The 256,357-nt window shown below is 44.1% G+C and overlaps 2 protein-coding genes and 1 long non-coding RNA gene across 9 annotated transcripts; 2 read left to right on the forward strand and 1 right to left on the reverse strand.

Annotated features, from left to right (window-relative positions):
* Positions 1–8,563: 8,563 nt before the first annotated feature.
* Positions 8,564–17,435, reverse strand: LOC112546571 (uncharacterized). Its single transcript, XR_003090297.2, has 3 exons — positions 17,337–17,435; positions 14,561–14,607; positions 8,564–8,824 (listed from the first exon to the last, which is right to left on the reverse strand). It is a non-coding gene; the product is annotated as an uncharacterized LOC112546571 (long non-coding RNA).
* Positions 17,436–25,285: 7,850 nt separating this feature from the next.
* FNDC3A (fibronectin type III domain containing 3A) lies at positions 25,286–234,598 on the forward strand. 7 transcript variants are annotated; one of them, XM_075919050.1, is made up of 27 exons: positions 25,286–25,566; positions 27,962–28,031; positions 57,936–58,064; positions 107,284–107,359; positions 140,815–140,891; positions 147,038–147,275; positions 154,177–154,449; positions 159,549–159,607; positions 163,382–163,539; positions 165,336–165,395; positions 169,880–170,018; positions 175,434–175,487; positions 177,361–177,485; positions 180,511–180,685; positions 184,494–184,580; positions 186,963–187,101; positions 189,324–189,392; positions 200,046–200,164; positions 201,072–201,177; positions 201,832–202,007; positions 204,442–204,555; positions 212,624–212,773; positions 217,339–217,622; positions 220,093–220,302; positions 221,533–221,699; positions 223,043–223,170; positions 232,225–234,598. In XM_075919050.1, the coding sequence occupies exons 3-27, from the start codon at positions 57,966–57,968 to the stop codon at positions 232,537–232,539; spliced, it is 3,597 nt and encodes a 1,198-aa protein (XP_075775165.1). In that variant the 5' UTR covers positions 25,286–25,566; positions 27,962–28,031; positions 57,936–57,965; the 3' UTR covers positions 232,540–234,598. The 7 variants fall into 7 exon arrangements, with proteins under 7 accessions (XP_075775165.1, XP_075775167.1, XP_075775166.1 ...); XM_075919052.1 differs by having other exon boundaries at positions 25,320–25,438; XM_075919051.1 differs by having other exon boundaries at positions 25,339–25,403.
* Positions 234,599–234,721: 123 nt separating this feature from the next.
* MLNR (motilin receptor) lies at positions 234,722–240,731 on the forward strand. Its single transcript, XM_025183773.2, has 2 exons — positions 234,722–237,245; positions 239,661–240,731. Exons 1-2 carry the CDS (start codon positions 236,477–236,479, stop codon positions 239,960–239,962), a joined length of 1,071 nt encoding a protein of 356 aa, XP_025039558.2. The 5' UTR covers positions 234,722–236,476; the 3' UTR covers positions 239,963–240,731.
* The last annotated feature ends 15,626 nt before the right edge of the window (positions 240,732–256,357 follow it).

Genomic DNA, 256,357 nt, shown 5'->3' on the forward strand with positions numbered 1-256,357 from the left:
TTCGAACTAGGAAGCCTAGTTCGAACTACCTAGTTCGTGCCCCATGTAGCCGCGCTGCACGGGGTTCGAACTAGCGGGGTTTTTAAAATGGCAGCGCCCCGCGTATGCAAATGAAGCCCGGGAAATTCAAATCCCGGGCTTCATTTGCAAGTGCGGTATGCCTACATTACCCTGCTAGTTCGAACTAGCGGGGTAGTGTAGACATACCCTGGCTGTTATGGAGATTGCAGAGGAAACCTTTAAAAATTAAAACAGTGTCACCAATTTAGACACATCTATTGGAGTTTGCAGAGAGCCTGAAAAAACAGCTCTTAGGTGTCAACTTACCCATTCATTTCAATGAATACTAAGCTTGGATACCAGTCATGATACTTCTGATGTCAACATAGTTAACAATTCACCACTTACAGCACATAGGAAAGGAGAAGCGTAATATTCTGAAGACCTACACTAGCACTCCCAAAATGCATTTATGTGGGGACCACTGTGAGGAATATTTGGCAAGACATAAGCCAGCCCTGGGGAGGGGAAGGGGGGAGGAACAAGGAGGAAGTGCTACTCAACCCCAGTGTGCCTGCCTCTTCACTTGTTACACTATCTCACTCTGAGTCTAAAAGTCTCAGAAGAAATTTTGAACCAACAGTGTTAAAAGCGGGCTTTGAAATTAGGCTAAATGGGTCTTCTTATCCTTTGAACAGATCCATCGGCAAGTGTGGATGAATACTGTAGATATACCACAAGGGAGCATAAATAGCCTGAAAAATTCTCTTTCCAAGAAATAATGATAGGATATCCAGTTGCTAACACTGACATGTTGCTTACACTGGCTGTAATCATCATGTGCTAACTGATCCTTTATGGAGACTTTTTAGAAAGAATGAAAAGCATGCGAATAAAAATAACAGCCTTTTTGTTTTTTCATTTAAAGTTCCCATGGTGTAGATCTAGTTTATCAAAGAGGCAGTTCTAAAGTAGGTGCTACTGGAATAGCTAGACCAACTGAATGTAGTGAAAAATATAGATGCCTCCACTTATTTTGCCACAGAAATTCCAGCTAAAAATATCTCAATCTTAAAATATCTTGAGAGCGAGCCTGAGGCTCTTCATTTCTGTGGTGCCACTTGTCTGTCACTGTATTCACAAAAAATGCACAGAGAAATCTCATAAAAAAAGAAACACTATTGCTTAGGTAGACTCACATGTGTACATTAGTAGGAATGTTACTTTGAAAATGACCATCCTAATTAGATTCAAATGACAGTAAATATTGTATCCTGTATTTCAGTATGGCTACGTCTACACTGGCCCCTTTTCCGGAAGGGGCATGTAAATTTCACCAGTCGTCGTAGGGAAATCCACGGGGGATTTAAATATCCCCCGCGGCATTTAAATAAAAATGTCCGCCGCTTTTTTCCGGCTTTTAAAAAAGCCGGAAAAGAGCGTCTACACTGGCCCCGATCCTCCGGAAAAAGTGCCCTTTTCCGGAGGGTCTTATTCCTACTTTGAAGTAGGGTTTGAAGTAGGAATAAGACCCTCCGGAAAAGGGCACTTTTTCCGGAGGATCGGGGCCAGTGTAGACGCTCTTTTCCGGCTTTTTTAAAAGCCGGAAAAAAGCGGCGGACATTTTTATTTAAATGCCGCGGGGGATATTTAAATCCCCCGCGGATTTCCCTACGACGACTGGTGAAATTTACATGCCCCTTCCGGAAAAGGGGCCAGTGTAGACGTAGCCTATTAGAAAATGGGATTTGATTACAGAAGAAAGTATTGCAAAGAAAGATATAAAAAGAACCAGTAACTGGAAGCTGCAACCAGACAAATTAAAATTAGAAATTAAACACACTTTTTTTTTTAACAGTAATAAAAAGTACATGGGATAACAGTACAGGGATAACTGGGTGAAACTGGCTTGTATTATAAAAGGGACCATATTAGAGAATGTAATGGCTCCTCCTGGCCTTAAATTCTATTAATCTAGCCCTACCTCATCTTCGCATCTAAGCACCTCACAAGAATTAATTTATTTATCTTCAGAAATCCCAGTCATTTGTGGAAGTACTGTTGCCAAAGTGCAACGGCATCAACAGGAGAGTTTGAGAAAGACACCCACCAGAATATTCCACAGTCAAGTGGTAAAATCACTCTCTTGAGAGGTGTGGGAGACCCCTGTCAAATCTTCATGCTCCTGAGGCAGAAGAGGAAATTGCATCTGGAATGCCCATCTGACAGGTGACTCAGCAAGGGCGGTGTAAGCAGCTAGGGCTGGGAGAAAGAGGCCCTGAGACCCACATACAGCCCTGCCCCCTCTGCTGAGTCCCCACCTCCCTCATGGGGGGGGAAGGAAGTGGGACAGCATGCTAAGTGTGCCCCCCCCCCCCCACAAAGAGGGGAAGTGAAGGGACGGGGAGGGAGCACCAGGAAGAGAAGGCCACACAGCTGGAGAAGGCCACACAGCTGGAACTTCCCTAGCCCCAGAGCACCAGGGAGGGGGGAGGGCACGTTGCTCCAGCCTCCCTGCCCCTACAGCAGGCGTTCTAGGAGCCGAGTACGGGCCGGGCCATGCCTAGCAATTTGGAAAGACCGTGCCTTCCCCTGCCTCCGCTTTTGGATGCCCATGGTGATTGTCCTAATAAATGGGCTTAAAGTTACAAGGAGAGGAAGTGGCATCTTCTCCTCTGGCTGTTGTGTGTGGCAAGACGCAGATGCCTAACCCACCCTGACAAGAAACAATTTAGGTCCTTAGGCCCCCTGACGCGAAAGGGATTTCCGATTGTGGATCACTAGCAGAGACAGATGCCCACTGGGCTGTAGCCAAACGCCTATCTCAATGAAAGGCTTAGCACAGAGTCATCTTGTAAGCATCTCTCACTGGCTAGTTTAAGCAGCTTTCCATCTATCAGTCTGGCTTTTGTGAATCCCATTCTTAGGGGCCTATCACAGCATGGCAACTCCTAAATCCCTTTGTGAATCCACACCAGAGCAACTAAAGCAATGTCTAAACTAGTACTTTTGTCTAACACTTTTGTCCTGAGGAATGTGAATAAAACCCCATATCTCGAACAGGCATGACTGGTAAGTAAAGATATGGGGGGGGCACATGACTTCTCCCCTCTTCTACCTCTCCCCATTTCTGCTGTCACCTCTCCCCACTCCTGCCATGCCTCTCCCCACCCCTGCTCCATCCTTGCCCCAACCTTACCCTACCTCTTCCTGCAATCCCCTGAGCAATGCAGCAGTCAGGTCCTCCTGTATTCACCAGCGGGGAGGAGTGGGAAGCGTAGCAGCATGGCCCTACCTCACTCTGTTCCCCTGGTCATGTCACTAACAGTGAGTACAGTGGTGGTCCCCTCCCCTGAGTGATGAGCTCAGAGCCATGGGAGCAGAGCAAGGTAGGGACACATTACTCTGCTTTCCCTCACCACTGCTGGTGAGTGCAGGGAGATAACCTTTACTGCCAGTGTCAGGCCCCCCCTACTGCTCCTCTGGGCTGCCCAGAGGCTCTGGCCCCTTGTCCCTCCTGCCCACAGCATTTGGGGACAAATGCCCCCTCATAGCCCCTCCCCCATGTCACCCCTGACCCTCACCAACAAAAGTTTAACCTCAAAAATACCAGTGGGGTCATATGCCAACATAGCTATCACCTCTCATTGGGAGTGGTTTTAATTATGCTGGCAAGAGAGCTCTCTCCTGCTCCCATAGAGCAGCTACATGGGAGCCCTCAGAGCAGTGCAGCTGCAACAGTAGAGCTGTGCCATTGTAAGGTCTGTAGTGTAGACATAACCTTAGTTGCTCCAGATCGTACAGGAAGCTTGTGGCTGAGCAGAGCACTGAACCCTCATCACTGAGTTCCAGTTCAGAGCTTTTATCACCAGGCACACTCACTGCCCAAGAGGTTACACTGTAAACATAACGAGTGGTAAAACCAATGTGAGTGATAAGTCAGCAGGCAGTGGTGTACAGTGACATGGTTACTCAATTTAGGTATGTCCACATATTGGCTAGTTGAACTAAGAGTCTTTACATTCTTTTATTTATATTGTTACTAGAAGACTTTATTCAGCATTGCCTGGGTCCTTCAAGGCAAGGGGTGGCAGTGTGAGGGGTGAATAAGTCAAGACAGGAGACCAGGACTGCTGGGGGCTTTCTCCCCCATCTTCCAAGGTGGGGGGCCCTTTCCCTTTCTCTTCCTGGAGCAGAGGGGCACCAGGTTTCTCCTGGGTGGGGGGGGGGCACTTATTCAGTCATGTGGCAGGCAAAATGGCAAATCCCATCCTCAGCTGACCACTCCCTTGGTTGATATAGCAGCCACCCTGTGGTCACTCTGAAGTACAGCTCTCTCCATCACACGCTGCCCCCAGTGGACACTGTGACTATAGCATCCTTCCAAACATCCCATCCCTTTCCTTGTTATGGAAAACAGTCCCATTCCCCATACTTCCCATTTTCCTGGCACAACCAAACTATGACCTTACTTTAAGTTAAGAGAAGAGGAAGCTGCATACCAAACTTAGTGGTCCTAGCTATTCCCATTTAAGAGGAGTTCTTGAACAAACAGACTCACAGACAGATGCACATTTCTAAATATACAGCTAGATATTATCTTTCTTTTGTGTATAGGCCTCTGTCAACTGATAGACTGTATCCTCCCCAGTAGCAGGAATAGTTTTGATTTCATCTTTTTAAATAATGATATTGTGAGTGTTGTAGGAAAGAGGAGACATCTTTTAAATTAGCTTTGTAGTTTGTTCCGGAAGCTGTAAGGCTACTTGTTCTCTAACCTTTGTTTTTAAAAATTTGGCCTCCAGAGGCTTGATGGCCGTCTCTGAACCAAATTTTGTCTCCAATGTATCATAGACTGCAAAAGGGCAAATCTTCTGAGCCATATGTTGACTGTGTCTGTGTTTAATATAGCTGTTCTCTCTCCAAAAAAGAGGGTTTATCAAAAGTAAGTGAAATCAGTAGAATACAACACTAAACCATAAATTAGATGACAGCAATTTGTTATGTGTAAACTAATGCTGATCTTGGCTGGCATACACTGCAATTTTTAGACTCTGCAACATTGTTCATATAACTTAAAGCTGTCCTCATATGCTTCAGAAAAGCACTGTGATGGGGCGGACAAAGCCTGACCTCCCTGCTGGAGGCCTTTCAGCACCCTGGCCAGCAGCAGGAGCAATGGAGAGATCCTCCGAGCAGGATAGAGGGGCAGCCTTCACTGCAGCCAATCAGGATGCGGCAGGCTGCTATATAAGGAGCTGCTACCTAAGGCCTATCAGTTCCTTCCTGGAGCTCAACCCAGGCAGACCTCTGGGCTGACTGGGAACACCAGAACCTTGGACAGTGCCAAGTGGGAGCTGGGCCCTTGTAACTAAGCGGAGCTAGATTCTGTGGCTAAGGGCTAGCCAGCGACAACTCTGCAGCACCCCGGACAAGGGGAACTCTGCAACAAGGCCCTAGGGAAGGGCTGAATGAAACTGCATCTTGGGGAAGTGGCCCAGGAATGTGACCATAATTATGGACTTTGAAACTTGGCAGGTTACAGCTATGTATAGGGTCCCTGGGTTGGGACCCAGAGGAGTGGGTGGGCCTGGGTCTCCCTCCCCCCCCCCTCCCAGCCCCTTGAAAACCAGACCTAAGTGAGGGGGGGCAAAAGAGAAGCCCTGAACCTTGGCCACAGACTGGACTTTGACTTGCCTGCAAACAGGTGAGTTAAATAGTTGTGAGGCCACCAAGGGGCGCTCACACACAGGACCGAACCTGTTACTAGCACTCTGAAATTTCAAAGGCCATTATACATCAGCTGAGAAAAATGACAATTAAACTGGCATTATTTTTAACTCCAGACTTCTAGAATATTAGAAAAGTAGCTTTCTTGAATTGTTACAATGTTGTAACTGAATATTCTAAAATGGGAAATGGATACATTTAGCAGCCTAATAATAGCTTATTTTTTGCGTGTCTTTGTACTAACCATATCAACTTTGCTTTGAGTTTTACATCTTTTCAAAAGCCAGTGAGAATGACTTGCAGAGGTTGCCAGTTAGTATGCCCCGAGCTGTCCTCCTACCTAAGGCTCCATCTAGCATCACTAGCCAAGCCTAAGAAGATAATCAATTTCCCAAGTCCCCTGCTACTCTGCTAGTGTGTACCCTGCATTGCTTTCCCAGGTAGCAAAGCTGTCTCTCCCCAGCAATTCTGCCATCCTTTGAATAAGTCCCATCATATTTTGATCTTGTGACATGATCTAAGGAGGTGCTTCCTCCATGAGTCTCCATCTCCCAAAAGCCACATGCTATGGCTGTGTCTAGACTGGCCAGTTTTTCCGGAAAATCAGCCGCTTTTCTGGAAAAACTTGCCAGCTGTCTACACTGGCCGCTTGAATTTCTTCAAAAGCACTGACTTCCTACTGTCTGAAATCAGTGCTTTTTGCGGAAACATTATGCTGCTCCCATTTGGGCAAAAGTCCCTTTTGCGCAAAACTTTTGCGCAAATGGGCCAGTGTAGACAGCTCAGATTTGTTTTCCGCAAAAAAGCCCCAATCACGAAAATGGTGATCAGGGCTTTTTTGCGGAAAAGTGCATCTAGATTGGCCATGGACGCTCTTCCGCAAAAAGTGCTTTTGCGGAAAAGCGTCCGTGCCAATCTAGATGCTCTGTTCTGAAAATGCTTTTAACGGAAAACTTTTCCATTAAAAGCATTTCCAGAAAATTATGCCAGTGTAGACGTAGCCTATAAGAAGCAGGAACTTGTTGTTGCTGTCCATGACTACCCTGAATTAATTCATCCCGTGGACCTGCAATTAAGCCTGGGTTGAGCTAGCTCTGGCTCCAAATGAATGACCACAGATGAGCAACAGCAGAACTGCCTGATTAATTGGCCCACTTCATAGGAGGCAGGAATCACCAGGCATGCTCTTAGACCAGCAGCAACAGCAGGCTGCTGGTTGCTCAGCATTTACAGCCACAGCTGTGATCATTTCCATGCCTGCCTTATTCTCAGGTGTGCTCCTTTGCCTGGTTTCTGACCTTTAGCTTTGATTCCTGGCTCCAGCTCTAATCACAAGGACAGATCACCCCCACCCCCTGTATATATCACATGAAGAACTTAGTAGATATCCTACATAGTCACTGACTCTGATTTTTGCTCTTTGGCCTTTATGGGCTCACAGATGTTCCCAGACAGCCTTCAGTAAATTGTTCAAGCCAATTTCCAAGCACAGTAGTAACACAATTTTGAGTTAGGTTCCTCCCAAGGAGAAAGTGGGAATTATTCACTTATTTCCCCCCTCCGGAATGAGGTCACACAGCATATATGTCTTTGTATGCTTTGCCTCTAGAAGATGGTCCTTCTTTTCTAAAACTTATGTCAGATTCTTTTTGTAATCTGTTAAATGTAGTAAAGGAAAGTGCTTAAGAACAAGGTTTAATATATACAACGGTGCAGGGAGGTGCACAAGAAGGCCAAACAAAGCAGGTTGTGAACCTGTAGTGCACCAACTGGATGTGCAGTAACATCCCATGTGGATGCTGCTGCAGTGCACTGAAAGTCCCAAAGTGAGGCTTTGCTTACTACTACTTTAACTGTTTGACATTTTATATATGACTAGAAAATTTACCGGGTGTTGCTTGGGTCATTAAGGAGGGGCTCAGGGCATGGGTGTGTGGGTACTGGAGTCAGGGCAAAGACTTGGGAATGTGGGGGGCTCAGGGCAGAGGGCTGGTGGTGTGGGAGGTGCATGAGTCAGAATTGGGGAGTAAAGGGGTAGGAGTGCAGGAGCCAGAGCAGGGGGTGGGGGATACATGGCAGCAGGTAGGGGGCTCAGGGCAGGAGGTGGGGGTGGCTACCAGCTTCTCCCTGGGATGGCCCAGGGGTGGCAGAGTCTGCACAGCCTGCCGATTGGCTTTTTCCCAGGGCCAGCCTTGATGTGGCGAGGGCTGCACAGCCCACCCGCCCACTTCTCCCCAGGGCCAGCCTGGGGACAGTGGGGGCCATGCTGCTGACCACTGGCTGCTCCCTGAGGCTGGTGCACTTTCTGCCCCCTCTGCAGTCATTCTGGGGTAAAACAGTCTCTGCTATCACACCCCTCCCTTTCTGTTTGATGAAAAACAATCACATTCCACACACATACCATTGTCCTAGCCCAACCAAACGCTGACCTTGCTTTAAGTTATGATAAGAGGAAGCTACATCCCAGATTGGTGGTCCTAGCTCTTACCATTTATAAGGAATTCTTGAACAAACAAAATGAAACAAATGGATGGACACACAGACAGACAGATGTACAAACTTGATATCCTTCTGATCCTCTTCTATGTATTTTTTTCTGCCAGCTAGCTTCTTTCTCACTCTGTTATGACAGGAGTTCTAAATGAGTGCCATCCCATCAACTGCAAGTAGCTTAAGCGATCAGATAAAAATGTGAAATATCTTGCCATTTAGTCTCAGCAAAGTATTATATTGATTCAATACCACTTTCTGTTGGATTGAATAATTTTAACCTATTTGACTAGTAGATTTCCACACAGCCAAACCTCTTTGAGCCAAACTTTTTATTCCAATTTTAAATTTCCAGTGAATGCTTTTATATGACCTCTGATTTAATAGATATGCAACCAAAAGATTTCCAGGCAACAGTTAGCTATATTTATTAAACTATATATATAATCTTAATTATGCTATCTCAAATTCAATGTGAAATAGCAGCTACACAGATGGACTATTATATATCTCAATCTTCATAAGGTAAGTTGTCATTCTGGTAAATGCACTGAAATTTCCTGGATTTCATTAAGAGTCAGATAAGTGCTCCCCCTCACCTTTCCTAGGTAAAACAAAATGTAAGTTGCAAGTAAGAGCTGATCTTATTGACAAATACTTTTGTCATTTGCATGCTCAGATTGTTTAGCATAGTTATTCCCCAATTACTTCTATAACTTGTGAAGCCAGACCATTCCTATTCTGTCCCCCTCTGTCTTCCTATCCACCCAAGTTCTAGGGCAATAAAATTATCTGTGCTTGAATTGAACCCTTTCCTCCTACTGGTCCAACATGCTGACTGATAGCATTGTACTGAAAAGACAACAGCTTTTCCAAGGGAAGATTATATGATGAGGTTGGCTATAATAGCAAGGAACTGAATTCAGTGACCAAGGAAGTTCCTTCCAATTCAATGATCCCCTGGAATTTCCAGGCTGGAAAGGTACATTTCATGCACTCCCCTGTCCATGGATAAAATACTGACTCCATTGAATTCAATAAAGAGCATTGCCATTGCTTCAGTGAGGCCAGGATTTCATCCCAATAGCTGAAGCAGTATGACTCTAAATTACCCCAGGGTTGTAAGTAGCTGAATGCCACAATCTGGCCTGCAAAATATTAAGCACAGTTTTACCATGATAAATATGTCAACTTGTTGTTGTTCATCTTTTGTCAATCTGATTCTCATTTTCAATAATAACAAATCTAACACATTCAAGTGCACCAATACCCTGGAAAGTACTCAGCAACTTAAATATTTTTCACTGCTCCAAGCCTGCAGAACAGTACAATAATTTTAAAAGATGACAGTAATCACAATGGTGTATTTGTCTTTGCCACAGTAGTTAGGACCTTTTTTTTCTTACTTAGAATAGGAAATGCTATAGCTATCGGGTTAAATTTAACTTCCAACCCAAGAGGAAATGTTGTTTCTTTTTTTTTAAAGGGGCCTTGTGCACAGCATAAGAACATTTTACACACACATTAAGAAACACTTAAACCCACCAGTTCACAAATCTTTAACAACTTTTTTTTGTCTTTGTTGCATCCCTCCCCAGCTTCCTGCAGCATTAGCATGACATCCTTTGCTGAAGCCACAAATTAAAATATCTCTTTCTTGTTGATAGCACCAACTGCAGAAAACTGAAACACATTAGCAGAATTGAAGTAGGCAGTCTGTGATTTTGATTGTCCCATTCTGCAGGAACATTCAAATGTATCCCTCATGGCAAACCATACAAGTAACAAACATAGGTCCTGAAACTAGTATTCGAGGCTGGAAGGTGCTGCAGAATCTCCTGGCTTGAAATGGTTTCCCTCATATACAGGGTTTCCAGTTGGTACAACAGCTATCATCGCCCCTGCCATAAAAATTGTTCCAACACTCCTGGTAACAAAACTGGAAGAGCTTCTGATACAAAAACATGCCTTAAATAGTTCCATTGTTTTAAACCAAAAATCACCTACATGAAGAAGAAAATTGTCCAGTAGATACTAAAATAAGTAGCTGATCTAAGTCAGCCTAATTCCTAGTGAGCTTATGTCCACATCACAACAGTAATCATAACAACACATTTCTTTGTTGCTAGTTCTATCAGGAAGCCCAGGGAATTAACGGACTCAGATGAAGCTACTCTCTCAGCCTTATATATGGCCCCTCCAAAACAGGATTGAAATATATTCATGCTGTGGTATGGCAAAGCCTATATGGCTGCATTCTGCATTGCATTGATTTTGTGGACAGTGAAGGTTTGTCCACTCTTTTGCTGAGGCATGTCACTACAGCAGGGATATGCAATAATTCTCTGTTAAACTCTATATAGTTCAAGACACCTATAAAACTTATTTTTTTCTGACACAGTCTCCGAATTTTCTGTGAGGGTAAGAAATTAGAATCATAACCAGTATTTGTTTCCAGCCCTTTTGTGGCAGTTGACAGCAATGATCTGGCTACTGTTAATGAGATGAGTGAATGAAATGTTCCATTTGAATGGTAATACAGTATGAATGGAAACTGTCACCCTGCAAACTGATAGCTAGTTGAACGACAGATGCAAGGATGCTGAATTGTGGACTTTTTTACACAAAGCAAAATACCTAATCTATTAACATGGGAACTTTCTTCTGGCCTACAGAAATATCTGTGCTACAACTATTACCACACCCAAGTATTGTGCATCTCTAATAGATTAACATATCAGCACCAAATTTTGAAAAACAAGTAGACAGGATGTGGTATCAAATATCACCCTAATAGTTTGCACTCAACCAAAACACATTAATTACATCTAAGTTCTCTTTCACTAATGCTGCAGGGTAGGCTCAAATGTTATGCTGGTCCAAAGTAGGTATCTATGATGAAAAGGCTGGAAACCCCTGGCTTAGAGGCTCGAAATAAAGAGACAATGTAGTAGCTCCAGATAGAGAAAATCAAGCCACCGTGGAGATTTCCTTAAGACCAATGGTTAAGAAAAAAAAAGAATACGCTCAGGGCACATCTATACTTACCGCAAGATCAGCGCTCTGGAGGTTGATCTTCTAGCGTTCAATTTAGCAGGTCTAGTATAGACCCGTAAATCGAACGTCCTGCTGGTGTCCAGTACTCTTCCTTTTGCAAGGAGTAAGTGAAGCCAATGGGAGTGTTGGCTCCCATTGGCTTCCCTCAGTATGGATGCCACCAAAGCTCAGCTTAAGGTAAACCATCTCCAGCTATGCATTTTGCATAGCTGAAGTTGTGTACCTTAAGCCAACCTTCCTGGTCTAGTATAGACCAGGCCCCAATGAGGAATCAAGGAGATAAAAGGTGCTGCAGCTGAAGAACCCGCTCTACAATCTGCCCTGAGTAAGGGGCAGCATTTTGTTCTGATCCACGGCATCAACCCTTCAGTGTCATATGTAGAAGCCACAGTAGTAGGCTGGAACCAACTCTCTGTCCACTTTTTATCCCCCTCTATTCAAATGAACAGGGGGTACTAGATCATGATCTGGGCCTAAATCACATGTGTGAGGGAGGGGGAGAAACTGCACTGAGGAAATAAATAAAAGAGAATAAGTTCAAGAATGAATGTGAGACACAGTGAACACAAACTGGATGAAGAACAGTGAAACAATGCTCTGAACATTGAGAGATTCATGGGCACATGGTAAATGTTCATATCTATTGCTGTGAACAATCAGAGCATTTATAATTAAGGTTAAGATTTGTCCATGGTTATTATTAGTAAAAGTCAGGGACTTGTTACAGGCAACAAACAAAAATTCAAGAAAGCCTATGACCCATCCCTATCTTTTACTAACAATAACTGACAAAATGGGAAGGGAGGATCCAGCATCCACCACAACTGTGGCTCCAGGGTCCCTTGGACACCCCCAGGTGCTTGGACATCCAGGGTCCCCTCACCACCCACAGTGGCTGAGAGTGCTGCGGACCTCCCGCCAACTTCAGCAGCGCAGAGTTGAAGGGGCCCAACATCACCTGTGGCATTTGGGAACTCCAGGGTCTGTGACTGGGAGCTGAAGGAACCCCCCTTCACTTGTGACAGCCGAGAAATCCAAGGTCCCTCTGCTGCCTTCATGCCATCTTTTATTCCCAACAGATGCATGGCCACCTGCACTGTCTGGCAAACTGGGAAGGCTATGACACCTCCCATGTCCTTGACTCTAACTAGGTGGGGGAAATCCACAATGCTCATCTGCACAAACCTGGACTAGCACTGCCTCAGAGGACCTGAGGGGAGAGGGAAATGATGTAAGAACCGGCAGGAATCAAAGGTGGAACCATGGGGGTTCTGTTCTGCTGATGCTTCTGCCTCATCCCTGGAAGCTTAGTCTGTGTTCCCTTGCAGGATCATTTGGGGCTAGGCTCTGCAAGAAGCGCTGTCTGACACTGCTGGCAGGGGAGGGCAAAGGGGCTGCCCCAGACCCTTTAAATCACCACTGGAGCTGCAGGTGGCACAGAAGGTGGGGAGTGGGGTGGAGGCTAGCCACCAGACCCTTATACCCAAAACCTCACCCCTCCCAGGAGCACAGAGCCACTCCCTGTCTTGCCCCCGGGCTGGGCAATTCTGTTGCCGCCTCCCACGCCCTCCCCACCCCTGGCCTGAGTGGTGGCCCTTTCACAGCCCACTTATTAACTGATGCTAGTATTTAAACCAGGGGAAGTTGTGTGAGCAACAATGCAGGATGCCTGTCTTGGCTCTAGACCTTGCTGGTGGCAGACCCTCCACTCTAGCTCCTGACCCTGGTTCGTACTCAGCTTTGCTATGTGCTTCCTGTCTATAACCTGGTTTCTGACCCCAATTTCTTGCTATCTTGACCCAGCTCAACTACCCCTCTGCTATTTGCCTGCCACCTGCTACTTGGTGCCTGACCCAGGCCTTCTTGTATCCTCACCCTGCTTGCTCCCAATTCTGCTACTCTTATCCTGACTGCAATTTAGCGGCTGACCAGTACACACTGGCTGCCCGGCTACGTCTACACTGGCCCCTTTTCCGGAAGGGGCATGTAAATTTCACCAGTTGTAGTAGGGAAATCCACGGGAATAAGAGCCTCCGGAAATAAGGGCGGAAAAAGTAGGAATAAGAGCCTCCGGAAAGCCTCCGAAAAGCCTCCGGAAAGCCTCCGAAAAAGTAGGAATAAGAGCCTCCGGAAAAGGGCGCTTTTTCCGGAGGATCGGGGCCAGTCTAGACGCTCTTTTCCGGCTTTTTTAAAAGCCGGAAAAAAGCGGCGGACATTTTTATTTAAATGCCGCGGGGGATATTTAAATCCCCCGCGCATTTCCCTACTACGACTGGTGAAATTTACATGCCCCTTCCGGAAAAGGGGCCAGTGTAGACGTAGCCCCCATGTCTCTGGCTATGGCACTAAGTCCCTGATAAATGTGAATCTGTGCTGCAAACTATTTTTCTGTTATTTGATTACATACAAAATATAGGGCTATATATTTTTAAGGAATTTTACTTCTTCCAGTGCCATAATCATTCAGCAGATGTCATATTAATGTTCCAAATGAAAAATAAATTCACCGTTAGAGTGAAATTTAAGCAAGGAAAGATTCAAGCTCCAGATGATTTTTTAAAAAGACATTTACTATGTAAGGGAGTAAAATATATGTCTCCTGCAATTTAACTCTGGACTCATTGCTACAAGCCAATAATTAATCTATCTAATGGAGAGCTAAAATCCCATACTCTTTTATCACAAATAGGGATGCCTATTCTGGTAGCCTTTTCTGCATAAAATGCTACCATTATATTCAAATCTCAATTCTCATGATACAGCATAATACAATGTGTATGCTACTGGTTATACTTTGACTGCTAATAAAGACCATCTGGTGTGGAAGGATCAAAGTAAGGAGGACACTTTCATCTCTGAGCAAGAGTCTTCTTACGTAACTTAAGGAAGGTACATAATGCACCTCACATATCTTTGTCCATTTCAGCAAATCAGAAATTAATGTCAGAATATATGGATGCTTCACTTTCTATTACCTATAAAATTGACAAAGGCAATGCTGAAATATGGTTACACTCTAATGTATTTTCTCAGAGTTAGACAATTAATCATTTTTTTTCTTTCATCCTATTTGAGACTCAGATACATAGTTATCAGAGATACTCACATACATACCACCACCTGTTGTGCTGATATTATATGCCTAGCCTCTCTGGTCAAAGACTACAGGAATTAGTGACTCCCTGAGGAGTGACTGAATTAAGAACAAAAACAAAGGGCATATTTTCAAGGAGTTAAATAGCTTGAAACATTGCTCATTAAAAAGGAGGAAATTATACTTCACCAGCAACTAGATCGCTTTCTGAAGTACCAAGCTCTTGCCGTGATAATCTGTAACAGGAATCAAATATGAGTTGCCTGATACCCTTAACATTTCTGAGATTTACATCTTCCCCTGTGAATAACTTTGATGATTTTCAGTGGTTTCATTATTCTGAAGTAATGATAGCATATTTGTTTCTACTGTCATTCAGCTTATTACACAAACTACTTTTGCAAATATACACAGATGAAGCTTTTTCATTGGTGACAGGGAATGGAGGCTGAAGAAGGCTAACCCTCTCCAAATCTCTATTAAACACTCCCAGATATTGCAAAGTGTCTGAAAACGAGTCAAGACAAATTCAAAAATCCATTCTTCAAAAAGAGAATTGATAACAGAAATCACGGCTCTGAAAATAGTGAGGGATCATTCTGAGAAAGTTATTGGAAAGAGGTATGCAGTTATGGTAGGCAGATGAAATAATAGACTTCTCCAACAAAGAACTGTGGAGAAGTTGTTTTATGCCCTGTGATATGTGGATGATGAAGCAAATGTTATTGAATAGCTCACTGGATGTCCAAGCAGCCGTTATGCCAGTAGAGGGAATCTTATCAATAATTAAAGATGTATTATAGTACTGTATCTGAGGATCACCTGCTGTTGTGGATAATGCTGTGGTGCTGCCTCAGACACAGCAGATTTAGTTTCAGAGTTAGTAAACAGATTGCAACAGGAGCAACCATGAGCTCTATATACTCATTGCTATGGGCATGCTTTGAATTTGCCAGGATATTATTAATGTTATACCTTGCTATCAAGATAAACTCTTGAAATTAAATCACAAAAGGAATATAAAAATTCCTCAAATGAGAAGCTATATTTCAGGACATCACAGGCAGCTGGGTCCTCACTTAAGGATGCCAGGTGTCTGGTTTTCAACAAAATTGCCTGGTTGAAAAGGGACTCTGGTGTCTTTAGTCAGCACTACGGAGCAGGCCTTAAAAGTCCAGCCAATGGCAAAGCAGGTCTAAGGCAGGTACACTACATGCCGTGGCTCTGCATAGCTCCTGGAATGAATGCAATGTCCCTCCCTCCCCATCTCTTACATGTAGGGGCAGCCAGGAGGTTCTGCATGCTGCCCCCATCCCAAGTGCCTGCTTTCCAGCTCCCATTGGCTAGGAACCATGGCCAGTGAGAACTGCAGGGGCAGTGCCTGTAGACGAGGCAGAATGCAGAGCCACCTGGATGCTCCCCTGCATAAGAGCTGGAGAGGGGACATGCCACTGCCTCTGGGACCTGCTTGAGGAAAATGCTGCCTGGAATCTGAATCTCTGAACCCCCCTGCCCTCCCGTGCCCCAATCTCCTGCACCAACCCTGATTCCCCCTTCCACCCTCTGTAGCCTTCAATCCCAGCCTGGAGCAGTCTCTTGGACTTCAAATGCCTCATCTGCAACTTCACCTCAGAGTACACACCTTCAGCCAGAGTCCTCACACATACACCCTGCATCCTAACCCACTGTCTCAGCCCTGAGCCCCCTCCCACATCTTGTATGAGGAATAACACCTATTACAAAATAGCTATTTTAGAATAGGGTGTGTGTAGACAGGGCAGCTTGAGTAATTTTGAAATAAGAAGCCTCTAGGAAATCTCACAAGTGCCCTGAGGGCCACTGTGTTCACACTCATCAAAACTCTATAGCTTCCCTTCCCCTGCAGCCCTTAAAGCTGCAGCCCGAGGAGAAACAGTGTGCGGCACACAGCAGGCCCTGACAGCCCTGAGTCACATAGCAGCTGCCAGACCAGCGCTTTCTGCTACCATGAATGATCCCGATGCCCCCACTGATCCCTCCACAGCTGTAAAGGAACTAGCAGCCAGCTCCCAGGACCCTGCAGAGGCACAGAAGAGGCGTGTGCAGAAATCCTGAACCTTATTGAGGTCTGGGGAAAGGAGGCAAACCTCCAGGATCTCTGCACCAGACTCAGAAATGCAGATGTCTATGGTCAGATGGCCGATACCCTAGCCACCAAGGGCCACTTGTGCACCCAAGAGCAGGTGCACATGGAAGAACTTAGGCAGGCCTATGCCAAGGCTAGGGAGCACAGCCCATATTATGCCCAGTTCCACCATATCCTGGGGGGCGGATCAGTCCTTTTCCCTCCTTTGTTGTGGACTCAGGGCTGGAGATTTCCATCACTGCCCTCCTGGGGGACAAAGCCAAGGAGGAGGTAGAGGAGGAGCCAGACGAAGCCAGCACCAACTCGATGCCTGCCAGCCAGGAGGTCATGGTCGCCCTAGAGCCGGCACCCCTGGGCATCATCCAAAGCCAGGGAAGGCCCCTCAGGTGAGAGCTATTACTTTCCCTATACACACACGGGTGGAGGCAGTGGGCAGCCAGGGGCTGCTGCATGCTCCTCGTTTGGCCTTCTCAGCCTGGGAATCACACAGCAGTCTGTACACATGGGTGCACTGGAGCGCCAGTCTGGGACACACAGCCCCAGGAGGCAACAACAGAGGACCCTTGTGCTCTGGCTCACAGAGTGACTGGACAGGCCTACCTTACTCCTGACACTGGGGTGGGCACCCTTCTACCATAAACCACCACTAAAAGGAGGCTGCAGAATGGAGACACACATGCACATTCTGGAGTGCCCGCAGTCTCGGGGCAGCATCCACTCCCAGAGACAGTGCAATGAGGTGGAGGAGAATCTGCCACTCACACACACCTCCCCAACATTCCCCAGAACCCATTATATTACAGACACTCCCAGCATAATGGGAGAAATCCCAGTACCCACCTCCATCTCTGGGAACCTCTTCTAACTGTAGAAAATTCAGCAACAGCTGCCTTCGGAGCCCAGATCTGAAGGCAGAAGAAAAGTGACAGTGGAAATCTTTGACCCTCCCCCCCCAAACACCTTAGCAACCCTCCCCCATTCTATTTTGGGGCAGGGCCCCCATTGTTACAACATCCTGAAATTTCACATGAAAACATCTGAAATTATTAAATTGACCAATTTAAAAATCCTCTGGCCAGAATGGACCATGAAATTTGGTAGGGCCCTATCTATAAATTGTGGATATTGAATGAAATTCTACCTCTATAATCCAAATGTTGAACACTTGAACTTTGTTATCTGAGTGGATTAGTGTCCTTTGCCTTTAATCCTCCTATTCACTCTGGTACAATAGTTTTACACTTTTGCCTAGTATAAGCTTCTATGCCAGAAGATGGCTTCCTTCATCATCCATATTATGAATAGCAGGGGGAAATGCCAGGCTTGTTACTTGTTAAGGCCACTGCTGACATTTTAATAAAAATATGTAAATTAAATCTTATATAGCATTTACTCTAATGCAGTTCTTGTAAAAAGTTTTAGTGCTGTATAAAATGTATTATAAGAAGCCTCTCAAAATAGGTTGAATTCTGATAACAGTCTGTCAGATTATGTAGAAATGCAGATAATGTATTTTAAATCTTAGACTCCTTCTTATCCTCCACAAACATGGATTTTACATTTGAAATTAAGTATAACTAGTTCTAAATATAGCACAATAAACTTTTATTTTGATCCATCAACCTGATATTGAAATAGGATCTTTACAATGTAAACCATTTTATTACATCACAAAACCACCAAATGAACCAGCCTGACTGGTTTTCTCACGAGGCTCTGGACAAATATGGCAAGGATGATTCAGGTCTGGCTGAAGATCCCATATGCCTGTGTAGACCCAGCGCTGACCCTCAGTTTCATGACCACTAAGTTCTCCACAATTTATTCGATAACACAAGAAAATTAGAATTTATGCAGTACATAAACTGTTACTGCTGAGAAGTTCTTGTAGTTTAAAGCATCTGTTTTCATACATTTATTCATATTTTAAAGTAAATGCTTATTGAGTCTTATATGTAAGAGTGATAAAGAGCATTGCCATTTAAACTTCTCAGAGGGAAATAATAGAGGGGAGTCTGAGAGGTAGCCATGTTAGTCTGTAACTTTAAAAACAACTAGTAGTCCTGTGGCACCTTAAGGTGCATTTACACTGTCCGCATAGCTCGAAATAAGCTATGCAATTTGAGCTATGCAAATTGCACAGCTTATTTCAAGTGTATTTCAAAATAAACCATTATTCCATAATGTCCCTTAATCCTCATGAAATGATGTTTACAGGGATATCAGGATAGTGAGCATGTTATTTCAGAAGCTATTTCGAAATAACGGGCTTGTTTAAAAGGCACAAAATAACTATTTTGGGATACCGGAGGTGTATTCATATATATATATATATACAGGGCTCGACAAATAATGAAAGTAGAAGTGGCGACTAGATTACAACCCGGAAGAGCCAGGTTCGGACGATCTGCGCATGCGCAGATCGCCGGACAGCGAGTGGGGCTTACCGCGGTTTGGCAAGCCCTGTATATATATATAACCCTAAAATTCAAAGCCTCTGCTGGATTATATGGTTTTTATTTTATCTTTTCAATTGGAGGTTGTCCCCATTCCCCATAAAGATGAAGGGAACTGGAGGGCAGGGCTTGTTCCAGTATTCAATATTTAAGGTTTCCAGGGGAACCCCAATCCTGACTTAATAGACATGTGAAATTATAATATTTTTGCACAGCTAAGGCTTCAGAATTCTCTAGAAAAAGCACTCTTTTGTTTACTAAAGGCAGAAGAGCTGCAGAAGGGAGGCTTTACTGTAGCAATCCAGAATGCATCTGATGGGGAAAAACAATGAGTCATACCCTATTAATACAGTTGATTTAGGTCCTTGTTTCCTGGGCTCACCTAAAATATTCAGTTCCAAACTGTTCACCATGCACACTTGGGTGCCCAGTGAGAACCTCTTAGAAACTAAAAATAGATTTCTTCCTCTGCGTCATTTGGCTATCGTACAAGAGATTCTGCCTCTTGGGTCCCTTTTGGCAAGTCCCCTAATAGACGAAGGGAAGAAATATTGGCCAGCCTTCTGATACCTACTCAGATCTGGATATGCTAGGTGACCGGATGAATGATCTCAGCGTTACTTCAGCATTGTCTAATCCTCTGGTTTTGGAAAAATAAATCTATTAGCGTATGCACACAAAATAGATAACGGTGGCTTTGTATTGGTCTCTCAGGTTTTCCAGTCACTTAATGTTGTCAGTTTGAGTGACTATTCATCTGAGTCTATACTGTAGTTTGCCTTGTAGGAGAGGACAGAATTGTATATAATCCCAAAACACTATGCAAACTGCTTGACTTTACCCACAACTTAGGTTGAAAGTCAGCAGCTGTTTAATAGCACAGAACATTATAAAAGTTAGCACAGTAGGTGAAGAATATATAATATTGTAATAGAAATATATAATGTTATTAATCTACTGTTCTAATTTGCATGGTGTTCTGTTTTGTTAAACAACTGATGTCCATTGAAACTGCAGGAGGAATTGAGGGTGACCAAGGCCCCAAATGAGCAAGGACATGAGGATTAAACCCCATGCTCTTTGGGATCTCTCAATAATATTAATGGGTGAAGTCCTGATTTTTGACTCATCAAAAGACAAACTTCCAGCAGCACACTGTCACTAATATCATGCAATGGCATTTGTTCAGTACTGACTCAGTGGGATGAATGCTGTCTAATGAATCATCATCAGCATTTCCTGCAGTACCTGGGGAGGTGTCTCATCCAAGTATTGATTAGGCCTGAATTTGTTTAGTTTTGAGATCTGACAGATCACAGCCTGAGATGCTTTGTCTGCAGGAAGAACATAATCTAAATCATGCGTTTTAGGTGAGGTTTCTACAGGGAACACTCCAGAACTTATATGTAATACAGACAATCACATTCTCTTTCTGTATGCTCTTGTCTTTTGTACCCATACTACAAAGGTAGATATGAACTATCAGGTAATATAGGTTGAACCTCCTAAATCTGGGACTCTCTGGTCCAGCAACATCCGCGGTCCGGACCAGAGATGTTGCTGGACCAAAGAGCCCCCACAGCTGGGAATGGGAAGCTGGGAGTCCAGCAGCCAGGAGCTCCAACCAGGGCTGGCCACAGTGAGGCTGGTAGCAGCCAAGGAGTCCCAGCCTCAGAGAGCCTTGGTTGGGCTGGCAGCAATGGAGCCAGTGGCAGCTGGGGAGCGCCAGCCATGTTGGTAGCAGTGGGGTTGCTGGCAGCCAGGGAACCCTGGTTGGTCTGTCAGAAGTGGGCCAGTGGTGGCTGGAGAGCCTTGGCAGGGCCGGCAAAAGTGGGGTTGGTGGCTGGGAAGCCAACAGCAGGGCTGGAAGTGGATGGCAAGCCCCGGCAGGTCTAGAAGAAGTGAGGCTGGCAGCAATCAGGAGCCCCAGCCCCAGGGAGCCCCAGTTGGGCTGGCAGAAGCAGGGCTGGCAGTGGCTGAAGAGCCCCAACTCCGGGGAACCCTGGCCAGGACAACAATGGTGGTGCTGGTGGCAGCAGGGGAGGCCTGACTGGGCTGGTAACAGCAGGGATGGTGGCAGCCAGGAAGCCTTGGCCCCAGGGAACCACACATGGGCTGGCAACAGCTCAACCAGAGGCAGCTGGAGATCCCTCTCCCCAGAAAGACCCACACCTGGCTGGCAGCAGCAGGGACAGAAGTGGCCAGGGAGCCCCAGCCCAGCTTGATGGCAAGTTTGCAGATAACACTAAGCTAAGGACAGAGGTAAATATGTTGGCGGGTAGGGATAGGGCCCAAAGTGACCTAGACAAATTGGAGAATTGGGCCAAAGAAATCTGATGAGATTCAACAAGAACAAGTGCAGAATCCTGAATTTGGGACAGAATAACTGTTACACACTGGGGACTGACTGGATAAGCAGCAGTTCAGTAGAAAAAGACCTGGGGATTACAGTGGGTGAGAAGCTGGATATGAGTCAACAGTGTGCCCTAGTAGCCGAGAAAGGTAATGGCATATTGGAGTGCATTGGAGAAGCATCGCCAGCAGACCTACAGAAGTGATTGTTTCCCTCTATTCAATGCAGGTGAGGCCACATCTGGAGTATTGTGTCCATTTCCGGGCCCCCCATTACAGAAAGGATGTGGACGCCCTGGAGAAGGTCCAGCAGAGGACAACAAAAATGAGTAGGAGGTGGAGCACATGATTTATGAAGAGAAGCCGGAGAGATTTGGGCTCATTTAGCCTACAGGAGAGATGACTGAGGCAGGATTTGATAGCAGCCTTTAACTGACTGAAGGGGGCTTCCAATGAGCATGGAGAGAGGCTGTTTTCAGTGATGACAGATGACAGAACAAGGAGCAGTGGTCTCAAGTTGCAGTGTGGGAGGTCTAGGTTGGATATTAGGAAAAACTATTTTACTAGGAGGGTGGTAAAGAACTGAGATCAGTTACCTAGGGAGGTGGTGGAATCTCCACCCTAAGGCTGTGTCTACATTGGCACCCTTTTCCGGAAAAGGGATGCTAATGAGACAAGTCGGAATTGCAAATGCCGCGGGGGATTTAAATATCCCACGCGGCATTTGCATGAACATGGCTGCCGCTTTTTTCCAGCTCGGGGCTTTGCCGGAGAAAAGCGCCAGTCTAGACGGGATCTTTCGGAAAATAAAGCCTTTTCCGGGAGATCCCTTATTCCTCTTAAAATCAGGAATAAGGGATCTTCCGGAAAAGGCTTTATTTTCCGAAAGATCCCGTCTAGACTGGCGCTTTTCTCCGGCAAAGCCCCGAGCCGGAAAAAAGCAGCAGCCATGTTCAGGCAAATGCCGCGGGGGATATTTAAATCCCCCGCGGCATTTGCAATTCCGACTTGTCTCATTAGCATCCCTTTTCCGGAAAATGGTGCCAATGTAGACACAGCCTAAGGGTTTTAACCCTTGACAAAGCCCTGGCTGGAATGAATTAGTCTGGGTTGGTCCTGCTTTGGGCAAGGGGTTGGACTCGATGACCTCCTGAGGTCTCTTCCAACCTATGATTCTAACTATAAGCCTATCCTTCAAAGCACTTGCAACCCCTCCCAGCTTAGTATCATCTGGAAACATCATAATTGCACCCTCTATGCCATTATCTAAATCATTGATGGAGATATTGAACAGAACTGGATCCAGAACTGATCCCTGCAGAACCCCACTTGTTTTGCCCTTCCAGCATGGCTGTGAACCATTACTAACTACTCTCTGGCAATAGTTATCCAGTTATGCACCCACCTTATAGTAGTTCCATCTAGGTTGTATTTCTCTAGTTTATTAACAAGGTCATAAAATCACAGAATACTAGAAGGGACCTTGAGAGGTGCCAGGTGTCCGGTTTTGTACTGGACAATCTGGTATTTGAGGGTTTTGTCTGAGAAACAAATTGAGAAATTACCAGACATATAAAATGTCTGGTATTTTCTAATTAGTTAAGTTTTATTAAAATTAGGTGTATCGGTCTTTAGCTGTGAACTGCCTGAATAGTAGATGTGCTCGCTGCCTGAGTGTGTCTACCTGCCAGGCAGTTCGCAACTACTCAAGGGAGGGTATGGGGGGAGAGGGGCAAAATGGAATCCCCAGGCAGACTCACTCCTCTGCCAGGGTTTGTAGGGGCTGCACATGCCCAGATCAGTCCCGCTCCCCCCTCCCTTCTCCTCCTGATCTCCCAGTCAAGCCCTGCTGCCCCTGTCCAGCCCTGCTTCCGGTGGCCAGTTCCCCCCACCTCCCACCAATCTCCCCCGGTCAGCCCTGCTCCCCCAATGACCTCCCACAACCAGCCCAGCTGCCCCCATCCAGCCCTGCTTCCCGCAGCTGGTTCTCCTGTCCTCTTCCTCCTGTTCTCCCCTGGCCAGACCCCCTACCCCCGTCCACCTCTGGTTCTGCCACCTGCCCTCCCTGATTTCTGCTGGACAACCCCACTGCCTCCAACCCTGCTTCCGTCACCTGCCCGCCTGCCCCCCCCATCTCCGCGGGACAGTTCCGCTGCCCCCAACCCTGCTTCTGCTGCCCGCTCGCCCCCTCCCCCCATCTCCGTGGGACAGCCCCGCTGCCCCCAACCCTGCTTCCACCGCCCGCTCGCCCCCTCCCCTCCATCTCCACGGGACAGCACCACTGCCTCCAACCCTGCTTCTGCAGCCCACTGCCCACCCACCTGGATCTCCACGGGACAGCCCTGCTACCCTTAACCCTGCTTCCACTGGCCGCCCACCCACCTACCCTGATCTTCATGGGACAGCCCCGCTGCCCCCAACCCTTCTTTCTGGCGGCCGGTCCTCCCTTCCCCCCACCACCACCTTCTCCCAGCCCGCCCCGCTCTGCTCCCCTACAGGCAGCCACGCTGAGGCCTGGTATTTTTTTCCCACGGCCCGGTACCAGGCCGCAGCCCATAGTTTGGGAAACGCTGCCTCAGACTATTTCTCCAGTTTGTCCAAATCGTTTTGAGTTATGATCTTACCCCCCCCCAAAGCACTTGTAACCCCTTTGAGCTTGTTATCATCTGCACATTTAATAAGTGTACTCTCTATGCCCATCAATATCTAAATTGTTGATGAAGATATTCAACAGAACCAGTCCCAAAACTGACCCGAGGACCCCACTTGTGCCCTTCCAGCATGACTGTGAACCATTAGTAAATACTCTCATGTGAGACTGTATCAAATACTTTACTAAAATCTAGATATACCACATTTACTGTTTGTCCCTTACCCACGAGGCTTGTTACCCTATCAAAGAAAACTATGTTGTGGTTTGACATGATTTGTTCTTTACAAATCCATGCTGTTATTTATCACCTTATTGTCATCTAGGGCTATGTCTAGACTGGCATGATTTTCCGCAAATGCTTTTAACGGAAAAGTTTTCCGTTAAAAGCATTTGCGGAAAAAGAGTGTCTAGATTGGCACAGATGCTTTTCCACAAAAGCACTTTTTGCGGAAAAGCGTCCGTGCCTATCTAGATGCACTTTTGCGCAAAAAAGACCTGATTGCCATTTTAGCCATCGGGCCTTTTTTGCGCAAAACTGTATACACTGGCCCTCTTGCGCAAATGATTTGCGCAAGAGGGCTTTTGCCCGAACGGGAGCAGCATAGTATTTCCACAAGAAGCACTGATTTCTTACAGTAGGAAGTCAGTGTTTTTGCAGAAATTCAAGCGGCCAGTGTAGACAGCTGGCAAGTTTTCTAGATGTTCATAACTGGACTGCTTAATTATTTGCTCTGTTATTTTTCCAGGTTCAGAACTTAAACTGACTGGTCTGGAATTCCCTGGGATGTCCTTATTTCCCTTTTTATAGATGGGCACTATACCTGCCCTTTTCCAGTCTTCTGGAATCTCTCCCAGATTCCACAACTTTTCAAAGCGAATAGATCAAGATATCTCCTCAATCAGTTCCTTGAGTAATCTCCGATGTGTTTCATCGCACCCTGGTGACAGGAAGACATCTTACCCCTCTCATTTTTAGCTTGTTCTTGTCATATTTTAACTTCTGAGTGCCTCATTTTCACTGGCATTCACTATGTTAGGCATCCAATAACCATCAACCATGGGTCAAGGCCCATGACTTTGGCCTTACAGGATGCCTTCCCCCCCACTAATACTGGAGAGCTAGCAAAAGACACCCCCCCCGGCTGTCTGTCCTCCCCTCCTGCAGCCTTGCCCAGGGCACCCACCTTGCCAGCTCGTCGCCACCCCCCAAGAAAGGAAGAGCGACAAAGGGGCTTTTTATGCCCAGCCTGAGCCCCGCCCCCATTCCTCCGCGGATAAACACCCCCTCCCGCTGCGTAAGCGTAGTGCGTGCCGGAGCCGACCCCCCCCAGCGAGCATCTCCCCCGCCCCTGAGCGAGGGTGGCGGCCGCGGGCGAGGCGAGGCGAGGCGGCTCGGCAGCTGAGGCGGCGATGCGCCGTTGGGCCAGGCTGGGGCGGAGCGCGCAGGTAGCGGAGCGGGCGGGGGCTGAGCGCCGGGCGAGGTAGGAAAAGCCGCTGGGACCGCCCCGCCCCTGCCCTAGCTCCGCCATTGGGAGCTCCCCGCCCGCGGCTGCTACCGGGGACGGGCACCGAACCGTTACCTGCGGAGGCAGCTACCTGAGTCCCGGCGGTGAGTAAGGTCCATCCACCCGCCGCGGGGAGGCGCGAGGGGCGGCTGGGTAACCCCCCCCCTCCCCCAGAGGCAGGATTCCGCTGACAGCTCGCTTAGCTCCTCACCTTTCCCTCCCCTCCTTCCTGGGGAGGGTTTGGCTTGGGGGGGGGCGGGGGCTGGCCCCGCGGACGGCAGATTCTGCCCCCCCCCCCTTGCCTGTGCTAGTGTGGCTCAGAGACACCAGGCTTCTCCTGCTGAAGTGTCCCTGGGTGCAGGCGGCTGCCTGCCGCATGTGTCTCCTGCGGGGATGTAAAGTCCGTTGGCAGTGGGAAACCTTTTGGTGAGTTAAGTATTTAAACAGTAGCAGGAAACTTGGAGATGGCAGAGCTGCTGAATGACTTCTTTGTTTCGGTCTTTCTCCAGAAGTCTGATGAAGAAATGCCTAACACAGTGAATGCTAGTGGGAAGGGAGGGAGGTTTAGAAGATAAAATAAAAAAGAACAAGTTAAAAATCACTTTGAAAAGTTAGACGTCTGCAAGTCACTAGGGCCTGATGAAATGCATCCTAGAATACTCAAGGAGCTGATAGAGGAGGTAGCTGAGCCTTTAGCTATCATCTTTGGAAAATCATGGAAGACAGGAGAGATTCTAGAAGACTAGAAAAGGGAAAATATAGTGCCCATCTATAGAAAGGGAAATAAAAACAACCCAGGAAACTACAGACCAGGCAGTTTAACTTCTGTGCCAGGAAAGACAATAGAGCAAGTAATTAAGGAAATCATCTGCAAATTCTTGGAAGATAATAAGGTGATAGGGAACTGCCCGCATTGATCTGTAAAGAACAAATCATGTCAAACCAATCTGATAGCTTTCTTTGATAGGATAACAAGTCTTTTGGATAGGGGAGAGGCGGTGGACGTGGTATACCTAGACTTTAGTAACATTTGATATGGTCTTGCATGATATTCTTATCAATAAAGTAGGCACATAAAAATTAGATGGGGCTACTATAAGGTGGGTGCCTAACTGACTGGATAACAATTCTCAGAGAGTAGTTATTAATGGTTCAGAATTCTGCTTGAAAGGTATAACAAGCGAGGTTCTGCAGGAGTCTGTTTTGGGACCGGTTCTGTTCAATATCTTCATCAATGATTTAAATATTGGCATGGAGACTATGCTTATTAAGTTTGCAGATGATACCAAGCTGGGAGGGGTTGCAACTGCTTGAAGGACAGGGTCATAATTCAAAATGATCTGGACAAATTGGAGAAATGGTTCTTCTGCTCTACTCTGTGCTGATTAGGTCTCAGTTGGAGTATTGTGTCCTTTTCTGGGCACCACATTTCAAGAAAGATGTTGGAGAAGGTCCAGAGAAGAGCAACAGGAACGATTAAAGGTCTAGAGAATATGACCCATGAGGGAAGATGGAAAGAACTGGGCTTGTTTAGTTTGGAAAAGAGAAGATTGAGAAGGGACATGATAGCGGTTTTCAGGTATCTAAAAGGGTGTCACAAGGAGGAGGGAGAAAAATTGTTCTGCCTGGCTTCTGAGGCTAGAACAAGAATCAATGGCCTTAAACTGCACCAAGGGGGGTTTAGGTTGGACATTAGGAAAAAGTTCCTAACTGTCAGGGTGGTTAAACACTGAAATAAATTGCCTAGGGAGGTTGTGGAATCTTCATCTCTGGAGATATTTAAGAGTTGGTTAGATAAATGTCTATCAGGGATGGTCTAGACAGTACTGGGTCCTGCCATAATGGCAAGGGACTGGACTCGATGACCTCTCGAGGTCCCTTCCAGTCCTAATATTCTATGATAAAGGGTGGGATCCTGTGTGTATGTGGTGGGGAGAGATAGGTGAAGCGTTCTCAGTGGCAGACCATGGGCAGGGAAGTCGCAAACTGCAGTACCAACCTGTTCCTGAAGATACTGTCCTCTCCCGCAGGCTAGAAATTGCGCTCTCCTAACTTGTCTTCCCAAGCCATGCTAATGACAGTTTAGTTTCCCATTAGAAATAAATAGTGTGAAATCCTGCAGGTGTAGATATGATTTAAGGGGAAGTCTCCAGCTAGACTTACACTCCACATTCTTGAAATCAATGACCCCCATAATACGAATGAGAATATTTCCATGGATCTTTAAATTTGAAAAAACCAAAAGCAGAAAACCATGTAAATACAGGGTGCTGAATGCAAACAAAACTGTTATGTTGCTTACTGGCAATCAGAAAGTGAAACCAACTAGCAGTAAAAGTGAAACTGATGAGGCTGTTTACATTGTAGAAACCTGGTAAAAAGTAAATATACATGAACATTAAGTTGTTTTTCATAACCTAAAAAACCCAACCCTTTGTGGACAGTGTTTTAAGAGCAAATTAGTGACTCAATTTTAAATCTTGTGTTTTTTTTTCCAAGGTGGTTTCTGGTGAAATTGCAAAACTTTGCTGTAGACTACTACTTGGCATGCAATGTTTCAATTCACAAGGTAACTTCTTTTACAAGTTTAAAAAATACTGGCTTTTTATTTTTAGAACTTGAAGGTGTATTTAAATGATGTTTGTCCAGTACAGTGATTTAAAATTGCTGCTTAAAAATACTTGTAGTGCCCGGTTTCCACCTGGTTACCTTCTTTAATGCCAATCTGCTTACAGCGACGAGGAGTCCTGTGGCACCTTATAGACTAACTGAAGTGTAGGAGCATAAGCTTTCGTGGGCAAAGACCCACTTCGTCAGATGCATGTCGTCAGTGGGTCTTTGCCCACGAAAGCTTATGCTCCTACACTTCAGTTAGTCTATAAGGTGCCACAGGACTCCTCGTCGCTTTTGCAGATTCAGACTAACACGGCTACCCCTCTGATACACTCTGCTTACAGGTTTTGATGGATAGGTCTGGGTTCTTTTGGATCCCGCCACCCACTCAACTTTACTTTTTCCTATGGATTTATTTGGCGGTGCCTCCACCCCCCTCACTTTTTCCTGGCAGGGTCCCCAGGGCAGCTTGGGAGGAAAATTCTAACCCAGGATAATCCCCACGTACTTGCCAGATAGCTGGAGACTCCCAGAAAATAACACAAACACATACACTAATACACTTCTGTTTAATATAAACAGAAGACAAATATAATATAACAGGGTAAAACACTGTTTAGGTTAATCGGTGCCCAGCAACTGTAAGATTAGTGACCCATTGATATGTGTACTTTGTGGAGCCTTTGATGACTTATGACCACAAAATTCTTCTCTGCAGTGGGGCTGACTGGGTCCAGTACAGCCCAAAGGATTCACAAATGGGAGAAGGTGGTAAATCCCTCCACAGGTTTAATATGCAGCAGGTTATAAAATCCCCAAACAAATTCCCTGACTGACTAAAAAGATGGTGCACTCACACACTCCATGAATGAGCCTCAGGTTCAGAGATGACTCAGTCTCTGCAGAGGGGCTGGTCTCTTCTGGCAGGGATCCTCTTCAGGGAAGAATCAGGCTGCTTTGGTCCCAGAATTTCCTCTCACCACAAAGGGGTGCAAGGCTCAAGGTGCAGGTTACACAACTGCACTAAAATTCAAACTGTAATCTCCTACCCCAGCATTCAGACACACAGGCAGCAGCCCTGAACTAGCAGGCAGAGCAGTGCTGACCATGTCCTGACAGCTCTCACCTAGGGAGCTGGAGCGCTAACTCAGCCTGGCTGGGGAAGTTTCCCAGCAAACTCTACAAACAGGGAATCAACAGTGGAGAAATAAAACTGAGCTGAGGGATCTTGCTTTCAGGTCCCTAGAGGCTAGTTCTCAGTGGGGAAACCCTGTATGCAGGCCTGGGGCTTACTAGCTCCCACAGAGCCAGCCCTCCCCTTGCCCTGGCTGGCTCCAGACTCCTCTAACAATGGCTTTTTTCTCCCTCCTGAACTCTCTGGGAGGGGCATCTCACTCCCTATGGGTTGCCAGGGAAGACTCTGTCCCTGGTAGGGAGGGAGAGCCAAGGCAAACTCAGTGTGCCTCTCCCGGAGCTGCCAGCAGACAGAGCCCCAGGAATCTAGGTAATCTCCTTGGCGGTAATGTACTTAATCTCAAACACTATCAACTGCTCTAATATAAGGCCAAGTCTACAGTAGGGGAGAAATTTGGTTTAAGATACACAACTCCAGCTATGAGAATAGCATAGTTGATGCATCTTAAATTGAATTTCTCTGGCAGCCTTACTACAGGAGGGTGACTAGAGAAATTCTCCTGTTGACTTCCTTTACTCCTCGTGACTCTGAGGAGTAATGGGGTTGATGTGGGTGCCATCAGTGTTTGATATTAGTGGGTCCTTACTAGACCTGCTAAATTGAACCCTGGAAGATTGATCTCTGGGTAAGTATAGACAAGCCCTACATCACAGACCTGCAAAGACTATGTCAAATGGCTAGCTCTGCACACAGGCCACGTTTCACGAGGCATAAGGAATCGGACGACAAAGATTTTCCTTGTTGACCAATCCCCATCTTGACTGCTGCTTTGTGCCGACAAACAGCTGAGCTGGCACTACGCAGCGGCTATTTTTATTCTAATGAAGTGGGGGATATTTAAATCTCCACTTCATTGACTATGGCGGTATGTCTAATTTACATGCCTCTGTCAGCAGAAGCATGTAGTCTAGACATACCCTCAGTGTGTACATGTATAATCGCATTTTGGGTGGGTGTGTATAAAATATATTTGGTTCCTGTTGTAGATATGTGAGGAAGTGTGCATGTGGTAGGGAAATGAGCAGACAGTGTCTAAACTCTTACTCTGGAACGCTGCACTAGGTAATTAAATTGTTAATTGCGTAAGCTCCAAGAATCATCTTTTAAAAAGGTATTTAGATGCTGTCCCAGAGTGTGTCCCTCAGACCATGTAGGTTCTATTATCGGGACCGACCCCCGTGCTTACTAGTAATCCTAACTACTCTGAGATCCCTTTTCCCTACATCCCGCGTGTTCACCCTGCAACCTTAGTCCAATATCAGGGTCCCTTGATCCTCAGCCCCCGGTTTGATGTGCCCAGTTAGCCGGAGAGAGGTCATCAGCATTGGAGGGGAGGGAGACCTGGGCCCGCCCTCACTCCAGGTCCCAGCCCAGGATCCTAAGAACAGGTGATCCTCACCTGTTCAGCTGGTGGGAGTTCGTCCCTTAACTCACCAACCCACAGGCCTTTCAGTGCCCTGTCCTGGGCCTCTTCCTCCTCTCCATCTGACTCAACTTTTTGGGACATCCGTCCAGCCCCCCGGCTCTTCCATCCGGTCCTGCAGCTCTTCAGGCCAGCCCCTCGGTGGCTCTGGCCAGCTCTGCATCCTCTGCTCCGCCTGGCCCTTCAGCTCCTCCTTCCTCCTCTTAGTGTCCAGCACTCTCCTTTTGAAGAGCCTGCGCCTGATTGTTCCTCCCGGCTCCCCACACACACACCTGCGCAGACGCCGGGAGGGTTCGCTGGCCAGCGGGCACCTCTGCGCTCGCACGGGGAGCCATGCCTGAACAAGCCCCACAATGCCGATGCTGCAGCGGGGCTGCCTTTTCTGCACCGAGCACCTTTGCGGCGTCTTGGCAACTGCAGGCGGCGGCGGGCTATGGCGGCAGGGAGCTCACTGCTCTGTCACATATCTCTCTCCTCCCCCCCATTAAATGTCTTACTTCTTCTTGTGGTCCCTCTTCTCCATCCTGCATCCTCAAGAAGAAGTCGGCATTGTTGTGTTTTGTCTGTGCCCGATGTAGAACCTCAAACCTGTAGGGCTAGATTCCACCTCATTATTTGAGGGTTAGCCTCCTTCATAGATGGAGCCACCACAGTGGAGTATGGCCTGTTATTAGCTTAAAAGGGTTCCTGAGCAAATAGTACCTCAGTCTCTATAGCCACTTAACCACTAATGCCTCTTTTTCGATGGTCAAGTAGGCCTGTTCTCTGGGGAACAGCTTTCAGCTCAAGTATAATACCAGGTGTTCCTCCCCTTGAATCTCTTGTCAGGGCCGCTCCCAGTCCTACCATCGATGCATCGGTCTGTAAAATAAATTCTTTTGAGAAATTCGGTTGCACAAGCACAGGTGCTTGCATTAGACACAACCGCAGCTGCCGAATTGCTCTTTCACACTGCTCTGACTAGCACACCTTCTTAGGTTGTGTCCCCTTGGTCAAATTGGTTAATGGAGCAACTATAGTTGCAAAATCGGGTATAAAGTGTAGATAGTAGCTGACTAGTCCTAAAAATTGGCATACCTGCTTTTTAGTTGTCGGAGTATGATATTCTACTATGGCTTGGACTTTGCTCACTAGGGGGTCTCAACTTCCCCCTTCCTACTGTAAGTAAGTAACTTCCTGCTGTCCTATGTAACATTTCTCCGAGTCCTGCCTCTTGGCAGTGTTTTTTAACACGGCCTGCAAATGCTGCAAGTGTTTGGGCCAGGTTAGGCTATAGATGACGATGTCATCAATATAAGCTGCAGCGTACTGTTGGTGGTCCCTTAGTACCCGGTCCATTAATCTCTGAAAAGTCGCAGCTGCCCCGTGCAACCCGAATGGCATGATTTTTAAATTGCAATAGTCCAAAGAGGGTTGAGAGAGCAGTCTTTTCCTTAGATATAGGTGTCAATGGAATCTGCCAATACCACTTTGTTAAATCTGACATCAAGATGTACTGAGCTTGGCCCAGCTTCTCCAAAAGTTCATCCACCCAGGGCATCTGGTAGGCATCTAACTGGGAAATCGCGTTTACCTTACAGAAGCCTATGCAGAAACAAATGGGCCCATGCGGTTTTGGCACTAAGACAATTGAACTTTGCTAGTCACTACAGGATTCTTCAGTTACACCCAAACGTGTCATAATCTGTACCCCCTTTCGCACTGTCCCACATCTTTCTCGGCAACGGGAAGACCAGATCACGTACTTTATGCCTCGGGGTCGTGGCAATATGGTGGCTACTAATGTAGCACACCCCAGGGTTTCAGACAACACCTTTTGGTACACCTTGAGGATTTCTAGCACCTCCCCCTGTTGTGCTACCGTCATCTTGTCCCCTAACACCACCTCCCAGGGCTCCTCAACATCCCCTGCCCAGGGTCCTAAGTCAACTGGGGGTGGTGAGGGACTTATCAACAGACTTTCATGCGGGTTCCATTTCTTTAATAGGTTAATGTGGTAGACCTGTGTCCCTCATCTCTTGCCTACCAAGCGAACCTCATAATCTTCACTTTCCACTTTACGGATAATTTCAAAGGGTCCCTATCATTTTGCTAAGAGTTTTGATTCCTTTGTGGGCAACAGGAAGAGTACCCTATCTCCAGGTTTAAACTCCCTCACCTTAGCTTCCCGATTGTAGTAATAGGCCTGTTTTTCCTGGTCCTGGCATAGATTGGCCTTGGCAAATTACCCTAACCACCGCAACCTCTCTCTCAGGCATAACACATAAGGGACCAACCCTAGTGCTTGTGATTCTTGCTCCTCCCAGGCCTCCTTAACTAAGTCTAGAATACCTCTTGGCTGATGCCCATATAAGAGTTTGAAACAGGAGAATCCCACAAGCGATTGGGGGACCTCCCTTATCATGAATAGTAAGGCAGGTAACAGCTTATCCCACTCTTGTGGGTCCCCCTCCGTAAGACGTAAGAGCATAGTTTTAAGCGTTCAATTGAATTGCTCTACCAGTCCATCTGTTTGTGGGTGATACATAACAGTTTGCACAGCTCTACCATTAACTTGGACGATATGTGGTTTCCCTGGTCTGTTAGTATTTCTCATGGCATCCCCACCCTGGCAAAAATTTTTACCAATTCCACGGCTAATTTGGGGGCTGTTGTATTTCTTAAGGGGATGGCTTCCGGGTACCTAGTGGCATAGTCCAGCAGGACTAGTATATATTGGTACCCCACTTTGGACCGTTCTAAAGAGCCCACTAAGTCTAGGGCTACCCTCTCAAAAGGAATCCCTACCACTATGACCCTGTCCGAGGCTGGGTTAATTGGCATGCTGGGCAGGAATTACAGAAGTCCTGTACTTCTCTATGCACGCCTGGCCAGAAAAACCTATGGGTGATACGCTGTAGGGTCTTTTCTTTCCCCAGGGGTCCCACCCAGGGGGTTTAAAAAAAATGAATGGAGATGCTTATCTCCTAGAACTGGTAGGGACCTTGAGAGGTCATTGAGTCCAGTACCCTGCCCTCATGGCAGGACCAAGTACCATCCCTGACAGATTTGCCCCAGATGCCTAAATGACCTTCTCAAGGATTGAGCTCACAATCCTGGGTTTAGCAGGCCAATGCTCAAACCACTGAGCTATCCTTCCCCCCCCCCCCCCCCCCAGTATTGGAGGGGAGGGGGGACCTGGGCCCATCCTCACTCCAGGTCCCAGCCCGGGACCCTAAGAACAGATGATCCTCACCTGTTCAGCTGGTGGGGATTTGTCCCTTAGCTCACCAACCCGCAGGCCTTCCGGTGCCCTGTCCTGGGCTGCTTCTTCCTCTCCATCTGACTCAACTCTTTAGGACATCCACCCAGCCCCCCAGCTCTTCCGTCTGGTCCTGCAGCTCTTCGGGCCTTTTGAAGAGCCCATGTCTGATTGCTCCTCTGCCTCCTGGCTGGCCTCCCCCCCACACCCGCACAGATGCCGAGAGGTTTTGCCAGCCGGCGGGCGCCTCTACACTTGCGCAGGGAGCCATGCCTGAACAAGTCTCACACCGCCGACGCTGCAGCAGGGCTGCCTTTTCTCCACCTCTGCGGTGTCTTGGCAAGTGCGGGCGGCAGTAGGCTCCGGCAGCAGGGAGCTCACCGCCCCGTTACAGATGCCTAAATACCTAAGGACTCAACTTGGGGAAAGGCTTGCCTTACAGAGTCTGGTCAGCAATAAACCTTGGGTTGATCTTTCACTAAAGTCCCTACTAGAGCGGAATAGGTAAAAGGGAATGCTGAGGATAAGAAGGAGGGGTGTAGCTCAGGGTTGGCCAATCATTTTTAAAAGGGGGTCACTTCAGAAATTTCTGAAGTGGCTCCAGGCCACCCCAGAAGTGGAGGGAGCCTTGGGCAGAAGGGGAGGGGCCAAGACTTCTTGTGCTCTCCCTCCCACCCTGATTGGCCTGGGGTTGGGGAGAGTGAGAAGTCTTCCTCTTCCCTCCCCTCCCTTGCCCTGCCCCCAAGAGAGAAAAACCAGCTGTTTTAAAACAGCAGGTGTTTTCTCTAGGTGCCTGGCTGTTCGCTGAGAAACCTTGGCCACAAGGAATCTCAACCATCAGGCCCATCCCCACACCTGCATCTATAATCAGGTTGTTAATAGCTTACTCTAAAGGTAAGAAGACAGACCAAGAGTGGTAAACTAAAGGGATTTTATTAACAGATAAAGGGAGATAAACAAGGTATGACAGGTAAGTATTAACTATACAACTGATATACATACATAATATATATTTTTTTACATAACTGTTTTTGGAGGGACAAATACTCTGTCTCAAAATGAATGTTTCAGTCAAATGACACTATTTGTGAATCTGGGATGAATTTGCCTAATATTTTTGACTGGATTAAAAAAGAGAAATGTGACAGTCTCTTATTCTGATATTTTTGAAATTGTTCTGACTCTTTATTTTAAAATTTAGCTAGATTTGTGAAGTAAATGAAAATTGTAGACACTAAAAGATGAAGAAACAAACAAATACTTTTTGGTTGAAAAAAAATTGACTCAAAACAGTATTTGTATTTTCAGATGTTTGAAATCAATGTTTGAATCAACAAATAAATTAGTCCTGATTATTTTGCTTGTGTGGAACCCATTGAAGCCAATGGGGCTTTGTGTGAATACAGGGGTCCTGCTTGCATTAGTCAGTTTGCAAAGCAGGGACTTATATAGAATTTTAATCAGAGAATATACTGTTGTGGTCATAAAGTTATTCTGCCTTTCTAATATGTGCACAGAGCTGTCTTAAAATATGACTTGATAGCTGAATGTTGGGGTATTCACTTCTGAACTGGCTGAGATACTTGTACTCCAGGCTCATTCCTAATGAGCTGTAAGCCATGAAGCTGTGATTCCCCTGTACCTGCAGAGGTGCAGATAAATGCAGTGATGGGGTCTGCCAGCCTGTAGGCTGGTATTTGCCCATCCCTGGGTTAAATACAGAGATAAATAGTCCTTAAGAGTTTATGGGAAGTGTTGGTAAGGAGCCAGGAGAGCCACTGAAAAATTGTGAGATTTTTAAAGTGAAAAGCTGGATCCTCTTGCTGCCATCTTTTGTGTCAGAGTGAGAGATGAGTTAAGCCAGGAACAGGGCACAGAAGTTCCAGTGATATTGAAGACTAAACCTTGGAACAACAGAGAAGCCCGTAGAACAGGGAATGTTTAGTCAGATGTTAACAGGTTATTTTCTTTCTTTTGGGTTAATTAAACTCATATCTGTTGTGCCCAGGTACCCCCTCTCCTACTGAATCCCAGGGAAGCAATTCTGTGTTTTTTTTGTTTTTTTTAAATATGCATTTTTTCAGTTGCTCTGATGCTTAGCAACCAAATGTGCTTTTCCAAGTATGTCTTCTTTGTTTTGTTAATAAAACCACACTTTTAATACTATGATCTGATTCCTATGTCCTAAAAGGCATGAGCTTCTGTGTGCACATGCCTGAGACAGAAAGGTCTGCTATTAAGAAATTTACAGGGTTTTTTCCCCCCAAGCTCTCTGTTAATGGAGGGTTAAAATGCTTTGGGGTACCCCACAGGAAAAATCCCCAAGTGTGTCTTCCTGAGTTTTTTTTTTTTTTTTTTTTTTTTTTTTTTTTTTTTTTTTTTTTTTTTTCAAATGAATTTTTGCATTTGCATTGTGGCAACCTACCACCTGAGGTCAGGGAAATTTTTAAGCAATAGCGTTTAATGGCAGGGTATTTTAAGGTCTCTTACAGGCCTCCACCTTTTATACTTGAAGTGCTAGAATGAGGAACAGCCTTGACACAGGTGCTGTTACCCCATGAAAGAATGCAAAGATATTTCTGCTGACTCATGTCCAGTAGCCTCCCCAGGAATTGAAATGGGGGGGGGGTGTTCAAATTTACAAGGGGGGGTGTCAGTGCCGATGAGAGATGAGACCGTGAAGGTGAAGATGGGCTGTATGGCACCATAGTTCAGAAAACTGAGGGGGGTGTTGGGGAAATTCAGGGTGGGTATACACCCCCATGGGGGAGGTATAGGGACATCCCGGCTCATGTCAAACCCAGGTGGGTCCTATTAGTTCAAACCCAGGAGCACAGAAGAGTTTGACTATCTTTTTGAGGCAAAGGGAAATAAAGGTAGGGTAATAAAGAAGTTTTCCTTCATGAAAACCTCTTAGAAACAGCCAAACTCCAAAGAAAATATGAGGCTGGGGCTTACGTTTTGTTATTTAGCAATGAAGTGGAAACTCCAGGAAGGAATTTGGACCATTCTCTCATGAAATGTGTTCAAACCATCTCAAACAGTCCTCATAGAGCTCCCTTTGCTGGACTCTCAACAGACTGCTCTGTTTGGATTTCACCTAGGGCTGTGAAGCGATTAAAAAATCATAATTAAATTGAGATTTTTTTTAACTCACTGATTTCTTTTTTTTTTTTTATAATCACATTTAATCAAACTGTTTAAATAACTTGTATTGTTTGGAGGGCTTTCTGGAATATTTTCTACGTGTTCAAATGTATTATGGTTTCAGGTACTACACAGAATACAAAGTGTACACTGCCCAATTTATATTTTATTACAAATATTTGCACTGTAAAATGGTAAAGAATAGTATTTTTCAATTAATCTCATACAAGTACTGTAATGCAGTCTTGTTAGTGTGAAAGTGCAACTTACCAATGTAGAATTGTTTTTTACATAACTGCATTCAAAAACAAAACTATGTAGAGTCCACAAATCTTTTCAGTCCTACTTCTTGTTTAGCCGGTCACTAAGACAAATTTGTTTACTTTCATGGGCAGTAATGCTGCTTGCTTCTTATTTACACACCAAAGACTTAACCAGTGTTGCCTGGAATGTGGAAGGGGGCACACCCTGACTGCTGGTTTCTTCCTGGTGCTGGTCAAAGGGGGTGTGGAGTAAGGTGAACCCCAGCAGCTGGCTTTTCCCTAGGGCCATCAGTGGGGGTGGCCCTGGGATGGGGGGCATGCAGGCTGTCTGTTGGCACTCCCTGGGGGCAGAGACGACTGCGCAGGCTGCTTGCCAGCACTCCCTGGGGCTGGCACTGGGGGTGGCAGGGCTGCTTACACGGCTGGCAGCTTCTCCCCAGAGCAGGCCATGTCAGGTGCTGCTGGCCAGCAGTTTTTCACTGGGGTGCTTGCTGCCCCCTGTGGTCATTTCATCATGTGCCCACTCCGACCCCTGATACAAATGTCCACAAACTGTCCCCAGTGATCAACCAGGGCCTGGAGCACCGTTGAAAAGTAGCCCTTACTGTTAATGAAGTGGGCTGCTGGAAGGGGCATTGTGCGGATTGGGATGTGTATCCCATCGAGTGCTCCTCCACTGTTCGGGAAGTCAAGCCTAGCAAAGCCGGCCATGATGGAGCTGATAGAGGAGGTATCTGAGCCTCTAGCTATCATCTTTGGAAAATCATGGAAGACAGGAGAGATTCCAGAGGACTGGAAAAGGGCAAATATAGTGCCCATCTATAAAAAGGGAAATAAAAACAACCCAGGAAACTACAGACCAGTTAGTTTAAATTGTGTGCCAGGGAAGATAATGGAGCAAGTAATTAAGGAAATCATCTGTAAACACTTGGAAAGTGGCAAGGTGATAGGGAACAGCCAGCATGGATTTGTAAAGAACAAATCATGTCATACCTATCTGATAGCTTTCTTTAATAGGATAACAAGCCTTGTGGATAAAGAGGAAGCGGTGGATGTGGTATACCTAGACTTTAGTAAGGCGTTTGACACGGTCTCGCATGATGTTCTCATCAATAAACTAGGTAAATACAACTTAGATGGGGCTACTATAAGGTGGGTGCATAACTGGCTGGAAAACCGTACTCAGAGTAGTTATTAATGGTTCATAATCCTGCTGGAAAGGCATAACAAGTGGGGTTCCGCAGGAGTCTGTTTAGGGACTGGCTCTGTTCAATATCTTCATCAACGATTTAGATATTGGTATAGAAAGTACGCTTATTAAGTTTGCAGATGATACCAAGCTGGGAGGGGTTGCAACTAATCAGGAGGATAGAGTCATAATTCAAAATGACCTAGACAAATTGGAGAAATGGTCTGAGGTAAATAGGATGAAGTTTAATAAAGACAAATGCAAAGTGCTTCACTTAGGAAGGAACAATCTGTTTCATACATACAGAATGGGAAGCGACTGTCTGGGAAGGAGTACAACAAAGGGATCTAGGGATTATAGTGGACCACAAGTTGAATATGAGTCAGCAGTGTGATGCTGTTGCAAAGAAAGCAAACATGATTCTGGGATGCATTAACAGGTGTGTTGTGAACAAGACACGAGAAGTCATTCTTCCGCTCTACTTTGCGCTGGTTAGACCTCAATTGGAGTATTGTGTTCAGTTCTGGGCACTGCATTTCAAGAGAGATTTGGAGAGGGTCCAGAGAAGAGCAACAAGAATGGTTAAAGGTCTAGAGAACATGACCTATGAGGGAAGGCTGAAGGAATTAGGTTTGTTTAGTTTAGAAAAGAGAAGATTGAGGGGGGACTGATAGCAGTTTTCAGATATCTAAAAGGGTGTCATAAGGAGGAGGGAGAAAACTTGTTCATCTTGGCCTCTGGGGATAGAACAAGAAGCAATGGGCTTAAACTGCAGCAAGGGAGGTTTAGGTTGGCCATTAGGAAAAAGTTCCTAACTGTCAGGCTGTGTCTACATTGGCACCCCTTTCTGGAAAAGGGATGCTAATGTAGACTTTGGAATAGGCAAATCCGCGGGGGATTTAAATATCCCCCGTGGCATTTGCATTAACATGGCTGCCGCTTTTTTCCGGCTTGGGGAAAAGCCGGAGAAAAGCGCCAGTCTAGACGTTATTCTCTGGAAAATAAAGCCTTTTCCGGAGGATTTCTTATTCCTACTTTCAATTGCTCTGAATTGATGGCCCTCACCACCTGCAGAAAGAGACAAAAAAAAACCCAGAGTATTAGATGGGGTGTCTGAGTCTTTGGGAGGAGAACCACCCCACTCTGACCCTACCCCCCCAAACATCCCAGGTTTCCCTTCCTCAGGACCTCCCACCCCAGAGCAGCGCTGGGTGAGTCAAGGAGCTCCCTCCCACTCCATCTCCCCTTCCCTCTTGCCTTTTCCTCACAGTCCCTCTCTTTCAGCTCCCCCACTCAGCAGGGACTGTCCCCTTAGAGTGACGAACCTCCATCAAGACAGCCCCAATGATAGACCTCCCCACACCAAACTGGTGTCACACCAAGCGGTAGCTGTTGAGCATTGCGAACTTCCACGGGGCATTAGAGACACACTTCTCCAGGGGGATGGTGGGCCACAGGTGGGTGTCCTGTTGTCGGAGCGCAGGGATGAGCCAGGCACACAGCTCCTAGAATGTAGCCTTCTGCATACGGAAGTTGCGGAGCCACTGCTGGTCATCCCACAGCTGCATGATGAGCCAGTCCCACGAGTCAGAACTGGTGTTGAGCCTCCACAAACGCCTCTCCATGAAGAAGTTTGGAATCAAGGGCATTGGTCCTGCATCCTGGGCGAAGGTTTCGTATCTCGGGTCTGGGTCCAGATCAGGCAGGAGCATCATTACAGTGTCCTGTAGATGCAGCAGAATTTGCAGTATGACCATGGAGGGCCATTACTTGCCTGGGGCAGCTCTGGCTCCATAGAAAAAAGTGAAAACAGCAGAAAAAGCAACATAAAACTAAATGCTATGGTGTCCATGCAAGTTGGGCAACCAGAACAAGCACTGCAACAGCTTTGCTGTCCCTCTGAGAGGCAGGCAAGCCAGCAGCATCATCAGCAGAGAAACAGCTGTCCGGGGGATCCCTTTAAGCACGTGTCTCTGCAAGGCTGATGCAGCAGCATCCAGAAATAAATGCTGCCCCCATGCCCTGCCAGAAATGGTTTTGGGTGCCATTTTTTTGACCGAACTTCAAAGCAGTCTGAGCGTTCTTTCGAAAAAGCAGATCACTTTTTCGATCCACTTAGTGCTGTCTAGACACTTTTTCAAAAGATGCTTTTTTGAAAGATTCTTAGAATCATAGAATAATAGGACTGGAAGGGACCTCGAGAGGTCATCGAGTCCAGCCCCCCGCCCTCAAGGCAGGATCAAGCTCCGTCTACACCATCCCTGACAGATGTCTATCTAACCTGTTCTTAAATATCTCCAGAGAGGGAGATTCCACCACCTCCCTTGGCAATTTATTCCAATATTTGACCACCCTGACAGTTAGGAATTTTTTCCTAATGTCCAATCTAAACCTCCCCTGCTGCACTTTAAGCCCATTACTCCTTGTCCTGTCCTCAGAAACCAAGAGGAACAAATTTTCTCCTTCCTCCTTGTGACACCCTTTTAGATATTTGAAAACCGCTATCATGTCCCCCCTTAATCTTCTTTTTTCCAAACTAAACAAGCCCAGTTCATGAAGCCTGGCTTCATAGGTCATGTTCTCTAAACCTTTAATCATTCTTGTCGCTCTTCTCTGTACCCTTTCCAATTTCTCCACATCTTTCTTGAAATGTGGCGCCCAGAACTGGACACAGTACTCCAGCTGAGGCCTAACTAGTGCAGAGTAGAGCGGCAGAATGACTTCACGAGTTTTGCTTACAACACACCTGTTGATAATTTGATTATTTCAAGAAAGCTTCTATTGAAAGAAGTGTATAGTCTAGATGTAGTCTTATTGTTTAGGAGGAGTTCTAGAACAAATAGATTCACAGTTGGACAGACACACATTTTAAAATGTATATATAGATATGCCCTCATGCTTTAATCACCATTCCAGAGGACATTTCTATGCTATTGATGGCTTCATCTTGATAACGATCCAAAGTAGTCCAGACTGATGCATGTTCATTTTTATCATCTGAGTCATCTGCCACCAACAGAAGGTTGATTTTTTTTTGGGGGGGGGGGGTTGGATTCTATAGTTTCTGGATCATAGTGTTAGTCTTTTAAGATTTCTGACAACATATTCCATGCCTCATGTGGAAGGCACATCAGATTCTTAAAACCTTGAATCAGATGCTTTACCTAGTACCTTCTTTGTGTTTTAAGAATCTTTCATTGCAGATTTGACAAATCAAACAACATATGCTGGATCGTCATCTGAGACTGCCATAACCCAATATATGACAAAATGTGGGTAAAACCATGGAGCAGGAGATGTACAAATCTCCCCTAAGGGGTTTCAACACATATATAAAAACAATTTTTTAAAATGTGTATCATCAGCATGAGAGCATGTCCTCTGGTTTGGTAGCCAAAGCATGAAGGGACATATGAATATTTAGCATAACTGGCATGTAAATATCCTGTAACAACTGCAAAAGTGCGATGCATATGTCTAATCTCACTTCCAGGTGACACTAAATAAGAGAGCAAAATTATCGCCTGTAAATGTAAACAGACTTGTTTGTTTTAGCAATTGGCTAAACAAGAAGTGGGATTGAGTAGATTTGTAGGCTCTACGGTTTTACATAGTTTTGTTTGAGTGCAGTTATAGAATATAAGAATGGTCATACTGGGTCAGACCAAAGGTCTGTCTAGCCCAGTATCCTGTCAGTTGACAAGGGCCAAAACCAGATTGCAGAGAGGGAGGGAATAGAACAGGTAATCCTCATGTGATCCTTCTCCTGTCACCCATATCCAGTGAACAACTGTACACTTTTAATCTCTTTAAGCTTAGAGACTACACTGGAGAACTTGTATGACATTAATTGAAAAATACTGTATCTATTTTTATAGTGCAAATATATGTAAGTAGAAAAGTGAGCCTGTGCACTTTGTATTCTGTGTTATAACTGATTTCAGTTATATTTGGAAATGCAGAAAAACATCCAAAATTTAATATATAAAGGAGAATATGTGCTCCATGTTTGTATGTTTGTGCTCTAATGACTTGGACACTATAAGACCTACCGCAACCAAACTTTCCATGGGATAACCTTTTCTCCAGGAGGTAATTTTGGACCCAGTCGGGCCCGATCTCAATCTGTAAAAATAAAAAATAAGCCACCGCACTGCGCTGCAAGGGCAGCCCCGCCCACCCTAGGGCCTGCGGTCCCCAGCGCCATCTGCGACTCGCCCCATATCCACGCGCACAATGGCTCGGGCATCCACCCTGCCCCCTGTGGCTACAGTTACCAGGTAGTCTTAAAAAAAAAAAAAAAAAAAAAAAAAAGGATACACTTGATCAGGGGGGGGGGGGGGGAGGAAGGAGGAACCAGCTGGGAGGGGAGTGGGGCTGCCCGGGAGGAACGGGGAGGGGCCGGGAAGCAGAGCTGGCAGGGGCAGTTGGGCTGGCTGGGGGAGATCGGGAGAGGGATGGTCGGCAGGAAGCAGAGCTGATCGGGGAGATAGGGAGGGGGCAGCGGGGCTGCCTGGGGCAGATGGGGGGGGGGGGGGGGGACCCACCGGCAGGAAGCAGAGCTGGTCGGGGGAGATCGGGGAGGGGGTGCCAACAGGAGCAGGGCTGGCTGGGGGAGATTGGAAGGAGGAGAACTGGCCAGCAGGAAGTAGGGCTAGCGGGAGGGTGGAGGAGTGAATCAGTAAGCAGGGAGCAGGACTGAGCAACGCCAGGTAACTCCAGCTAGTATTTATTATACATTTAAACTGGTATTGTGTGTGTGTGTGTGTGTGTGTGTGTGTGTGTGTGTGTGTGTGTGTATATATATTAGCCTAATGTCTGTGATGCTGAAATGCTGGCTGTTCCCTCTGGGCAACGCTGTTGGCTGAGTCACGTCCTTCGCCTCCTGCCGTGGAACTCGGCTGACTTCTGTGCCACTCAGCCGGGCTGCCACGGGGCAGCCTGCCTGCTCCCTCACGGCAGCCTGGCTGAGCGGCGCAGAAGTCAGGCAGCACAGAAGTCAGCCAAGGCGAAGGGGAGCAGGCAGTGATGTACACTGCCAGGGGGTGGGGCCCGGCTGTGTATATCACCGCCCCGCCCACCCCTTCGCCTCCCGCCATAGCGCTCGGCTGATTTCTGCGCTGCTCAGCCAGGTCGCCATGGGAGAGCTCAAACAGCCGCTTCCTCCACTTGCTCCCCCGCGGCGGCCCTGCTGAGTGACGCAGAAGTCAGCCGAGCAGCACGGCGGGAGGTGAAGGGGGGCGGGGCGGTGACACGCGGTGTGACAGTGGCTCCAGGCCCTGCCCCCTGGCCATGAACATCACCGCCCCGCCCCCCTTCGCCTTCTGCAGTGGGGCTCGGCTGACTTCTGCGCCGCTCAGCCAGGCTGCTGCGTGGTAGCAAGTGATGCAAGTGACAGTTTGGGCTCCGCACTCCCCATGCAGCACGGGGAGCACGGTGTCCAAACGGCTGTTTGAGCTCTGCAGTCCCCCCAAGTGAGAGGCAGGTGGGGTAGGAGAGCTGAGAGAGAGGGGGGGAGGCAGGAGAAGGAGAGAGAGAGAGACACACAGACACAGTGAGAGACCAGAGGCTCAGGAGAGAACACTGACCTGGAGGAGAGACCTGAAAATCCCATCTTATGATGGGCTAATTGGCTAGTTCTTTTATAGTTGAACAATGCGATTAGAACTGTGATTAATTATTCAGTTAATTTGTTTTGAGGTAATTGCTTGAGTTAACTGTTAACAGCCCTTGTTTCCACGTGGTAGATCTGTATACTCTTAAATTTTTCTTAGTTTGCGTATGTTGCAGCATTCTCTGTCCTTGGTTTCCTCAGCACACTTCTCAGATCATCATCTTGTAAGCAGTCTTGACTCAAGTCACTTTTTCAGGGACATGTGATAGTGGAAGCAACAAGTGCCACACTTTGTCCTGGTTTATACTAGGGAATTATTTCAAATTAACTCTCCTTGTTTCGAAATAACAAGCGGAGTGCCCATGCTACCAAGCCCGTTATTTCAAAGTAACTACTCCCCAGAGTCATTCAAAGTGCTTCCTGGGGCTTTAAGTTGAGGTAGCACATATTAAGGGAGCCTGCCTCAGACTAATTTTGAGGCTTCCCTGTAGTATGGATATGCTACCTCAAAATAGTTATTTGGGGAGTTATTATTTTGAAATAATTTCCTAGTGTAGACATGCCTTTTCTGTTTTGGGACTCTTAAAATCACTGTTTGTGTTAGTTGAAGCATATGGATCTAAACTGTTCAATAATGTCTACACGTGTTTCTGTGACCCAGTGTCTTCCCCACTTTTGAATGCATTTTTTTTTACTTATGTCAGATTCCCTCTCAGGAATTAGATATTACCCCATCTTCCACATGGCTTGCTGCTCCTCTGAAGCTTGGAGTGTGTCTTTTCTGTGCATCCATCTGCCTCAAAAACAGGTTCCATCTGCTTTAAAAACATGTTCCTCTTTTCCTGCCCAAGCTTCCTATGCATTTGATTCCTAAGTTTTCCCCAAGTCTCTCATGCTCTCTGACTTTTAAGACTAAATATTAATACCTGGCTTCTCTTGCTGCTGGTGGGAAAATTACATTGCCCTAAATTCCAGCTGGGCAGACAAGATTGATTAGACTGATTTTCCCTAGTCTTTGCTGCAACAATCTTATAAAATCAGTCAGAATTCATAAGCTGAATATAGATCCCTCCCAAGTCATCACAAAGAGCAAGGTGAGAACTTCGTACGCTTGCAAAAATTCTGTTGTATGTGTTTTAGGAATGCTAATTTGCTAAAACATCTCTAATGGTTCAAGTAAAAAATTTTAAAAATGTAATGATAGTCAAAGTTGCTTACGGTTTCACTTTTCCAAAGTTCCTGTACTGTGTGTGTGCATCAGATTCATCAGCCAGAGCACTATTACCAACTTTCTGCCCACAGTTCCATTTGATTGCAAGGGTCCTCTGGAACTCAGAGATCAAATTTCCTATGAGCCCTTTCCCTAACTACTAAAGTGGAGAGCATGCTTATAAAATTTGAGGATGACACCAAGATGGAAAGAATTGAAAGCAATTTGAAGGACAGGATTAGAATTCAAAATGACCTACACAAATTGGAGAACTGGTCTGAAGTCAACAAGATGAAAATCAATAAAGACATGTGCAAAGTACTACGCTCAGGAAAGGAAAACCTACAAATACAAAATGTGAATTATTGGCTAAGCAGTTGTACTGAAGTGAAGGGCCTGAGGTTTAAAGTGGATCACAAATTGAATGAGTCAACAATGTGATGAATTGTGGAAAAGGATAATATAATTTTATAGTATGTTAACAAGAGTGTTCTATATAAGATACGGGCGTGATGGGTTTCCTGCCTTTCAGGATGCCACTTGGGATTGGGGTAGCACTGAGCTCACCTGTCGCATCAGCCTGGATTCATTTTACACTGCACTGCTGTGACCAGGCGCATGCGCGGGGCTTCTTGAAGCACGGGGCCCGGGGCAGCCGCCCCGCTCGCCCTGCCCTGGTTACATCAGTGCAGTGTAAAATGAATCCAGGCAGGGCGAGCGAGGCGGCCGCCCCAGGCCCCGTGCTTCAAGAAGCCCCGCGCATGCGCCATAGCAAAGGGGGGGCCCTGCGAAATTGGATTGCCCTGGGCCCCGGAAAATGATCATCTGCCCCTGGCTGTGACAAGCTCTTAAGCCCCCTTCTAGCACACACAGAGGTAGGGACGTACCTAGCTGCAGTTTCTCACACATGCTGAAATCAGCTCTGCATGGGACCTGGTGTGAGCTGGTACTGTTTGGTCCCAGCTTGCACCACCGCCAGGATCTACCCCCACTGCTGCGCTGCAGTTTAAATGTATTAGGAGCCAGGCTGCCTGGCTCCTACTATTACATTTAAACTGCAGAGCTGCAGCGGGGTTAGTGAGCGCTCCCTCCCCCTTATCAACTAATCGAGTAGTTGGTGAAATTCCATCAACTACTTGATTAAAACAACTGAGGAGAGTTGGAAGTATTTCAAAGGGACGTTGTTAAGGGCCCACAAGCAAACAATTCCGCTGTGTAGGAAAGATAGAAAATATGGCAAAAGACCAGCTTGGCTTAACAAGGAGATCTTGCATGATCTCAAAATAAAAAAGGAGTCCTATAAAAAATGGAAACTAGGACAACTAACAAAGGATGAATATAGGCAAGCAACACGGGAATGCAGAGGCAAGATTAGAAAGGCAAAGGCACAAAATGAGATCAAACTAGCTACAGGCATAAAGGGAAACAAGAAGACCTTTTATAAATACATTAAAAGCAAGAGGAAGACCAAGGACAGGGTAGGCCCACTGCTTAGTGAGGAGGGAGAAGCAGTAACAGGGAACTTGGAAATGGCGGAGATGCTCAATGACTTCTTTGTTTCGGTCTTCACCGAGAAGTCTGGAGGTGTGCCTAACGTAGTGAATACAAGCAGAGAGAGGGTAAGTTTAGAAGATAGGATACACAAAGAACAAGTTAAAAATCACTTAGGAAAGTTAGATGTCAGCAAGTCACCAGGTCCTGATGAAATGCATCCCAGGATACTCAAGGAGCTGATAGAGGAGGTATATGTGCCTTTAGCTATGATCTTTGAAAAATCATGGCAGACAGGGGAGATTCCAGAAGACTGGAAAAGGGCAAATATTGTGCCCATCTATAAAAAGGGGAATAAGAACAACCCAGGAAACTACAGACCGGTCAGTTTAACGTCTGTCCCAGGGAAGATAATGGAGCAGGTAATTAAGGAAATCATATGCAAACACTTGGAAGGTAATAAAGTGATAGGGAATAGCCAGCATGGGTTTGTGAAGAACAAGTCATGCCAAACTAATCTGATAGCTTTCTTTGATAAGATAACGAGCCTTGTGGATAAGGGAGAAGCGGTGGATGTCATATACCTAGACTTTAGTAAGGCATTTGATACGGTCTCGCATGATATTCTTATTGATAAACTAGGCAAATAACTTAGGGCCACGATAAGGTGGGTGCATAATTGGCTGGATAACCGTAGTCAGAGAGTTGATGTTAACGGTTCTAAATCCTGCTGGAAAGGGATAACAAGTGGAGTTCCTCAAGGGTCTGTTTTGGGACCCGTACTGTTCAATATCTTCATCAATGATGTAGATATTGGGATAGAGAGTACGCTTATTAAGTTTGCAGATGATACCAAACTGGGTGGGGTTGCAGCTTCTTTGGAGGATAGGGACATAATTCAAAATGACCTTAGCAAGTTAGAGAAATGGTCAGAGGTAAACAGGATGAGGTTTAATAAAGAGAAATTCAAAGTGCTCCACTTAGGAAGGAACAATCAGTTCCATACATACAAGATGGGAAGCGACTGTCTAGGAAGGAGCATGGCGGAAAGGGATCTAGGGGTCATAGTGGACCACAAGTTGAATATGAGTCAACAGTGTGATGCTGTTGCAAAAAAAGCAAATATGATTCTAGGTTGTATCAACAGGTGTGTTGTAAGCAAAACTCGTGAAGCCATTCTGCCACTCTACTCTGCACTAGTTAGGCCTCAGCTGGAGTACTGTGTCCAGTTCTGGGCACCACATTTCAAGAAAGATGTGGAGAAATTGGAAAGGGTACAGAGAAGAACGACAACAATGATTAAAGGTTTAGAGAACATGACCTATGAAGCCAGGCTTCATGAACTGGGCTTGTTTAGTTTGGAAAAAAGAAGATTAAGGGGGGACATGATAGCGGTTTTCAAATATCTAAAAGGGTGTCACAAGGAGGAAGGCGAAAATTTGTTTCTCTTGGTTTCTGAGGACAGGACAAGGAGTAATGGGCTTAAAGTGCAGCAGGGGAGGTTTAGATTGGACATTAGGAAAAAATTCCTAACTGTCAGGGTGGTCAAATATTGGAATAAATTACCAAGGGAGGTGGTGGAATCTCCCTCTCTGGAGATATTTAAGAACAGGTTAGATAGACATCTGTCAGGGATGGTGTAGACGGAGCTTGATCCTGCCTTGAGGGCGGGGGGCTGGACTCGATGACCTCTCGAGGTCCCTTCCAGTCCTATTATTCTATGATTCTATGATTAGCTGATTATCCACAATTTAACATCCCTAGCCAGCAGTTCTCAAACTTTAGCAACCCAGGGATCCTTCTTTTGACTAAAAATGTTTGCAGACCCCTTCAAGCTAGCTCCTGACTTTCCCTGGAGGTGCTCAAACTTACACTCAGCCCCAGGTTCTGCCCCTGTCCCCACTCCACCCTTTTCCCCCAAAGCCCCACCTCTACTCATCTTTCTGACCCCTTCCTTGAACACACCTTATATCTTCCCCTCCCTTCTCTTCCCAGTGCTTCCAGTATGCAGGAAGCATTGAGAGGGTGGGAAAGGATTTGGCATGTGTAGAAGATACCCAGAGGAAGGGAAAGGAGTTGACCAGCCTCAGACATGACTTGCAGACACCCTGAAATACCCTTGCACACCCCCAAGAGTCAGTGGACCTCAGTTTGAGAACCACTGATCTAGGCCAACATTCCCATGGTTCTGTGTAAATTGTACTTTCTCTCTCCCATTTGTCTGCCTTGAAGTCATTAAGCCTCTTACAGGTATAAGAAAATGGTAGCAGCAGTCTTTGGAGCATGGGGAAGAAGTGAGTTGCAGACAGAGGGAGAGAGGCTATGTCTACACTACAAAGTTAAATCGGAAAAAAATAGTCTGTGGCCGAATTTTGGGAAAAAATTGTCTCCCCCCGCCCCCCCTCCGCCGGCTCACAGCTGAGCCTGACCCTGGAAGGATGGCGGGGGAGGGGGCTTGTACTGCATCTTCCCCTGCTCCCTTCAGTTTGAGCCGGGCCCCTGCACACACTAACCCGCCGTCAGAGATAGAGGAGGGTGGGGCTGGAGGTGGGGAGGAGGCTCCAGCCAGCTGTAGTGGGCAGAGGAGGAGCAGGCGAGCTGAGGGATAACAGGGGGAACGGAGGGGGACTAAATTGGCGCGCCCCCTTCAGCGTGGCACCCAGGGACCCCTCTCGCAACGCCCCTGAGTTTATTTACCTGTTCTGCATGATTGTATTGAAGTGGGTAGCTTCATTCTGACCCAATCCAGTACCACACCAATATGGAGGTGGTCTGACATTTCACCTCCATATCAGTGCACCGCCACCAAATGCAAGCTGCCCCAGGTAAGAGCCCCACACCCGAATCCTCAGCCTGAACCCTGAGTCCCTTCCTGCATCCTCACTCCCACCCAGAACTTGCATTCTCACTCCAGTCTCTTGCCCTGATCTCATTCCCACCTTCCTAACCCCTTGGCCCCAGTCTAGAGCCCTCTACAGCACCCTAAACCCTTCATCTCCAGTTCCACTCTAGATTCTGCACCCACAGCCAGAGCTCTTATTCGCCCAGGGCCGGCCCACAACATTTTGGCACCTGAGGTGAGGAGCTCAAATGACGTCCCCATGTCAAATGAGGAGTAACATTAGTTCAAACCAAGGGGTTTGATTCAAACTAATGCAGCCTGGAGCACACTTTCACTTTCGAATCAGCTGGGTTCTGAAACAGCGTGCGGACGAGATTATGCTAATGAAGCGCGGGATATTTAAATCCCGGCTTCATTTCCTATTTCGAATGCCTACATTTGCATCCCTAGTTCAAAGTAGGGTGCAAGTGTAGACATGCCTTATGTTTCTGGTGATTCCATTTCCCTCTGCCACTGTTCTCCCACAAACAGTTCCTGTCATAGCATTATCCTCCGTAATGGCAACTATGGCATCATCAATCTTCCCAATTTGGTGTTTGATAGGCTTTATTGCCTTCACTCGACTTTTCCATCGTGTGGCACTCAGTGGTTTCAGTGTCAGAGAGGATATTCCCAGATGTTGCTTCAAAATTTGCCATCGATGAGTTGATGCAGAGAAAAATACGCTTTGAATTACATTAAAAAATTCAGCAGTCTCACTAGAAGCTGATGCTGCATCACTGACCACCAAGTTCAATGAATGAGAACTGCATAGGACAAAAAAAGCTCGAGGGTTTAACTCTCAGATCCGTGTCTGCACTCCTTTGTTCTGTCCTCTCATGTTGGCACCATTATCATAGTCCTGACCTCTCATATCAGCTATCACAATTCCAGTATCTTCCAGCTTTTTAAGAAGCACACTTGTCATACCAGCTCCTGTAGTATCATCAATGTCAATAAATTCTAGAAAATGCTCTCTGACAGTCACCGTTTCAGGGACATTTTCACTAGGTTCTGTTGTTGTTACAAAACGCACCATTAAAGTCATTTGTTCCGTATGGCTGATGTCAGGTGTGCAGTCCAGAATAACAGAATAATACCTTGCTGACTTCAGACCTGCCACAATCTTCTGTTTGACTTTTGTTGCCAATAATTGTATGATCTCATTTTGAATTGTTTTTCCAAGGTAGTGGTGTGTGTACATTTCTTGGCGGGGGACTCTTCTTAGATGCTCCTGGAGTACAGCATCAAACTCAGCCATCAACGCCACAATTTTAAGGACTTTTCCATTGTTTGGCACAGCTGATCTGAAGTGCCACGCAGCACTAGATTTTGGGTAGCAAGCATTCTCACAATGGCAATGAGCCTTTTCAGAACATTTTGCCAGTAAAGAGAGACTGACGCAATCTTCTCTTGATGCTTTAACCTTAGTATCATCTCAAGCTCTTTCCACCTAGGGAATGCTCTCTGGTGATTTGGTGCCTTCTAATGGCATGCCAGATTTCTAGCCAGATTTTTCCATTCTTTTATTCCTGTAGAACCCAATGTGGCTGGAACATTAGACTGGAAGAGTTTGCAACAAAAACAGTATGCAGCATTTTGGGTTTTTGAGTACATAAGCCATGACCTCTCCACTTTGTCACCATTGGGGATTTCACGCCAGTAGTGTGTTGGATGTAAACTTCTATTTTCATTGTCTTTGGGGAACATGAAGTTTTTTACTTGCTGTGGCTCATGCAGTACAAGGAAGTCCCTCAGGCTACTGCTCAAATGGGTCCACAGTCCTGGATCGTCTAGACTTAAGGAACTAAACTCAGCAGCAGCTGTTTCTTGTGCCTCCACCACACGCTTCTCTGATCTACACTTTTCTTCAGAAATGTGAATGGTTACATCCATTTGAGATGGAGATATGGATGCTGCAGTAGCTGCCAGGTCACCTGCACTCTGACTAACTGGAAGATCAGGCATCTCTTTGCCACTCACCTCCTCACTGGGGCCAGAAGGCTCACCATGAACATTTGTGTCTATGTATCTCAGGAGAGCTCCTTCCTGCTTAGATAGAAAAGCTTCCTTTGCTTGCTTTCTTTTTCTGAATGCTGCTCCAGAGGGGCATTTTCTTCTTTCACTCATGACTGCTGTTCTGTGCCAGCTATAGTGGCTCTCAGTACTTAACTGAAAGAGACAAATAAGCATGCTGGTAGCAGGGCCTGAGTGAGGGAAGATATCCGCGTCTTAAGGGCCCAACTGGCTCCTACTACTTCAGTTGACTGCCTGTTCTTCTCAAGTGGGTTCAGGAAAGCAGCAGGAAACAGGAAGCTCCCTGGGAAGCTGGTGTTAATCAGTCCAGGCTTCTGAGGGTGCTAGAGAGGTACGTAAGAGGCTCTTCCTCCTCTTTCTGCCTGCAGCTCCTGCTGCTTTCTGTTATTCCCTCACCTTTTCTCCTGCCTGGCTGTTATGTCTCTTGTGCCCTCTTTCCTCCAGCACAGCACTCCACCATCTCTGTGCATCTAGAGCAGAGAGAATACATATGCACCAGCAGCAGACACAATTTTCTACACTCTGGGTCCTAGTGGTGCCTTCCCCCCCCCCCCCTCCCCACACACACACACACAAACACACGCAATCTGACACCTGAGGCAGCCGCCTCAGTTCGCCTCATGGAAAGGCTAGCCCTGCATTCGTCCAACCCTGAGCCATCTCCCACACTCTGAACTCCTCAGCCCCACCCCTGCCATAAATTGTTCCTGTGCAGAATTAATTTTATGTCTCCATAACAAATGGGTGTCTCCAGAATAGGGGTCTCCATGCAGCCTGTGCTGTTCTGTAGTGTGGGATGGTGCCTACCCTATTGGCCTCAGTTCCTGGCCAATGGGAGCTGTGGTGGCAGAGCCTTTAGGCAAGGCAGTGCAAGGAAAGAGTCTCCCAGCACTTGCAGTGATGGCTTCATCCAGTAGGGAGCAAGAATGGTAGCGAGCGGAGTTACTTTCCCCTCCTCTTCTTCCCTGCCCCTGCCAGGAAGGGCTGCCCCAGAACACAGGAACTTTATTGGCTGTAGCTCAGGACCCTTTTCTGGCTGCAGCCAGGGACCTTTTAAGAGAAGGCAGCTATGAGGGAACCCTGTCTGGGAAACTGGGTTTGAGGCCTGGGATGTGCAATTTGTGTTTAGGAGGAAGGGGGCAGACTGAGAAGGACTTGAAACTTTGGGCTTATGTTGTGGTATAGATGTACCCTTTGACTCCTTTTGAAGAGAGAGAGTCAAATCTGAAAAGCATCACTTCCCTTACAATATTGCAGTCAATAGTGTTGGCTGCTGTTAAAATCTGCTTCTAACAACTCTGAATGATTATATCTTGGTCTCATCTCTACTGATTTTCATTTGCAGAGTGCCCAGTTCACAATCTTATGATAGTGGATGTTAATATCCAAGCTGCTTTGATATTGATCAAAAGATTTTTTTTTTCTTCTTGGTATTCAAGAAACAAATGTAATGGGTAGTTTCCTCCGTGAAAAACTGTTTCAAGATTCCCTCAAACAGTTCCAGGTACACATCAGATTCAAGTGCATAATGGGAGTAGCCTATTTGTTGACATCTCCCCCCAGAAACTACAGGGAAACTGATGTGCCACCACTTGTACACAGTAGTATTGTGTGTTTGGGGAATATGATTGCCAGAGACGTGTTAGCCAGAGTCTTCTTCTGGGAATATCCCAGTACCTCCATGAGATGAGGACGGTCTTCACTGGAGTTTCAGTGCTTTTTAATAGGCATTGCAACCTTGAAGGAGATTGACTAGCCATGAAAGTATGTCATGTCTGCACAAAATAAGTACAGGCAGTCCCCGGGTTACGTACAAGATAGGGACTGTAGGTTTGTTCTTAAGTTGAATTTGTATGTAAGTCGGAACTGGTACATATTGTAGGGGAAACTCTAGCCAAACATTTCTCCACAGCTCAGTTTTATTCTCCCACACCTCACTTCCCTCAGTCCTTTATTCCCAAGCTGAGGTGTCTGCTGAGAAGCCGCTCCACGTCTCCCTGGTCTGCTGGGGGGGGGGGGGGCGCTAGCTTCGCGTCTCCCTGGTCTGCTGCGGGGAAGCAGCTACTGCGGGGTTGCCTCACCCCGTTTGTAAGTAGGGATCCGATGTAAGTCGGATCCATGTAACCCGGGGACTGCCTGTATGTGGCAGAATGTGAAATAAAGTATCTGAAGATATAATTTTAGTCCTCTAGGCATACTTATGAGCCATATTTATACAGAGCTTTAAAAAAAAAAAACCCTTATTCCATCATACTGGAGGCTCTTGTTGCCAAATAGAAGTATTTGTTGTTTTTAAGTGGTTAGTTTGTTTGAACAACTTTTCCATTTTTTATTTGTCGGAGCCGCTTAATGCAGGAAATTAAGATTATTGGAAGAAAAAGTAAAAGTTTTACAAAAAGGCATTTAGACCATACTATGTTTTTATAGGCTTTTTTTCTGGTATTAAAAATAAAAATACTGTATGTTTAGAAGACTATCTCTGGAAACTGTTAAGAGGAGCTTTGGAATCTTAAATAGATGTAGTTAGTATATTGAACTAAAACACTTTTTAGTTAGACCTAATGGAGCTATGCTGGCCTGTGTGTTGGTTTTTTTTCCCTGGGTAGCAGGGGGTTACACGGTAGTTTTTAGTGCTGTAGGTAATTTTTTCTCTTTGAAAGCTTTCATTTATTCTTAAGTGGTAATCTTATTTTACGTAATGTCTAAAATACTTCTGAATCAACTGCTGAAATTCTATTTTGCAACTGCCTACAACAATAATCCATAATGTACTGCAACAGATTTTCCTATTCCCTTCTGTAGGAGCAGTACACTACAGGTTGGACCTCCCCTGGTTTGGCACTCTCAGGACCTTAGCTGTTCTGGACCAGGGAGTTTGCCAGATCAGGGGAGGTCAGTGCTCCGCTGCTGACTGCTCTGTTCCCGGGCTCCTTACCTGGGGCTCCCTGCCCTACTGCTGGCCCTGCTAAAGCTGGCCTAGCAGGCTCCCCATCCTGCTGCCTTTCCCACTGCCCCAGGGTCTCCCAGGGTTCCTGGCAGAGACCACTTGGTTGCTGTTGGCCCCGCTGCCACAGGGTGTTCTCCAGGGTTCCCAGCTGGGGCCATCCGGCCGCCATTGGCCCTGTTGCCATCGGGGTTTTCCCTAGCTGAGGCCACCTGGCCACCCTGCCCTGCTACTAGGGCCACCCTGCTCTGCTGGGGATTCCAGCCACCTGCCTCCACCAGGCCCACTTCAGCCGGGGATTCCCTAGCAGAGGCTGCCTGGTCATCCCAGACCTGCTGCCACCGGGGGTGTCTCGGGGTTCCTGGCCAAGGCTGTCTGGCTGCAGGCAGTTCTGCTGCAGATAGGGGTTCCCCTGCTGGGACTGGGACTCCCTGGTCACCTGGCCCCACTAATGCCGGAGGTTCCCTGGCCCAGGCAGGCACTCCTGGGCCGCTGCCATGTCCCGTTGATGCTGGGAGTTCCGGGCCAAGGCAGGGGGTCCCAGGATGCTGTATAGCCCAGCCAGGACTCCTCAGCCACTGTGTTGCTCTGGAGCTTTTGGTCCAGCAACATCCCTGGCCCTGCCGGATCAGGGATGTTGCTGGACCAGAGATCCCTGAATCTGGGAGGTTCAGCTGGTATGAGCAAAAGCACATCTGCTTTACAGACAGTCATGCATCTCCAAAAGGCATGATTCAGCAAGGTAAACATACTTAGCAGTAAAATGGTGAGTAGTGCCATTGAAGTTAAAAGCTCCTCCAATGATGAAAGTTAAGCACGTATTTAAGTACATTATTGAATGAGGACCTTTGATGGCATGTACATTATGAAAATCTATTCTGTTGCAGATTCTGGTTACAGATCCTCAGTGTCCAACTTTGTTGTAAAGATTTCAGTTTGCTGTGGTTTTAATGAAGTGCTTTTGTCAAGAAATGTCCTTTTCAAAAACAAAGTTTTATTAAAAGTTGTGAACTCTTAAAACTTCAATGTTGAGGAAATTATACCAATTTTCAATATTTGGTCCATGTTTTCTAAAATTAAACATTACTGAAACAACTTAACGTTTTCAGTGAACAAAGTTAATTTTTTGATTCAAATTCTGAAAATGGAAAAATGGCTTCATTCTGAATACTTCAAAAAGAAAATAATACAATCTCAAAAGCTTTGTGTGAAATGTCACTTTTTATGACTTTTCAGTTTAGCCTGACTTTATAGCTTTAAACATTGCCATATTGTGTTAGAATTGTAGAGTCCAAAGCTTTAGCTTGATTTTAGAACCATGATTGATGCATTTTGGCTCTGTGTACATGGGGTACTACTGTTAACTGGTTCATAAAACAGTAAACTATAATGTTTTCAAGGAGATTGACCTGTACCTTTCTGACAGTGTTGGTTTGTCCGTTGGTCTGTGGAACAGCAGAAACAAAGTGTGTTACAGGAGCAGTGTACTTGGCCTCTGTAAGGACTAGAGTACTTTATATCTTTATCAAAGTACTCCTTTCAGTTGACTGGACCATGCAGGGGCAGAAGGAGCATTGGTCTCAGTTGAGAGGATTGTGTCCAGCTCTCCTTGCCAGTGACTACTCTAGTCTTGTGTGGGCTGGAGCTAGGTAAGGAAATGAGAAATCCTGGAAAACTGCATATCCTCAAAGAAAAATAACATCTTGGAGAAGGGAAAGAGGCTGCTGAAATCTGTCAACATCAAACAGAAGGAGATAATTTTTTAAAGACCCTTCCTTCCCTCAGCTTATGTATAATATCTCATTGGCAATCAAGATGTTGTCTCTTGTGTCCAATCATGCCAAGATGCTAGCTTTTATTACCTATTGCCCATTTGTTAAATTTTCAAACAAGCACCTTCGTATTTTTGTCTGTTCTGCCCCTCAGGCCTGGGAGGAGGTCCTGGTAAACATGTGCAAAGGTACCTCATTCAAAACCCTCCTTTTCTTTGATGCCTACAGAAAGATTGGGAACATTTTGGTGGTAGGCATGCTAAGATCACTGAACAATGTAATCATGTGGACCAATATTGTCTCATTGTTTTCCTGCACTCCCCCATCTGACTGTATCTATCTGTTGTGTCTCATTTTATATTTTGATTGTAAGCTTTATCAGGAACTGTCTTTTTGTTCAGCACCTATCACAGCAGGGGCCCTTGTCCATAACTGGGGCTCTTAGGTGTGACAGTAATAAAATAAATAAAAATGAATTGACATTAGATCAGTGTATTGGTGCTCTTGTTCATAATGAAACTAGACACATGTGCACTTTCAAGCCTTTCTAATGTAACACCGTGACCGTAGATGAACTGTCAGTAGTGAGGATTAAAACTTGGACCTCTGGACCTAAAAGCAGTAGGCTCTACTGACTGACTTAAAAGGCTGGCCTCTGTTGGCTCAGAGGCTGCAGTGAACACACAAACTTCTGTGGTTCAGCCACTAGAGGGGGCTGGACACCTATAGAGTATAATTGTGGGTTACACTAGCCCAGTAATTCTAGGCTACTGTACCCCTTTCAGACATTTGATTTGTCTTGCCTACCCAAGTTTTTATCTCACATAAAAACAGCTTAGATAATTAGACAAAAAATACTAAAATGACACAGCACACAATTACTGAAATATTGCTCACTTTCTCATTTTTATTTACTGTAAAATCGTGAGTATAATGTGCATTTCCCCCCCTGTTTTTTTTAGCATCAAAATCAGGGTGCACATTATACATAGGAGGTTTTCTGTTAAAGTTTTAAACTCACCCTCCCCTCTTCCCAGAAACTTTCCAGCTGCAGCACGGTGCCCTGCCAGATTCCCGGACATTGCAAGGAGCTGGCAGCGCCGCCAGGCTGCAGTATCCTGGCTTGCTGCCTGCCCGGTCTTTAAAGGGGTACTTTTTTAAGGGATACTTTATAAAAAAAAAAAAAAAAGATTGAGAAACACTGATCTAGATGAGTAGAACACCCCCTGGAAGACTCCTGATTGAGAACCACTGTGCAAGCATTCCAAAATAATCATAGTCATATTTATGGAATAGTCATTTGAGATGCATTATGAAAAATATTTATACTGGTGCATTTAATTATCTTGCCAACTTTTTTAACACTAAAGACTGTTTTACTATTAAATCAGTTTTCACTTATATATTTTAATAACATGCACATATGTAATTGTTGTAGTTTTTTCTTTTACAGGTGATCCTGTGAATTAATGTACCATCAAGGATGGCAGAGCACCCACCACTCCTGGATACTACTCAGATTATAAGTAGTGAAATTCCTCTTTTACCTGCCCCTATTGTTAGTGGGGATGGAACACAACAGGTAAAGAAACTTCAGTGTGTTTGCTGTATTTGCTATACATGCAAAATAAATGTAGTTATATATCAAGCAAAGAGGTAGGATATTTGAAAAGATCCAAATCTTGAAAACACCAAATGTTCATTAGCAAAAGTTGTGACAATAGTAGTCACATCATTCTGATATCTCCTGAGAAGTCAATGTAGATTAGGCTCACTATATTTTGATCAATTCGTAGGCTATGGAACAGAGAAACTGCATTCCGGGTACTGCAGGTACCAGATTCTGATCCTTTTCTTGAGACATTTACATTGCCTATAGAGAATATAAATATTTCCAAGAATTTGCCTGCTAGCAATTACCATAGAGTTTTAAGGCCAGAATGGACAATCAAATAATCTAGTTTGATCCTCAGTATATCACAGGTCACAAACAGAAAAGGCAGTACCGAGAAGCTTCAATGCCATAGTTTCCTGAAATGGCAGGCAATTGAGTGAGAAATACCTAGATAATCGCCACAAATAACCCACATCCCATGCTGCAGAGGAATGCAAAAACCAGGTCACTGCCTTTCTGACCTGGGGGGAAAAATTCCTTTCCAATGCCACCTATGATGATCAGTTACACCCTGAGCATGTGAGCAAGAACTAGCTAGCTAAGCCCCTGAGAGAATCTCTGTGCAGTCTCACAGCACTGACCCACCTTGTCCACTGTCCCATCTCCAACTTTGGGCATCTCTGAACCTTCAGAGCAAAGAGACAAAAAACCAAGAATACATCAATAGGTGAGGAGTGTATGGAAAATCCCTTCCTGATTCCTGCAGTTGACTGGTTGAGACCCTAAAGCCTGAGATTCGAACCCTGTCCCCTCTATCATGCAACCCCATAATACAGTGCCATTCATAAAATTGTCCATCTCTTTCTCAAAACTAATTGTTTGCCTTCACAACTTCTGTTGGGAGTAGGGATATAATAGTGTAGTCGATTAACCAATTAACCGATAAGCAAAATCATAGAGCTTAATGCCATAGACTATATGCATTCCTCCCCCTCCCCTGCCCTCCACCCTTTGCCAGTACATTTTTTTTAGCAGGCTGGCTAGTAGCCTGGCTCAGTCCTGGTTTGTGATGGGTCCGGGACCTACCCCCGCTGCAGCTCTGCATTTAAAATGTATTAGGAGCCAGGCAGACAGGCAGGCCTGGGAGCTCAGACCCTGCCTAGACAGGGGTTGCTACCACCTTGTGCTGCTGCCTCTTTCAGAGGGAGCAGCACAGAGCAACAGGCAGCCAGTCCACGAGGGGAACTTGTTTCTAAACTGGCTGTCAATAGGCATTCATTATGAAGTATGCAGTACTCAATTTACATATAGCCAGATAGGTAGATAACCATCTCCTACCTGAAAGAAACTTGACTCATCACTTTTTGGTGACCAGCATTTAGCTTGCAGATGTTAAGTGCACAATTTTCTGTCTATATACATAACCTCTTGCTTATTATTCATCTATACATTTTGTAACAATTATGATAGTCTGTGTGACAGGCTTTGAGTAGAGACCTTACATGACAACCTTTGACAAACTATAGAGATCAAACCCAGGGAATTCCTGTGGTCCTATGCTACACTTGTGCCCTCTGCTAGTGGTTCCCAAAAGGTCCCTGAGTGACCAATAATGTTTCAGAAAACATGGTACCTGTATAAATGCCAGTTTTGTTGCTTCAGGAAATACCTCAAAACTAATAAAGAATATAATATGCTTCTTATCAAACCAGCAGAAAATGTGCACTGTAAGGAACCATAGTATGCCACAAGGGAGAGACTGCATAATCTGTTGACAGTAGATTTTGCTAAGATAGCCTCTTCATATTCATTTTTTTCTTTATTCTATGTATGTTTGGTTTTCAGCTATGCAAAAGCAAAGGTCCCTCTATGACTATGTCTAGACTACACAGTTTTTAAAAAAACTTCACCTGCACCTAGATGCCGTTGCATTCTTTCAAAATTAAATGGAAAGAACGCAGTGGTTTTTTCCTCAGCGGTAAACCTCATTTTACAAGAAAGAACGCCTTTTTTCAAAAGAGCTCTTGGGGAAAAAAAAGCCATTCTTGTACGCAAAAAGAGCTAGCGGGACAGCGGGCTGCCCACCGCGAGCTGATGGCAAGGCTTCACAAAGGGGTTAGGAGACCCAGCATGTGGCTGCGGTAGCTTAGTGGGGCATGGAACCGTGGCACGGTCTGGAACCCCAGCATGGGACATATGGCTGCACTGCAAGTCCCTGAGGTCTAGAGCGGTACATGCAGCTTCCCTGTGAGACCCAGTGCTAGGCTGTCCAGCAGGTCCTGAGTCAGGCAGCAATAGCTGCCCAGTGGGGCCAGCAAGAGATGGGGGCCGGCTGGCGGTGACAGGGGGCCACATATAACCTCAGCTGGTCTGGCAAAATCCCTCATCTGGGACTGCTGGCTGAAGGGGGTCTCGCAATATTTACTCACCTGTCTGCAGGCGAGTCAATGTCCAATCCATGGCCGGGGTTCAGGCCTCTCCTTTACCTCCCCCTTGCTTGGGTGTGGTTTTCAGGGGAGTTGGGAAGGATGCAGGCCCACCCACTCCTCTGGGTCCCGGCCCAGGGACCCTATACATAGCAGTTACCTGCTATATTTCAAAGTCCTTAATTGTGGTCACATCCCTAGGCCACTTCCGGAGGATGCCGTTTCATCTAGCCCTTCTCTAGGGCCTTGTTGCTGAATTCCCCTTGTCTGGGGTTCTGCAAAGTTGTTGTTGGCTACCTTTAGCCACAGGATCTAGCACTGCTCAATTATGAGGCTTAGCTCCCAGTTAGAGCTGTCCAAGATACTTACCTAGCAGCTACTTATATAGCAACCTACTGCATCCTGCATATTTATACCTGCCTCTGGATATTTCCACTACATGCATCTGACGAAGTGGGTCTTTGCCCACGAAAGCTTATGCTCCTACACTGCAGTTAGTCTATAAGGTGCCACGGGACTCCTTGCCGCTTTCTTTAAACTCTGTTATAGTCCTAGCCTTCACAGCCTCTTCTGGCAAGGAGTTCCACAGATTGACTACACGCTGTGTGAAGAAGAACTTTCTTTTATTAGTTTTAAACCTGCTACCCATTAATTTCATTTGGTGTCCTCTAGTTCTTCTATTATGGGAACTAATAAATAACTTTTCTTTATCCACCCTCTCCTCACCACCCATAATTTTATATACCTCTATCATATCCCCCCTCAGTCTCCTATTTTCTAAACTGAAAAGTCCCAGTCGCTTTAACCTCTCCTCATATGGGACCCATTCCAAACCCCTAATCGTTGTAGTTGCCCTTTTCTGAACCCTTTCTAAGGCCAAAATATCTTTTTTGGAGTGAGGAGACCACATTCGTACACAGTATTCAAGATGTGAGCGTACCATAGTTTTATACAGAGGCAGTAAGATATTCTGTGTCTCTTTTTTCCCCATCCCTTTCTTAATAATTCCTAGCATCCTATTTGCCTTTTTGACCGCTGCTGCACACTGTGTGGAAGTTTTCAGAGAACTGTCCACGATAACTCCCAAGATCTCTTTCCTGATTTGTAATAGTCAAATTAGCCCCCATCATACTGTACGTATAGTTGGAATTATTTTTCCTAATGTGCATTACTTTACACTTATCCACATTAAATTTCATTTGCCATTTAATTGCCCAATCACTCAGTTTGGTGAGATCTTTTCTGGAATCCCTCACAGGCTGCTTCTGTCTTGACTATCCTAAACAGTTTGGTATCATCCACAAACTTTACCACTTCACTGCTTACCCCTTTCTCCAGATCATTTTATGAATAAGTTGAAAAGGATTGGTCCCAGGACTGACCCTTGGGGGATACCACTAGTTACCCCTCTCCATTCTGAAAATTTACCATTTATTCCTACCCTTTGTTTTCTGTCTTTTAACCAGTTCTCAATCCAAGAAAGGACCTTCCCTCTTATCCCATGACAACTTAATATACACAAGAGCCTTTTGTGAGGGACCTTGTCAAAGGCTTTCTGAAAATCTAAGTATACTATATCTACTGGATCCCCCTTGTCCGCATGTTTGTTAACCCCTTCAAAGAACTCTAATAGATTAGGAAGACATGATTTCCCTTTATAGAAACCATGTTGACTTTTGTCCAACAAATTATGTTCTTCTACATGCCTCACAATTTTATTCTTTACTATTGTTTCAACTAATTTGCCCCGTACTGAAGTTAGACTTACCGGTCTGTAATTGCCAGGATCGCCTCTAGAGCCCTTTTTAAATATTGGTGTCACATTGGCTACCTTCCAATCATTAGGTACAGAAGCCGAATTAAAAGATAGGTTACAAACCACAGATAATAGTACAGCAATTTCCCATTTGAGTTCTTTTAGAACCCTTGGATGAATGCCATCCGGTCCTGGAGATTTGTTAACATTAAGTTTTTCTATTTGTTCCAAAACCTTCTCTAATGACACTTCAATCCGGGACAGTTCCTCAGATTCATCACCCACAAAGGACAGTACAGGTTTGGGAATCTCCCTAATGTCCTCAGCCGTGAAGACTGAAGCAAAGAAATAATTTAGTTTATCCACAATGGCTTTATCATCCTTGATTGCTCCTTTTATATCTCGATCGTCTAAGGGACCCACAGGTTTTTTTAGCAGACTTCCTGCTTCTAATGTACTTAAAAAACATTTTTTTATTTCTTTTTGAGTTTTTGGTTAGCTGTTCCTCAATCTTTTTTTGCTTTTCTTATTAGATTTTTCACTTGATTTGACAGTGTTTATGTTCCTTTCTATTTATCTCACTAGGACTGGACTTCCACTTCTTAAAAGATACCTTTTTGTCCCTCACTGCTTCTTTTACATGGTGGTTAAGCCACAGTGACTCTTTTTTAGGTCTCTTGCTATGTTTTTTTTAATTTGGGGTATACATTCTCATGTTAAACTGTGAAAAAAGTAGTAATCTAGGATATAGATTTTTTTGAAAATATAAGAACAACAAGAAATCCTGTGGCACCTTATAGACTAACAGATATATTGGAGCATAAGCTTTCGTGGGTAAAGATCCGCTTCGTCACATGATTCTGATGAAGTCGATCTTTGCCCACTAAAGCTTATGCTCCAATATATCTGTTAGTCTATAAGGTGCCACAAGACTTCTCATTGCTCTTGCATATTCAGACTAACATGGCTACCCTTCTGACATTTGAAAATATAGTTTGTGAGGACCTCTGGAAATTAGGCAATAAGAACATGTGTATACTTACCACAAGATTGATGCTCTGGAGGTCGATTTTCTAGCATTCTATTTAACAGGTCTAGTATAGACCCGCTAAATCGAACGCTGAGGAGAGCACCCTCCAGCTTCCAGTACTCCTCCTTTTGCAAGGAGTAAGGGAAGCAGACCAGGAGCATTTGCTCCCATCAGCCTCTTGCTGTGTGAATGCCGCCAAGGCTTGGCTTAAGGTAAGCCAACTCCAGCTATGCATTTTGCATAGCTGGAATTACATACCTTAAGCCAACCTTCCTGGTCTAATATAGACTGGGCCTACCTAATTACATTGTTTCCTGTATGTGCGCTCTGATATCTCTCTCTTTCTCTCTCTCTTATCTCTTACTCATGGTGAGATGAGGCACGATTTTTGTCATGTGTAAAGTGCTGCATTTATCACAGAGCTAGCTGGTCTTTAGTTCTTTAGTGAGCCTTTCCTACCTTGGTTATTCCATGGGATAGTCACATTTTCCCAAGAGGAATAGGAAATCTCCAAAAATGTAATCTTGTCATAAATAAATAGGTTGCCCTGTTCCTCCTGGGATATACAAAGGCACACACCAGGAACAAAGCAGTTAGATGGCAGAGACACAGTGCCCCTACTTTTTTTCCAACTAATTTGAGCTCTGATGGAGTGTGTGTGAGGAATCTAGGTTGGAGAGGTTACCAGCCTTCTCATCTCACGCTTCCAAGCTCTAGCCCAGTGGTCTCCAACCTTTTTACACCCAAGATTACTTTTTAAATGTCAGAACAAGCCAAGATCTACCACCCCATCCTTCCCCCAAGACCCCACTCCTTCCTTGAAGCACCGCCCTCTCTGTTCTCCTCCTCTCCATCACTTGCTATCCCCAGCCCTTATACACTCTCGGGGTACAGCTGCACTGCTGCTTTTTTCAATTTTTCTGTAGGAAGAGGTTCTTCCAACATTTGGCCTGTCTAAACTGAGCCAAATGTCAGGAAAACCCCTACTTTTGGAAGCCCCCTTATTGCTCGTGGAACAAGGAATACAGAGGTAACCAAAAGAGCATGTTTGCTCTTCCGCAAAAAAAAAGTGGAAGAACAAATGTGTCCCTGGACATGGAAGAGTTTTTTGGGAATACCTCTGGAATCCCGGAAAAACTCCTGCAGTCTAGCCATATCCTCACTGGGTTGAGACAGAATGTGTGGGTTCTGGGGTGGGAATGAGGGATTTGGGTGTAGGAAGGGGTGAGAGGTGCAATCTCAGGGAGGCAATTTGGATGCAGGAGGAGGTGAAGAAGTGGATGCTGGCTCGGGGAGTGTTGGGGTCAGGTGGAAGGTTGGGGTACTGAGAAAGCCATAGGCTTGTGGATGTGAGGGTGCAGGAGTTTGGGTTGGGATATGTGAGGGGCTCAGGGCAGGGAAGTTGGGAGTATGATGGGCTCAGGACACAGATTTGCAGTGTGTGGATGGTGCAGGAGTGTTGTGGCAGAAGACTGATGATGTGGGGATGCAGGAGTTTGGGGATGAGAGACTCAGGACAGGGGGTTCCATTGTATGATAGTCTCAGATCTAGGATCTGGAGGTGGGGGTGCAGGAGTGTTATGATGCTGCAGGCAGATGGGGGCTTGGCTCCAACTGGGGTTTTTTGGGTCAGGCTTCAATTTTAAATAAAATATTACGTTAAACACAAAGTTTCAGCATTGTCTTTTTTTATGAGAAGCGTGGGGAACCTGTTTTGAGACAGAAAAGTCAGTTGGGGACACGCAAGTGAGATGCCAAAAAATAACTCCCCCCCCCCCCCCCCCCCCCCCCACCTCCCGCGAGTCTCAGTAATGTGGCCCCAACTGTGCTGGTGGGAGCAGGGGACATGGTACTGGGAAGGGTGCTAGTAGGTGCTGAGGCAGGGGACAGGGTGCTGGGCCGGGGATAGGGTACCAGTGGGGGCAGGGGACAGCACGCACCTCCTCTGGGGACTCCTAACCCTTCCCCCCACAGAGGAGGGAAGCCCCAGTGTGTGCCTCCTCCTGGGATTCCTCCTTTCCCTCCCCACCCCCCCAGAAGAGGTAAGCCCTATCGCATGCCTCCTCTGGGGACTCCTGCTCCCCCTGCCCTGTGCAGCAAGTCCCCGTCATGCCACAGACCTGGGTTGTATTACCACGCCGGCTGTTTGGATGAGGGAGAGCAGCCTGAAACCCTGGAAGTGGCGTGCAGCTGCCAGACTTCCTTCTACCCCGCAGGAAGCCGGCACTACCTCCGTTGTCGCTGGAGGTAGGTAGTGGAGCTTCTTCGGAGTGGGGGGGAAATAGCGAGGCCCCGAATGCCTCATGATTGACTGGTCGAGCCCTCCCAATCAATCAGTCGATTGCAATCGAAGAGTTGGTGACCACAGCTCTAGCCCATTTCAACTCAATCCAGTAAAGCAGAGCTAACAGTCACTGGCTTTTCATTGCTACACAGTTCCAGAAAGTTCTCACAAGGCTGAGTACTGTTCATCCCTGGCCTCAAGAGGAAGTCTAGATCTTGGTTAAAATGAACTTCATCATACTTGAGGAAGCAATGCCCGAAGTAGTGGATTTTGTCCTTTGCACAACAATATTGCAGTGAACCTGTAGTGAGCTCTTCATGAGCTCCAAGATTCACCTGTACAGAGCTCATTGAAGGAGTAGGACCTAAGTCAGTAACCAAGACTAGTGAGTGGGCTGCACGAGCGGCCCTCCTTCATCTCAGTGAACCGCAAGATTGAAATCTAGTGGTGGGTAACCTGCAGCCTGCAAGCTGCATGGTCCCATTCAGATTCCACCTGCGTGCAACCTGCTTATCCCCTCTCTGCCTCCTTCCCTAGTGCCTCCTGCACTGGGGTACTGGAGTCCCATACTTATCTTCTACTCCTAGCATTTTCAGAATGCCATGAATCTTCTGATTCATGCTCTGTCCCCATGTAACACACACATATTGGGTGTGGTTCACTGCACTATGTACTGGCACTTAGACCGCTTTCAGAGACAAAAAATGAGTGTACTCTGCAGCCTTAGCTGAGAGCCAGATGGCTTTTAGCTTAAGTGGTAGAGGTTCATGCACTAAGTTCCAGAGGTCTCAAGTTCAGTTCCACCTGTTGGCACAACAGCTGCATCACCTCTTCCTTCCCAGATGGAGGAGGTGGTGTGGCTACAAATCAGCTGATTCATGGCATTCAAACTCTGGGAGAGAAGGAGAGGAGCAGTGCAAATCAGGTGATTCATGGCACTCTGAAAGTGCTGGAAGGGAGGGGGAGAAGTAAGTGGGAGGCTCTGGTGCCCCAGTGCATGAAAGGCAAGGGAAAGGGGGCAGAAAGGGGGCAAATGGGTTGCAGGTGGGACCCCAATGGGCCACATGTGGGCTGCAAGTTGCCCGCCTCTGTCCTAAGTAACTAATTCTTTATCTCCAGACTCTGGAGCTACATCTGTACTGCAGCTTTCTTCCGTAAAAGCTTATGTAAATGAAGCATGGAGTAGAATATCACCACGCTTAATTTGCATAATTAATTAGCCATTTTTGCACAAGAGGCTTTTGCGCAAAAAGGAGCTGTATGGACAACTCCTTTTTGTGCAAAAACCCCTCTTGCTCAACAGCTGTTCTTCCTCATTTTTTCAGCCTCTTGTGCAAAAATGGCTGCTAATTAATTTTGCAAATGAAGCACAGCGTTATTCTACTCTGTGCTTCATTTGCATAAACTTTGTGGAAGAAGACTGCAGTATAGATGTTGCCTGGATTTGGATTTTCTAGCACAGTCCCAGATGTCCCAGTGGTAAATCTTCCACTAATTAGTTGTGCTTCGTTAATATATTTTACACTAAATACGCAATTACTATGTAATACAGTTAAATCCTTAGCATCGGAAATACTCATGTTTATGTCTATTTAAATGAAACATGCTTCTGTCCAATCAAATACAGGAACAGATTTTTAGCTGGTATAAATCAACATACATTTATTGACTTCATCAGCAAAGGATCTGGCTCATACTGACTGTATTAATAACTTTCAAATCAGTACCAAACAAGTATAAATTCTATACACAAACTTGTAACTGAAATCATTTGTATATGAAATTAAAGAAAGTTTAACAAGGTTATTAAAACTATATCCAGTATTTAAAGAAAATATCTATTTTGCCTAATTAAGGATGTCATATGAAAATCACAAATAGCTACATTGAGACTTAAGACATAACATGATTAATACTATTAATACAAACTTTAAACAACTTGTGAGATATTACAATAATAAATTACTATTCTAGGAATATTTGCCTAATTATACTGCATATGAATGCTTCTAAAGCTGTTAAAATTCATACCTGACAAAGGACTTATTTAAAAGATCTTTTGATTAAAATGTATGTATTCCGTTGTCATAATGATCAATAGATATAAACAGGAATGAAAAAATTACAAGATTCTACTCATGGATCACAAGATTGTAGTAGACAAATGCACAGTATGCTGCTACTTAAATAGCTACTTAAATAATACAATTTACATTTTTTCTACAATCTCAGACACTGATCCTACAACTATCTTCATGTAATCAGTGGTGTTCCGCAAGGGCATAGGGGCTCTTCTCTGTGTATAATCCAGTCTTTATTTTGCGAGTGGTCTCAGCCAATTTTAATGTAGTGTTAGTGGTGATATCAGAGAAATACAGAAATGGATTAATGCTAGAAAAATTTAACTGAAGAATGATTCTGTAAAATAATTCTACTGTGGTTGAGATTTGCTTTTAAAATCACTTTCTGGGAAATTCCTTTATTTCATTCTTTCTTTCATTGAGGTGAAGATGTCTGAAATAAAAAGGAGCCTTTAGCATTATCAGGTCTCCAGGTTAGTATTTTTCAAAGCAATTGCTCTTTTGGGATTCATAAATTGATCTTTTGAGATTCATACTGGGTTGTATTGGCTTGCACTAGTAGAAAGAATAATCTTTTTAATCAACAGAGCAATAAGGATAGATATAAAATTGACTGCAGTACCTCAAAGGATTCCCACTTTATTACTCTCACCTTTTGATTATTAAATGTAGTATTTTCTTTGTTATAAAGTTCTTTGTTTCAACATGTAGAGTTAAGTAGAAATGCTAGTGAATATTTAAACTAGTTTACATTTCATTTATGTCTTAAATTCTAATTTTGACCTTTTTCTTGATGAAAAACATATGATAGACTAGTGATACTCAGATCTTAGTGGTTGAAGAGCCAAATCATCAAAAAGCATTATACGTTGGCTCTCCCTAATCTGGATTTACGTAGTCCATCAACACCACTGGCATCATTGGTGACCCAGTGAGTCTCCAGGGCTGGAGCACTCACTGGGAAAAACTGGCAGGCTGGGGCCAAAAGTATTGAGAGACCAGAGAAGAATAGGATGGGGGAGTGGATGCCTTGTGCCCTGGGGGTTGATGGGAGAGCCCCAGCAGCTTGGTGGCAGGGAACAGAGCCGTGGCACCCCAGAGACCAGCAGCGAGGAGTTCTGGCTGGCCAGTGGAGGGGAGGGCCAGCAACCAGGAGTGGAGGGGCTGGCATTGACCTCTTCTGGTCTACAAATTCCCTGGCTAAGGACCAGTTAGATCCTGAGGGAGTCAGACCAGGGAGGTCCAACCTATACCCAAAAGAGCCAGAATAGTGAGAATTCATTGTTTCATTTATACACACCCTTCTCTCATATTTATTTCCCCTCAGTGAAATGACTGACCAAGTATTCTACAAATGATTTATAATATAATAAAAGCATCCTGTTTGATTAATATCTTGGTTATAAGTTAATAATTAAATCTCACAGTTCTTTAATATCATGTGCTGCAAAGAGCCACTTGCAGCTCCCAAGCCTCAGTCTAAGTATCACTGTGATAGATCATCATGCTGCATAAAATGAGACACAGTGCTACATATTGACTTACGAGGAGAAGCTGAGGGATTTGGGCTTGTTTGGTCTACAGAAGAGAAGAGTGAGGGGGGATTTGATATCAGTCTTTAACAACCTGCAGGGATGTTCCAAAGGGGATAGGGAGAGGCTGTTCTCAGTAGTGACAGATAGCAAAATGAGAAGCAATGGTCTCAAGTTGTAGTGGGGGAGATCAAGGTTGGATATTAGCAGGGCTTGTTGAACCGCGGCGAGCCCTGCTCGCCAGCCACACTGTCCGGCGATCTGCGCATGCGCAGATCACCCAAACCTGGCTCTTCTGGGTTACAATCTACTCGCCATGGGCTTACATCCTCGGCCAGGCATTAATGACGGTGCACGACACCTGTCATAAATGCAGACTCGAGTTGCGATGCCCCCGACTTGCAATACGATCTCCGGAACTGATCACATCGCAAGTCAGGGGCAGCCTGTATAGCTGTCCCCATCTCCATCTCTGTCCCCTTGCTGCTCCCTCTTTTTAAACATAAGAACATAAGAATGGCCATAGTGGGTCGGACCAAAAGTCCATCTAGCCCAGTAGCCTGTCTGCCAACAGTGGCCAGTGCCAGGTGCCCCAGAGGTAGTGGACCGAAGACAGTGATCAAGCAATTTGTCTCCTATCATCCTTCTCCAGCCTTTGACAAACAGAGGTCAGGGGCACCATTCCTTACTCCGTGGCTAATAGCCTTTTATGGACCTAACCTCCATGAATGTATTTAGCTCTTTTTTAAACTCTGTTAAAGTCCTAGCCTTCACAGCCTCCTCTTGCAAGGAGTTCCACAGTTTGGTTGTGTGAAGAAGAACTTTATCATATTAGTTTTAAATTTGCTATCCATTAATTTCATTTGGTGTCCTCTAGTTCTTATATTATGGGAACAAGTAAATAACTTTTCTTTATTCACCCTCTCCACACCACTCATGATTTTATATACCTCTATCATATCCCCCCTCAGTCTCCCTTTTCTAAACTGAAAAGTCCCAGTCTCTTTAGTCTCTCCTCATATGGGACCCATTACAAACCCCTAATCATTTTAGTTGCTCTTTTCTGAACCTTTCCTAATGCCAAAATATCTTTTTTGAAGTGAGGAAACCACATCTGTATGCAGTATTCAAGATGTGGGCGTACTATAGTTTTATATATTGGCAGTTAGATATTCTTCATCTTATTTTCTATCCTTTTTTATTAATTCCTAGCATCCTATTTGCTTTTTTGACTGCTGTTGCACACTGTGTGGACATTTTCAGAGAACTATCCACGATAACTCCAAGATCTTTTTCCTGATTAGTTGTAGCTAAATTAGCCCCCATCATATTGTATGTATAGTTGGGGTTATTTTTCCTGATGTGCATTACTTTACACTTTTCCACATTACATTTCATTTGCCATTTTGTTGCCCAGTCACTCAGTTTGAATTTTTTGAAGTTCTTCACAGTCTGCTTTGTTCTTGACTATCTTGAACAGTTTAGTATTATCCGCAAATTTTGCCACCTCATTCCTTTCTCTAGATCATTTATGAATAAGTTGAATAGGATTGGTCCTAGAACTGACCCTTGGGGAAACACCACTAGTTACACCTCTCCATTCTGAAAATTTACCATTTATTCCTACCCTTTTGTTTCCTGTCTCTTAACCAGTTCTCAATCCAGGAAAGGATCTTCCCTCTTATCCCATGACAACTTAATTTACATAAGAGCCTTTGGTGAGGGACCTTGTCAAAGGCTTTCTGGAAATCTAAGGATTCTATATCTACTGGATCCCCCTTGTCCACATGTTTTTTGACCCCTTCAAAGAACTCTAATAGATTAGTAAGACATGATTTCCCTTTACAGAAACCATGTTGACTTTTGCCCAACAAATTATGTTCTTCTACGTGTCTGACAATTTTATTCTTTACTATTGTTTCAACTAATTTGCCTGGTACTGACATTAGACTTACTAGTCTCTAATTGCTAGGGTCTCCTCTACAGCCCTTTTTAAATATTGGCGTTATGTTTGCTGTCTTCCAGTCCTTGGGTACAGAAGCTGATTTAAAGGATAGGTTACAAACCACAGTTAATAGTTCTATAATTTCACATTTGAGTTCTTTCAGAACCTTTGAGTGAATGCCATCCGGTCCTGGTGATTTGTTACTGTTAAATTTTTCAATTTGTTCCAAAACCTCTTCTAATGACACTTTAGTCCAGGACAGTTCCTCAGATTCATCACCCACAAAGGACGGTGCAGGTTTGGGAATCTCCCTAACATCCTCAGCTGTAAAAAGAACAAAATCTGTGCTTTTAAAAGTCAAGTCTAACAACTGGGTAATATATATAATTTTATCATAATAGAGACAGCATCTCCCACTTCGGTGTTCCTTTCCCCCGGTTTTGTGTTCTGCTTCCATGAAGAACAACTGCAGCTGTTTCCTTGTGTTTTATTAATCTTTGGTTCTGTTGTACATGGTACTTTGTGTTTAACTTCATTTTCTGGGATTTACAAGGATAGATCTTAGTTGAGAGAGCGAGAGGAGACACCATCTTCATAATGTGGAAAAGATCTGGATTTGTGATGACTGGGACCTTTCTCCATAATACTCTCATCATACTGCCAGTCCTAGAAAGAATTCCACTTTTAGGATACTAGATATGGTGGGGAAATGTTCTTTGGGCAGAGGAGATTTTTATAAATGTTATTTACACCAGTGCTTTAAAATGGACCTCATATTCTGAGGAAGCTCTTGAAATATATCAGACTTAAAAAAAATCTAAGTGCATGTACTTCACAGATTTCTCCTCCCTCCCCACATTTGAAGACATTTTCAAATCCACAAATGGTTTGTTTCTCTAAATGAGGATTTTCTTTTCCAGCCATTTTTCTCCTACTGTAGCAGTGGTCTCCTACTGTACCAGTGGTCCCCAATGTACATTGCATCTCCCCCATACATCTGTCTGTAACCCTCTTCTGCTCAGAGCCATGGTCAGGAGTTGGGTCATGGAGTAGGGCCATGGCTCCCAGGGAGGGGTGGGGACAGGGATAAGGGGGATGGAGATGGGCCAGCAGCTAGGGCTGTGGCTGATTGCGGAGCCACAGCTGGGCCAGGACTCAGAGCTGATTGACCCCATTATGCTCTTGCTGCAGCCATGGAGATTTTGGGGGCCACTGTCCTTTGTGGTCCTGGGCAGATGTCACAATGAGCTCATTGTCACAGTCAGGTCCAAGGTCACAAGAGTATCATGAATCCACAGTTTTGATCTCCTCGCAGGAAGTAAAAGCTGGACCTGTAAAAGCATATACCTGTAAATCTACACATATAACCGTGTAAGCTTCCTTTCTCCACTCAATCGTGCCATTAGAAGAAGAGATAGAGAATACAGATCTATCTGAATGGGTCTTGCATGAATAATTCTGAGACTGACCACACTGTATATTAAGCAGACAGCAGTGCTTATGCTTAATGGAGTGTACCATTTTCCATTATAAAATCCTGGTTTCAATTGTGTAAAACTTTACCAAATTTAAACTATTTGAGATGAAAATTTCCTTGCCAAATGTTTGCCTCAAGTTTATTTTTAAAAGCTTTAGCTAAAATGATTCAGCTATTTCAAGAAATACAGTGGCTGAGTCTACACTGGCAAGTTATTCCGGAAAATTAGCCGCTTTTCCGGAAAAACTTGCCAGCTGTCTACACTGGCCGCTTGAATTTCCGGAAAAGCACTGACGATCTCATGTAAAATCATCAGTGCTTTTCCGGAAAAACTATGCTGCTCCCGTTCGGGCAAAAGTCTTTTTCTGGAAAAGGGCCAGTGTAGACAGCACAGTAGTGTTTTCCGCAAAAAAGCCCCGATCGCGAAAATGACGAAGGGGGCTTTTTTTGGCGGAAAAGCACGTCTAGATTGGCCACAGATGCTTTTCCAGAAAAAGTGCTTTTCCGGAAAAGCATCCTGCCAATCTAGACGCGCTTTTCCGAAAATGCTTTTAACGGAAAACTTTTCCGTTAAAAGCATTTCCGGAAAATCATGCCAGTGTAGACGTAGCCAGTAGGTTGTTTTCTCCATATTAAAAGAATAAATCTTGTAACTTTTATTAAGAAGCTCTAGTTCTACTTCCTTTGGAGCAGGAACTTGAAATTTGGCAAGAACTGAGGAGCTATTGGACAAAACAAAAGGGTCTGTAACCATTACAAAATACTCCCCTGTAGAACCTGAAATTGAGCTAATCATTTCTGAGTCTCTGCATTTTCTTGCTATCAGCAAATAGGTGTGAAGTTCACAGGCAAAGTATCTCCATTTCTCTCTCAGGGCAGGTCCACATAGAAGATGACAGCCTTCTGCTGTAATCATTTCCTCTGTTAGCTCTAGTAGAAGACTGTGCTTTGGAAATCAAGATTCCAATCCTCCTGGTGACTCAAGTAGAAAGTCAATATAATTCCACATAATGGAATTTTGTTTTCTAAATTTTTCAGTTTGACTTTGAATGCAATTTTCTATGTTAAAAGAAAGTTAAGTTGCAAAATCAAGCAGTCTAAAATTAGGAAATGTCAGGATTAAGATTGCCTGTGCAACCTCAATTACATGATCACATACTATTCCCCCCTCCACCCCAGACACCTGCCAGCTGACTCACATTGTATAATTGCAGTGTAGACATTCTGGCTCATAAAATCATATTTAAAAACTATTAAAATGTTATAAAATTACATGTACATGTAACAGGTACATGTAATGCAGTGGTCCCCAGCCATTTGAGGTTGCCAGGTGCCAGGGGGCATGGCTGTTCACCCACCGGGTGCCAGGGGGCGGGGACATTTGCGCGCCCGGGGGCGGCCCCACCATAGCCGCATGCCCGGGGCCGGTGCCCCCTCCAAGGGCCGTGCGCCCGGGGCTGGTGCCCCCTCCAAGGGCCGCGCGCCCGGGGCCGGTGCCCCCCCCCGCAAGTGCTGCGCGCCCGGGGCCAGCGCTCCTGGGGCCGGCGCCCCCTGCAAGTGCCACGTGCCCAGAGTGCGGGCGGCCAATCCGCAGCGCTCCCGGGGCCAGCACTCACCGTGCGCCATGTGCCCGGGGCCGGGGCCGGCTCCGGCACCATGCATGCGCCACGTGCCCGGGGCCAGGCCAGCCCTGAGCACTTGGTGGGTGCACACAAATGCCCCCGTGAGCGCCATGGCGCCCGCGGGCACCGTGTTGGGGACCACGGATGTAATGGGTTCTGCCCTTCAGGTGAGCACCCCCTAGGTGACTGAGGAAAGTCTCAAAGTCTTTACTTGCCCATCTGGGATAAGTCAATGACCCAGCAGGAACCGTAGATTAGGCCTCTTCATTTATCCTCTGCTCCAGGTGAGGTTTGCAAGAGGATTGGGGGGGAACCCAGGCCCGCCCACTCCTCTGGGTCCTGGCCCAGGGACCCTAAATAGCAGTCACCTGCTTAAGTTTCAATGTCTACAGTTGCTGATGTACCCCTGGGCCACTTCCTCAGGAAGCTGCTCCATCCAGCCCCTCTCTAGGGTCTTGGGATTGAGCCCCTTTGTTTGGGTATGGCCAGATTGTCCTGGCTTCTTGGCAAGCTTACAGCCGTAGAACCGGGCTCTGTCCAACTACAATAGGTGGCTCCCACTTGGAGCTGTCCAAAGTGCTGAGGTTTCCACAGTTAGCCCTAAAGCCTGCCAGGATTGAGCTCCAGGAAGGAACTGCCTGGCTCTGGTGTAGCAGTTTCTTTTATATCGGGCTGCTGCACCCTGATTGGTTACCACAAGGGCTGCCCCTCTACCCAGCGTGGAGGACCTCTCCACTGCTCCTGCTGCTGGCCAGGGTGCTGAAAGGCCTCCAGCAGGAAGGTTGGCTTTGTCCAGCCCATCACAGTACACAAAAACATGAACCTGACCCAGCAAAAGGTTAGCAGATAGGAAGCCAGCTGAATGTGGTCACTATCTTTCTTGGGCTATGTCTACACTGCAAATTTTTTGTGCAAAAACAGCTGTCCACACTACAAGCACATTTTTGCGCAAGAAAACGTATAGTAGATCATCAGAAGACAGGGCTCTTTGTGCAAGAGTTATTCCCCTTTCTACGAGGAATAAGACTTTTTGTGCAAGAGCTCTTGCGCAAAAAGGCGTGTGTGAATGGACAACAGGGGTTTCGTGTGCAAGAGCATCCATGGCAGTTTGGACAGTCTCTTGCGCAAAAGCACATCTCTTGCACAAAAGCACATGGCAATGTGGACACGCTTTTGCACAAATCTAGTCTCAAATTACTGAAAAACTGCTGGGGGAGGAAGAGAGAAATATAGGAAAAAATGGAACTCATGGTCTAAAGCTGATCAGAAGGAGCACCGTGCAGATATGGCATACAAAATTATTGGTTGTTATGATGCAGAACTTTCCACTGCAACCAGTAGTGACTGTTTTTAAAAAATTGTTAATATGCCTCTGAACTTAGTTCTAAAGGCCCAGAAAATGGCCTAGATACACTAGCTGGCAAGAAAACATTGAGGCCACAAGACAGTAAGCAATCAAAACGTGCCCCTTAAAAGAAAGTCCAAGAAGGAGCCAGTATTATTTCTGCAGGTGGTTTTGTACATTCTCAGCCCCTTCTGTGATCCTTAATGTATATTGCACAGATCCAAAAACTACCATCAACACTTTAATCCCAGTGGTGCCCCATTGCAGGTGTTGGATCAACAAAGGGAGACCACTATACTGTCAAGAGATCAGTAAGATCAAATTGCTCTTAGCCCAGTTAATGTGGAAAGAAAATGTTCATATCTTTGTGAACAAGCACAAAATGGCTGCATATCACTGTCAGACATAATCAAAACTGAGATACCATCAGGATCGGCTGACAGATGAACCAGAAAAGTATCTGGCAGCCCTGGCACAGAAAGGTCAGTCAGAATACGTCTACACAGCAGTGTTATTTTGGAATAACTGATGTTATTTTGAAATAACATCATGCGTGTCTACACAGCAAACCATTATTTCAAAATAATGTCGAGATGGAAGACTTCTTACTTCGACTCCTGTAACCCTCAATTCATGAGGAGCAAGAGAAGTCGAAGGAAAAGTGTTCTTCCTTCAACTTTCTGCCGTGTAGACATTGCCAAAAGCCAAGATAAGCTATTTCAACTTCAGCTATGCAATTGATGTAGCTGAAGTTGTGTATCTTAATTCAACTTTTTCCCTGCAGTGTAGACGTGCCCTCAGATGTCTTTGAGGGAAGTGCAGAAATGACTCCAAACTAAGAGCATACAGCATCCCAGACAGAGAATATCCTAACAAATGCCTCTGAAAACTGGGAAGCAGTTAACATCTGAGTGAAATTCACATCCTGTAATAATTTGGTATTGAAATGCCAATAAGCACAAGCAGGAAGAGGCAGAGACGGGGAAGACAAAACAAATGTTCACACTGACCTTTGTGAGATATATAAAAGTGATCCAGTGTAGACCCTGAGACCTGATTGGGAGTAGCTTCAGCCAAATGTAGCAGCTAACATGGGGTGAGAGAACCTCCAAATATCTACTAGCCCAAAGATTTGCTAGAAACAGAAAACTTCCATGGCTGATTGAAGATGTGGCTGCTTGTGATTCCTGTTTCACATATAATCTACAGTATAATTGAAATCCCTCCCTAGGACAATAATAGTTTGTGTCACAGTCAAGCATTGCATGGGCAAGTGTCTGCACATAGGAGATGTGATATCACCCTAGGTAAGAGTACACAGTAAAAAGATTAAAAACAAAGTGACAATAAGGCTACGTCTACACTGGCCCCTTTTCCGGAAGGGGCATGTAAATTTCACCAGTCGTCGTAGGGAAATCCGCGGGGGATTTAAATATCCCCCGCGGCATTTAAATAAAAATGTCCGCCGCTTTTTTCCGGCTTTTAAAAAAGCCGGAAAAGAGCGTCTACACTGGCCCCGATCCTCCGGAAAAAGTGCCCTTTTCCGGAGGGTCTTATTCCTACTTCAAAGTAGGAATAAGACCCTCCGGAAAAGGGCACTTTTTCCGGAGGATCGGGGCCAGTGTAGACGCTCTTTTCCGGCTTTTTTAAAAGCCGGAAAAAAGCGGCGGACATTTTTATTTAAATGCCGCGGGGGATATTTAAATCCCCCGCGGATTTCCCTACGACGACTGGTGAAATTTACATGCCCCTTCCGGAAAAGGGGCCAGTGTAGACGAGCCCTCCGTGTTTCCAGTCATCTGTGCAGCAGCATCTTCACAAAGCTCTCTACTCCTGTATCACCAGAAAAAGAGAAGAATCACCACTGCAGGAAAGCTTTCCTTTTTCATACCATCAACGAGCGATCCTACTTAAGAGAGTCTAAGTGAATCTTTTGCAAAAGAACATCACTCAGTTTTCACTTGAGAAATTCAGAGTTGTGCTATTTTTGTCACCATCCTGCTATTCAGTAATATTGAGAGAGCTGAAGTTGAGCAGCACCAGAAAGACTAAAAGCAGAGAACTGAGAAACAAGTGAAAGTGCTTTGAACAAAATGAGCCAGGGAGAGATCTATGTATCCTAAACAATCTCCACACACTTCTGTACCTTGCTCAACAACTTTCTGAGATGAAAATGTTTCCTATGATGAGCCTAGGAGTGTCTCAAGGCAGGGCAGCCCAGTGAACTGTAAATTAGGGAAATAGCCCTTGACATCAACTCCCAACTTCCCCTTAGTGCTTTCCAAAAAGTTACTGATCTTCACACTTATACCCACCCTTCCTGTCTAGCTGACTGACTTGGACATCAGGAACCTGTGGGAACCCAAAGGGAAATGTGGGGGCGGTGCCTGTAGGTGTGGGTGGTATACACCATGCACAGCCACCTGGCCACATTGTGGCAGCACCTGGGAGTAGCACAGGCCAACACGGGGGAGCCTACCTTAGCCCTGCTACTAGGAGTCATAAGCAGCATACAGTGGAAGCCTACATCTTTCACTTCCTTCAAAGTCCCATCCCCTCCCATAACCTGGATCCCCATCCAAATCCTCGATTCCAGCCATCAGCCCCCTCCTGCATTCCAACCTTGTCTCCCAGTCCTGAGCCAGTTCCCTCAGCCAAACACCCTCACAGAGCCCAAACCTCCTGCCCCAGGTTAGAACGCTCTCCTGCTCCCCAACCCCCTGTCGGAGCCTGCACCCCAACCCTCATCCGTGAGCCTGCTCTCCAAACCCCTCAGTCCCAGTCCAGCTCCCTTTCCACACACTGCACCCCTCATTTCTGGCCCTACTCCAGAGCCCAGGGAAAGCCCTGAGCCTCCACCCCCTTTTGTGGAGCTGCATGTCCCACAACTGATTTTTTTCTTTTTGTCAGTGACCTCTGACCAAAAAAAAAAAAAAAAAAAAAAAAAAAAAGGTTTGCCACCCCTGATTTAGGGGGAACAGTTTCAATCAATGTGATTTAAATAGTTTATTTAAAACATGCCATTTATTTTTAAGGTTAAAACTTTGTCAAATATTTAAAAATTTGGCTTAATTTTAGATTAACATGTATAATATTAATTTACATCATGACTTCTCAAGATGCCACCTTGGTATGAAGGGTGTTTTACTTAAATTTTGCAAAACTGCTAGAGGAACAAATCAATATGTTAAAAATTAAGCCTTTGATTCTGAAAACATTTAAGTACACGAACTGCTCATATGCTTAAACTTAAGCATTTGAATAAATGTTTGCAGCATCTGCAGCTAAGATAGTATTTTGAATTAAAAACTCTTATCTAATATTTGTGACTTCAACCTAAGCTGCTATCTTCTCACCACATCTGCCCTGGGTCAGAATCTCAAGTGTCCAGAGCTTCTTCTGCTTCGTTGGTGTTCTTAGATCTTGAAATATTTCAAAATTTTCTGTGTGCATTTTGTATGTAGCTCTCAATATGTGACAAGGTCCTGGTTCAGGCCCCTTGGCCTGGGACATCTTCTGGTCCACAAATCAGCCAGAGACCCTTTCTGGTGCAGTCACCAATGCCTTTTATTGTCAGTTTCCCACCACCTTCTATTTACAGAGTTAAAAATTGCAGCAAACTCAGCCAGTCTCTCCTTTTGCCTGGGGAAGCACACTGTAGCTCCTCTCTTTGCTCCTACCCTCATGGGGCTTCTTTGGCTTATATAGCCCGCTGGCTAATGAGGCCCACAGCTGCTTCTAATAGCCCTTCAGGCCTGGGCTTACTCAGATGGTTCTGATTGACCTTTTCAGCCAGGCTGTAGTGGCAGAGCTCTGGCTTAGCCAGCAGTCTGTCACAAAAGTTTTAGTAACTTTAGCATGCTTGTAATTTAACAGAGTTTTTAAAAATTACATAGATTCCCTGTCTTGGGGAACCACCCCTCCCCACAACCTTTATTATAGGTATTTAAGCCAGATCTCCAAGCTTAAAAAACTGTTTCTTGCCCTCATTCCTTTTAGTCAGAAACAACCATCATAACTGCCTACAGACTGTGTCTACATTGGCGCAATCTTGTGCAAAAGTGGCCGCTTTTACACAAAAACTTGCTGCCTGTCTACACTGGCCACGAGTTCTTGCACAAGAACACTGACATTCTAATGTGTGAACTCAGTGCTTCTTGCACAAGAACTATGATGCTCCCGCTCAGGAATAAGCCCTCTTGCGCAACTGTTCTTGCACAAGAGGTCAGTGTAGACAGGCAACATGAATTTCTTGCACAAGAAAGCCCTATGCTTAAAATGGCCATCAGAGCTTTCTTGCGCAAGAGAGCGTCTACACTGGCACGGATGCTCTTGCGCAAAAGCACATCTCTTGTGCAAAGGCACATGCCAGTGCAGACGCTCTCTTGCACAAATACTTTAACGCAAGAACTCTTGCGTTAAAGAGTATTTGCACAAGATCATGCCAACGTAGACGTAGCCTTACTGTTTCATGGGGGCACAAATCTTGAATAGGCACAATATCTGCTGCTCTTTCTCTAGCTCAGGGGTGGCCAACCTGTGGCTCTGGAGCCACCTGTAGCTCTTCTGAAGTTAATATGTGGCTCCTTGCTCAGGCACTGACTCCAGGGCTGCCGCTACAGGTTCCACCTTTCCAGAGCTCAACTCCTGGCTTCACCTCCTCCTCCAAGTGTATTGTACCCTCGCTCCTTCCCTCTCCCACAGAGTCTTCTGGGTGTCATGAAAAAGCTGATTGCAGTGGGCAGGAGCTGTGGGGAAGGAAGAGGAAGCACTGATAAGTGGGGCTGCTGGTGGGCAAAAGATACTGGAGATGGGAGAGGAGGCACCTGATAGGGACTGCTGACAAATTACTGTAGCTCTTTGGCAATGTATGTTGGTAAACTGTGGCTCCTTCTCAGGCTCAGGTTGGCCACATCTGCTCTAGCTGTACCTGTGGGGTGTGGGAACTGTGGCTTAGAAAGTACCTTATGAAGAAGGCCATGAGACTGTGGTTGGAGAAGGACCCCTCCCCTTTTTCCCTCTCCCCTGTACAGGTGCCTTAGTCAACATGGTGGACACTTTCTGACATGAGGTCTGATTTTTGTGTAAGGGAATCCATACCTACAGATCCTCAGTTAGGGTATGTCTAGACTGCATCCCGCTGTTGGCAGACAGATGCAGATTAGGCAGGTTGACATTGCAAATGAGGCAGGGATTTAAATATCCCACGCCTAATTTGCATAAAAATAGCCACTACGTTTTGCCGACTCATCACTGTCGGCAATAAGCAGCAGTCTGGAAGGGGATCTGTCGAGAAAGAAAGCCTTTTTCAACAGATCCTGTAAACCTCCTTGCAGGAGGCATAAGGGATCTGTTGAAAAAGGCATTCTTTCACGACAGATCACCCTCTAGACTGCCACTTTTTGCCGACAAAGTGCTGAGTTGGCAAAACGCAGCAGCCATGTTTATGCAAATTAGGCATGGGATATTTAAATCCCTGCCTCATTTGCAATGTCGACCTGCCTAATTTGCATCCCTCTGCTGACAAAGAGATGCAGTGTAGACATACCCAAAAGTCTGTCAGTACTGCATCCCATATTAACAACATCAGTTACAGTGGTATGTTCCCAGCTGAAATACTGGGATCTTTTGGTTCCAGCAAGGAACACTTAACAATAGTCTAGGGTGCCGCCTTCAACAGGATGCCCGGGGCGCCCGATGATGACATCACTCCAGTGACAGCCGTGCACGCGGGGGCACCGATCGCGCGTTCCACCTGGGGCGCCAGCTGCCACAGCCCACCTCGGGCCGCTCCTGATAGAGACTCCACTGCTTACCTAGGTAACCCATTCCAGTGCTTCACCACCCTCCTAGTGAAATAGTTTTTCCTAATATCCAACCTGGACCTGTCCCACCGCAACTTGAGACCATCGTTCCTTGTTCTGCCATCCATCACTACTGTGAACAGCCTTTCTCCAGGCTCTTTGGAACCTCCCTTCAAGAAGTTGAATGCTGCTATCAAATCCCCCCTCACTCTTCTCTTTTGCAGACTAAATAGTCCCAACTCCTTCAGCCTCTCCTTGTAGGTCATATGCTCCAGCCCCCTAATTATTTTGGTCGCCCTCCACTGGACCCTCTCCAGTGCATCCACATCCTTCCTATAATTGGGGGCCCAGAACTTGACACAATATTCCAGATGTGGCCTCACCAGAGCCAAATAAAGAGGAATAATCACATCTCTGGATCGACTGGCAATGCTCCTCTTAATGCAACCTAATGTGCCATTCGCCTTCTTGGCTACAAGGGCACACTGTTGACTCATGTCCAGTTTCTCATCCACTGTAATCCCCAGGTCCTTTTCTACAGAACTGCTACTTAGCCAGTTGGTCCCCAGCCTGTAACAATGCTTGGGATTCTTCCACTCCAAGGACAGGACTCTACACTTGACCTTGTTGAACCTCATCAGATTTCTTGCGGCCTAATCCTCCAATTTGTCTAAGTCATTCTGGACTCTATCCCTGCCCTCCAGCATATCTACCTCTCCCCCTAGCTTAGTGTCATGCACAAACTTGCTGAGGGTGCAGTCCATCCCCTCATCCAGATCATTAATAAAAATGTTGAACAAAACAGGTCCCAGAACCAAACCTTGGGGCACTCTGCTAGAAACCGACTGCCATCCTGACATCGAGCCATTGATCACTTCCCACTGGGCCCAAAAGTCTAGCCAGATGTCTATTCATCTTACAGTCCATTTATCCAATCCATATTCCCTTAACTTGCTGGCAAGAATATTGTGGGAGACCATATCAAAAGCCTTGCTAAAGTTGAGGTATATCACATCCACTGACTTCCCTATATCCACAGAGCCAGTTACCTCATCATAGAAGCTAATCAAATTGGTCAGGCATAACTTGCCCTTCGTGAATCCATGCTGACTTTTCTTGATCACCTGCCCCTTTTCCAAGTGCTTTAAAATGGATTCCTTAAGTATCCCCTCCATGATTTTACCAGGGACTGATGTAAGACTGACCAGCCTATAGTTCCCTGGAACCCTAACCCTAACCCTCGTCCTTCTTCCCTTTCTTAAAGATGGGCACTACATTTGCCTTTCTCCAGTCACCCGGGATCTCTCCTGATCTCCACGAGTTTTCAAAGATAATGGCCAAAGGCTCCTCAGTGATATTTGCCAACTCCTTCAGTACCCTTGGATGTATTAAGTCCGGACCCATGGATTTATGTACTTTTAGCTTTTCTAAATAGTTCCTAACCTGTTCTTTCCCCACCAAGGGCTGTCCACCTTCGTCCCATATTGCGTCATTTAGCGCTTTAGTTTGGGAGCTGACCTTGTCCGTGAAGACAGAGGCAAAGAAAGCATTAAGTACTTCAGCTTTCCCCACATCATCTGTCACTATAGGTTACCGCCCTCATCCAGCAAGGGCCCTACACCCCCTCTGATCACCTCCTTCTTGCTAACATGCCTGTAGAAACCTTTCTTGTTATCCTTCACATCCCTTGCGAGTCGCAATTCCAATTGCACTTTCACCTTCCCGATAACTCTCCTGCATTCTCGAGCTATACATTTATACCCCTCCCTAGTCATCTGTCCAAGTTTCCACTTTTTGTAATCTCCCTTTCTGTGCTTAAGTTCACCAAGGATTTCCCCGGTAAGCCAATCTAATCTCCTATCATATTTGCTTCTCTTGCTACGCATTGGAATGTGCCTTCAATAAGGCCTCTTTAAAATACTGCCAGCTCTCCTGGGCTCCTTTCCCCTTCATATTAGCATCCCAAGGGATTCTTCCCATCAGGTCTCTGAGGGAGTTGAAGTCTGCTTTTCTGAAGTCCAAGGTGTGTATTTTACTACTCTCCTTTCTTCCTTTGGTCAGGATCCTGAAATCTACCATCTCATGATCACTGCTTCCTAGGTTGTCACCCACCTCTACTTCCCCTATTAGCTCCTCCCTGTTTGTGAGCAGCAGGGCAAGCTGCGCACAGCCTCTGGTCAGATCCTACAGCACTTGTACCAAGAAGTTATCCCCAACATTCTCCAAAAACTTTCTGGATTGTCCGTGTACTGCTTATTGGTCTCCTAACAGATGTCAGGGTGATTAAAGTCCCCCAGGAGAACCAGGGCCTGTGATCTGGAAACTTCTCTCAGTTGTCCGAAAAAAGCCTTGTCTACCTCATCCACCTGATTCGGCGGCCTGTAGCAGACACCAACCACAACATCACTGCTGTTGCTTACACCTCTAAATTTGACTCATAGACTCTCAACAGGCTTTTCTCCCTATATATACACTGGAGTTCTGAGCAATCATAGTGCTCTCTTACAGACAGTGCAACTCCTCCTCCTTTTCTCCCCTGCCTGTTCTTCCTGAACAGTTTATACCCTTCCATGACAGTACTCAAGTCATGCGAGTCATCCCACCAAGTCTCTGTTATCCCAATCAAATCGTAGTTCTTGGACTGGGCCAGGGCCTCCAATTCTTCCTGTTTGTTACCCAGGCTTCTCGCATTGGTGTACAATCACCTTAGATAACCAGTTGATCTCCCTACCCTCTGCATCCTCCTTTGATGCTCGTTCCTCTTTGCATTTCTTCCCGGTATCCGACTTCCCCACTCCTCTTAGGATTTTGGTCACCATCCCCCAACGAACCTAGTTTAAAGCCCTCCTCACTAGGTTTGCAAGCCTGCCCACAAAGATGCTCCTTCCTCTCTTTGTTAGATGGGTCCCATCTCTACCTAACAATCCTTGTGCCCGGAACAGAGTCCCATGGTCGAAGAAACCAAAGCCCTCTCTGCGACACCACCTGTGCAACCATGCATTTACTTCCTCAATTCAACAATCCCTACCCAGTCCTTTCCCTTCAACAGGGAGGATGGACAAGAACACCACTTGCGCTCCGAATTCTTTGATCCTTCTTCCCAACTCTACGTAATCCGCAGTAACCTGCTTAAGGTCGTTCTTGGTCGTATCGTTTGTTCCTACATGGAGAAGCAGGAAGGGGTAGCGATCCGAAGGTTTGATCAGTTTTGTAAGCCTCTCAGTCACATCCTAAATTCGAGCTCCCAATAAGCAGCATACCTCTCGAGATGCCAAGTCCGGACGGCGGATGGATGGCTCAGTCCCTCTTAGGGGGGAGTCCCCAACCACCACCACCTACCTTCTTCTTTTGGGGGGGGTGGTCGTGGAACTCCCATCCCTAGGACTATGCATCCCATGCCTTCCAGTTGAAGTGGTTCCCTTCCAATTTGTTCCTTGTGAAGTCCCTTCCAAAGCATTCTCCATCACAGAGGCTATGGAGAGAGCCTGAAAGCGATTACTTACCTCTGTAGGAATGGGAGATTCTCGTGCTGGCTTTTCTGTCCTTCTAGAATTTACATGCTGCCAGTTGTCTTCCTCGTCCTATACTGCCCTCTCTGGATCTTCTGCCTGCCTTGCTTGCAGGATTAAACGCTGCCTTCTATCGAGGAAGTCTTCATCCTCTCAGATCGAGCGTAGGGTTGACATTTGGGCCTCCAGTCCTTTAATTTTTTCCTCCAGAATGGTGACCAGCTTGCACTTAGTGCAGATGAAATCCCTTCTTTCTTCCAGGAGGAAGACAAACATGGCACATGCTCTGAAGGTAACAACAGGAGAACTATCACTATCCATACCTGCTGTCCTGGAGAACTCCGTCTCTAAACTCCCTGTTTGCAGTCACCTGTTTGCCTTGCAGTCACCTGTTCGCAAGCCCATTATTCCAGAATAAGGGGCCACGGAATTCGAAGTCTGTAGTCCTGCTTATCACAGGGAGTAACGCTATTCCTGAACTTTTAAATCCAAAATAATTTTAGTGTAGATGCTCCAGTGCCGCTAATTTGAACTAATTGGTCTCCGGGTGGCCTCCCACAGCTCCCTAGAGTGCTTTCTGGGGCTCTGAGTCTGAGACAGGCTCCATTAAGGTGGACATCTTACCTTGCACTACATTCGATTCTTCCCCATACTGAGGACACGGAACTTCAAATTTGTAAAATCAGGTACCCAGAAGTTGAACTTAGTAAATTCTAAATAATCACCTCATGTAGACATGGCCTCCGGTTTTGTAAATGCTTTTTTTGGGGAAGATTATCCTGTAACTCTGTTCTACAGGATTTCTTGGAACTTCCTCTGAAATATCTTGTCCTTGTTCTCACCACTGGATGCTGAATAAATGGGACCACTAACATAATCTAGTGTGTTTGGTGAAGGACAGGCTAAAGGGCTAGATTAGAGAGAGAGAGAGAGAGGCAGCCCTAAAAAGCTGAAACAGCCCTGGCTAATTAGGAAGGGGTTACTTCAGAGCAGCCAGGAGCAGTTGACCCAGGAGTTATCATGGATGGAGTGGGAGCAGCAGATATGGGGCTGCTATAAATTAATTAGGGCCAGCTGATCTCACTTGAGGCTGCCAGGAGGCCTTTTTTTAAAGAAGCCTCCCCCCCTGGAGGAAGGAGGGGGAGAAGAAGTTGGAGTGAGTGAGTGAGTGAGTGAGTGAGTGAGTGAGTGAGTGAGTGTGTGTGTGTGTGTGTGTGTGTGTGTGTGTGTGTGTGTGTGTGTGTGTAAGCATGCATAACAGATAAGGAGAGAATCAGAGATACTGAGCAGGAGAATGTCAGTGTTACCAGAGACAGCAAATGGGGGGGGGGAAGGGTGAGAAGCTCCAATAGGGAGTACTTGGACTCCCTTTCCCCCAGGTAGCCTAAGAGTTCAGCTGGTAGCTGGGGAAGACTGTTTTCCCACCCATGCTGACTGGGGGGGGTGCCTATCCCAATGCCTATTTTAGCCCAGGTACAGAAGCCCAAACTCCAGGAAGGGCAAGCAGGAACCATGCTGCAGTACCTAGGTTGTGAGACTGTGGATTGAACTGGTGTCTGGGACCCAGGAGTGGGACTGACCTTGCCTAGGGTTGCCAGGTGTCCAGTTTTGAACCAGACAGTTTGGTATTTGAGAAAATATAAATGTCTGGTCTTTTCTAAATAAGATGTAATGTAGATTGTCAAGTATGTCTGGGTGTGTCTGGTATTTTTGTTGAAACAATCTGGCAACCCTAATTGCCACATATGGCAGTATCTGTGTTCCTAATAGAGAATAGGTCACAAGTTGCAGTTTTTATCAGTAGACTTCAGAAGACCAAAAATGGAAATATTCTGCCAGTTTTACATACAGAAAAATTATGCCACAGACAGGTATAATAAGACATGCACAAAATCACAAAGCATGTTAGTGGCAGAGATGGCAATAGAATTCTGGTTTCTTGACTTTTTAGGTTTGGATTCATTGGAGCACACAATCACCCTTGTGTCTTGTTTTTCTGGGAGGCGGGGGGGCAAATTTGACTTGATAGTTCTTTTTTAGTAGAGTTTTGTGCATGTGAATGAAATGCCAGACTATTTAAACCCTAAAACTGAGTGAGCATTTGAAAAAAGTAATTATGATGTACTGAAGCTTTTGGCTTGGACAGCTTTTGCTTAAAAATAAATTTTGTGCAGTTCATACCAAATTTTTAACTCTTGACATTACACAGCTGTGAAGCTCTTCATTTTGTTTTAGTTGATTGTAGGTTTGGTCTTCACATACATAAATATATATTTATCATCTTTGAGGACATCAATGATTAAAATATTGCCTGAAGTATAGAAAACTTAGAAGTTATCAGAATGTCTGAATCGAATATCATAATGCTCTAGAGATCTGGTGATTATGACATGTTGTTAAAGGCATTTTGTCTCTACCGTACTTACAGTCCTGGAGTTACAAATCTTAAAATCAGCTTCATGCGCATATGCTGTTAGTGTCAGTTTATTCAAATGTACTGCATCAGGATATCACCACAACCAAATGTACATAAATAATAGAGACAGGGGACCTAAGTTACCATAGAAATCAAAAGTGAGAGACTGATTCTTGTTAGCAACCAGTAATGGCTACTTTGAATTTAGTAGATCAAGATTTGAGGGGGAAGAAATACAGGGAGGGCTGCAGAAGAAGGAGGGACAATGTCTCCTTCCACCTTGATTATATTTCTCAAATATGTAACTCTGTTTCAGTTCATGATAGCATTTAAAATAAACATATATAAATAGTAACATTTTTCAAGAAAAATTAGGAGATGGAGGAATGAAAAATGACAAAAGAAAATATTAAACTCTTAGCATATACATATAAAATGCATTATATATAAGAATAATGTGAGGAGTTCAGCTGCTAGATAGTGATTTATTTCCTGCTATGCAGCTCAGCCTCTGAAACTGCTTTATTTCTGTTCCTTTTTTTGCAAATTGAAGCCACCCACTGCATCATAGATCCAGAGAGAGCCAGAAGTTTGTGCATTCGCAGCTAGCAGATTCGCAGCTAGCAGATTCTATCTGAATCCAAAGGTTAAAATATGACTCTAAAATGGAATATATTTGGAAGCTTTGCTCTCTTAAATCCTAACCTTCTGTTGACTGACGTTATATGATCCAGAAGCAGATGCTGCTGCAGCTATTTGCTGATTTAGTTGCTATGGTGACATGATACATTCGTGTACAGCAGGAAACTCACTGTACATTGGCTAATTTGATAGGAAGCAAGGCTTGAGGTAGGTATTGCTGACTATACTGATAATTGGTCATACCTTTAACATCCTGCTGCTGTATGTGTTATGGATGCACAGCTATAGAAAGAGAGTTACTATAAGGAATGGAGTTTAGTTTAGGTTGCTCTGTTAAATAGAGGGAGGCCAGTGTCTGGCACATCAATGAAGATAGCCTCAGTTTTTAGTGAATGGAAGAGATTGGAACATCTGGAGTGTTGACTGTTGAATCTTCCTTCACCCTTTGTCACTGTGGTAGCACCAGTTGAATGAGAGAAATAAAAGGATGAGAGCTACAGTAAGTGAAAGTGCTAAGGCTTTTGAATGGTTTACTAAATTAAGTATGTCAGTAATTAAGATCTTGATTGTAGCTGTTAGCTGCTTTACACAGTGGGAAAAATAATTTGTTACGTGTACGTGCCCTGAGGACAATGATTGTAAGCCATGGCTTTACAAGGAAGTGTGTTTGTATTATGTTTCTTTCCCCTAAGATTAAACAAAGAAGCCAAAACTGGGTGTATTTTATCTTATCACAGACAAGACTGTTATGCACTCTGTGCATTTTATACAGGTCTTGGCTATATCATCCATTAAGCAAGAAATGTGGAGCATTTTAAAAATCTTTATAGTTGGAATCACTAAGCACATTAGCTATTGCTTAGTTCTAATTTGTAAACTTTTAAAATTAATGTACATTTTACTGTCTGACTAAAATACTCCTTATTAATAGTGCAATGCTAATTACATTTGCAGCATTTTAGACAAAGCTGTACACTATACTATTTTTATATCTGCAGTTTTACTAATGTATTTAAAGATTATGCAACTTCAGTACAAAAATATTTTCCATCATCTGTTCATTTCTGCTGACAACTGTTTGCCAATTACTCAGCAGCTGTATTCATAAAATACTTAAGTTAGAGGCTTTGATATTAAAAAATATATCCCTTATCTCCATTTTTTTTGCAGTAAAACACCTATGAGAGGAATGTTATTTCTGCTTTTGCAACCATTGGTTATGACTGGTCTTTTAAAATTGTGGCTTCAAGGGTCAAGAGAAATATACTTAATCCATATTACCTTTTGAAGTTACAGGTAGTCAGCCTGTTTTTAAAAAAACAAAAACACCCAAACCTAGAACTCTGCTTTTCAATAGCTCTGTGACTTTTCCCATTTGTTATCTATCCTGTTATACAGTAGCTGTACTTCCTACCTTACTGTATCTTTCATTTGAATATCTCATGCCAGAGAGCTGGGTTACTTATAGCAAAATATATTTCTTCATAGTATTGTCTGTAACTTCAGTCATAAGCAAAGTTAATGCAATAAAACAGAATATTGTCTGGTTTCTTCCCTTTAGTAAGAAATATTGTAATTTGTAATACACTATATCTACTCCAGAATATATTCCAATAATTTTAATAGTGATACCAAAATTTGAATTTATATATTTATATATTAGTATTAGAGACCATATTATTTTGTCTGTGCCATTTATGTTTCTAGAGAGAGAGAGATTAGCTTTTCCATTACAGATTTATAACTGAAAAATACATCCCAAAGTATAACATCATAAAAACAAAAATTTACAACAATCTAAGAATGAATTGAGTTGGTTTTATAAGAATGTCATGTCTGAACACCCTAAAAATGACTCTCCCCCATAGAAAAATAATTCCTACTTTGAAAATACCTCTTACACCAAAACTAAAGTACATCTCTTCACATTTTGCTATCCTCATGATGACACAGGATGCTAGTTTATGGAGAGAACAGGGATTGAGCCAACTGTTTAAATGTATATGTCATGAGCAAGACTGTAGGACAAGAAATAAGGAGTAGTAATATGTTTAGTTTGCTCAGACTTAGAGCTGTATTCACAAACTATTAGTTTTCTGTTCAAAGAACTGGTGATCTTTTGATTTTGGAGGGCTTTGTTAGGTCACGGATATGACAGTCATGGTGATGTCCCCTTTAACTGATACAAATTTAAAATACTTATTGTTTTTTGGGTTTCCATTTGTCTTTTGTCTTGGGTTTCCATTTTGCCCAGTGAATATAAAGATATAATATTTGAAAGTGAAATATTGCTTGTTGGATGTCACCAATGTAGACTGTCTTCAAAAGCCCAAGCTACCTTTACAAATTGTTACTCTGTTCTACATTAACTACTTTATTAAAACTTTTAACTGCAGGTGCACATGTCTATATATTTAGGTTCTTATTATATAATCACGTTCTGCCTGAAAGTCTTAATATTTTCGATATATAGCCTACTATAAATTTTTAAAAGATTTTGAAGATGTTGCTATGAATACCAAACCTGTAAACAAAATTTGGCTAAATCATAATTGGGTCCCTTGTTTATGTTGGCTTAAGTTATTAGGCCTTAATATGATCATAGTTCAACTCAGGCTTATTTTAAAAAGGACAATCACAAAAAAAAGTTACCTTATAAAATATAATTCAAATAATATTAAGACTCCAATTAAACCTCATTATGCAAGAATTGAGCCCATGAATTGCAGAGATCTCCTTGAATTAAGTGGATCTTCATATCACATGTGCTGTTGTACCTGTGCACAGTAGGAAGGGAGAAGGTTAAAGGTGTAGCCTTAACTGTGGGCTTATTGCTTTTGACCATTTAAACATATATTAGTTTGTGATACTTTTCCCGAGAGAGCTGAATGCAAAGTGCTCAGAGTTAACTTCAGAACATGAAAAAGATCTGTTAATATACCACATCATGACAATATTTCACTTTGTGTAGTTTTTTTTCAAATCTCTGTGGCTGTAAAGCTGGCAGATATACATCTTCCAACATGCTTAAAGAGGAAAAAAAACAGACAAAAATTCATCCAGGAAATATTTACTGTGCTCTTTCAAATTAGAGTTATGATTCAGATCCTCCTTTAAAAACAAACAAACAAACCAACAACAAATACCACAACATTACCACAGATTAAGGACATCCCCAAAATCCCCAAAGCTTTCAATTCCTTCTTGGGGTTTTAAAGAAAGTAAGCTTCCTCTCCCCATGGGGCTTTTGTTTTGTAACTGAGACCTTTTTCTTAGTGAGTTTTTTATTTGCAACTTGTCTGCCTGTGTATCCCCAGTTGTGTGACTCATCCAAAATTTATCTGCCTTGTTTTGAATCAACCCTGCCTATTCAAGTCCCTTCCTTTCTGTATTTTAACTAAGTAAAACTTTGCAAATGGATAGAGTCTGTCTCTATCTGAACTATGATGGTAGGTTGATGTCAACAAAATCAGAACTGAAGGTGAACTTGGCAGCATATTCTTGGAAATCTCATGACAGCGAGAAATTCAGTCAAGCTTTTTCCACATCTTAGGTATTCATTCACATGAGGGGTAGTTTGATACTTAGTAGATGTCACAATATGAGTTAGTAATATGTATCTTCTCTTCTATCTAAGGATGCTATATAAGTTGAGTAGCAAAGTGTCATTTTGTTCATTTGACACACCAAGCTAAGCAGAGAATCTGCTGAGGGGTTAGAAGAGGGAGTGAAGAAATGAGGCCAAACTGAGGGTACATTTACACCACAAAGTAAGGCACGATAGTCATATAGGCTAGCAACCCAGATATGTTACCTGTGTCCACAGTGGCCTTGTACAAGAGGCAGCTAGCCAGCGCTGAAATCTTTGCTGTTTCTTTGAGTAATTGCTCGTGTGCATTCCATAGCAGGTGTACATCACATGCACTAGTGCCAGAAGTTTTTCCCCTAGCAGTACCCATAGGGGAGCACCTCCAGGAACTCCTGGGCTACGTCTCCACCACGCATTGTTGTGCAAGAAGATATGCAAATGAGACAACGTGATGAATATGAGCTGCCATTTTGAAGAAGGGGCTTTGGCGCAAGAAGGAGCTGTCTACACTTCTCCTTCTTGCGCCAAAAAACCCTCTTGCGCAGAAGCCATTCTGCCACTTATTTTCAGGAAGAACGGCTCCTGTGCAAGCGGGGGTTTTTGCACAAGAAGGAGCAATGTAGTCAGCTCCTTATGCAAAAGCCCCTTCTGCAAAAATAGTGGCTCATTAGGTATGCAAATGAGGCATGTCTATATGCGCAGTGTAGACATAGCCCTGGAGTGGTGTCTCCATGGCAAGATATAAGGGATACAGTGTGGTTCCCCCACCCTCAATTCCTTCTTGTCACCAGTGATAGTGCAACAGAACTGCTTCACTCCAGCTAATTGCTATAACCTTCTCTCCTTTCAGACTGCTTCTTGTCCATGTACTTAGTTTCTTACTGTCCTGAATAGATTAAGTTTTCTGGTTCCCTTCAGGACTTTTGCCCAGATCAGGGCATGTCCTGGACTCCAGATTTCAAATCTTGTAATACCTGCAAATGGCCCATGCCTATTTGTGATCCACACAGGAGTTATTTGTGCTGCCAGGGCAAAGCTCCTATCAACGACAGGGGCAAGATTTGCAAATCCTCCAGACCAAAAAGAATGGGACATTCGGCTTCATGCCCTCCTTATGGAGTCAGCCCTAACTCTGGCACCAGTTCACTGATCTAAATCAGTGCCAATTACTGAGGCCTCAGGCCGTATTGCCTCTGCAGCACCGACTACCAATTGACCCTGCTTTCCTTCTCTGGCCCCAGCGAAAAAATTGAGAAAAAATTGAAGAGGATAATTCACTGTCATTCATCCTCACCCCATAAACAGAGGGAGCACAGATTCACATCAGGTAGCTCTCAATCCCCCTCAGGCTTATGGGGCCCAGCTCAAGTAGAGCAGAGCAGCCCATGCTTTGTGCCTGACTCCCCAGACATAAATGGGAACCTTAGCCACATCCAAGTGCTGTCCATGCAGGAGACCTTCCAAGTGGCATAAGAGCTACTCATTCTGTCAGTGCTGGCTGCCTAGACCTCCGTAGCCCACTGGTCATGGGGCAAGCCTTCACTCAGTCCCCCTGAATCTCCATCCTGATGGTACCAGACTCCATCAAGAGAAAGATTCAAGTGCCGTTCCCTGGCACATGACTACCAGGAGTTGGAATGAGATACGTAAACCCTGCTAACGCCTTTCCATTTGTTGGGTTGGGAGACCAGACACAGACTCAAAGCATGGATCTCCAGCATGAGAGCACAGACCTTCAGCAGCATATGCCCCTCCACCAGGATCAGGGACACTGGTACCAAAGACTGCAGCATCCACAATACTGCTCAAGCACCTATTCGTGTGAACAGCGTGGCTCCTTATATGGGCATTCATCCCCTAGATCAGTGTTTCTCAAATGGTGCTCTGCAGAACCCAAGGGTTCCGCAAAGTGAAAGTAAGGGTTCCTCAAGAACCTGATCACCCCCCCCCCTTAAAGAGACAGAGAGGTGCCAGCGTCTTCTCTGATTTCCTACTGGCACCTCCCCTTTCCCGCTGCCACTCTGCGTTTCCAAAGCCCACTCAAGATATGCAGGATGGCATTTTTGGCCCCTAGGGCTCCCTGGTCCCCAGTGGCTGTTTTTTTATTTGCTCGACAAATTTTCCTGGCGGTGATTTTTTTTTTTTTTTTTTGCTTGATAAATTTTCCCTGGCTGTAGGAGTTCCTCGAAATTCTTCTGAGTTTAAAAGGGTTCTGTGGCCAAATAAAATTGGGAAACAATGCCCTAGATTATCATTCTGAGGTGGCACGTACAAGTGCCATTCTCAATCCACCTCGAATTCCAGATCATCATTGTGGCATTGCTTGTGCAGAATGTGGCATAGATCACTGGCCATTGCAGATCTTCCAGCCACAGCTGCTCTAGAGGCAGCCATTCCAGGTTCTCGATGCTGGACTTACAATGACAAGCCTGGCGCTGATCTCAGTGCACCTATATGACAAGCCCTTTCCAGCAGACCTCCCCTACTGATGGTGCCACAGCTGGTGTGGTGGACCAGGCACGATAGTCAACACCATAGTAGCTTTGGAAGCCAGGGGGTGTTACTCACCCCTCTCAACTTGCCTGATTTGTGGCTGGGGCTTTGTAGAAACCTTCTGCTTCCCTCTCTCAGCCCCAGAAAGAGCTCTCAATGGAGGGGACTCCTCCAGCTCCACAGGGTGAGTAGCGCCCAAACCTCCAGCACTGAGGGTGGCAACGGGCATGGTGCCTTCATCATCATCATTCCCCGATGAGGCAATTACTGCACTCCTTCCTGCCATTCCTCAGGAGGACACTGCGGCTCAACAGGAGCTTTTGAAGAGGGTGGCCTCCAAACTTAACTATAGGCAGAGGAACTTGAAGACTCCTCAGACTCCTTCTTCAATGTGTTCTTCACTGCAGCATTGACCAAGGTGGCTTTGACACTTCATGAAGGAGTGACAGATTTCTAAAGCACTTCCCTAGCTCCTGTCTGCAAGAGGGTGGAATGGAAATACTTTGTGCCCTCCAGGGGCCACAGATACATCCTTATTCTAACTCTCTAGTGGTGAAAGCAGTAAACCACAGAGAGCTTCAGAGTGAGCTTGCAATAACCCCTAAAAATAAAGACTCCAGAAGGCTGGATTTATTTGGTTTCAAACTTCATTCATTATCCCATTTGCAACTGAGGGTGACTAGCTTCCAGGCACTCTTGTGGAGGTATGATTTTAACTTGTGACAGAATATGTCCAAGTTCAAAGAATCCCTGCTTGAGACTGACAGACAGGACTATAAGGTCTGCCTGGAGGAGGGCACTGCAGCTGCCAGGGCAGTTCTCCATGAGCCTCTGGATGTGGCAGACAGCTGCTCAAACCATGGCCTTGGAGATGTCAATCTGCAGAGTGTCATGGCTACTCCTTTCATGGCTACTCCATAGAGGCCCAAAATTTGCTGCGGGATCTCCCATTTGATGGGAAGGCCCTGTTTGCCGAACAGACAGATGTTAAGCTCCGTGGACTTAAGGACTCACTTGCAACATTGAAGATACTCGGTCTTTATGTCCCAGTCCCAGCCCACACAAAGTTTAGGCCCCAGCGGGCCTCAAGTCAGGGGAGCCACTTCTGCCAGAAGCCTTTCCACAAGCCATACAAATGTTTCTCTCACCAGCCTCAGTCAGACTCCCAACCTGGCCACTCCCAATGCAATCAAGCTAGCAAGAAGTGCCCATTTTGATGGCATGCTTAGGGGCAACTTACCAGTCTGTGTGATGGATACAGACTTTCCCCCCTTCTCCAGTTGTTTTTTTCCCCCCCAGTTTTTCCCAGCCTGAGCATTGATGACTTCAGACTGCTGACTCCTCAATGTCATCTCCCAGAGCTATACCCTCCAGTTACTCCCCCCCCACCTACTTTTCCCCCACCCTCTTCTGGGACCCCTCTCATGGGCAGCTTCTAGATCAGGAGTTGCAACAGCTCCTACGACTGGGGTCAGTGAAGTGGTTCCTAAGGGGGAACCAAGGGCTTCTATTTCTATTATTTCCTTATCCCCAAGGCCAAGTGGAGGAGTCTTAGGCCCATTCTGGACCTCTGACACCTAAATCCTTACCTAACACAGCTAAAGTTCTGTGTGGTCTCTCTGGCTTTGATAATCCCCTTACTGGATCCTGGAGACTAGTATGCTGCCCTCAATCTTCAGAATGCATACTTCCATGTTCCCATCTTCAAGGGCCAAAGGTGCTTCTTCCATTTCACTGTAGGTTAAGAACACTACCAGTTCACAGTCCTCCCATACTGCCTGTTGACAGTGCGTAGGGTTTTTACCAAATGCAGCTTACCTCTGGCACTGAAGTATCCAGATCTTTCCATACCTTGACAATAGGCTGATCGAGGAAAGCTCCAGCTCCCAGGTGCAGAGTAATGTGATGTTCATGCTCTCCATGTGCCGTGCGGGATGCTCGATAGTAAACAAGAAGAAATCAACAATACCAGTGCAAAGGATAGTATTCATCAGGGCATTTCTCAATGCCATAGCCACCAGAGCATTCCTCCCCATGGAATGGTTCTGAGCCCTAACAGATCTCATTGGCAAGGTCTCCAGGTTCCCTGTGATGGTGGCCAGGGTGTGCCACCATCTCTTGGGGCATATGGCAGCATGCATCTATATCATACACCATGCCAGGTTTCATGTGTGTCCTCTGCAGATATGTCTGGCTTCAGTTTTCTCCCACTCCAGAGATCACTTGGACAAGGTTCCCAAAGCTGTACTTATCTCCTTCTGGTGCTGGGTCTAGCTGTCCTTCAAGGAGTCCTGTTCAGGGTAATCCTCCCACCATCAAGCTACCATTGGACACATTGGTCCTTGGTTGGGGAGCCCATCTCAGAAATGTCAAGAGAGGTCAGAAGATACCAAGCTCCATATAAACATCAAGGAACTCAGGGCAGTCTCTCTCATGTGCACAGCCTTCTTCTCTCGTTTGTCAGGCAAGGTGGCCCTTATAGACTACGCTGCTTCAACATTCAACATCAACAGGCAGGGAAGAGCACATTCTTCAGTGCTCTGCTTGGTGGCCCTCAAGTTGTAGGACTTCTGCATCAGTCACAATATCAACTTAGAAGCCTGTCACCTCCCAAGCATCCAGAACTCTCTCACAAATTCCTTGAGCCTTGACTTCTCTTCTCACCAGGAATGGACGATGCATGCAGAGATGACTCTCACAATTTTCCAGAAGTGTGATCTGTTTACAAGCAGGCAGAACCATTGATGCTCCCAGTTCTGCTCCAGACAGGACCTGGGTGCCATTTCTCTATCTGATGCCTTCCTCTGGTCATGGATGAGAGACCATTAGTTTGGCATTCCATCAAGCCTAGTAGTGCTCCCCCCATGGCCACTGCCATATCACCTGTTCCAGAGCCATGGACGCCTCCTGCACCCCAACCTTGCTTCCCTCCATTGCACAGCATGCATATTTCATGGCTGAACTCCAAGGAACTGACCTGTTCAGAGCAGGTAACCTTCGACCTGTCAGGTCTACCTGGTAAAATGGATGAGGTTCTCACAGTGGGCGGACAATTGCAGCATTTCATCAGATGCTCCTTTTCAACCACTGTCGGATTATTTCCTCACTCAATGTGCATCTGGCTGCAATTTCTGCTCTCTATCCACTGGTGCAATGTCACACAGCTTTTTCCCATGATATAATGGGAAAATTCCTCTGAGTCCTGGAGCAGCTCTTCCTTCAGGTCAGGCTCCCAGTTTCCCAATGGGACGTAAACTTATTCCTGGCCAAGCTCATGGGACCTCTCTTTGAGCCTCTGGCCACATGTTTCTAATACCACCTGTCCTGGAATGTGGCCTTCCTCATGACTGTAACACCAGATGGGTCTTTGAGCTTCAAGTCTTGATTTCTGAACCTTCATACACCATCTTTCTTAAGAACAAAGTCCAGCTCTGGCCACACCCAGCTGTTCTCCCCAAAGGGCGCTGGCCTTTTACCTAGATCAGAATAAGCTGTTCCAGATATCTACACGAAAGTTCATTTCTGCAGCAGAATACTGAGGGGCTAGCCTGTCTCCACCCAGAGAATTTCAGATTGCATCACCTGTACCTGCTAAGAACTTGGAGAAAATCACTCTGCCACTGATTATAAGAGCCCATTGATTCAGAGTGCAGGCCTCAAGCGGTGTTCCTGGTGCACGCCCCGATCCAGGACATTTGTCGGGCAGTTACCTGGTCATCTGTGCACACATTCGCTATGCACTATGCCATCATCACCCAGACTAGGGATGATGCTGTGTTCAGCAAAGCTGTGCTGCAACTTACTTGTTCCTGAACGCCTATACACCTCCAGCTGGATACTGCTGGGAAGTCACTGTGGCATGCACATGAGCAATCACTCGAAGAAAAGGTAGTTACCTGTTCTGTAACTGGTGTTCTTAAAGATGTGTTGCTCATTTCCATTCCACATCCCACAATCCTTTCCCACTGTCAGAGTTTCCAGAAAGAAGGAGCCAAGGGTGGGAGGATTGTACAGAAACCCTAGTACTACACCATGGAAATGCCACTCTAGAGTTTGCTAGAGGCACTCCCCTATGTGTACTGCTAGGGAAAATACTTCTAGTACTGGTGCATGTGGTGAGCATGCACAGCTACAGTGGAATGGATATGAGCAACACATCTGGAAGAACACCAGTTATGGAATGGGTAAGTGTCTTTTCCACATCTTCACAGTTTTTGTTACTCATGCAAGCTAGATGAAAGGTACTGCCTACACATGCTACAAATACATCTTAATTTGTAGTGTAGAAGCACCCTTAAGTGGAGACAACCAAGATGAGAGGTTGCAAAGAACTCCTGAGTAAAAGCATAATCAGCTAAGATTACATGTTATCAAGTTACTAGGTAAGTAACTTGCCATTATTTTGACTTCAAAATTATAGCTAAGGCACATTAACACTGTCAAGACAGACTTGTTGTACTGTGCTTCAACCTGTGATCAGAAAGAAGTCTGACACAGAAGGCCCAGCTAACCCATGCATTTACACAAACATCATAATTGCTATGTAATTTACTGTGCTGAGTGGTGATAAAGAATTTGAATACTTGATTTTATATTTTCAAAAATTGTTGTATTATATATGAAATATGGGTGGGACACTGATTAATATGAGATGGAGAGCAGTGAACACCTGGTCATAGAACCTTGACACAGAAGCTATTAAGAGAAAGCCCAGCCACGAACGTGCATGTATGTCCACTATTATCAATTTGTGACAATATTGTGGTAAATGTTGTAGAGGATTGTAAGGGTTCTTGTCAGTGAGAGGCCACACTGACTCACTGTGAGCTGCTGAAGTTTAGGGCTTCAGGTCTGAATGCAGGTCAAACAGCAGAGATAGAGGCCACACCCTTATTCAGAGGTGTGGCAGCAAATCAACCATTAGGCAGTACTCTGCTCTACAGTGTAGGAGCCCAGGCCCTGGATCAGAGTGAGGAGACAAACAAACAACGTACAGCACTGGCTTTAGGAAGTGCAGGGCCCAATTTGAACAATTTCGACGAGGCCCCGCAGCAATTTTGGTTGAGCAAAACAAACAAACACCCACACAAAAGTTTCAACAGGGGGCCCAGGAATTTTTTTGCTTCAGCAAAAAAAAAAAAAAAAAAAAAAGGGCGGCACACAAAATCCCCAGCTACCTCCCCTGCCAAGCCCTGGAGATAGCTATCTCCCCCTCCCCGCCCCCGTGTTCAACTCACATCTCCTGCAGCGCAGGCAGCCGCCTCAGTCCTCCGCTGGGGCTAACGCCCCCCACTCGCAGCACACCCGACACACTTCCGGGTTCAGGGCACGGGGGCCCTTTAGGCATGGGGCCTGATTCAGGGGAATCGGACTAATCGGCCTAAGGCCAGCCCTGGTTATGTAATACATTTGTATGCTAATTAACAGTCTAAGGAGCCCAGGCCCTTGATCAGGGTGCGGCAACAAACAGTTAAACAGTTTGTTTACAGCTTGAGCAACAGTTTAAGGCTCAGGCCTGACTGAAGGCGAAGCCACAGTTTTAGAAGGCCAGGCCCGGCATAAGGGCGGGCCAGCAATCTATTAACAAGCAGTCTAAAACCAGTTAAGTAGTGCACAGAGTTCAAAGCCCAGGCCTGACTGCAGGCTGAGCCGGGGGTCGGTTCTCCTTGCTGGCAGAGAGCCAACAAGCACAGGGGCTTCTTTCCCTACAAGGGGAACCTGCCATCCAAGGGAAGGGATGGCAGGGAGGACACACGCCCACCCGCTCCACTGCGTCCCAGCCCAGGGCCATATCAGTGGCAGCGCCGCAGCCACTGGTTTGGTGGGGCTCCAAGTTGTAACTCGCCATCCAGATTAGTGGGACCGTGGGGGTCCAAGCCACAATGGGCTACCCAGCTGACCTCCATTTCATCAGCTGCCCCGGGATTGGCTGTCCCTACGCCACTTCCCTGTTCCACCAGGAGCCTAGCTGGCTCGGCTGCTGCTCCTCGGTGTTGGCAGGGGACAGAGGTGCCAGCAGAGTGTCCATAGGCTTGGGGTCCTGCGCGGGTAAGGGTCTAGGCAGTCCAGCCCACTTGGCTGAGCCTATCAGGATCCTGGGGGTCCGGGTAAATCTGTGGGCCCAGTCAGCGGCTTCCACAGTCTTGTTGAATGATCCAGGTCCAGCAGTGTCCATGGCAGTCTAAGCCAGTGCTCAGGGCCCAGCAGTGGCCTGGGCGATCCAACCCAATCCTCCCTCTGAGGCAGCATGGTAGGGTCTTCCTCCGTTGGCCCTGGGGAAGAGCCTCTGCCCTACTCAGCAGTAGAGCTCTAAGGGTATGTCTACACTACAGCGCTAGTTCGAACTAACTTAGTTCGACTTAGTTAATTCGAACTAAGCTAATTCGAACTAACACGTCTAGAACTAAAAACTAGTTCGAATTAGCGTTTTGCTAATTTGAACTAGCAAGTCCACATTGAGTGGACTCTGAACAGGGCTTAAGGATGGCCGGAAGCAGTGCCGGCAGGGCATCAGAGGAGGACTTAGAACGTGGAGATGCTGTCTCAGGCTAGCCGAGGGCTGCGCTTAAAGGGTCCCGACCCCCACCCCGGACAGACAGTTCTAAGGGGTGCCCCGCTTGAAAACCAGTCCTGGCTTGGATTGCCCGGAGTACCCACACTGGGCACATCACACCACTCGGCCATCAGCCCGGCTGCACTTGCTGCAGGCTGCCATCTGGGGAGAGGGGGCAATCGGGGGGCTGCAGGAGAGCTTCCACCCCCAGAAGCCCACAGAGCCAGCCCAGTCCTCCCCATCGGGGGCTCGTATCCCATTCCTCCCTCACCTCCTTCCACTTACCCTTCCCTAGCCCCCCTTCTTATTGATGTACAAAATAAAGATAACGTTTCTTCCAACATTGACTCTGTCTTTATTGAACAAAACTGGGGGAGACTGGGAAAAGGAGGTGGGAGAGGGGAAGAGAAAGGCTGGGAGAGGGGAGGGCAACTAACATGATCAGGGGTTGGGAACAGATCCCAGATGAAGAGAGGCTACAGAGACTGGGACTGTTCAGCTTAGAAAAGAGGAGACGGAAGGGGGACAGGATAGAGGTCTCTAAAAGCAGGGGTTGGGTGGAGAGGGTGCATTCAGAAAAGTTCTTCCTGAGTTCCCATAAAGAAGGACTAGAGGACACCAAAGGAAAGGAATGGGTAGCAGGCTTCAAACTAGTAAGAGAAAGTTGTTGTTCTTCAGAAAGCAAATAGTTAACCTGTGGAACTCCTTGCTGCAGGAGGCTGTGAAGGCTACAACTAGAACAGAGTTTAAAGGGAAGTGAGATCAAGTCATGGAGGTTGGGTCCATGGAGTAGTCTTAGCCAGGGGGTAGGAGTGGTGTCCCTGCCCAAAGTTTGTGGAAGGCTGGAGAGACAAATGGCTTGGTCACTGTCTTCGGTCCATCCACTCCAGGGTCCCTAGGGTTGGCCGCTGTCGGCAGACAGGCTACTGGGCTAGATGGACCTTTGGTCTGACCCAGGACGGCCATTGTAAGCTCAGGGCTCAGGGTCGGGGGTCTTAGTGGACCCCCTTGATTTTCATGCACACCTGCTCCTGGGTGGCCAGGCTGGCAGCTCTCCTGCCCTAAACGGCCACTTTCCTGTGCCTAGTGCGGAGATCGTGAACGAGGTCCATGATGTCCGCACTAGCCCAGGAAGGTGCCCGCCTCTTGCGGTCCAGGGCAAGCTCCCGGGAGCCGCCAGCCTGGTCCCGGGAAGAGGGGGTGGCCTGGGGGACATGGGGTGGGTGGCTCTGTGCCGTGCCAGGTGCAGGGTCTGCTGGCTGGTGCTGGCAGGCTTGCACCTGGCACGGGCACCGTAGCCAGCCCGTGCCCCTTTAAGGGGTCCGGGGCCGGGAGGGGGGCATAGAGTTTCCCTGGTGTTGGCCAGAGTGGCCACCAGGGAAACCTGGGGAGGGCTAGCCTCCCACTAGTTCGAATTAAGGGGCTACACAGCCCTTAATTCGAACTAGTAAGTTCGAACTAGGCTTAAGCCTCGTAAAATGAGGTTTTCCTAGTTCGAACTAAGCGCTCCGCTAGTTCGATTCAAATTCGAACTAGCGGAGCGCTAGTGTAGCGGCTATGAATGTTAGTTCGAACTAACGTCCGTTAGTTCGAACTAACATTGTAGTGTAGACATACCCTAACTGAGCTTGGAGTTCCTCTTATATCCCTAGCCCTGACTTCCTGTTTCCTCTGGGCGGGGCTGGGTGGTTCTGGCACCACCCACCAAGGGGTTTTTGTGGGAGTTTCCTCCCTCTGGATCAGCAGGAGGCCATGCTGATTCACTACAAGGACACAGGTCACAATGCATGGTCACTCAGGCACAACAGTTACTAACTTGGTACTATCGACTCTGGCCCCAGTGAGGGAGCCATCCAGTCTGGTGCCATTGAATTCTCCTGTGAGGCTATGACTATACTGCAGGCTTCTTGAGCAAGAATGTTTTGTGCAAGAGTTCTTGTGCTAAAGTTCTTGCACAAGAGTGCATCCATACTGTCATGTGCTTTTGCACAAGAGATGTGCTTTTGCGCAAGAGCATCCATGGCAGTGTGGATTCTTTCTTGTGCAAGAAAACCCTGTTCCCATCCTAACTCTTGTGCAAAAAGCCCTCTCTTCCGACGATCTACTGTAAATTTTCTTGCGCAAAAATGGGCTTGTAGTGTGGAAACTCCGCACGTTTTTGCGCAAGAACAGCTGTCCTTGAGCAAGAAGCCTGCAGCATCAACATAGCCTGAGGGGGAGCCACAGGAGTGCAGGACTGGAGCTTCCATCAATGGCATGAGGTATTTCAGGCAGCCCAGGACTTAAAGTCCCTATGGGTTTCACCAACACTGATCGGGTCCGATCTGGCACTGGTGGCAAGAGGGGCTAGAGCACTGAAGCTACAGGTGCTGTTGAAAGGGAAGCCAGCGATGATACAATGGCTACAGAGAAAAAGACAGCAGTATTCCATGTAAACAGACCGGCTGCGTCTACACTGGCATGATTTTCCGGAAATGCTTTTAACGGAAAAGTTTTCCATTAAAAGCATTTTTGGTAAAGCGCGTCTAGATTGGCAGGACGCTTTTCCGGAAAAGCAGTTTTTGCAGAAAAGCGTCCGTGGCCAATCTAGTCGCGCTTTTCTGCAAAAAAGCCCCAATCATCATTTTCGCGATTGGGGCTTTTTTGCGGAAAACACTACTGTGCTGTCTACACTGGCCCTTTTCCGGAACAGTTTTCCAGAAAAAGACTTTTGCCCGAACGGGAGCAGCATAGTTTTTCCGGAAAAGCACTGATGATTTTACATTAGATCGTCAGTGCTTTTCCAGAAATTCAAGCGGCCAGTGTAGACAGCTGGCAAGTTTTTCCGGAAAAGCGGCTAATTTTCCGGAATAACTTGCCAGTCTAGACTCAGTGTATGTAACTAAAATGTAGCCTCATGCAATGTAATGTGCCTCATGCAATGTAATGGACCATATTTTCTGTGCTTTCCCACCCATTCTGCTCATACACAAGGTCCAGCTGAAGATAAAAAACATGGAGAGAGTCTAATCCTGATATCGCCATCCTGACCGTTTCAACATTGGTTTACCATTCTCCTAGACCTCTCAGTAGAAAAACCAATCACCCTACCTTTGTTTCCAGATCTAATCTCTCAGGATAATGCATGCATCTGAGCCTTGGGGGTCTATCTCACAGCTTGAAAGCTCTATGTCTCAATTTCTTGGAGTTAATGTGTTCTGGGACAGTTCCAAGAGTTTCTGTTATGGAGCAGAAAGCTATTCACCAGTGCCATGTATCTTGCAGAATGGAAAAGGTTCTTGATCTGATCAATACCGAAAGGGGACTCACCCATTTGAGTTCCAGTAGGCTGCGTCTAGACTGGCATGATTTTGAGCAAATACTTTTAACGGAAAAGTTTTTCTGTTAAAAGTATTTGCATAAGAGAGCGTCTATACTGGCATGTGCCTTTGCGCAAAAGCATCCGTGTCAGTGTAGACGCTCTCTTGCGCAAGAAAGCTCCGATGGCCATTTTAGCCATTGGGCTTTCTTGCTCAAGAAATTAACGTGGCTGTCTACACTGGCCCTCTTGCACAAGAATACTTGCACAAGAGGGCTTATCCCTGAGTGGGAGCGTCGGAGTATTTGCGCAAGAACCACTGATTTTGTACATTACAAAGTCAGTGTTCTTGCGCAAATACTCGCAGCCAGTGTAGAAAGGCGGCAAGATTTTGCGCAAAATCATGCCAGTCTAGATGCAGCCGTACTGTGTATTTTGGAGTATTTGCTACCTCTGAAACAGACAGGGATATCAGTGTCTTTGTTTAAAGCACACCTAGAGGCTATCTTGGCTTTTCACCTGGGGTGAGCATGTGGCAGGTCCATTTTTACTAACACGTTTTGTAGACGTTTTCTTAATAAACTGGACGGGCTTTACTCATGGGTAAGGCACCTGACTCCACCTTGGGATCTTAATTTGGTACTTTCAAGACCGATGGGAGCCCTGTTCAAGTGCTTGGTAAAATGCTCTTTCCTTGTCATGGAATGTGCTCCACTATAGTTAGTGACTATTAGTGAAAAATACAGTTGTAATGCAGTTTCAACATTTAGGGAACTTTCTGTCACATTGGATTCAATGGTAACTTGGTACATCCAAATCGATAAGCTTTTGTCATCTTCTTTAGTAAAATCTAACTGGGAGATCATCACAGAAACTGTGCCAGTGTCCCACAGATCAGCCTCTGTCTGTGGCTAGCCTGGGCCCACTGCAGACAGAGGCTGCTCCGTAGCAGCCTCCCCTGCCCCCCGACCCTGCACTGCTGCCTCTGATAGAGAGGCAGCAATGCAGCGGGGCAAGTGGCTCCATGGATCTGTGATCATGGGGAGCCAGCTTCTCACGGGCACCGATTCACGCCTCCCCCTTGCTGCCTCTGAAACAGACTTGTCAGTTAATCATGTAGTTGACTGCACGTTGACATCTCTAGTCAGACATTCATGAAAAAGTTCTAGAATACGGTGTGTTGCTTTCATTTGTATATTTTATATATAACATTCATAGATTTAATTTCCCTACACATTCCATTTTTAAATAAAATGGACATGAAGCCAGTTTATTCCGGTCGTCTGAGAAGTTTTCAAAGGCAAGTAATACCAGGAACAAATGAAGAGTTGTACAGTGTGACACAACATAAACTGGAATGTTAAAAAACAAAACAATATAAAAGGAGATGCTTAAAGTTAAGCCAAATCAGTATTTAGGCACTGAAATAAGTGTCCTGACTGAGTGCTGAGTGTCTAGGCGCTCCCATTAAGTCACTAGTAAATCTGCATTAAAAACTGTGATATTTATTTTATTTTATTTGTTTAATCTGTAAAGATAATCAGCCAAACAGGGAAAGGAAATGCTTTCGTCCCTCCTCACCCACTTTCTTCTCAATGGGGTGTTAAAAAGTGGCCTTCATGGCCGTGTTTTCTTTTGGAATTTTTTGAAGAGATGGATTAATTGTTTTATATTTTTTCTTGTGTTTTAAGTTAAAATGTCAAGCTTTGTTTATTTTATTTATAGTACTCTGTACTGCTTAAGAATTGCAGGTTTATGACATTGCAAGTACTAAGAATGTAAGCCATTAACAATTGTCCAGGAAAGGAATTTCCATTTAATTTTTTTTAAACATCTTCAACCCTTAAATGCCCAGTAAACAGTTGAGAGTTAAGATTTTTGTGAAAGTTTCAGTACTATTGCCTATTCAGTGGAAGGCTGAGAACGTTCTTTCTTCATTATCTGGTTCTCCAAGGTGACCTCTAGCAAAACAGGAAATTGTGGTTTGTTATTCCGAAAGGGTGCATCTACACTGCAGCGCTAGCTCGAAATAACCTATGAAAACTGCGGTGCTAGCTTGAAGTAAGCTATGTTATTTCAAGATAGCGCCAAATTTTGAAATAGGCTATCTATACAGTGCCAAATTTCAAAATAGACCACTATTCCAACAAGTCCCTTAATACTTGTGGAACGAGTCTTACCAGGATGTCAGAAGAGCATGCTCATGATTTCTATTGCATTTTGAAATAATGGGCATGCTGTAAAGATATGGAAATCACTATTTCGGGATACCGGATATAATGCGAAATAGCGCCGTAGTCTAGACGTACCCAAAGTGAATAAATAGGCAGGAGGGAAAAACACTTTACATTTTGTTTGCTGCCTTTATTGCACCATAAAAATAAACAAAAAAAAGCACAAACTCAATATATTTTCTTTAGCATGCTAATTTTTAATGTTCAGGATAGTGGTCGATGATGTGCAGTAAGATACATTGCACTGTAGTATAAGTGAGGCAAAGGACAAATACCATGTTCAGATAGTCTCAAATGTCCGAACTAGACTAAAGAAGCCAAAGATTCTGTCTAAAGAGGGAATTGTGCGGTATACTCAATTTGTTCTTTTGTTTTGTTTTTAATTTTAATTAGGTTGTTTAAATAATTATAAAGCCCTTTTCCACACAGGAAGGCTGGCTAATAATTAATATACAAAAGGCTAAAGAGGTTGTAGATTTCTGCTTTGGGTATACAGATCAGTTTTCCTCTGTTTATTTCAGCTATCGAGTAATGTACAACTGACAAAAAGCAGGTTAGTTCTGCAACATTAGGATGTTTTCCATGATTAAAAATATACATATAGTGTTTGATGCTGCACATCTGGTACTGTTATTCTATCATTATTTATGTAATGCTTTATCTGTTAATGAAAGTACAAACATACTTGCACTATGAAAGGAAGGAAATTGCACAATATTTCCCTCATGCTGAGAGCTATTTGCCAAGCAGTTATGATTAATATTCAAAAAGTAGGCATTATAAGCCTTCTTTATGAAGCTATCTATAATATTTTGATTAATGTTCAAGTTAATAGGTCATATTTGTAGTTGGAATAATATAGCATGAAGTACCTCTTTAAATTTCACCAACAATTCAGAAATTAAATTATGTAAAGTTGCCTCCATGATGTATTTAGCTTTATCTTTGAACTTTCAAAATGTTTTATAATATAGATCTATATGTAAGTCATGTGTGAACCTTTATGTTACCTTAATTCATTTCTGTCCGGGAAGAAGCTAGAAAGCAGCATGCTATGGAAAGGAAAGTAGACATTAAATGGCCTATTGGGTGTGCTGGGTTATGTGGCACATTCCTGTGTAACAGTTTGAAACACCTTTTTATTTTTAAGGTTATTCTGGTGCAAGTTAATCCAGGAGAGGCTTTTACAATAAGAAGAGAAGATGGACAGTTTCAGTGCATTACAGGTAAAGTTAATAATGTATTTCCTTGATATTCTGATTTTATTTCAGCATAAACAAAAGGTATTGCAAGAAATTCTTTCATTGTGTAAATGTGTGGTTTTTGAAGGTGGAAGAAAAGGGTTGATGAGGATATGATTTAAAAAAAGGTTTACTGAAGATTCCCATTATTGCTAGTGTGTAGATTTTGTTCTTTTTCACTACCATCACCATAACCACCAGTGTACTTCTACATATATCATAAAATTAAATTCTGCAGAGGAAATTATTGAAAGTCTGTAGTGCAGGTGAATAAGTGTCATAGCAATGGTTATGGTTTTGCTTATTTATTACATGCAAATCTCAATTTAGAACTTAGAGTTGTAATTCAGATTTTGAAATTACTGACTCTGGAAACCATTTGTTTGACAGTCATTTGAAGGTAACTATAAAATGAATCATAAGGACTTTTAAGACAGAGAGGAAACTAGCAATGAAGTTTAAAAAAATGAAATCTTCATTCTACTTCTGGAGACTATTTAAAGGTACCCACTATAACAGCAGCAGAACTAGGAAGCAGTCAGTGACTATCACAGCAGTCCCATGAATGTATAGGCACCCAGTTGTGAGAGCAGCAGTGTTTCTGGCATTAGACTCTCCTGTGTGCTCCTGGTCTCCATATGCTCACCAATGCAGGTGTGATATAGTACAGTACTTCTAAAAGAGCTGGCACTAGCAGGACACGAATCTGTCAGCTTTATGCATTCTTAGTGGCACTTGCTCTTTACCTTCAGTGAACAACAGCTATCATGATAGAAACATAGACCTGGACAAACAAAAGGATTTAGGTGCCCAAGTCCTTGCTTTAGGTACCTAAATCGGAGATTTAAGGATTACTGTGAGGCACAAAACTCCCACTAAACCTTGTAGGTGCCTACGTTTTTGCAGTAAGTTTCCCAGGCACCTATGTTTCTGCCTCTTAGCAGGCAAACTGCTGCTTCCCTTAAGTTTCCAGGTGCCTATCTCTTGCCTAACTCCCAGATTAATTGACAAGCCAGGGAAGGATAGGCATTCGGTTGCCTAAGGGCTTGTCTTCACTTCAAGCGCTACAGTAACACTGTTGTAGCACTTCAGTGAAGATACACCAGGGGTGGGCAATAAAAAAGCAACGGTTATACAGGGCTAGACCCTGGCAGGCCATTTCCACTATATTTACCTGCCCCTCTGCAGGTACCAGCAATTGCAGCTTCCATGGGCCACAGATCACCATTCTGGGACTGGAACATAGCTTCCTGCAGCTCCCATTGGTGAGAATGGCAATCCATGGCCAACAGGAGCTGCAATCACCTGTACGTTTGGAGGCACAGGTAAATATAGCGGTAGCGTTCCTCCAGAGACTAACTCTGGCAGGCTGGATCCAGCCTACCAGCCAGTATTTGACCACTCTGGACCTATGCTGAAGGGAAGAGGACTCTCATCAATGTAGGTACTCCATCTCCCTGAGAAGCAGGAGCTATGGCGATGGAAGAATTCTCCCACTAACCTTCCGCTATCTTTTGGAGTGGGTGGAGTTAGATTGATTTAATTGTGTTGCTCAATGATGTGGACTTTTCACATTGATAAGCGATGCAGTTATTCCTACCTAATTTCCTAGTGTATACTAGGCCAGAGTTTTGTGCAGATTCTGATCCAGTAGACAATGTCTGAGGGTGTGTACTGCGGACTCTCCCACTGACTCTGGGCTCCCCGCAGCTTTTCAAAGCAGCAATACCACTCAGAACCCGGAGTCAGCAGGGGAGTCCCCAGCTGATCCAGGGCTCCACCCGGCCTTTCAAACGGCAGCACTTCATGAAGCCTGGGATCAGCTGGGGGTGCAGTGCTGCCACTTTGAAGTACCCCCTTTTTCTCCCTCTCTTGCTGCCTCTATATGATATGCACTTCTGCACAAAAGATGGGTTCAGGTGTACCTATATTTAGATGACTGGCTCGTAAGGGGTTCCTCCTAAGAATGCTATGTATTTGATTAGTTAAATACCCAATAGTCAATGCATTTTTGCATTGACTATTCAATTAGTCAATAGGGTGCCTCCTCCATTAAAGTGTAGCAACAGCCCTAATTGCTGTTGCTACACTTCAAAGGCGAAAGCACCAAAGCCCGGGGTCAGCTGAGGACTCTACATGATAGAGGGGGGAAACGACTAGTAGACTATCCTGTTGACTATCCAATAAACATTTGCTTATCAGATAGTCGACTAGTCTTCACATCCCTAGTTCCTCCCCTTCCCAGGTCTTAGATCATATATCCCTAGTCAGGGTAACCTTCCTCAGGTTAGGTCTCATCCTGAAAGAGGCCAAGTCCACTCTAATTTCCATCCAAAGAATACAGTTCATGGGGACCTGCCTTGACACTACCGTGGCCATGGTCTCCCTGCCTGCAGCCTGCTTCCTAGCAATAAAGGGGATCATTCTGAGGCTTCGCTTGTCCCCCATTACCATGGTCCAGTGTTGCATGGGATTGCTGGGTTTCATGGAAGCGTGCACGTATGTGGTGCAGCATGCCAGGCTCTGGCTCCACCTGCTTCAGCTGTGGCTGAAGTGGATTCACAATCCAGCATTCCAACCCATGGACAATGGTGACAGTTCCCGAGGATGTGCTGAGGTCCCCCAACTGGTGGCTGCAAGAGGCAATGGTCTATGCAGGGATGCTATTTAGCAGCCCTTCCTCATTGATCTGGTTGGTGATGGATGCCTCTGATACGAGATGGGGAGCCCACCTCGGGGACCTTCAGACTCAAGGTATGTGATCGCCTGAAGAACTGTCCCTGCATATCAACTTCAGGGAGTTGAGGGTTTATGCACCTCGCTTGCTGCGCTTTCCTGTCATGGCTTTGAAACAGATGCATCTCGGTCCTGACAGACAACACGGAAGCAATGTTTATATAAACAGATAGGGTGGAGCTCGCTCCTAACCCCTGTTCCGAGAGGCTCTCCTCCGGTGGGAGTTCTGCATCACCCATCCCATCTGCCTAGTGGCCTCTTACCTTTCTGGGGCACAGAATGTGCTGGCAGACCATCTCAGCAGGTCCTTTGAGGGGCACAAATGGTCCCTCAAAGCGGATATCTTCTGCAGGTGGGGGGTTTCCCCACCTGGATCTGTTTGCGACTTGCAGCAACAGAAAGTGTCCCCGCTTCTGCTCCCTCTTCAACCACAGCCTAGGGTCCCTGGGAGATGCCCTTCTGGTTCTCCAGCCTCCAGTCCTGTTGTATGCCTTTCTCTGTTCTCTCTGATTCACAAGGTGATACTTTAGGTCAGGGAGTTCCAACATTGGTACCAGCCCTGCTCAGCCTCTCAGTGGAGCATGCTTAGCCCTTCCCCTCTATCCAGACCTGATCTCACAGGATTTTGGCAGGCTTTGCCATCTGAATCTCCAGTCTCTGCACCTCATGGCATGGAAGCTCCATGGTTAACCACCTTGAAGAGGAAGTGTTAGGAGCGCATCCAAAGGGTTTTGCTGGGAAGTTGTAAACCCTCCACTTATTTGGCAAAATGGAAGCACGTCATGCTGTGGTCAGAGAGGAAGTGCTTCTTCCTCACGGAAGCCCTTGTCCCTTCTATCTTAAGACCACCTTCTGGACCCTAAGGTCCAGAGGCCTCACCTCTTCTTTGGTTAGAGTGCACCTAGCTGCTATCTCGGCTTTCCATTTGGGATCCTGGGGTAAGACTTTCTGTGCGAACCCTATGGTGTATCACTTCCTTAAGGGGTTGGATAGGATATAGCTTCAGATGTGACAGCCCCTCCCACTCTGGGACCTTAACCTGTTGCTCATTAAGTTGATGCCTCCCCCTTTTTGAATCATTAGCAATGTGTTTGCTGTTGCGCCTTTCCTTGAAGGTGTCCTTTCTTTTGGCCATTACCTCTGGTAGGTGGGTTTCAGAACTGCAGGCCTTAACTTTAGACACACCTCCCTTATATCGTCTTTTTTCAAGGATAAGGTCAGGCTTTGCTCCTCACCCCCACATTTTTATCTAAGGTGGTATCTTATTTCCATGTCAACCATGATATATTTTTACCTGGTTTTCACCTAAAACATCACATGACAGAAACAGAGCAGGCTCTACATACCTTAGACATTAGACATACTTTGGCCTTTAATTTGGCTAGAACAAAACCCTTTTGTAAGTCCCACCAGTTATTTGTTTCCATAGCTGACAGGATGAAGGGTATTACAGTGTCAGCTCAGCGTATCTCATCCTGGATCACTTGCTGAATCAGGGCATATTATGAGCTGGCTCATGTTCCAGCTCCCCCATTACAGCTCACTCCACCAGGGCCCAAGCTTCGTCTGCTGCCTTTATGGCTCAGGTGCCCATCGTGAATATCTGCAGGGTGGCCACCTGGTCTTCAGTGCATACTTTTGCAAGTCACTATGCCATTGTGCAGCGGTCCAAGCACAACGCGGCTGTGGGCAGGACAGTTGCAGTCTGTCTGTCTATAGTCTCCAACCCTGCTTCCATGGATTTGGCTTTGGAGTCACCTAGATGGAATGGACATGAGCAATGACTCGAAGAAGAAAAAAAGGTTACTTACTTCTCGTAACTATTGTTCTTCGAGAACCTTTTTTTAAAAATTGGCATTACGTTACCTGTCCTCCATTCATCTGGCACAAAGGCTGATTTAAGCAAGAGATTACATACCACAGTTAGTAGTTCTGCAATTTCATGTGTGAGTTCCTTCAGGATTCTTGGTGAATATCATGTAGTACTGATGATTTATTACTATTAAATTATCAGTTTGTTCCAATACATCCTCTATTAACATCACAATCTTGGACAGTTCCTCAGATTTGTAACCTTAAAAGACTGAGGTGTGAGAATCTCTTCATGTCTTCTGCAGTGAAGATCAATGCAAAGAACTCATTTAGTTTCTCTGCAACAGCCTTGTCTTTGACTGCTCCTTTAGCACCTTGATCTTTCAGTGGCTCTGCTGATTGTTTATTAGTCTTTCTGCTTCTGATACAATTTTAAAAATTGCTATTCATTTTTGTGTCTTTCTAGTTCCTCTTCAGAATTCTTTTTACACGTGTCAGAGTTTATGCACCTTTCTATTTGCCTTAGAAGTATTTGACTTCCATTTTTAAAGGATGTCTTTTTCACCTCTAACTGCCTCTTTTGCTCTGCTATTTAGCTATGGTGGCATTTTTTTGGATCATTGCTTTTTTTTTAATACACTTGAGGTGCGTCTAGATTGACAAGATTTTGCGCAAAAACTTGCCAGCTGTCTACACTAGCCACTTGAATTTGCACAAGAGCACTGACATTCTAATGTAAGAATTCAGTGCTTCTTGCGCAAATACTTTGACGCTCCCGCTCAGGGATAAGCTCTCTTGTGCAAGAATACTTGTGCAAGAGGGCCAGTGTAGACAGGCACCTTAATTTTTTGCGCAAAAAAGCCCGATGGCTAAAATGGCCATCGGAGCTTTCTTGCACAAAAGCACGTCTATACTGGGCACGGATACTTTTGCGCAAAAGTACTTTTTGCGCAAAAACATCCGTGCCAATCTAGACACTCTTTTGCGGAAATACTTTTAACGGAAAAACTTTTCCATTAAAAGTATTTCCGCAAAATCATGCCAGTCTAGACGCAGCCTTGGTGTATATATACATTTAGTTTGAGCCTATATAGTGCTGTGTTTAAATAGTTTCCATGAAGCTTATAGATAGTTCATTTTTGTGGTTGTTCCTTTTAATTTCCATTTAACTAGCTTCCTCATTTTTGTGTGGTTCCTTTTCTTGAAATTAAATTCATCCAGGCCTTCATCCAGGAGGCCCTGCGGGAGAGCTTCCATCTTGAGGAGCACTAAAGCCTCCCTGGTCTGCCCCACTGGGAGCTTGTGCCTCATTCCTCCCTCATGTCCTTCCACTTACCCCTCCCTAACCCTCCTTCCTGATATTAAATAAAATACATGTATTTTCATAAACACAAGCTCTCTTTATTTAACAAAACTGGGAGGCGGGAAATGAAACTCTGGTGAGAATGGGAAAAGGAGGTGGGAGAGTGGAAGAGAGAGGGTAGGAGAGGGGAGGGGAAACCTGGGAGGAGGGAGCTGGAAAGGGGAAGCAAGAGGAAGAAGGGGGAGGGGAAGCTCAGGGTTGGGGGGTCTCACCGGACCAACTTGATTTTCATGCAAACCTGCTCCTGAGTTCGCATGTGGCCTTTGGTGGCCAGGCTGGCAGCTATCCTGCAATAGACGGCTGCATTCCTCCATCTAGTGTGGAGATCATGGATGTTGGGGGCATTCCCCCCAAACCTGAATAAGTTCCATGATCTCCACCCTAGACCAGGAAGGTGTCTGCCTTCTCCAGGCCCTGGCAGGCTCCTGGGAGCTGATAGACTGTTCCTGGGGAGTGGTGGAGGGCTGGCTGCTAATGACTTGCTGGCTCATGTTTTGGGGCCACTGGGTCAGGGGCAGTGACTGCTGGCTCTGGGCTGGCAGGGCCGGAGCTGGTATAGGCACTGTGGCTAGAGTCAACCCTATTAAGGGCTCTGGGGAGGGAGGAGGGAGTGGAGTGTTCTTTGTTGAAGCTGGAGTGGCCACCAGGGCATCCTGAGAAGGCTGGAGGCCCTCTATTTCGATATGTGTCGACAAAGCACTTATTTCGAAACAGCTATTTCGAATCTGGTGTTATTCCTTGTAGAATGAGGTTTACCAAATTTGAAATAAGCGCTCCGCTATTTTGAATTAATTTCAGAATAGTGGTTTGGCTGTGTAGATGCTAGTAAAGTTATTTCAAAATAACAGCTGTTATTTTGAAATAACTTTGCTGTGTAGACATACCCTTAAAGACACAAAATGCAGGACAATGTAGCACTTTAAAGACTAACAAGATGGTTTATTAGATGATGAGCTTTCCTGGGCCAGACCCACTTCCTCAGATCAAATAGTGGAAGAAAGTAGTCACAACCATATATACCAAAGGATACAATTAAAAAAACCTTAAAGACACCTTCCTTATGCATAAAGAAATTGCTGGCTCTCAGAATTTGGAGGTTTCTTTCTCCAGCAGGTGAGGGTACTCAGACCGATTGAGAGAAACCTCAAGAAAAGAAGAGAATGGAATAGGTTATGAGTGCTCTGCCCCATATTCAGTGAGCCATCCTTCACTGGAGTACAGCTTGTGTACTTTGAAGAACTCCAAGGCTGGAAATTGCTCATATTTCCAAGCTCTCACAACCATATGTGACAAGTTCCTTCTGGATGAAGAGAGGAAGAGCAGATTCTGAGGAAAGAAAGTGTTATGGGAAGAAGATCTCCATCCTCAGAAAGATAGACTTCCTCTGAGAAAGCTTCTCTCCTTTTTCATTAATAGACCCATGAGTCACGCAGCCCAGATCCAACCTATTCTAGCTAAAAGGTAGCAGCACTCATCATGGTATACAGATGCAGGCATAGCACCATCCATGCCATCCCCAAATGAGCTCCACCCTGTTCAGATCACAGCAGAAATGAAAAGCTGCTAGTATTACTCCAGCTCTTCTCTCTTTTCCACAGGAAAACACTGCCAGCAAGCTCACCATTCAGCACTATTCTGGCAGCCGCATGTGGAGTTATCAGATCACTCTAGCCTTCTAAGCAATACAGAGCATTTTCATTTGTTAGTGAAGTTTTGTCACCTCTAGAGACACTTGTTGTAAAACAGTATACCATGGGGAAGAGACAAAGCACAGAAAGTATGCCGTGTCTCCTAAGGGCCAAGCTCATTGGTAGAACCTCCCTTGAGAGCTCCATCCCTTGGAAACTCCATTCCCTCCAACAAAAGAATAACCACAGCTGTAAACCTGCAACATCCAGGACCACCTATTCCCCATTCTGTGTATCACAAAGGCTTGTAGTTCAATCTATGCTGGACATCAACATTCCAAAGACAGGCATAATCAATATGAATAGAAGAAACTATGGGGTTAAGGCTCCTCCTATAAAATATACTAGCCTCACTATGACGAGCTGTGGTGGGGTGACTGTCCCGCACTGGCCTAACAAGGGTTAAACCTTACCCTGGGGGAGGGCTAAGATTGTGGAGCCTACAGCTGTGGCAGATAGTAAGACCAAGCTGGAGAGTACAAATAAGGGCTCCTGGAGTGGAGGAGAGCACACACTTGCTCCAGCTGTGGAGTAGGAAGGACCTAGCTGGTGGTAGGCTAGAAAGGGTATCAGAGGCAGAGAACTGCTGGGGAAAGACAGGCAGAGTTGGGGAGCTCTGGCCAGACAAACTCCCAGGCTGAGGCCTTGCTCTCAAGGCCTGAGGGTACTAGGGCTGCTGGGAGGCAGTCAGGCCAGCAGAAGTCAGCAGGCTCACCCTCTTGCCAATTATGAGTGGCCATTTTAGACTCTAGCGGGTCACTGAAGCAAGGTGGGTATAGGGGCAGGAGTTCCTGGGAGCAAGGTCCTCAAAGTGCAGGGACATTGCTGTACGACAGTACCATGAGGAAAAAGCACTGAGGCAGGAAGGTGCACAGGGCCTGAACCAGTTCAGGAGGCGGGTAACTAAGGGTGAGACGCTGGCCAGCATAAGGTGCTCTGAAGCTTAAGAGCTGATTCCCTGAGTGACCAGCAGGAGGTGCCATGGCAATGAGTCTGCATCTGTTACTCAAGCCTAAAAAAAAAAACCTAGCTCGGTATTCAAAACAGAGAGGAGAAAATGTGATTCTCCTTGTCCAGGGAAGATGCTTCTCTTTAACTCTCAAATGCATTTTAGGCCAAAAGTGTTCAGAGTCAGGAGCTCAATTCCACTATGAACCCAAGCAAGGAGACTGTTCAGTACAGGGAAGATAATGGCTTGGCAGTCTTCCCAAGGAATGCATAGAGTTTTACGAAGCTCCATGGGGTTGGATATATGCACAATCATTCATCATAAGATGACATGTCATGTCTCTGCCAACAGCTATTAATCATAATTGTGAAGGGTATTTATGGATCATATTTAAGGAGTATTTGTATACTGAGCCAAATGCTAATGAAGAGACTATGAAATTGTTTTGAAATTATTTCTAGCTTTATGTTTTGCTAGTATGACTTTTCAAGTTTCAGCTGAGTTCTGTGGACTGACAAATCCCTGATATAAAAAGAAGATGGTGCTGTCAAACAAGTGGCTATTCTGTCTCCATCTGCTGCTGGAGGAAAGTGTATCTTAGATGTCTTGAGTCTTAAAATTTTTTAAAGGATGTAAATTAACTGGCAATGAAAACTATTTTCCCTTCCATTATTAGAGTTGGCAGTTTTTCAAAGGAACATTATTAAGGGCCCAAAAGCAAGGTATTCTGTTGCGTAGGAAGGATACAAAGTATGGCAAAAGACTGCCTTGGCTTAACCAGGAGATCTTGCATGATCTAAAAATCAAAAAGGAGTTATATAAAAAGTGGAAACTAGGACAAATTACAAAGGATGAATATAAGGAAATAATACAGGTTTGCAGGGGCAAGATTAGAAAGGCAAAGGCACAAAAGGAGCTCACACTAGCTAGAGACATAAACTGAAACAATAAGACTTTTTATGAATATATTAGAAGCAAGAGGAAGACTAAGGCCCATTGCTCAGTGAGAAGGGAGAAACAGTAACAGGAAACTTGGAAATTGCAGAAGTGCTTAATGACTTCTTTGTTTTGGTCTTCACCAAGAAGTCTGATGATGAAGGAATGTCTAAGAGTGAATACTAATGGAAATAGGGTAGGTTTAGAAGATAATAAAAAAGAACAAGTTAAAAATCACTTAGAAAAAAGTTAGATTTCTGCAAGTCACCAGGGTCTGATGAAATGCATCCTAGAATACTCAAGGAGCTGATACAGGAGGTATCTGAGCCTTTAGCTATCATCTTTGAAAAATCATGGAAGATGAGAGAGATTCCAGAAGACTGTAAAAGGGCAAATATAGTGCCCATCTACAAAAAGGGAATGAAGAAGAACAGAGGAAACTATGGATCAATCAGTTTAAATTCTGTGCCAGTGAAGATAATGGAGCAAGTAATTCATCTGCAAACACCTGTAAGATAATAAGGTGATAGGTAACAATCAGCATGGATTTGTAAAGAACAAATCATGTCAAACCAATGTGATAGCTTTCTTTGATACGATAACAAGTCTTGTGGATACGGGAGAAGCAGTGGACATGATATACCTAAATTTTAGTAAAGCATTTAATGTGGTCTCTCATGATCTCCTTATCAATAAAGCAGGCAAATATAACTTAGATGGGGCTACTATCAGGTGAGTACATAACTGGATGGATAACTGTTCTCAGAGAACAGTTATTAACAGTTCACAATCCTGCTTGAAGGGCATAACAAGTAGGGTTTTACAGGAGTCTTTTTGGGATAAATTCTGTTCAATATCTTCATCAGCGATTTAGATATTAACATAGAGAGTATGCTTATTAAGTTTGCAGATGATACCAAGCTAGGAGGGGTTGCAGCTGCTTTGGAGCATAGGGTCATAATTCAAAATGATCTGGACAAATTGGAGAAATGGTCTGAGGTAAATACGATGAAGTTTAATAAGAACAAAAACAAAGTATTCCATTTAGGAAGGACCGATCCATGTCACACATACAAAATGGGAAGTGACTGTCCAGGAAGGAGTAATGCAGAAAGCAATCTAGGGGTCATAGTGGACCACAAGCTAAATATGAGTCAACAGTGTGACGCTGTTGCAAAAAAAGCAAACATGATTCTGGGATGCATTCACAAGAGTGTTGTGAGCAAGACACAAGAAATCATTGTCTGCTCTACCCTGCGTTGATTAGGCCTCAATTGGAGTATTGTGTCCAGTTCTGGGCACCATATTTCAAGAAAGATGTGGAGAAACTGAAGAAAGTCCAGAGAAGAGCAACAAGAATGATTAAAGATCTAGCGAACATGACCTATGAAGGAAGACTAAAAGAATTGGGCTTGTTTAGTTTGGAAAGGAGAAGACTTTAAGGGGACAAGATAGTGGTTTTCAAGTATCTAAAAGGGTGTGACGAGGAGGGAGAAAAATTGTTCTCCATGGCCTATGAGGATAGGACAAGAAGCAATGGCCTTAAACTGCAGCAAGGGAGGTTTGGTTGGACATTAGGAAAAGCTTCCTAACTGTCAGGATGGTTAAACACTGGAATAAGCTGGCTAGGGAGGTTGTGGAATCTCCATCTCTGGAGATATTTAAGAGCAGGTTAGATAGACCATCCCAGATAGATGTCTAGACGGTACTGGGTCCCCTGCCGTGAGAGCAGGGGACTGGATTCGACTTCTCAAGGTCCCTTCCAGTTCTAGTGTTCTATGATTCTGTGATTAGACGCTGTGATTTTGCAGAATGTTTGGAAACTAAACTATTTCAGAAGTGAGTTATAGTCATATTTATATTGAAGACTCTAGCGTGATCCTAAAGAGGATGTGAACAGTTGCAGAAGTTTGTTACTGTGTATTCTTTTCCCCTTTTTGAACAACAAATCTGTCAACTTTGCCATTGACAGTTTTGTGGGATTGATTTGAAATATAGCAGTGTAGTAATTACTTCACATTTTCAGTGGAGAATATAGTACTTTTATACCTTGACATTCAGATAGAAGTAAATAATGCATAATGAACATAAGACTAAATGTTCATTCTTTTTGTTCAAGAAATTTGAACTCATCACTGTAATAATTCAATCTTTTATATTGTAATCTTAAATTATCAAATTATCAGAAGATTGAATCCAAGGTGAACTGATACTTAATTTTCATTTCTGATAATCTTAGTTTTACAGTTGTATGGGAAATTGTCATCTATCAAGCTTCATGCAAAAATTCATATTATCTCTGTATAAATATTACTGTATTCTGTTAACAGTAATTTTCAGATGAGTGATTTTATAATTGCCAAGTTTCCCAACCTCTCCCTATCTCAGTCTCTGAATGGATGCCAGTTTGTGACTGTATCCAGCTGCTGATTCCCATTAAGGATGTTAAGAACTAGTCAACTAGTTGATTTCCTCTGCTCCCCTCCCCCTTTGGTGCCTCTATCAGATAGAGGCAGCAAGGGGGGGGGGGGGGTACTTCAAAGCCACAGTGCCGCACAGCCGATCCAGGGCTCAGCTGCCCCTTTGAAATGCCGCATAGGCGTTTCCGTGGAGCCTGGGATCAACTGGGGACTCCCCAGCTGATCCCGGGTTCCAGTGCAGAGCTTAGGGTCAGCTGGGGAGTCCTCAGCTAATCCTGGGTTCTGGGGAAATGCTGACACGCCACGTGCAACCCGGAGTCAGCGGGACTTCCTGGTGGCCCCAGGCTGCACTTGGAGTTCCGCATTCCTCCTTTGAAATGTACAAGAGCCTCAGTGGGGAAATTCCACTGACTGCTCGACTAGTAAATTACTCTATATTTAACATCCTTAATTCCCATATGCTTCTAAGACCCCAGGTCAGATAAATGACTGATCACTGTTTCTAGCTCTAAGATTCTTAGGTGCACTCCCAAGTATTAAAGCTTTACTTTCAACCATGGGGTGACATTAAAGTTAAAGAGATGACAATACCAAGCAGGTTTGAATTGGGGAAACAGTCATGCAGAATAGATTATTGAAAAAAGAATTTGGAATAATGAAATAAAATCCAAACAACTGAGCTGGATTTTTAATACTGAGATGTCAGTAAGAAAGACATACTGATTTATTCTGGCTGTTATTCAAACTTAGAAAGAATGGGCAGAAAGTTTAAAAATCGCATCTGGAATTTTAATGTGTCCCTCACTAAGGGGTTGTTTACATGAGGGAAAAGCCTTGTAGTTGGCACATACTACCTACTCTGCACTAACTCCATGTGTGGACACTCTTAGGCTGTGTCTACACTGCACCCCTTTTCCGGAAAAGGGATGCAGATTAAACAAGTCGGAATTGCAAATGCAGCGGGGATTTAAATTTTCCTCGCTGCATTTGCATGAACATCGCTGCCGCTTTTTTCCGGCTCGGGGCTTTGCCGGAAAAAAGCGCCAGTCTAGACAGGGATCTTTCGGAAAATAAAGCCTTTTCCGAAAGGTCCCTTATTCCTCTTAAAATCAGGAATAAGAGACCTTTCGGAAAAGGCTTTATTTTCCGAAAAATCCCTGTCTAGACTGTCGCTTTTTTCCGGCAAAGTCCCGAGCCGGAAAAAAAAGCGGCAGCCATGTTCATGCAAATGCAGCGGGGAAAATTTAAATCCCCGCTGCATTTGCAATTCTGACTTGTCTCATCTGCATCCCTTTTCCGGAAAAGGGGTGCAGTATAGACACAGCTATAGGGTATGTCTAAACTAGGAAATTATTTTGAAATAATTTATACTATACAGGCAGTCCCCGAGTTACGCGGATCCGACTTATGTCGGATCCGCAGTTACGAACGGGGATTTTCTCGCCCCGGAGGACAGGAGCAGCGGGATGCCTGGTCCCGCCGCCCGCCTCCTCCGGGACGAGAAAAGCTGCTCCCCGTCTCCCTGGTCTTCTGGGCGAGCCAGCAGACCAGGGAGACGCTGAGCAAAGCCGCAGAGGACCCGGGCCCGACCCGCGGTGCTTCCAGATCAGCACTAGTCGGGCCCAGGTCCTCCGCCGCTTTGCTCCGTGTCTCCCTGGTCTGCTGGGGGGGGGGGACGCAACTAGTGGCCCCCCCCAGCAGACCAGGGAGACATGGAGCAAAGCCTGGGGCCTGTGGTAGAGCAGGTGGGGTGCTGCCGGTTGGTCCCGCAGCACCGCTCCTTGGCGCTACTGGACCAACCCAGCTGCTCTGCCCCAGGCGTCCCCAAGTTAGCCGCTGCTGAAACTGACCAGCGGCTGACTACAGGAAGCCCGAGGCAGAGTTGCTCTGCCCCGGGCTTCCTGGAATCAGCTGCTGATCAGTTTCAGCAGCAGCTGACTTGGGGACGCCTGGGGTTCTTAAGCTGAATCTGTATGTAAGTCAGAACTGGTGTCCAGATTCAGCCGCTGTTGAAACTGATCAGTTTCAGCAGCGGCTGAATCTGGATGCCAGTTCCGACTTACATACAGATTCAACTTAAGAACAAACCTACAGTCCCTATCTTGTACGTAACCCGGGGACTGCCTGTACTGAAATGTATATTTTTAAAGGGGAGACTTCTTGTAAATCTATATTGCCATTTTTGATAGTAAGTGTTTCTGGGCTTCTGTGAAACCATCCTTAAGCCAAAATTTTCTTATTCTGAAGTGGAATTATCAGATACATTAGAATGATTCATAAAACTGAGTTTAAAATGCATGAATGGGTTCTCTTTGTAGATCGTCCATTCATGAATTCTTTCCACTGAGAATATGTGAATGAAGATGACTCATTCTGAGCACATTTTATAACAGTCACAAGTTGCAAGTAAGGGCTATTAAATGTTACTTGACATAATAAGAAAGACCATGTTATATATGGCTCTGCTAAAGAAAATTACTGTATTCATAAAATGATAATGTGTGTAAATTATAATGGATCATAAATACTTCATGTTTCAAAATGAATAAAATATCAGTGTAAGACAAATCTCTGGAAAGAAAAATAAGCAAGCCTGCTTTTTTATTTTAGTGTAAAACAAGGAATACTGTAACATATCCATTAAATGTGTTTAAGAACTGAAAGGGAGAGGAAGTTTACCTTCATTATAGTGTAACTTTTTCCATTGTTAGCTTCATTGTGAGTTCCCAATCGCAGCTCTGTTCATTATTCACAGAGTTAAATAAATAATACCAAATTCCCTTTTCTGACTCCTATTTCTCATGAGTGGTCTTCTGCCAGTATAGAATTTTTTAAACAACGTTGTAAGTTAATGAAACAAGGAATTTGAATTCTGAATGTAAGTGGTAAAAACTACTGTATTTTTGTTTTAAATCTTCACATAGTGTCCCTATGGATGTTTCACTTCAGATGTATGTGTGCCTCTCAAGCCCAGAATCAGAGCTATCTAGCTAGCAGTGTCTATTTGTCCCATGCTCTGTTCCTCCTTGTAGCAGACATCAGTGGTATGTAGTGGTGGTCATGCAAACTGCCCTCAGCTCTTTCTCTGTTATTTTGCCTTGAGATGGAACACTACCATCTCTGTCTAGAGCAGGGGTCAGCAACCTTTCAGAAGTGGCATGCCAAGATTTAATTCATTCACACATCTGTGTGCCGGAAGGAAGAAGGGGAGGGAGCAGGGGCAGGCTGGGTACGATGACCATATTTTCTGAACCAGCTGCAGCTAGGGAGAATTTAAATTATTAAATAGACTAAGTGTTTTAACTTTCATGTTAGTTCATCAAACTTCATTTTAAACAAAGTAAAATATTACGTCCAACACAAAAGCTTTCAAACGCTTTTTCCTTTATATATGGCAGGGACCCACAGAGAAATCAGTTGGGGATCACAAATGAGAAGCAAAAACACCTCTTCCAAAAATCCCCAACCCTCACTGATGTGGCCCCAGAGACACCTCACTCCTCTGGTGCTCCAGCATCATGGGGTGAGGGCAAGGGACAGGGAGGGACTGAGGTTCAGGGCCAGCCCACCTCACTTTGGTTTTATGAAGGTCAGTGTTCACACAAGGTTAGACTTTATCCAGACTGTTATGCTGCTGCAAAACACCATTAGTATAGGGTGCTACAAACAATCCTGCTTCTACCCATAGACTGACATTCCATTCTATGGGGGAAGAGGAACAAAGAACAGTCTCCCAGAAACAATAACAAACCATCAGTATCCAACCATTTATGTACCCACCTTATCATAGCTCCATCTCAGTTGTATTTCCGTTGGTTGTTGATAAGAAGGTCATGCGAGACCATATGAAATGCTTTACTAATGTTTAGGTATACCATGTCCACTACTTCTCCCATATCCACAAGACTTGTTATCTTATCAAAGAAAGCTGTCACATTAGTTTGACATGATTCGTTCTTTACAGATCCATGTTGGCTGTTACCTATCACCTTATTATCTTCCAGATGTTTACAGATTAATTCCTTAATTACTTGCTCCATTATCTTCACTGGAACAGAAGTTAAACTGACTGCTCTGTAGTTTCCTGAGTTGTTCTTATTTTCCTTTTTATAGATGGGCACTATATTTGCCCTTTTACACTCTTCTAGAACCTCTCCCGACTTCCATAACTTTTCAGAGATGATAGCTAGAGGCTCAGATACCACCTCTGAGATCAGCTCCTTGAGTATTCTAGGATGTATTTCATCAGGCCTTGATGACTTGAAGATATCTAATTTTTCTAAGAAATTTTTAACCTGTTATTTTCCTATTTCAACTTCGAAACCTACCCCATTTACACTAGTGTTCACTATATCAGGCATCCCATCACCATCAATCTTCTTGGTGAAAACTGAAACAAAGAAGTCATTAAACACCTCTGCCATTTCTAGGTTTCCTGTTATTGTTTCTCCCTCTTCACTGAGCAATGGGCCTACTCTGTCATTGGTCTTCCTCTTACTTCTAATATATTTGTAGAATGTCTTCTTGTTACCCGTTATGTCTCTCGCTAGACTGAGCTTGTTTTGTGCCTTTGCCTTTCTAATCTTGTACCTGCATAATTGTGTTGTTTGCTCATATTCATCCTTTGTAATTTGACATAGTTTCCACTTTTTATATGACTCCTTTTTGATTTTTAGATCATGTAGCAGGAGGAGTTGGTGCTGCCACATCATCTGTTCAGTGGTGTGGCAAACAAAGTCCAAAATCAAAGCATCTTGTTCTGAAAGCTCAAATAAAGCCCAAAGAACCTCTATGTATCCATGATTGCCACTACAGCAGCAAAGGGTGTTGTTGGGTCCATGCTGGCAAACAGACTGCATTTGAAAATAACAATTAGCCTGCCTAGAAAGAGAAGACACGTGGGATGGAGGGAACAGAACCATGGGATTCCTAGAATTTGACCCCAAGTCCAGAATTCCATTGGCTTCTGCCTGGCTTCCATTATGTATCCCACAGTGTGCAGTGAGAGCTATTCCAGAATGCACATAGCTCACCAGCAAAACCAAGGACCACGGACCACAATGTCACCTGCTTAGTACACACAAAGCCACTTCTGTATTGTACACGATGAGGCAAATTAAAAGAGGAACAGCCATCCTGTGTGTGTGTTATTAGTAAAGTTTACATATTGCACACCAACTAGTGTGAGTCAGCTCAATGAGAACTAAACTCCCTGCATAAGCATGGTAGGAATTTCACTGCATATATTTGCTTAATAAAAATAATCTGTTATTAGTTAGTTTGGAAAGATGTAGAACTGAGCTTGAAAAGGGGTGGTTGGTGCCTCTATAACCGTGGTCCCCAACCCGGAGCAATCTGGGCTGGCCCCACCCCCGGGCGTGCGGCAGATGCCAGCCCCGGGCGCATGGCCGGCCCCGGCCCCAGGTGCACCGCGCGTGCCGGTGCCGACCCTGACCCCCGGCCCTGGCCCCGCCCCCGGGGGCGCCGCGCCAGCCCTGGCCCCGACCCCAGCCCCGCCCCCGGGGGCGCCGCGCCAGCCCCGACTCCAGCCCCGGCCCCAGCCCCGCCCCCGGGGGCACTGCGCCAGCCCCGGCCCCTGCCCCAGCCCCGGGGGCGCCGCACAGAACCTGGGCAGCCCCTGCCCGGGATCGCTGCACATGCCGGTGCCGACCTCGGGCGTGCAGCGCATGCTTGGCCCCGCCCCCAGTCACGTGGCCTGTGAGCGGCCCCGCCCCCAGGCACCCGGCAGCCCCAAAATGTTGGGGACCACTGCTCTATAATGTCTCTGTTAATTCTTTGATTCTTGATAGGTGGAGACTTTGTGTAAGAAAATTATTTTTTGGAAGGCAAGCAAAGGATTCTATCTGTTCTGATTCCATAATAGAATCAGGAAGTTTTTTCCCTTTTCATTATAGAAGCAAAAAGAAGAAAGTGGAGATCCAGTTCAGAATTTGACATGGTAAAACCTGTTAAAATTATGTAGATGGAACAGATTTAAAAATTGATTTTTTTAGAGGTCAATCGAAGCAATTTTCTAGCATCCCTAGATTTCCAGGAACTTTGGTTTTGCAGAGTCAACATCAGAATTTGAAGTTTTCCCCTGAAAGATGAAAGGTAGTAGCAGTAGTTTTGTAACCTACACTAGGGAAAAGGTCAGATATAGGATGTCAATTATAGTTCTTCTCTGTGTTTAAGTAAAACATGTTTAAGTCTAACCAAAAAATCAGTCTCCTAATCTTTTCAGATATTCTGAATCCTTGGGCTGATTGACCTGGGACAAGAGTTCCATAAAGTTGTTTGATCAGTGAAAACTTACTCCCCTGAGTTTACTTTAAAAGTGACTGCCAAAATCAGGTATCTAATCTACTGTGTAAGTCTGAATAGTGCACCAATCACCACATTATACAGAAGCCTAATAAAATAATTAAGATCAGCAGTGATCAGCCAGACTTCAGTCTCCATTCTTTCTTCAGAAGGGTTGCATACTATAGCTATATTCATGTTGTTGTCTTGTGGATAAACAAAGAATGGGGTAAATTATCTGTACATGATGAGGAGTCCATCATTTCCTGGTCTTTTTTTTTTTAACATGTCATACATGGATATTGTATGATTGCCCTGGTTTTGAGTTTGTCGTCTGCAGCTTGGGTTTCCTCAGAGGGAGCTTGCATCTGTGACAACTTCTTTTGTTTCATTTCATTTGCTTCGGATGGTAGCCATCCCCCTTCAAATGGTAAGGACAATTTTTCAGAAAGAAGTGACTTCAAGAATGCATGTGAAAGGTTCTTGTAGATACAAACCTGCAGAGTTCAGAGGTTTACATTGAGCACTTTCTTGTGCAAAGCAAATGTTCCAAATAAAAGTAGAATCTGAACATCAACGTCCTGGAATTTAAGAAAATTCAGGAAATTCCATCTACTTTTATCATTAGAGGGCTAAAATGTAATTGTAGGTAGTGTCGTATGAGAGGGATGAACTCAGTTCCTAATGGCCTGTCTTCATTTCTGTCAGCAGTAACAAAAAGCCTTTTCATCTGGCCAGAAAAACAAATACATAAGCTGAGGGAAACAGAATGTCTATACATTCAGTGAAATAGATGTTACAGAAAACTGAGCTATTTGTTTAAAACAAATGATGACATCAGTCATTAACCTTTTTTTTTAAATGGGAACTAAATAGTAGCCACATTTTGCACCAGCTATCCAGGTTCCAGAACTTCATCAGTGGGGAGAGGCACGTTAATCTTTACAACTCATGAGATCAATTACCTAGTTGTCACTCTTTCTGATGGATCAGTTAGTAAACCAGATGCTCTGTCCTATGAATTTTCTCCACTGTCTTGTTGAAAAACAGATCCTCAGCTTGTCACCTCTTACTATTTAAAAGTTTTGCCTCTGTTCCAACTTACCTAAGAAAATGGTCTTCCCAGTTTCTGCCCTAATCCATTTGCTAGGAAGGGGAAGTACTGGTATTTTGTTGTCATTAAAATTGAGATAAATCTACCATTCAATTTTCTTACACGTATCTGAAGCCTAGATGATTCAACTGATCCTAATTCAAAGGTAATTTTATTAAAGGTATTTTTTCATGAACAGAAAGAAGAGAAAACATCTCCTTTGTAGAAAAAAATCTGTAGGGTAGATATTTGGCTTTTTTTCCAACTATTCACCAAATCAAGTTGGATAATTTCTACTTTCTGGGTATATTCTTTGGGTGTTGCTTTTTGAAGCAGTGATGCCTTCTGACATTCTCCTATCCTTTATAAGTAGATATGTGGTTTAATATTCAAATACCATCAGTCATTAAAATACAGAAAATAGAAAATCATTACCTCCCAAAGGCATTTTCCATAGAGTTTGTCATAACTCTGGAATGTCTGGAATATGAAAATAAGTATTTTGGGTTTAAACAATAGTGCATATAGTTGATTTTCTTAGTCATGGCCAACCTTTATGCAAATTTTATTCAGGGTGATTTTTTTTTTTTTTAAGTATTAAGAAATTCACAACTGGAGAAATGGGATTTATTAGATCAGAGTTAGTTAATAGTTGAACTGCAGGGAAAATCTGGACTGCCAGATGTTTCTGAACAGACCCCCAAAAATTTATTATTAATTATTATTATTATTATCATCATCCCTGTAATTTGGACATTGACTATACCTTGACCAAAAAATTTAGACCTAGATAAAAATAATTGATTACCACACCTGAGATCTTTATTTCCTCAGAAGGCAGGCAATACCAAAAAATTATGCACTCTAATTAGGTCCTAGTGCTGCCTACTAAGTTGTGACAGAAAAAAAAAACCCTTTAATGCAGAGTGTTGGATATAAAGATAGAGAAAGTACCATTTCAGGTAATACAACTTTTTTCTTTTGAAGGACTGAAAGATGCAGCATGGGAAAAAATGCTGAACTGTGTGGCTAAAATCTTCCCTAGCAAGAGCTGTGTTCAGTCCCACTAGATGATCAGACTGGTTGCTTAATTACATCGAAATTATCTCAGTCTTATTATACGTTTATCTGTTGATAAGGCCCTGCACATCAATGGGTATCCACATCCACAGCTCATTTCTATGGATATGGATGTAGATACAAATTTTGTATCTAGAACACTGCAAATGTGTGGATATCCACATTATATCTACGGGTATCCGCATCCATGGATGTCACTGCAGATATCCATGGCTCATTTTTGTGGATGGAGATACAAATTTGGTATCCATGTAGGGCTTTACCTATTGAGTACTATGTACAAGTAGTGAAAGTCCCATTATGTAAGAACTGCACAGAGGCAGTCTTGAGAAACTGAGAGTCTCTCACTCTTTCCCCAGTTCATTTTTTGTGTGAGGTCAAGGCGTAAGACAAATACTGCTGTATAATCACAGCCAGTGGAGATAGTTGGATTTTTACAACAGATAAGAACATTAACATGGAAAAATTCCTTGTGTTCAGCCTAGTATATTGTATTTGTCTCTTTGTGATGCCTAGTGACTTATGCATAGCCAAGCATTTGGATCAGGACAAAATATAAGAAGACTGGAGACATTTAACATTAATTTATTGGAAATGATACTACTACATACAGATACACAATAATTATTCTAAACAAGTCTGATCCTATCCATAAAAGAAAGGACCCAAACTGAACATTTGAGAGTCTGGAACAGAGATTGTATAATACAGTAAAACCTGTTCTAACCGGCACTTAACTAGCCGGAAAAGTTTAGAAACCAGCAAATTTCCGAGTCAGGAGAAAACACGTTAAAAGAAAGAAAAAAAAAGGAAACTGGCGCTTTAAGCTGGGCCGCTCCTCAGACGCTCCCTCCCCCCCCCACCCCTGCCAGACGTGTGTGTAGCCTGGCACCCCTGACGCTCATGACCGCCCAGCCTCCTTCCTCCGCCTCCCCCCTCCGACTTCTGGCCTCCTTCCCAGGAGGTCAGCTACCCGTGGTTTGTGGTAGCCTGGCCTCTCCCATGCCTCCTGGCCCCCTCCCTGCCCCCACAGTTCAGCACCTTCGCGGCTCCCCCCCCCCCCCCGGCAGGCCGCCCTCACCATCTCCACCTCCCAGCTTCCACCCCACCCCCCAGGCTGCATCCTGCCTTTCACCCTCTTCCCCCCATGGCTTGTGGCCCCTCCTAGCAGGCCACATCCTGTCCCCTGCACCATTCCGCCTCTCCCGTCCCCCAGTCTCCACAGGGCTCTCACCCTCCCCCCCTTAGATACCTGGAATTTTTAGGTAACTGGCTCGACCAAATCCCCGAGCGTGCCAGATAACACAGGTTTTACTGTAATTCCATTTAGTTCAATACCTTCTCATTCAGATGTTCATCTTGATGGGGCAGGGTAGCATTCAACTCAGATGTGCAACAGATCTGTCTAAGCACTTATGCAGCCCTTGTCACATTGGGGTTGGAACACCTTTGGATGGCATACATGTCCCCAGTTGGCAGAGGCTGATCATCCTGCTGCAAAGTCCAAAATTTTATTTTATATTTTGAAGATTATATTGCTTAAAAAGTTAACTGGCAAAAATATTTCATTATGATCACAGAAATAAATGAAATAAAAGTATATTTGATGTTTCTGGAATGGAAGCCTGTATCTTCTGTTTCCTCAAAGGTTTGGGTTAATATTGGTTGATTGGTTTATTGATTGTAAAACCTTACAGGGAACCCCTATAGCTAACCCTACAGGGAATGCCTCTCCAGGCATTTTGCCTCTGTAAGGAGATTTGATGGCCTCCTTTTATTTTCTCAGTTTGAATGAGTGTGTACTCCCTCATGGAAAAACCTGGGAATTTTTATGGAAGGGATTCTTCAGGAGTGGTTGGAGATGATCACGCTTCACAGCTCTATGTCCTTTGAGCCATTATTCCTCAGTTTCTTTGGATGATACTGATGGGGTTTTTCCAGTTCTTAAGGTATCTGCTTTGTTTGAGCATTTTCCCCTTGCATTCTTCCTCCTATATTTCTATAAACTAAGCTTCCTGATTAACCAAACAGCCTTCATGTGAAAGCTAGACTGGGGGAGGTGGGTGTTGGTCAGTGTGAATTTAGGGCTAATGGAAAATGTTAGATTGACAGCACTGTTATTCCACATCCTTGTAGTGCTCACAGCTCCTGCTGACGCCTCTTTCTCAGCTCAAGCCCCAAAGTAATTATGCTTTCTCTTTTTGTTTTCTGTTAGTGCTTTCTTTGATTGTTATTTGCTTATTATAAGTTAATTTCTTGATTCTTTCTTTGTAGCATTTTCTTATGTCTGTCACGGCATGCCTACACTAGGAAACAATTTAGAAATAAGTAAAATCGAAATAACTCCCAAAATAACAAAACCAAAATAGTGTGTCCCCACTACAGGGGAGCATCAAAATTAGTCAGAATTATTTTGAAATAGCGCATCCACACTGATTGGAGCCTGCCTCAGATTTAGACCCCCTAGCAGCGCTCTGGGGAGGTCACCAGGAGGATGGATGCTTCCTGTGGCTGCTTTGTCAGGAAAGCTTTGACCACGCTTTCACGGGTTCCCCTTTACAGCCATGTCTCACATGCCACTCCTCCACTGCCTCCCCCCTCGCAAGACACAAAAGGGACACAGTGAGCTCTGGTTACGCTTGCAGATGCCACAGCACTTACAACAAATAGCTGGAGCTGCTGCAAAGCAGTGCCAGGTTCACAAGCCTCATGCTGTACGTCATGGCACAGTTTGTCCAGACTGCCCACATGCTGCTCCAGCAGGACAATGACCAGCCCAAGCTGGAGTACCTCTTCACATAGGTTCTGTCACTCCTGCTGCTGCAAATGCTCCTCAATCCCCTGGACACCGTCAAATAACAAAGTACTATAGAGAACTTTCTGGGTGTCTGGCTGATGAGTCTTGCCCACATGCTCAGGGTTTAGCTGATCGCCATATTTGGGGTTGGGAAGGAATTTTCCTCCAGGGTAGATTGGCAGAGGCCCTGGAGGTTTTTCGCCTTCCTCTGTAGCATGGGGCATGGTCACTAGCAGAAGGATTCTCTGCATCTTGGGGTCTTCAAACTATTTGAAGGCTTCAATATCTGAGATATAGGTGAGAGGATTATTCTAGGAGGGGGTGGGTGAGATTCTGTGGCCTGCACTGTGCAGGGGGTCAGACTAGATGATCATAATGGTCCCTTCTGACCTTAAAGTCTATGAGTCTATAAATGCCACTTCTGCTGGAAGGAGACCAGTTTGGACTGGTGAGATCGCGTTGCCCTGCAGCAATGGAATGCCCAGCAATGGCTCCAGAATGTCCATATGTGGAAGGTCACCTTCCTAGAGCTCTGTGAGTGGCTCGCCCCTGCCCTCAGATGACAGGCACCTGACTGCAACCTGCCATTCTCGTGCAGAAGCACGTTGTCACGGCCCTGTGGAGGCTCTCCATACTGGACAGCTACTGCTCCATTGGGAACCAGTTTGGGATGGGGAAATTCAGTTGAGGCTGTGTTCATATAAGTAGCGAAGGCCATAAACCATGTGCTGCTACAGAAGGTCATCACTCTGGGGAACATCAACAGCATCATGGATGGCTTTGCCGCTATGGACTTCCGCAACTGTAGGGGAGTCATAGATGATGCTCAGTCCCCTTTCTCGTTCCCAACCACCATCCCTCAGACTACATAAATAGGAAGGGGCACTTCTCCATGGTGCTGCAGGCCCTCATGGACCATAAGGGCACTTCACCAACATCAACTTCAGCTGGTCGGGGAAGGCGCACACAATCCATATCTTCCAGAAATCTTGCCTCTTCCAAAAGATGCACACCTGGGTGACACAGTCTACTCCTTGCTCCCTTGGCTTATGAAGCCCTATACAAGCAGCCTAGACCCCTCTAAGAAGCACTTCAATGCCAGGCTGAGCAGCTGATGCATGGTGGTGGAGTGTGCATTCAGCTGTTTAAAGGGGACGTTCTGGAGTATCCTCAACTGTCTTGACCTCAGCAAGCACAACATCCCCTTTGTGGTCCTTAGTCAACATCACCTTTGTGGACCTCAGCAAGCACAACATCCCCCTTGCTGTGTGCTCCACAATCTTTGCAAGAGTAAAGGGGAGACTTTTCTGCTAAATGGCTGGTATGGGAATACAAGCAGCCAGACACCAGTGCCATTGGACGAGCACATCAACGAGCTTTGCTCATCAGGGATGCCTTGAAGGAGAGTTTCAGCCAAGGCTAGCTCTTAGACTGTGCATTCCCCATGTGGCCTGCAGAGGCACGGACATCCCCAGGGAGTATTGCTATATCCACGGCCCAGGGACAAGGAGGCATGCGAAGGTGCTGCTCAGGCCAGAAGCCTGTGGGCAGGAAGGGGAGATGGGGCAGCTCAGCTTCTTTCCGTGTCCTGCACACACTGGGTCCAGCACTGGCAGTGTCCCGCAGAGAGAGAACTTCTATCCCTACCCACTGGAGGGGGAGAGAGGAAGGTATGTCTGAGTGGCAGAGGCTGCTTGCTGGAGAGAGTAATATAGGGGTCCCCTCCTTTTCTTATCCCTGGCAAGTTTCCATGTACGACCTCAATCTCCTCTGCATTGCTGCACTTGACTGGGAGCAGATACTGACCAAGTGAGGGCATGAGCCTATGCAATATGCGGCACTGCTATATGGTTCCATGACCCCAGACTCCTTAGTGGTGGCTTGTTGTAGGAAGGTGTCTCACCATGGAGGCTGGAGTAAGTCAGGCCTCTCCATGAACCTTGTGAGAGGGACTGAGGGGTTTCTGTGTAAGAGCATCATGGAGATGAGTGATCTGGACTAGCACTCCACCTGCACATGAGAAAGAACATAAGAACAGCCATATTGGGTCAGACCTAAGGTCCATGTAGCCCAGTATCCTGTCTGCCGACAGTGGTCAATACCAGATGCCCCAGAGGGAGGGGACACAACAGATAATCCTCACGTGATCCTTCTCCTGTCACCAATTTACAGACAAACAGAGGCTAGGGGCATCATTCCTCCCCATCCTTTCTAATAGATTCATGGAGGTTAGGTCCATCAATGGCTATCTAGCTCTTTTTTGAACCCTGTTAAAGTCCTAGTCTTCACAATATCTTCTGGCAAGGAATTCCACAGGTTGACTGTGCACTGAGTGAAGAAAAACTTCCTTTTGTTTGTTTTAAATCTGGTGCCTATTAATTTCATTTGGTGACCCCTAGTTCTTATAACTTTTCCTTATTCACTTTTTCCACACCAATCATGATTTTATAGACCTCTATCATATCCCCCCTTAGTCTCCTCTTTTCTAAGCTGAAATGTTCAAGTCTTTTAAATCTCTCTTTATATGGGACCTGTTCCAAACCCCTAATCATTTTTGTTGCTCTTTTCTAAACCTTTTCTAATGCCAGTATATCTTTTTTGAGATAAGGTGACCACATCTGTATGCAGTATTCAAAAAGTGAGCATACCATAGTTTTATATAGAGGCAATTAGATATTCTCTGTGTTATTCTCTATCCCTTTTTTAATGATTCTTAACATTCTGTTTGCTTTTTTGACTGCTGTTGCACACTGAATGGATGTTTTCAGAGAACTATTCACAATGACTCCAAGATCTCTCTTGAGTAGTTGTAGCTAAATTAGTACCCATCATATTGATATAGTTGGGATTATTTTTTCCAATGTGCATACTTTACATTTATCAACATTAAATTTCATTTGCCATTTTGTTGCCCAATCACTTAGTTTGGTGAGATCTTTTTGAAGCACTTCACAATTTGCATTGGTTTTAACTATCTTGAGCAGTTTGGTATCATCTGCAAATGTTGCCACCTCACTGTTTACCCCTTTCTCTTGATCAGCAGTTCTCAAACTTTTTGGGCTCTGGAGCCCTTTACATGCGTAAAAATGTATGTGGTGCCCCAGCGGTCCACTGATTGTATGTGTTGTACTTATGTGGAGCCCCAGCGGTCCACGGATTATATGTGTTGTACCTATCAATGTTTCCAGTTTATGAACCTCGCGGAGCCCCTGGAGATGTCTCATGGAGCCCTGGGGTTCCATGGAGCAGTTTGAGAAACATTGCTCTTGATCATTTATAAATAAGTTGAATAGGATTGTTCCAAGGACAGACACTTGGGGGACCCTACTAGTTACCTCTCTTCACTCTAAAAACATACCATTTATTCCTACCGTTTGTTTCCTGCCTTTTAACCAGTTATCAGTCCATGAAAGGACCTTCCCTCTTATCCCACGACAACTTACTTTACTTAAGAGCCAGGCTGTTGTGCGTCCCCCAGGCTGAATACACCAAGTGAGCCCCTCATAGCCCGCTGCCTGCCCCTGCATGTGTATAGGGAAAGTTATAGAATTCATCTGAAGTGCCTTCTCAAGTTTATCTGACACCTTGGAGGCATCCCGGCAGGGCAGGACTGGGTCCGGGGTGAAGAGCAGGTTCTAGCTGGTAGGCATGATCTCCTGACTGGCCACTTCCTCCTCCTCTGCAAGCCCACCCTCATGGAGGCTGCTGCCAGGTGCGTCCTGCCAGACTCGATGACTGGTTGGGGGGGATGGTGACTGGCCCCCCCTTACAGGATGGCATTGAGCTGTTCATAATAGCGGCACGTGTCTGGTGCCGCTCCAGAGTGTCAGTTCTGCTCCCTTGCCTTGTTGTAGGCCTGCCAGAGCTCTTTTATTTTCATTTGGACCTGGTTTAGGGTCTGGGTGTGGCCTTCGTCAACCAGACTAGCGGTCATTTGACCATACACATCCACATTGCGCTTTCTGGTATGGAGATCCTGGGGACTAGTCTCCTCGCCCAAAACCTCCATGAGGTCCAGGATCTCCACACCAGTCCAGGGTGGTGGTGTCCTGCATCCCTGACCAGTGCCAGCCAAAGGTGCTGTGGGAGTGCTGGCAGCTATGGAGGGGCTCAGAGGGAGTGCTAGAGTCTACCGTGGCTCTGTCAGCAAAAGCTGTATGGCATAGGGCTGGCAAAGCTCTCCACATGCCACAAGCCCTTCTGCAGCAGCCTGCTGTTCTAAGCTCTGCAACAGAAGGGGAGCAGTGGAGCTGGCAGGTGTGACCAGGGCAGCCACAAGTACAGCTGAGAGAGGCCTCTGGAGGCCAATTATTTCTAAATAGCTGCACCGGATCATCTACACTAACACTATTTCCAAATAAGCGTTATTCCCTGAAGAAAGCAGGAGTACAGATTTTGAAATAAGCAGCCCATTATTTCGAAATAACAGGCTGGGTAGTGTGAACACTCCACTTGTTATTTCAAAATAAGGGGGGGGGGTTCTCTGAAATAACTCCCTAGAGTAGACCAGGGCTTAGAGTTGATCCTTCATGGTAGCTTACAAACAGAATTTAAAGGGATAGAGACTTTTTACATTTTGTTGCTGCTGCTATCTCTTATAATTACTGTAGCTGCTGGAAGCCTAAAATAAAACTTCCAAGTCTTAGCTATTATATAAAGAAAAAGTGGTGCAACTATTCCTGGCATCAGGGACTATTGATTTACTGCAGTCTGTCAATGTTAGATGGGCATGCTGCTACGTCAGTGGAGCACTCTATTGTTTCAACTGCTGTGGCCTTTGTTTTTTATCCTGGCAGTGCTTGCGTCAGTGATGCATATCATTGCCTGTGTGATGTCAAAGTGTGGGTGTTCAGTTACAGAGACATAGTTAACCTAATGTGCTGCAGTAAATCCTGAACACTATTTCCTTCTGGGAATAACAAAGAGAGTGTGATTCATCCTTGTTCACATTAGACTAATGCTAAGTATAGCTGTGTTCATGACCTGCAGCATCCACACAGATTAGTATCACAACCACTGCAGCTTGCTAAACATGGTGTCAGAATAGTGGTTGTTTAAAAAGAGGTATTTGTATGTACCTCCTTCCCCAAGGATTCACTGATTATCAGTTACTGTAGTTAAAAGTAAACCCTCCTAATCAGAAAAAAATGTGCTTAATGTAATCCTTTAAAACTTAATTCTGTTAATTACAACGTAAAAAGCTTTGTTATAAAAATGTATTTAAATAATCAGCAATTATTATTATGTAGTACTTAATAGATGGCAAAAAAATCAGAGTATATATACATCCTGTGAACAGTAAATTAAGTGTTTTAGATGTTCCACTGAGAACAGATACTACCTTCTTTAATTTGAGCTACTTTTGCCTCTTGTTTTGGCAATCTTTACAATCCACATTTAGTACATACTTAAAAACAAAAATAAAAATCTTATCACAGAAAAAGAAGTATGGTTTTTACAAGAGTAAATCACTGAACTACACACCTGGAGCGTCCTTTTTTCCCCTCTGTCTCAGTAAGTCATGTGATGATGATCATGTGATTGGGTCAAAGGAGCTTTTCCTCAAACAGCACAAAAACGAAAGCATTCTCCCAATTAAAGCTACTAACGTGTCCGACCTTCGATCACTGCATCTTGTTTACTCTTCTTCTATTGCAGTAAAAACAAAATGAGTGGTAAGATTTGCTGCCTGTATTTTGAGAGTTCTGCTTTTGTGTTAAAACGTGAGAAAAGCATTACATAAATCTAAATCCAGTCTGTGTTTTCAGCAGATGCCAGATATATAATAGCTATAAAAGGTAGAAGAGGGTTGGTACATTTAAATATAAATCTTGTAGTATATAAAATTATGAAGTGTTGTGTTTATTATAATGTAGGTTGAGTAGATTAATGTGTGCTGCTGCATATCCTGTTTTAAATACCTCTTTGTGTGTCAACATACAATTTTTTTTCAGTCTAAAAACAAACATTATTTTTGGACAGTAATTGTATATACTAGTGCTCTTACAAAATCAGTATTCATAATAGCCTCCAAATACTGGTTACTAATTTGCTAAAAATTCAGTCCATTTAAGTTTACAATTTCTGTAAAGCTGAATTCAAAATTGAATGAGTGAGATTTAAAGACTAAGAAAACTAATTGCAGTATTTTTAAGTTTACAGGCTTTAAATGTATTTTGGGAAGACTAACTTATGTCCATGGCAGTAGAAAGCAGATATCACATACATTTTGTTTCCCTCTTTACAGTGTTTATAAGAAGAACAATACATTTGCTTTTACATTCTGTTTGGACAAACTCAAGATTTTAAACAATCTGCTGCAGTTGATATGACATGAGCTGCTGTGTTTAGTTTTCACTGCTTCCTGAATGTGTTCTTAATTTCCATTAATTCTGTTGCAAAAGTCTCAGGAAACTTGTTCCTTACCACTGTCTCTTTATTTCCCCTTGGGACAAAATGCTTTTCACCACAGAGAAAAAAATTACAAGCTAGTTTTGCCATAATAATTTAAGTGGAAATATAGACATTCTGATACAATGGCACTACTAAAAGTATGGGAAAACATGTATCTTCTGGTTTAAGGGGAGATTTTTAGTATGTGTAAAGCATTTTGCACGCAGTTATATTTTAAACCAGCGGTATCCAACCTATGGCCAATGGTTGTATACAGCCCACTAGAGCAAGAACTGCAGCCTGCATCAACACAGCATACTAACATGCAATTCATTAGCACTTCGTTGTCATGTGTACATAATTTTAGTTTAAGTGTGTAAATAGACAATACTGTAAATGGGTTGTTTCTATGTAAGAACATACAAAATAAGCTGACTTTAAAATTTAAACCAATGCAGGGGATTTAAAATCATCTTAAAATATGCAGAAATTGTTTGGCCCACACAAGGTTGTACATAGGTTTATGTGGTATTCCTGTGCTAGGTACAGTAAATTTGTCATGTATACTTAGTCTTAAAAAGTAACTAAAAGCAATAGCAAATAGAAACCCAAGAGCTTTTTTACAATGTATTCTAAAACCAAGATTTTTACATTAGTTGTTTAAAAAAAAAAACAATTTTATTTTTAAAAAGTAAGATATTAACATTTTATCCCATGCTCTCCCAAAAAATGTTTGCTTCCAAGTCAAGCAAGCAAGCAGTACCATGATTTCTGGCAAAAACATCAGAGTAAGGTGGGGTTTTTTTTTTAAGTTTATCTATCTTTGATTACATTTAACAGAGTTTTAGAAACATAAGAAGTGTAATAGAGTTCACCTTTGCAGCCTGCGCATGAAGAAACCATCTTCTCACTCTTTTTAAAACTTCACAATTTCAAAGTCAAGCAATAAATATTGCAAAGTTAGCACGTTGGCTTAATGCTAACACCACAAGAGGGACACACACAAATGCGTTGAGTCACGTATTTTCTAACTGCTGGGGAAGAAATGGTTTCTGAATATGGCTGTGTTGAGATCAATGTGTTAATGCCACCAGATGGCAATTTTGGTATTGACTTTGCAGAAAACTGCTTCTTATGTAAGTCAAGACAGAAAGGCAATAAATGCACAAAATTCATAATTTTGCTGTTCAGAACATTCTGCTTAATTTGACCAGATGCAGCATCAGTAAACACCGTAACCGTTTAGTCATATCATCTAACAGTAAACAGCTAACCATTTAGCCATAGTATCTATTTATCTTCATAGATGTACATCACCAGAGGTTCTGAAACTCTTCATCATAATTGTTCTAATTAGATGTGGGCAACATGAAGAACTATGGACTTGATTTTTAACTGACTTGCAACTTGTATAGTCATTTATATTTGTTTTAAGTGAGTGGTTTAAAGCAGGGTGGTATCATTTTGTATCCACTTCTCCTTGGTATAAATGGCTACAAGATATAGGCAGCAGAGAACAGACCCCTTGTTTTTATTTAATAATGTTAAGTATTTTCCTTTTTAGGATGGGGTGATATATTTAATATGGCTGCAGCTATTGCTGTTGCCTTTATTTTTTTTTAAGCAGTTTCATCCTTGTTTTTCTTCTTAAACGTTCTGTTGAAGAGAGACCAATTTAGGGTTAGGGACAATAGCAATCCATTGTAGGCTAATATGTTTATAACATTATTTATGGTCCTCTTCAACAATTTTTACTCTAGCAGAACTCCCACTGCTTCAGTTGCTGAAGGAGGTTTGTAATTCTAAGTTAAACAAAATATTAAAAATACTTAATTTAAATTTGCCTTTACCCATCTCTTACCATATACAACCAAAGACCTTGGTTTTGAAATTTGAAAGCAAAGAAAAATTCTTTAAGTAATGGATTACTAGTTGCACAGAAAATAAAACTGAGCTTCTCTGGAGAAGAAACATTTACAGAATTGCATGTTTTATGTTGAGGATCTTCTGTAAAGTTTTAAAATTTGATCACCCACTATCGGTTCAGAAATATTTTTGTTACGTTAGTCCAGTTTTTTTCAGGCAGAGGTATCTTTACTTTTCTTCAGGCATCTTATTCTCATCAAGCATGGGATGGATTAATCTGCGTATAAAGCTAATACTTAGTGTTTACTTAGCATAAGGGTGAGCAGTAATTTTTATGGGCCAAAATTTTTATTTTTATCTTCAATGATATTAATGGAGGAGGCGCAGGGTCTGGAATGGACATTTGGTGCAGAAGGAAGCTAGGGGGAAGGGATTGCGGTGGACAGTATGGGGTTTGGGAGGGAGTTTGGGTGAAGGAAGAGGTTGTAACCTGGTGCAGGGGATTGGGTTGCAGGAGGGGGTTCTGAGGATAGAGTTGTGACCTAGGGCAGGGAATTAGGATGCAGGATCTGGGAGGGGTTCAGAAGTGGGGCGGAGAGTTTGGATTATGTGGGGTAGGGGGGCAAGAGTGGGGGGACAGGGTTGGAGGAAGGGACTGGGATTCCAGAAGCAGGCTCTGGCTGGGAGACTTACCTGGATGACTCCTGGCCAGTAGCCCAACACGTTTCTCAGGCATCCTCCCACCCCTGCCTCTGTTGCAGGGGCCATGTACGTCTCTGAATAAGAGGAGGACTGGTGCTTTGTGTGCTGCCTGTTTCCGGCAGCTCCTGTTGGTCAGAAACTGGCAATGAGATTGTGCTGGGGGAAGAAGCCTCTCCCACTCTCGGGCTCACAGCTGTGAAAAAGAAATGGTCCAGCAGCCACTTTTCTGAGTAGTTTGTGGAGAGGTGCTGCAAGCAGGGAGCCTGCCTGAGTTTCCCCATTTCTCCAAGGGCTATATCCAGTGGATTGGTGGGCCAGATTCGGCCTGTAGGCCATATTTTGCCCAGCCCTAACATAGTACCTTGAATCTGCAGATCTGAACACAGTTTTCAAGCATTAATGCCTTAAGTCTAGGAATAAAAACACTCTTTTGGGGGCAGAAAGTATTATATTGATTTTACAGATAAAGAATAAGAACCATAAGAATGGTCATACTGGGTCAGACCAAAGGTCCATCTAGCCCAGCATCCTGTCTTCTGAGAGTGGCCAATGCCAGATGCCCCAGAGGGAGTGAATGGAACAGGGAAACATCAAGCAAGCCCTCTTCCATCACCCATTCCTACTCTCTGACAGAAGCTAGGGATGCCATTTCTATCCATCCTGGCTTATAGCCACTGATGAACCTAACCTCCCTGAATCTCTTTTTTTGAACCCTGGTAAAGTCCCAGTCTTCACTACCTCCTCTGGCAAGGAGTTTCACAAGCCAACCGTGCGCTGTGGGAAGAATCAAATTAATCCCTTTTGTAACTCCATTTAAATAGTTATGAACTCTATGTGCTCAGAACCTCTGAAAATAAACCTACAAATATTAATTTCCCTCAGATTACCCAGGAGGTCTGTTGCAAAGCTGAGAATAGAACTCCACTCTCTTAATCCTGTGTTTTTGCCATGAAGCCATTCTTCTCAAATATTTTCCTAGGAAATATACACATGGATTTCTAATCCTTTCAATAACTACCTTCGGTGCTTTTAGCTTTTGTTTGTTTGCTTGCTTTGCTTTAAAGAAGCTTTATTGCAGAAAGAGAGAAATATTTGCAGGGAAATAACTTTTCTATGAGCTGCATCTGTTGTTCACATGAATTGAGTACCCTTCACTATAATTTTATCTTTACAGCCAATGTGCTCTGTTTATCCATGTTATCTTGTATATTTATTGGAAAGATATTGCAATTCAGAATGTACTTAGAACTTTTAAAGCTTGTTAAACAGTGCTGTACTGAAATACTTCTATAACCCATTTAGGTCCTGCTCAGGTTCCAATGATGTCCCCAAATGGTTCAGTGCCTCCTATTTATGTGCCTCCTGGATATGCCCCACAGGTATGTCCGAACATGTGGTTCATATGACTTCATATATTCACATAATTTGAAGTTGCATAAAACATACATAAAATCCTGGGACTCAAATAATGATTAGCTGTTCAACCTGGTTTCCAGAATTACAGTGATTTGCAAAAGCAATTATGGTGGTGTCCCATGATGTCTCTTCAGTAGAAGTCTCCTTGTATGCTTCTATTAGCCTCCTTTTTTATGCATATGTATAATATTTATTTTATTTCCAATTATTTATATTGTAATAGCATACTAAGTTCACAGTCTGGATCAGGAAACCCTAGTGGTAAGCATTGTACAAACATATAGAAAGATGTCGTTTCTTATTCTATAGAACATACACGCCAAGACCCCAGTCCTGCACTGAACTTCATATTGGTAGATCCTCTTTGTTTGCGCAAAGCCCTGTTTACTTCAAGGTGGGCTCCATCTAGTTAGTGTTCTTCCTCCCCAAGAGCTCCCTGCCAGGCTAAGACTTAAATGAGTAAAACAGCCAAATAGTTTATATAGACAACATAACATGTAAGATAAACTGCCAATTATCTCTTTCATATATATTGTCACTTATTATTTGTGTCTGCAATGCCTAGCCTAATGTAAAACCAACATGGTTGTGGTCATTAGAAATGATTGCATTACTATACTAGCCTTTGATAAATGTCAGTGTATTGCCTTACAGTTTTTTCTCTTTCCTCTGTACTGGTTTTGCAGCCACCCCACTCTCCCTTTGCTGACCAATGTGCACAGCCTGGGGTATAGAATAAGAAACAAACATACAAGTCAAAATACAGTACAACTTGAAAAAAAAAACCAAAGCCAGTCAGATGGTCACCAGCAGAGAATTTGCATACAGGGCAGGAGGTCCACCTACTTTCACTGCGGCTTGCTCACATTAAATGACCATGCGATCAACTTTTTATACATATACCTTTCCCAGCAGGAAGTGAATGTACAGGGCTCTAGTGTGCCACATGCTTATTGCCCTTGTGGACTCTGTTACTGTGCACTAAATGTACCATAATCAGAACTTTTATTTTTCAGTAGCATGATTCATGGCAGGTTAGCATGCTGTCGATTCATACCCTGGATTAATATGCACTGACCGTATAAACAAGCCCTTGGTTAGTTCTTAAATTTTTAATATTAGAGTTCTGAAATTGGAAGGAGAAATGGATTTTGTGGTCTTTAGTTGTTTCATTTTGTTTTAGACCATAACCGGAAGGCATGTTACTTATCAAAATTCATGTTTTATCATTAGAAAACATGAAAATCCTTACATCTTTGCCATGACCTTGTTAATTCTGTATTTTGTTTATTTCAAGTGGTTTACTTTAATGCTAAAATGTGATTAAAATAAAGGCTAAATAATTTTAGTGATATTAATAAATTAGTCATAGAAGTGTAGGACTGGAAGGGCATGTCTACACTAGGAAATTATTTTGAAGAAATAACTCCCAAAATAATTATTTCAAAATAGCATGTCCACATTACAGGGAAGCCTTGAAATTAGTCCGAGGCAGGCTCCCTTAATGTGGATGTACTACCTCAACTTAGAGCCCCATGAAGCACTAAGGAGTAATTACTTTGAATAACTTGGAGTAGTTATTTTGAAAAACAGTAGTGTGGACACTTCACTTCTGCTATTTCAAAATAACTATTTCAAAATGAGCATTATTCTTCATGGAAAGCAGGAGTTACTACTTTTAAATAACCAGCCCTTTATTTCAAAATAACGAGCTTAGTAGTGTGGATGTGCCTCTTGTTGTTTTAAAATAACTCTCTAGTATAGACCAGAGTGAAGGGACCTCAGTGGGTAATCTAGTTCAGTCCCATGTACTTAAGGCAGTACTATGTAATAACTAGATCATTCCCGACAGGTGTTTGTTTAACCCAGCGGTTCCCCACCTTTTCCAGATGAGAACCCATTTTGACAATTCAGGAAGACTTGGTAACCCAAGGCAATTCAAAAATGGGGAGAGGAGGAGGAGCAGAGCCACCGGGGGAGACACTTGGCGACCCTGAAATGTAATGGTGACCCATATTTGGGTCCCGACCCATAGGTTGGGAAACCTAACCTGTTGTTAAAAACCTCCCGTGACAGATTCAACAACCTCTCTAGATAGTTTGTTCCAGTGCTTAACCACCCTAACCATTTTTTTCAGTATTCACTCTAAACTATTTGTTTTAAGACCATTGCTTCTTGTCCTGTCATCAGATGTTAAAAAGAACAACTCTTCACCTTCCTCCTTGTAATAACCTTTTATGTATATGAAAGTTGTAATCATGTTCTTCCTCAGTCTTCTCTTTCCCAGACTAAAAAAACTTACTTTTTCAGTCTTTCCTCATAGATCATGTTTACTAGACCTTTAATCATTTTTGTCCTCTGGACTTTCTCCAATTTGTCCTCATCTTTCCTGATATGTAGTGCTCAGAATTGGACACACTACTCCTATTGTGGACTAATTAGCACAGAGTAGAGCAAAAGATTTACTTCTCATGTCTTGCTTCCAGCAATCCTGCTAATACATCCCAGGATGAAATTTTATTTTTTGTTGTTATTGCTGCAACAGTGTTAGACTATTGAGTCATATCTAGCTTGTGATCCACAGTGACTCCCAGAACCCATTCCACAGTACTCCTTCCTAGGCAGTCACTTCCCATTTTGTATGTATGAGATTCAGAGGCATAGCCAGGATGGAACAAGTGAGTGGGCCCTGATTTCAGGTGAGTGAACAGTAGTGGAGCCACCTTTCCCCACCATCCACCACTCCTCCCGCTGGCCCTGGGCTAGGAAGGGATAGATTCACAGGGGCCTTGTAAAAATGGGGGGGAGCATAAATATGTATGCCTTGTACTTTCCATCTGGCACTTGGGGCTTGCCCTACTCTGCCCACCTGGAGCTTTCAATGAGGAGTGGGGTTGTGGTGCCGGTGCTTGCCCTAGCTCTGGTGCTCCAGCCATGAAGCAGAATTGGGGGGGGGAGTGGCTTGCCCTGCTTCCCCTGCCCACCTGGCGTTCCTGCTTTACAAGCCCCCAACTCTGCTCCCTGGCAGGAACACAGGATGAGTGGAGCACGGCTAGCCCATGTCTCTGCTCCCCAGACTAGGCTGGAGCACTGGACGGAGAGGAGCAAGCCCCCATATATGAGCAGGAGCAGAGCCAGGACTGGAGGTGGATGGGCTTGGTGCCTAAGTGCATGGGTCATAAAGCCCATCCCTTGCTACACCCCTGGTGTAACTGTTTCCCTATACTTAACATGAAGAAGAAGAAGAAAAAAAACCTGAAGGTGCCCTGCAAATGTATATTAAGAGGTGTTGAAGACCTGCAGATATACATGCTGAATGACCAAAACCCCTGGGCTAGGAAGGCTATTCAACATATTCATCATTCATGTGTTATTTTAGTTTCGGTTTCTTATACCCCATTTCCTGAATTTTGAGATTTCACACTATACTTCCTGCTTCTGGAGATTAGAGCCAGCATTTAGAATAAGATATGCTTTGGTTTTCACACACTTTATGCAACTAATAAGTGTTTCAGAAAGTATGTGATATACTGTTTAAAAAACAACAGGATTTGTTTTACCACCAATATCGTGGGAGTTAAATTCATTCTGGGAAGAGAGTGAAATTACACTTGTATTGTGTGTGGTCCAGTCTGTTTACATCCCTTGATCTGTAGTGGATCTCCCAATGTTGGTGCTGATAGGTTTGCACAAAGATACAGAAGATGAGCCTTATGCCAAATTTAAATGTTTAACTGGTAAGATTATGGTTGCATTCAGCATCCCTCATTGCTGGAGGAAAAATCATTCTTGGACACTTTTTTTTTTTTGTTTTTTTGTGCAGTTATCTGATTAGCACACACAATTGCATTTAATGCTTAAATAAATATACAATTGTGCATGTAAGTTATTTGCAATTAACTTTTAATTATTGGATTTCAGAACCTAATGTCATGAATGGGGCAGTTTCCCAAGAGGGACTGCACTATATTGGTTTGCACTTTGTTTACAGTCAAATAAAATTTGGATTTTTTTAAGGCATAAGGGCAAGAAACATTGTTTTAATGAAATCTTCCTTGCTACCGAATTTGAATCTGTTATGGGGCTGGATAAATACTGCTAGCAGGCTAGATCTAACCACCAGGCTGGTTGTCTGAAAACACTGCCATATAGGTTGTCTCCATTCTCTAGCAGTTGAGTATGATGATGCTGCAGAAACTGTACAGGGGCATCATAGAGAATAGGAGCTGGCACAGGTCCAGGTGTGGAAAGAAAGGTAGATTTTAATACATTATGCTTTGCTGAATACCTTTTATAGCTGTGTGATATGCTGCATTTTTAGAGTTAAAATTTTTAAAATATATGTATACGCATTTGAAGTTCTACTTAGTCTGACATGCTGAGATATCACAGGAGGCTGTGAACTAGACATAATCTTACACACTGTAAATGCCTCAACTAAGTGCAACAGGGCCAAGAGAACTTTCATTCTTTATTTTTTCAGTTTGTCAGACTCCAAATTTTGCTGTAACACGTAGCATAATTTTTGTATGTTAGAAACATATTTCATTTGACTATCCTTGCTTCAAACAAACGGGTCTTAAAACTAATTAAAATTACATCTTTGTGTTTGGGCAATTAAACTGGCCAACTCTAATTATAGCTGCCTATACTTCTGTTGTTATATCTAAATTGCAAGGATAGCACTTCAGCAATTTTGGTAGATTTAAGAAATGTTGTTTTAGTTTAAAATATTCTTCTTTTCCAACAAGGGACTGTTTCAATGTGATATTTACTTTAAAGCAAGGGTGGGGAACCTAAGACCTGGAGGCCGCATCCGGCCCCCAGCTTGCCTGGATTCTGCCCCTAATGGTCCGGGCTCCCTCCAGCATTGGGGAGCTTGTGCTGGTGCTCCAGCTCCCCCGCTGTCCCCACACAGCACACACAAAATGTACTAGCTTGGACCCCCCCCCCCCCCCCCCCCCCAAGGCTCTAGTGTGGAAGGGAGAAGTGTCTTTATCCTTCACAGTCAGGGGTCACATCCGTGATTTTGTTTCTGGTTTTTATTTTGGGTGGGGGGTTGTTTTGTTTTTATTTTTCCTTCTTCTGTGCAGCCGCCAACTGATCTTTCTGTGGGACCATCACAGTAGAAGGTCATCTCACTAAACATCACTGCAACTCACAATATATGCCAATTGGTCCATCTTCTATGGTAGGAAGATATTTAGGATATTACTAGGGGGCTGTGCCCTCTGCTTTGTACGCTCGCCTACCCCCCTTTTTCTTGCTGCTGAGAGAGCCTATTGATGTTGATGACATGATGACGTCATCCTGTTGCCCAGCAGGACATTCTGTCATCTGGCAGGTGAAACTTTTTTATGCAGAGAGATATAGTAGACATATAGGTTTTCCTTTTCCTTTTTTCTGAATGGCTATTGCTTCCTGTTACATACAAACTGCAACTTCATCAGCATGCAGACCTGTCAGCTTAATGGCCTAGCAACTGCCTCTGAGATATTATTCTGTAACACTTTGTTATTGGAATCTTGAGGTCAGTGTAATTTTTTTTTTTCCCCTTTTTGGCACTCTGAAGGCTGAAGTTATTGCCTCCACAATACGTCCAACTATGGTAACTCCATTCCAGGAGGAATAACAGCTAATTCAGGTTAGGGCTTTACTTCCAACTCCCGTTTCACTGCCGTGTGTAGACGCAGGCAGTTATTCCGGGCTAGGCAGTTTCCAAAATGGTGACCGCCCGGGAACATGCTAATGAAGCGCAGGATATTTAAATCCCGCGCTTCATTTGCAATTTTGGTCTCCCTCATTAGCCTCCCTAGTTCAAACTAGGGGGCTAGTGTAGACATACCCTAACTCTTTCCTGCAAGAAATCCACTTAAACACACTTCTAAGGATCCGTCATTTTCTTCTCTGTTTTTGTCATAACATCACCATTTTGCTCTGCTTGTGCCATTGAAGATTGTTTTGCTCTTACATTCAAAAAGAAAACAATTTTTAAGATAATTTTTATCTTTCAGACTGCATAGCTCCAACTCCATTTCTTCTTTAAGGCGTATATTTGAAATGAGCTGTTTGTTATCTAAAATAATTATTTCGTTCTCTTGGCTTACAGGTTATCGAAGACAATGGTGTTCGAAGGGTTGTGGTGGTTCCCCAGGCTCCAGAATTTCACCCTGGCAGTCATGCAGTAATACATCGGCCTCCGCATCTTCCATTGTCTGGCTTCATTCCACTTCAAGCCATGATGCCCCCTCCACCACGACATATATACTCAACAGTGACTGGAGCAGGTGATATGGCTTCACAGTACATACCACAGTATCACACTTCACAAGTATATGGAGATCTGGGTAAGTAAATTATCAAAGTGTTACAGAGCCTATCAAAGCATCATGTTCATATCTTAATGGCTTCTCTGATCCATTCAGTATTCTTCCATTGTGTAACTGTTAGCTGTAAGCACTATTATAGCCTAAACTAGAGCTATTAGCTAGGCATCCTGCAGTACAAATAAAGGCAGTATTAGAGAACCATATAAGTTTTTTATTAAGGTATGTTAAGTACATTGTTTCAGAAGATTGTCTGATATCACAATTCTACTTAGATTAGACCGGTTGAGTTAGAGAAGAAGGCTCATCCCACAGGATCAGTAAGAGATATATGATGTACTTTTTGTGGTGCAGTGAGTGTTACTCTTTCCTCTGACTTGGTATTTAAATCGTTGCTTCAGCATGGTTCTACGAGATGGTGATCTTGCAAGTGTATCCTTCATTTGAGACATAAAAAGGAGTTCTTGATTACCTGTGGGGTTTTTCATAAGAGTAAGAGTGTTAACTCTATCCTGGCTAAATTCCAGTATAGGTATGTTCTTCCTACCAAAAATTCATTATGTAATTAAGTATAGTGGTGGTTCCACTTTGTCCTAAACTGGTGTATAATGGTGCAGTATACATTTAGAGATTTGTAGCTGGGTGCATACACCAATTTTGAGAGCTCTCTTAGAGCCAGAGGGGCTTTTTGGTTGTTTCTTTAATTAATGTATTTCAGTATTTAATTTTGTTGTAGATTTCCTACTTCCCAGTTCCTCATCTCCTTTATTTTTTGTAAATAGTGCTGATATTGAATGGTTTTGGATCGTGTAGCTCTAATGCCAGTTTTATTAGCCTGCCAGGGTAGTCCTCTCAGAGGACATTAACGTTTTCCTTCTCTAAAGACCCCAAGTAGGGATGTGAATGATTCACTGGTTAAACAGCTTAACAGGCAGTCCAACAGGATGGAGTAGCCTGCTACATTGTGGGAAGAGGGGCACTCAGGCCAGGCCAGAGCAGCCTGCCACTGTTCAAGCAGTTAACTGGTTCAATATAACATTTAACTGTTAACTGATTAAACAGGAGTTTACATCCATACCACTGACCACCACAGGTTTTGAGCACTATTGGGGTATGAAAACCATTTTTCAGAATACCCCCTCCAGATTGCTAATATTTAAATATCCAGAAAAAAATTACCCATGTCTGGACATGTAAGATTTCCTGAGCTCATTTACTACTTACATAATTCCTAATATAATCCTAATGCAGTTTAAAACCAGTTTTATATGATACTTTTAAAATTCTGTATTGTATTTTCCTAATAATGTGGACTTACTATATGTATCAGTGGTATACATTTTGTTTCTTAAATTGAATTAGAGTGGTTATGTACACAAATATAAGACGGCACTTGTTGCAGTGGAGTGGAATATGGAATATATAGTACATTTATATAATATTTAGGATCTGGACTACCAGACAATGTCCCTTTACATTAGGGATGTAATAGTGTATCAGGTTAAATGATTATTCAATGAGCGGATGCTGATTGGTTAACACTACCGGCCACATGCAAACATTTCTCCCCACTCCCTCCCGACTCTCCCATGGCTCTGTATTTAAAGTATTTTGTGAGCCTGAGAGCAGGCAGGAGGGCTCAATCTCAGCTCGTGCCAGGTCCCGGCAGTTACCCTCGCCCCCCCCCCCCCCGCCGCGCCCCCCCTCCCCCGATCCCGGCTCTACATTTAAAGTATTTTGGGAGCCCATGAGCAGGCAAGCTGTCTGGCTCTATCTCGGCTCGTGCCAGCTCCCAGCAGCTACCCCCACTGCAGCTCTGCATTTAAAGTATTTGAGGAAATACTTAAATGCAGATTTGCAGCGGGGGTAGCAGCCGGGACCCAGCACAAGCTGGGACTGAGCCAGCCTGACTGCATGCTGGCTCCCAAGCTCCTTTCAATGCAGAGTGATAGCAGTTAGTGGTGTAACCAAAATTTTTGTTGTCGACTGCATGGTTACCAAATTACATGCTTCCTAACATTCCTGCTTTAAACACAAACATTCTGTGATCTGATCTGCTCAAGTTTGAGGGATTAATAATGGAGCAAAAGAAGCATAAGATTTTTCTAAACCCAATTCATTTATATCAGTTCATTTACTGACTACTATATCATTTCACAGCTTAAAATCAATATTGACTTTTGGACGAAACTGAATATAGAAGCAGAAAAGACCAATCAAAATAGTCACAATGAGCACCACACATCTGAATCACCAAAATCAATCAATACATTTAACCAGTTAACCAATTAAATGGGATTTTAAATCCCTAGCTGTTAGTTGCTCAGAGTTTTTGAAAATCAGGTCCCTAACTCAGTGACTAAATTTAAACACAGTTTTCAAAATCTAGTCTATATAATCTGTCTCTGCACCTAACTTTCATGTGTAAAATTAAGGTAATTCCTGACTTCACATTAATGTTGTTGTGATAAATCCATAAGCACTCAGGAGGTGCTCAGATACTACTGGCATGAGTGCTGTATAAGTGCAAAGTGATGATTGTCTGATCCAAGACACACAACAGCCATTAAAGTCATTTAGAGTTGTACAATGACCTCCATTTAAAAATGTTGCTTTGTCTGATAGTCCTCTTGCAAATGTGTAAGTGTGGATATGAAATAACGATTAGAAACTAAGTTCTCCAATTATTTTAAATTGTACCGTGCTTGGGGCAAGTATTTTGTCTCACTCGGTCTAGTACAGGTTGTACCTCTCTAAACCGAGTCTCTGGCCTGGGAACATTCGTGGGTTGGACCTCGGATGTTCTTGGACCAGAGAGCCCGGGGCAGGGAGCTTAGGCAATGTAGGGAGCACAGCGCCAGGGGGTGCAGGGAATCTTGTAATGTGGCCGGGAGCCCTGCAGCAGGGGACTCTGGGAGTGTAAAGAGCCCCGCGACAGGAGGTCTGCCAGCGTGGGGAGTTCTGGTGGTGCAGCCAGGAATCCCAGTTCAGGGACTCAGGTGGTGCAGGGAGTCCCGTGGTGCAGGGGGCTCAGGTGGTGCAGGGAGCTTTGGTGGTTTGTACAGAGCTGCTCGCTGTAGAGGTGTGCTACTTATGGAGAGCTTAGTGTTCTACCAGTAGCACATCGCTACCAGAAACAGCTCTGTTCGAGCCACCAGCGGTGCAGCAAGGAGCACAGCAGGGGGCTCAGGTGCCATGGGGAGTCCCACCGTGGAGGGTGGAGCCCCTCAGCAGTTGTCTCAGCCAGCACAGGAAACTCTGCAGTGTGGCTAGGAGCCCTATTGCAGGGGCTTAGGCGGTAAAGCTGTGAGTCCACGGGCTGAGGGGTCTAGCCAGGGCTGGCAGCACAGTTGGCTAAAGGCAGTGGGGGCTGGCTGGGACCAGAAGCAGTCAGCAGGTGCCTGGGAGGCCAGTGACAGGGGACATCCCCTGATTTGGCAAATTCCCTTGTTCAGGACTGGCCAGGTTCCCAGGGTGGCATACATAGGAGGTCCATCCTATATAATAATTCTCAGTATTCTGCCAGCTCTCTGCAAACACTGAAAAACAAACCTCAATTTTTAAGATGCAACTCTAAATGCTAGAATTTGGCTATTTTCAGCTATGTCATCTATTTATTTGCATGTTGTATTTACCCTTAGTAAATATATTTTCTTTCAGACTTAATATAAAAATCAATATATCATAACTGATGTTAGAGAAGAGATGCCTCTGTAGTAATTTTCAAGTCTTAGAAGCAGATTAATATGTTCTGCAGTATATTGTAGAAACTTGAAGTTAAAAGTTCAGTTCATTGAAGTCTGACACACAACTCCCATTGACTACCATGAAACCAGGATGTTACCCATGGTGAATATCTTAGCATGCTTAAAGGCTGGTACATTATAGCTGGGCTCTTTATTCTTTGTGGGACACTGGATTCAAATTTTGTGAATTTCTGCCATGTAAACAGTGTAGAATTCTGTTACGTTGAAATTTCCATTGTTACTTCAAGTGTTTTGAAAACCAGATCTTGATTCAATTAAATATGTGAAAATTAATAAAACAATCAGTACATTATTCCTTGTTTATTTTCATACTAAATTCAATATCTACTTCTGTTTTTAAATGTTTTAAATACTGGTGCAAAATGTAATGCTTTTTGCAAAGTTGCACATTTTTGTATTAGCAGAGGCAAACTGCTTTGCAGAATATGTCAGGAGTAGTATCTGCAGGTTTTGGCTGCCTAGTGTGGGATTGTTGGTGTTTTGTTACCTGGCATCAGGTGTGGAATGCAATTTGGGATTTTGGCAACCAGAAGCTTTGGCACTAGGAAGATGGATGTGGAGAAGGGGAAGGAAAGGGGACTATTCTTCTTTTTCCCTCCCCTTCGGTGCAGAAACAAAGGTGTTTTGGAATTTGAGGGAGAGCTTGAAATACTAGGTTACCACCCCCATAATCATCACGCAATTGGCTGCTTCTCAAATATCCATCATTGCATCAATCACCATATTCAGCACATTAACTGAATTTTTCTACTAAAATGATTGGGGAAATTAACTGGTTAATACAATTGAGATTATCATTAATACACTTCAAACTCAACTCTCAGTTGCAATGAATGACGTAGCAGACCCAATGGATGCACTTTCAGGCTGTTTTCAGGCTCTGGTAGATTGCCCGATAATGCCTCAAAATTTATTAAGTTGTACTGATTAAAATAAATCAGGTTCTAAAGCAGTTTAGTTAAATTAGTACAACCCCTCTTTCTCCTCCCATTCTCTTTCCCACCCCCATCTCCTGTGGATATAATCTTATTTCAATTTAAAAGAGTCTTGTGTTGTATTTAGCTTCAGTTGATTGCCTACCAGCTTGCATTATATCCAGTTTAAGACTCTCTTTTTTAAAACAAAATAAGGATGCTACACAAGTGGTTTGTATCCATTTAACTAAGTCTATTTAGAAACTAGTTTAATTTGCTAAAACTTTCTGTATATTTAAGGCCTTTAGTTCTGCTGCACAGTTCTATGGTAAGGGAAATTCTGTGACTGTAGAGTTTGTATAACATGTGTGACTCTGATCATAATTGGTTTATTTATTTTATGCAGATTATTTCATACAATAGAAAGATATAGTTAATGGCAGTCATTTTTATATTTTTAACTAAGCTAGCATTCCACCTACAGATTGTTCCAAATAAAGTGGTAAATATTCAAAGAAAATCTCTGTTTTAAAATTTGCAGAATGTAACAGGAGCTAGCTATCTGAGAATTAAATTAGGAATGTGAACAAGTAGTCAACTATCTGATAAGCAAATCAGAAATAGACAGCAAGGGAGGGGAGGAGAGGAGGGGGTGCTTCAAAGCGGCAGCACCACATGGAGCCTGGGGTTAGACCCCGGGCTGCACGTGGCACTACCACTTTGAAATGCAGCTCAGGGCCACCTGGGAGTCCCTAACTGGCCAGGGCTGAATGCTGCATTTCAGAGCAGCAGCCCCTCATAGAGACCGGGGTCTGCCTCTTTGAAATGCTGCATGCAGCCTAGGGTCAGCTGGGGATTCCCCTGCTAACTCCAGGCTCCATGTGGCACTGCTGCTGTGATATGCCACGGGGAACAGGGACCAGCAGTAGGCTGCTTGAGTCCCCCACTGGCCCCGTGCTCCACACAGCGCTTTTGCCTTTGAAGTGTAGCAACAGCCCCTGGGGCTGTTGCTACACTTCAGAGGCGGAGGCACCCTTATCAACTAATCGAATGGTCAGTGCATCAAATTGCATCAACTATTCAATTAGCCAAATCAAAATTGTACATCCCTAAATTGAATTAATATTTATATTTGTAAGTCCACTTCATAGTTATCTCTTCAGATTGTGTGCAATGATATGGTACATCTATTCAAGCTAAGATGCCAGTGTGTTACTTCTGTCTATTTAAAATATTAGCGATAAATCAAAATATCCAACAAGTTTATTTCCTTATATTTAGATTGGTTTATATGTATATATTGTAATGAGTATTATAAGTATCGTATGTGTACGTATGCTATCTATATAATGCAAAGAAAATATTTTATAAAGCTTTTTTCATTTTAAGTACTTTGTCTTAAAACCATCTTTGCTACCAAAAGTTGATGAGTTAACCATCTCATCCATCTGATACCTGTCTTCACATTTCTAAACTTTTCATCTAAACGCAACCACTGCAGAAACGGAGAAAGAAGAGAGACAGATTGTTCATCCTGAGAGCAATCTCCTTTTCCCATAAGTAAAACAAACACCAGCTGTTTCCTTTACTAATGACAGATAGGATTACACTGAGAAAACAGATCTGGTGCTGTGGTGTGTACCTTTTAAAAGGCTGCACTGCGTAATTAAAGAACTTCTGTATGTGATGTTAAATATGAATGAAAATGTTAGGGTTGGGAAAGGAAGTAGGATCTTCAGTACAAAATTTGTCAAGAATCAACAGTTCTTACTTATTGTTAGTTATTATTGTCCAAAACCCTGTTCTGTTTGTGTGGTTGGGCTTTTTTGGTTATGTCACAGCTATATACCAATTCACGACTATTTGCTGTTTTGATCAACTTGACTTCTAATTGAGGGTAGAGAGGGAGAGCGATGTCATATTGACAAGCACTAATTTTTCCATATTGATACTATTAGATCTTGTACCTAACAGTGCAGAGTGGGATTTGGAATATTTACGATTTATTTTTTAGTTAAAACAGAACTAATGATTACACTTTTTTTAAAAAAAAATTATATGCAACAGTTAGTATTTGCTTGAAATGCTAAATAGGTGAGCTTTTATGCTGGTTAGGTTCACAATGTGAAAAGAACAGATCTAATTTCAAGATTGTATTTGGAATCTCTTTAAATGAATTTGTAAATATATTTTATGCATTGTGGTATTTGCTGAGCATTTCCTGTTTTTGCTTTAATTTAGATGCTCTCTCTACCCATGGAAGGTCCAACTTTAGAGACGAAAGGTCTAGTAAAACATATGAACGTTTACAGAAAAAATTAAAAGATCGGCATGGAACACCGAAGGATAAATTGAACAGTCCGCCACTATCACCTCAGAAATGTCCTTCACCCACAGATGAACATAATGGACTTGAGAAAGGACAGAACACAAGTAGTGTAAGCACAGGATCTACAAAGAGCAAGACTTTGGGAAAAGGCAAAAGTAATTCTCAAGTGGATACAGAAGTAGAAGGTAAGTATTAGCAAAAAATTAACATGATGTAATTTTATCTGTATAGGTGGAGCACTCAGACTGTGATAAGATTGGAGCTGGACATCAGCCTGTTGATTTCAAATAACCAGAACAAAATGAAGATTACAACTACCCTTGTTAAAGGAGGGATAGCCCTGAGAAATTGCAGCTGCAAGCTTGCAAAGCTCCAACTTCATCTGAGCAAGTTTTGTAGGTCATAGAACACTAGAACTGGAAGGGACCTTGAGAGGTCATCGAGTCCTCACAGCAGGACCCAGTACTGTCTGACCATTCCTGATAGATGTCATGCCATATAATAGATAGGTCATATCATACAATTCCATTTAGATAAATGTCTGCACTTTGTCCACCATTGGGTTTCTCTTTTTTATGTTGATGGTACCACTTTTTGATGTATCTATCAGCACAAACTATTTGCATGGCACTGTGGAGGACATAAAGGAGGCAATCCCTGCCAAGGATGACTTGTAATTTTTACGGTTGGTGGACACAATTTAAAGAATTGGGGGGGGGAGGGTATGTGACTGCCCCACAAATCACCTCTGGACCCTTTCCCACTTTCCCTGTACCTCCTACACATGCTCCAATCCAGCTCCACCTTATCCCCTTTCCCCCCACTCCCTTCACAACTCCTTCCCCACTTATTTCTCCCATCACTTCCCCTAATATAGGCCAAACAGATAACTGTGGTACAGGTGGGGAGGAATTCAGAGGGCTTCCCCACATCAATGCTGGTATTGCTGCACTGCCAACCCCATCTTTCCTCTCTTCTCTACACACCTGTTAGTGGGATTCAGTGGGAGCACAAGTTGCCAGTGCCTTTTCCAGGCACTTACTCCTGAGCTGAACTCAGCCCAACTCCCTCCCTGGCAGAAATGACCTCACATGCCCTTCCAGTTGTCTCTGGCTCCACTATTTTTACATTGCAGTTATTAAGCAGATGAAATATCCTATTTTTATATGGGCTTTTGTTTTCATATTTAACTTCTAAATGTCTTTCTATACCAAAAGCTTGAGGGGTAGCTGAGTTAGTCTGTAACAGGAAAAACTTAAAAAACAACAAATAGTCTAGTAGCACCTTAAAGTTTAACAAAACATGTAGATGGTATCATGAGCTTTCGTGGGCACAGCCCACTTCTTCAGATGATGCCAGGTTCCCCCACTTCACCTCTGCCTTTGAAATGTAGCAAGAGCTGCAGGTTGTGGCAGTTCCATCGACTACTCGATTAGCTTATTAATAAACTTTAACATCCATAATAATCAGAAGCAAGCTCCCCATAGTCCAGGATGCACCAACTCAAAACAGCATCAAACCCTGCCAGAACAGATTTAAAACCTTCATACATATCACCACTGCTACAATGGTCAGTATCCACACAACACACCTTTCAAGATCCATTGGTTATATGCTTGCTTGTTACAACATGTTAGAGAGACAAGGTGAATGTGGTATAGGTCGCATCTCTAAAATCTGGGATTCTCTGGTCCAGTAACACCTGTGGTCTGGCATGACTGTTCTGCTTCACAGGCAGCAGTCCCTGTCTGCAGGAATCCCAGCTCCCTGCAAGGACCTGCTAGGACAGGCTGCTGCTGGAGCTGCCAGAGCAGCTTTCCCTACTCCTTTATCAGAGGCAGCAGTGGGGAGAAGCAGAGATAGTGTTATGGGGAACTGGCTTTTAAGCTGGCTCCCCCCAGCACTGGCTCCTACTCCCTCTCCCTTGCTGCCTCTGATAGAGGCTTAACGGGTAGTCGACTAATCAACTACATTCTTACATCACTAGCTTGTCCTCCTCCTGTTTCCAGTCCTTGCTCCAGCTATCCATTCCAGTCCCTGCTCCAGCATTGTTTTCACTCTTGCTTCAACGGTTGTCTGCTTAGGATTCAGCCCTTGTTTTGCTCCAGACTTAGGCTTCAATCCTAAACTCAGGCTCTTGTTTACAACTCTGGTTTACCCTCTGGCTCTGGCATTCCGCTTTTGTCCCTCCATTACTTACCCTTGGCTAGATCCTGAACTCTCTTTCACCTCAACACAGCTGTAACCAGTAGGCTGATCTGTGGTCTCAACCTCTAGGGCTGACCACACCATAGCTTGGCTGGTTATATCGCTTCTGTGTTCTCCCTATTGGAAGGGACAAGATTGTTGCTGGGGCTGGTCCTTGAACGTGTTACTGATTGCTTGATGGCCTATTTTAAGGCCTGTTTACACTGCGGGAGGGGTAGCTGCCCTAGGGCAGTGGCCAGAGCCCCAGGCCCTTTGAATCAACATGAGAGTTCTGCGGGGCACATTCCACGCTGCCCTGTGGGCTTCCTGAGAGAGGCTAGTCTTAGTTCTGCCTCTTCTGTCCAAACTCCAGCTCCTTCTGGGGGCGCAGCTCCATCCTCACACACACACCTTGTCCAGGGGCTTGGCAAATTTGTTAGCCCCACTGCCTATTTTCACTGTGTGTGAATAGTATTACACTTTTATATACAATAAGTTGTGGCTTTTTAGTAAATTTAAAAACAAAATAACATATCAGTAAAGATGTAATTGTCAATATTAGTCTATATGGAATACTAAGAAAATAAAATTCTCATCCTTTCGCTAAGATGTAGAACAGTTTTATTTAGAAGGTTTATAAAATAAATCAGTGAAACATTTTACAGTACAGTAATATACCTGAAATGTGAGCTTTATGTTTGAAAGTAGTCAAACTTTTTAGAGTAAGAGAACAGACATTGTTCAAATTGGGTTGATTTTTACCTTGGTTGTTTTAATTTGCTCAGCATCTGATGTCATCCTACAGACTTTTAATAGCTATCATACCTCAGTTTTATATGTCTAAATAAAAGATGTTTCTTTTGGGGGCAGCATAAAAAATGTTAGAGAGAGAGAGCGCCCAATGTCTGTGTGACGGCGTGTTGGGGTCCCCCGCCTCCTGCACCCCCGAAATGGCACGAACAGACTCCACCAGCCAGTAGAATAGAGGTGGTTTATTGCTTCTCCAGCATACAGCACAGATGTCATCAGGTTACAGGAAAGGCCTAGGATGCCTCAGCCCCCCTTGATATGGGGGGGTCTCGGCTTCTAAACCCCCCAGCCTGTTGCTGAGGCTGCTTCCTCCATCCTCCCAGACAGAAACTAACTCACTCTCCTCCAGCCCTGCCCCCCAGCCAGGGCAGCATCCACCTTCCTTTGTTCCTCTCCATGGGGGTTAGCTGGTCAGACAGGTTGAGAGGGCCTCTTTGCATAGTGACTCATCACCTGTCTTGCTTGGTGGTGCTACAGACAGTGGCCAGTGAGTTAGCAAGTTAGACTGTGACGTAGTGGGGGGTAACACTGAAATGCTGGCTATTCCCTCTGGGCAGCGCTGTTGCCTGAAATGCTGGCTGTTCCCTCTGGGTGGCCCTGCCCCCTGGCCATAAACATCACCGCCCCAACCCCCTTCGCCTCCCGCTGTGGCGCTCAGCTGACTTTGGCACTGCTCAGCCGGGCCGCCGTGTGGGAGCAAGTGGTGCAAGTGGCCGTTTGGGCTCCATTGGTCCCCCGAGTGAGGTGGGGAGGGGGGAGGAGAAGAGAAAGAGAGAGGCTTGAGGCATAGGAGAGCTGAGGGAGAGAGAGGGGGAGGCAGCAGGAGGAGAAGAGAGAGAAACACAGAATGAGAGACTGGAGGCTCAGGAGAGAAGACTGACGTGGAGGAGAGACCTGAAAATCCTGTCTTATGACTGGCTAATTGGCTAGTTATGTAATAATAGAGAATCTTATCAGTACAGGTATTTCTATGTAAACACTTATAAACTGTAATTGCTATATTTTTCCTAACAGCGTTACAGTTGTGTACCAGAATTTTTCTTTCTGTTTTTACCTTCACTTTTTTCACTGTTTTTATTGTACTTGTTTAACATAATTACTAACTGCATTTGAATCAAAGTTCAGTATTACTCTGTTGTGACTAAAAATCATAAATATGCACACATAGCAAGTCTTCTTTGCAAGTCTGCTTCATTTCAGAGGATTTATGTCAAATTTAAAATTGATTTTAAAAGAGGAAACACTTTAAAGTGTAACCTAGAATTTCAGTAACAAGGGCATAATAGGTCACAGATATTTTTAATTGACTGTAACAAAAATTCTTATGAATATAAAATAGTGAATTGATTTGATCTCACTTTCAGGTGGGAGATTTAGTGAGGGGGGCGTTCACTTGAAATGTTCTCCTTTTTGTTAAAAAACAAACAAAAAAAATACCCCGTTACTACCATCTAGACCCAGCCTACCTAAGCTAGGTTAAATTGGTTGACTTGTTAATTTTGTCACTTAATTTTTCTCACACGTGCCACTGAGATATGTATGACGTAGCTTAAATAAGTGTATAGTGTAGACACTTTTTTTACACTGGTAAGAAAAAATTAGGGTGAGATATCCAAGATATTTCTTAAACCCTCCAAAGCAGCGGGTTATTTAAACTCAAAGGCTGTGTCTACATTGGCCCCTATTCCGTAATAGGGATGCAAATGTAGCACTTTGGAATAGGCAAATCCGCGGGGGATTTAAATATCCCCCGCGGCATTTGCATTAACATGGCTGCCGCTTTTTTCCGGCTTGTAGATAAGCCGGAGAAAAGCGCCAGTCTGGACGCGATCCTCCGGAAAATAAGCTCTTAAGAGATCCTCCGGAAAAGAGCTTATTTTCCGGAGGATCGTGTCCAGACTGGCGCTTTTCTCCGGCTTATCTACAAGCCGGAAAAAAGCGGCAGCCATGTTAATGCAAATGCCGCGGGGGATATTTAAATCCCCCGTGGATTTGCCTATTCCAAAGTGCTACATTTGCATCCCTATTACAGAATAGGGGCCAATGTAGACACAGCCAAATATTTTTAGGAGATGGTCATGCCTCTGTAATCTATTACATATATACAACCTCTTTGCTTAGATACTCTTATTTCAGTTTTAGAATCCCTTATATTAATGCAGCTTAAGTTGGTATGGAAGTTCTACTTTCACACATTTAAATGTATGCGTGATGTCTATATTTAAAAAGATGCTTTATTGTAAAAATGTGAACAATTAATCACAAACCTTTGTTTTGTTTCTTTAAGAAAAGGATGAAGAAACAAAAGCACTTGAAGCACTACTTTCTAGTATCACCAAGCCAGTGGTGAGTAAATGCTACTTTTCATAAAATCAGAATTGAGCTATTCATGTTTTATCCCATAGTAAAACTTGGCTTTCTGTTGTCAAGGTCTGAATGACTTTTAGATAGCAACAATAATGAAAATTCACCTGACTGATGGATCTTCAGTCGCTAAAGTTCATATTATTTAAAGTGGTTATTTCATTAATTTTAGATAAACCTTAAAAAGACAGTTTATTAAACTGAATTCTTTTTTTACTCACCTTGTTACAGTTCCAGTGTAGCTAAGAAGAGAATTTCACCCACTGAATTCTTTACAAAGTTAAAATCATTTGGGCAAACAGAGATAGAAGCCACACAGGCTACGTCTACATTATAAGCCTCTTGCAGAAGAGCAAATGCAGATGGAGTGCTCATTTGCATATGTTGCGCTCTCATTTGCTCTTCCTCTTCCTTTACCTTTTGCGCAAGAGGTTTTTGTGCAAAAAAGCGCCGTGTATTCTATTCCAAACTATTAGGTTCTGTGCAGCGATAACTGGATAACTTAGTGGTCTTTGTTGTTTGGAAGATCAAACTAGATTACCTGATGTTCTTTTCTGCCCTAGTCTATTTTGGCATCAGTGGCATGTATGGTACATGTTACATGCAGCAGTGAGAAGCAGGCTGAATCCACGCTGCAGTGAAAGACACTAGTGGTGGGAGGCAGAGGGGAAAGACTCCAGTAGCTTCCCTTTGCTGGAGCATTTTCCTGCTGTCTCCCCTGAACAGAGACTTTCCCTGTGATGGGGAAAGACTGTAGCACAGGGGTCAGCAACCCATGGCTCGCAAGCCAAATATGGCTCACTAGGGAGCTAGATATGGCTCTTCTGGAGTTCCAACTCAGCCCCCCCTAGATCTCCCTCCAGCAGGGAGGCAATGCTGGAACTACAGCCTTAGGGCCCCCCGCAGGATTGAAACACCAGCGCCAGCTTTCTGTGGGAGGTATGGGGCGAGAGCCCCTAGACACCCCACTGGATCTTGCGTGTGGGGAACAAGCGGGGAACGTGTGTTACCCTTTCCTTCCCCCAGCGTGCAGGGAACAAGTAGAACCAAAAATGGCTCCTCACTCTGTGCTTTTCCTTCTCCCGGGGCACACTTCCTAGAACCTTCCTTCCAGTGAATGGGAGCATGGTGCCTGCAGTGCCACATGAAAACAAATAAGTACCCCCCTGGCCAGACATCTGCCCCCAGCCTACTCCGTGCTCCTCCCCCTGGCCAGACATCCTACTTCCAGCCTGCTCCTGCATCCTACCTCGCACCCGCACCCCCTCATACACTCCACCTCCCTCCCAGATCCTGCACTCCCATCACTATCCCATTCAATGGCAGACCTGTCCCACACACTTAACCCTTCATTTTTTGTCCCACCCCAGAACCTGGGGTGGGGGGGTGTCACAAAACTCAGTAACCCTGGAACCCCTTGAAGAGTAAATCTGGCCTGAGGCCTTGAACCTAAGTCCTCCCTGCCCCTACCCCCACCATGGTGCTGGAGCACCAGGGAAGTGAGGTGTTTCAGTTGGGGGCCACATCAGTGAAGGATTGGGGGGTTTTGGAGGGTTTTTTTTGTTTGTTTTTTGCTTCTCACTTGTGTGGTCCCCATTTGATTTTTCTGTGGGTCAGTGGCCCCCAAACCAAAAAAGGTTCCCCACTCCTATCATAAATAAAGACCACGTTGAAACCTTTTGTGTTGACATAATATTTTACTTTATTTAATGAAGCCTGGCCAACAAGCTCCCATTTGGAGCCCAGGCCCCATCTGGCTGCAGCATCATGACATTCCTGCACACACACCCCCACGCTAACCCTGAGCCCATCACACACCTGAACACCTTGCCCTGAGACATTCATACTCCCAGCCCAGACTCCTGCACCCCAACATTCCCAGTCTCCTGCCATAACACTCCTGCACTCCCCCACACTCTAATCCTGTGCCCTGAGTCCATCATACGCTCAAATCTCCTGCCTCGTACCGCCAACCCAGACTCCCACACCCCAAGCCTCCTGCCATAAGATTGACAGGAGACAGCCTGAATGCAAGCATGAAGCTCGATTTGACCAATTATGATGTAAACTTCAAAGAAATGTGCGAAAAGATGCAGCAGCAGAAGTCCCATTAAATAAAGTCTGAGAGTACAGTGTATCATTTATACTATTATTAATCATTAGGTCAATTATCAATAATATTAAGTTGTATATTTCCAGTCATGCAAATGGACTTTTTTATATGGCTCTTGTTGACCACTTGTTCTGAATTTTGATGTAGTTTGGCTCTTTGGTTTGAAAAGCTTGCCAACCCCTGCTCTAGCAGCTCCCAGTGGTGGGGAAAGGCTTCAGAAGCAGGGAACTGCCGGAGACTTTCTCCTCTGCCTCCCCCAGCCTTGTCCCACTGCTGGAGCCTTTTTCCAGTTTAGACATGGAAGGCAGTGCTTGGGCATATAAACAGCCATGTAGAGTATATATCTTAAGGTTCTGGATATATCTTTACCCACCTAAACAGTGCCTCACCATCTACACTTCTGTTTACACCTGTGGAGGGTGAGAGGCAGCGGGAGACATGCAGTGTATGTACTTGCCATACAGCCATAAATGTAGACTTAAGCTGTGATGCTAAGACAGTGGTTTATGCCACAGACCGGCAAACCAATTCACAAACATTTGGCGGACTGGTAACAATTTATTTGCCTGTTCATTGTGTAAATAAAATGAATATGTAAATAAAATGTTACCAGTCCACCTAGCCATAACCCATCCCCATTCCCCCCGGTTCCTAACACTCTTTGACCCCATTCCTATGTCCCATGGCCTTTGACCCTTTACCTCTGACCCCCTACTGCCCATGCCAACACCATCTTGCCCCGTGACCCCACCATGCTCCCCACCCCCACACTCACCAGGGCAAGGCTGCCCCCTCTATGGAGCGTGATTGTTACTGCTGTGTGGGCATGGAGAATGGTCCTCCTTTGTGGCCCCTCCCTTTCCAGGTGCATCTTGTATCCCCATGGGTGGGGGAGCAGAGCGTGGAGCCCCAGCCGGCTCCCATTACAAGGTGGGGAGAAGAGAGGGAGGCACTCCTCCTGCCGCTGCTTCAGCCCCAGTGCTGCCGCTAGCAAAAGCAGCTGCGCTGGTGTGGTGCGGAGGGGGAAGTGGAGCCCTGGGGAGTTGCCTCCTCCTGCCTCCACTGGCAAAAGAGGCCACGCAGGCGGGGGAGCATCCATAGGCAGCATGAAGTGTATCTTCCCAAGCATGGAAGAGGAAGGAATGTGCTTCCTGCTCTGCCTCCTGCTGCTGCTACCTGCGCCTCAGCTATCAGAGGTGAGTCGCTGGGAACAGCCAGCTTGAGCTCTGACAGCCACCGCAGCCCGGCAGTTGGGAACCACTGTGCAAAGAGCTCTCAAAGTAGCATTTAGAAATAATGCACGTAAGTGACTTTTTAAATTTAAAAAAAAAAAAGGTATTCCCAGAATTTATATACAAGAGCGAAAAATAAATGTATTCAAACTGTTCACTTGTATTTTACCACTAGGTGGCTCTGGTTACTTATCTATGTTCTTTGGTTGCAAACATTTTTGTGTCTGAGGATGGAAGTGATTGTGCCATTCCTTTTATTCTCAAATGCATAGTTTGATGCCACTTGTAGCCTAACCAATGAATTGTTGTAATTGTACAAATATTCTGAAACGGTCACACTTTCTATTCTGTTTTATTCATACTATTTAGTTATAAGTTATATGACCGTTCTTAAATGTTATGTTTCTGTAGATATCAGACATTCAGGCACGGACGGTAGTACTTGCTTGGTCCCATCCATCCAGTGCCATCAATGGGGACACTGATAAGAAGAATGTGCCGGATGTATATGATTATGAAGTTCTGATTTCAAACACTGGAAAAGATGGAAAATACAAAACTGTATATACGTAGGTATTTGTTATCTTTATTCGATTACTGATGCCTTGAACTTCGTACATAAAAACCTATTTTAAAAACTGCATTCTATCTACAGGCTGAAATAATAAGAAGTCTTCCACAACTTCACTTTTGAGGCAAATTGTTTTAATCAGTCAGATGAAACTGCTTTATTTCCCAATAATTTACTATTTAAAGACATGATCCTTTAAGGCCACATTTCTCAAACTCTGGGTCCCAACCCCCATAGGGGTCACGAGCAACTTAGAGGGACATCACGGTATCACAAAATTTGAGAACCCGTGCTTTAAGGAACATAATGCCTTCATTTTCCCCTGACTGTAGTTTAGTTGGCTGTAGTGGAAGGTGAGATATCTGAAACGATACAAGATCAGATCTAAAGTTCTATTTACTTACTTCAGTTTGCACTACTGCTATTACCTTTACAAAGGTACTTTTCCAAGGTTCTGGGACCCCATGACAGTCTTTTATACCTTTTATTACTTCCAGAATACAATATCCTGGAAACCGTATAATGTAAGCAAAACTTAAGCCTCGCCAACAGAGTCCTAGATTCTTCTTTCCCTAAAACAAAGGGAGAGTAGATGAACCTCTACAATGTAATCTAAAATCTAGACCAACCAGGCTAATGGACATCTTCTGTGGGCTGCACTTCTTGCTTGCTTCTCAATAGTAGAAATATACAGTCCTCCTTAAAGATTGCAAAAAGTTATGTACCATAATAATTGTGGTTATTCAAGTGTGTTGCCTCTCTACTCCACCTGCCCCTATCCCCTCTTCTTCCAACTTCTTTGCTCATAGGATTTATGGGTTTAATGGAAGGATTGTTACTAGGGCTACACAGCGCTTTTAAAGCCTCCGTTCTGAATGTACAGTGGTATGAGAATTAGTATGAAATGAAGTAATTGGGGCTCATTCAGCCCAATAAGAACTACTCCAAGTGTGCTGGTATTTCCACAAATGTGAATATACAGTGGCAGCTCTCTTGAAAAATCAGTTACTATTTTAAGTAATTGTTTTATCTACCTCAGAGAGGTGTGAAAATCAGTGTTTATAAATTACCATCTTTTAGCGAATAAACCCCGCTCATGAGAATAATCTGCACCCGAATATACCCTACGGTTTTTGCAGTTTGAGTAAAGAAAATCTTGTATACCCCGCGCACGAATATAACCCGCGGGGTATACAATACTTTTTTTTTTTTCAAACTGCGTGGGGGAGGGGAGGCTTCTGTGGGTTGGGGGAAGAGGGAATTTGCCACCCTCTGGACGGGGGAGCACTCACCCCTCCTGGTTCCAGCGCAGCCGCAAGAAGGGGTAGGGGGAGCGCTCCTGCGCAGAAACCGGGGGATGAGTGCTCCCCCACCTGGAGGCTGGTGGCTGCGCAGCGGGGGAGTGCGCCGCTCACCACCAGGTGAGTAAAAAAAAGTTGTATACCCCACACCCGAGTATACCCGTGGGTTATATTCGCTAAAATACGGTGTGTATATATATGTTTAGCATTTTAAAGGATTACCCATCATGTAGTGTAGACCTAGGGATGGGAGTCAAATGATATTTTACATGTAGGGTAACCAAAATGGAGGACAACCTTTTTTTATACAAAAGAACTGGAAACCAAAAGATAGATACATCTTTAATAAAGCACCGCTAAATATACTACAGCAACAAATCTGTAGCAAATAATGCAGAGCAATCCTCACTGTGCAGTGGATTGATTAGGTTATTTCCATCTTTAATTTGTTATTCTGAGACAATATTTTAAATAAAATTGTACTTCTTTCCAGTGGAGAAAAAACTAGTATTACCATAAATGATCTCAGGCCAGCAACCGATTACCATGCAAGGTAAGGACCCTTTTATATCTATTAAATGCAATGGAAATTTGTAAAGTAAACTTCTGCATTTGATTATAATTAGTATGTATAACAATATGAACACAGTAACTGACTTTGAGAGCTTCAGTCTCTGCTATTAGACATTCTGCTCTTTCCCTGATGATCACTATAGTTTATGAACTAAGTAGGGCTGACACATTCATACTCACAAATTAAGAGTAGTGAACTCTTACTTCCTCAGGTCCAAACTTGTAGATTCTGGAAGCCAATTGTGGTTCCCACTATACCATGCTCCCTCCTTCTCACTTCATCCCACCAGAACATCCCTGAAACTATCCCTTCCTTCCTATTATGGCAGGGTTGGCACAGGTGGTTGATGGAGCCATTTCTGCCAAGTTTCTACCAATGGAGAGTTCACCTATAGAAGGGGTAATCCACTGGCTATTTCTGGACATTTCAAGGCCACTTTGTGCAATTTACTCAGTGTGATAATAGACAAGAGAATCTGACCAATTGTGCACTGTTACAAAGGTCCCTAGTTCACTATAATTCTTCAGGCCCGCAAGAACTGCTACACAATTCATGGCCCATGGAAGAAATAGCAAATGATGGGGAAGAAGATTCCATGCTCGCGCTCTCTCTCTCTCTCTCTCATTTCTAAGTTAGATGCTAATGAGACTTCAGACTAACAAAAGGTTGTGGAGAATACACATTTAGTTGAATAAATATGTATTCAAGTGCCTAACATCTAGGCATGAAAATTTTGGCCTAAGTATGAAACATGAAGTCCTTAAGCCACAAAGGTTTTTAGGTTTTTCTCTAATGAATGCAGGTAAGTGGTAAAGACCAAACTTGAAGTTGTGATATGTTATGTTTTTTCTTCCTGGTTTTGCACAAATTGTGAAAATTGGTGGAAGTTGCTTAAATTCTTTCATGTATCTGATATTCTAAGCATCAATACATCTCATAATAGCTCTCTTTTTTTTTTTTTTTTAAATATTGGCTTTTAGCAGTGTTGTAATTTACTGCAATGTACTATTATCTGAAACAAAAATATGGAGGTTGATAAATTTCAATATTTTTGTACTCTTTTACCTTTAGATCATTTTTTTTATATACATTGGTCACTGTTAAAAATCTACCTTTACCCATAGTTATCTCATAGTGGTATCCAGTAGGAACATTAGGAAGCATGTAATCTGGTACTCGTGTAGCTGACAAATGTTTGTCAGGTACACAATTAACAAATAAGCAGCTGTGCATTCGGGATGTAAGCAATTAGCCGAGTAGTCAACTATTCGCATTTCCCCACCCTGCCCCTTGCTGCCTCAATATCAGAGGCAGCAAACAGGAGAGGAAGCAGGAGACGGTGCTAAGGGGAGTCAGCTTAAAAGCCAGTTCCCCCTAGCACCGTCTTTGTGATGCCACCTGCCCGCCTCATGCTGCTGCCTCTATCAGAGGCATCAGCGCAGGGTGAGATGTCAGGGCAGGCTGCCATGAAGCAGCTTCAGCTCACAGCCAGCCCAGGCTCACCATGAGCAGAGTCTCCTCCACATCCCGCAGAGCAGCCCCTGTCCGTTTCTACGGGCAGGAGTTGCTTGGTGGCAGCAGCTATTATCCACAGGGGGTCCCAACTCTAGTAAGAGCCACCCGGCTATTATGACATTTAAAATGCAGAGCCGTAGTAGGGCTCGCTCCTGGACCTAGAGCAAGCCAGGACAGAGTGCCTTCCCTTATCAATTAATCATGTAGTTGATACAAATTGTATTGACTATATAATTAGCCAATTACATTCCTCTTAAAATCCTTACTCTGCATTTAAAGAGTTTGAGAGCTGGTGTGCAAACACGTTGCTCAGTCCTTACTCGCGCCGAGTCTAAGGGTATGTCTACACTACACAGTTAATTCGAACTAACAGCCGTTAGTTCGAATTAACTTTCATAGCGTCTATACATGCAAACCACTAGTTCAAACTTAATTTGAACTAGCGGAGTGCTTAATTCAAACTAGGTAAACCTCATTCTACGAGGACTAACGCCTAGTTCGAATTAAGTAGTTTGAATTAAGGGCTGTGTAGCCACTTAATTCGAACTAGTTGGAGGCTAGCCCTTCCCAGCTTGCCCTGGTGGCCATTCTGGGCACAACCAGGGAAACTCGTCTGCCCCCCTCCCGGCCCCAGAGCCCTTTAAGGTCTGGCTACGGTGCTCGTGCCAGGTGCAAGCCTTTCAGCACCCAGCCAGCAGACCCTGCACCTGGCACGGCATGAGCCAGCCACCTGCTGCCACCCAGCCCTCCGCCTCTTCCCAGGACCAGGCTGGTGGCTCCCAGAAGCCTGCCCGTGGCCTCAAGAGGCGGGCGCCCGCCTGGTCTAGTGTGGAGATCGTGGACCTCATCAAGGTTTGGGGGGAGGCCTCCAACGTCCACAACCTCCGCACTAGGCACAGGAATGCGGCCGTCTAGGGCAGGATAGCTGCCAGCCTGGCCACCAAAGGCCGCATGCGAACCCAGGATCAGGTTTGCATGAAAATCAAGTTGGTCCAGTGAGACCCCCGGCCCTGAACTTAGAACATAAGAATGGCCGTACTGGGTCAGACTGGGTCCATCTAGCCCAGTAGCCTGTCTGCCGACAGTGGCCAGCACCAAGTACCCCCGAAGGGGATGGACAATGACCAAGCGATTTGTCTCTTGCCATCCATCTCCAGTCTTCCACAAACAGAGGCCAGAAACACTGTTCCTACCCCCTGGCTAATAGCACTCCATGGACCCAACCTCCATGAATTTATCTAACTTCTCTTTAAACTCTCTTATGGTTCTAGCCTTCACAACCTCCTGTGGCAAGGAGTTCCACAGGTTGACTGTTTGCTTTGTGAAGAAGAACTTTCGCTTATTAGTTTTAAACCTGCTGTCCATTCATTTCATTTGGTGTCCTCTAGTCCTTCTATTATGGGAACCAATGAAGAACTTTTCTTTATTCACCCTCTTCACACCACTCATGATTTTATAGACCTCTATCATATCCCCCTCAGTCTTCTCTCTTCTAAGCTGAAAAGTCCCAGTCTCTTTAGCCTCTCTTCATATGGGACCTGTTCCAAACCCCTAATCATTGTAGTTGCCCTTTTCTGAACCCTTTCCAAGGCCAAAATATCTTTTTTGAGGTGAGGAGACCACATCTGTACACAGTACTGAAGATATGGCGTACCATAGTTTTATACTTCCCCTCTTCCTTCTTCCCCTGGCTTCCCCCCTTCCAGCTCTCTCCTCCCACGTTTTCCCCCTCCCCTCTTCCACCCTCTCTCTTCCCCCTCCCACCTCCTTTTCCCAGTCTCCCCAGAGGTTAATCACCCCTCCCTAATGTAAAAAATAAAGGACATGTGTGTTCAAAAATAGAAACTCTATTTAACAAAACAGGGGGGGGAGTGGAAGGAGGTGAGAGAGGAATGGGGCATGAGCCCCCGATGAGGAGGACTGGGGTGGCTCTGCAGGCTCCTCGGGGTGGAAGCTCTCCTGCAGCCCCCCGATTGACCCCCCCCCCCCTCCCCGGATGGCAGTGCAGCCAGGCTGATGGCCGAGTGCTGTGATGTGCCGAGTGAGGGCACTCAGAGCACTCCAAGTCAGGACTGCTTTGCTGTCCCGCATCGAGGTAGACAAGCAAGCGGGGAACCCTGAGAACTGTCTGTCCGGGGTGGGGGTTGGGTCCCTTTAAGCACAGCCCTCCGCTAGCCTGAGGCAGCAGCCCCATGCTCTTAAGTCCTAACTTGATGCCCTGCCGGCACTGGTTCCGGCCATCCTTAACCTCGGTTCAGGGTCCACTCAATGTGGATATGCTATTTCGAATTAGCAAAACACTAATTCGAATTAGTTTTTAGGTCTAGATGCAATAATTCGAATTAGCTTAGTTCGAATTAACTAATTCGAATTAAGTTAGTTCGAATTAGTGCTGTAGTGTAGACATACCCTAACAGTACCCCTGCTGCAGCTTGCAGCATGGGTAGCTGTCGGATGCGATGCAAGCCAGGACCAAGCCCAACATGCTTACGCACCACCTCTCAAGCTCTTTAAATGCAGAGCTGTGTTAGGGGTAGTTATCGGACCTGGCGCAAGTCGGGACTGAGCCATCATGCTTGCCCGCCAGCTCCTAAAATATTTTAAATGTAGAGCCGGGGAGGAGGAGGATTGCACGTAGCTGATATCGTTAACTGATAAATCGTTTAACTGGCTACACTATTACATCCCTAGTATCTAGTACACTACAAGCAGATATATGTGAGAAACCACAGTTAGCTATAGGCAGGGTAACTGTTGACTGCTGGAAGATACTATGTATTTATATCCAAAGCAGTATATTGCATTTTTATTATTACTTTGAACTGTAACTTGGGGGGAATATGTTAGTTTTTTTTAACATTGTCTACTCAAAATATTGTTCAGGTTGTACAGAAATTGTATATTTACATGCTGAAACAAAATGTTTATGATCTCTTTTACTACTCAAGAGTCCAAGCTGAATGCAACAACATAAAGGGAACCCCTTCAGAAGCTGAGTTTTTTACAACAATGAGTTGTGAACCTGATACTCCAAATCCTCCAAGGATAACTAATCGAACCAAAAATTCTCTGACTCTGCAATGGAAAGTAAGACTTATTTTAAATGACCCCAGAAAGAGATGTAATACCTACTTTAAGTGCAAATCTCAATATAACCATAAGTGTGGAATTATAATATTCAGAAGTAGTGCAGTTTTGAGTGAACCCTAAAATATGTTTTCAGAGGTTATTTCTGTATTAATTTTTTGTGTTGTGGGTTTTTCGTCTTTTCACGATCATCAGCAACTATTTACATTGTAAATTATTTGTTATCAGATGAATGCTTCGTAGGTAAGCTTTTGTGTTTTTTTTAAAAAAGACATAAGAACCTTAAACATCAACTCAAGTATAAACTGTTATTTTTGTGAGACTGTAAACATTCTAAACCAATAGCTTACAGAAATGTAAACTGCTCTGGTCGTCTCAGTTGACTAGTTCACACTCTGATACCTAAGTGCCAGCATAGCTAACTAAATCACCGCTGATCATTTTAATGAACATCTAGCTAAAGTAAAAAGTGAAGTTTAAGTTTCAGCTTTTAAATAAGAACTTGTCTCGTCATTTGCAGATTATTTCAAAATCAACAACATGAACTATTTTTAAAATAACTTGTTGATGTACAGTATATTTGTTTATTAAAACAGTCTTAAGACTCGTAACCATTTCTGTCTGAACTTCAGTATCTGTACAGTATATTTGTCAAATCAATTTGTTACAAAATGTATTTTACAAAGACTTCTGTTTGTTTAATTTAGTTTATGTTGATTCTTTGTTTTCACAGAAAAAGAGTTGTATAACTTATTTTTGTAGGCAGTAAGTCAGTTTGTGAAAAAGAGTTCCTGTCCTATGGACTTTGCTCATTTTTTAGGACTCAAAATATCAAATATCAAAAAAAGAGCAAATTAAGGCTGTCATAATGTATAGTGATCATTTTACTTTTGTTATGTGGTGAAAAAAATTATAGGCAAGATCGTCAGCCATCATGCTAAGAAATTCTTTGTAACTGTAGTTCGGCTCTTGTTGGAATTATTACTACAGGTTGAACTTCTCTAATCCAGAACACTTGGGAACTGACCAATTCCAAACAAAAGAGTTTTCTGGAACACGAGAGGTCAATATTGTCTAGCAGCATTACCAACATTTCCACTGCTTACTGTGTTGTTAGAGGACATTTAGAGGTAAATTAGAGCTAAAAATAGCACAGAACATGGAGAACTAGGACTGGTGGCTGCAAACAAACTTTATCGGGACCGCAGGAGACTTGGTCACACCCATGAAAAATGGACATTCGGCTAACTGAAATCATTCTGAATGAGAGAGTTCTAGATTAGAAAGGTTCAACTTAATACTCTATATTAATAAACACAACAGAAATTCAATTATAAATTCCTTTATTAAATCTAAAGGCCAAATGGCATTTGTTGCTCTAAAAATGTCTAAAATGCCTACATAATAAGCAATTGCCACAGTAACAAATATTCATAAGCATTTGATGAGACTATTCACAAAAAGATCAGACCCAGGGTAGCTCCCTAATCCAGTGATCTACAACCTTTTTATGACTTCAGGTTGGTCAGAGTGTGGGGTTGGAGGTGGGAGTATGGGGTGCTAAGCAAGCAACCAGGCCAAGGAGAAAACACCTGAATGCTTGTGGGAAGCAGGACTTTGCATTTCCCCTCTCAGTGCCCACTAGCATGCAGGATAGCTGTCTCCCAGGCTGGAGGCCCAAAGGAAAAGCCTGTATGAGTGGATGCGCCAAAGGGCCTGGTGGAGTTCACTTGACCACAATCCCTGTAATGTGTGGTCTGGGCTATTGCCTAACTCCAACTGTACACTTTCTCAAGGTTCACAGGCAACAGCACCCACTCCCCTTAGCAGGTGGTTAGCCGATTGGTTATAATCGTCCTCGAACTCCCTGTTGAATGCACAGGGGCAATCCATGCTAGAAGCCTTGCCTCTCCTCCTGAGGCTATGAGAACCATACTTGTAAAAATACCTTCTTGCTAGCAAGAGCCACCACTTGTCACAGCAGCTGAACCAGCTCTCTATCATATCCCAGTTTAGCCCCCTGATCACCAAGCCAGCTTCCTGAACGAGATCACCAAGTAGTCAAGAGGGGAGGAGGCAGCGGCAAGAGGTGGTAGCAACAGGAGGAGGCAAATTGATGGCAGGAACTACAAAGAGTGGGAGGATACAACAGCAAAAGGGTGATCAGGCATGGATAGAGGCAGCAGAAGCAGGAAGGGCGAAAATTAAAGGGGTCCAAAGAGAGGAGGGGGAACGTGAGGAGTAGCAAAAACTGAGGGAGAAGTGGGTGAGAGGCAGCCGGAGTCAGAGAAGCTTAAAGCATGGGGAAGGGGAACAGAAGTAATCTGAAGGTAATGGGGCAGGTGGAGAAGACACTTCTAGCAAATGACAAAGTTCTCTATGAGATCAGTATGTCTTCTAGCACCCAAAGGAGCTCAGCTGAGACCTGGTTGTCTAGGCCCTTACTCTTTCTGCATGGTCATTACTGTGGCCTTTCTCTCTGCTGGAGAAATGTGAACAGGTCTGACACAGCTTTGTGATCACTAGACTACTTTTCTCTCCTGGGGCTCCATGAAAGGAGACAGGAGGGGTTCCCGGTTTGTCATGCTGTGGGGAGGTTCAGAGTACATTGTGCCTGTCGCCCACCCACCCCCACTGCAGGAAAAAGAAACCCCAGCATGCACCATCTTCCCAGCATGCACCAAATGTTAAAGAAGCCCAAATCAATTCCATTGGAAAACTGGCTCTGCTGAAGCTTTGACTGGGAAGAGGGGAGAATAGATGGAGAAGGAGAGTCAGCCAAAGGGAGATGGATTTTGGGAAGTGTTAGATGGGGAGCCAACCTCTTAGGGAAGAGGAAGAAGATGATGAAGAGCAGGTGAGGTAAGTACTGGGAGTGGAAGGAAAGCGGGGATCATGTGGAACAGGGATAGGCATGTCCTGGGAGTGGAAGAGAGGCAAATATGCAGTTTGAGAAGATTAGCTTATTTTTTTGATATATGCTGATAAAAACACAGGTTGTGACGATCTCACAGACAGCTCACCATGGTACAAACATACGCACATAGCTATCCATATAATAACCATCTCAGTCCCATGCTCTCCATGCTGAATTCCCCAGGGAATGGCTAGTTTTCTTCAGGGTGGCAGAGGCACTTTCCCTCTCCCGTCTGTGGTTAGTGCAGCCTTATCCCTGCTAGTCCCCCCCCCCCCCCCCGCCTTCCCCAGCATTTACGTTACCCAAAAGGACTCAGGCAGCATCCCAAATTAGCAGTATGATTTGTGCAGTTATTTCAGTTATGACTTGACATCAAATACCATATTGAATTCACAGAGCAGGCAATCACTTCATCCCCCTGCCCAGCTGAGAGCACCAGGCTCTGTGCCGGAAACAGGCTCTGCTCCATTCATGGTATTTCAGGAGACAGGAGTCTTTCATTTCATGCTGTGGCAGTTACCAAGGTTGCTGCTGTTAACCCTTTGCAGCCTCTGTTATGCTCCAGCTGCTCTTTGGGAATGAGGTTGATATAGGCCTGACGTGTGTGGAGAAACCTGTGTGGGACTTGTTTAATGAAGGAGGTTCTCAAGCTGGGGCTTCCTTAGATTGGCAACTGTTGGTCCCCTTCTCCCCTCTCCCAGCCTTGCAGTGACTGTTGAGCTGCTGGGGATTCCCTCCCTTACAGACAGGGCTGGAGAGCTGCAAAGGATTCCCATCCCCACCCACTACTGCAGCTGGTGAACCTGCAAGGACTGGGGGGCTGCAGAGGATTTCCTCACCTCCCCCCCCATGTAGACTCTTCTGGTTGGCTGTTGGAAAAAATACACCCTAATCCACGTTAGGAGGTGTATGAAAGGCATTTTTCTGCCCACTCCTCTTCATCATCAGAGGAGGGAACCTAGTTGCAAGTCAAAGCAGTGAGCCCAGCCCATGATCTGCTCAACCCCTCCATGTGCCTTTAAGCACCTTTCAAAGTAAAGACAACAATTCCGGCTGAGAAGGCATCCAGCAAATCAGCCTGGAGGCATCCAGCAAATCAGCCTGGAGCATGTAGCCTGTTCTTTGAGTTCAGCTGAGTCTCCTATTGGAAAACTAGGGGAGGAGAGGGGATCATAAGGGACTGAGATGGAGATGGACTGTCAGAGCCTCCATGATCAGTCAGTCGCAATTGACTGGTCAGAGACAGCTGCTCTACTCCTTAGTAGGAACATTGCCAGCAGATTGAGCACAGTGATTATTCCCCTCTATTCAGCACTGGTGAGGCTACATCTGGAGTATTGTGTCCAGTTTTGGGCCCCCTACTATAGAAAGGATGTGAACAAATTGGAGAAAGTTTAGTGGAAGGCAGCAAAAACTATTAGGGGACTGGAAAATGTGACTTGTCAGGGGCTAGACTTATTTCAGCTGCAGAAGAGAAGAATGAGTGGAGATTTCACATCAGCCTTCAACTACCTGAAACGGGGGTTCCAAAGAGGAAGATGATAGAACAAGGAGCAATGGTGTCAGGTTACAGTATGGAAGGTCTAGGTTGGGTATAAGGAGGGTGGTAAAATACTGGAATGGGTTGCCTAGGAAGGTGGTGGAATCTCCATCCTTAGAGGTTTTTAAGGCCTAGTTTGACACAACCCTGGCTGGGATGACTTATTTAGGGTTGGCCCTGCTTTGAGTAAGGGATTGGACTAGATGACCTTCTGAGGTCTCTTCCAACTGTAACCTTCTATGATTCTGTGATCCTGATTTACTCTGGCATTTTTTAGGTAGATCTGATTAAATAACCTAGCAAACCTGATTGTTTTATACAGCATAAGTGTTGTCATGTTGACTGTTTCCTTAAAAAACAGGTTTTGGCTAGTTTGGATTTGACCCTTAACCCTGTAAATAAAAGTTTGAGTGGATCTCTTTCTTCAAGATATGATTGCTGCATTAGATGTCATTCTAAATCATATCACAAAACAACTTTTCGTTGGCTGTTGGAACCAACTGTAATAATTAAAGGCTTCTCATCTATTATTAGCCACATTTTGAGCTCAGCATTTTTTTACAACTGACCTTTCCAGTTAATGTTTTCTTCAAGGCTTTCCTATGGCTGCTAAAAATCTGTTACTTCATTTAAACTGCAAAATGAATGTATTTTCCTTAAGATAAGCTAATATAATTCTTTATATACCTATCTAACCCTATAGCTTCTCAAAAAATTGCTGTAACATGATATTTGACAGTGTTGTCAGAATATTGTTTTAAAATGCATGTAGTCAAAAAAAGGAGATTTGAGGGAAATCTCAAACAGCCAGCATCAGGGAACAGTTGGTCACCTCTCACTTTGAATTAATTGGACCAGGTGACCTATAAATGAATATCTGTAGCCCTTTATCGTTTTCCCAAAGTAATCTTGTCCTCCTCCTACAGAGTCCTAATTTTATTCTTTTCCTTTGTTGCAGGCGTCTTGTGACAATGGTTCCAAAATCCACAATTATCTTTTAGAATGGGATGAAGTAAGTAGATATCTTTATATATTTTTTAAATAGTTTTGTATGAATAGGAACATATTTTCAGAAGAAAATTATGACAAAAGTTAAGATTTTGGCAAGGAAATTGTTATTAAAATACACTGACTGAATGCATAGATCACAGAAACGAGAGCTCTACAACATCAGGCTGTACCTAAGGCCTCACACGGAGCGGGGAGGGAGGCAGGAGGCAGGGAGACACTGACAACTGGATCCCTGTCAATTGTGCGGTGAAGGAGGGGGAGAGGTTGACAGCTGGAGCCCCACTGGCCGCTGCAGGGTACAAGCAGAGTCATGAATAGAAGTCTGTTAAAATTACAGACTCTGTGACCAGATCATATCCTTAATTGTGACCTATATCTTTCAGGCAAAGATATAGGTCACAATTCATAGAATAGAAAATGGCAGTGTAATCTAATGGTTTTTAAAATTTACATTGACTCATAGACTTTAAGGTCAGAAGGGACCATTATGATCATCTATCTAGTCTGATCCCCTACACAGTGCAGGCCACAGAATCTCACCCACCCCCTCCTAGAATAATCCTCTCACCTATATCTCAGATATTGAAGCCTTCAAATACTTTGAAGACCCCAAGATGCAGAGAATCCTCCAGCTGTGATCTGTACCCCATGCTACAGAGGAAGGCGAAAAACCTCCAGGGCCTATGCCAATCTACCTTGGAGGAAAATTCCTTCCCGACTCCAAATATGGCGATCAGCTAAACCCTGAGCATGTGGGCAAGACTCACCAGCCAGACACCCAGGCTGTGTCTACACTGGGCCACTTATTCCAGAAAATCAGCCGCTTTTCCGGAATAAGCTGCGAGCTATCTACACTGGCCCTTGAATTTCCGGAAAAGCAACGATGCTCTACTGTACAAAATCAGCCGCTATTCCGGAAAAACTGTTCTGCTCCCGCTCGGGCATAAGTCCTTATTCTGGAACACTGTTGCGGAAAAGGGCCAGTGTAGACAGCCCAGTAGTCTTTTCTGGAAAAAAAGCCCCGATCGCGAAAATGGCGATCGGGGCTCTTTTCCGGAAAAGTGCGTCTACATTGGCCACAGACGCTTTTCCGGAAAAAGGGCTTTTCCAGAAAAGCAGCCTGCCAATGTAGACACTCCTTTTCCGGAAAAACTGAAAACGGAATAGTATTCCGTTTTAAGCATTTCCGGAAATTCATGCCAGTGTAGACACAGCCCGAGTCACTGTTTAAGGTGGCTTTTTCCTTTCCGGTGGCCCAGTTCTTCCTTCCAAGATCTATGTGCTAAGAGTCATGTCCATGTGAAAATCTCCATTGTGTAAGGATGGTTTAGCTGTCCCCACAGAAACATCTCCTGGCTCCGCCCTCTAGATACTAAAGGGCTTATCATGGAAAGAGTTAGGTGGGCTGTGGGGCAGAATATACACAGCCTCCTCATCAGTCCTGTGGAGCTGAGGACTGAAAGAAAAGCATTTTGAATTCAGAATTAAAAAAATATGATATAACACTTACTTCTTTGGTCATCTGTGGATTATTTTGAGTTTAATAGGATAAATGTTCATTTACATTTAAACAATAGATAAGCCTGATTAACAGTGTATATAATAAAAAAACCTTAAAAACAACAAATAGTCTAGTAGCACCTTAAAGACTAACAAAACATGTAGATGGGATCGTGCGCTTTCATGGGCACAACCCACTCCTTCAGATGACAGGACATCATGAAGTGAGTTGTGCCCACTAAAGCTCATGATCCCATCTACATGCTTTGTTAGTCTTTAAGGTGCTACTAGACTATTTGTTGTTTTTAAGTTTTTCCTATAACAGAAATTACCCCTCTGAAATGTAAATAATGAGTTTTAATTATTTCTTTTAGGGAAAAGGAAATGGAGAGTTTTGTCAGTGTTACTATGGCCAACAGAAGCAGTATAGAATTACCAAACTTTCACCAGCAATGGGGTACACTTTTAGATTGGCAGCCAAAAATGACATGGGTATGAGGTGGGTATCATCATGTTATATACGTAAACAATGTAATGTGTATACATCCACGTGTGTGTATGTAGGAACAACATACAGTAGAATGCTGCTGTAATTAAATATCATTTCTATGCCCATGTGCTATACACTAAGACACAAGAGCTATGAATGCTGAAGAAGTGGAGAGGGAGGGAGAGAATATATTTGTTATATTTGTGCTACAGGATGACTTATTTTTTAAGTTTTCTTAACCCTCTTAGAGCTTCATACAGTATATTGCTCCTGTTATTTAATAAGCTTTATTTTCAGCAATTTAAAATAGAGATTTTTTGTTTTTAAGTCATTTTAATAGCATTACACCTAAACAGCTACGATAATCTTGAAGAATAAAATAAAAATGAACAAACGTCTTCAGGTCCATTTGTGAATATCTGGGCACGTAATTCACATTTTCTGATGGAGGTCATTACTCTGTATGGTGGTATATCTTTGTAAAACTAACTACACTCTAAGCATTTTTTAATCACATATTTCATAGAAATATAAAAACAACTCCTATGTGTGTTTAAATTATTAACCATTCCTAATTTCAACCACATATGAAATACAGCACAAAAAACAGTTGCTAAATAAGAAAAGTACAAAAAGGAAGCAGAGAGAAATAGCTAGTAGAAAATTGGAATACATTGCTAAGACCTAATCCATTGTCCACTTGAGTCAATGGGACACTTTCCACTAATTTCAGTGTGCTTTGAATTGGTCCTACCAAGAGTAAAAAATAATTAAGAACTGGTTGTTTTTTTTTTATTGACATTTAATTTTAACATACCCGTTAGTTAAAAACAACTCACTGGATGAATGCTTGGTATTTTGGCATTTGTGAGTGGCCAACCAAGTCTGTTTTCTACCCTTTTCTTGGTGCCGGGATGTAGATGGCTGGGTAATCTGGTTGAAGCAGGAATTGGGGTGGATGATCAAGCCAAGGGTTGGAGCCAGATTTGGAGACAAGAGGCAAGAATCACTAATAAGACAGAAACCAAGAGCCCATTAGGGAAGCAGGAACCAGGAGTCAGGCAAGAAGCCAGGATCTGATATAACAGCCAGGTAAAGCACAGTTGTGTGGACAACTTTCTGTACCGCTCTTTGGGTTTAAATAGGCCCTGACCAATTTGTGGTGTTCCTCCTATGAGGACTCAGAAGAGGCCTCCCTGATGTAGCTTCAGTTTTCATGTTTTTTCTGCTTAGTTGATTAGTAACAATATACTGGGTGAGAGCAGGGAGACAACTGGCAACTCTATGAGCCCAGTCTCAAGATTGGTCGGGTCCTGACACCCTTCCATTTGCTCCATGCATTTAGCATACATAGATGTAGATATAGGCTGTTTGTTTTGTTTTCAGTAACTGACATAATGAAATACACATCTCTGTTCCTAAGACTTTCTTACTAATGATTTAGTGCAAGTGCAAAAATTAGGAAAATTCTCTCTTGTTTTGTGTTCGTTATATAGTAATTTCCAAGGTCCGGTTTGCATGCTGTCTTTGTGAAAGCTTTTATGACCTGTTGTCTTAGGCTTTTTTAATTGTGTTTTTAAAAAAAAAAAAAAAAAAGAGTTCCTTAATGAAGTTACGACCCATCTGTTACACCAAAAAGATCACAATATTTGTTTTATAGTAGGGCTGTAATAGGATAACGATTTACACAGTTAACCAGTAAGCCTGGACTTACTGGTTACTGTGAACAGTTACACAGAGGTGACTGTCACCCTGCACTGCAGGCTCTGTATCTGAGCCTGCAACATGGGGCAGGAGCCAGGAACCAGTGTGAGCCAGAGCACGGGGTGGCAGCCGACTCTCGGCACACACTGGCTCCTGTCCCCCAGGAGTGGGGCTGGCAGGCAGGAGCCAGTACATGTTAGCTCCTGGGGAGATGGCAGCACTGGACAGCACCCAGTGCATACCACAAGCCAACTTAAAAGCCAGCTCATGGTGTGCACCAGCTCCTGGGGAGCTGGCTGCCACCCCACATTGCAAGTGTGTGTAACCACTGAAATTTTCAGCGGTTACATGGTTACCCATTTACCCACTTTTTAACATCCCTATTTTATAGTAGTCACATCACTTTAATGTGTGGAAAAACACAAATAACAAGTAAATGGACGTGGGGAAATTAAATGGCGGTATGATGGATTCTACTTTTTAATAATCCACATTGTCCAGGCAATGTAAAAGAAATCCAGATTTTGAAATCAGAGTTGTTAAATTGTCTCTATTATGTAAGCCATATAGAGAACTATATTTTTCAGGTTCCCTAATAGTCCCTCATTCACTTTTGCATCCCTCCCTAATGATACTGTTTCTTAATGTCTCTCATTCTTTCTTGTGCTATTTACTTGCCTTTTGTCTCCAAATAAGGCTACCAAAGAGACAAGTAAAGCTGACGAATCAGGCTTTGCCAGATTAATTGGTGGTCTACACTGTATTTTCATTTATGATAAAATATAAATTTTGTATTGGCAATTCCACCGGAATCTTGACTTTCAGTCAGACTCTACTGGTCTCATTTTCTGGACCCCTGAAAAATTAGCACTTGATAATAGACTCACTTGAAGTCTGTAAGGGTTTGTAAAGGTATTTTGCTAAGGAGCAAAAATGAATTTATTTTTAATTAAATCTTGGACAAAGGAAAACAGTGTAGAGTAAAGGTTTCAAGAATATGCTTTTGTATTAGTTGGATAAATTACCTAAGTGTTCTAGAGACTTACTGCTGTGCACATGACTGTTCAAAGTTGATTTTAAAAAGCACATTTTATTTTTGATATATTTTAACAAATATGTATATTAATTCCAGGCCAAAACTTCCAAATATGGGCATGTATAACTTGCATTAGCATGATTTACACACGCAGGCACTATTTGTATAGGATGGTCATTATCATGTACCAACATGCAATTACCAATGTATATGTCTGACCAATTAACTTGAAACTGTTGCATTCTTGTTCCTACTTTATCCCATTGAGGTTACATACTGTTTGTTTCAAAACAGTGGTTTTAGTGAAGAAGTCCTGTATCATACCTCAGGCACTGCCCCGTCCATGCCAGCTAGTCCTATGCTGATTAAAGCTGGAGTTACCTGGTTATCCTTACAGTGGACTAAACCCTCAGGAACGCCAACGGATGAAGGCATCTCTTACATTTTAGAGATGGAGGATGAGACCTCAGTAAGTGTGAAATCTTCTTACTGTATATTTTAGAAATATGTCTCTCTGTGTCTGTCTGTGAGTCCTTTTTTCAAGAATCCCTAAAAAGTAAGAGCTAGGACCACCATATTTGTTATGCAGCTTCTTCTTATCATAACTTAAAGCAAGGTCAGGGTTTGGAGTAAGGATAGGACAATGGGATGTGCCTGGAATTTGATTGTTTCTCATAAAATGGAAAGGGAGGGGTCTGGCAGGAGGAAAAGTTATACTGTAAAATGACCACGGGAGGCAGCAAGGGGCCAGTGATGGAGACTGGGACAAGAATAATCCCATTGAGGCAGCAGGGTCTAGGAGTGGAGAAAGGGGCAGCTATCCTACTATATATTTCAGAGAGTTTGTCTGTGTCTGTCCTCCAGCTGGGGGACAGGTCCTGCTTCTCCATCTGCAGCTGCAGCATCCATCAACAGACACTACTCACCTGGCCCCAAGCTCCGGGGGTAAGAGAGGGCTCTCCCTGCGTAGCCTGTATACTGAACCTCTCATCCCCATCCCCACCCCAGAACATTCCAGCATATCAATGGTATCTCAGTATAATAATACCTGCCATTGGCAGGATCTTCTGATGTAGATGTGATGTTGTAATGAGACTTGAGGGTGTTTTTATTACAGTAGAGGTAGAAGATAAATTTCATATTGTGACAGGGTCAGAGCAGAAAGTTACAAAAAAGTAGTAGAGGGGAGGTATGTAAGCCTCAGACCAAGGAGATCTCTGTTCCCAGAATAACAGGGAGGGGTTAATCTAGAACCAGCAGAGGCAGTCAGGGGCAGTTAAACACCTGGGCTAAAGTACCAGGCTTGCATAGTCAGGTGAGTCTAGACTGATTAGGATGTCTGGGTTTAATTAGGAAAACCAGTTGAGACTGGCTATAAAAGGAGTTTTCCTGCAGTTGGTGGTGGGTAAGGGTAGCTGAGAGGATAGAGGAAAGCACTGCTGGGAGTAGGATGAAAACAGACAGCAAGTGGACACTAGGAGGACGAACTGGAGAACAGGAAGGTGTGGGGAAGTAGCGCAAGCATCTTGAAGCTGTCATATAGCAGGTGTCAGGTACTCACATAGGCAGTTGCTATTACAGGGCCCTGGGCTGGAACCTGGAGAGAGTGGGCCCAGGTTCCCCTCAACACACACTTTCTTATTTCCACTCAGGGAAAAGTATTGTGGAGTTTATTCTACACTTTAATCATACACTGGCCAATGATGAAAAGAGCTCCACAAACAGCAAACTAATGCACTAGGTGTGTTGTCTAAAACGAAAAACTGTTGTGAGCCTCTGAGGCAAGCAAATCTTCCTGAAAGTGCAGGAACCACCAGGTTTAAGTAGGAGCTTTATCACAATATTAAAATTGGGGGAAATGTGCAAAAATAATTCACTATATAAATTAGTGTGCAGCTGAGAGTTTTGTAGTCAGCAAGGATGTTTAGTAATGTTTAACCAATATCAGCGCATAACTTTGAAATGCTTAATATGTTTCCATTTTAATTACATTACAATTTAATATTATACATTCATATATCTCTTGCCTTATGGACTCCACAAATTAGGTTTTGGCCTTGGCAGAAATCTGTTTCATCCTCAGTCCTACAAAGGGATGAGTCTTGCTAACAAGTAATAGGGCATTGTTGGAAGGATGTTCTTACTTTCTCTCTGTCCCTACTTGTTAAGGGATGTAAGTAACGAGCAAATAATTGGTGTCAATTTTGAACATATCCTTTCTGTGGAAAACTATCAGACATGGCAAATCCCTCACATTTGATTATGGTCTTCCACTTCAGCGTCTCTTGCATTGGCTATAGATAAAGTGACAGATTAAGCAGATCTTTCTGGTTTTTAAATCCCTTAATGGTTTTAGTTCCTGGCTAAGGCCCCAGCCTTGGACAGAGAACCTCACAGGCATCACTTCATCTCTGTGACTTCTGTGATTATTTTTATGCAAATCATGAATCTGATATTAATTGACAGTAAGGCAGGGGAAGGCAAGCTGAAGCCCTTTACCTGCTTCCCTTTATAGAAGCCCCTCTTTATGCCATTCTGGCAGTACAAAGTAGTCCTAAAGGAAATTTCATTTATGCCCACTTTAGGGCCCTTTTACACAGCCAGAATAGTGGTAAGAATCCTTATATAAAAGAACCTTGGGCTGGCTTATGGTCTTTCCACGGACTGTTCAAAGGCAAAACTTTCTGTAACTTTCTTTGAAAACAACGAACAGTCTTGTGGCACCGTAGAGACTAACAAATATAATATAGCAGAATATATGTGTTAGTCTCTAAGGTTCCATAGAACTACTCGTTGTTTTCCAAGGAAAAACTGTTAATATCAAAACATGACTTTTCCCTTCTCTTAAATTATAATGATTCTTGCTTTTACTATGACAAAACCATATTGTTTTACTCTTGTTATGTTAAACAATCCTTATCGATTATGTTTTTGCTGTTAAGACCAGATCCTGCAAAGACATACACACTGTCTATTCTTGTATAGAAAGTCAAGCTCATGATTAAATCCTTGAAGAATCTGTACCAAAAGTCCCTGTGGTGAGGAACTGTCTCCCCTTGACAGTCATTTCATCTTATCTGCCTTCATTTTTCAATGAATGCTGCTATGATTTCCCCTCTGCCCCATAAAAGTTATGTTAGTAGACCACTATTGGCTATATATTACTTTCTCCTTTTCCCTTTTTTTACATTAGAACCTCTGTTTCATAGTCAGAAGATGGGGGGGGGGGGGGGTCACAGGGTCAACTCTCAATTGTGGGTAGCACTGGAGATTAGCTCTGTTGTCAGCAGGGTGCCTCCTTGTGGTTGGTGTCTCCCTCATCCTCACTCCCCAATCTTCTGGACCACAGTATCCTCTTCAGGACAATGCCCTCCAGCAGTGCCCACTTCAGTGGTCTCTCGCTACCTTCCAGGGGTTTATTGGCAGTCATGAATCTCTACTGCCACTGTGGCCTCCAAGCCTAAACTCTCTGTCTCAGGGGCAAGCCACAATCTGTTTGGGCCACACTCCTCCCAGGAGGATATCAGCAGTTCTCGGTTTCGCCAGACACTGCCCCAAAGTTAGCCCCTTACCTCAGGGGCAAGCCACAGTCTGTGTTGGCCACACGTCGGTGGCAAGATACAGTGGAAGGGAAAATGGGGGACCGAAGGCCCGCCCACTAATCTGGGTCTCGACCCAGGGATCCTCTTACAGCCTTATCCTGCCCTCCTCTACTCCTCCTCTAGTTCCCTGGGCCACTTCCCCTGTGACTCTTTGCACCCTCCTGGCCCTTGTAGCAAGGCCAACAGCGTGGCAAGTATCAGGCTGGAGCCTTACTCTTTAGCCCTCCTGAGCCTGCCCAACACTGTTCTACCAAAGTCACTTCTCTATGAACTGGTCCTACACCCTCCCTTGTGAGGGTCTAGCTATCTCTCTATGCTGGCAGCTCCTTTTATACAGGTCTGCCCCAGCAAGCTACACCCTAATTGGTTCATTAAAAGTGCCTCTCCATTTGGCCAGGGCTCTGTGCAGGCTCCCTCCAGCCTACTTTACCCCCTTCTAGCCAGTATGGGGCAGTCACTCCGTCACAGGGGGTTGTTATAATTTTATATTGTTTTGATCATTATTCATTTATTTCCATTATACACCATGCCAAATGGTGAAGGGTAAATCAAAAATATTAGTTTACAGAATAAAAACTTGTTTTAATAGCTTTACTCAGAGCAGCCAAACAAATTACTATGTTTCATATAAAATGAGTTTTGCTATCAAGTATTAATATTTAATTCATTCTATAGGGATATGGTTTCAAGCCAAAATACGATGGAGATGATCTCACCTGCACGGTGAAGAATCTTCGACGCAGTACAAAGTATAAATTTAGGGTAAGATTCTTCCAATTATTTTGGCTTTATTCATTGCAGAATGGCTCCATGTTAGCAGTTGTGTTTTATGATTAATTTCTGTGATGAAATAAACTGGTAACACGCTTACTGATACTTTCCTAAAGAATTGTTCATAGATAAGAAATGAGTGCTGCCCAAGGGGAGAGAGCATCCCTTCTTTGTAATATGAGGGGGAAAGCTGTTTGACTTTTTAGCAGAAGTAGTATTTTTCAGTATATTTTGAAATGTCCATTTTATAATTTAAGGGCAACATACCAGTCCCACCCATTTCTTTCTTTCTTTTTCCTCCTCAATATTTCTCTTCAATGTTGTGGCACAGTGCAGTGCCCTTCTGTTTGTTTTAAAGCACCTGTCTTCTCCGTCCCTCTTCAGGAATCCCTCTCTCAAGAGTTTACTGCAGTAGGAGGTGCAGGGCCTGTTGCAGATGGGGGCCATGGAAGAAGTCCCTCCGACCTCATGATCAAGGGGTCTATTCCTATTACTTTCTAATCCCAATAGCCAAGGGAACCTAAGGTGCAGCTTTGAGGGATCTTTGGTTACACTGTTCCTTGCAATGTCCAAATTTGCAGTTATCATTGCAACATCCACTTGCTATTGTATGGATGCTTTCAATATAAGTTGGTTTGTTCATTTGTTTTTTCTGAAGGTATATAATCGGGTAGTTAATCTGAGCTTTAACAGGTTCTGCAGCCACTCAACAGAGAGAGTCAAAAGCCTCCAGGTGATTAGCAGAGCACCCACAGCTGGGTTTTTTGTTTTGGTGCACATTTGCACGTGCCCTGGTGCACGTGAAAATATTTTGCACATGGATGGAAAAGATTAGAAGGAACACTGGTTACAAGTTACACATCCATGAACTCCTACCTGCCTTCATAGGTACTGCTTGGAATCACCTAACATGGAATGGACATAAGCAAGCACTTGGAGAAGAAAAGACAATTACCTTTTCCATAAATGGTGTTCTTCCATATGTGTTGCTCGTGTCCGTTCCATGAGCTACTATGCTTCATAACTGTTGGAGTTTCTAGCAAGTAGGAACTAAGGGCAGAGGGATCTGGCAGCACCCCATTTGCTGCAGTATATGTGCACTATTTTAGAGGGTGCTAAGAACATAAGAACGGCCGTACTGGGTCAGACCAAAGGTCCTTCTGCTAGAGCCAGTCCCTTACGATACATCCATGCTTTCCCTCAGTGGTATGTGGCACATGCTTGCACGCACACGTGCGCACACTCACGCTCCTAATGTGGAATGGACATAAGCAACACATCTCAAAGAACACTAGGTAACTGTCTTTCATGCATCATTGTCTTTTGAGTACGCTATCCCCAAAATAGTATAACATTGAGGCCTCATATGGTTGCATATGTATTTAAACTGGAAACACTTAAAACACATTTTGAAGGTCTGTGAGGATTTGAAAGCACATTATTGGTCGAAGAACATATTACACAGATTTCATACCCTATTTTGGTAAACTGAACCATTTTTAAATAGAAGAGGCTCTTGTTCAGTGTGGGAGAATGAAGAATAAATGCTACGTTAATCAACTTTCATTTTTATTGTAAATGGAAGAAGATGGGGGGAGGAGTAGCATTTCTTAAGATTATGGAAAGATGATGTGACAGATTTATGTAATAACCTCATTGATTTTGTTGGCAAAAGTTATAAGTGCAGTCACTTTTTAAATTTCCTACTTTTTATTGCTGTAGTTATTTTCTTACAAGAAAAACTATGGAAAGGCAAGAACTACATGGTCTCTAGTTTAACAAAATATTACATTATTATGAAAGCAAAACATTACAGAATAGTAATCATACAAAATTACTTTTGCCTCAGTGGGGAATATATGATTCACATTTGAGTATTTCAGTTTCCTTTAATAGTAGAATACATAAAATGTTGTATAACATCCTAATTTCTGTATCAGTAGCTATTTGTATAGATGCTTTCAATATAGTTTTATTTCTGAGGGTATATAATAGGGGTGGCTAATCTGATCCTTAGAAGGAACCAGAATGTATCAATGTGTATATTGCCAAAGAGCCATAGCAATACATCAGCATCGGCATGCATTGTTTGTTCTTTATTTTCTTTACACCTATTGTAAAAAGCTAATTTTCATTTGTTTTAAAGATTAAAATTTCCCTTCTGGCAATTCTCTGCATTTTTTCTTTTCAGTAAAAAGTAAAGTGACTACTAAAATCCCTCAAAAATGTGGAAGAATAATATACAAATATGTGTGACAGTTTCCTTTCCTTTCCTTTGCTGATTTGTAACCTATAAATTATTTACACACATTTAGTATTAGCAGCTTGTATAGAATGCCAGAAGTGCACTTTATTTATTTATTTATTTTTCAGGTCATTGCCTATAACTTGGAAGGCAAAAGTAGTCCAAGTGATGTAGTAGACTTTACTACTTTACCAGACAAGCCTGGAGCACCTTCAAAACCATCAGTTAAAGGAAAAATTCATGCACAAAGTTTTAAAATAATTTGGGGTAAAGTTTTTGTTCAGTTCTATTTGAATACCTTTGCCTGTATTTACGTAAATGAGTATGTACAGAAGGACAGATTCTGCTCTCAGTACTGTTGCAGTCAGCAGTTTTTCTGGATTAGCCCTAGTGTGGTTGAGAGAAGAATATTGACCCAGTGACTTCAGCCTACTTAAGAGGACGCCACAGTATTTAACTATCAGGTGTGAAACAAAGACATAGGGATTTGAGCCTTTTTTGGTTCATTGGGATTTGATTTCACGGGGGCTTCAGTTTGCCTGTGTTCACTATGACTCTGTTACTGTCCCTGAGTTTAACTCAGTGTTTCTGTATTCGAATTGTCTTAAAGAAAAACTTTACCAAAAATACCTGGTTTTCTGTTGAAAATATATGAACCAGGAGTTTTTGTGTGTTTCATTGCAGAATTATAAATTGGCCTAGATTTTCTTAAAACTGGGCTTAGGTTCACACACTTTTCGATGAACTTGGTCTGAGCTTTGAGTTTATAACAAAACCAGCAGAAGGAGAGCATAATTCTAGGTTTTCTAATGAGAACTTCACACAGTTCTAGTTTGAAATATTTGTGCTTCCTGAATTCCAGGTACAAATTCCTACTCAATCTGTCAACCTGTAAGGCTAAAATTTTGATGTGGATATATTTAGTAAAAGTCATGGGCATGTCATGGCAATAAAGAAAAATTCATATAAGCTGTGACCTGGGCATGATTTTTACTAAAAAGATCTAAGACAAAATGGGGATCTGTAGGTACCCACACTGTCTGCAGTGGAGTAACTGCATGGAAGATGGGAGTTCTGACATCCCCTGCCACCGATGGATGTGAGCTGAAGGGTCTCCCATCACCTGCAGCAGTCAGGAGCTATGGGGTATCCTCACCATCTACAGCTCCACTGTCTATAATGGCTGGGAACTGTGGGCCATTTGCCAGGAATGCTGAAACAATTTTTATGGTAGTGGTGCTGAGAGCCTTTGAACTAAATTGTAAATCCTATATATGCTGGAATCAACTTCTAGGCAGGAAGTGCTGCTTCCCCACCCAAATGCCCAATATCTTCCTGAAAAATATGTTAAAAATACTTGGAAATCCTGCTCCCTAAATTATTTTGGAACATCTGTTTGTAAATCAGCTTGACCATCAGCTCCTGTCTAGAATTCAAAATGATGTCAGTATCATGAATCAGAATGATGTCTATAAAATCATGACTGGTGTGGAAAAAGTGAATAAGGAAAATGTATTTACTTATTCCCACAATAAAAGAATTAGGGGTCACCAAATAAAATTAATAGGCAGCACATTTAAAACAAACAAAAGAAAGTTTTTCTTCACTTAGCTCACAGTCAACCTGTGGAACTCCTTGCCAGAGGATGCAGTGAAGGCTAGAACTTTAACAGGGTTCAAAAAAGAGCTAGATAGATTCATGGAGTTTAGTTTCATTAATGGCTATTAGCCAGGATGGGTAGGAATGGTATCCCTAGTCTCTGTTTTTCTGGAAGAGGGTGACGGGAGGGATCACATGAGGATTACCTGTTGTGATCCCTCTCTCTGGGGCATCTGGTATTGGCTACTGTCGACAGATAGGATACTGGGCTAGATGGACCTTTGGTCTGACCCAGTATGGCCGTTCTTATGTTCTTAATTATTCTATGAAATTATGAATTTCTTTTGAAGGGATTGTGCTGTTACTGTCTGCGCATGATCAGGCTGGCTATATGTCTAAATGTTTGAGCATCCTTAGTTTATTGCCAAAAATCTTGCTATAGATTCTCCTTGCTCTTGATTAAGGACTTGTCTACGCAAAGCAGTTGTGCGCACTACAAGGTTATGATTTCTAAAATGCACTAATAATTGGTTCACATTAAACCAATTAATGCGCAACATATTAGTGCACCTTAGAATTCATACCCCCCCATGTAATGTTTGCGCGCGCGCGCGCGCACACACACACACACACACACACACACACACACACACACACACACACACACACACACACACACACACACACCCATATCAGCAAGCCCAAATAGGGAGATTTTCAATTATACAAAAGGCATTTAGATGCTCTGCGAGTTGAGCATCTAAATGGCCTTTGTGTCTTTGAAAATATTTCCTTTAAATATTCCACAAAAAGTTTTTCATTTACATCACATAAATGCAGTAGTGTCCAGAACAGTGTGTTTTGCCTGACTTTTTGTTTATATTTGGTAGATCCACCAAAAGACAATGGAGGGGCAGCAATAACTAAATATGTTGTGGAGATTTCTGAAGGCTTAAATGGTAAGAATTAATGTAGGAACTTTTTAAATAGAGCTCAGTGTTCACTCATTTTTTTTCATGTTGTATTTCTGATCATCTTTTAAAATGCTGTAGATTGTAAATTTTGTGGGGCAGGGATTGTTTTTGTATGCTTCAATACAGCATCTAGCATAATGGGGATTTGATCTTGATTAGCTCTCCTCGAAATTACTATAATAGAAAAGTGAAGGGCACTAAAAGGCTCTCTTGTTTTTCTGAATATATAAACAATATGCTTCCAAGTTGTAATAACGAGGCTGTATGTTGTATCCTATTGTGTCTCAAGAGATGGCCCAAATATTACCCATGTATTAGAAACCTTCTCTGTGGATGGTGAAATTACAGATAAAACAGATAAAATCGAATTACTGTTTGATCATAGCAGAGATTAACTAGTGACACTTTTCTTGTGACTGAGCTTTTAGTTAACATTTCTTTTGCATTTTAATTTCATTAAATGGGGGTGAAATGATGCAGAGCACTTTTGGAATAATTACTGGTTTTTCCCCTTAGTTCATAGTTAATTATGTGTCTAGTGTGATGCAGGCTAAGACAGCACTATAGTACCAGTTTAGGAAAGCATCCCTGTTCTGGAAGGGCACTGAAGCATGGTTTTTAAGTTCTTCTCTTTATGTTCACTCATGTCGATTCCATTCTCGGGGGTGCATACCCACTTTACTTTTAACATTATCTCTAGGGCTGGCTATGGTGCTTTATTAAGTGCTACACTCACGTGACAGTATATGAGGCGCTGCCAGCTCTACGCACTCTCATTTCCTTCTTATTGCCTGTGATGCTTGGTCAGAGCGCCTTGTCTTGTATCATAAGAACATTAGCAATACTCAGCAGGTCATTGTTATCTAACTTCTGCATGTAGTTATTAAGTATTAGTCTTTAGTTTAGTAGTTCTTCCTGGGACTTTGCCCTGTTCCCCAGACTTCAAACAGTGTTCATCATTGACCCCCACAACAGCTATCTGATGTGCTTGGGGGAGTCCCATAGAAAAGACAAGTGCAAAATCTGTAAAACTTTCATCCTAGAACCCAAAAGGAATGGACTATCCACTTGAGAGACCTCCTCATGGAGGCTGTAAAATGCTGTAAATGTATCCTGTATCAGAGCCTTCCTGCTCAGAAGCCACACTGAGGGTATGTCTACACTAGCCCCCTAGTTCGAACTAGGGTGGCTAATGTAGGCATTCAAATTTGCAAATAAAGCCCGGGGTTTAAATATCCCAGGCTTCATTTGCATGTTCCCGAGCAGACACCATTTTTAAATCCCCTTAGTTCGAACTGACTGCCCGCGGCTACACGCGGCAGTCAGAAGTTAATCCGAACTAAGTCTTTAGTTCGGATTAACTGTTACACCTCATTCCACGAGGAATCCCGGGCTTCATTTGCAAGATCGAATGCCTACATTAGCCACCCTAGTTCGAATTAGGGGGCTAGTGTAGACAAACCCTAAGCACCTTGGCATCAGTGCATAGCGCTCCACCCAGTACTTTTGTCCCTCAATGTTTAACAAATGGCAAAAGAAGGGAAGCTCCCCATTCCCCCGCCTATCACTGGAAGGGAAAGGGACTTTGAGCAAAGAACTTCTGTGAGGCTATGTGTCCACCCAGGGACTCCAAGGGGATACTGCTGAGATCAGAACTCCCAGCCCTCCAGGCCACCTCTGACTCCCGGGAGTAGCAGGGGACACAAATTCTCTTAAGGCTCTTGTTGCCTGAAGTGGACTTGGCAGCTAAAGAACAAGCAGGCCACCAGTACCACAGATATTACACTAGGCACCAGAAAGGCTAGACCTCAACACCGACGGGCAAGCCAATCTTGAAACCATCCTATAGGCAGTGGAGCACTCTTGGTCTCTGGACTGCAGGTGTAGATTCCCATCTCTGCAATATAGGACCCAACATCATATCCAAGCTCTTGGAGTCCTCTCTCATAAATTGTCTATCATTCTAGTAGCTCTTCTCTACATCTCTTCTTTCTTTCCTAAACATAGGAGACCAGAACTGCACATAGTATTCCACACGCAGTCTCACCAGAGCCTTGTGTAACAGTATAAACACTCCCCTGTCCCTAGTTGAAATACCATGCCTGATGCATTGTAGGAGTTCATTAGCATACCCACACTGGAATACAGATAGGAACCATCTCATAGTATGTAAGGCCAGAAGAGAGCATCATGAGCATCTAGTATGACCACCTATGCATTGCAGGATATGGAACCTCACACTCTACTTTGTAATAGACCCTTAATCTCTGGCTAAGTTACTGAAGTCCTCAAATCATGATTACTGCATGATTACATTGGAGTTTACTGCTAGCAATTGAAGATCATCCACATGCCATTGTAGACAGTCTTATACGATCTCCTCCATAAACTTATCAAATCTTGAAGCCAGTTAGGTTTTTTGCTTCCATTGCTCCCCTTAAAAGGCTTTTCTGAAACTTCACTATTCTGCTGGTTTGAAATCTTCATTTAATTTCAAGCCTAAATTTGTTGGTGGCAGTTTATGCTTATCATATAGTCGACAAGCTAGTCAACTAGTCACTTCCCCCTCCCTCTTGCTACCTCTATTAAAAAGAGGCAGCAAGGTGGGGGTACTTTAAAGCAGTAATGCCTCTTGGAACCTGGGGCCAGACCCTGGGCTCCACACGCCACTGCCACTTTGAAACGCCGCATGTAGCCTGGGGCCAGCTGGGTGTCTCCGGGCTGCACGCAGTGTTTCAAAGCAGCAGTGCCACATGGAGCCCAGGATCAGATGGGGACTTCCTCGCTGACCCTGGGCTCTGTGTGGCACTGCCACTTTGAAACACTGCATGGAGCCTGATGCTGGAATTCCCACGGCATTTCAAAGCAGCAGCGCTGCCCGAAGTCAGCAGGGGAGTCCCCAGCTGATCCAGGCTCCATGGAGCACTGCCACTTTGAAATGCTGTATGGAACCTTACACCAGACTCTCCATGGTATTTTAAAGCATCAGCACTGCATGGAGCCTGTAGTCAGTGGGGGAGTCCTCAACTGACCCTGGGCTCCACATGGTGCTTTTGCCTTTGAAGTGTAGCAACAGCCCTATGGCACCCTATTGACTAATCGAATAGTCGATGAAAATGCATTTACTTCAATTAGTCAATTACTTGATATTTAACATCCCTAGTTTATACCCTTTTGTTCTCATTGGTGCTTAACTTAAATAACTCTTCTCCCTCCCTGGTATTTATCCCTGTGATGTATTTAAAGAGAATAATCATATTTCCCTTCAGCCTTTTGCCTAGGCCAAACAAGTCAAGCTCTTGGAGTCCCCCCTCATAAGTTTTCCATCATGCTTATTTCTTTTTTTAAACATGGGAGACCAGAACTGCTCACAGTATTCCAGATGAAGTCTCGCCGCTGCCTTGTGTAACAGTATAAATACTCCCATGTCCCTAGTGGAAATACCACATCTGAATCATTGTAGAATTAGCTTTTTCACAGCCCCCATCACTTTATCAGCTCATAGTCATTAACCCCAGGTCTATCTCCTCCTCTCACTTCTGATATATTCCCAGCTTATTGCAAAAGTTCAAATGTTAGTCCCTAAGTGCATAACCTTGCCTTTTGAACTATTAAATTTTATCCCATTTCCTTTACTCCAGTTTTCAAGGTAATCTAGATCTTAAATGTTCTTCTTCGAGGAGTGTCCTTTTGGGTGCTCCACCTTAGGTGTTTGAGCACTACTTCACTCTTAATCAGAGATTTTAGGTAGCAGTGCCCATGGTCAGCTGCACATGTGGAGCAGCCGGCACGCACCATTTAAAATGGCCACTCTGCATGCACAACCAACTGTTTCTTCAGTTCCTTCTCTAGTGCTGTCAGCTTCAATCAGAACCCAGTAGTCACTCTCAAGTGTGTGTTAGTTATTAATAGCAGTTTCCTGGGTTTTTTCCTCAGTTTAACAGTTCATAATTAGTAGTGTAGCTGTTAAAAGAATTTCATAGGACAACTAAAGTTAGTTCTCGTTCTAAGCTTTTAAGATTCCTGCAGTCTAGTAATCGCTGCTTTTTTTTCTTGGGACATACCTGGTTAGCCTAGCTTTAAAGGGTGTATAACCTGCATGCTGTCCATTCCTGCCTTAGACGGACATTCCTAGTGTGTCCGCTGCTTGGGTGAGGAGCACTTCATCTCCCAGTGCCCCCACTGCAAGAAACTCACATCAAGAACCAAGGAACCAGGGAGCTACGGCTAAAAATGAGACTCCTCAAGAAAACAGTCCAACCCACTTCTGACCCGGAGCACACTGCACCGCTCAGGCAACCATCTCCTGGTGTGGCCTCTGAGAGAGCGGCTCCCACAAGGTCAAGACCCAAGGACTCTGATAAGGTTCAGGTGCCCAAGAAGAGATCTCATTGCTCTTCAGGGGTTCACTTCCCCTCAGGGAAATGCTCTCTGCATAAGAAGCACTGAAGAGGCCAGAAAAGGAAGCAGCTGGCAAGTCTGACACCGACAGGAGCCAAGACTGTAAGGCAGTGGTCCCCAACATGGTGCCCGTGGGCGCCATGGCGCCCACCGGGGCATTTATGTGCACTCGCCGAATGATCTGGGCCGGCCCTGCCCCTAGGCATGTGGCGCATGGGTGGCCCCGCCCCTGGGCGCACAGCAGCCCCAAAAGGTTGGGGACCACTGCTGTAAGGAGAAGGCTCAATCCCCTGTCAGTGCCTTGAAAGAGGCAAAGCAAAAGCCTTTGGCATAGGCACCACCAGCACCAACCGCCGTGCAGACCAGACCACATTCAGTGTCAGCAACAAGTACTACCATGTTGCCACCTATGGCATTGTCAGCACCACTGTAACATCTGGCACCTTTGGTGCATCTGAACCAAACAGCAACACCCGTTGCAGGCTAAGCACTCGGCACCGGCAATTCAGCCTACAGTGCCACAAGTTGCCCTGGTACCGGCACCACTGCCCACCATGTTGGCACTGCAAACATTCATCACCAGCACTGATCTCATGGTCTCCTTCGTGCCGGGAACACCGCTATTCCACACCAACGGCACCACAAATACATCCCGTTTTAGTTTATCTATCCTGGTGGGATCAGCTCCACCACTGTTCAGCAACAACAGTGATGAGCCGCCTCTGAAGGTATATACTCCAAGATAGTCTTCTCCCAAGCTGAGCAAACAGCCTCTCCAATGGCAGCCACCACTAATCCCTCCCAACTGGCTGAATTGGGACTCATAGGCGGAATACCAGGTGCAGCAACCTGTCCCAGGCACCCATTACCAGTTGCCTGACCAATCCATCTCTGAGGGAAAGGAGGAGGCTGATGTAACAGGTGACACTCCTCCATCCACTCACCTATCTTCCTCATCTCCTGATTACACAATCATGCCCCCACCTGCAACTGCAGGGAGTGATTTCAAGTCATTTCAGAAGCTCTTCAAAAGAGTGGCAGACTCTCCTGAAATCCCATTATCTACTATGCCAGAGAATCCGCATAAGCTGACAAATATACTTCATGCCTCTCCGCAAGTTAGGCTCACTCTCACCATGACGCTGCCTTGATGGATCCAGCAAAAACCATCTACCAGACGCCTGCCACAATACCCCCGACATGCAAGAGATTGGACAAAAAGTATTACATAACTCCCAAAGAGGTAGACTTCTTATTCACCCATCCCACACCAAATTCTCTGGTGGTGCACGCTGTTAACCAGTGGGATAGGCGACTAACAGCCTGCATAACAACTTATGATAATGATGAAATTGGACCTGTTTGGGAGGAAAGCGTACTCTATAGCCAGCCTCTCAGAATCTCCAATTATATGGCACTTCTGGCAAAATATACCCACAATATTTTCAACCAGTTGACAACCTTTATTGAATTCCTCCCAGACAACAAAAGAGTAATTTAAATAAAAAATCAATGAGGATGCTCTAATCTCCCAAACAGCATTAAAGGTCTCATTAGATTAGGCCAACACGGCAGCTAGATGCACCTTGTCTGCTATGTTGATGAGACAGGCCTTATGGCTGCAGCTCGCTGGGTTCCCCAGAGAGGTGCAGTCCACAATTGAAGATGTGCCCTTCAAGGGCACTAAGCTTTTCGCTGAGTTCACCAATGCCTCATTGCACACTTTGAAGGACTCACAAGCCATGTTCAAGACACGTGGCATCTATGTCCCTGTCACAAAAAGAAAGCAGGGAAGATCGTTTACACAGAGATACAGACCACAAAGCCTTTTAACCAACAACATAAGCAATACAACAAGTGCCGACCATGCCGGAATAGGAGTAGACAAGCATCTGACCAGACATCAGCCCCACAATCATTCACTTCATGTCGGACCTTTTAAAGTGTTGGTCGAGGGTCAGACAGCTTCAGTATCTCCACGGCAGCAATCCTTTGCTGCCAAATGTTATGGATGAGGAGTAGCCTCATTTTATTCAGTGTGGCTCAACATCGTCACCAACAGATCGGTGTTAGAAATTATTCAAATGGGTTACTGAATCCTATTTTCAGTTATCCATCCATCCATCCATCCCTCCCACCCACCTTGCCTGTCCCTCTTCAGGGACTCCTCTTATGAAGATGTTCCTACACAAATTGGATCATCTCCTTCAACTAGGGGCCATAGAACACGTACCTCCAGAGCACAGTGGCAAAGGGTTTCTACTCCTACTGTTTTCTCACAGACAGTATCCTATCCTAGACTTCCACAACCTCAGTCAGTTCATTCTAACTCAGCATTTCAAAATGGTAACCCCAGCCTCCATAATTCCTGCTTGGATAAGGGAGCCTGGCTGTCTGCCAGGGCGCCTGTTTTCATGTCTCCATACATCCAGCACACAGACACTTCATCCGATTCGCCATCCAGGATCTCCACTTCCAATGCAGAGGGCTGCCATTCAGACCCTCAACAGCCTCATGGGCTCTTTCCAAGGTCCTAGCGGTGGTGGCAGCACACCCGTGGAAAATGGGAATTACCATCTTCCCATACCTAGACAACTACCTACTGAAAATTCCCACAGTGCATGACACAGAACAGGCAGTCATCCACACCAGGTCCTTATTCGATACCTTGGGGCTCCAGATGAATACCCAGTAATGCACTCATTCCCTACCAACACAAAGATTCTCAGCAATTGTGTATTTCATATCATTAGCACAAGCCAGTCCACACATCACAGCTCAGCACTGTCTTCAACTTTTAGGACACGTGACAGGAGCCATGTTTGTGGTACCATACACTCGCCTCCATATGAAATAGGCCTGGTTACACACTATATACAGACCACACATCCACCATATAAACAAAACGCTCACCATGCCCTCCAAAATAAAGAACGCTCTGTCATGGTGGACCATCTGCAAAAATGTTTGCAAGGGATTGCCCTTCCAACCACCACAGCCATTTGTAGCAATTACTATGGAGGCCTCCCTGACAGAGTGGGGAGCTCACCTAGGCCGCCATGTCATCCAGGCATAGTTGTCACAGGAGGAGTCCAAGCAACACATCAGTCTGTTGGAACTCAGAACAGTTCACAAAGACTGTTTGCATTTCCTCCCCTTAATTTAAAACAAGGCAGTGCAAGTACTCATGGACAACCTTACCACAATGTTTTATATAAATTGGCAGGGTGGAGTCTGATTCTACTCACTGTGCTTAGAAACAGTCCCATCTATGGGAACGGTACATCCCATGAAACATCCATCTAATCGCAACCTACCTGCTGGGCGAAGAAAATGTGCTGGCAGATAATCTCAGCAGGCACTTTCCACAGAACCATGAGTGAGAATTCACCCCTTCGGTGCTGATTCCCCTGTTCAAACAGTAGGGATTCTCCACTATGGACTTGTTCGCAACCCAGTTGAACACCCAATGCTGCAACTATTGCTCCAGGGCTGGCATAGCACTCTCGAGGGGACATATTCAACATAAAATGGGAAGCGCCCCTGCTTTATGCATTTCCCCTTGTTCCCCTCCTTCAGTGAGTAATTCTTGAAATAAAACAGGACAAGGCCAGGATCATTCTCATAGCTCCCAGTTGGCCCAGGTAAACATAGTATTTGTACCTGCTACAAATGCGCATAACTCCTCTGTGGCGCCTCCTGCCAATATCCTCCTGCTAAAGCATCAGAACAGGCAACTACATCACCCCAGCGTACAGACTTTTCACCTCTAGACGTGACTTCTGGCTGGTTTACTCGTGAAGCTGCATGTCCTGCATCCAGATAGGAGGTCATCATGAACTATAGACACACTAGACAGTATGGTGCTCCAGCATCCACAGACCTCCTACAGATTCTCCAATACTGACTGTGTCTAAAGTGTTCCAGTCTCTCCCTTAGCTCTATCAGGGTGCACCTGTCCGCAGTCACAACATTCCTTCCCCTCATAGACAATTGTCCCATCTTCACACAGCCATTGGTCAAGTACTTTCTGAGGGGCCTACATAACATGTTTCCACCAGTGAGAAACCCAGCTCCAGCATGGGACTTAAACTTAGTGCTGAGAGCAACAACAGGCAAACCTGTTGAACCCCTGGCCACTTGCTCCCTGCTTCGCTTCTCAATGAAGGTTTCCTTTCTCGTGGCAATTATATCAGCAAGTAGAGTAGGCAAGTTTGGGGGCCTTAATGATGGACCCTCCTTACACTATCTTTCATAAAGATAAGGTAGTCTTCTGTACACATCTGAAATTCCTCCTGAAAGTACTTACCTTGTTCTGTTGTAAGAAACCAATTTACTTACCCATCTTCTATCCTAAACCTCATAAGGACAGCATTGAAGCATCCTTGCATACCTTAGAGATCCACAGGGAAATTGCCTTTTACCTACAAAACACAAAACCTTTCCACAATCTCCAAGGCTCTTAATTTCAACCACAGCGAGGTCTCAGGGTCTACCTATTTCAAAACACGTAGACTATCCAGATGGATCTCAGGATGCATATATCTTGCATACAGCATATTCCAGCAGGAGCCCCATTGATCATTCGGGCTCATTGTACAAGAGCAATGGCATCAACGACCTTCCTTCAGGGTGTACCAATAGAGAAAATCTACAGAGCTGCCACCTGGCCTTTGGCATGTACATTTACCAACCACCATGCCATCCAGACCTATTCTACTTCAGATACTCAATTCAGCCGAACAGTACTCCCTATAACCAATTCAGGTCTCCTGGAGCTCCCTCCACCAAATACATCTACTGCTCCGTAATCACCTAATGTGGAGCACCAACAGCGACACTTCTCAAAGAAGGGACGGTTACTCACCTGGTGCAGTAACTGAAGTTTTTAGAGATAGTTGTCCTTGTGAGTGCTCCACTACCCACCCATCCTCTCCTCTGCTTTGGAATCTTCCATGTCTAGGGCAGAGAAGGAAACGAAGGAACGGTTGGCTTCACATGCCAACCGTGGGCACTGCTATCTAAAATCTTTGATTTAGAAGCACAGTGGCACGCAGGCACCCACGGGGACCATCTTGAAGAACCTCAGTTACTGCACTGGGTGAGTAACCTTTCTATATTCTGATTCTCCTCTGAATTGGCAATTCCTCCCAACTTTGTGTAATCCACAAATTTTATTACCACACTCCCGCTTTCTGTGCTAAATTTCATAATAAAAATATTAAATAAGATTGATCTCAGGACCAATCCCTGACAAACTCCATTAGTAACCTATCTCCAGCCTGACCTTTCAGCATGGCCTGTTATAGTCTCCTCTCTAATGAGTTCCTTATTCACCTTTCAAGTCTCATTAATCCCTATCTTCTCCAATGAAACTAATAATCTTCTGTGTGGAAATTTATCATATGCAGTGTTGAAATCCAGGTAGGTTAGATCTACTCCATTTCCTTTGTCTAAAAAATAAGTTATATTCTCAAAGAAGGAGATTAGATTGTTCTGGTCTGGCACAATTCACTTTTTGTAAAAGCATGTTACATTTTGTCCCAATTACCATTTATCTCTAATGTCCTTATCTACTTTCTCTCTCAAAATTTGTTCCAAGAGCTTGCATACAATTCCCGGATCACTTTGCCCCCCCCTCCCCCCTTCTTAAAACTAGGAACTATATTAGCAATTCTCCAGTCATAGAGTACACCCTTGTGTTTACAGATTCATTAAAAATCTCAACTCCTGTTACAAAGGATAGGTAACTTCCTTTTATCTTGGGTACTGCAAGTCCCTTCCTACTGCTCAGGCATCAGGCTCGCTTTATCAGACTTCAATTTTAGGAAGAGTAGCAGTCCTGCTTTGTAAAATGAACACACATGATTTAATTAAAGTATCTTTTCCATTGGCTCTTATGACTATTATTTTTCTTCCATTTATTCACTTATAATGTTGTTACTGGACCTGTAAGCACATTTAAACTGCTTTATTAAATACAGATTGTACATTTTAGTTAATGAGTACGTCAGATAAAGGAGATATTTCACTTCAGCAAATTCACACAAATTTGTCTAGGAAACTATCGTCATGAGATAATTAGATCATTTCCAGGAAATTCAAAGTAAGCTTTGAATGTGTCTAACAAATGACACACACGATTGTTTAATAAAGTTAGGATATCTGCTATGGCTAATACTTGAAATGCTGAAAATTGCACCTTGGTTCATTGAACACTAATTCTTAATCTTTCAGGAAACAACTGGGACGTAATATACAGTGGAGCTGCTAGGGAATATTTATGTGATCGACTAAATCCAGGCTGCTCTTATCGCTTACGTGTGTACTGTACTGGGGAAGGAGGGCAGAGTGCGGTAATATTGTCTGATATATTTTATATATACAAATGTCACACTTGTGGAAAAACTCTTTAGCTTTAAGAAAATCTGATTAAGCTAGGAACATTGAACATTGTAGAATAATCATACTACCAAAATGTAATACAGTATCTATAAGTAGGGGCTCAAGAAAATTTCAGAAAATTTTACCAAAAATTGAGTTTCTGCTCCCATTTCTTAGAGAAATAAAATGTGAATCTTTATCTGCCAGCAAATGTTTTACTTATTCCAGCTATCATTCTAATTTTCAGAACACATGACCGTATAATTGGCCTACTTTTCTGATGATTTATTAGAAATAAAAAAGCTTTCTAAAAGCAGTATTTGTTTGTTAGCATAGGAAGGTGAATATCCATGTCTCAAAGAGCCAAATCATCATTCTAGCACCCAGTCTAAATAGGTGGGCTGAGTACAGGTGGAGGTGAGGCAGGAAATTAATATTTCTTCAGGCCACAGTGTAGTGCTTAGGGGTCACCTGTAATTCCTGTGCAACAGTATGCGTTGGCAGATCTGCACAATTGCTGATCTTCTACTCTGCCCTTGCCTGAGCATATGGGATGGGGAATAAGCTATACTTGTCCCAGGCACCTTTATACTGACATAACTATTGTTACACTAGACTTGTACCAGTGTAACTGTATCAATAAAAAAATACATCCAGAATCAACATAGCAGTGCACAAATCGTCTTTTTACCATTGTCCCTGGTTACTGACCCCTTTTTATAGATATTCTAAAATGAGATCTTCATGGAAATACTTATAAATATTTTTACCTCACTGATTTTATGACATTTATGATATGTATTTGCAATTCAAATTTTCTTTGAGTTAAGGTCAAAATGCATTGTTACATTAAGGCTTTTGTATACTTTTCCTTTACAGGCATCTGATTCCTTACTAGTGCAGACACCAGCAGTGCTTCCTGGTCCAGGCCAAACTCCCAGATTACAGGGCAGACCAAGAGCAAAAGAAATTCAGCTGAGATGGGGTAATTGTTATTGTGACTATCATCTAAGGCCAAGCCTACACTAGGAGTGCTTTACCAGTGTGTTATGCTTATGCTTGGTATATCAGCAGAATAATATGCCAGCAAAGATCTCCAAGTGTAGATGGAGCAATATCAACGAAGATGTGCTTTATACTAATATAGTAAAACCACCTCCCACAAATAAAACATGCTGGTAAAGCTGTGCTTTTACTTCTATAGCTCATCTGCACCTATTCTAAGGACTTCTGTCAGCACAACTGTGTCAGTCAGACATCTCATTTCTTTACACCTCAGACTGACATAGAAAAGCTTCCAGAAGTCTAAAGAATAAATATAGCTTGAGAGATCACAGAATCATAGAACACTAGAACTGGAAGGGACCTCGAGAGGTCATTGAGTCCAGCCCTCAGCCCTCATGGAAGGACCAAGCACCATCTGGATCATTCCTGACAAATATTTGTCTAACTTGCTCTTAATCTCCAGTGATAGAGATTCTACAACCTCCCTGCAATTGACCCACTCTCACAGAAAGTTTTTTCCTAATGTCCAACCTAAACCTTCTATATAGCAATGTAAACTCACTGCTTCTTGATCAAAATGTGCTAGCGTGTTTGTTTGTTTTTAAAACCATACAAAACTTTTTTCCTATTTTAGGACCACCTCAGGCAGATGGTGGATCTCCTATTACCTGTTATGGTCTGGAAATGTCTTCTGTAGAAACAGATGAACACAGAGAGGTTTACCAAGGCTCTGATGTTGAATGTACTGTAAGCAACCTTCTCCCTGGAAAGACATACAGCTTTAGGCTGCGAGCCGCTAACAAAGCTGGGGTAAGGAGACAGGCAGAAATCAGAGTGCAATCATGTTTGTACATGTTGCTGTTTTCAGACATTTTTAATGTTAAGAAGTTTTGTCATGCAAATTCTTAATGTATATTTTATTGGTTAAGATGATTTACTGCGGCACTGTGATAACCAGCAGTTAAAGACCAATTTGAATAAGTCTTGGCTGTTTGGATGAAGGAGAGAGAAAACATCAAGTTACTACTTAAATCTAAGTGATGTCAGTTATTCAAAGCATATACTTTAATAAATTATCATAATGTCCCTGTGGTAAGTAAATGATTTTATATGCTGTCATTTTGCACATTAATTGAGTGTGCATTCCACAGCCTGAGGCTTTCCAGAGCACAACAACTAGAATTTTCTTACATATTTTCCATGCTTTTTATCTCAATATGTACATCACAAAGTGTAAAAAGATATTCTCTGGCTCCTTATATTTTGGACGTTAACCTTGCATTAACTGTTTTATAATCAACCATTACTTTAAAATATTTTATTAAATAGCCAGTGTCCTAATTTTAAAGTAAAATGAGTGGGCATCTCCGTTCATGTAATGCTGTACAGAAATCCATCTCACAAAAACCTTTACCATGCTTGTCACTAGTTGGCACTGTTGTCAGAGAAGCAACATGTTGAATCGTCAAGGACACCAAAAATTTTTCTAATGTCTAGAGGAAGAATTATAGATGTCAATTATTCGTCGTCTCCTGTTTTATTTAGATTTAAATAAATACACAGTTGTACAATAGTCTCTGTTACAGGTGTGTTGTCATGTGTAACCTGGCAAGTGTGACTTATAGAGTAATGTTCTCTTCTAAGCATCAAAGGGGTAGCCGTGTTAGTCTGGATCTGCAAAAGCGACAAGGAGTTCTGTGGCACCTTATAGACTAACAGATGTATTGGAGCATGAGCTTTTGTGGGCAAAGACCCACTTCGTCAGATGCATGTAGTGGAAATTTCCGAAGGCAGGTATAAATATACAGGCCAGAATAAGGCAAGAGGGTTAATTCAGTCAGGGAGGGTGAGGCCCACTTCTAGCAGCTCATGTGGAGGTGTGAACATCAAGAGAGGAGATACTGCTTATGTAGTTGGCCAGCCATTCACCGTCTTTGTTTAATCCTAAACTGATGATGTCAAATTTGCAGATGAACTGTAGCTCAGCAGTTTCTCTTTGAAGTCTGGTCTTGAAGTTTTTTTGCAGCAAGATGGCTACCTTTAAATCTGCTACTGTGTGTCCAGGGAGAATCTGAGGAAACAGATTAACAGAGCCAGACATGTACCCAGAAGCCTCCTACTACAAGACAAGACCAAGAAAGAAACCAACAGAACACCACTGTCCATCACCTACAGTCTTCAGCTAAAACCTCTCCAACACATCATCAGTGATCTACAACCAATCCTGGACAATGATCCCTTGCTTTCACAAGCCTTGGGAGGTAGGCCAATCCTCGCCCACAGACAACCCACCAACCTGAAGCAAATTCTCAACAGCAACTACACACCGCACCATAGTAACTCTAACTCAGGAACCATTCCATGCAACAAACCTCAGTGCCAACTCTGCCCACATGTCTACACCAGCGACACCATCACAGGACCTAACCAGATCAGCCACACTATCACTGGTTCATCCACCTGCACATCTACCAATGTAATATACACCATCATATGCCAGCAATGCCCCTCTGCTATACACATCAGCCAAACTGGACAGTCCCTACGTAAAAGAATAAATGGACACACATCAGATATCAGGAATGGTCACATACAAAAACCTGTAGGAGAACACTTCAATCTCCCTGGATACACAGTAGCAGATTTAAAGGTAGCAAAAAAACTTCAAGACCAGACTTCAAAGAGAAACTGCTGAGCTACAGTTCATCTGCAGATTTGACACCATCAGTTTAGGATTAAACAAAGATAGTGAATGGCTGGCCAACTACATAAGCAGTTTCTTCTCTCTTGGTGTTCACACCTCCACATCAGCTGCTAGAAGTGGGCCTCACCCTCCCTTACTGAATTAACCCCATTATCTCTTGCCTTATTCTGGCCTGCATATTTATACCTGCCTCTGGAAATTTCCACTACATGCATCTGACGAAGTGGGTCTTTGCCCACAAAAGCTCATGCTCCAATACATCTGTTAGTCTATAAGGTGCCACAGGGCTCCTTGTAGTTCTCTTCTAAATTACAGACTGCAAATTGCCATGTTTATTCTCACTACATCTCCAATAGAGGAAAATATTATGGTAGTTCTAAGAATGCTGAGACATTATAATGAACCTTGAAGTCATTACAAGTTATTTTAATAGGACAATATTTGGTGCTGAATGTCAAATTCTAATAGTATGTACAGCCACTGTGGGCAAAACTTCTATTTAAAAACATGATAGTAATTATATCAATCTGTTTTTAATAGTTTGGACCCTATTCAGAAAAATGTGAAATTACCACCGCCCCAGGACCACCAGATCAATGCAAACCCCCTCAAGTGACATGTAGATCGGCAACATGTGCTCAGGTGTATTGGGAGGTAGGAATATTTTGTTGTTCTGTGTATTTCAGGCTTATTTTATGTCTTATGGTTTATACCTTTTACATTCTTCAGTCAGTTTTAAAAAGCCTAAACTATAGTTAAGACGTTAAAACAAGCTCCCTGATTGTCATCTTTACATTTAAATTTAAACATAACATATAAAAGTCCTCAAAGCATCATCTGCATTTCCTTTATACAAAATTTGTAGCTAAATGATCTATGCATATTCAGACTTTGACACACAATGTCCTCTTGTTCCTTTGATTTTATTATGGATTTTTCACGAGTGCTAAACTGTAAGAATTTAATGCAGATTATTTTTAATGTTTTAAGGCCATTTATTTATCTTCCTTTGCAGAAAACCCAGAATACCACATAATACAAATGATTATTTTATACTCACAATTTTTCTAAGCTGATGTATACTTTATATTATCATATCAATAATAATGTAACAAATTATCTATATATTAAGCCCCCAGTTTTCAAGTGTGTGATTTTTAGTAAGCAAAATAAATCTCATTAAGACTACATTTGAAAAAGATTGTCACTGTGGGGTGGGAAGGAATCAACTTTTTAAAATAGTTGCTTAATATTGTCAGCATTGTAGAGTGGGTCCCCCAACTGGGAGGAGGCCAGAGTCCTGCAATGCCAGTCCAGCAGCCAGGGACCAGGAGCAGAGCAACTCAGAGCCCCATCAGGGGCTGACAGCAGAGCTAGTCCTGTGGCCAGAGGGGTCAGCAGCCCAGAGCTCCACCAGAAACCAAGAGCCTGTACATTATGAGGAAATCAGATTTGCTCAACAAAAATGTTTGAAGTAGAATTTTTGAGCCGGCTTAGTAGCTGGGGGGTAGCCAAGCCAGGGGCAGCAGTAAAGCCACGTAGCAGGGGCAGCAGCCTTGAGGGGAGCCTAGCTGGGAGGCTGGCAGCCCCCAGGGAGACCTAGAGGTCAGCAGCAGAGGGTCCAGAATTGAACCTCCCTGGTCTAGCAAGCTCCCTCGTTTTGGGATCAGTCAGGTCCCAAAGGTTCCAGACCAGGTAGGTTTAACCTGTATCATGATCGAAAATATCATGAGAAGAAAAATTCTGCGTTGGTCATAGGCTTTGGACAAAGTTCAGTAAGTAAGGCATAGATCCGCTAACTATAAAGTGAGAATAAAAATATTTGGATTCTTTGACTGTCCTTTCTGTGCCCTCAATGAGGGCTGGGGTAAAATAAAAAGACAGTAAAATAGTAACTCCTTGCTTAACATTATTATTATGTTCCTAAAAAATTCTACTTCAAACATTTTTGTTGAGCAAATCTGATTTCCTCATAATGTACAGGCAGTCCCCGGGTTACATGAATCCGACTTACATCGGATCCCTACTTACAAACGGGGTGAGGCAACCCCACACTAGCTGCTTCCCCCCCGCAGACCAGGGAGACGCGAAGCTAGCGCGTGCCCCCCACTGCCCCCCAGCAGACCAGGGAGATGCGAAGCGGCTTTTCTCAGCAGACACCTCAGCTTGAGAATAAAGGACTGAGGGAAGTGAGGTGTGGGAGAATAAAACTGAGCTCTGGAGAAATGTTTGGCTAGAGTTTCCCCTACAATATGTACCAGTTCCAACTTACATACAAATTCAACTTAAGAACAAACCTACAGTCCCTATCTTGTACGTAACCCGGGGACTGCCTGTAGTTGGGCAGGGGGTAGTTTCCAGAGAAGTTGCCAGACAAAAGACATTATATGCATAAGCTGTATATGTTTTAAATAATTGTAAACCATTTAATATTGTACTCACCAGTAATAATTATGAAGCTTGGTTAAGGCACAGCCAGCTCAGAAGTCCCTGCGCTCCCATTCCGCTTCGTTACTGGAATGCTGGGCAGGCAGAACAGTTGACCACACAACCTTAAACATGTATGTTCTCTAATAGATCAACATTACGTGACCTTAAATGAGTGTGTTCTCCAATAGATCAGCAATCTAATAATGCAACATTAACCAGGATGACTTTAAGTGAGGAGTTACTGAATATAGTAATATTTAAGTACTGTATAATCTTTCATATACACAAGGAAGCAGAATTATAGTTTACATAGTGTGACAGACCCAAACCAGCAGCCTGCAACACTCTGGCAGAAGGCAGGTATACATAGCGCTGGATAACTGGCTTTCTCTTCCCAGAGTAAATTCCTAGGCATGTCTACGCTAGGGAGTTATTTCGAAATAATAACTCACAAAATAAAAATTTCAAAATAGCACTATTCCTCTTCACAAGCAGGAGTTATTTTGAAATAACAAGCACTTTTTTTTGAAATAACAAGCTTGGTAGTGTGGAGGCTCGCCTTGTTACAGTAATTCCTAATTTAACATGTGCCCGCTTAACACATTTTCGCGATAGCACAATTTCTTTTTTTTTTTTTTTAAGGGAACATTTTTTTGAATTACACAACCATCCCCAGACTAACATGATTTCCCCAGCCGGCCCATTGCCGGCGGCTGCACGGGGCTTCCCCTGCCTCCCTGCAAAGCGGCGGAGGATTCGCTGCTCACCGTGTCGTTCCCCGGTGCCGCTCCCCCACCCCCCTCGCCGGACGCAGTGCAAGTCCCGGCGGACCCACCACAGGGGCATACTCCCAACCCAATCCCCCTCCCTACACCTTCCCTTCCCTAGAGCTAAACATCTCCCCTCTCTGCTGTAACCCAGTCTCCTTTACCCTCAACTTTATGTCCCGGTCCCAACAGACACCACCACTTGAAACGCAACCCCCACCTTTTCCATTATTTTCAATGGGAAAATTGACCCCCGCATAACATGTTTTCACTTAACATGATCATTTTCTGAAACATATCTATAGTGTTAAATGAGGAATTACTGTATTTCACAATAAGTGTAGACATGCCCCTAGAGTGCAGCCACAAAATGAAGGCAGGCAGATACCTGGGGCTAGTTAATTAGCTTGCTCCCTCAGGCAAGTCATTAAACACTTGCAGCCAATTAAAGCCAGTGGGGCTGCTTTAAAAGGTTTCCCCCCTGGTAAGGAGAGGGGGAAGGCAAGGAGTGATTGACCAGAAAGAGAAGTGCAGTACCAGAAGAAACTGTGTGCATGTGTGTGAGCTGAGGACTGGCTAGCAAGTACCAGGAGGAGGCAACTGGAGGGGGGGGGGGCTGTTTGGGGAAGTAGCCCAGGGAAAAAAGCTGCCAAATTAGAAGTAAAAAGAACCCAGTCTGTTGCTGTTGCCTTAGGGTCCCTGGGCTGGATCCTGGAATAGTGGGTGGGCCTGGGTTACCCCAAATCTCCCCCGCACCAACACAGGCCAATATTATCTTCCAGTAGTGTGAAACCCACAGGGCACAGACAGCTTTGCCATAATAGCCAACCTAGCTTCTGGTGCATCCTTATTTTCTAGTGTCTGGCTTTGCAATCTAAATGTGTGTTAACATTTTTTTATGTAATCTGTGAATGGTCCAGAATGGGTCACAATTTATTGTAAATTATAGAAGGGAGATTTCTAACCATCAGAACTGTAGGATATCAAACACTATCTTCTCAAATGTTGTTTATGTTCAATCACATTCCTTTTTCATATAGTCCATTTCTTAAACTAATGATAGCTTTTTAAAAAAGCTATCCCTGAGCATGATTCATTATAGAATCATAGAATACTAGCACTGGAAGGGACCTTGAGAGGTTCTCGAGTCCAGTCCCCTGCCCTCATGGCAGGACCAAATACTGTCTAGACCATCCCTGCTAGACATTTATCTAACCTACTCTTAAATATCTCCACAGATGGAGATTCCACAACCTCCCTAGGCAATTTATTCCAGTGTTTGACCACCCTGACAGTTAGGAACTTTTTCCTAATTTCCAACCTAAACCTCCCTTGCTGCAGTTTAAGCCCATTGCTTCTTGTTCTATTCTCAGAGGCCAAGATGAACAAGTTGTCTCCCTCCTCCTCATGACACCCTTTTAGATACTTGAAAACTGCTATCATGTCCCCCCTCACTCTTCTCTTTTCCAAACTAAATAAACCCAGTTCTTTCAGCCTTCCTTCATAGGTCATGTTCTCTAGACCTTTAATCATTCTTGTTGCTCTTTTCTGGACCCTCTCCAATTTCTCCACATCTTTCTTGAAATGCAGTGCCCAGAACTGGACACAATTATCCAACTGAGGCCGAACCAGCACAGAGTAGAGTGGAAGAATGGCATCTCTTGTCTTGCTCACAACATACCTGTTAATGCATCCCAGAATCATGTTTGCTTTTTTTGCAACAACATCACACTGCTGACTCACATTCAGCTTGGGGTCCACTATAACCCCTAGATCCCTTTCTGCCGTACTCCTTCCTACACAGTCGCTTCCCATTCTGTATGTGTGAAACTGATTGTTCCTTACTAAGTGAAGCACTTTGCATTTGTCTTTATTAAACTTCATCCTGTTTACCTCAGACCATTTCTCCAATTTGTCCAGGTCATTTTGAATTATGACCCTATCCTCCAGAGCAGTTGCAACCCCTCCCTGCTTGGTATCATCTGCAAACTTAATAAGCGTACTTTCTATGCCAATATCTAAATCGTCGATGAAGATATTGAAGAGAGCCGGTCCCAAAACAGACCCCTGCGGAACCCCACTTGTTATATGCCTTTCCAGCAGGATTGTGAACCATTAATAACTACTCTCTGATTATGGTTATCGAGCCAGTTATGCACCCACCTTATAGTAACCCCATCTAAGTTGTATTTGCCTAGTTTATTGATAAGAATATCATTCGAGACCGTATCAAACGCCTTACTAAAGTCCTAGGTACACCACATCCACCGCTTCTCCCTTATCTACAAGACTCGTTATCCTATCAAAGAAAGCTATCAGATTGGTTTGACATGATTTATTCTTTACAAATCCATGCTGTCTGTTCCCTATCACCTCCCAAGTGTTTACAGATGATTTCCTTAATTACTTGCTCCCTTATCTTCCCTGGCACAGAAGTTAAACTAAATGGTCTGTAGTTTCCTGGGTTGTTCTTATTTCCCTTTTCATAAATGGGCACTATATTTGCCCTTTTCCAGTCTTCTGGAATCTCTCCTGTCTCCCATGATTTTCCAAAGATAATATAGCTAGATACCTCCTCTATCAGCTTCTTGAGTATTCTTGGATGCATTTCATCAGGCCCTGGTGACTTGCAGGCATCTAACTTTTCTAGGTGATTTTTAATTTGTTCTTTTTTTTATTTTATCTTCTAAACCTAGCCTCTTCCCACTAGCATTTACTATGTTAGGCATTCCTTCAGACTTCTCGGTGAAGACCGAAACAAAGAAGTCATTAAGCATCTCTGCCATTTCCAAGTTTCCTGTTACTGTTTCTCCCTCCTCACTGACCAGTGGGCCTCCCTGTCCTTGGTCTTCCTCTTGCTTCTATTGTATTTATAAAAAGTCTTCTTGTTTCCCTTTATTCCCGTAGCTAGTTTGAGTTCATTTTGTGCCTTTGCCTTTCTAATCTTGCACCTGCATTCCTGTGTTGTTTGCCAAATTCATCCTTTGTAATTTGTCCTACTTTCCATTTTTTATATGACTCCTTTTTTATTTTTAGATCATGCAAGATTTCATGGTTAAGCCAAGGCGGTCTTTTGCCATATTTTCTATCTTTCCAACGCAGCGGAATAGCTTCCTTTTGGATCCTTAATAATGTCCCTTTGAAAAACTGCCAGTTCTCCTCAGCTTTTTTTTTCCCCCTCAGTCTTGATTCCCATGGGACCTTACCTATCAGCTCTCTGAGCTTACCAAAATCTGCCTTCCTGACATCCATTGTCTCTGTTTTGTTGTTCTCCCTTCTACCCTTCCTTTGAATTGTGAACTCTATGATTTCATGATCACTTTCACCCAAGCTGCCTTCCACTGTCAAATTCTCAACCAGTTCCTCCCTATTTTTTAGGATCAAATCTAGAACAGCTTCCCCCCGGTAGCTTTTTCAACTTTCTGAAATAAAAAGTTGTCTCCAGTGCAGTCCAAGAACTTATTGGATAGTCTGTGCCCTGCTGTGTTATTTTCCCAACATATATCTAGGTTGTTGAAGTCCCACATCACCACCAAATCTTGGGCTTTGGATGATATTGTTAGTTGTTTAAAAAAAAGCCTTATCCACTTATTCCACCTGGGTAGGTTGCCTGTAGTAGACTCCTAGCATGACATCACCCTTGTTTTTAACCCCTTTTAGCCTAACACAGAGACTCTCAACACTTCTGTCTCCTATGTCCATCTCCACCTCACTCCAAGTGTGTTCATTTTTAATATATAAGGCAACACCTCCTCCCTTTTTTCCCTGTCTGTCTTTCCTGAGCAAGCTGTACCCTTCCATACAAACATTCCAATCGTGTGTATTATCCCACCAAGTTTCTGTGATGCCAACAATGTCATAATTGTACTTATTTATTAGCATTTCCAGTTCTTCCTGTTTATTGCCCATACTTCTTGCATTTGTATATAGGCATTTAAGATACTGATTTGACCTTACCTCCCAGTTTTGCCCTGACCCTCCTTTCTCTCTGCCATTATAGCCCACACTCCCTCCCATTTCCGACCCATCTCCCAGGTCTCCATTTACCTGTGGGCTTTGCTCAGCTGTCCCCATCGAACCTAGTTTAAACCCTCCTCACTAGCTTAGCCAGTCTGTGTCCAAATAGCATATCGTCAGTGAGAAGCAGTATATTGGACTGGTAAATGCAAGGAAGAGGCAGCATAGTACATTCATGTCCTCCGTAAAATAAGAGAATAATTTTTATTTCTTAATTTGTAATCTAATCCTTTTAAGAGAAATCACTTAGAAGTATATCCGCATTTAACATATTTTATGATGATCACTTCAGTATTAAATTAATTGAAAAAGCAGTTACTGCTCTACATAAAATACTCTGCCACTGTGAACATTAACCATTAGTATATTAATGTGCTCAAGACTTTTAAAATAATGGCTGTGTTTACACTACAAAGAAAAGTCGGAACCATATTTTGCATGTCTTTTTCCGCTTTTATTTTGAAAGAGGCTTTTCCTCTTTCGGCACATCCCTTCTTCCTCGTACAACGGGGTTTACAGGGATGGTGAAAGAATGCGTCTGCTTTTCCAAAATTGGTATTCCGGAAAAGAGCTGCAGTGTAGATGTAGCCGGAGTGTTTTGCTTGTACTATAATAAACTGGAGATTACTGAGTCTACCACAAGGTGACTTTCCTATGGAAATGTAGTTTCTACAACAGGGGTGGGCAATAATTTTTTTGCCGGGGGCCATTTCAGACATTTTTGAAGTGGCCTTGTGCTGCCCTAGAAGGATCATGGCCAGGATACTTCCCTGCTTCCCCACCCACAGATCATGATTGGTCTGGGGCTGGAGTAGCACCTTTGCTACCCCCCAGAAGCTCCCCCTAGTCACCCATTCCCCTGGCAGTGGGAGGAGACTTCGCGTGCTCCCCCTTCTGCCCCCAGGCCAAACAGGGTTTGGGGACGGGGGAGCGCGTGAAGTCTCCTCCCACCCTGCCAGGAGCATGTGGCACTTCTGAGTGCTGCATGCTCCTTCAAGGCGATGGTAGGGCAGAGGAAACTTTGTGCACCCCCCCCCCCCCCCCCCCCCGCCTTCCAGACCCTGATTAGCCTGGGGGCAGGGAAGCATGTGAAGCTTCCTCCTTCCCTGCTAGGAGTGCATGGCGCTTCTAAGTGCTATGTGCTCCTTGCAGGGTGGGGGCAGAGCAGAGGAAACTTTGTGTGCACCCCCAGTCCCTGATTGGGGTGCACTCCTGGCAGGGAGAAGGAAACTTCATGTCTTCCCCCCCTCCCCCAGGTCCTAATTGGCCTGGGGACAGGGGAGCGGCAGGGCCTCCATGGGCTGGATCAACCCACTTAGCAGGCCAGATCCAGCCTGCAGAGGCCCCTTTGCCCACCACTGTTCTACAGCTTTCTGGCCCACTTTTATGGCTTAAAATGCTACATTCATTGTCTTACTGTTTTATAAAAAAGTAGTCAAGATTTGGTAAGTATGGTCTAATTTTTAGGCAGTGAATTTAAGTCCTAATTATTTCTCTTCACTTTAAAGGTCCCATTAAGTAATGGAGCCGACATCACAGAATATCGTTTGGAGTGGGGCAGTGTGGAAGGATGTATGCAGATATGTTACTGTGGATCTGGACTCAATTATGAAGTGAAAGGACTTTTGCCTGCGACTATATATTACTGCAGGGTTCAGGTAAAGAGGAAGATTTACTGTTGGTATCCTGCTATTCACAGATCTGTGTGAATATTTGTTTTACTTTCTCCGGAAAGGAGAACAGCAAAGTGGAGCAGAGAGAAATGGTCCCATAATTGGGACCCTCTTTCCAAATGATGCCATGGTATCCTCTTACACTGAGGGTACCTTTTTGGGGGAGAGAAGTGCTTGTTAGAAATATAAATACTAAGATGGGTAAACTTTAGTGCCTCCTATTAAACAAGGATATTGATATAATAAACCTCACAGAAACTTGGTAGAAAGATGATGAGCAATGGGTCACAATAATACCAGATGATGAAATGTATAAAAGAGTGATAGAATAGGTCGGTCGTGCTGATGAGAGAGTGGCAATATATGTGAAAGAATACAGTCAACAGTGAAAATCTTAAAATCAAACTGTACCATAGAATCTCTATGGATAGAAATTCCATGCTTGACTCATAAGAATATAGCAGTAGGGATCTACCAACAACCTTGTGACTAGGATGGTGGTGATGATTGTGAAATGCTATGGTAGATTAGAGAAGCAAGAAAAATAGAAAACTAAATAATGAGAGATTTCAGCTATCCCTATATGGACTCAGTACATGTATTCTCAGGATGGGATGCAGAGGTAAAGTTTCTTGACACCATAAATGACTGCTAATTACTCTTGGAATACACTGGAGAGGCAATTCTTGATTCAGTCCTAAGTGGAGCATAGGATCAGGTCCAAGAGAAAAATATATAGCTGAACTTCTTGATAGTAGTGACCATAATATAATTAAATTTAACAGCCTTCAGTGGGATGTGGTACTAAAGAAACCCACCAGAGTAGCATTTAACTTCAGAAAGGGCAACTTCAGAAAAAAGAAGAAACTAGTTAAACAGAAATTAAAAAGTGCAGTAACAAAATTGAAATGCCTACAAGCTGCATGGGAACTTTTTAAAAATACCATAATAGAGGCTCTAATTAAATGCATAATACAAATTAAAGAACACAAAGGACCAAAAAGTACCACTGTGACTAAACAACATAGTGAAAGAAGTGGTTAGAGGCAAAAAGACAGCCTTTAAAAATTGGAAGTTAAATCCTACTAAGGAAAATAGGAACTCTGGCAAGTCAATTGTAAAGCAGGCCAAAAAAGAATTTGAAGAGCAACTAGTCAGCAACTCTCAAACTAACATCAAAGTACATCAGAAGCAGGAAGCCTTCCAAACAATCAGTGAGGCCACTGAATAGCTGACATGCTAATAGAGCACTCAAGGAAGATCATGCCATTGCGGAGAAGTGAAATTAATTCTTTCCATTGGTCTTCACTGCAAAGGATGTGAGATTTATTCCCACATCTGAGCCATTATTTTTAGGTAACAGATCTGAGAAACTATTCCAGATTGAGTTGTCAATAGAGGAGATTTTGGAACAAATTGATAAATTAAAGAATAATATGCCACCAGGACTCAATGGGATTCACCCAAGCATTCTGAAGGAACTCAAATATGAAACTGCAGAACTGATTGGTGTGAAATGTATCATTTAAGTCAGCTATTGTACCAGATGACTGGAAGATAACTAATGTGATATCATTTTTTTTAAAAGGCTCAAGAGGCAATCCTGGCAATTATAGGCTAGTAAGTCTAACTTCAGTACAAGAAAATTGGTTGAAACTATAGTGAAGAACAGAATTTTCAGACACAGAGGCAGATACCATTTGTAAAAAGAAATCATTCCTCACCAATCTATTAGAAGTTTTGAGGGGGGATCAACAAACATGGACAAAGGTGATCCAGTGAATATAGCGTCCTTGGGTTTTTTAAAAGTCTTTGACAAGGCCCCTCACAAAAGGTTTTTGAGTGAAGTAACAATTATGGGATACGAGAGATGGTACTGTCATGGGTAAGTAACCGGTTAAAAGACGTGAAATAATGGGTAGGAGCAAATGGTCAATTTTCAAAATGGAGAGTGATAAATAGTGGCATCCCTCAAGAATCTGTAATGAGACCAGTGCTGGTCAACATATTCATAAATTATCTGGGAAAACAAGTGGAAGTGAGGTGGAAAATTTTGCAGATATACAAAATTACTCAAGATGATTGAATTCAAATCAGACTGTAAAGAATTACAAAGCGATCTCAAAAAAACAGGGGACCGAGCAACAAAATGACAGATGAAATTCTATGATGATAAATCCAAAGTAATGCACATTGGAAAACATAATTCCAACTATACATACAATATGATGGAGTCTAATTTAGCTCTTCGCACTCAAGAGTGACATCTTGTAGTCATCGTGGATAGCTCTCTGAAAATAAGTGATTGGGCAACAACATGGTAAATGAAATTTAATGTGGATAAGTGTAAAGTAATGCACATGTACCTGAGCCATCACTGGGCCAATTCATGCTTGATATTTAGACAAATTTCTTCAGCATATAGTTAAAGACACTACTACAGTATCCTAGACAGATAAATCAGTAGCTGAGGAGAACTATTTATTATCAGTGTGCATTTACAGTTAATTAATTGGGTCTTCCAAAGGAACATGCAGACTCTTATTATATTAATGTAATATAAGACTTCTTTTACTTACTATAGCTATAGAGGAAAGTGGAATATGTCTTCTGGACTGTACTGGGAAGAGTAACCAGAAATGGGTACTATTAATGACACATGTAATTTATGGCAAAAGCACAAGAAGCTTATGGTAAGCTGGTAAATAATATTTGTACCAGCAGGGGGAGATGAAGAATACATTTGGCAACAGTTTTAGTTGCATGTAGTAGTAAAAATTTCACTATCAGTAGTTTCACAGAGAGCTCCAAGCAAGTAATAATTTCAGATTAATAATGTTTCAAGGAAGAGTTGATCAGCATTCCTCCTACCTGCGCTATTATTTTTACTGTTAGAAGCACAACTAGCAGCTTCTCATTTCTGGTTCAAAATCAGACAACCTTTACCTTCACCCCAACACTCTTTTCAAAGCTAAGAGTAATACAAATATATGTATATTTCAGATGGACAGTGGCTTTGCTTTGTACAATATTGAAGAATGCTTAGATTTTCCATATTCCACTGCTTATTACTGCTACAGCAAATCTTTTTCTTTTAATTTTTAAAGATTTTTATTTCAGTACAATAAAATGAAGAATGAAGTCTAATATCAAGTACATTAAGCATACCACCACCAGCTGTAAAAACCCTACATTTTAGTCTTCAAGGACAGGTCAAATCAGAGTGATTCCATTTCTAATGCATTTTGTGTGCATCTGTTCTTTTTAAAAAAAAAAAAAGTAAACATTTGTTCGCATGTCTGTTTTACCACTATTGCTGATTTACAGCTGTGAGAGCAGAATCAGTCACACTCAGGACTAAAGAAATGCTGATTTTGCTCTTACTTTATCTGATTCTGTCTTTTCTGACCCTCACCCCAGTGTTTGAGCCATACAGCCCTGCCTCGGAGCAGCTTCCCATCCGCCATGCAACCATTACCTCAAGCCCTGGGGAGCAACCCTCCCGCTGCTCCAAACCCCAGTAGCAGCCCCCTGCCGTCCACGTGGCTGCAAACCCTTGTGGCAGCAACCTACCTGCTATGTGGCTGCAAATCCCAGTGGCAGACACCCTGCCCGCCCACCCACAACCCAAAATCCCAGCAGCAGACACCCTCTTGCCTGCCCTCAGTCCCAAACCCGGCGGCAGCCAGAAAAGCCAACCTCCAGCACAGCCTTAGCCACCAGAGTAGTCATCTGTGGCAGCTACGCCACTCACTTTCCAAATCCAGCAGGTGAGTACTGCCGTGTGAAGGAAGTGAGCAGGCTTAGAATTTTTTGTGCACGGCCAGACACACACCTTTGAGGGAACTCTGCTCCCAAGTGACATAGCTGGAGTACCAGGGGATGGATAAGACAAAAAATATCATAATGCCACTATATGAATCCATAGTACCCACACCTTGGATACTGTTTGTAGTTCCGGTTGTCCCACCTCAAAAAAGATGTATTAGAATTCAAAAAGGTGCAGTGAAGGGCAACAAAAATGATTAAGGATAGAGACTGGGAGGAGACATTAAAAAGACTAGGATTTGTCAACTTGGAAAAGAGATGGCTAAGAGGGATATGATAAAGATCGATTAACTTGTGAGTGGTGTGAAAAAAGTGAATACGGAGGTATTAGTTCCTCCATCACAAGAAGCTAGGGGTCACCCAGTGAAATTAATAAGCAGACGATTTAAAACAAACATAAGGAAGTCCTTCACACAGTACAGTCAAGCTGTGGAACTCACTGTCTGGGGTCATTGTGCAAATCAAAACTATAATTGGATTTAAAAGAGAAATCGATAAGTTTATAGAGGATAGTTCCATCCATGGCTATTAGCATCCCTATGCTCTGAGTATCCCTAGCATCTGATTGTCAGAAGCTGGAGATGGATCATTTGATGATTGCCTATTCTTTTCATTCCTTCTGAAGCACCTGGCACTGGCTGCTGTGGGAAGACAAGATACTGAGTTAATGGACCGTTGGTCTGACCCAATATGGCAGTTCTTATGTTACTTTGCATTTGCAGGCCGTGAACGTTGCAGGCGCAGGACCTTTCAGTGAAGTAGTTGTATGTATGACGCCAGCCTCTGTACCTGCAGTTGTGACCTGTCTTCAGGGAAGAAATGAAGATGAAGTAGAGAGTCCACACTATTCACCTTCTACATGCCTTGCCATAAGCTGGGAAAAGCCTTGTGACCATGGTTCTGAAATCCTTGGCTATAGCATAGACTATGGAGAAAAGCAGCCTGTAACTGTTGGGAAGGTTTCAAGCTATTTCATAGACAATTTGCAGCCAGACACAACATACAGGTACGCTGTGCAAAGTGGTGTGGCTTTCTTAGCATTTTACATACAAAGAAAATAATCTATTGTCTTTGTTCCCACATTGCTTCTAATCACTACAACACTATCAAAGTATTAGTGTGTACGTCTGGTCAGAAAACAGACTTTGTAATGAACTCAACAGATCTGGTCATTGTGGGTATTAAGTTGTCTCCCCTAAGTTTCTGCTCCTGTCTGCATGGCAGAATCAATTCAGTTCTTGGAAACAAGAACCTAATTCCATTCATGAATCAACTTCAAATTGGTTAACAAAGCTCTGATTTAAATTCCTGACAACAAGCTTAAGGGGTGTTGCTGATGTATTGAAAAAAGAGACAGATGCCTAAGGTGCATGTCAAATTAAATAAGGTCTGTCCATGGTAGGACTGTACATTATTTTATCCTCTGTGTCCACTAGTAATTACTTTCCATGTCTGACCCAGTCCCTGGTTGTTACAGAGTATAATTCAGTTTCTGCAGAACCTTTACTGCTGGTGGTGATACATCTAGGCACAAAGAGCATAACTTTGAGATCCTAGGTGGTGTCTGAAAAAAATGATTACAGAAACCATCCCTTTTCTTGTAAATCAGTTAAATTTAGTATGGAAGTTATTAAAAGAGGAACACAAATTCCACTATTCCACTTCAGCCAGTTTTACACTAGAACATCATTCTGTGTTGAACTTCGATCATTCTGTGCTCATTACAAATACAATTCTTGTGCGTTAAAATATACCAGGTGAAATCTTGATTCCATTGAAGGCAATGGCAAAGCTTGCATTGGAGCTAGGATTTCACCCCATGTGTGTGATGATAAATATTATAGACTGCCTGGGTAACCCTTAATATTTTTTATAGAAATAAAATACTTTTGTGTTATTACTTTTAAAACGGCTATCTTAGTAACTGAAAGAACCACAGTGTGCCAAATTATGAGAAATTGTAAAAAAAAAAAAAAAAAAAAAAAAACACTACTGAAGAACTGGAAATCTACACTGCAGAGATATATTTGCATTTAGAGATACAAAAGTACTTTTATATCACAGATTTGATAAACTTCCAGGTCCACGTGAAAATAAAACTGAAATATATGGTTGTCAGTACAACAATGTGCTAACAAATTAACACTCAAATTTAGAGAGAGAGCGAGAATTATATACATGCATGCAGACTCCAACATTTTTAAATTATGAGCTTTGAATTTTAGAGCTTGGATTATTTTTCACAATTGCTCAATCATTAACTTTTTTTCAAAACAAGACTGATGTTAATGTATGATATTTTAATGGAAAATGAGATGGCTTAGAGTCATGAAGTGTTGGCTAATCAAAGCTGCCTTTGAATTCCATAAAGCTTGCAGCCATATCCTGACTTCTATGTTCTTTAAACCTCAGGACTATTTTCTGTTTTTGTTTTGTAAAAAAAGGTTTCTAATCTTTGTTCGGTCACAGACATTCAAACTGTAAACCTGCTCCTGAGATGGAAAGTTTGGAACACTGACTTCCTGAAAATCACAGATTATTTTTGGTACCTGCAACAATTATAATGGCCTGCAAAGTTCACAGCTGCTAATCCTTTGATTGATTGATTTCTTCGATTTTTTTCTTGTGGCCCCCTTCATAATTCATTATTGGGAGTGACCAACTGTGCCGCTTCCAGTGATATTAGCACCATTGTAAGCTCCCTGCAAGAGAAAAAACTAGTGTCAGCCCAAATATACCTTCCATTCTTAATAAATTAGTTCAGTTCTAGTAGGCTCTCAGAACTTCTCTCTGGCCACCCCAACTTTTTTAAGGCTGGCACTAACATGGATGTTTATCATCAGAGAAAACTGAGCATTTGTTGCTTGTTACTTCATTTATCAGGTATAATGACAATATGCAATAATTGAAAGGGAATCGGAAGATCATGGCTTTCTATAAATATCAGTTCTTGTGCTGAATTAGGATCACCCGATGTCCCAGGACTAGTGATGTAAAATCCTGTTCAATTGGTTAACCAGTTCAACACAATGTTGAAATGGTTAACCAATTAAAGAGGGGAGCCCCCCGGCACCCAACTAAGCTAGAGCAGCCCCTGCCTGAAGCAGGGTGGGGAGAGGTGCTGCAGCCCAAGGAAATAGAGGGGGGGGATGCTCCCAGGTACCAATTAAGGGTGATGCTTACCGGATAACTGGTTAACCAATCACATCCCTATCCAGGACCCAAATGTTAGAACTTTTATCTGACAACCCTTACATCCATATTCTAAGATGAATGCACATTTGTTAATATTTATTATTAAATCCAACAGCTTATAGTGGTAAGGGACATGTATATCGTAAAAGTAGTATCTATTGAATATCCTTACTGTTCTCTGCTATTACGCTCTTAAATATGAGTGCTGGAATAAATCAGTTCCTCTTTTTTTAAATCTATTTTCATGTTTACATGGATATTTTTTTCTTTTTAATTATTAGAATACGAATTCAAGCCCTAAATAGTCTTGGAGCAGGTCCTTTCAGCCACACAATAAAAATGAAAACAAAGCCACTCCCTCCTGATCCACCTCGCCTGGAATGTGTTGCATACAGTTCTCAGACTCTCAAGCTGAAATGGGGAGAGGGAACTTCAAAAACATTATCTGACTCCATTCAGTACCACCTTCAAATGGAAGATAAGAATGGAAGGTTAGCACTAATATTACTCCCTTTTCTGTGTGCTTTGTATTATTCATGGTGTTGTTTGATGGATGAGAAAAAATTAGAAAGGCATAATGGAAGAAGACACTATATCTTTGGTTTAATTTTAAACGAATTTAAGAAGTTTTCTGTCTTGGGAACAAAAGGGGAAACTCTGATGTTCAGCATTAGAAGGTGTAAGGCAGTTTTCATAGTGAAGGTTCAACATGAAGACCTTGATGTGGAGATGAGATGGCTTGTTCCGCCATGCTCTTCTCCTTTTCTGTGGTTTTGTTAAGTATTTGTATTAAGTCTGATCAAATTATTTAAACTTAATGTGACTTTTGGGCATGCGGGGGAGGGGGGAGATTTTCACCTTGCTGTTGCTTTTTTTTTTTTTTTTAAACAGAGAGAGGAACTTAAGGAATTAAACATGTTAAATTTGTACTTGCACTACCTTCCCCTAGATAGCAAAATAAATGATGTCACCTCACCACATACACTACCCTAGTATGAGTATATGATAGCTTGAGAATTGGACAAAAGTAGGGATTTGCCAAGTGGACACAGGGAGAAACAGAAATGGAGATCCACTTAGCAGGGAATTTACCATTGCCACAAAAGTAATTCATGCTCAATAATTGCCTGCACCCTAATTTTTATAAAGGAAGAGAGTTTAACATAGTGACAAAACTCTTCACTCTCTCTGAGCCAAAAGTACTGGTATGTATTAGAACCCCCAACATTAAAAATCAAACAGACAGGCCAGTGAAACCAATCTGTCCTAGCATGAGTGTGTGGCCAGTCTAAAAAAACCCATCAGAATGGAACAACAACATATATTACAACTGACAAATCCCTCCTGGGATTTGGGCCCATAGCATGCCTTCCCCCACAAAAATGTATAAGACCAATAGGAACCACAGAGACCTGCCCCTTTGTTAGAGCTAATTCGGAGTATTGCTAAGATGCAGGGAGCTAAAATTCCGACCCACTAATTTTTTAAAAAGAGGAAGATGACCGGAGCAATGATAATAGAAAACGCCACATTCTAAAACTAATCCAGAGCCCTCCTCGTTCTTCACTCTGAAAAGAAATAAGACCAGCAGCAGTCACTGCTTATTGAAAAGTGAGATCATTGTTGTGTATTATTGAACAACGATGAAGGAACTTGGGAATCATGCAGACTATGCTGGACTCTATTTAATCTGTTTACATAAGCACTGTTTCCACTTTCAGGCTTATATCCTTATACAGAGGACCATGTCATACATACAAAGTACAAAGACTCATTGAATCAACATCCTACAAATTCTGTATTCAGGCTTGTAATGAAGCTGGTGAAGGTCCACTTTCTCAAGAATATATTTTCACTACTCCTAAATCTGTTCCAGCTGCCTTGAAAGGTAAGTATTGTATTTTCACATGTCATTTAACTGTAGTGGCATTTTTTTCACTATTTTAATAAATCAATTCTACGAGTCCTATTCAGTTTAAATAGAGCTCTACCAAATGTATGGTCCCTTCTGATCAATTTCACAGTCAGAGGGTTTTAAAAATAATCAATGTTACAATTTCAGATCTGAAATTTCGCAGTGTTGTAATGTAATCCTAGGTGCTTGCAAAGTAGTTGTAGGGGGGCTCCCAATACTGCTTTCCTCACTTTTGTGCTGCCTAGGTAGCAGCCTCCCAGTTTCCTGCCATTAGAGGCGGTTCTGGGAGGTGGAGGTGTGCAGGATCTCTCTTGTGTGGCTAGGAGAGCCCCAGAGTGGGGAGCAGGGCGGGTCCTAGATGCTAGTCCAGGCCAGTGACAGATTAAGGCAGGGGTTGCTAGTCAATCAGGGAGCCCCCCAGAAAAATGGGTGCCCAGGCCTCAATTGAATCACTCCAAACTCCAGCAGGAGCCCTCAGGGAAGAAGCCCTGAGTCTGGGCATGCCGAGTCCTGGCTGCAGCCTCTAGCCTTGATTGCACTGAGCCCTGGCTTTTTGGCTACGATCAAACGTAGTTCCTTTTGGAAACATTTCTTGGAGTCTAGCATTTTTGGTGTCCTGTTAGCAGGGTTGGGTCACATTCATCTAGGACACCTACAGACCAATTCATTTGAGGCCCCTTCCTACATTATCACTTTCTCTTTCCTTTCCTTGTATTGTGGAGGAATTTATCAAATTACTTCTACACACAACATAGCACCCAGTCTCTTCCATAGTGTCTCTCTCAGTCTCAGACTCACCAGCTTTCCAGTTGTAACCCACTATATAGATTATTTTTTCTGTATTGGGGCAGTGGGGTCAGATTCTCCTGCCTCTGCCTGCTGAAGGATTCTTATGCTATCCTCTGAAGCGTCTGGTTCTTGCCACTGATGGTTGAGTCAGGAAATTCCTATGCTCAGACAGGGTCAGTGGATCTCGTACTGCAATTCTTTATCTAGATTCAGTTACTTCATACTCTTCTGCAATAAAAGCTCTTTCAGACTACTTTCTTCATAGTAACTAATCTTTTTATGATGCTCATAAGTATCACAATTATCCTGGTTTCCTTGTGAAGCAAACAAATGTGCTAGTATCCTTATTTATGTAGTGTGAATCAACATGAGATGCTGATAGGAAAAACATTTTTGCACTTAAATATTTTGGTTTTGTGTTTCAGAAACAAAATACCATAGAGGCTATGGTTTACAAAATAGTGAGAACCACTAACTAACTAGAGACAATACACTGTTAACAAATGTATTTGCTTTTTTTCCTTCAGCACCAAGAATAGAGAGAGTAAATGATCACACTTGTGAAATCACATGGGAGGCTTTGCAACCAATGAAAGGTGACCCAATTATTTACAGTCTTCAGGTCATGGTGGGAAAAGACTCAGAATTCAAACAGGTATAGTTTATTAAAAAGTATAATATGTCTATATGAAAAGTATAGGTGACGATTAACTGCAATTAAAGAATGTGCAGATCAAATGTTATATTAATCACACATGCTGATTTTATGTAGAAAGCTAATATTCCAGGTTTCCTCATCTAAAATGTTTGCAGAGGGAAAAGACTCACTATTAGGATGTCATAGTTTCAGACTGGAAATGGAGTGGGCATTTTTAACAGTGAAGGGTAATTAACCATTGAAACAGTTCAGCAAGAGTTGTAGTAGATTCTGCATCACTGACAATTTTTAAACCAAGATTGGATGTTTTTCTAAAAGATCTCCTCTGAGGATTATTTGGGGGCAGTTCTGTGACCTGTTATACAGAAGGTCAAACTAGATGATCACTGTGTTCCCTTGGCATTGGAATCGATGAATCTACATTGTAATCACTAGTCATCTTGAATATTTTGTACTGTTCTTTGCTGCGAGGGTCAGGAAAATGTCCATGAATGTTAGGAATTGAGAAAGGGGAAACAAACTAATCAAAGGGATGGAAGCAAGATTTATGAAGAGTAAACAGATTAGATATTCATTGCTTATCATGGACTGTTCATGCTATTGATAGTCTAGAAAGTTTTGCTATATTGTCTGTGGTGTGTGGAAAGCACAGTAGAGTGGACTGGCCCTGCGTTACGAGAAGAAATCTATAGGCAATGTAGACACAAAGGAGTAGTGTCTTGAGGGGAGGGCTCTAACCCAATCCAGTCATTAGTTCTTTGAGGAGTGTCCCTATGGGTGCTCCACCTTAGGTCTTTGAGGTGCCTCTGTGCACCTAGTCAGAGATTTACAGTAGTAGTGCCCTCCGATAGGCTACGCACACGAGGCAGATGGCAAACGTGGTGCCATTATCACGCATATGCAGCCAACCGTCCCTTCAGTTTCTTCTCTGCCACCACCGGCATCAGTCAGAACCTCAGTTGCTCTCCAATTTCTTTTTAAAGTACTTTGAAATTTTGAAAATGTCCTTGTTACTCATGTAGTGAGTTAGCGTTACAGTTCTTTCTAGTCAGTTTTTTTCTTCAAATTAAAAACACACACCTCTTTTCTCCTATTGTACAGCTACCATTTTTCAGCCTCGCAGTCTTCTACTACCTGGGGTGCCTGGTTCTCTAATATTCAAACATTGCCTCTCCTGCAGGTTATCTATCCCTGTCTCAGATGGTCATTCCCGGCGTGTGCGCAGTTTGGATCAGGCACACGCTACCGCACAGTGCCAGCATTGCAGGCAGTTAACAGCTCACACATGGAAGGCACAGGAGCTTCAACTGACACTTCTATCGCTCAAGAAAACTATGAGACCTGCCTCATATCCAGAGCACTCCTCCCCCGCGCCAGCCATCCCCCTTGGCCATGTCTGAAAGGGCCTTGTCTTCCAGCTGTACCTTGAGAGACTCTTCGTCCAAGCAATCTAGGAAGAGATCTCATTCCTCGGGGAAAGGTGACTCCCTAGAAAAAAACAGGAGCAAGCATGCAAAGTAGCCCCTGCTCCGATCCCACTACAACTCCAGACACCAACGATTCCCAGGGATCCAGGAACCTAACAAAGCAAAGTACCAAGGCACCATACAAAGACAAGTCTAAATCAGTGCCTCTGGCGCTGTCAGCACACACATCAGTGCCGAAGAAAGATAAGACCAAGCCATCTTCACCGAGGCACCACCGGCACCGAAGAAGCCTAAGCCTCATATGGCACCGTCAGCACCCATGCTGCCTCCAGCACTGAAGAAGCATAAGCATGTGGCACAGACGGTTCCCCATTCAGCATCATCGGAACTGCAGGTAGCAGCAATAGTCCCATCTCAGTTGCTGTCAGCACCACAGATGCTGGAACCAGTCCCATTCACCAACACGGAGGAGCTCAGGGTATCGTCGGCACCCACAACTCCTCTGTTCTGCAAGGACAGTATGCCCGCATCTGGTAGCATCCTACGCTCAGCTATGCTGGGCTCAGCACTGCCGTTGTCTAACAATGAGGACAAGGAGCCCTTGGTTGGCACCAATACCCCAAGGCATTTCTCCCCAAAGCAACCCCAACCACAGCAACAGCACATAGTGGTGCAACTGCAACTGCCTCAATGGTTGCCTCCTCCCATGCCACTCCCTTTCACCTGGCCCTATTGGGACCCTTGGGCAGCATATTGAGCCCAATATTCACAGCAGGTGCAACCCCATAGGTCAACAGCATCTTCCTCTAGTGCAGCATCCCTGCCATTACTCGACAGGTCAGTATATCAAGAGAAGGAGGAACCGGCATCTAGTGACGAGGAGTCTTCTGTTTCCTCCCATCCCCAAATGCGCACATTCTCCTCTTCTGCTTACGACACCTTGATGCTTCTGCCCCCCCACAGCGGGAGATGACTTCCATTCTTTCCAGGAACTCCTTAAGCGGGTTGCAGAGGTCTTTGATGTCTCCCTGGTTAGCCTTCCTGAAACTCAGCACAAACTGATCAGCATACTCTACACCTCACCTGCCTCCAAACTGGCCTTACCCATGGATCCTGCGGTTATGGACCCTGCCAGGGTCGTATGGAAGATGCCAGCCACAGTCCCGCAAAAGGTCAATACTATGTGGCCCCACAAGGTGCGGACTTTCTCTTCTCCCACCCATCTTCTAACTCTATAGTAACAGATGCTGTTAATCAGAGGGGCAAACAGAACGCCACGCGCGCTACCCTATATGTTAAAGAATGGAAGCACCTAGACTTCCTGGGGAGAAAGGTCTACTCCTTGGCCTCTCTTCAGCTCCTCATATCAGACTGCATGACAGTGTTGGCAAAATACACCCACCATATCTTTGAACAGCTTTCACTCCTTATTGACAACTTATCTGAAGATAAAAGAGAACAATTCACAGCCAACGTAAATGAGGGCATGCTTAATTCCCATACAGCCCTACGAGCTGCCCTTGATGCATCAAGTTGGTCAATTACAACTGCGATTGTGATGAGAAGGTCCTCCTGGCTTCACTTTACCTCACAGGGAAAACCAGTAAAGGCCATGGTAGAGGATCTCCCTTTCCAAGGATCAAAGCAGTTCGCAGACACTACGGTTGCGTCCCTCCATTCTCTTAAAGATTCCAGGGCAATGTTAAAAACTCTTGATAGAAATGTAGCCGTGTTAGTCTGGTGTAGCTGAAACAAAATACAGGACTATGTAGCACTTTAAAGACTAACAAGATGGTTTATTAGATGATGAGCTTTCGTGGGCCAGACCCACTTCCTCAGATCAAATAGTGGAAGAAAAATTCGACACTCAGTGCAGGGGACTGAACAAAGACCCCAACTACCTTACCCATTACAAAGATAGCTTCCCCAATTATCACCTCTAATACCATTAACTCACAGGCATTTACCTTCCTTCCCCCCCCCCCCCCCCCCTGCACCTCCACTCTGTTCTGTAATGTGATTTGTCCTTTTCATATGTGTTCATTTTTTTTAATTGTATCCTTTGGGATATATGGTTGTGACTATTTTCTTCCACTATTTGATCTGAGGAAGTGGGTCTGGCCCAGGAAAGCTCATCATCTAATAAACCATCTTGTTAGTCTTTAAAGTGCTACGTAGTCCTGTATTTTGTTTTAAAAACTCTTGGCATACATGTACCTGCAGTCAAACAGAAACAGAACAGATATTTTAATCAAACATACAAATCTTCACCCTTCAGTCAAGCTCAGAGGCATTTTGACAATAAATAGGAGGAGGCAACAACAAACTAGATGAAGACCAACCTGCTACATCTCAACCGTCAACCTTGAGGGAAGTGTTTTGAAGATCAGATTGAGAGTCCAGTAACAAACCCACATCTAGAGCAACCTCAGATCCATTTGCTATTCCATCACCGCCTACTACCCTTCTATCTCCACTGGTCATCTATCATGACCGACAAGTGGGTGTTAGGCATCATGAAGGGCAGATACTGCATTCATTTTTCCACTATCCTTTCTTCCTCCCCACACTGCCCATCCTTCTTCAGGGACCCATCTCATGAGAGCGTACTATACAGAGAGATTGAACACCTTCCCCACCTAAGGGCCATAGAACCCGTAACTCAACTGTACAGGAGCAAGGGTTTCTACTCCCATTATTTCCTCACAACAAAGAAATCAGGAGGGTGGAGACCAATTCTCAATCGCAGAAGGCTCAACCAACACGTACAACATCAGCGCTTCAAGATGGTGACCCTAGTTATGATAATACCAGCCTTAAATGAAGGGGATTGGTTATAGACTTTCGACCTCCAGGATGCCTGTTTTCAGCCTGCACATCAGCAGTACCTAAGATTTGCACTCGGCAAGGCACAGTTCCAATACACAGTGCTACCCTTCAGATTCGCCACAGTCCCAAGGGTCTTCTCAAGGATCATCACAGTGGTGGCTGCGCACCTCCGCAAATGAGGGATATCCATATTTCCCTGTCTCAACGATTGCCTGATAAGAGCAACCACAAGGCAAAAGGCCTACGAAGCAGTCTCCTTAGCCATGTCTCTGTTCCAGATTCTGGAGCTAAAACTAAATCTTTCCAAATGCAAGCTCCAACCAACTCAGATTATAGAATTTATTGGGTCTTATCTCGACTGCATTTGGGCAGTAGCCTCCCTTTCACAACAGAGATTCCAGTCTATCAAGCACCTTATCAGATTGCTCCAATCCAGCCCACAAGTCTCACTCAGAGCTTGCTTCCAAATACTAGGCCACATGGCAATGGCCATGTCGGTGGCACACATCAGATTACATATCAGACCAATGCAGCAGTGGCTGAGAATGGTATACAGGCCTCATTACAACAGTATCAACAAACTGATTTCTATTCCAAACTAAACCAAACAATCATTAAACTGGTGGATGGATCCAAAAAACATGCGCGTTGGGGTACCCTTCCACAGAAATCCCCCGACGATCACAATCATGACAGACGCTTCCCTCCTGGAGTGGGGAGCACACTCCGGTCCTCTCAAAGTCCAGGGCCGATGGGATCCACACAAACATTCGCTTTACATCAATGTATTAGAACTCAGAGCGGTACTCTACACATGCCAACACTTTCTCCACCTGATACGGGGCAACACTGTACAGATTTTTATGGACGATCAAGCCACAGTGTATTACATAAACAGGCAGGGTGGAGCCAGATCTCACCCACTAGGCAGAGAGGAAGTCCACCTATGGTCATGGTGCATAGATTAGAATGTCTTCATAGAAGCTTTTTATCTCCTGGGCAAGGACAATCTTACAGCAGACACCATCTGTAGGAAGTTCAATTCCAGCCAAGAATGGGAGATGGACAACGACATATCACAGATGATCTTTAAATGCTGGGGATTTCTCATGATGGACTTATTTGCAACCAGTGCCAACAGGAAGTGTCCACAGTATTGTTCATATATAGGCGTTGGGCTGCACTCGCTGGGGGATACTTTTACAATACCTTGGAACGCATGCCTTCAATATGTGTTTCCTCCAATCCCATTTCTTCACCAGGTAGTCAACTGCAGTGTCAGTAATATTTATCGCTCCACCACATACCTGGTACACTTTCCTGTTCCACGTGTTTCCCATTTTCTAACACAGAAAGATGGTCAAATCCGGCACCCATCCCTCCAGATCCTTTACCTCCAGGCATGGTTGCTCAGTGGCTCTCCTCAATAGAAACAAATCAAGTCAAACAGATCTTAATAAACAGTTGCAGAGAAACAAGAATAAAATCTTACCTGCACAAGTGGAGCAGATTCTCCCTCTGGGCAGGTCAAAGATCTGCAAATCTGTCAACAATCCCACAATCCAATATATTAGAGTACCTTTTAAACCTAAAACACTCAGGTCTTTCATTTAGTTCACTGAAAGTACACCTTTCAGCCATAACAGCCTTTCACCAACCCATTGAAAACAAACCTGTATTCGCCCATCCAACGACTAAGCACTTTCTAAAAGGCATTCAAAACATGTTCCCACCAGTTAAAACCCCAGTTCCAACCTGGAACCTCACTCTGGGTACTTCGCACTCTCACCCATGCCCCATTCAAACCTGTTGTGACCTGCTCAATGCTTCACTTCTCGGTGAAGGTGACTCTGCTAATCTCTCTTACGTCAGCCACAGGGGTAAGTGAAATTGGGGCACAAATGGCTCACCCATCGTTTACAATATTTGCGACCACACCCAAATTTCTTACCAAAGATACTTACCTCCTTTCATTGCAACCAACCTGTGGTGTTACCTGTTTTGTTTCCAAAGCCTCATGCTACCGCTGAAGTAGCTAAATGGCACACTCTTGCTTGTGCTCCAAGTGATTGCCTTCTATTTGGAAAGGACAAGGACAATTCGTAAAACAGACTTTTCAACTCCACTGCTAAAAGATCCCTGGGCATGCAAATCTCTACCCAGAGACTATGCAGATGAATTGTGAACTGCATCTGCCTGGCTTACACCAGTTTTAACCAGGAGCCTCCACTTCAATTGCGGGCACACTTCACGAGGGCCATGGCAACCTCTATAGCTTACCTAAGTAGCATTCTTCTCTCAGACAGTTGCAGAGCTGAAACTTGGTCTTCTGCACCCACCTTCACCAGAGATTATGCCCTCAATACTTACCTGAAACAGGACACTAAATTTGAACATACGGGCCTGACCAAGGTCCAACACAGCACTTAACCAGAGCATCTCCCTTCCCATTATAGGTACTGCTCTATAGTCACCTAAGGTAGAGCACCCGCAGGGATGATACTCAAAGAAAAAAAGAAGGCTACTTATCCTCTGTAGTAACAGAGATTCTTTGAGATGGTTGTCCCTGTGGATGCTCCACCACCCACCCATCCTCTCCTCTGCTTCGGACATATTGATTTCTCCTTCTGGAGCAGAGAAGGAACTGAAGGGACAGTTGGCTGTGAATGCGTGGTAGTGGCACCACACGTTCCATCTTCCTCACATGCGCAGCCTACCAGAGGGCACTGCTACTGTAAATTTCTGACCAGGAGCACAGCGACACCCCCAGAGATCTAAGGTGGCACACCAACAAGGACAACCATCTCAGAGAACCTCCGTTACTGCACAGGATCAAGAACCTCCTTCTCTTTCTTGCCATATATTCCCTTCCCAGTGATAGGGCATGCTGCAACCACCAGTACCAAACAGTTATTTTTTTCAGTTAATTTGTTTTTACCGTGTAGATAGGCAGTTTGAGATGCCAAATAACAAAATAGACTGCTTTTTACAGAGGATATACAATACTACTTAGCTTCTGATGTCTGTTACTATAAACTCTCAGAAAATTGACATATAATTAGACTTGTGAGCTCTGTTTCACACTATTAAGCAAACAGGTTTCCTTCCCAAGAGGAAGTACGATTAATTTTGAGATGTTGTAATTTTATTATGGCCCCTAATTAAATAACTATAGTGCTGTATTTTGTTAGATTATGCACCTTACTAGTCTCATAAATAAGTATCTACAGTGTAGTGTTACATATTTTACTTCCATTTGTTATAATTTCAGCATAAGTGGCACTGTAGTTAATCAAGGCATGTATTACCTTGCAGTATAAATATTCTTTTCATTGATTTCATAACTTGAAATTTGCAAATGCAGCATTCAGTTTGTCAGTAGAATTCATTAAATGCTGTTTAATTGGCTCTAGAGACAGAAGGACTGTGTTCTTTATAAGTGGTGCACATCGCCAATGTATTGTAAAAGAAAATAAAGATTACTCTTAAAGCCTGAAACTGACACTGAAGGAACAAATCTGTATGACCACTCATGCCTCACTGTAATTGTTTAGCACAGTAAATTGAGGTAGAATTTTAAAAACTAGCATTAATTTTGTAAAAACTATCACTGGAAATTAAAGCAGGCTACTGAATAGAAACAAAATATTAAAGGTATCTGGATATTAGGGTAAGAAGCCCTTTTGAAATAAACACAGTTTCTGTTTTGGGTTACTGCTTATTACAAAATGTGTAGGGCTAGATCTTCAGGCAGTGCACATTAGCAGAGCTTCAGTGGAGCTACACTGATTAGCTGGGGAACTGGCCTATAATGTGTAAGTGAACACATACGTTAGGTTAAACCACTAAGGGCTGCTCTATACTACCACAGTGAATTGATCTAAGTTCTGCTACTTCAGCTATGTGAATAGTGTAACTTCAAGTTGATATAGCTAGATCCACTTACCGCAGCGTATACACTGTGCTAGGTTGATGGCAGATACTCTCCTACTAACTTCCCTTATTCTTTTCTAGAAGATTGAGTACACAAATCAGTGGGAGAGTGCTCTCCCATTGATTTATTGTGTCTTCAACAGACCCAGTAAAATGACACTCACTGCATCGATTGCAGCAGTGTTGATCTGTGTTAAGTGTAGACATGGCCTTCGAGCCAGACTCTCTTGTTCATTGAGCTGTTCTGTGGTGTTCCAGCACTACAAAAAAGCAGTCTGCTCTACTTTTAAAATTAAAAACTGATTGCAGAAATCCATACTGTAGGAAGAGCTCCAAGTAGCTTAAAAGCTTGTCTTCTAATATTTACCAACAGAAGTTGATCCAATAAAAGAGATTACTTCACCCACCTCTTCTCTCCAATATTCTGGGACAGACATGGCTATAACAACACTGAATATACTCAGACATCGAATTAATCCCTTAGAACCCCATGGTGAGGCAATGAGGTTTACATCATATTCAGCACTTAATCATGTAAGAAGCCCTCACAGGAGTTAAATTTGGTGCTTTGCAAGTTATGATCTAACAGAGTTTGTAATGCTACATATTTTATCAAAAGATTGAAAATACATTTTATTGAGCATTAAAGTTCTTTTTCATTAATCTTTATTCGTTTTTTGCCTATATGGCTAGAAAAATGTCATTGAAAAGGCAGATGATTAAGTAGTATTTTCTGTTTTCACAATAATTTAACAGAGACATATTAAACTATAAGTAGGGCATTTTAAGTTTAATTTTTATGTTAAACAGAATGTGCCTGTTTTGAAGTGTTTTTGTTTATTTGTTTTGTTTTTCTTGGCAGATTTATAAAGGTCCTGACTGGTCATTCCGGTATTCAGGCCTCCAGCTGAACTGTGAATATCGTTTTCGTGTGTGTGCCATTCGACAGTGCCAAGAAACAATAGGTCACCAGGACCTGATAGGCCCGTACAGTACTACAGTACTATTCATCTCTCAGAGGACTGAACCGCCAACAAGCACCAACAAAGACACTGTGGAAATCTCAAGGACACAACAGACACTAACTGATGAACAGTGTGCTGCTGTCATCCTTCTGCTCTTTGCTACCTTTTCCATTCTGATTGCCTTTATCATTCAGTACTTTGTAATAAAGTGAGAAAAACAATTTTCTTTTAGAATGCTGCTCATTACATTTTACATTCTCATATTCTAAAAATATTTCTGTTCTCTTACTTTTACAAAAACAGGCATTTAGCATCAGCACTGGGACTGTAGCACATTTTTTCAGCCACTTAAAATGCTTAAGTAGATGCTGGCACAGGTTATAGAATGCAAGCCACAGAAATATTTCCTTTTAACATGCCTTCTTGCAGTACAAATGTTCTATAAGACAAGCAATGTATCATCATATGGTTATGAACAATAAGCAGGAGCATAATAATGGTAACATGGTCCACGTTTTCAAGGATTAGTACCATGAGAGGGGAGAAACTGGAGTAAAATGCATTTAAAAGTTACATTAACAAACTTGTGCTGTATAAAATGTTAGTCTGATGCTGTGAAAGCAATCTAGCGCTGTATTTCTACCTCCTCATTTCTCTTAATTATTTGGAAGCGGGATTCTGATGAAAAATAGAAGGGTCTTTTCTCAGGCAGTAAACTGGATGAAAGTGAATGCATGAAAGAAGAGTCTTATCTGATAAATGTAGTTTTCCACTGCAAGTATATATTTTTAAGACTAAAAAGATATGGCACAAGTGATTTATCTTGCCCCAGATTCAATGTTGACTCATAAAAACACCTCTTTAGCTTCTTATAAATATAGGAGAGAGAGAGCTTTTTTGATCTAACACTATAAGTAAATTAAAATAATTTCTAAAGACCTGTATTTGATTGGGTGCTGTTTATATAGATATATGTGCCCTCTGATAATGTGTATACATTTTCTAGGATAACCATAATTTTTCCTGTTACCCCTACATTCACTTGCCATAACCACCAGAATGAAGCACTGCCTTTTTCCTTTGGGGCACCAAATTGGGGAGGGGGAGGCGGTGCAATAATTTGCACCATAAAATGTCAACCTTCTTTTTCCTGAGATCCTAATGTTTAATGTAATGTCTCTTTGGATACTGTACCAAATTGTTGATTGCATGTAGTTAATGTTGCATTAGAGCACTTTGCAATTGCATAATTCATCAATGTTTTGTGAGCTTGCATTTGTGAGTTCTTGAATGATCAGACTTAACTTTATCAAGTAGCCCGTTGGACATCTTGCTAGATGTCAATGACTGCCAGTTACATAAAGCTTGTAGTGAAACTATCTTTAAAAAATTCTTGTCTCATCACACTCACATTATCTGTTATCCGTTTTGTAATTAGCTTTAATTTATTTCAGTTTCAAGATAGTGGATCACTAATGACTTCTAGTTGTGTTGGATTTAGCATTTTTAATGGTATTAAGCACTTCTGTCAGTCTTAAAATAATAATAAAAAAGAACCTCTGTCTTGTGTTTTGAAGATCTCTGAAGAATTTCTCTTATATTAGAATGGGCATGTATTGTAATTGTTTCTACGTCCAATGATCTGTGCTGTAGAATAATGTTGTTCAGTTTTGTTTTTAAAAAGAAATGGATAAGAACTTGGCCCTCAAGTGATGAGAATGATCTATCTTTAAAATGTACTGTATGTTTACATTTTTTTTATTTTAAATTTGTCACTTTTATGTAGAGGCTGATATCTTCCCACAAAATGCAATGTTTTCTAAAACTTTCTTAAGTGCCATGTTCGGCAGTACAAATGAGATTGCGTGTAATAGCCCAGAGATTTCTATACGGTTGAATGTCTAAAATGGTAAGATTTGTCACTACAGTTAAACTGCAGTGGCTTATGTTTTTCATAGTAAAATTCAAATGAACTCCTATTTTTGATAGTAAATGTCATTTAATAGTGTATTTGCCATTTGAACCTCAGTGCAGATTACTGCAATGAAGACGGTTTTTAATGTAATCTTAATTTTACCTCATATACTGTACATTCCAAAAAAAACTCTAAACTTTTTAAAACGTTATAGATATAGTACCAAACATATCACTTTAAACTTGTATACTGTTGGACTTCATACAGATGAAAAATGTATAATCTCATAGAAATACATACAAACTATGTAGCATAAGTATCTTTAAAATCTGTGGAAAATAAAAGTATCATTCTTTTTTGATGTTTGTTAATTGATCTTTGGATATAACTAAACTGTTACTGGATTTCTCCACCGTGCTGGCAGACCAACATAATGGTTAATGAAACAACCATTAAAGTAAAATAGTATTCTTTTTTCGCAAGGTTTTAAGCCCATTAAATGACAAAATGAGTGTGGCCACACTCAGTCTCAAACAGCAGTATAATAGGGAGATTAGGAAAATTCCCACATGGCTATACAGGTTGGACCTCCCTAGTCCAGCACCCTCAGGACTTGACTGGTCCTAGATGAGGAATTTGGCGGGACCAGGGGCGGGGGTCACTTCTGGCCCTCTGCTGCTGGCCCCACCTCCTTTCCCTGCCACCCCACCGGTCTTCCCAACTCCCTCTCCCCAGCCTAGCTGCGTCTTGTGGTGGGCTCCCTGGGTCACGCATGTCAGGCTTCCCCCTCTCTCTTTGGCTTCCCCCATCCAGCCCGGCTGAGCTGCACTCCAGAATTTCTGGCTCCCTCCCTCCAGCCCAGCTGAGCCACAGCCCAGCTGAGCCATGCACTGAGCTCCTGGCCCCCTACGCCCTGAAGCATGCCACGACTCTGATCTTGGAACATCTGTGGTCTGTTGCTGGACCAGAGAATTCCAGTTTACAGAGTTCCAACCTATACTAAGAGTCCTTAAAACTTAGCTTAGCTCTCCTGTAAATTATTTCCCTGTGTTGCTTTCATGACCATATTGTTTTGTTAGCAAAGAAGGTGGGGTGGATATTAAATGTAAATGATGATTTAAAATTCAGTTTCATTGAACAAAGTGGGTCACAATATTTTATAAATCCTAAATGCTGCATATAACCTTTATGCAGTATGAGTAATTAGTGCAAGAAGACTAAAGAAGCTGGGATTTAAAATATCAGTCACAGTACAAAGAGCTAATACTTGCCCAGAAGAAAAAACTATTTTTCACATGATCCAGTCATAGGAGTTATTTTAAATCTATTTTTGTCATACGTACCTGCAGCCCCAGTTTAGGAAAAACTTCCACAGGGAATTTTGGGTAAGGTCAAAGCACAGTCTACAACTTTTAACCAGACATTTCAGATTCTAAAATGAAGTTGTGTATCAGCTCAACATTGTCTTGTAAACTGTGCACGTTTTCTATAGAAGAACTACATTTTAAGTGGAGCGTGGCTGGGAGAATAAGTTTGTAAAATAGCCATAACAGATCCCCAAGCCGCTCTGATAGACGAGCTACAGTTTTCAGTTACACTACAAACTGGAAGCTGAGGTCATATTCCTTGAAGGGTGAGCAGGCAAATAACACATCTTACGGCTGCGGGTAACAGCATCCACAGTACAAGGGCTTGGCTGAGAGCAGGAGAAAATCCCTGGTTTCCACGGGTTTGGTTTTGAGATTTGGTGGAAATTGCTGTTCAATTCATGCTGAGTTTCAAGGAACGAAACCCATCCTTCTGGAAGCCCAGCTGCCCGGTCTGACGCGTGTTTTTCCTTCGAAGCCTAGGAGGGGCGCTGATTCCTGACTACGGCCAGCTCCGGGACTCATTACAGCACAAATGTCGCGGCAAGTGCAGGCTCGGGGCTGACCGGGCTTTGGTTGTCACTTCCCCGCCAGTGAAAAATGGGCTTCCAATGTGCTGCGGCCAGTCATTAGATTAGCCCTTGAAAAACGTCTCCTCCGGCGCAGGAGCGATATAAGCTCCGCGGGCAGAGGAGGGGAGTTCAGCCCGGCCCTGGCGCTGCAGAGCGGCGGTGTCTCTGGGCTCTGGCCCGGGACGATCGGCCCGTGCCCGCCCCGCAGGGGCCATGCGCTGCGGCCAGGGCCTGTCCCCCGCCGCTCCGCTGGGCAGCGCCCTCGCGACCCCCGCCCGGGCTTAGCGCCAGCGCCATGGGGGGCGGCTGTGAGAACAGCAGCGGCCGGGAGCAGGGCGAGGCGTGGGCGGTGCCCCCGTGCGACGAGCGCCTCTGCAGCGCCCTGCCGCTGCCCGCGCTCATCCCGGTCACGGCCGTGTGCCTCGGCCTCTTCGTGCTGGGGGTGGCGGGCAACGCGCTGACGGTGCTGGTGCTGCGGCGCTGCCGCGAGCTGCGGAGCACCACGAACCTGTACCTGGGCAGCATGGCCCTGTCCGACCTGCTCATCCTGCTGGGGCTGCCCTTCGACCTCTACCGCCTCTGGCGCTCCCGGCCCTGGATCTTCGGCCAGCTGCTCTGCCGCCTCTCGCACTACCTGGCCGAGGCCTGCACCTACTGCACCATCCTGCACATCACGGCGCTCACCGCGGAGCGCTACCTGGCCATCTGCTTCCCGCTCAAGGCCAAGGTGGTGATCACCAAGCGCCGGGTCAAGGCTGTGATCGGGGCCCTGTGGGCCTTCGCCCTGCTCTCCGCCGCGCCCTTCTTCTTCCTCGTGGGTGTGCAAGAGCTGGACAACCAGACGGAGTTCAGCCGGGAGTGCAAGCCCACACCGCTGGCCACCGAATCGGGCCTGCTGGGCACCATGCTCTGGGTCACCACCAGCTACTTCATCCTGCCCATCCTCTGCCTCAGCGTGCTCTACGGCCTCATCGGCAGGGCCCTGTGGAGGAACAAGAGTCAGCTCAGGGGCCCCAACGCAGCCCTGAGGGAGAAGGGGCACAGACACACCATCAAGATCCTGGGTGAGTCCCAGGGACCTGGCCCCTTCCCTCGCTCCCTGACCAGGTGCCCCCAGGCTGAGCTAGCTCAGCCTGTAGAGACCAGCACACCCTGGAACTCTTCCTGCAGCCAGCTACAGGCCAGGACGAACTGCCAGGTGAAAAGGCCTGAGAGCCTCACAGGGGGCCACAGGCTGGTGTCTGCACCTGCCAATTTCAGCAGGGATGTTCTGAGAACAGGGACATCAGAGATGGAAAAATCCTTTAGGGCAAACCGGTGACCTCTGGGCGGAGCAAGCCACCACTGGCCACTATGGGTGCATTTAGCCAATTTCTAGCTGTGGGTGATGTTCATGTTCTCTCCGAAGCTTTGCGCAGTTTTAAATTACTCTAATAATGAGTTGTCTGCCTCTTCTCTAGGGACATTTCTTCCCCTGCCTACTAGCTTTCCCTGTTAACACGAACTTAGCAGATTTTTCAGGTATTCTTGCTTAAATCTCTTTCATACATTTGTGTGCACCATAGTTGTCAGCACTGCTTTGGAGAGCCCCTCTCCTCCCAGTGCACTTGGTTATATTCGATTTTAAAAACTGTTTGTGATATCAACTACCTAGAATACTTCCAATCCCAACAGCTAAACTAAACTTCATCTCTGCAGCGCTATTGAAATTCAGCCATCTAACTAGGCTGTAGGGCAGCAAGGGAATGGCAAATTTGCATGTTTATGAAAAAGGCTAATGAAGCCTTATGGGCTCATGCATCAGAGAAGATATGTGAAGAAACCCTGGCTCCATTGAAGTCAATGGGGCGCTACTCCTGTTGCCTTCAATGACACTGATTTTTCACTCTAACTTCTAAGGCTTCATGGGTTATGTTAGACAGCTACAGAAGAAATATAAAGAGCTTAGCATACTTTGCCAGTACATGAACATGTGGTTCTGAGAAGTCTGTGCATTTAGAAATTAATACTTAGACCAAAAAGCCATGTGCAGTGTCAGTAGGCAGAACCAGACTTAGGACCTTTGGAGCTTAGTGCATGAGCTGCGATAGATTGAGCTATAAAATCAGCTGGGTCTCAGCTAAGGCTGTAGAGCAAACTCATTCTTTCTCTCTGTAAGTGATCTAAGTGCCTTTACATAGAACAGTGCATCACACTTAGTAGGTGTGTAGGTTACACATGCTTGCAGGAATGGCAATGTTTATTTGCAAGCAGAGAAGCTACTAATGTACTCTGTGAAACTGTGATATAAATGCTTAGAGAAAATTATAGAATAGATTTTGGAACTTTCATTGTTGTTTAAACAATTGAGTTAGTTACATGCACTGATACCGTTAGTTTTAGGTTCTTAGCAGTTACAAAGTTGAATTAAAATTGCCAACTTTCATTTTTGTAATATATTGGCTAATTTTAAAAGATGCCAGTTGTTGATTCAGCATCATTTAACCATTATGACTTAATCATTTTCAGAACGTTTTTCTGTGCCTCCGTAGCCATATGTAAACCTCTTTTTACAAGAGAGAAAACCACTAACTACAGAATGCTGTCAATTGCTCAAAGTAAAGAAACTAAAATCACTAGGGAAAAATACATTTTTGTGAAATACATTCAGATTTAGTAAACTTAGATATTCATTTTAACTACAGTAGGACAAAGCTTTCTGACAGAAATGTGAATTTCGAGTTGATAGTGTCTTTTTTGAAGCTGTCAAGTCAAAGTGATCCTTCTTTATTCCTTTGAAGCTAATGTAATTATGCAAGGATTGATTTGAACTATTGAACTTTTTCTGTAATTGACTGTGGTCATATGTTATATTTGGAAAAGTCACAAGCAGTACAAAGAAATTGTTTTGTGAACTTGTAAATAGAACCAATTAAAAATAATGCACATGATAGATTACAGTAAGAGACCAGTGAAAAGTGCATATCATCTATGTAACGTTAGAATAGACATAACAGTACAGCCCTTTTCAACATAGCCAATGTTAAAGAATAAATTGATTTTTCAATAATAGATTTGCTGCGCACTTTTATAAAAACACTCCTCGTCCTAGTTTTCCTCATAGGTTTCATACTACAAAAATGAGTTTGAAAATGTTACATAACTTCATTTTTTTTACTGATTTTGATATTACAGGGAAGATGCAGTAGTTGACAATTTGATATTAATTAAAGTACGTACTCTCCCCCATCCCCGCCTCCCGTTTAAATTATCTCTAGGAATTTTGCTGGAGAGATTCTGAATTACCTTTTTTGTTCTGAAAAGCAGTTCATGGTTGTGATGCTGTTCCCATTTTCTTACACCAATATGACTTCATTACTTCATTGGTGCTGCACTAGTGAACAAGGGGAAATAGAGAGCATTTTGGTACCTAGAAAGTCAGAACATTAGTGGCTTAATTAATCTGAATCCTGACCCATAACTTTGTTTTTGTCTTGCAGCTGTGTTGGTTCTGGCGTTTGTAATTTGCTGGTTGCCTTTCCATGTGGGCAGGATCATATTCATAAACACTCAGGACACCAAGATGATGCTTTTCTCCCAGTATTTTAACATATTCGCTTTGCAGCTTTTCTATCTGAGCGCATCCATCAACCCCATCCTCTACAACCTCATTTCCAAGAAATACAGGGCAGCAGCCTACAAACTGCTGCTGCCCCATAGATCTGGAGAAAGGACTCTCAGTGCTACCCGAGATACTGAGACCAGTGCTAGCATAAAAAAAGAGTACATGACCCCCTTCTGAGACTATTAGTCCATCCACAAAGCAGAGAGAATCTGTAAATGAAGGACAATTTGTTCTACTGTTATAGTCATAAAAGGCTAGATTTGGGGGAGGGGAGTTGCTAGTTGTAGAATTTTATAATTCTTTATAGTTTTTCTTAATATCTCTATTTTTGCGTTAACAGAGAAAATGAACAGGCGACTTAGAACAGTGAGACTGGCATACAACTAGTGAAAGGCAACAAAATAACAAAGGGGAAGGTGATTAAACCCCATTGTTAATTATTGCATGTCCAGCCACATGAGTGTCTTGCAAAATTGGAGTATAACATTTAGGGTCTAATTGTGCAGACATGCAAGTGAGTAATTTTACTCATGTGAGTAGCGTCACCAGACTCCAAGTATTGTTTCTCATGTGCATACTTGTTTCCAGAATCAGTCCTTAGGTATGACCTGTACAATCAAAGGGGTCTCTAATTTATACCATAGTGACCAATTCTCTAATAATTTTAATAGCAGTGTCGTTCCTTATTAAATATGTATTGTAATTAGCTCACATTAGGTTAACTTTCTAGTTGGGTCTGAGACCACAAATTTTTAACGCAAACGTAAAAGGGGTTGATTTAGTGAGGAATGTGCTGGTGTCCGGCAGAGCTATGGCAAGACAAGGTAGCGTTATCTATGGAGAGTCAAAGCATATTTATACATGACTCTTTCAGCTGCCTTGATGTAAATGTGGAACAACTCCACTGAAACCAATGGGCTACGTCTGCATTGGCCCCTATTCCATAATAGGGATGCAAATGTAGAACTTTGGAATAGGCAAATCCGCGGGGGATTTAAATATCCCCCGCGGCATTTGCATTTTCATGGCTGCTGCTTTTTTCCGGCTTGTAGATAAGCCGGAGAAAAGCGCCAGTCTGGACACGATCCTCCGGAAAATAAGCTCTTTTCCGGAGGATCTCTTATTCCTACTTGACTGGCGCTTTTCTCCGGCTTATCTACAAGCCGGAAAAAAGCGGCAGCCATGAAAATGCAAATGCCACAGGGGGTATTTAAATCCCCCACGGATTTGCCTATTCCAAAGTTCTGCATTTGCATCCCTATTACAGAATAGGGGCCAATGTAGACGTAGCCATGGAGTTAAACAGCATTCACATCAGCATAATTGGTCACGTGGCTACACTTTAGTTTTAGTTGTGTTTTAACATGTGTGTTAACTGCCATGCTTGTGTATGTATCCTTAGTGTAGTAATGCATGTCCTCTCTACACTAACGTTTACAATGGTGTTGGTGGACATGTGAAAACATGACTCAAAATGCCAGCACAGATTTCCCCAGGAAGCAGCGTTTTACCCAAACCCTTCCAAGGCATTACAATTCTCAGCCAAAGGGAACACTGGCTGGCTAGAGTTAAGGGTATGAGTCAGACAATTAGCTCACAGCCTTTGCCTTGCAGCAACTTTGCACCACAGCCAGGTTGGATTTTTTTCCCTTCAAAATGCTAACTTGACACAGGAACAAAGACTGGTTGGTAGTTTGTGGGTTTAGTAGAACACGTCGTTGTCTCTTGTGAGCTTTGTAAATAAATAGGTGTATGTCAGACAAAGCCTTGTGACATTGATTTGTGACTTTCACTGACTGAATACTCATTTGTCTAACGAGCTCAGAGAATTCCAAATTGTGGCCTGCTGAGAGCTGGCGGGTTATATAGGCTGGCGCTTCCTTTTTGTTTCCAGTGGCTAAATCGGAGATGAAAGTAAGCCAGCATGTCCCAGTGCACCGCTCTAATGCCAGGGCCCTGCTGCAGGCTGCCGTGCTAAGCAGCAAGCAGATAAAAGGGGCAGTCCGAGACTGCCCCAGCCCCGAGATGCCACTCTCCCCCAAGATGCCACTTAGGAAGGGCTGAAGCTGCCCTTGAGATCCCTACCAGAATGCTGCTCTTCTTCCCCTTCCTATTCTATGATTCCCATCACCATCAGGAAGCGAGAGGAAAGTACACAGCCTGCCTGCATTCCTCTTGCTCCTGGCAGATGAGGGCAAGAGGCAGAGAAGTGAATGATCCAGGCTGGGTGCTTCTCTCTTGTTCCCTGATAGGGATGGGAAGGGGAAGAGCAAGCAGCCTTCTGCCCCCCCCCCCCCAACCTCCCTAAATGTCCCCCTTGCTCCTCCCAACACCAACCCCCTGCTTTGAGCCCTCCACCCCCCCAGCCTTCTCCCCAGATTCCTGCACCCCCCTCACATACCCCAACCCTGACTCCTGCACACACACCCACATTCCCCTCTGCCCTGAGCCCCTCCTTAGATTCCCCAGCCTTGACTCCTACAGCCCCACAGACCTCCCAACCCCTGCCAAGCCCCCCATATCTCCAAGCCCCTGCCCCGACTCCTGCAACCCTCACAACCAACCCTGAGCCGCTGCCACCCACCCACCCTCCTCTGAGCCCTCTGCACTCCACCCCACACTTAATTTTCTTATAGGTACTGTCATAGTGCAACCCCTCCAACTACCTGCCCTGAAGCCCCCTCTCACCCCCCCCCACTGGGGGGGGGGACTACAACAGTACCTGTAAGAAATTTAACATACTTTCACCCCTGCTGTATTAAAAACAAAACCAAGCAGGAATTCCATAAGGACCAGAGGAAAACACAGTTGTTTCCAAGCCTGAAAGAAAGGTGGCTTTGTGGGTAAGGCACGGTACAGACACATCAGTTCCTGTCTCTGCCACAGATGTCCTATGTAATCTTGGGCAACTCACAGAACCCAGCTATATCTCAGTTGCTCCATCTGTAAAATGGGGATAATGACATTCCCCTTAGAGATTTACTGTGTAATAGCTGTAAAATGAGGCCCATCCGTCTTCATTTATCCATCTTATGTACTTTAGCCAGAATGCCATTTGGGCAGGGCCTGTGCCTTGCTGTGTACCTAGCAGAGAAGACAGTTGGGGGTGCACCTCAGTGCAGAAGGAGACAGCCAGTGCCAGGGCACTCTGCTACAGGGGGAGGAGCCGTGGTGTGCTCCCACCAGCTCCTGAGGCTCTCCTGCAGGCTGGTGCTGGTAGCCCGATGAGCTGCGGTAAGCATCAGGCAACAAGGCAGGCTAAAGAGGCCAGATGGGAGTGTGCTGTAGGATGCATGTGTGCTCCCAGGTGGGCTCCTGTTGGGGTGCCTGCATCCCAGCCTGTGCTGCCCCTCTCTTGCTGAGCTGGCTGGATGTTGGGCAGTGCAGGAAGAGGAGCAGCCAGGGCCAGTCCGTGAGCCAGGTGAGCTATGACTGAAGCTACGTCTACACTACGGAGTTTTTCCAGGATACCAAAAGTATCTCGGAAAAATTCCACCGCTTCCAGGGAACGTGTTTTCTCCTCCACTTTTTTTTTTTTTTTGGCAGAAGAGCAGACACTCTCTTTCGGAAGCCCTGTCTTCCTCCTCCCACAAGGAAGAAGGGCTCTTCCAAAAGAGGAGGCTTTTCCAAAATTTGGCCCAGTGTAGACATGCCAAATTTCGGAAAAGCCTCTTCCAAAAAACTATCGGAAAAAGATGCACAAATTGCGGAGTGCAATTTGTGTATCTTTTTCCAATAGATCATTGTAGTGTAGACATAGTCTGGGACTGGCAAAGGTTGGCCCCAAGCTTCCCCACCTGTCTGGGACTGCCCTAGCCCACCCCTGCATTCTCCGCTACACCTCTCCCCAACCCTGTGCCCTGAGCCCCCCACTACCCTAGCCCCTTGCCCTGACTCCTGCACCCCACATCCCCATCACTGCCCTGAGCCCCCCCACCCTTAACCCTCTGTTCTAACTCCCCCACCCCTGCATAGTACCCCCACACTTACAGAATGACTACCCTGTGTGCTTATTTCAAAATAAGCTGTTTTGGAATAACAACTCCTGAAATAGCGTGTCCACACTACAAACGTCCATCAAAATAGTGCAGAATTATGTCAAAATAGAGCGTCCACACTGATTGGAGCCTGAATCGCATTTAAGGCCCCCCACCCCGAAAATACTCTGGGCAGGGCAGCAGGACAGCACTCACTTCCCATAGCTGCTGCCTGAGGCTATCTGAGGCTCAGACTTAAGGGGACTCCCTTCTACAGCCCTGTCTCAGGCTCCTCTCGATTGCCTACCTCCTTGAGGGACAGCAAACTTTTCTAACTGCCTGCTCTGCTTGCCCTTGTGGACACCACAGCACTTCTGCCATGGAGCCAGATCTGCTGCAAAGTACTCACTGGCTACATCTAGACTGGCATGATTTTCCGCAAATGTTTTTATCAGAAAACTTTTCCATTAAAAGCATTTGTGGAAAAGAGCAACTAGATTGGCACAGATGCTTTTCTGCAAAAGCACTTTTTGTGGAAGAGCGTCCATGGCCAATCTAGACGCGCTTTTCTGCAAAAAAGCCCCGATTGCCATTTTTGCGATTGGAGCTTTTTTGCGCAAAACAAATCTGAGCTGTCTACACTGGCCCTTTAGCGCAAAAGCTTTGTGCAATAGGACTTTTGCCCGAACGGGAGCAGCATGGTATTTCCGCAAGAAGCACTGATTTCTTACAGTAGGAAGTCAGTGTTCTTGCGGAAATTCAAGCAGCCAGCGTAGACAGCTGGCAAGTTTTTCCGCAAAAGCATCTGCTTGTACAGAAAAACTTGCCAGTCTAGACACAGCCACCAGCTCTTAAACCTCATGCCATGCCTACTGGCGCAGTTCCTGCAGGCTGCCCACGCGGTGCTGCAGGACCAGCCGCTCACTCTGGGGCACCGCCTCACCCCACTCCACGTACTTCTCATGCAGCACAACCCCTTCTGTCCTCCCCTGCACACTGTGCCCCACCGCTTCTGGTGCCAGGACACCAGTTCCGACTGGTGGGACCAGATCATCATGGAGCGGTGGGACAACCAGCAGTGGCTCCAGAACTTTCACATGTGGAAGGACACCTTCCTGGAGCTGTGTGAATGGCTCGACTCTCCTGCCAGGGTGGGGGGCAGAAGCTGAGTGCCTCATAGAATCATAGAGCTGGAAGAGCCCTCAGGAGGTCATCAAGTCCAACCCCCTGCCCAAGGCAGGACCATTCCCAACTAATTCAACCCAGCCAGAGCTTTGTCAAGTTGAGACTTAAAAATCTCTAGGGATGGAGATTCCACCACCTCCCTAGGTAACCCATTCCAGTGCTTCACCAGCCTCCTAGTGAAATAGTTTTTCCTAATATCCAACCTGGACCTCTCCCACTGTAACTTGAGACCATTGCTCCTTGTTCTGCCATCCGTAACTACTGTGAACAGCCTCTCTCCATCCTCTTTGGAACCTCCCTTCAGGAAGTTGAAGGCTGCTATCAAATCCTCCCTCACTCTTCGCTTCTGCAGACTAAACAAAACCAACTCCCTCAGTCTCTCCTCATAGGTCATGCGCTCCAGCCCCCTAATCATTTTGGTTGCCCTCCGCTGGACCCTCTCCAATGCGTCCACATCCTTCCTGTAATTGGGGGCCCAGAACTGGACACAATACTCCAGATGTGGCTTCATCAGAGCCAAATAAAGGGAAATAATCACTTCTCTGGATCTGCTGGCAATGTTCCTCCTAATGCACCCTAATATGCCATTACCCCTCTTGGCTACAAGGGCACACTGTTGACTCATATCCAGCTTCTCATCCACTGTAATCCCCAGGTCCTTTTCTGCTGAATTGCTACTTAGCCAGTTGGTCCCCAGCCTGTAACAATGCTTGGGATTCTTCCAACCCAAGTGCAGGACTCTATGCTTGTCCTTGTTGAACCTCATCGGATTTCTTTTGGCCCAATCCTCTAATCTGTCCAGGTCACTCTGGACCCTATCCCTGCCCTTCAGCATATCTACCTCTCCCCCTAGTTTAGTGTCATCTGCAAACTGGCTGAGGCTGCAATCCATCCCTTCATCCAGGTCATTAATAAAGATGTTGAACAAAACTGGTCCTAGAACAGATCCTTGGGGCCCTCCACTAGAAACAGACCACCCTTTCAATATCTAAAAGGGTGTCACAAGGAGGAAGGAGAAAATTTTTTCCTCTTGGTTTCTGAGGACAGGACAAGGAGTAATGGGCTTAAAGTGCAGCAGGGGAGGTTTAGATTGGACATTAGGAAAAAATTCCTAACTGTCAGGGTGGTCAAATATTGGAATAAATTGCCAAGGGAGGTGGTGGAATCTCCCTCTCTGGAGATATTTAAGAACAGGTTAGATAGACATCTGTCAGGGATGGTGTAGACGGAGCTTGGTCCTGCCTTGAGGGCGGGGGGGCTGGACTCGATGACCTCTTGAGGTCCCTTCCAGTCCTATTATTCTATTATTCTATGATCACGACTGCCTCGCCAGGGCCTTTGAGCAGCCATGCACCACTGCCATCCGTCAGGCCCATCGGGGTTGTGTGCATCCAGGAGGCTCTGATGCAGAGTTTTAGACAAGGCCAGCTGTGACACTGTTCCCTGGGCCTCCCCACAAGGGGGCCTCTGCATTGCCCCTCTGTGCCTTTCCTCTCACATCACTCCCTTCCCACTGTCCCCATCCCCCCCCCCCCTCCCCTGCAGACCAAATAAACCAGACTTTTTGTTTTGGAACAATCAACTGTCTTTTTTTAAAAACGTGGGGTAAATATAACTGGGGAGGGACTGGGGAAAGAAGCTAGAAAGGGGGACGAGGGGCTCAGAAATGGGGCTGGGACTGGCGCCTGCCTTGGGTGGTCCCACTGCCATGTGTACGGGGCCCTTGGTGGCCACAGGAGGAACTGGAGGAGGAGTGGGGAGAGGGCAGCTGGTGGACCATTCAATCACGGCAAGCAGGCGGTTACCAGTGGTGGTGTGTGACACGCACATGCTCCATCCCACCTCTGCTCCTGCTGTTCGAGACACCATTGCAGGTCACGCAGGTAGGTGATATGTTCCTGCTTCAGGTCCTCGTAGGTTTTCTGTGCTGGCAGCGCTCACAAGGTCAAGAGGATGGCACGGGAGGTGGTGGATGCACCTCACTTGCAGCTGGTCCAGCTGTGGAAAAAAGTGACAAGGGCAGTCATCCCAGAAGACACGATGCATGAAGTGTCTGAAAGGTCTCAGTTCAGACGATGGCGATGTGCTTCAAGCAAGGCCATCTGTGGCCTAGACAGAAGGCACTTTCCTGCAGGGACCCATGTCCAGGGGAATCTCACTACCCCCACACTCCAGGGACAAGCAGGCATGAGGGGACGATGGGGCGGCTCACCTTCCCTCCATGCTGTGCACACACCGGGTCTGGCAGTGGCAGTGTTTCTGAAGGCGATGGGGAGGAGGGTGTTGAGGGAGGTGTGTGTAGCGGCAGACACCGCTTGCCGGGGAGAATGCTACTGTGGTCCCTCCCTCTGGCAGGTTCCCATGACCAGGAGTGGATGCTGCCCTGAGAATGTGGGCATGAGCCTGTGCCATGTTGCAGCACTGCTGTGTGTGTCCATGACCCCAGCCGGCTCAGTGATGGCTTATGGTGTCCCACCACAGAGCTGGGAGTAAGCCAGGCCTCTCCAGAAACCCTGTGAGCAGGAGCAAAAGGTTCCTTTATGGCAGCCTCATTGTGGCTGTCTGCTCCGGATTGGCACTCCATGTCTACCCACAGGCACAGGCTGCTGTGTGAGCCCCAGGCTGAGAAGGCCAAGCGAGGAGCATGCAGCCCCCCAACCACCCACCTCCTCCCCCCACACATGTCTGGGGAAAGTAATGGAACTCACCTCATGGGCCTTTCCCAGCTTCGTCTGATCCCTGAGCGACATCCTGGGAGGGGGCACAGGCTGCCAGGGACAAGATGACCTCCTGGCTGGCGGACATCATGTCCTGGCTTACCTCATCTTCCTCCTTCACTTCCTCCTCCTCATCCACAGCCCCACCCTCCGGGAGGCTCACAACAGGCATCTCCAGGCTGGAGTCCATGTTGTGGGGGAAGGGAAGGGACCACACACACAGCCTTGCAGGATGCGGTACAGCTGCTCATAAAAGTGGCAGGTCTGGGGTGCCACTCCTGAGCAGAAACTGTTCCCTGGCCTTGGTGTAGGCCTGCCTAAATTCTTTGATTTTCATGCGCACCTGGTCCTGGGTGCACGTGGCCCTTCTGGCCCAGGCTTGTGGCCATCCGGCCGTAAATGTCCATGTTCCTGAACCTGGTGCAGAGATCCCAGTGGTTAGCCTCCTCTCCCCAGACCTCAATGAGATCCAGGATTTCCACACCAGACCAGGAAGGGGCCCTCTTTTTCTGCCCCTGGCCAGAGGCTTGGGAGCTGCCTGCTGGCTTGCTAGCAGCCCTCAGGTCAGCCATTGCTGCACAAACTTCTTCTGCCATGTAGCACAGGCCTGTCAGGGTCTGCGTTGGGCCACCAGAAGTTCCCCCTGTGGCTGCAATTTTAAAGGCTGCACGGGAAGGGAAACTATAGAGTTGTGAGGGGTATGGACAGAGTGGCCACCCAGGGCAGCTGTGAGAAGCCCTGGAGGCCAATTATTTCTAAATAACCAGAGCCGTGCTGTCCACAGCCACCCTATTTCAAAATAGGTATTATTCCTTGTGAAATGAGAGTTTATTCTTCCAGAAGAAGAAGCCTTTTATTTTGAAATAACAGACTTGCTGTGTAGGCCCTCACCTTGTTATTTTGAAATAACCTGAGTGATTTTGAAACAATGCGATAGTGTAGACGTGCCCTTAGATTTCTTACAAGTACTGTCACATTACAACATGTGGGTAGGGCCCTTGGAAGTCGTATGAGACAAACAAGTGGGATTTGCTCCTAAGGCATTTTCTATGAGGACTGGAATGTTTAAAGCAGCCTTTCAGAACACTGCAATTCCAATAACTCTAGGGAGTGTGAAATACCAGGCTGATCAGCATTTCATGGATCCTTCTGTTCTGAAAAAATAGCATTTAAAATGGGCTGGAGGGGTTCTTTGAGAAGTGATTAGATAGCTTAGCCAGCTAGCCTGTACTTTCTATGGAGAACAGTGAATGTTCCATTCTTTCTCTGCCAATCTCTATGGGGACACAGCTATGGGGCTTGTATCTTCTTTAAAAGCCTTCAGTAAAGTAAACTTGAGTGATACTGGAGGTCTCCACTTAGAATCCAGTCCTGGTTGTCATTCGCCACCTGCTTTTTCTAGATGCTGTACGTATATCTCGGGACAGTAGGAGGCTAGTGAGGGGAACTTGTTCCTCGTTGCCAGCTGTCTCAGCCTATCTCTCTTCACTTATAAAAGGCATCATCAAACCCTTTTCTGCAGGCATTTTAGTGGTCCTGCCAGTCCTCACTGACAGTTTCAAAAGTGTCTTGCCCCAACTGCATAAAAACAGTGTATAAAACATCTAAGTTCCCAGCACAGGGCAGTACTTGAAGCTTGTGTGAAGTACTTGCGTTTAACTTGAAAATGAAGCTGCAGTCCTGACCAGGAGCCTAAATTATTACAGGTTGAAACTCTCCAAACCAGGACACTCAGGATGTTGCTGGACCAGAGAATCCAGGTAGAGAGTAAGCAGCAGATAGCCCTGCGGGGCTGGTAGGGCAGCAGGCTGCCCACAGTGAGCTGCTGGCAGGGCTGCCCAGTGTGCAACAGTAGGGCTATCCAGCGGGTTGGGAGCCCCTAGTGTACAGCAGCCCAGTGGGATCAGCAGGGCTGGCAGCAGGTAAGGAGATGGCTGGAAGGCCAGTGGGCCTGGCCAAAGTTCAGGGGGGCTAGTGGCAGATGGGCTAGAAATGACCTCCCCTGCTACAGCAAAATCCCTCATCCAGAACCAGTCAGGTCCTGGGGGTGCTGGACCAGGGAGGTCCAACCTGTAGGATTATATCTAGTTGTAAGACAGATAGAATCTCTTTGTATCTGCCAACTCTAGGCACGTACCTGGCCTCTGTCACAGCATGGCTGGCCCTATAAATTAAGCAGGTCCAGAGCCCTGGTGCCAGAGTAGGTGTTCCCATTTTGGCCAATTAAGAGATCTGGGCAGCATCTCCAGGATACACAGAATCAGGGAGCATTGGTGTGAGCTGCTTTAACTAAGGAATCATGGAAGGGTGGGAAGGAAACTGATGGTGGTTCCTGGGAAAAGGCTGATGGTAGAGGAGCACCAAGAGAGTTTTCCTGGCCTCCCTGAGCCAGGGCCAAAGGGCTAAAGGTAAGAGGAACAGCAGTATATGGTATTGCTACTGGCTCTGAGCTGGATATCCAGTGCCAAGAGCTGGAGGGTTGCAGGCATTGGGGCAGCAGGGCCATTTACCTGCTGACATCTCCAGGGCTGGAGAGCTAGGCCAAGAGGAAAGGATGCTTCCCTTGTAAAGATACTTCCTGCAGAGAGATTGTGGGATGAATGGAATTATCCTCTATTTGGAGGGGCCAGGATGGCTGCCCTATACAGGGAGTAGGGAGGGATAAGATAGAATATGTCTGTGGTCAAAGGTGCCAGTGTGTGGTACCTGGGGCACTGGGGAATGCGAAGTTTATGTGCACTCGGGTGACAACTGGTGTATCTGTTTGGGTTTATATTATGGGTCACTGGCTGACTGTTTGGTAACAAGCTGCCCCCAAGAAATAGGAGTACTGAGGGTATGTCTACACTACAAAGTTAGTTCGAACTAATGGACGTTAGTTCGAACTAACTTTCATAGGTGCTACACTAGCGCTCCGTTAGTTCGAATTTAATTCGAACTAATGGAGCGCTTAGTTCGAACTAGGAAAACCTCATTCCACGAGGATTAAGCCTAGTTCGAACTTACTAGTTCGAATTAAGGGGTGTGTAGCCCCTTAATTCGAACTAGTGGGAGGCTAGCCCTCCCCAGGTTTCCCTGGTGGCCACTCTGGCCAACACCAGGGAAACTCGTCTGCCCCCATCCCGGTCCCCGACCCCTTAAAGGGCCACGGGCTGGCTACGGTGCCTGTGCCGGGTGCAAGCCTGCCAGCACCCAGCCAGCAGACCCTGCACCTGGCACGGATCAAGCCACCCACCCGATGCCCCCCAGCCCTCCCCCTCTTCCCGGGACCAGGCTGGCGGCTCCCGGGAGCTTGCCCGGGACCGCAAGAGGCGGGCACCCGCTTGGGCTAGTGCGGACATCGTGGACCTCATCCACGATCTCCGTACTAGGCACAGGAAAGTGGCCGGCTAGGGCAGGAGAGCTGCCAGCCTGGCCACCCAGGAGCAGGTGTGCAAGAGAATCAAGGGGGTCCACTGAGACCCCCGACCCTGAGACTTGAGCTTACAATGGCCGTCCTGAGTCAGACCAAAGGTCCATCTAGCCCAGTAGCCTGTCTGCCGACAGCAGCCAACCCTAGGGACCCTGGAGGGGATGGACCGAAGACAGTGACCAAGCCATTGGTCTCGTGCCATCCCTCTCCAGCCTTCCACAAACCTTGGGCAGGGACACCACTCCTACCCCCTGGCTAATACCACTCCATGGACCCAACCTCCATGACTTGATCTCACTTCCCTTTAAACTCTGTTCTAGTTCTAGCCTTCACAGCCTCCTGCAGCAAGGAGTTCCACAAGTTGACTCTTTGCTTTGTGAAGAACAACTTTCTGTTACTACTTTGAAGCCTGCTACCCATTCCTTTCCTTTGGTGTCCTCTAGTCCTTCTTTATGGGAACTAATGAAGAACTTTTCTGTATGCACCCTCTCCACCCCACTCCTGCTTTTAGAGACCTCTATCCTGTCCCCCCTCCGTTTCCTCTTTTCTAAGCTGAAAAGTCCCAGTCTCTTTAGCCTTTCTTCATATGGGACCTGTTCCCAACCCCTGATCATTTTAGTTGCCCTCTCCTCTCCCAGCCTCTCTCTTCCCCTCTCCCACCTCCTTTTCCCAGTCTCCTCCAGTTTTGTTCAATAAAGACAGATTCCATTTTGGAAGACACGTTATCTTTATTTTGTACATCAAGAAAAGGGGCTAGGGAAGGGTAAGTGGAAGGGAGTGAGGGAGGAATGGGGCACGAGCCCCCGATGGGGAGGACTGGGGTGGCTCTGCGGGCTTCTGGGGGTGGAAGCTCTCCTGCAGCCCCGCAATTGCCCCCTCTCCCCAGATGGCAGCCTGCAGCAAGTGCAGCCGGGCTGATGACCCAGTGGTGTGATGTGCCCAGTGTGGGTAGTCCGGGCAATCCAAGCCAGGACTGCTTTGCAAGCGGGGCACCCCTGAGAACTGTCTGTCCGGGGTGGGGGTCGGGACCCTTTAAGCACAGCCCTCGGCTAGCCTGAGACAGCATCTCCACGCTCTAAGTCCTCCTCTTATGCCCTGCCGGCACTGCTTCCGGCCATCCTTAACCCCGGTTCAGGGTCCACTTAATGTGGACATGCTAGTTCGAATTAGCAAAACGCTAATTCAAACTAGTTTTTTAGTCTGGATCCGTTAGTTCGAATTAGCTTAGTTCGAATTAACTAAGTTAGTTCGAATTAATGTTGTAGTGTAGACATACCCTGAGACAAGAGAGACTGAAGTGAAGTTATTTGGGTCACCTGAGAGGGGAAACAGAAGCAGCATGTCTATTGCACTATGGCCTGGTGCAGTATAGCACTTCAGGCAGGGACAGCCCCAGTCCCGTAATATCTAAGCAGCTCTCAACCTCAAATATATTTATCCTCATAACACCAATGTGGGATCAGGCTGTGTTCTTATCCCAACTCTTACAGTTGAGGACTGAAGCCCAGAGAGACAAATGACTCCTCCTAAGATGCCCATAATCTTTGGCAGAGCAGGGAATTGTTAATGCTCTGACCACTAGTATAGACCATTTTGGAGGAAGATCTACAGTTCTGAGATCAGCCAGATGGGGGAGGTGGGGTGGGGAAGTATGAGAGTAGGTTGTGCTGGTGGGAAGAGTGGTACTATATGGGATATGGAAGTTGATTTGAGGATAGCTAATGTGAAACTGCTTTTTAAAAATTTCCAAATGTGATTCTGGCAATTACAGGCTGGAAAGCCTAACTTCAATAAGAGGCAAATTGGCTAAAACTATAGTAAAGAACAGAATTATCAGACGCAGATGAAAACCAGTTGCTGGGAAGACTCAGCATGGTTTGTAAAGGGAAATCATGCCTCACCAGTCTTTTCAAATTCACTGATGGAGTCAACTAATGTAGTGATTAAGTACAATAGGCTATTCAAGTAAGCAGTTGTGGTATAAGAAAGAAGGTCCTTTCATGAATCAGTAACTGATTAAAAGACAGGAAACAAAGGGTAGAAATAAACTGTCCACTCTCAGAATTAGGTGAGTTAAATAGCAATGTCCCTTGTACTGTACTTGTGGTGTTCAACATATTAATAAATTATCTTGGAAAGAGGGATAAATAGGTGTCAAAATGGTATAAAATTACTCAATATAGTTAAGCCCCGTCTGATCACAAAGAATTACAAAAGGATCTCCCAAAAGTGGGGTACTAGACAACGAAATGGGAGATGCAGTTCATTTGTTAAATTTAAAGTAATGCACATTGGAAAACATAATCTCAACTATACATTGAAACTGATGGGATTTACATTAGCTGTTATCATCAAAGAAAGGGCTTGCAGTCATTGTAGACAGTTCTGTCCAATTTACAGCAGCAATAAAAAAGGCCAACAGAATATTAGGAAAGAGATAGATTCTAAGACAGAAAATATCAAATGCCACTGTATTAACATGGTACACACACATCTTGAACACTGCATGTACTGCTTGTCAGCAGATCTAAAAAAAAAGACATACTAGAAGTGGAAAAGGTACAGAGAAGGCAACAAATTATTAAGGTTATGAAACAGGTTCTGCCGAGTGATTACAAATGACTGGCATCATTGATCTGGGAAAAGAGATGAGGAGGGAATATGATAGAGAGCTATAAAATCATGACTGCTGAGAGAAAGTGAATATGAAAGTGTTATTTACGCTTTACTATAACAAAAGAACTAGAGAGTCATCCCATGAAACTAACAGGAAGCAGGTTCAAAACAAACACAAGGACTACTTCTTCGGATAATACAGTCAACCCATGGAACTCATTGTCAGAGGATGTTGTCAAGGCCAAAATTGTAACTGGGTTCATAAAAGAACTAAAGTTCATGGAGGAGAGGTCCATCAAAGGATATTAGTCAAGATGGTTGGGGATGCAGCCCCATGCTCCAGGTGCACCTAGTCTGACTGCCAGACGCTGGAGGTGGATGACAGGAGATGAGGGAATCACTCATGATTGGCTGGTCCATTCAATCCTTGTGGAGCACCTAGCATTGGCCACTGTCAGAAGACAGGAAACTGTGCTACCAGAGCCACTATGGCTGATCCCATGCACAGAAAAGTATTTTTTAAATTAGTGCAAGAGGAGACCTTGTATAAACATAATCATCACTTTGTACAACGTTTGATGTACACTTGTGTTTAAATATAAGCAAAAGTCTAATCCTTCACATTCAAACATGTTACTCACATGAATAAGTGCTTCTCATATAAGCTGGCTGCTTTTCTTGCTGTTGATATACCTTGTTTCTAAATAGCCATTTCTCAAGTCACTTTGCAGTTAGCGCCAAGAAAGTTCAGATGTAGAGTGACATATCTTTATCTTCCTGGATCCTCTTACTAAAAATGGGAGTGCACATTGCATCTACTGTATTAGACTAATTAAAAATTAAATAAATTAAGATTGAAGAGGTTACCCTTCTTTCAAATGGAGGGGGTTGTGCAACTACACTTCTATAATAGTTAGTGTGTGTGTGTTTGTGTGTCTGTCCATCTGTCCTAGAGCATTGCCTTATGAGGAACAAAAGACAATTGAATGAAGTGGAAAAGAAGTTTGAAAACTACAAGAGACATTTATCATCAGACAGGAGAAGAGGGGATTGAGATAGAGGTGTGATCTGCACAGGTACGAATCAAGAAGTAAAATTAAACTAATATAGATAAACCTATGCAGAGCCTAGTGTGGACACTGTTAAACCAAAAGGCAGCATATTTTAGATTAACAGGTTTTACTAAAACAAAACAAATGTCCACTCAATCTTTTGTACCAAATTATATCCAAGGAAGCCCACAGAGGTTGAGACTGGGTGCTTGTGTTACCTGTGACTGGGAGAATCAGGAAGTTAGCCCCCCAGATGGCAGACAAGGTTCCCTTATGCTAAAGGCAGGTGGTAGCGAGGTGCCCCACAACCCTGACCACCCCTGTGCTAGCTGAGAAAACACATACCATTGCTGCTTAGAGGCCTGTCACTCAGTCTAGGAGTGCATAGGTCTGAGCTGAGCTGCTTGCTCTTCCATAGCTCTATTCAAAGCCACGTTCCAAAGAAATTGTACATATGGTAGATAAAGTAGATGAGGATAATCTCTTAGCCTTGTGTTATTATCCATTCATCACGCACCCCAAAAGCAAATACCCGTTCTTTCCTGGAGTCCAGACTTTCCTGATCACGCCAACCTGCTCCTACCATGCGGAAATTAACATAGGCAGTCTCAATAGGCCAGAAAATGGAGGCTTTTGTTTCATATGCCAGTTCTATCAAACCCACATGCTCAGGGGTTGTAATAAGAAAACATGAGTTGGTAAATATTACATGTGATAGCTTTCTGGCCAGGCGTGTGTTTTCAGTTGTGAAATTCTGTATACAAATATTCCCTGTAAACCACAGAATGTAGCATCACTTCATATCCAGTTAGTAGTGAAAAAAGCACCTAAAAAAGTTAATTGTTGTGAGGGAGCTGGCCCTGTGGGCCAAACATTGCCATTAGGTACCGTCTATAGTCACAAAAGGGAGTTCCTGGGTCAAACTGAGGGTGGAACTCGGTCCTCAACATCTTCCTTCCTTCATATCAAGGCTTTCAACAGTGGCCTGATCTTGTGTGAGCACCAGAATCAATGGGAACACTTGGTGCTTAGCAGCTTGCACCATCAGCCCTTGGCTGCCTTAAAACAAACTAGCTAGTGGTGTCATGAGACTTTTATCTGGCCTTCTTTGTGCTCTCACTAATTATTGCAGTTATTGAATTGTCAGTTTCCCACATCTCCTAAAGACCCCCACAAGTCACCATCGATCTATCCCCAGGGGAGCCAACAGATTCATATGGCCCCAGGAAAAGGCTTGGGGGGGCACCTCTGTGCTCCCAAAAAGAGAGAGGCCTCTGGCAGAAGGGGCGGGGCTGGGGGCCCAGAGCATGCAGCAAGGTGCTTGAGCACCTTGGCCACTGCCACAGGAGCAGCAGTGGCAGCTGGGAGCCCTACGCCCTTTTCACTTACCAGGCCCTGGGGCAGTGCCCTCTATTAGGGTTACCATAGTTGAACTTTCAAAAAAGAGGACAATCCTAAGAGGGAGTGTATCTGTAGCTACCAACTCATGTTATATTAATGTGTTATTAATACAACGTGAGTTGGTAGATACTGATACAGATACACTCCCTCTTAGGGGTGTCCTCTTTTTTGAAAGTTCAGCTATGGTAACCCTACCTCCATGCCCCACCCTC

The sequence above is a fragment of the Pelodiscus sinensis genome, chromosome 1, assembly GCF_049634645.1.
Source record: "Pelodiscus sinensis isolate JC-2024 chromosome 1, ASM4963464v1, whole genome shotgun sequence".
In the NCBI taxonomy this organism is placed as follows: domain Eukaryota; kingdom Metazoa; phylum Chordata; order Testudines; family Trionychidae; genus Pelodiscus; species Pelodiscus sinensis.

Coding starts and splice junctions, on each gene's coding strand:
- FNDC3A (XM_075919050.1), top strand. CDS start 57,966: ATGGCAGAGCACCCACCACTCCTGGATACTACTCAGATTATAAGTAGT. Junction 202,008..204,441: donor GAGCCGCTAACAAAGCTGGG/GTAAGGAGACAG, acceptor TGTTTTTAATAG/TTTGGACCCTATTCAGAAAA. Junction 212,774..217,338: donor TATATTACTGCAGGGTTCAG/GTAAAGAGGAAG, acceptor TTGCATTTGCAG/GCCGTGAACGTTGCAGGCGC.
- MLNR (XM_025183773.2), top strand. CDS start 236,477: ATGGGGGGCGGCTGTGAGAACAGCAGCGGCCGGGAGCAGGGCGAGGCG. Junction 237,246..239,660: donor ACACACCATCAAGATCCTGG/GTGAGTCCCAGG, acceptor TTTGTCTTGCAG/CTGTGTTGGTTCTGGCGTTT.